Here is a 238,287-nt window from a genome sequence, read left to right on the forward strand (position 1 = left end):
AAACAAATATAGTTAGCTAGCTAGTTAGCTAGGTAACGTTAGCTACGTTACCCCAGCTTGACCGATTTTCTGCTGCGCTGATGTTGGCAGATCGAATGACTTCCTTTTTGAAGTGAAGGGGAAAGTCGATGGAATAGCATCACTTTTCAACTTTCGATGACATGGCAACCCCATTAGTTGAGATTTCAGTTCCGTTTCGAAATCTAGCTACAGACATTTTGATATTTCTAACATCAATTGAATACTGTAATAAATACCATTTAATATAACACAAGCATATTGCTATTACGTTGTTATAACTAACTTCTTTCAAAACAGGGTTTCTCACAAACTCATAAGCAGATACTGAGACCCACACACACCCAGAGACAGATGGCTGGCACAGACCTTTCATAAACACTGATAAGAAAAGGGTGCTTGGTTCTGCATTTCACGAGATACTGAGACACACACATACCCAAGGACAGAGGGCTGACGTAAACCTTTCATAAACACTGATTAAAATAGGAACATCTACGCACACACAAAATCTCCTCTTTAGGCTGAACATTTTACAGAGACACACAGATATGACAGGAACATCTACGCACACACCTAAACTCCTGTTTTAGCTGAACATTTCTGAAGACAAAGAACTCTACTCAGAGCCAATGGGACAGTGATACTAGCCTGAAGGGGACCTCGCCCAACTCATCAGGACCAACCAGAGGACCAGAACTTCCAGACTCAACCTACTTTCTGTGCTGTATAAAATGTCTATGCACTCTGTTATCTGGGCTCTTTCCGACGGTTCTCTATGAGCCAGACAGAACGAGTCCGTGCACGCTTGTACCAGATATCTTTACTCTTAAATAAAACTGTCGCTTGTCATACAATTTACCACCTTGTCTGAATCGATCCTTGACCGGCTCACCCTTCTCCATATCCAATTATCAACAATACACCTCCACATCCTGAAATCGCTATGAATTCAGGATATTGTGGTTTGTTTACAACCAGGAAATGTAGCTGGCCCGTTTCTACTGGTTAGATGCAGAATTCTCCTATTTGCATGTAGTGAGGAAAGTCAACATTTTTATGACACATATGAGATGTTAATAACATATTAATGGACATATATAGTGAAATAGAGCAGCGGTGAAATATCCCTTTAACGGAAATTAACTCAACAGGGTCGAGTAACAACAACACCCTCTGATTAACACTTACAATTTATTCACCGCAGGTGGCATCAATTTCAATCCCACTGATTTTAACCCCACTAGAATCAACACTCAGATATAACACTCACAACACTTTTTACTTGGGATGTACACCTTTCCCTTTCAAGACGATTCAATACATATCTAGATACATGGGCTCTGATACGATATAGGAACAATACGTATTAGTTTGAAATTATTCGGTGCGATTCAGTTTGATTAGAGGAACAAATCAATGCAATTCGGTTCGATGCGATATGCAACTTGATGTACTAACATTTGTTGCATAAACACATACATTTTCCATTCTAAATAAGAATCTGCTGCTTTGGAGATCATGAGCTGGGCCTCTCTGAGCAGGAGCTGACTGTGTGTGTGTGTGCGTGCGTGCATGCCTGCGTGCATGCGTGTGTGTGATGTGTGTAAATTATGTATATGGTGCATATAGGCACCTGAGCTGAGCCATAAGGGAAGATGGGCATCTACCACCCCACTATCAGTAAGCCTTGAGCTAGCCTCGAACTAGGCCCATATACCAGCTAACTTCTTGGGCTACAATACCTCCTTTGCCAATTGGCCTGGACCCTTTATTGTCGATACGGAGCCCCGCCGATCCATCACGACTGGTCTGCCGAGTAATCGTCCGATGTGGTTTCAACAGGCTTTTCCGTTGCAATGTTGCCGAAGACCCATCCGCTAGACCCGGCCCACTAGCTTTCTGAACGCCGTTGTCTCCCTCTCGCCTTGCGTAGTAGCGACTAACGAACTGCTCCCGGACTCACCTATTGCTGCTCATTGGACCCTATGATCACTCGGCTACACAGATGATGCCTGCTGGACTATTCACTAACGCGGTACCTCTTTTTGTTTATCTGTCGGCCCCAACCTCGAACTCAGGTCCTGTGCATACCTGACTGACCATCTCTGCCCATTCATCGCCATTTACCCGCTGTTGTCTAAGCTCTCCCGATTAACACCCGTGATTGCTTTATGCCTCTCTCTATTGTCAATATGCCATCTCGTTTAGTACTTATTGTTTTATTTCACTGTAGAGCCCACAGTCCCGCTCAACATGCCTTTGATAGCTCTTTTGTCCCACCCCCCACACATGCGGAGACCTCACCTGGCTTAACTGGTGCCTCCAGAGATGCAATCTCTCTCTCATCGTCACTCAATGCCTAGGTTTACCTCCACTGTACACACATCCTACCACACCCTTGTCTGTACATTAGGCCTTGAATCTATTGTACCACGCCCAGAAATCTGCTCCTTTTATTCTCTGTTCCCAGCGCACTAGACGACCAGGTCTTACAGCCTTTAGCCGTACCCTCATCCTACTCCTCCTCTGGTGATGTAGAGGTTAACCGAGGCCCTGTAGCCCCCAGTACCACACCTATTCCCCAGGTGCTCTCATTTGTTGACTTCTGTAACCGTAAAAGCCTTGGTTTCATGCATGTTAACATCAGCAGCCTCCTCCCTAAGTTTGTTTTATTCACTGCTTTAGCACACTCTGCCAACCCTGATGTACTAGCCGTGTCTGAATCCTGGCTTAGGAAGGCCACCAAAAATTCTGACATTGTCACACCCTGGCCTTAGTTATCTTTGTTTTCATTATTATTTTAGTTAGGTCAGGGTGTGACATGGGGAAGTATGTGTTTTGGGTTGTCTAGGGGTTTGTAGGTTTAATGGGGAAATGTCTTGTCTAGGTGTTTGTATGTCGATGGCTGCCTGGATTGGTTCTCAATTAGAGACAGCTGTGGTTTATTGTCTCTAATTGGGAGCCATATTTAAGGCAGCCATGGGCATCATGTGTTTGTGGGTAATTGTCTATGTTGAACGTTTGTTGCTTGTCTGTGCACTTACGTTATTTAGCTTCACGGTCGTTTTTTTTTTTTTTTTGTTAGTTTGTGTATAGTGTTCGTTTTCGTGTTTTTCTCTCTTCAACAATAAAGAGATGTATTTTGCACACGCTGCGCCTTGGTCCAATCTCTCACAAGAAGACGATCGTGACAGAATTACCCACCAATCTAGGACCAAGCGGCGTGTCAAGCGGCAACAGGACCCACCTACACAGGATTCATGGACATGGGAGGAGATACTGGATGGTAAGGGACCTTGGGTACAACCGGGAGAATATCGCCTCCCTCGTGAAGAGCTGGAGGCAGCTAAAGCCGAGAGGAGGCGATATGAGGAGGCAGCACGGAAGCAAGGCTGGAAGCCCGTGAGTACAACCCAAAAATTTCTTGGGGGGGGCCTTAAAGGGAGTGTGGCGAAGTCAGGTAGGAGACCTGCGCCTACTCCCTGTACTTACCGTGGAGAGCGAAAGTACGGGCAGACACCGTGTTACGCAGTAGAGCGCATGGTGTCTCCTGTACGTGTGCATAGCCCGGTTCGGTACATTCCAGCTCCACGTATCGGCCGGGCTAAATTGAGCGTTGAGCCGGATGTCATGAAGCCGGCCCAACGTATCTGGCCACCAGTGCGTCTCCTCGGGCCGGCTTACATGGCACCAGCCTTACGTATAGTGTCCCCGGTTCGCCTACATAGCCCGGTGCAGGTTATTCCACCTCCCCGCACTGGTCGGGCGACGGGGAGCATACAACCAGGTAAGGTTGGACAGGCTCAGTGCTCAAGGGAGCCAGTACGCCTGCACGGTCCGGTATTTCCTGCGCCACCTCCCCGCTCCAGCCCAGTACCACCAGTGCCTACACCACGCACCAGGCTTCCTGTGCGTCTTCAGAGCCCTGTGCCTCCTCCACGCACTAGCTCTATGGTGCGTGTCTCCAGCCCTTTACCACCAGTGCCAACACCACGCACCAAGCCTCCTGTGTGTCCCCAGAGTCCTGTGCGTCCTGTTGCTGCTCCCCGCACTAGCCCTGAGATGCGTGTCCTCAGCCCGGTACCACCAGTTCCGGCACCACGCACTAGGCCTAATGTGCGTCCCCAGGGTCCAGCATGCCCTGTTCCTTCTCCCCGCACTAGCCTGAAGGTGCGTGTCCTTAGCCCGGTACCTCCAGTTCCGGCACCACGCACCAGGCCTACAGTGCGTCTCAGCCGGCCAGAGTCTGCCGTCTGCCCAACGGCGCCTGAACTGCCCGTCTGCCCAACGGCGCCTGAACTGCCCGTCTGCCCAACGGCGCCTGAACTGCCCGTCTGCCCAACGGCGCCTGAACTGCCCGTCTGCCCAACGGCGCCTGTACTGCCCGTCTGCCCAACGCCGTCTGAACTGTCCGTCTGCCATGAGTCTTCAAAGCCGCCCGTCTGTACTGAGCCTGCAAAGCCGCCCGTCTGCCATGAGCCTTCAGAGCCGTCTGCCAGACAGGAGCCGCTAGAGCCGACCGCCAGACAGGAGCAGCCAGAGCCTTCCGCCAGACAGGATCAGCCAGAGCCTTCCGCCAGACAGGATCAGCCAGAGCCTTCCGCCAGACAGGATCAGCCAGAGCCTTCCGCCAGACAGGATCAGCCAGAGCCTTCCGCCAGACAGGATCAGCCAGAGCCTTCCGCCAGACAGGATCAGCCAGAGCCTTCCGCCAGCCAGGATCAGCCAGATCCGTCAGCCAGCCATGAGCAGCCAGATCCGTCAGCCAGCCATGAGCAGCCAGATCCGTCAGCCAGCCATGAGCAGCCAGATCCGTCAGCCAGCCATGAGCAGCCAGATCCGTCAGCCAGACAGGATCAGCCAGAGCCTTCCGCCAGACAGGATCAGCCAGAGCCTTCCGCCAGACAGGATCAGCCAGAGCCTTCCGCCAGACAGGATCAGCCAGAGCCTTCCGCCAGACAGGATCAGCCAGAGCCTTCCGCCAGACAGGATCAGCCAGAGCCTTCCGCCAGCCAGGATCAGCCAGATCCGTCAGCCAGCCATGAGCAGCCAGATCCGTCAGTCAGCCATGAGCAGCCAGATCCGTCAGCCAGCCATGAGCAGCCAGATCCGTCAGCCAGCCATGAGCAGCCAGATCCGTCAGCCAGCCATGAGCAGCCAGATCCGTCAGCCAGCCATGAGCAGCCAGATCCGTCAGCCAGCCATGAGCAGCCAGATCCGTCAGCCAGCCATGAGCAGCCAGATCCGTCAGCCAGCCATGAGCAGCCCAGCCATGAGCAGCCATATCCGTCAGCCAGCCATGAACAGCCAGATCCGTCAGCCAGCCATGAGCAGCCAGATCCGTCAGCCAGCCATGAGCAGCCCAGCCAGGATCCGCCAGAGCCGTCCAGCCAGGATCCGCCGGAGCCATCCAGCCAGGATCCGCCAGCCAGTCCGGTGCTGTCCCTCAGTCCGGAGCTGCCGTCCCTCAGTCCGGAGCTGCCCCTTATCCTGGTGCTGCCCCTTATCCTGGTGCTGCCCCTTAGTCCGGTGCTGCCCCTTAGTCCGGTGCTGCCCCTTAGTCCGGTGCTGCCCCTTAGTCCGGTGCTGCCCCTTAGTCCGGTGCTGCCCCTTAGTCCGGTGCTGCCCCTTAATCCAGTGGGGTTAAGTTGGAGGGTGGTCATTTGGAGGATGCTACGAAAGCGGGTAGTGACTATGGTGGGGTGGGGACCACGACCAGTGCCAGAGCCGCCACCGTGGACAGACGCCCACCCAGACCCTCCCCTAGACTTTATGCTGGTGCGCCCGGAGTTCGCACCTTAAGGGGGGGGTTATGTCACCTCCTGGCCTTGTGACATGGGGAAGTATGTGTTTTGGGTTGTCTAGGGGTTTGTAGGTTTAATGGGGAAATGTCTTGTCTAGGTGTTTGTATGTCGATGGCTGCCTGGATTGGTTCTCAATTAGAGACAGCTGTGGTTTATTGTCTCTCATTGGGAGCCATATTTAAGGCAGCCATGGGCATCATGTGTTTGTGGGTAATTGTCTATGTTGAACGTTTGTTGCTTGTCTGTGCACTTACGTTATTTAGCTTCACGGTCGTTTGTTGTTTTTTTTGTTAGTTTGTGTATAGTGTTCGTTTTCGTGTTTTTCTCTCTTCAACAATAAAGAGATGTATTTTGCACACGCTGCGCCTTGGTCCAATCTCTCACAAGAAGACGATCGTGACAGACATTTCCATCCCCAACTACAACATTTTCCATCAAGATAGAACTGCCAAAGGGGGCGGAGTTGCAATCTACTGCAGAGATAGCCTGCAGAGTTCTGTCAAACTATCCAGGTCTGTGCCCAAACAGTTCTAGCTTCTACTTTTAAAAATCCACCTTTCCAGAAATAAGTCTCTCACTGTTGCCGCTTGTTATAGACACCCCTCAGCCCCCAGCTGTGCCCTGGACACCATATAAATGATTGCCCCCCTTTTATCTTCAGAGTTCGTACTGTTAGGTGACCTAAACTGGGATATGCTTAACACCCCGGCCGTCCTACAATCTAAACTAGATGCCCTTGTCGTGTCTTTGACTATGCCAGATTGATTGCTATGACATGCTATTCTATAAAATAATTTCTCCGTAATTAATATTACCTGATTGAACTAATCATGTAAATATTAATTAACTAGAGAGGGACACCACGAAAGAATATTTATAGAGCTGTTATCTTTCGAATAAACTCTTAAAGATTTAGTAATATTTTACTAAATAGCAGTCACATTAATCGTCATTTTATTCAGTCTCATCTGAAAGTTGTAAGTCCTTGATTATCTGCAAGAATCCTGGCTAACAAGTTGAATCAGCAATACAAAATTGGGTTTAATTATTTATTTACTAAATACCTAACTAATCACACAGAATCACACATATACAATTAAATCATAACTTGATCACAAATTACGTCATACAGAAAAACGTCCCTAGCGGGCGGAATAGATATGACAGCTTGTTACACAAAGAAAAGGGGCGGGATCTTAGTGAAAGAGCGGGAGATTCGAACATAGGCGAGCTGTGCTGTCGTAAATACAGTATCTGATGCATTCTAAATTACCGCCCATTTGAAAAAGAAAATGCAATACATATTTACTCTGAGCTGCGCTTCAGTAGGTTGGTGGTAGATGGACCGTGTCGCCAACACGAGTCCTCTGTCCTTTGAAGAATGTCTCTGGTTGTCACGGGATACGTTGTAGTAACGTTGTATATAGTAGACGGGATACTCGGACTGTCCTTCCTAACCTGCGTTTAGCTGTTGCTAACTCAACGGTTAGGAGATATCACTTCTGTAGTGAATACGAGTTCAAAGTTCATACCATTCACAATCAAAGTCCATGCTGATGTTGGCCTAGTTCTGTAGTTATTGTCTGAACCATTCTGACACAGGACCGTCATCCTGGTGTACCCGGAACAGAAAGTTATATTATATTATATATATTATATGGCTTTTATAGTGGAGGGAGAGGGGTGTGTCTGAAAAGTTTATAACCCATGCCTCTTCACAGGGGCGGGCCACTGTGAGCAGAGGAACACTTATGAAAGTACAGATCTCTCATTTGGAAGCTAAAATTACATTTCACCTCTTCACAAATAATGTCATATTCAAACATTTCAATTAAACCACAATTCCATGTGAATCCGATACCTCTGACATTTATACTTTCCACAGTAGAGTTTATGTCATTCTATCATTGATGAGAATGTGTCAGAGGGCAACCGAACTGACATAATATACCTTAAGTACCACCGCATATGTTCAGTTGGTTGGATTACCAGAATATAGTTCATTTCCCCCAATTTCTGATGTTACCCAGAATCTCTATGTTAACCCATGGGTTTCCTTATGTCACATCAGTTATAGTGGGGAGAGAGAAAAAGGGGGAAAGAGGTATTTATGACTGTCGTAAACCTACCCCCAACCCAACGTCATGACACCCTCAATCTCACACAAATTATCAAGGAACCTACCAGGTACAACCCTAAATCCAGAAACAAAGGCACCCTCATAGATCATCCTGACCAACTTGCCCTCCAAATTACACCTCTGCTGTCTTCAACCAGGATCTCAGCGATCACTGCCTCATTGCCTGCATCTGTAATGGGTACGTGGTCAAACGACCACCCCTCATCACTGTCAAACGTTCCCTAAAACACTTCAGTGAGCAGACCTTTCTAATCGACCTGGTCCGGGTATCCCGGAAGGATTTTGACCTCATCCTGTCAGTAGAGGATGCCTGGTTCTGCTTTAAAAGTGCTTTCCTTACCATCTTAAATATGAATGCCCCATTCAAAAAATGTAGAACTAAGAACAGATATAGCCCTTGGTTCATTCCAGACTAGACTGCCCTTGACGAGCACAAAAACATCCTGTGGCGTACTGCATTAGCATGAAATAGCCTTTTCAGGAAATGCAACTTTTCAGCGAAGTTAGGAACCAATATACACAGTTAATTAGGAAAGCAAAGGCTAGCTTTTTCAAACAGAAATTAGCATCCTGTAGCACAAATTCCAAAAAGTTTTGGGACACTGTAAAGCCCATGGAGAATAAAAGCACCTCCTCCCAGCTGCACACTACACTGAGGCTAGGAAACACTGTCACCACCGATAAATGTACGATAATTGAGAATTTCAGTAAGCATTTTTCTACGGCTGGCCATGCTTTCCACCTGGCTACCCCTAACCCGGCAACAGCTCTGCTCCCCTTGCAGCAACCTGCCCAAGTCACCCCCCCCCCCCTCCGCTTCTCCTTCACCCAAATCCAGAAAGCTGATGTTCTGAAAGAGCTGCAAAATCTGGACCCCTACAAATCAGGTGGGCTAGACAATTGTTGCAATTGTTGCAAACCCTATTACTAGCCTGTTCAAACTCTCTTTCGTATTATCATCAATTTTAACGCATAGTAGGGAATAGCATGCCATTTGAGACACATCATATTGGGCCTGCTGTCTGTCCCTGCTAAATAATGCCAGCTTAGGAAAATCAATCTATCAAATAAAAAATGGGTAAATACAGAAAGTCAGTCTCCACATAATCCTTGTTATCTCAGGCTAGAGCTAGACCGGTTTCCTTTTGGAGATATCAACTCAGGTTAATGAAAGTAATAAACATTGAGGTATCTTTAAGTATGCCAGGCAGACACAGGAACATCAGGCTTTGGCTTTGATGCCCAACCAAGATAGAAGCAATCTCACGAATACCAATGAAAGTTTGAATTCTCTCTTTTTTGTTTACAGGCATAGTAACTCCTTTTAGCAACAAGATATATGCTTTTTAGAGTGAACCAAGAGAAAAATATACTATATTTAGTCTCCAATGTTTATTGAAAATATAAATACAATGAGCACATGTTGTCTCTCAAATACATTGTTTCAATTGTTGGTTAGTTAGCTAGCAATTATTTTGCCATATTAGCATAGATGTGACATCAGTAAAAAACACCTCAATACAAGACATAGTATCAAGAACCACATAAAACTAGCTTAAACGAGCCACCTATGATTCCCCACGTCAGCTTCTTGTCATTGTGGTTAGCTTCTGGCCATCCAGAATCACAACAACACACGGACTTCTGACCCATTGAAGTGTGCGCATCAATTTTGTGAGGTTGTCAGCTAACTCGTCTATAGAGACAAAATCAAACAGAATCACTTTAGCAACATTCAAAAGATGAAACCATGACACTGAACAGACTGAGCCAACGATAAAACAACTGTCAGCCAGGGTAGCAGGGTAACATTAGGCTACCCCCCACCCCAAATAACCAATTCATCATCAAGCTATGATGATTTGAATCAGCTGTGCAGTGCTAGGGCAAAAACCAACACGTGCACCCAGGTGGGCCCCAGGACTGAGTTTGGGAAACCCTGCCCTATATAGTGCACTACTTTTGACCAGAGCCCTATAAAAGTAGTGCACTATAAAGGTAATAGGGTACCATTTGGGTCACACACACAGGCTACACTGTGGTGGTGCTGAAATAAGGATGAAACTTCAGTCTGCATGCCTCAATCCCTGAGTACACCTCTCAACACTCCTGATTGGTATTCAGCCGGCATAGTGATAGGAGACTGATGAGGAGACACTACTGCCCCCTGGCTTTAAACAATAGAGCTAAAAGGGTGGAGAATTGGGATGCAGCCCATGCCTTTCAGACAATAGGATCTAAATGGTTGCCCCGTGAGAACCTACACAGAAAAATGCTGGGTTAAAAACAACCCAGCGCTGGTAGGTGGTGGGCCGAAGCTGAAAAACGTGAAGTTGATCAATCCCCAACTGTATATGACAGTTAAACATTCTTACGCACACACACACAACATCTGCTAATTTGCAACTGCTATGTCCTTTAATTAACTCTAACCCACATGTTCATGTTGGGTGCATTTGCAAGACTCAAACGGTACTGAACTGTCTCCTTTGGTTTCCCAGCTGTCAGACTTGGTGCTTCCGGTGCAGACCTATGAAACAAAAATACATGCACAATGTAAACCACAGGCTTGTTCATAAACATAGATTAGTAACAAGTCATTGCCCAAAGGAGATTTAGGGCCAGTTTCCCTGACCCCGATTAAGGTAGTGTTTTAAAGAAGACCCTTCAAAAAAACAAAAGATATTCACAAGGTGAACCACAGGCCCGTTTAAAATGGTAAGATGACTGCATTGTGCATACGTGTACTGATTCACAACGAAACTAGCCAAACCACTCCAATAACACTTGTACATACACACACACAAATGCATAAACATATAGCGGGAACATAGTACAGGTAATCCTAACAGACAATGCTCTCCATCAGGAAATAAATACAAATGAAAATCCACACAGCAAATTTAAGATCAGATTTTTAACACCCAGTGTTAAATTTAACACTTTCTTTGAAATTATGTGACCCACCGAAATAGTGCTAAACACTAAACACTGTGGGAAATACCCACTCATGACTGTGCTTGTTAGTCACAGAGACATAGTTGTTGCATTCAATAACTTCTAGGATTGAATCCTTCACCAAGTGACACTGCCTAAGGGAACATGTTTAAAATAAAAGTACAATTCCAGATTTTGAAAACCCTGAAAACCTCATATGATGAATTGCAACACTCCTCGCTCATAGCTGAACAACTAAAGTGGCTATTTTAAAGTCTTGGTTATGATTATAGCCTACTGTTATGGCTTAGTCAACTTTCAATTGTACTCACACTCAACTGTTTTGATCAACTGATAAGATACATTCTGATGTTTTGTCTCTTGAAATGAACCAATACACGTCCTGATCCACCTCGTCATTGAACATATTTGCTTGTGGCATGTCACAATTATGCCAGTTATTCAACGTTGATTGTTTTGTTAGATTTGAAAAAATAACAATATTTTGGAGATGATTGTTTTCAAATAACCTAAAGTGAGTGAGAAAAAGGCCATTTTTGAACATGGGGTGAGACATTGTTACTAATTTGTAAATTAAGCCAGTTTGTTATTTAGAATGATATATTTCTGTTTTTAGAGGGAGAGAAACCAAAAGCCTACTGTCGCCTCATGGGTCTCCAGGTCGCGGCCAGCACGGGTATCAAACCAGCATCTGTAGCAACACAGTTTGCACTGCGATACAGTGTCTTAGACCGCTGAGCCACTCGGGAGAACAACATCACCGGTCAGGAGTAGGCTACAGTACTACAGTAAGAGCAAAATAATCTTAACATTTCCACACCTTAATTGTAGTCTAAGTTTGCAGGACAGAAGAATAGCAATTCTTACACTATTGTTCTAAATTCAATCACCTTCTTCATCCTCATCATTCAGTTCATTGAAATTACATTTTGAAGTCGTGCACAATTATCAGTTTCTATTTGGTTTATGTCGCCCATTCATTGTCAGTTAGAGACACAGTAGTGCCTTGGGACCCAAAAGCATAATCAGTGCTCTAACTTCCCCTTGTGCTGGTCTGGAGCAATTAAGTAGTGATGCAGGGTACCGGACTAAACAACAAATTACCTCTTAAATCCCGCAGCATAATCTCAAAACTTTTAGTTGAGCAACCACTGTACCTTGTCACAACACAACTGATTGGCTCAAACGCATTAAGGAAAGAAATTCCACACATTTTAAAAAGACACACCTGTTAATTGAAATACATTCCAGGTGACTACTTCATGAAGCTGGTTGAGAAGGCAAAGCGTGGCTACTTTGAAGAATATAAAATATATTTAGATTTGTTTAACACTTTTTTGGTTACTACATGATTCCATATGTGGTATTTCATGGTTTCGATGTCTTCACTATTATTCTACACGGTAGAACATAATAAAAATAAAGAAATGAGTAGGTGTGTCCAAACTTTTGACTGGTACTGTATATATATTTACTCTCTATATATTTTGCAGTTAACCTTAGAACATATTGGCAGGTGAGTGACTGCTTTGTGTCGTCTCAGTCCTTTTGTTGTAAGAAAAAGATGTATGTAATCATCGAAAATATGGTATGTGCTCTGATTGATACTCGTGAAAATAATTTATAATGAAATAATTTCCAAAATGACAGTCATACAAGTGGAAAGATTAAAATAAAAGTACCAAAATTATCATACATCATTTTTATCTGTAGAAAAAAACTTACTGTAACTGTAATCATTGAAAATAAGTTATGTTTATATCTGATCATATAAAATATAGATCATATTCTGGGCTTCACCATAATTACCTGGTCAATCAATGTTCACTATATGGCTTTGAACTTACCTTTAACAGGTCATGCGGGAAAAAATGGATCAACAACATACTATATTTAACCACATATCTTTTTTCTCTGTTCGAAGACTGACATGTCAACCAAGCAACACAGTTTCTATCATAGGCTATTCACAAAGGAAAACAAAACAAAAACCGGTTCCTCAAGTTCACAACATATCGTACAGCATAATGCAACATAAGGTAGATTCACAACCGAATACAGTATGAATTGGTCATAGAAGACACTGCCCTTTCAATGCATGTTACATGACCAACAAATAATTCCCTTATAAAAATCGTACAGCAATTGAAATACCATTGATTGCAGCCAGATTTTATTTGATCATTCTCACACATAACACTAAAAAAGGCAGATATAATACCTAGAAAGTGATTAGAAAGGTGCAATGAGTGTAAACAGGTCAAATTAAAGTGGTGCTTTTTAAGTCATCTGACTGCCCAGTCTTTGACCATTTTAGCATCACATTCAGTCACAGTGGTCAATGGACCCCAGTTTGCACAATTCTCAAAACAATACAAACATAACACAAAAAAAACTTTAATAAAAAGTAAAACATTTACACATATATAAACACACACACTACCGTTCAAAAGTTTGGGGTCACTTAGAAATGTCCTTGTTTTTGAAAGAAAAGCAAATTTTTTATCCATTAAAATAACATCAAATTGATCAGAAATACAGTATAGACATTTTTAATGTTGTAAATGACGATTGTAGCTGGAAACGGGAGATTTTTTATGGAATAAAGAAACGTCCCTTTTTCAAAAAAAGAAACGTCCCTTTTTCAGGACCCTGTCTTTCAAAGACAATTCGTAAAAATCCAAATTACTTTACAGATCCTCATTTTAAAGGGTTTAAACACGGTCTCGCATGCTTGTTCAATGAACCGTAAACAATTAATGAACATGCACCTGTGAAACGGTCGTTAAGACACTAACAGCTTACAGACGGTAGGTAATTAAGGTCACAGTTATGAAAACTTAGGACACTAAAAAGGAGGCCGTTCTAATGACCCTGAAAAACACCAAAAGAAAGTTGCCCAGGGTCCCTGCTCATCTGCGTGAACATGCCTTAGGCATGCTGCAAGGAGGCATGAGGAATGCAGATGTGGCAAGGGCAATAAATTGCATTGTCCGTACTGTGAGACGCCTAAGACAGCGCTACAGGGAGACAGCTGATCATCCTCGCAGTGGCAGACCAAGTGTAACAACATCTGCACAGGATTGGTACATCCGAACATCACACCTGCGGGACAGGTACAGGATGGCAACAACAACTGCCCGAGTTACACCAGGAACGCACAATCCCTTCATCAGTGCTCAGACTGTCTGCAATAGGCTGAGAGAAGCTGGACTGAGGGCTTGTAGGCCTGTTGTAAGGCAGGTCCTCACCAAACATCACCGGCAACAACGTCGCCTATGGGCACAAACCCACCGTTGCTGGACCAGACAGGACTGGCAAAAAGTGCTCTTCACTGACGAGTCGCGGTTTTGTCTCACCAGGGGTGATGGTCAGATTCACATTTATCGTCAAAGAAATGAGCGTTACACCGAGGCTGGAGCGGGATCGATTTGGAGGTGGAGAGTCCATCATGGTCTGAGGCAGTGTGTCACAGCATCATCGGACTGAGCTTGTTGTCATTGCAGGCAATCTTGTCCTCTTGCTCAGTTGTGCACCGGGGCCTCCCACTCCTCTTTCTATTCTGGTTAGGGCCAGTTTGCGCTGTTCTGTGAAGGGAGTAGGACACATCATTGTACGAGATCTTCAGAACAAGAATAGGCTGACGAGTTTCTGAAGAAAGTTATTTGTTTCTGGCCATTTTGAGCCTGTAATCGAACCCACAAATGCTGATGCTCCAGACACTCAACTAGTCTAAAGAAGGCCAGTTTTATTGCTTCTTTAATCAGGACAACAGTTTTCAGCTGAGCTAACATACTTGCAATAGGGTTTTCTAATGATCAATTAGCCTTTTAAAATGATAAACTTGGATTAGCTAACAGAACGTGCCATTGTAACACAGGAGTGATGGTTGCTGATAATGGGCCTCTGTACGCCTATGTAGATATTCCATTAAAAAATCTGCCGTTTCCAGCTACAATAGTCATTTACAACATTAACAATATCTACACTGTAATTCTGATCAATTCGATGTCCTTTTAATGGACTTTTTAAAATTTTCTTTCAAAAACAAGGACATTTCTAAGTGACCCCAAACTTTTTAACGGTAGCGTATATATAAAAAAATGAAAAAAGATCCACTTCAACACTGCTTTTGGCATGTTTTTAAAAGAGGTGTTGAGTGGGGTTTTGCATTGATGAGTCAGTAGACTATTTTCCAGTGTGTGGGCTGTTCACACTCTTTCTCACTGTCCCCACAGAAGCGGTTGTAGGTGGTTTTGGGTTCGAATCCCAATATCTCTCTCTCCTCGTGGATACGGAAGGAGAAGGTCGACACGGAGGTTCCGATAAAATACCTGGGAAATGGAAGGGAGATAGAGGGAATTCAATTCAGTACAACTTTATTAATCCATCCAAGAGCAACTAAGAAAGAAAGACAAGTCACTTTTACAAGTATCAAACCAACAAGAAATATTCAACATAACAATACAACAATAGGCTTCACCTTCCCAAATACAATACATCATCCCATACATCGTAGATCTTATTTAGTGTTTACTTCACCCCTATTCTAGTATTTGTTGTATTTGCCCAACACCCCTTATTTTCTCATTAGTGGTACCTACAAGTCACTCCACTTCTATCAGCCAATCACAGTCTGCCATTCCCCATGCACCTCAACTGATTGCAGTTACATGCACACAATTATTGTGGATAGTCAGATTAATATAATAGTTTGATTAAAACGTTTACATGCCTTGCAAGAAGAACGATTTCCCTAATAATCCTGTTTACATGGAAACATCTGAAATCAGACTACCTGATGGCACTCTGATAACTGCAGAAAATTAGCAATCAAAATAAACGTGTTTACATGTCCTAATAATCCTAAAGATTTCTCAGAAAACCAGGTGTTTCTAATCGGCATATGCTTACTTCGATTTTGACCGTACACCGATTAAGATAAGCAGAGTAACGTGTTTACATGACTATTGCATAATCTGCCGAATTATTACTGTGCATGTGTGTTACAGGGTTTGGTTTTTCCAGTTATGTTTTGAGATTGGACGTATAGCACATTAGCACGTAGAGCGCACCGATTGGTGTCACTTCGATAGTCAGTGTGTGTTACAACTGTGCTGGTTGCCATCTCATTGGTGGGAAGGTGTTTCACCTGTGCTGGCCCAGGTTCTATTTAAGAGTGGCTGGCCCAGTGCTCCAGTTGTCTTGAGCGATGTAGCGGGTCAACACCTTTAGTTGTCGATCGCTATTTTAAAATCTAGACAAACAATCCTTTTATCTGATCTTCCCTGTTTTCATTTTGCTCAACTTTTTGGTTTGCTTTCTAACTTTAAGTTTGGTGTGGGTTTTTCTTTTGTTTGCCTCTTCTTGGGCAAATTTAGTGGGTTTATTTTAGGTTCCAGTTGTTGTTGCTAGTCACCTTTCAGTGCACACCCCAATGATTGTCTTTTAGAACCTGTGCTAAAACCCCGCCTGTTTCGTTTTGGTTGTTGTCAGTGACACTTTGTTAGTTCCCCCTTCTGTTTGAACGACATATTTCGTTTTCTTGCTGGGGAACATAACAGTATGTAAACGTACTCTCTGAACCCCGCTCCTGTCTTTGGAGTGAGATTGTGGTCAGAAGAGGATGGACTAGTTGGACTGGACTTCCTCACCAATCTGTATTTGACCTGTGTTTTAGTGTGTGCATCTAATAGTAAGTACTGTCTGACATGTCATTACTTTAGTTGAGTGTTGCTAGTTCATATATACCATACCTATGTGGTATTTTTCTTTCATGTGTGTAATGCTACTGCTAGCCAGCTAAGCCAAGATGTTAGCTAGTAATGCTAGCTCGTTAGACCTGGTGTAGCTCACGTATCATTTCAGGGGTAATATTATCCGTTTCATATAGACTGTTTATGCATAGCCTTGTTTATGGACATTTAGAACATGTATGTAGCCTCATGCTACTGTACACTGTATTTAGCCTTATGTATGCATGTAGCCTAATTTAGCCTGTGACTTCCAAGTGGTGCAGTTACTATTCCACGATGGTCTTGTGCACAGAGCCTGGTTTCATTACGGTCACGTTTCTGTTATGTGTTTACCAGTAATTGGGCCTTTATTCTGTTAGTGTTTTTGGTTTTACGACTTATGTTATATCATGCCGTAGCAGTATACTCTTAAGGATTAACATGTGCACTTCAACAAAAGAGAAGCACAAGAATGTCTGCATCATTTGTACTCATCACAGCTCCCTCCCTACAGTATGCACACATTGTGCAACACTTTCATCTGAATGGTGGAATATATACTGTAAGCACGCAGTGTGAGCTGGGAGCTGTACCTGGCATGTGCGCAGATCCATTGGTCGATGATAGCCACGCCCCCGTCTTTGAGTAGTTCCAGGTCGTCCCAGGTGGGCTCGAAGCGTGTCATCTCTGGTAACATCCTCTTCAGCTCCGCCAGCTCTGCACAGGACAGACATATGCCTCATTAGGAACACACTGGTCCTATTATCTAGGTCTAGGACAGACTATGTCGAGTAGGGTACAGACAGCATAAACCTGCCAAGCCTTGATGTAGGTATTCTCTCTACTGGGTAATAGGGTTGGGGTCAATTCCATTTAAGAGTCTAAGCCCTGTCTAAGTCGGGGGAGGGGTTCTACTGAGCTATATGGAATCGTTTTATGAAGGTCATACCAAGGATCATTTTGCTATTTGATTTAGAATTTTAAGAACCCTTGAAGAATTAAAATATAAACAATTATTTGATCAAATTATTTTTGGCCTCACTGCTATTAGCCAATACAAACACATTGAATAAGATTCACTACATGGAACAACAGATAGTGTCTGTCCTATATATGTGAGATATAAGAAAGATCAGGAAACATTTGTTATGCATTTAACCCTTTATTTTATTTAACCCCTTATTTTTGGCACTAATGAGTCTTGAGGCCTGTGGGCATCCTCGAGCAAAACATGTTTGTGAGTGTCTCCTTTCTACAGAGGGGTCATAATAGTTTGTAGGCTAAACCGTTTGGACGCTACAGACGATTTTGTGAGAAGACCGACTTTCGGGGATGTCTCATGGTCTGACAAACATCGCTCTAGCCCTGACATCTTTCACTGCAGATGCGGGAGTACGACAGGCAGATTTTTATGGGGATTTTTTTATTTTGCTAATTAGATTTCCACAGGGGGCGCAGACATCGACTGTGGGCATTCCAATTCCTAACAGCATTATTAGTATGTTATTTTCTTTGGGCTGCAAATATGAATCGCTTTATTGTCAACTCCTTCATCTAAATTCAACATCAATCTATCTCAATTGCACCAAAGTAAAACAGTACCTTCATCATCTGCATCTGTGGCCACAAAGACTCTGTCTAGTTTGGTTTTCTTCATGAGGCTCATGATCTTCTTCACAGCTCCTTTGAGGCTGGGCACATCCTCTCTGTGACCCCAGATAAAGTCCTTCCTTCTCAGGTGGACACCCAGGTACGGCCCCCCTCTGGCAGAACCCAGCTTATTCTGAGTTTACACACAGAAATGAATAACACCTCAAACCACACATGCCCAATCCAAATTAACCACCAACAGCAAATCATAACTATCCATACCTTAACATGTCCCCCCCATTAATTGTAAAGGTACAGTAGACCTACATGCTGCTAGTGCAGGAAGTAATCAATGTGGATGGATAAATAAATATAATCTAAATGTGCAAGAATTGGATGTATGTGAAGAGGTCTGAAAACCTTAATGAGAGTCCAGTCCTCGTTGTATACGGTCTGGTCCTGCTCGTCTGTGGAGTTCAGGTACTTTGCTCGGAACTCATCCCCTAGCAGACGCAGGTGTTTGGCGAAGACCATGCTGCGGCGAGTCTGGAGAGGAGAAGGCACGAAAAGACAATGAACAAAATTGTGGAGTGTTAAAGCAAACAGGTAAGGACAATTCATTAAATTAGTGGTAATAAGGTACAATTGTGATGACAGAACAATTAAATAGCAAAAGGTTGAGGCATTGAAATGCCCAATTTAGTTAATCATCTTGTTACTACAGTATCTTATCTACACTGAACAAAAATATAAACGCAACATGTAAAATGTTGGTCCCATGTTTGAACTGGATAGGTAAGCATAAAAGATCCCAGCAATGTTCCATACGCACAAAAAGCTTACTTCTCTCAAATGTTGTGAACAAATGTGTTTACATCTGTTAGTGAGCATTTCTCCTTTGCCAAGATAATCCATTCACCTAGCAGGTGTGGCATATCAAGAAGCTGATTAAACATCATGATCATTACAGGTGCAGCATGGTAATGCACAGCCCCATGTCACAAGGGTCTGTACACAATTCCTGGAAGCTGAAAATGTTCCAGTTCTTCCATGGCCTGTATACTCACCAGACATGTCACCCATTGAGCATGTTTGGTTTTCTTTGGATCGACGTATACGACAGCGTGTTGTAGTTCCCACTAATATCCAGCAACTTCGCACAGCCATTGAAGAGGAGTGGGACAACATTGTCACACTGCATGAGGCAAATAATGGGCACACCAGATACTGACTGGTTTTCTGATCTAAACTCCTACCTTTAAAAAAAAAAAAGTATCTAGAACCAACAGATGCATATCTGTATTCCCAGTCATGTGAAATCCATAGATTAGGGCCTAATGAATTTATTTCAATTCACTGATTTCTTTATATGAACTGTAACTCACTAAAATCTTTAAAATTGTTGCATTTATATATTTGTTCGGTGTATGATTGTAGGCTATCAACCATTACCAAACTTAAGCTACATTCTTTACAACATAACATCAGACTAACATTCCAGTAGTCCTTTCCAGCGTAGTGATCATGGAGGACAGTCTCTGCTCTATCCAACATCACTGACCTGCAGGGATATGAAAGGAAATACCAGTGAACATGTGCACATCTCATACAGTACATTCAGAATCCAATAAAGACTATGCATCTAAGTCTAGAATGTTTTTTTCGTTTTAGTTTAAAATTGGAATTCCACAGCACATGTCATATGGTTATATTATTAGTATTTGATTTGCCTAAGACAAGAAGATTTGGCCTAAATCAAGCATTCATAAGGGCTGGTTCCATATTAAATTATTTTATCTACCATGGCCAAACACAGACTTCTATTGACTCACGTTGATGTGATGTTGTTCTGCAGGAGTGGTGCCAGCATGGAGGCTTGGCCCTGAGCTGAAAGACAAGTGACGTTCACACACCTGGTTTCCTCATAGCCCCAGAACCAACCTCTATACAGAGGGAGAGAGAAAGAGAGGACAGGTTGTAAGGCCTCCATTAAAACACAGGGATATTTCTATGACTGCAACTACCCCATACTCACTACCCCACTATACTACTATTACTACTACTAACACATTTGCTTCCACTCCCATAACAAAACCTTTAGTAGCTGAAGCAAGTATTTACCTTTTCTAGTTCAACTTCGCGAGACATAGAGATAGGTAAGCACAGATGACAGACTGTTAGTTTCCTCGTGCCATAGTCCTTTGTGTCTTTGGAATGCATTGTGCTTTATCTATTGTGTTGCTATCCATCTCTGAACCTGGTTACTGTACCTGTAATAGCCCTGTTTGTCTTTGGAGTACATTAACCGCTCAACGCAGGGTCTCTCATCCACTTTCTCCTCCCATTTTCCATCCGTCCACCCTTCAGCGTAGTTCTGTAGCACCAGCACCTGCTCAATAAACGGACCTCCAGACTCTGGAGCCAAAAACATGGAAATATAAAATGTTACTTTAAGCCTGCAGGTACAATGTTTTATAACTTGTTATAAGTTTGTATGAGCCTTTATAACCAGGAATCATAATGCATTCTTATACCCATGGAACAATCATTAACAGAAGAAAATGGAAAGGAGCCAGGCGTCAGGGGAAGTCAACCAACCACAGCAACATGTAAATGTACTCAAACGTCTGAGGGGTGGTTCACACTGTAGTGTTGACCAGGGTGTTACTGTGCTGCCTCTGATATTTGCCTTCCACAATATCCTTACCAGCACGATCCCAGTAACTATGGTGGATGTATAACCAGGCCAGCACAGTACAGCTCACTTCAGCTCAGCTGCACTCACCGGCTATAAACTCCTCGTATTCTATGACTGGCACGTTGCACTGAAGACTGGTGAGGCTGAAGAACTCTCCCCAGGGGATTCTTGTCTGGTGGATGTCTGGGCTCTGCCAGTGGTAGAGACGCCCCCAAGGGGGCAGCACCAGCACCCAGTCACCGTGTGTCCTCAGGGTCTTCACCAGGGACGCCATGCGGATGTAGACATCCCGACGCAGGTTGAAGCCCTCTGGTGGGTTGACATCGTAGAGAAGATACCTGGCAGTATAAAGTTATAGAGATAGAATATTATAGTATAATACTGTTGTGTTATATTGATGTGCCCGGCAGCCTGATAAACATGAGTTCTGTCAGAGCTAGAGCTACAGCTCCCAGGTACCCAGGGAGGCGCTTCACTCAGAGGCGATGAAGCAGACAACTGTAGCCTGCATTTTGAGCGTTTTAGTGTCATGCTTGCTCTGTAGGTTTAACTTAGCTACAACACTAAGTTACTTGGTGATAAAGACTTTATTCATTCGGTTTAAAATGTATTCTGGTTATAGAATATGAGCCCCACGTCTTGAGTTTAATTTTTTTTACAGATATGACTGGCACCACTGTAGAAAACTGAACTAATCTAGTCAAATGTTACCGAACTGAATAGATTAAAGCTAAATGCCTCCCTAATGCAATAGAGGCTAAAGAACAGAGCAGGCTAAATCTGTGTTTACTATTGAGTACGCTGCCGACGCTCTTTACCGTAAATCCCGTGCTGCTGCAGTGGTCGGTGAAAATACTGTATTTCCTGCACGGAAAGCATCTTCAATTTGACCCTCAGCGTCTACAGCTCTCAACCCGAGAACCACCAACCACATTTTGACTACAAATTTAAAAGAAAAAATCCACAACACGGGCGAATGAAATCCACTGCAGCTGTAGTCAGCCATTTTTTCGTTGAGTCACGCACTTCCGGGAGGGTGAAGCGTCTGTGGTTGCATAGCAACTGCATTTTGTAACAATTTGATACGGTATAGGTAACGTTACAGTATCACCTGCTGGAGGAGCGGCATGTGTCAAGGGGGTAGATTTTTAGCAACGCTTTTTTAGTTTCTTGTTTATAGGCTGCTCAGTTATTCTTCCTCGTTCTCTTTCAATAAGTTGACATTAGTGCACATACAGTCAGAATGGAATACAGTTTAGTTAGAACTTCCCATTCCAGAATACAGCCTAATTCCAGAAACATTCCATTTCACTATATTGACATTTTGGTAGAATATGGCATAGCTCGAATATAATACGCAATACCAACAAAAAAACTGCAACTGCAGGTCACAATTCGGGCGTTCCTGCATGTCAAAATCAAATAAAACCTTATTTGTCACATGCGCCGAATACCGTGAAATGCTTACTTACAAGCCCTTAACCAACAGTGCAGTTCAAGAAGAGTGAAGACAATATTACGTAGTGATACTGATGTGCAAAAGAGCCGCAAAGTAAATAAAAACAGTATGGGGATGAGGTAGGTAGATTGGGTGGGCTATTTACAGATGGACTATGTATCGCTGCAGCAATCGGTTAGCTGCTCAGATAGCTGATGTTTAAAGTTATTGAGGGAAATGTAAGTCTCCAGCTTCAGTGATTTTTGCAATTCGTTCCAGTCACTGGCAGCAGAGAACTGGAAGGAAAGGCGGCCAAAGGAAATGTTGGTTTCGGGGATGACCAGTGAAATATACCTGCTGGAGCGCGTGCTACGGGTGGGTGTTGCTATGGTGACCAGTGAGCTGAGATAAGGCGGGGCTTTACCTAGCAAAGACTTATAGATGACCTGGAGCCAGTGGGTTTGGCGACTCATATGAAGCGAGGGCCAGCCGACTAGAGCATACAGGTCGCAGTGGTGGGTGGTATAAGGTGATTTGGTAACAAAACCGATGGCACTGTGATAGACTGCATCCAGTTTGCTGAGTAGAGTGTTGGAAGCAATTTTGTAAATGACATCGCCGAAGTCGAGAATCGGTAGGATAGTCAGTTTTATTAGGGTAAGTTTGGCGGCGTGAGTGAAGGAGGCTTTGTTGTGAAATAGAAAGCCGATTCTAGATCTTATTTTGGATTGGAGATGTTTGATATGAGTCTGGAAGGAGAGTTTACAGTCTAGCCAGACACCTAGGTATTTGTAGTTGTCCACGTATTCTAGGTCAGAACCGTCCAGAGTAGTGATGCTAGTCAGGCGGGCAGCGAACGGTTGAAAAGCATGCATTTGGTTTTGCTAGCGTTTAAGAGCAGTTGGAGGCCACAGAAGGAGTGTTGTATGGCATTGAAGCTCGTTTGGAGGTTTGTTAGCACAGTGTCCAAAGAAGGGCCAGATGTATACAGAATGGTGTCGTCTGCATAGAGGTGGATCAGGGAATCACCCGCAGCAAGAGTGACATCATTGATATATACAGAGAAAAGAGTTGGCCCGAGAATTGAACCCTGTGGCACCCCCATAGAGACTGCCAGAGTTCCAGACAACAGGCCCTCCGATTTGACACACTGAACTCTGTCTGCGAAGTAGTAAGTGAACCAGGCGAGGCAGTCATTTGAGAAACCAAGGCTATTGAGTCTGCCGATAAGAATACAGTGATTGACAGAGTCAAAAGCCTTGGCCAGGTCGATGAAGACGGCTGCACAGTACTGTCTTTTATCGATGGCGGTTATGATATCGTTTAGTACCTTGAGCGTGGCTGAGGTGCACCCGTGACCAGCTCGGAAACCTGATTGCACAGCGGAGAAGGTACGGTGGGATTCTAAATGGTCAGTGATCTGTTTATTAACTTGGCTTTCAAAGACTTCAGAAAGGCAGGGCAGGATGGATATAGGTCTGTAACAGTTTGGGTCTAGAGTGTCCCCCTCTTTGAAGAGGGGAATGACCGCGGCAGCTTTACAATCTTTAGGGATCTCGGACTAAACAAAAGAGAGGTTGAACAGACTGGTAATAGGGGTTGCAACAATGGCGGCGGATAATTTTAGAAAGAGAGGGTCCAGATTGTCTAGCCCAGCTGATTTGTACGGGTCCAGGTTTTGCAGCTCTTTCAGAACATCTGCGATCTGGATTTGGGTGAAGGAGAAGCTGGAGAGGCTCGGGCAAGTAGCTGCGAGGGGTGCGGAGCTGTTGGCCGGGGTTGAGGTAGCCAGGTGGAAAATATGGCCAGCCGTAGAGAAATGCTTATTGACATTTTTGATTATCATGGATTTATCGGTGGTGACCATGTCGCCTAGCCTCAGTGCAGTGGGCAGCTGGGAGGAGGTGCTCTTGTTCTCCATGGACTTTACAGTGTCCCAAAACTTTTTGGAGTTAGAGCTACAGGATGCAAATTTCTGTTTGAAAAAGCTAGCCTGACTAACTGTATGTATAGGTTCCTGACTTCCCTGAACAGTTGCATATCGCGGGGACTATTCGATGCTATTGCAGTCGCCACAGGATGTTTTTGTGCTGGTCAAGGGCAGTCAGGTCTGGAGTGAACCAAGGGCTATATCTGTTCTTAGTTCTATATTTTTTGAAAGGGGCATGCTTATTAAAGATGGTGAGGATATTGCTTTTAAAGAACGACCAGGCATCCTCGACTGACGGGATGAGGTCAATATCCTTCCAGGATACCTGGGCCAAGTCGATTTGAAAGGCCTGCTCGCAGAAGTGTTTTAGGGAGCATTTGACAGTGATGATGGGTGGTTGTTTGACCGCGGACGCAGGCAATGAGGCAGTGATCGCTGAGATTCTGATTGAAAACAGCAGAGGTGTATTTGGAGGGCAAGTTGGTCAGGATAATATCTATGAGGGTGCCCATGTTAACGGATTTAGGGTTGTTGTTTGACCGTGGTTTGCTTGATAATTTGTGTGAGATTGAGGGCATCTAGTTTAGATTGTAGGACTGCTGGGGTGTTAAGCATATCCCAGGTTAGGTCACCTAACAGAACGAACTCTGAAGATAGATGGGGGCAATCAATTCACATATGGTTTCCAGGGCACAGCTGGGAGCTGAGGGGGGTCTATAACAGGCAGCAACAGTGAGAGACTTATTTCTGGAGAGATTAATTTTTTTAATTAGAAGCTCGAACTGTTTGGGCATAGACCTGGAAAGTATGACAGAACTTTGCAAGCTATCTCTGCAGTAGATTGCAACTCCTCCCCCTTTGGCAGTTCTATCTTGATGGAAAATGTTGTAGTTGTGGAAGGAAATCTCAGAATTGCAGGGCCTGGGTTAGCCTCCACATCACCCGAGGAACAGAGGAGGAGTAGGATGAGGGTACGGCTAAAGGCTAGCAAAACTGGTCGTCTAGTGCGTTGGGGACAGAGAATAAAAGGAGCAGATTTCTGGGCGTGGTAGAATAGATTCAGGGCATAATGGGCAGACAGGGGTATGGTGGGGTGCGAGTACAGTGGAGGTAAGCCCAGGCACTGAGTGATGATAAGAGAGGTTGCATCTCTGGACATGCTGGTTATACTGGGTGAGGTCACCGCATGTGTGGGAGGTGGGACAAAGGAGGTATCTAAGGCATGTACAGCGGGACTAGGGACTCCGCAGTAAACTAAAACAATGATAATTATCCAAAACAACCGTATACAAGGCATATTGACATTTGAGAGAGACATAAAGCGAGGCATAAAGCAATCACAGGTGTTGATTGGGAGAGCTAGCTAAGTCAACAACGGGTAAGACAACAACAGCTAATCAGCTAAGTCAACAACAACAGGTAAAATGGCGATGAATGGGCATAGAGGGTCGGTTAACTACACACAGGGCCTGAGTTCGGGGCTAGGGCCGACAGATAAACAAAGGTAAACAAAGTGGATTACCGTGATAAATTAACAGTCCAGCAGGCATCAGTTATGTAGCCAAGTGATCATAGGGTCCAGTGTACAGCAATAGATGAAACAGGTAAGCCTCTAGGTAGTCGTTACTACGCTAGCACGCGGGAGACACAGCGTTTAAAGTTAGCAGTCCGGGGTAAGGAGAAGCGTCTGCTTCGTCGTACGGCAAAGGCCGGTTGAAGGCACAGCTGATGGAATTACGTCTGCGGACCAGTCGTGGTGGAACAGCGTGGCGCCGTGTCGACGAAGGGACCGGGCCAGATGGCGAAAGCGGTATTGTAGTTGTGGTAATTTCGTTTGCTAGCCGGGAGATGCGCCTGGCTCAGGGCTAGCTTCGGGGCTGGATCACTCAATGGCAGCTAGCTGTGATGATCAATGGTCCAGGGTTTACGGCAGGAATCTGGCGTTGTAGTGGAGAAAAACAGTCCGAGGCTGGCAGGTATTATCCAGGCTAAAAAAACGGCTGGTGCCTGAGCAGAGGGTAAAGGCCGCTAGCAGTGGCTAACAGTGACTAAATAGCTAGTGGGGACTATAAATAGCTAGTAACTTAGCTAATTAGCTGGCTACCTTCTGATGAAAGTTTTGGCTATAGGGTCTAAAAAAATAGCGGATTTGTGTAGTAGACTATGTAGACTAAAGTTTAAAAAAAGAATAATAAGTAACACAATAAGAATAAGAACAACAAGGCCATATACAGGGGGCACCGGTACCGAGTCAGTGTGCGGGGGTACAGGTTAGTTGAGGTAATTTGTACATGTAGGTAGGGGTGAAGTGACTATGCATAGATAATAAACAGCGAGTAGCAGCAGTGTACAAAAGGGAGGGGGGGTCAATGTAAATTGTCCGGTGGCGATTTGACTATTTGGTCAGCAGTCTTATGGCTTGGGGGTAAAAGCTGTTGAGGAGCCTTTTGTTCCTAGACTTGCCGCTCCAGTACCGCTTGCCGTGCGGTAGCAGAGAAAACAGTTTATAACTTGGGTGACTGGAGTCTCTGACAATTTGATGGGCCTTCCTCTGACACCGCCTATTATATAGGTCCTGGATGGCAGGAAGTTTGGGCCCAGTGATGTACTGGGCCGTTCGCATTACCCTCTGTAGCACGTTATGGTCAGATGCCAAGCAGTTGCAATACCAGGCGGTGATGCAACCAGTCAGGATGCTATCGAAGGTGCAGCTGTAGAACCTTTTGAGTATCTGGGGACCCATGCCAAATCTTTTCAGTCTCCTGAGGGGGAAAAGATTTTGTCGTGCCCTCTTCACGACTGTCTTGGTATGTTTGGACCATGATAGTTTGTTGGTGATGTGGACACCATGGAACTTGAAACTCTCGACCTGCTCCACTACAGCCCTGTCGCTGTTAATGGGGGCCTGTTCGGCCCGCCTTTTCTTGTAGTCCACAATCAGCTCCATTGAGGGAGAGGTTGTTGTCCTGGCACCACACTGCCAATTCTCTGACTTCCTTCCTATAGGCCGTCTCATCGTTGTCGGTGATCAGGCCCACCACTGTTGTGTCGTCAGCAAACTTAATGATAGTGTTGGAGTCGTGTTTGGCCATGCAGTTGTGGTTGAACAGGGATTACAGGACGGGACTAAGTACACACCCCTGAGGGGCCCCAGTGTTAAGGATCAGCGTGGCAGATGTGTTGCCTGCTCTTACCACCTGGGGCAGCCCATCAGGAAGTCCAGGATGCAGTTGCAGAGGGAGGTGTTTAGTCCCAGAGTCCTTAGCTTAGTGATGAGCTTCGTGGGCACTATGGTGTTGAACACTGACATGTAGTCAATAAACAGAATACTCACATAGGTGTTCCTTTTGTCCAGGTGAGAAAGGGCAGCAATGAGTTTGATTGAGATTACGTCATCTGTGTATCTGTTGGGGCGGTATGTGAATTGGAGTGGGTCTAGGGTGTCCGGGAGGATGTTGTTGATGTAAGCCATGACCAGCCTTTCAAAGCACTTCATGGCTACCAATGTGAGTGTGTCACGGTCGTCTGTTGAAGAAGATGTGGACCAAAGCGCAGCGTGGTAAGTGTTCATGCTTTTTTAAATTAAAACTGAACACTGAGACAAAATAACCAAAAATAGAACAACACGAAACAGTTCTGTCTGGTGCAGACACAAAACAGAAAACAACTACCCACAAAACACAGGTGGGAAAAGGCTACCCAAGTATGGTTCTCAATCAGAGACAACGATAGACAGCTGCCTCTGATTGAGAACCACACCCGGCCAAACACAAAGAAATAGAAAACATAGAAAAATGAACATAGAATGCCCACCCAAATCACACCCTGACCAAACCAAAATAGAGACATAAAAAGATCTCTACGGTCAGGGCGTGAGAGTACCCCCCCCCAAAGGTGCGGACTCCGGCCGCAAAACCCAAACCTATAGGGGAGGGTCTGGGTGGGCATTTCTCCGCGGTGGCGGCTCTGGTGAGGGACGTAGACCCTCGCCGCCGACCCCGGACTAGGGACCCTCGTAGCGGGCCCCGGACTGGGGACCCTCATTGTGGTGGCCGGACTGGGCACCCTTGTAGCGTGCACCGGACTGAAGGGCGCCTCTGGAAGCTCCGGGCTGGAGGCCGTCTCCGGAGGCTCCGGGCGGGAGGCCGTCTCCGGAGGCTCCGGGCGGGAGGCCGTCTCCGGAGGCTCCGGGCTGGAGGCCGTCCCTGGAGGCTCCGGGCTGGAGGCCGTCTCTGGAGGCTCCGGGCTGGAGGCAGGCACAGGACTCACCAGGCTGGGGAGACATACAGGAGTCTTCTTCCTAGCCCGAGGCACCGGATACACTGGGCCGTGGAGGCGCACTGGCGGTCTCGAGCGCAGAGCTGGCACCACCCGTTCTGGCTGAATGCCCACTTCCACCTGGCAAATGCGGGACGCTGGCACCGAGCACACCGGCCTGTGAATGCTCGGCCGAGACACAGTGCGCATCACCCCATAGCACGGGGCCTGACCAGTCACATGCTCGCCACGGTAAGCACGGGGAGTTGGCTCAGGACTCCAACCTGACTCTGCCACCCCCCCCCGTGTGCCCCCCCAAAAAATATTTTTGGGGCTGCCTCTCGGGCTTCCTTGCCAGCCGTGTTCCCTCATACCGCTGGTTCCCTTTTCCTGCTGCCTCCGCTCTCCTGGCTGCCTCCACCTGTTCCCATGGGAGGCGATCCCTTCCAGCCAGGATCTCCACCCATGTGTAGGATCCCTTGCCGTCCAGGATGTCCTCCCATGTCCAGTCCTCTCTTCCACGCTGCTTGGTCCTTTGGTGGTGGGTAGTTCTGTCACGGTCGTCTGTTGAAGAAGGTGTGGACCAAAGCGCAGCGTGGTAAGTGTTCATGCTTTTTTTATTAAAACTGAACACAGACAAAATAACCAAAAATAGAACAACACGAAACAGTTCTGTCTGGTGCAGACACAAAACAGAAAACAACTACCCACAAAACACAGGTGGGAAAAGGCTACCTAAGTATGGTTCTCAATCAGAGACAACGATAGACAGCTGCCTCTGATTGAGAACCACACCCGGCCAAACACAAAGAAATAGAAAACGTCGAAAAATGAACATAGAATGCCCACCCAAATCACACCCTGACCAAACCAAAATAGAGACATAAAAAGATCTCTACGGTCAGGGCGTGACAGAGTGCCACGGGGCGGTAATCATTTAGGCAGGTTACCTTCGCTTCCTTGGGCACAAGGACCATGGTGGTCTGCTTGAAACATGTAGGTATTACAGACTCGGTCAGGGAGAAGTTGAAAATGTCAGTGAAGACACTTGACAGTTGGTCTGCGTATGCTTTGCGTACACGTCCTAGTAATCCGTCTGGCCCAGTGGCTTTGTGAATGTTGACCTGTTTAAAGGTTTTGTTCACATCGGCTACAGAGAGCGTTATCACTGTTTCAGCAACATTGAGGGTTTTAAATGACATCCACTGTGCTCTTGATAAGAAGTTACATTGTGTGTCTGTTTTTATTGATTTGTCAAAGGCTTTTGACACCGTGGACCATGCTGTGTTAGTGCAAAGGTTAAAATGTTGTGGAATTACTGGTCATGCTCTAGATTGGTTTATAAATTACCTATCAAATCGTACACAATGTGTAATGGCGGATGGTTGTAAATCTGAGTCCATAGAGGTGTGCTCAGGTGTTCCGCAAGGTTCTATTTTGGGCCCACTGTTGTTCATTTTGTATATCAACAACATTGGGGATCTTATTGAAACAGCGGATGTTCATTTTTATGCAGATGATACTGTTCTTTATTCAAGTGGTAGTAGTTTATCTTTAGCTTTTGAAAATGCCCAAAGAGCATTTAACATCATACAACAGAATCTGTATGATTTAAAGCTGATTCTAAATTTGGGTAAAATAAAAATGCATGGTATTTTCAAATGCCAGGCATGTTACAAATCATGTCATTGCTACATTGGCTGGACATACTATAGAGCAAGTTAAAGTGTACAAATATTTGGGTGTGTGGGTGTGTGGGTTGATGATAAGCTGAGCTTCACTGTGCATGTAGAGAACTTGATAAGGAAGCTCAAGCTGAAAATAGGATTTTATTATCGGCATAAGGCTTGTTTTTCTTTTGAGGCCAGGAAGGAGCTGGTACGATGTACATTACTGTCTGTTTGAGATTTTAGTGATGTTATATATATGCAGGCCTCAACCACTACCCTGAGAGCACTTGATTCAGTGTCTCATGCAGCCCTCAGGTTCATTACAAATCAGAAACGTCTAACATATCATTGTGATCTCTACAGCGCTGTTGGCTGGTCGTCATTGACCTTGCGTAGGCTTAAACACTGGTATACACTGATTTATAAGGCCATATTGGGTAAAATGCCATTTTATCTCTGTTCTTTTTTAGTCAGGTCAGTAAATAAATATCAATTACGGTCCCATTCTGATTTGCTTCTAACAGTACCAAAAATTAGAACAGGTCATGGTAGAAATAGTTATAGTTACTTAGCACCGTGGTCCTGGAATTCTCTCCTGAACATTTTTAAATGTGATGATCTAGTTTTGTTGGTGGAGTTTAAACACTTGATCGATGTATATATCATAGAAGAGTGTAATTGTTTTTAGGCCAGCTGTTTTTAGTTAAGATGTTTGTGTTTTTAATGTAATATGTAATTGTTGAACTGTATGTGTGTTTATAGTTTTGTTTAATGTTGTGTTAGTGTATGTAAGTTGTTTTGTCTGAAATGTTGTTCCCCCTGCTGCTATTGGACCAGGTCTCTCTTGGAAAATAGAAATTATCTCAATGAGAAAAAACCTGTACAAATAAAGGTAAAACAAAAAAAAATAAAATAAAATCACACAGTCATCGAGAACAGCTGGTGATCTCGGGCATGCTTCAGTATTGCTTGCCTCGAAGCGAGCATAAAAGGCATTTAGCTTGTCTGGTAGGCTCGCGTCTGGGTTTCCCTTTGTAGTCCGTAATAGTTTTCAAGCCCTGTCACATCCGACGAGCGTCAGAGCCGGTGTAGTAGGATTCAATCTTAATCCTGTATTGACGCTTTGCTTGTTTGATGGTTCGTCTGAGGGCATAGCGGGATTTCTTATAAGCGTCCGGATTAGTCTCCCGCTCCTTGAAAGCAGCAGCTTTAGCCTTTGGCTCAATGCGGGTGTTGCCAGTAATCCATGGCTTCTGGTTGGGATATGTATGTACAGTCACTGTGGGGAAGACGTCGTCAATGTACTTATTGATGAAACCGATGACTGAGGTGGTGTACTCCTCAATGCCATTGGATGAATCCCGGAACATATTACAGTCTGTGCTAGCAAATCAGTCCTGTAGTGTAGCACTTCCGTAGTGACCACTTCCGTATTGAGCGAGTCACTGGTACTTCCTGCTTTAGTTTTGTACATTCATTCCTGTATCCTCGAGCAAAAACGGACTAATATAAGTATAAAGAGGGGTTCCTGCAGATGCAGGAAAGCCCTGAATTGCGGACGGCAGTTGCACCCTTCTCACAGATATTGGTAGGCTAACTACAGGTAACTACCAAAATAAAGGTAACACCAAAATAAAGAGTCTTAATAGGGCATTGGGCCACCATGATCCATCAGAACAGCTTCAATGCACTTTGGTATAGATTTTGTGTCTGAAACTCCTTTGGAGGGATGTGACACAATTCTTCCACAATCAATTCCATAATTTGGTGTTGTGTTGATGGAAAAAGCTGTCAGGCGCCGCTCAGAAAACACTGTCTCAGGTGTGTGATCTGGTCACACACCTATACAGTTGGGTTGAGATCTGGTCACACACCTGTACAGTAGGTGGCGGAATGCACATATAATTGTTGCGAATGCCATATCTCTCTCTCGCTCGCTCGCACGCACGCACGCACGCACGCACGCACGCACACACACACACACACACACATGCTCCTTTGAGACCCCTCTTTCAAGGTCACTGAGATACAGTATCTTCTACCCATGGTAGCCAAAATAATGGACAACTGGGCATTATGACCCTAAGCATAATGGGATGTTAATTGCTTAATTAATGCAGGAACCACACCTGTGTGGAAGCACCTGCTTTCATTAAACTTTGTAGCCTGTCCCTCATTTACTCAAGTGTTTCCTTTATTTTGGCAAATAGCCTACCTGTATCTCCTATCTGTGGCAATGATGTCCATGATGATTTGAAATTGTCACAAGATGGCGGTATTGCACTGATAGATGTGTTTACTGCCAATGAGTTATGATAAGCTTAAACGGCTGTGCATCTGAGAATTTAGGACGTTTTTTTTTTTTTATCTCGCTCTCTTACTGGTGGTGATTAACGTTGAAGGACGCCTAGCAGCACTTTGTGCAGCCAGCCGCTCCCTATGCCCGTGGACCCGTAGTCCTTATCCACCTCAGTGCTCAAGTGGAAGTCCTCCTAGCCGGATGAGAGACGGGTCCAGGCACGTTCACAACGCAGATAACTAAAAAAGACAACGGGAATAGAGGAGCGTCTTTTCAACTGAAGGGATATTCCCGGGATTCTTCACTTTCCTCCAGAGTGGATTAAGGGACAACATTTCCAATTCAGAGGCAAGTAGAATATTATAATTTCACATGTGCCACACTGTGTAGACTAGCACATAAAATGCTAGCCTTACATCTAGTGTTTGCAACTTTTTTTGTATCACTTCAATGTTACTTTGTAGCCTAATTGACTATTCCGCGTTGGTTGCAGAATCTGAGAGAATCGGACTAAACCCAAATGATATTACGTGTCTATGCAGTAGCCTTATTCCCCATTATTTACACTGCAGTCACTAGTCCCTGGGCGTTTATGGTGAAGGTTTTAACATATTTTATTCTGTTCTTCCTTAGTTGATTTGTCCTACTTGTGCAACTCTAATGCCACGTAACATTTTGCGTTAGACTACCCCCTAAATGTTTGACGCATCCTTGCTTTTTTGTCTTTGAATACGTGTAGTTTGTTTGGTTGGCGTAATGGTTTTGCAATACTTTTTTACTGATAATCGTTTCTGACCATTCATTCCCTGAGCCCTTGTTCTATTTCGGGGGGGGTGGGGGGGTATTTTTTATTTGCGAAGAGATTGGTAAACTACTCTCAGGAGGGGTGGTTTTACTTTCGTTACTTGTCTCCCCTCGTCCAAACCTATGGCGATTGTGTATTGTTAATCAATAATGTGAACATCTGCTGTTGCGCTGAAGCAGAACACAACGTTGAGAGAACGGTGCTTTTATTGAGATTTGTAGGACAAGGGTGAAGAAAGCTGTGCAACTTTTCTAAGACAAAGTAGATGACTTGTCGTAGATTTCATGCACTCACGTGGCTATGTTAGTGTCCTTACTGTGGTCCACACTTCACTAGCCTACAAGAATGTGATTTCACACACAAATAATTTACTTTAGTTGCAGACACTTTGAAATAGCCTACCCTTTTAATGAATTAGACACAACCTACAGTGATTGCATGACTTTTTGATTTTTTTACTGTACTTACTGCCTACTGTACCACGCCATCAACTTTTTAAAGCATAAAAATATTTTTTTTGTTCTCTGAGAAACATCCCAGAGGTTCTCTACTTTTCCTCCTCCTGTGAGTCCCTTATTACAGTCTATTCAGAAAGTATTCAGACCCATTTACTTTTTCCACATTTTGTTATGTTACAGCCTTATTCAAAAATGTATTAAACTATATTTTTTCCTCATCAGTCTACACACAATACCCCATAATGACAAAGTGATAACAGGTTTTTAGAAGTTTTTGCTTTGTCATTTTGGGGTCTTGTGTAGATTGAGGGGGGGGGGGGAAACAATTTTAAATGTGGAAAAAGTCAAGTCTGAATACTTTCCTAATGCACTGTAGCAGGGGCCAGACATCCATATGACCTTGGAATTTTGGATCATGGAAGGCCCAATAACATGAACAAAAATTGGTTTAGGTCTGCATTTTCTAATGTAGCTTGGTAGTTCAGATGCAACCAGGGTCTGGGTCTCATGTGATTTTAATTTTAAGTACTGGAACCTCACAGGGATTTGAACCCAACGTCTCTTGTCACTGTGCTTCATACAAAGGAGAATTGCCTCCTGTTTTGTTTTCTGGACTCAACTTTGTCTGTTTAGGGAATAGGTTATTCTGTGTCACACAGCATGCCTAACAACAGAAAGGGAAAGCCCAATTTAAAAAAAACAACAACTTTCTAGTACCCTTGAAGATCAGTAGCTATGTTTGAAATGCCACTACAGAGTGCTGCTATCAAAGACACTGGTTCAGATGAACTAATTGATTCCAGGCTGACTGCTCATACAGGTCATGTATAGTCTATTATAGATAGGATAAAGGATCTATGCTATAGTCTCTTCAGCTGTTCACTGCCAAAAGACCAAATTGAATTGCTCATAAAAATACCAAATGGACATTGTAGTTATGACAATGGGGAATGGCACACTCAGCCCATGTGCACCATAAGTCTATCCAGCAAGCCAAGAACAGTTCCCCTTTTCTCTATTACTGTGGTTTCATCAGCTATGACACTGCCTTCATGAGCCTAGTCACCTTTTAATTAGTGGGACTGATCAAACAAACAGGCATATGTGGATGGTGCGGCGCTGCCCCAAAGTTTGGGGAGTTTGTCTCAATGGCTGTTTATTTACCCACCTAGGGACAATATATCGGAAGCACAGCTAGGTGAATTGCTTTTGATAAGGAAATTAGTGTTGTCTCATTTGTATCTTGCTATTTGTCTAGTATTTGCATAGTTTATGCCAGTGTTTTCCACCATTATTTGTGTTCGGCAGTGGTCGAAAAAGTACCCCATTTTCATACTTGAGTAAAAGTATAGATATTTACTCAAGTGAAAGTCACCCAGTAAATTACTACTTGAGTAAAAGTCTTTGGTTTTAAATATACTTAAGTAGGGGAGTTTCAAAAGTAAAAGCAGAAGTAAAAGTAAATTTAATAGCTAAAATGTACTTAAGTATCAATAGTAAAAGTATAAATAATTTAAATTTCCTTATATTAAGTAAAGCAGACGGCACCATTTTCTTGTTTTTAAAATGTATGTATAGCCAGGGGCTCACTCCAACACTCGGACATTATTTACAAAAGCAATTGTATTTAGTGAGTCTGCCAGGCCAGAGGCAGTAGGGATGACCACGTGTTCTCTTGATAAGTGTGTGAATTTGACAATGTTCCTGTCCTGCTAAGCATTCAAAAGTACTTTTGGTTGTCAGGGAAAATGTATGGAGTAAAAAGTACATATTGTCTTTTGGAATGTAGTGAAGTAAAAGTTGTCAAATGTAAAGTACAGATATCCCCAAAAACGACTTAAGTAGAACTTTTAAAGTATTTTTACTTAAATAACTACAACCAGTTAGCAAGTCGGAAATGTCCTAGTTCCGACTAGCACGTGAACACAGCATTAGCTCTGCCCCAAGAGGTGGTTGTGAGGGTGATGGAGAGGCTCAACTCTTCTGTCCACTTCAACTGTGAGAGATCGATACATATACAGTTGAAGTCCAAAGTTTACATACACTTAGGTTGGAGTCATTAAAACTAGTTTTTCAACCACTCCACAGATTTCTTGTAAACAAACTATAGTATTGGCAAGTCGGTTAGGACATCTACTTTGTGCATGACACAAGTAATTTTTCCAAAAATTGTTTACAGACAGATTATTTCACTTATAATTCACTGTATCACAATTCCAGTGGGCCAGATGTCTACATGCACTAAGTTGACTGTGCCTTTAAACAGCTTGGAAAATTCCAGAAAATGGTGTAATGGCTTTAGAAGCTTCTGATAGGCTAATTGATATAATTTGAGTCAATTGGAGATGTACCTGTGGATGTATTTCAAGGCCTACCTTCAAACTCAATGCCTCTTTGCTTGACATGGGGAAATCAAATTTACTTATCAGCTGATGTAAGAAGGGCTTTATATCTGTGCTGTACAGAAACCCAGCCTAAAACCCCAAACAGCAAGCAATGCAGGTGTAGAGGCACAACCTAAATCAGCCAAGACCTCAGAAAACATTTTTTGACCACCACAAGTCTGTTTCATCCTTGGGAGCAATTTTCAAACGCCTGAAGGTACCACGTTCATCTGTACAAACAATAGTACGCAAGTACAAACACCATGGGACCACGCAGCCGTCATTCGGCTCAGGAAGGAGATGTGTTCTGTCTCCTAGAGATGAATGTACTTTGGTGCGAAAACTGCAAATCAATCCCAGAACAACAGCAAAGGACCTTGTGAAGATGCTGGAGGAAACGGGTACAAAAGTATCTATATCCACAGTAAAAGGATTCCTATATTGACACAACCTGAAAGGCCGCTCAACAAGGAAGAAGCCACTGCTCCAAAACCTCCATAAAAAAGCCAGACTACGGTTTGCAACTGCACATGGGGACAAAGATTGTACTTTTTGGAGAAATGTCCTCTGTTCTGATGAAACAAATTGAACTGTTTGGCCATAATGACCATCATTATTTTTGTAGAAAAAAGGGGGGAGGCTCGCAAGCCGAAGAACAACTGTGAAGCACGGGGGTGGCAGCATCATGTTGTGGGGGTGCTTTGCTGCAGGAGGGACTGGTGCACTTCACAAAATAGATGGCATCATGAGGAAGTAAAATTATATGGATATATTGAAGCAACATCTCAAGACATCAGTCAGGAAGTTCAAGCTTGGTCACGAATGGGTCTTCCAAATGGACAATGACCCCAAGCATACTTCAAAAGTTGTGGCTAAAGGACAACAAAGTCAAGGTATTGGAGTGGCCATCACAAAGCCCTGACCTCAATCGCATAGAACATTTGTGGGCAGAACTGAAACGTGTGAGCAAGGAGGCCTCAAACCTGACTCAATTACACCAGCTCTGTCAGGAGGAATGGGCCAAAATTCACCCAACTTCGTGTGGGAAGCTTGTGGAAGGCTACCTGAAACGTTTGACTTAAGTTAAACAATTTAAAGGCAATGCTATGAAATACTAATTGAGTGTATGTAAACTTCTGACACACTGGCAATGTGATGAAAGAAATAAAACCTGAAATAAATAATTCTCTACTATTATTCAGAAATTTCACATTCTTCAAATAAATTGGTGATCCTAACTGACCTAAGACAGGGAATTTTTACCACGATGAATAAATGTCAGGAATTGTGGAACTGAATTTAAATGTATGTAAACTTCCGACTTCAACTGTATATTTATGAAAGCCCATTCCCTGTTCCCTGAGCATTCCCTGTTTCATCATAGAATGCTCATGTTCTAAAGGGGAATGTCAAAGTTATATCTGGGAATGATTGTGTTCCATTTCCCTTGGTGCTAGCTGTTCCTGGTTGGCATCTCCAATATGTAGAATGTTGGATAGGCTTTTGGTAAATGTTTTTCAAGGATGGGACCATCACAGGAGGAGGCTACATATGTAGGGATATCCTCTTTACTACTAGAAGTGGTATAGGCTGACAGACTAGTGTGTTTCCTATGTTGTTTATCTGACTCAAACAATTCATTAAAAAATACGTACCTTATCAGCAAGGGAACAGCAAGATGATTTGTTGAAGGGACTGTCAGTCACCAGATTTAAGATTTGTACAAATTGAAACCCTTGAACTCCTGTGTAATGCCTCATCTCCCTACAGGAAGTATTACTGTTCAACTTGATTCAATGCTACTAAAATCCAGGGCAGCTGCTTTTCCCATTCAGTTGCTGAAACTAAGCCTCAGCAGAGCTACATACTGTACTGTAGCCCACCGACAAGACTTCACTGCACAAAACCTGCAAATGTAAGGTACATTCATTGAGGTAGTGTAGTATTTAAGTTTGCTCTCTCAGCTTGTGTGTGGCTGGCAAACCTAGAACATGTTGTGTCACAGAAGTATTTTGTATCCAATAAATCAAGGAATGGGGGGCACTATGAAGTTAATGGCAATAACCTGGCCTCCCACAGGGCAGCATAGGATGTTGTGGCTGTGCGTGTTATACCCTGTTATGGCAATACTTTTGAGAGGGAGAGGCACATGTGCAGGGAGTGAGAGTGTGGAGGGAGGCAGGGACTGGGACCAGGGGTATTAACCCTGTGGGGTGGTTAGTTGGTAGCTAAAATCCATCAGGTCTGGTGCAGCACTTGGATTGAACAGGACAGCCCCCATATAAACATTTCAAGGCAGGGCCACGGCATAAAGGGGCGTCGTAGAGGAACCCTTATTTCCACTCTCGCACTACACAGCTGATTCAAATAATCAAAGCTTGATGAGTTGTGTAGTGATAGGGCAACATCCAAAATGTGCACCCAAGGGGGGCCCCAGGACCAAGTGTGGGAACCCTGCTCTAGCAGACCAACAGCACACCCCGAAATCATCTGCAGCAGTAGTGATCATCACTTGAGGCTAACAGGGCTCATTGGGTGGACTAGTGGTGATTGTGAGGGAGGTAGGGACCACTACCCCGCTGTCTCTCACTGTCAACAAGGCAAATAGATTTGCTGTGTGGTGGTGGTGCTCTCTAGTTGGGACCTTTTTGTTTGTTGGGAACAGGCATGGTTGGTTGCTTTGCTGAAGGGAAAACGAGAGTAAATAGCTGGTCCTAACCTACCCTCTATAAAACACCTCCAGCAAAAATGACAACCATTTATTTAATATTAACTTTCAAACTAATGTCAAGTCCTAATAAATTCCCTGTTGCCCCAGGAAGGACTGACTTCGGCTCTGACAGGGAATGTTAAAGCTGTAGACTATAAGTTGTTGTTCATGAATATGTTTTGCTGTACCAAGTCAATTACCCTTTTATCAGCACTTTACATTCACTTTCAACTAGGGATGCACGATATATTGGATGTCAAAGCTGCTGTGCATAGTATACCTATATAACGTAGATACATGACGTAATGATGCCACGTAAAATTTTGCACTACACGTGCATCACAGCATTCCTGACCTAGCCCACAATGTCTGCTGTGTGGATCGAGCAGTCAACAAGTCGAGCAGTCATTTGAAAGGGTAAGACAATTTAGGCGAGACAACTCAAAGGCGAAATCCATTAAAGCAAATATATTTTTTTTAAAGGATTTTTTTAATTTCACCTTTATTTAACCAGGTAGGCTAGTTGAGAACAAGTTCTCATTTACAACTGCGACCGTGCCAAGATAAAGCAAAGCAGTGTGACACAGACAACAACACAGAGTTACACATGGAATAAACGATAAACAAGCCAATAACACAATAAACAAGTCAATGACACAGTAGAAACAAATAAAGTCGAAATACAGTGTGTGCAAAAGGCATGAGGCGGTAGGCAATAAATAGGCCATAGTAGCGAAGAATTACAATTTAGCAGATTAACACGAGTGATAAATGAGCAGATGATGTGCAAGTGGAGATACTGGTGTGCAAAAGAGCAGAAAAGTAAATAAAAACATTATGGGATTGAGGTAGGTAGATTGGGTGGGCTATTTACAGATGGACTATGTACAGCTGCAGCGATCGGTTAGGTCCTCAGATAGCTGATGTTTAAAGTTAGTGAGGGAAATGTAAGTCTCCAGCTTCAGTGATTTTTGCAATTCGTTCCAGTCATTGGCAGCAGAGAACTGGAAGGAAAGGCGGCCAAATGAGGTGTTAGCTTTGGGGATGACCAGTTAAATATGCCTGCTGGAGCGCGTGCTACAGGTGGGTGTTGCTATGGTGACCAGTGAGCTGAGATAAGGCGGGACTTTACCTAGCAAAGACTTATAGATGACCTGGAGCCAGTGGGTTTGGCGACTCATATGAAGCGAGGGCCAGCCGACTAGAGCATACAGGTCGCAGTGGTGGGTGGTATAAGGTGATTTGGTAACAAAACCGATGGCACTGTGATAGACTGCATCCAGTTTGCTGAGTAGAGTATTGGAAGCTATTTTGTAGATGACATCGCCGAAGTCGAGAATCGGTAGGATAGTCAGTTTTACTAGGGTAAGTTTGGCGGCGTGAGTGAAGGAGGCTTTGTTGTGAAATAGAAAGCCGATTCTAGATCTTATTTTGGATTGGAGATGTTTGATATGAGTCTGGAACGAGAGTTTACAGTCTAGCCAGACACCTAGGTATTTGTAGTTGTCCACGTATTCTAGGTCAGAACCGTCCAGGGTGATGATGCTAGTCGGGCGGGTGGGTGCGGGCAGCGAACGGTTGAGAAGCATGCATTTGGTTTTACTAGCGTTTTAAGAGCAGTTGGAGGCCACGGAAGGAGTGTTGTATGGCATTGAAGCTCGTTTGGAGGTTAGTTAGTACAGTGTCCAAGGAAGGGCCAGAAGTATACAGAATGGTGTCGTCTGCATAGAGGTGGATCAGGGAATCACCCGCAGCAAGAGCGACATCATTGATATTTATACAGAGAAAAGAGTCGGCCCGAGAATTGAACCCTGTGGCACCCCCATAGACTGCCAGAGGCCCGGACAACAGGCCCTCCGATTTGACACTGAACTCTGTCTGCAAAGTAGTTGGTGAACCAGGCGAGGCAATCATTTGAGAAACCAAGGCTGTTGAGTGCCGATAAGAATACAGTGATTGACAGAGTCGAAAGCCTTGGCCAGGTTGTTGAAGACGGCTGCACAGTATTGTCTTTTATCGATGGCGGTTATGATATCGTTTAGTACCTTGATCGTGGCTAAGGTGCACCCGTGACCGGCTCGGAAACTGGATTGCACAGCAGGGAAGGTACGGTGGGATTCGAAATGGACAGTGATCTGTTTATTAACTCTGCTTTCAAAGACTTTTTAGAGAGGCAGGGCAGGATAGATATAGGTCTGTAGCAGTTTGGGTCTAGTGTCACCCCCTTTGAAGAGGGGGATGTCCGCGGCAGCTTTCCAATCTTTGGGGATCTTGGACGATACGAAAGAGAGATTGAACAGGCTGGTAATAGGGGTTGCAACAATGGCGGCGGATAGTTTTAGAAAGAGAGGGTCCAGATTGTCTAGCCCAGCTGATTTGTACTGGTCCAGGTTTTGAAGCTCTTTCAGAACATTTGCTATCTGGATTTGGGTGAAGGAGAAGCTGCGGGGGGGAATTGTAATGGAATTATAATGGAATTCATTGCCCTTGACAATCAATCGTTCTCGGCCGTGGGTGATGTTGGCTTTCGTCGACTGGTCGAGCAACGGTACACACTACCAAGTGCGTTATTTTTCAGATCTTGCCCTACCGGAGTTACACAGTAATAGCATCACTGCTTTTAGTTTCACGAAATACATACTATGGAACGCCGTTTGGGTCTTTGCGTGTCAAAGAAAGATACAGTAGCACTGTCAAAGCTGTACAAAAACGTCTGCAAACAACGGCCTCGAACGATGTGTTTACAGTACCCGCGTTGGAAATAAAGCATTATTTGTTCGACCGCAACTTCTGGGGTAGCTAGCTTTAGCTTGGTACCTAACTAGCACCAATACAACCAGCCTGAAAACAATGACCAGTAGAAACTGCAGTCATTTTTATTATTCTTAGCATTGATTTAGGAATCCTTGTAAGTATTGTTGTTTGCCTATTGAAACAATAAATAGCTAGCCAGCTACTTAACCCTGTTGCCCAAAGCTAACGTTATAAGCAGCCAGCTAGCTTCATCTGGCTAGTGACGGACGACCGGATCGGGTTGTGTGTTGTTAAGCTAGCCACAATAAGGATTAGGCACAAGAGGAATTTCCAGTTTAACTTCAAAATAAAAGTACGTCATTGACAGGGATGCAAATTAATACAAATTGTAGAATTATACCATACTCCTATTTATGAAGGTTAACCGCAAAGTCCACTATTGTGGCTAATCTGTATTGTGGCTAGCGTCACATATATGGATCCGACCACCATTAATAAAATAAGAACTGTCTTATATATTAGGGTTATTTTAGATAACTAGATTGTCGGTTTTGCTATGTTTTGGGGGACGAATACTGTTTGCACCATGAGGTAGCTATGTTTTTTTTAATGACCAGCACTGTAGGTGCGCGAGACAACTTTACCAGCATCATAGCAATCGTATCGATGAATCGTCATGACATATGTATGAAATGCGAGTGATGGTGTAATAACTACTTAAAAGATTAATGAAGGCGGTAAATTATTATGTGACGTGCAGTCATATTCAGATCCTGATTGGTCAACAAGCTTATTTGACGTGTATCTTTTTTGACACGCAAAGACCCAAACGGCGTTCCATAGAAATTCTGGTTTAGAATGAAACGACTGAACAAATGAACAACGAAATGGCACAGCAAGTAAGTGAAAGAAATAGGTTTTGATTATGTTTTACTGGTAATGGGAACATGCATAAATGCCAACAAAATAACTTTTTGGTGTGTGTGTAACCTTAACTAGGCAAGTCAGTTGGGAACAAATTCTTATTTACAATGACGGCCCGCACGACGCTGGGCCAATTGTGCACCGCCCTGTGGGACTCCCTATCACGGCTGGATGTGATACAGCCTGGATTCGAACCAGGGACTGTAGTGACACCTCTTGCGCTGAGATGCAGTGCCTTGGACCGCTCTGTGTGTGTGTGTTAACTATTTAACTGTACTAGAATGCTTAAAAGATGACTAAGATGTCATATCGGTACATCACTACTTTCAATGTATTATGATTATTTATGAGTTGTGTGTCTTTTGACCAGACTTGTTGCCTAACCTTTGAGTTTCTAAGGAGTATCTATGTTTCTATGAATGTTATTTCTAAGTGTCTCTGTCAGCTCTACTGTACAAGGCTATTCCACTGTAACAGAATGATGCTGAAACTAAGATTTTTCACTTTAAAATGTATGTCACACAAAAATCAATGATTGCAAAGTTGAACCATACAACTCTGTGCACAAGGACGACTTAACAATTTCCACTAACACTTTTAGAAACACATTTACTTGAAAAGTGCAGATGCATATTTTGGTAACAGAATGATGGCACATAGCACCAACTGTCATTCTGTTGGTGGCAAATTCTCAGCGGAAATTTTTAAAAGTAGTCCTTATGCATAGAGTTGTATGGTTTAACTTTGCAATCATCGGCTTTTGAAAAATCTGAGTCTGCATCATTCTGTTACCGTGGACTTGCCCTATATCAGATCATGTTGTTCTTGACTGTCATGGCCAGCAGTATTCTTTTTAAAGAATTACAGTTCTAATAGGCTAGGTGTAATTGAGCTAGACATTACAATTATGATTATTTTCTGAAGGAGGAGTATATTGTATTCAGTTGCATGACTCGCCAGAGCGAGTTTACCACACAAAGTAATGTCATTTAGGAGAAATGGGCCTGTATTATGTTCTCGCTCTCTGACTGTACTCTGATAGACCGGTTACTGGAGTCAACCGCACTAATGTTGTGCAAACACAAGTATGATGCACAGATCTGGAATCATGGCCAAATGCCACTAGTCCCTATATAGTGCACTACTTTTGACCAGAGCCCTATGGGTAGTGTACTATAGTATGTAGGGAATAGGGTGCCATTTGTGATGAAGCCATGACCAAGTGCCAAGATGCTTAATCATTCCTTCCTGATAACGATCACAACATGCATCATTTCAAGTCGAATGGCCTTCTGAGCACACTAAGTATTCCCATGATGAATCCAGATCCACTCCTAGAGAAATCCTCTCACCATCACTGTTTGTCAGTTCATTCAGTGGCGTTAAGCAGTTTATAAATGCAGAGAAGGAGGAATGATACACACAACTCCATGCTCTAGTATTGCAGGTCATTGTCCTAGCCTTCCGTTCCTCTTATCCTCCTCCACCAACCCCCCTCCCAATGATGCATCTCTCTCTCCCTGCTTTACTAAAGCTCCTCAGCATGCCTTACCGACTGCCTCGTCTCTTTGTTTTTAATCGCTGTGATTGCCAACAAGCTGTGATGTTATCTCACAACCCACACAACCTCTGTCCCTACCATGGGATTTGCAGTCAATTAAATGCAATAATGAACTTTATCATTTGTTTGCTTAAGCTGCACTATCATGCAAAGGTAGACTGGTGCTTAGGTTCGTCTGGCTCGTGGTGTATCATACTGATTACGAATGTTTTTGTTGACCTTTTTTAATTTGTTTTTCATTTAGATTACATTTATAAAGGTGAAATTGTAGTATGGTTGAACATGTACATCAGGCTTCCTTTCAAGTCAATATCCAGCAGCTAGACATTTTTAATTTGGCACTATGCTTTGCATAGTTACATTTTCTTTTATATAGCCTTGTGTGTGTTGCTCTGCCCGAGGGTGTGACGGACTGAATTCTTTCACACCACGCTATGTGAGTGGAAATCTCTTATGCCCCCAGTCCAGGAACCTTTAATTATACATTATTTTCGCTGCTCTCATCTTGAAATATGGGGCAATGTCAAACGCTGGAGGTGAGCCAGCACCAATATTATCTAGGTGACTTGTTTTGTAACCCCAGGACCAAGACCTACATGTAACAGTCATTTGAAGTAGACATTTCATATGGCAAAAGCTTTTTTTGATATTTTTAGGCCATGTAATTGAGTTTCTCTTTAATCTTATGGATTATGAATGAGTAAGATGCTTAATATTTTTGTCATACTATGAAATCTATTTGTTGTCGGGACAGAACTGATTTGCTAATGCACTGTAAACTCATCCAATTATGTACATACCCAAATCCTAAGTAGATTTGATCTACAGTTTGACAACACCGCATTGTTTTACTGATTCTCTTGAATTGGCAACAATGTCCGTCCCCCCCCCCCCCCTCTCGATAGGATTCGATATGACAGGCAGGCTGCTCCATGTTCAAGCAGTCTCTTTAATGTGGATCCCAGGAAGAATAGCTGCTGCCTCGACAAAAACAACAAATGCATCAATAAAATAGGGTAGTGTGGCTGGCTGCTGCTGGCTCCTGCCTGGCAGGGCAACAGCTCATCCAGATCCTTGTTGAAATCATGAAAAATATTAGCGGAGCAATTCACTCTCAGCTGAAGCTTAAGCCGAAGCTGACATCATACTTTGTATTATTCACAGTGCTTATTCACAGTAGAATAGTTGTTTGATATAGGCTATTTACTTGTCTTTTTTTGGGGGGGGGGCACTTCACAGGAAATGTAATGTTTGATATTTGATTGGAGATGGTGAATTAGTCCCAAAGGTATGGCCCATAAATTAGCAGCAGTAAAGCATACACCAGAGGAGGCTGGTGAGAGGAGCTATAGGAGGATGGGCTCATTGTAATTAATGAAACTGAGTCAAACATATGGTTTCATATGTTTGATACTGTTCCATTTATATATTATTCCAGACATTAAAATGAGCCTGTCCTCCTATAGCTCCGCACACCAGCCTCCACTGGTATGCACCTAGACTAGGCAGTCCCATCCACAGTAGCTGTGGTCTGTTATAAGCTACAGCAAGTCAGGGTCTTATTCATTAGGACACGCAGTAGCAAAATGTGTTTGCATGAAAATTAATGTTTCTTATTGGACAATTCCAGGTAGTCCCTTCACATTTCAGTCTGTGTTGCCTAATGAACATGGCCCAGAGCAGCTGTGGCCTGTTTCTCAGCTACAACCAGAACGGGTGTTGTCTAGCTACCACCAGGTGCAGCGGGGTTCTTCCTGTTAATGTATATTACCTTCCTGCTCTAAATGCTTTTGTGGATTATTATTTCCTCAATTAGTTTGAGAGGGTCCATCTGGTTTAAACTGAGGCAAACCACTCTGCTGTTGTCCCATATCTTCCCACCCAACCCACTGTGAACAGGTAGGCTAATGATGACTGACAGAAGACGAGGCTTACAATTTCAGTTAAACTGGTTTATAACTAAACAGTCTATTTGCGACGATTATAATGGAGCCGACATGTATTAGATAAATAAAGTTCTAAGATATTTCCTTAGAATACATTTTGTTTTCTTGAATTTCCTGATATTTAAGCAATTCAGCTGTTAGCTGCCATCTACAGTGCATTCGGAAAGTATTCAAATCCCTTACATTATTTCACATTTTGTTATGTTAATGCCTTTTTTCAATTTTTATTTTATTTTTAAATGTCCTCACTTGTCATTATGGGGTATTGTGTGTAGATTAAACAAAAACAGGTTTTTAGAAATGTTTGCAAATTGTATAAAAACTGAAATAAAATGTTTTACATAAGTATTCAGACCCTTTACTCAGTACTTTGTTGAAGCACCTTTGGCAGTGATTACAGCCTCAAGTCTTCTTGGGTATGACGCTACAAGCTTGGCACATCTGTATTTGCGGTTTCTCCCATTGTTCTCCGCAGATCCTCTCAAGCTCTCAGGTTGGATGGGGAGCGTTGCTGCGCAGCTATTTTCAGGTCTCTCCAGAGATGTTCGATCGGGTTCAAATCTTGGCTCTGGCTGGGCCACTCAAGGACATTCAGAGAATTGTCCCTGAAGCCACTCCAGCATTGTCTTTGCTGTGTTCTTATGGTTCTTGTCCTGTTGGGAAGTGAACCTTCGCCCCAGTCTGAGGTCCTTAGCGCTCTGGAGCAGGTTTCCATCAAGGATCTCTCTGTACTTTACTCTGTTCATCTTTCCCTCGATCCTGACTAGTCTCCCAGTCCCTGCCGCTGAAAACATCCCCACAGCATGATGCTGGCGTCGGGATGGTGCCAGGTTTCTTCCAGACGTGATGCTTGGCATTCAGGCCAAAGAGTTCAATCTTGGTTTCATCAGACCAGAGAATCTTGTTTCTTACTGTCCTCCAAGAATCTTGTTTCTTACTGCCCTCCAAGCGGGCTGTAATGTGCCTTTTACTGAAAAGTGGCTTCCGTCTGGCCACTCTACCATAAAGGCCTGATTGGTGGAGTGCTGCAGAGATGGTTTTCCTTCTGGAAGTTTCTCCCATCTCCACAGAGGAACTCTAATGCTCTGTCAGTGATCATTGTGTTCTTGCTAAGTTTGGCCGGGAGGCCAGCTCTAAGAAGTGTCTTGGTGGTTCCAAACTTATTCCATTGAAGAATGATGGAGGCCCCTGTGTTCTTGTGGACCTTCAGTGTTGCAGAAATATTTTGGTACCCTTCCCCAGATCTGTGCCTCAACACAATTCTGTCTCGGAGCTCTGCGGACAATTCCTTCGACTGCATGGGTTTTTCTCTGACATGCACTGTCAACTTTGGGACCTTATATTATATAGAGCTGGATAGCTAGACAGACACAGGTTTGTGCCTATAATGACCATCATTATGTTTGGAGGAAAACGGTGGAGGCTTGCAAGCCGAAGAACACCATCCCAACCGTGAAGCACTGGGGTGGCAGCATCATGTTGCGGAGGTCCTTTGCTGCAGGAGGGACTGGTGCACTTCACAAAATAGATGGCATCATGAGGGGAATTATGTGGATATATTGAACCAACATCTCAAGACATCAGTCAGGAAGTTAAAGCTTGGTCGCAAATGGGTCTTCCAAATGGACAATGACCCCAAGCATACTTCCAAAGTTGTGGCAAAATGGCTTAAGGACAACAAAGTCAAGGTATTGGAGTGGCCATCAAAGCCCTGACCTCAATCCCATAGATAAACTGTGGGCAGAACTGAAAAAGCGTGTGCGAGCAAGGAGGCCTACAATCCTGACTCAGTTACACCAGCTCTGTTAGGAGGAATGGGCCAAAATTCACCCAACTTATTGTGGGAAGCTTGTGGAAGGCTACCTGACACGTTTGACCCAAGTTAAACCATTTAAAGGCAGTGCTACCAAATACTAATTGAGTATGTGTAAACTTCTGACCCACTGGGAATGTGATGAAAGAAATAAAATATGAAATAAATCATTCTCTATACTATTATTCTGACATTCTTAAAATAAAGTGGTGATCCTAACTGACCAAAGACAGGGCATTTTTACTAGGATTAAATCTCAGGAATTGTGAAAAACAGTTTAAATGTCTTTGGCTAAGGTGTATGTTTAACTTCCGACTTCAACTGTATGTCGTGAAGCTAATAGCAGTGACTCTATTCCTGTGTAAGTCCGGTAGGGCAACATCTGAAAAATAACGCACTTGGTAGTGTGTACCGGTGCTCGACCAGTCGGCGAAAGCCAACATCACCCACTACAGAGAACGGTTGATTGTCAAGGGCACTGAATTCCATTCTTGGCTTTAATGGATTTCGCCTTTGAGTTGTCTCGCTGAAAATGTTCTTGCTCTTTCAAATGACTGCTCAACTTGTTGAATGCTCGATCCACACAGAAGACATTGTGGGCTAGGTTAGGAATGCTGTGTTGCACGTGTAGCGCAAAATTGTACGTGGTGTCATTACGTCATGTACCTACGTTATATAGGTATGCACGGCAGCGCTGACATCGGTTTTTAACATCGGCGTTAAACTAGATGTTGCGCTGATACCGACGTTGTCATTTTTCGTCCGATAGCGATATCTTGCATCCCTAGTTGGAATTGTTTTTCCCAACAGAGCAGTCAGATTTTTTCCCAACAGATATTGGATTATGTCGTTTTTGCAGAAATCTTTACAGGTTACTATGAATTAAGCCTCATGTGTTTGCATTACAAGCACTTGTTGACTTAGTTCTGGGCCCTTTTTCTCAATAGCATCTTAATGTAATAGTACTGATCTAGGATCAGATTTGCCTTTAAAGTCCTAATGAATGAGTTAGAGGGTGGACCTGATCCTAGATCAATACTCCTACTCTGTTTTATGAGTATGGTCCCTGGACAGGAAAGGCAGCTGAAACTAAAACTGCTGTCTCTGTGGGACCTGAAAGCCTGAGGTCTCCAGAGGAGCTCTTGATCAGCCAATAACAAACAGTTCTAAACATATCCCGCAGAGTTTATTTTGAGCTGGCTGTGTTTGTTCAGCGGCGGTTTGGTTTGGGCCCGTTTCATTGGCTGCTCCCTCTGCATGTTGAAATCCTTCGAGTCGGTGGACTCGACACAGTGGACTTGAGAGATTCCTCTGTGAATTATGTAATCGATGAACGGACCTCACACTTGACTTGTGGGTGGGCCATGAACGTCTGCTTTGCTTGAGAGAGGCAGGGTTGGGTTTGCTCCTCAAACTGAGGCTGCGTTCCAAATGGCACCCTATCCTCTATATAGCGTGCTACTTTTTACCAAAGGGCCATATGGGATACACTGACAAAATCTGAAAGTAAAGACCCGATTCGGGTTCAAATGGTTGAAATGACCTCCGAGGCACAAAACCTGGGGAGCGCAGGGCAACTTCCTTTCTTTTACACACACAGAAGTATGTGACACCCCTTCAAATTAGTGGATTCGGCTATTCCAGCCACACCTGTTGCTGACTGGTGTGTGTGTGTGTGTATAGAATCGAGCACACAGCCATGCAATCTCCATAGACAAACATTGACAGAATGGTTTCACTGAGGAGCTCAGTGACTTTCAACATGACACCGTGATATGCCATCTTTCCAACAAGTCAGTTCGTCAAATTTCTACCATGCTAGAGCTGCCCTGGTCAACTGTAAGTGCTGTTATTGTGAAGTGGAAACGTCTCGGAGTAACAATGGCTCAGCCACGACGTGGTAGGCCACACAAGCTCACAGAACAAGACCGCTGAGTTCTGAAGCGCGTAAAAATCGTCTGTCCTCGGTTACAACACTCACTACCGAGTTCCAAACTGCCTCTGGAAGCAACGTCGGCACAATAACTGTTCATCGGCAGCTTCATGAAATGGGTTTCCGTGGCTGAGCAGCCGCACACAAGCCTAAAATCACCATGTGTAATGCCAAGCCTCGGCAGGAGTGGTGTAAAGCTCACCGCCATTGGACTCGGTGGCAACGCGTTCTATGGAGTGATGAATCACGCTTCACCGTCTGGCAGTTCGACGGACGAATCATCTGGGTTTGGCGGATGCCAGGAGAATGCTACCTAACCCAATGCATAGTGCCAACTGTAAAGCTTGCTGGAGGAGGAATAATGGTGTGGGGCTGTTTTTCATTGTTTTGCTATGCGCCCACTAAGCCCCTTTTTGATCCAGATAAAACCCTGGGTAATATTTAGAAAGCAGGGGAGAGATCAGGAGACAAAGACACTGCTGGGGGTTGCGGTTTTTCTGCCTCTTTCCCTGTCCCCTGTGGACACTAATCCTAGCGCTATAGGGCTGACGATAAAGAGGCCTAGGGCCACATTCAAGGCCTTTATATCGGGGATTTGCTGTACCCCAAACTCTGTGCGTTGTTGTAATAGAGGGGCCGGGGTGAAGCGACATGCCCATCGTCTGTTGTCTACAGTTCTCCCGTTTTAACCCAGTCCTTTAGATCAGCAGTAACAACCTACCACGATGCACAAACATGGGATTCTAGGTTGGTTGGGCTTGTGTTTTTCCAAAGGTGACTCTTGTAATATTAGCATAGTTATCACACTAACTGTAAACAAGCTGTGAACATTTTTTGTTTTTACCTGCATCACACTGTACTGCACATAGTTGCTGCCATCATTCTGGGGAAACCAGCACTGTTCTGTAGACATGCATTTCACACTATGCAGAGCAGTCTAAGACGGCCATTTGTAGAAGTCAAATACCATGATGGACCTGGATGAGGCAAGTTAATGTGAGGGGATTACAGAAATTGGATCAGCAGGTAGCACGCTATCTGTTCTGGAGCGCGATGGGTCGGAAGGGGCACTGACGGACTGTCCTTGACACGAATCATCCAGACAGACCACAGCTGGACTACTAGAAGTGGACTATGGACATGGGAGGCTATAGACTTCTATAAGGTGGTGGACTGCCAATCAAGCCCTCCTGTGTATCACTATTCCACATTAGATTGCCACTGCACGAGGATGAGTGCCTAATCATACTTTGTCTAAAGAGTAATGCGTTCACCTAAACAATAATGACAGAAGTTCTAGAGTTATGCATTGACTGACAGATGATAATGTCATCTGAAGCAACTACATACTTTTGCTACCAAATATTGTAGGCACATCCATGTTATCTTGTTTCAACTCTGTCTGTATAATGTATTAAATGTGTTACTTTTCTCTACAGGGGGGATTGCTGATTCCAAAATGGAGGTGAAGACGTCACTTCTAGACAACATGATAGGGGTGGGGGACATGGTCCTGCTAGAACCCCTCAACGAAGACTCCTTCATCGAGAACCTGAGAAAACGCTTCGACCACAATGAGATCTACGTAAGTTCTCCCTCATCTAGTCTGGGTAGCCATTTGATTAGCTGCTCAGGAGTCTTATGGCTTGGGGGTAGAAGCTGTACACAGCCTGGAAGTGTGTTGGGTCATTGTCCTGTTGAAAAACAAATGATAGTCCCACTAAGCTCAAACCAGTTGGGATGGTTTATCGCTGCAGAATGCTGTGGTATCCATGCTGCTTAAGTGTGTCTTGCAATCTAAATAATTCACTGACAGTGTCACCAGCAAAGCACCATCACACCACCACCATACTTCACGGTGGGAACAACACAAGCGGAGATCATCCGTTCACCTACTCTGCATCTCACAAAGACACGGGGGTTGGACTCATCAGACCAAAGAACAGATTTCCACCGGTCTAATGTCCATTGCTTGCGTTTCTTGGCCCAAGCAAGTCTCTTCTTCTTATTGGTGTCCTTTGGTAGTAGTTTTCTTTTGCAGCAATTCGACCATGAAGGCCTGATTCCCACAGTCTCCTCTGAACAGTTGATTCTTGAGATGTCTTACTTGAACTCTGAAGCATTTATTTGGGCTGCAATTTCTGTGTCTGGTAACTCTAATGAACTTATCCTCTGCAGCAGAGGTAACTGTGGGTCTTCCTTTCCTGTGGCGGTCCTCATCAGAGCTAGTTTCATCATAGCGCTTGATGGTTTCAAAGTTCTTAAAATGTTCCTGATTGACTGACCTTCATGTCTTAAAGTAATGAGACTGTCATTTATCTTTGCTTATTTGAGCTGTTCTTGCCATAATATGGACTTAGCCCTATTTGGTAAAAGATTATCTTCTGTATAACACCCCTACCTTGTCACAACACAACTGGTTGGCTCAAACACATTAAGGAAATAAGTTACATAAAAGTTCATTCCAAATTAACTTTTAACAAGGCACACCTGTTAATTGAAATGCATTCCAGGTGACTGCCTCATGAAGTTGGTTGAGAGCATGCCAAGATTGTGCAAAGCTGTCATCGAGGCTACTTTGAGGAATATAAAATATATTTTGGTTTGACACTATTTTTGGTTACTACATGATTCCATATGTGTTATTTCAGTTTGATGTCTTCACTATTATTCTACAATGTAGATAATATAAAAAAAATATAGAAAAACCCTTGAATGAGTATGTACAGTTGAAGTCGGAAGTTTACATACACTTAGGTTGGAGTCATTAAAACTAGTTTTTCAACCACTCCACAAATGTCTTGTGTTATAACAAACTATAGTTTCGGCAAGTCGGTTAGGACATCTACTTTGTGCGTGGCACAAGTAATTTTTCCAAAAATTGTTTAGACAGATTATTTCACTGTGTCCCAATTCCAGTGGGTCAGAAGTTTACATACACTAAGTTAACTGGGGGTGGCAGCATCATGTTGTGGAGGTGCTTTGCTGCAGGAGGGACTGGTGCACTTCACAAAAGATGGCATCATGAGGAAGGGAAATGATATAGATATATTGAAGCAGCATCTCAAGACATCAATCAGGAAGTTAAAGCTTGGTTGCAAATGGGTCTTTCAAATGGACAATGACCCCAAGCATACTTCCAAAGTTGTGGCAAAATGGCTTAAGGACAACAAAGTCAAGGTATTGGAGTGGCCATCACAAAGCCCTGACGTCAATCCTATAGACAATTTGTGGGCAGAACTGAAAAAGCGTGTGCGAGCAAGGAGGCCTACAATCCTGACTCAGTTACACCAGCTCTGTCAGGAGGAATGGGCCTAAATTCACCCAACTTATTGTGGGAAGCTTGTGGAAGGCTACCTGACACGTTTGACCCAAGTTAAACCATTTAAAGGCAATGCTACCAAATACTAATTGAGTGTATGTAAACTTCTGACCCACTGGGAATGTGATGAAAGAAATAAAAGCTGAAATAAATCACACTACTATTATTCTGAAATTTCACATTCTTAAAATAAAGTAGTGATCCAAACTGACCTAAAACCGAATATTTACTAGGATTAAATCTCAGGAATTGTGAAAAACTGAGTTTACATGCACTTTAGCCAAATACATTTAAACTCAGTATGTGTGTGTGTATTAAATGTACTTGATGCTTGAATGTATGCAAATATTCAAATGTATTTGACTGTGAGGCTGCTGGGACAAAACCCAGTTAGTCTCAATGCTGTGGTTCAGCTTTATTTTTGTTCCCTCAATTTCGCTAAAAGTGTATGCTTTCATTTAGCCTAGACAAACAGACAAGCCGTCTACTTCTGCAGATACATAATTCATTGTTACTAAACTCACTGCTAGCTATGTGCTTAAACCTATTAATTTTAGTCCTTAAACAGTGGCACAGATACAGCAACCTCACCACAGAGCCCTGAGTTTACCAATAAATAAATCACATCACTGAAGAATGTAGATGTCTCAAATGAGGCAGAACATCCAAAGCTCCAGGGATGACTCTGGAGAGCTGGCTCTGTGGCTGCTTCACTTGAGGGGGAGTGAATGATTGGAGCAGACCTGGGTTCAAATACTATTTGAAATGTTTCAATTACTTTGCGCTTTTGCTCCTGCCTGCCTGGAGTGCCAGATGGTAAGGGTTTGCAGTTTTAGGACTATTCTATTGGTCTTGTAAGATCAATTAAGCAAAGACATGATGTTGATGATTTCAAATAATTTAATTATTTCAAATTGTATATTTGAACCCGTGTCTGGAATAGAGAGGCTGGCTCAGGGCTCTGGTCCCAGGAACACTACATCTCTGTGGGTCAGCGTATCCAGACGTCAGCCTTTATGATTATTGCTCTGGTTCTCTCCACTACTGACTAGGACAGTGCCAAGCCAGAGCCCAGAGAATGTTGTTACCATACTGAGCTGTGATTGGCTGGCTCCCTCGGCTTCATGATATTCTAGTTGAGTTCATACAGCTTCCTGTGGGGATATGTGTTTGACATCTTAGCTTTCCTCAAATTTCTCTGTCACAAGCTGTAAATTCAGAATGTGTTGTATTGACTCTCAACAAATGAGATGTCAAACTGCACTGAACAAAAATCTAAACGCAACGATTTTACTGAGTTACAGTTCATACACCGAACAAAAATCTAAACGCAACATGTAAAGTGTTGGTCCCATGTTTCATGAGCCAAAATAATATATCCCAGAAATGTTCCATATGCACAAAAAGCTTAATTCTCTAAGTTATTTTCAGCAATGCAACAGCTGAGTACGGAGTGGAAACATACAGAGTGGTCAGTCAGTAACATAGAGGTGGGTCTAAAGCATATGGTTGGTCTTAGTCTGTAATAATAACATTTGGGTGGATCCTTCCTCCTCAACTAGTGGCCTAGCCAGGAGTGGTTTAACCTGCCTGACTGGCTGGCCAGCTGCAGCCTACATTTAGCTACTAATCCCTAGCTGGCCCATCAGGTCAGTGTCCCTTGTTATTATGCTGTCAATTTTCTTTCTTGCTTGGTCTTTTCATCCCTTACCAGTTGTCATGCCAACCCCTAGTGTCACATGACACCCTGCCCACAACATCCCCTCCTTGGTTTTGTGTTCCTGGGATTTAGATGGAATTATCTCATTACTGCAGGAAATATCAAACTTTTAACCATTTCAAGCCTTATTTTGCCCATGATCCCTTCTGATGTCATCCATCTGTTTTGATGAGCCAAGCCTAACAGACACAGTTTTAATGTAAATTTAGGCATGACATTTCCTCTGACTATACACATTCCCTTAAAGGTATTGCCTTTTTATATATTAGATCTAATTAGACTGTTAGACTGTCTGGATTATGATGCTTCGAATGAGAAACTATTTTATTTTCCTCTTTGGACTTGTAATTAACAAGTTCTGCAAGGATACTTTTTAATTGTTTCTGTAATTAACTCATCACTGCCTAACTTTCATGCTGAACTTTAAAGAGCTAGCTTTGAAATTGCCCCTTTTTTTGGTATGTGAGGCGGGAGATTGTGAGACACCACTGCACACTCTTGTATGGGACTAACAGTCATATTTATTATCATCTGATTACTAGTATTGTTGGTCATACTTTGACTCTGGCTTTCAGTTAATAAGATCAATGGCCAGAGAGATCTTCCTGGTAAGACTAAAAAGGCCTTTGGCGGCCTCCTTAACATTGCCTTAATGGCTCTGTACACATCTGATGGCCATCTAACAGCAACCCTACAGTGTTTTTATTTTGCACACTCCATTTGTCTTTGTCCTCAGCTTCTCCACAAAGTGAATTATGCCTCCCATGTACTTTTCGGCTGTAGGTTGTGGTCTTGCCATGGAGAAGGTCTGGCTCTCCTGTTCTGATTGTGTTATATACCTTCCATTATAACAGAGAGGAGAAAGTGAAGAGGATCAGGAGTTGTTTAGAACCAACTGAAATTGCAGTGTGGTCAATGTAATGTTTGACTGATTACGTGGTGCTCTTTCAGAATGTAATAACTTTCGTCACCCACACACTGCAGTAAACATAGAGCTCAGAACATGTCAAATATGAAGTAGTTATGTATCATTCTTAACATTCTCCGAGCAGTAATTGCAAAGTGCATAAGTTCATGTTTTTCTGAATCGGAATGTAAAGGTATAAGATTTACTGTACATGGAGAATGCTCTAATGCTGTATTTAGACAAGGGAAACATCTCCCGGGTGGCGCAGTGGTCTAGGGCACTGCAACGCAGTGCTAGCTGCGCCACCAGAGTCTCTGGGTTCGCGCCCAGGCTGGGCTGGGTTCGCGCCCAGGCTCTGTCGCAGCCGGCCGCAACCGGGAGATCCGTAGGGCGACGCACAATTGGCATAGCGTCGTCCGGGTTAGGGAGGGTTTGGCCGGTAGGGAGGGTTTGGCCGGTAGGGATATCCTTGTCTCAGTATGTAAAAAAAAATGTAATAAAATGTATGCACTCTACTGTAAGTCGCTCTGGATAAGAGCGTCTGCTCTTGGCCGGTAGGGATATCCTTGTCTCAGTATGTAAAAATGTAATAAAATGTATGCACTCTACTGTAAGTCGCTCTGGATAAGAGCGTCTGCTAAATGACTAAAATGTAAATGTAAAATGGAAGCAAAAACCTTCATGCCAGTCGGCAAGGACAACAAGGCTAGAAAGACGGTAACGACAAAAGTAATCCAGCACGACGGTATGTTGCTATGGTGATTTCACTTAACAAACGGTGCAAATCCAACATCCGGTAGAAAACAACGCTATGGCAAAAGATATTAAATATTTGAACTCTGGCATGGCGACTGACGGCATTCACCGCCAGCCTCGACGGCATTTACCGTTGTGCTCTCATTGAAAGCGATGACATCCGGTTTGCCATCTACCTCAAACCACGTAAACACAGCAGAAGAGATTGCACCGGCTATGCTAATGTTGCCAAGCTTACCAATTTTTTTCCTTCCGACTAAATCTCAGTTCCAATTCCTTGAATTCAGTGTCTGATATCAGCCATCACTATTGGTGAAGAAGTCTCAGAACGACTGCCCCCTCTCCTTGGAGCCACGGAAGTTCAAGACCGACCGCAGTACTGCAGGCATTGTTAGCAGAAAACAGGATCCCCCCATTATAGTGAATGGAAATATTGCTATCTTCACGGAAATAAAAAATCAAACGTAATCACGGTACCAATAATTGCTTCAAATAGCCTTGTTTTTTAAATATTTTTTTTGCAAATATTTTTCTTTTAACTCTGCATTGTTGAGAATGGGCTCGTAAGTAAGTGTTTCACGGTCAAGTCACACCTGTTGTATTCTGTTCATGTGACCAAAAATTTGATTTGACGAATGTCCTTGAACTGATTTTATTTTAAAATCACACAGAAAAAGTTAGACGGATAATTAAGTTGCTAATGGCAGCCTGCAGTACCCTGGTCGGCCTTCAACTTGAGATACTCAATGAGGGGGCAGCACTTACCTAGCCTGCAAAGTCACTTCCTGGAGTAGTTCAAACTGCGCATGTTATGTCTCCGTGAGACACCATCTTAACAGACTTATGGTTTCAATGCGCTGTTGAGTCTACACATAGGAATGAATAGTGTCATGATCAATTGCTTTGTCCATTCATATAAACAGTAATTTCCCCCACCACCCTCTGCCCCTACATTCATCCATCTACCAGACACCTCTGTGGCAACTTAACCTTTGTTGCCCATCCACTGCTCAAAGCGTTGTTCTCCTACCACCGCGTCCCAGGATTCCACACATATTTCCTTAGCTTTTATGTCTCTTGTCTCTGTGCTTCCTCCACTCCGGTTTCAGCATGCCTAATTAAATGTAACATGATGGAATTCACAGCTGGGAAGAGCTGAGGGAGGCAGAAATTAAACTCCTCTCACCTCAGTGCTTCCCTGAGAGCAGATCTGGGCATGTTATCACTTTCAGACACCACAGCAGTATGCCCAACCTGAGATTGAAACTCTCTGAACATTACTCTCTGAACATTACTCTCTGAACATTACTCTCTGAACATTACTCTATCTCCTACACCACTTGAGGAATCTAGCTAAACACCCTGATGGCAATCAACTCTTGTTCTTTCTCACTCTTACACTTTACGGTCACTTCTGCTTCTGAAGTCCCTCTCGTCTTTCTCTCTCTGTCACTCAGTCACTCAGTCAATCACTCACCAACACATCAGTATTGTGGTGATCTCTACTGTCACAAATGTCTAAACACTACTACTTACTGCATATCATACCCTGATGTCTTGTTTTCTCTCTCTGCAGACATACATCGGCAGTGTGGTGATCTCCATGAACCCATACAGGTCTCTGCCTATCTTCACACCAGAGAAGGTGGAGGAGTATCGCAACAGGAACTTCTACGAGCTCAGCCCACACATGTGAGTCCCTGGCCTAGGTCCTTCCTCCACCCGGTCTTTGTTAAGAGCCGTTTACCTCCACCCCACTGCTGGCATGTTGTTGTGTAGGTTGCATCTTTTTGTCAAAGTTGAGGCCACAAGCAACAAAGGCCCCCTGTTTTATAAAGACTTGATGTTTCAGGCAAAATGTCAAACACACAAGTGAACAGCATTGTTTGGTGCACACCATCAGAAATATTTGAGCCCAACAGAAACAATCCACATATCGGACAGTAGGTTGGTGGAGAGGTTTTGGTTTTGCCTCCTTTGAGTTCAGTTTACTGTTCCCTTTGTGATTTCCATGGACCAGTATGGTTGAACAACTACAGTTCAACCAAATGAACCAGTAATGAGATGGAGGACATGCTGTGCTGCTGACCTACACACTAGCCCTTGTTTTGGCATACAGACAGTTGGTTAGTGGGGGGCTGTGCCTCAGACCCCGTGTTGTGCCACACTCCAGCGGGTGGCTGTCTGTCCCTCCACAGCGGTGCCAGAACCAGCCCATAGGCCCTGCTACTCAGCCACAGTAAAACAAAGGAAAGCATTTGTCAATTAGCTTGCCTGCCTGCTGTCTCCCTGGGCTGCAGAAGACACTCTATGGCTCTCTAAGGGAGAGGGGGGCGAGAGAGAGGCCCTTTAGCTGTCCCAGCAATGACAGGCTTCTCACAGACAAACAAAAGAAAGGGTATTTTATTTACACTAGCACTTACACTCCAAAGGGCCTGCTCCTCTTCCAGAACCCCCTTTTTCTCTTCTTTCTCTCCAAATGCGGTAACTCGGTGACCGCAGATGTGTCCAGCTGTTTGCTTTTGGCAAGCTCCTTCCTGAATGTTTTCCACTCTGTCTCCAGACCCTATAGCTGTTCTGTTCACGGTCTTTCTCTCGCCTGCAGTTTCTCTTCCACCAGCGTCATCAGTCTTGTTTAAAATAAGTGCTCCAGTGAGGAAATACATTATTCAGACCACTTTTCCCATATTTTGTTACGTTAGTCTTATGCTAAAATTGATTCAATCGTTTTTTCCCCTCATCAATCTACGCACAATACCCTATAATGACAAAGCAGCAACAGGTTTCTAGACATTTTTGCAGATGTATTACAAATACAGGCACACCTGTATTTGGCGAGTTTCTCCCATTGTTCTCTGCAGATCCTCTCAAGCTCTGTCAGGTTGGATGGGGAGCTTCGAGGCACAGCTAGTCTCAGGTCTCTCCAGTGATGTTCGATCGGGTTCAAGTCCTGAGCGCTCTAGCAGGGCCACTCAAGGACATTCAGAGACTTGTCCTGAAGCCACTCCAGCGTTGTCTTGGCTGTGTGCTGTCATGACGTTGGCCTGTGGGTAAGGTTTATGACCCCCTCATAAATATCTTTCTCCCCTCTCTCGACTCTACTGAAGGACTCTTGAATAGCCTTTGTTAAACATAGAGAGTCTGGGAACATCAAACAAGTGGAGGGAAAGGAACCATATTTCTGTAGTAGAACCAGTTGAAAATATGCGTTGGTACTTAATGAATATAATGTCAGTTCGGTTGTCATCTGAGACATGACTGATGACAGGACGACAAACTGTATCTGGGGAAGTCTACACATTCACATGGAATTGTTGTGCAATTTAAATGTTTAAATATGACACTATTTGTGAAAAGAAGAAATGTAATTTTAGCTTCCAAATGAGAGATTTGGGTTTTCATAAAGTTAGAGCTCTGCTCAATCAGTGGCCCGCCCCTGTGAAGAGACATGGGTTATAAACTATGAAACACACCCTTCTCTCCCTCCACCATATAAGCCCTTGACGAAAATGTAACTATCTGTTCCGAGGACGATAGGACGACGGTCCATACGTTGAAAAGGACTAACATGTCAACTACAGAACTAAGCCAACCTCAGCGTGAGCTTTGGTTGTGAATGGTATACACTTTGAACTCTTATTCACTAAAGAAGTGAGACATCCTAGCCGTTGAGTTAGCAACAGCAGCTGTAAACGTGGGCTAGGAAAGGACGGACGACTTATCCAGTCTAACACACAACGACAATACTACAACGAATCCAATTTACCACCAGACATTCTTCCGAGGCCAGGAAGATCTCTGTTGGCCAACACGGCCAGCATCTACGACCAACCTACCGAAGCGCCGCTCAGAGTAAATATTTATTGCATTTTCCTTTTCCAAATGGGCGGTAATTTAGAATGCATAAGACACTGTATTTACGATAGCATAACCTCTCCCTTTGTTCCCAGTCTTCCCGCTCTTTCACTCAAACCCAACCCCCTTTTCTTTGTGTAACCAGCTGTCATATCTGTTCCGTCTGCTAGGGACGTTTTCCTTTATGACATCATTTGTAATCAAGGTATGATTCATTCTGTGTATATGTAATTCTGTGTCATTAGTTAGGTATTTAGTAAATAAATAATTAAACCCAATTTTGTATTGCTGATTCAACTTGTTAGCCAGGGTTCGTGAAGATAACCAAGAATTTACAACTTTCAGATGAGACTGAAATAAGGTGACGATTAATATTGACTGCTATTAATGTAAAATACAACTAGGTCTTTAAGAGTTTATTTGGAAGTTAACAGCTCTATAAACACTCTTTCGTGGTGCCCGAATTTCTAGTTAATTACATTTACATGATTAGCTCAATCAGGTAATATTAATTACAGAGAAAGGAATTTATAGAATAGCATGTCATATCACTTAATCCGGCATAGCCAAAGACACAACAGTGCTTAGGGTCGTTGTCTTATTGGAAGGTGAACCTTCGCCCCAGTCTGAGGTCCTGAGCGCTCTGGAGCAGGTTTCCATCAAGGACCTCTCTGAACTCTGCACTGCTCATCTTTCCCTCGATCCTGACTAGTCTCCTAGTCCCTGCCACTGAAAAACATCCCCACAGCATGATGATGCTGCCACCACCATGCTTCACCCTAGGGATGCTGCCAGGTTTCCTCCAGATGTGATGCTTGGCATTCAGGCCAAAGAGTTTAATCTTGGTTTCACCAGACCAGAGAATCTTGGTTCTCATGGTCTGTCCTTTAGGTGCCTTTTGGCGAACTCCAAGTAGGCTGTCATGTGCCTTTTACTGAAGAGTGGCTTCCGACTGGCCACTTTACCATAAAGCCCTGATTGGGTTCTTGGCCTCCACCCTGACCAAGGCACCCCCCTGATTGCAGTTTGGCTGGGTGGCCAGCTCTAGGAAGAGTCTAGGTGGTTCCAAATTTCTTCCATTTAAGAATGATGGAGGCCACTGTGTTCTTGGGGACCTTCAATGCTGCAAAACATTTTTGGTACCCTTCCCCAGATCTGTGCCTCGACACAATCCTGTCTCTTTTGCTCTGACATACACAACCTTTCAAAAGTTTGGGGTCACTTTTGAAATGTCGTTGTTTTTTAAAGAAAAGCACAATTACAATTTATTTAACCTTTATTTATCTAGGCAAGTCAGTAAAGAACATTCTTATTTACAATGATGGCCTAGGAACAGTGAATTAACTGCCTTGTTCAGGGGCAGAACATCAATTTTTACCTTGTCAGCTCGGGGATTTGATCTAGCAACCTTTGGGTTACTGGCCTAACCACTAGGCTACCTGCCGCCCCACATTTTTTTTGGTCCATTAACATAACATCAAATTGATCAGAAATACAGTGTAGATATTGTTAATGTTGTAAATGACTATTGTAGCCGTAAACTGCAGAAGTTTTATGGAATATCTACATAGGCGTACAGAGTTCCATTTATCAGCAACCATCACTCCTGACAATGGCACGTTTTGTTAGCTAATCCAAGTTGATCATTTTAAAAGGCTAATTGATCATTAGAAAATCCTTTTGCAATTGTTATTTTTGAGTTCTATTACAGGCTCAAAATGGCCAGAAACAAAACTTTCTTCTGAAACTCGTCAATCTATTCTTGTTCTGAGAAATGAAGGCTATTCCACACGAGAAACTGAAGATCTCGTACAACACTGTGTACTACTCCCTTCACAAAATATAAAGAGTGGGAGGCCCCGGTGCACAACTGAGCAAGAGGACAAGTACATTAGAGTGTCTAGTTTGAGAAACAGACGCCTCACAAGTCCTCAACTGGAAGCTTCATTAAATAGTACCCATAACACACCAATCTCAACGTCAACAGTGAAGAGGCGACTCCGGCATGCTGGCCTTATAGGCCTTCCTCTGTCCAGTGTCGGTGTTCTTTAGACCATCTTAATCTTTTATTTTTATTGACCAGTCTGAGATATGGCTTTTTCTTTGCAACTCTGCCAGAAGACCAGCATCCCAGAGTCGCCTCTTCACTGTTGATGTTGAGACTGGTGTTTTGCGGGTACACACACAACCTGTTGCAGCATACATTGATCTTCAGTTTAAGGTATTTTCTGTCATTATACTGTACATGTACGAAGTTCCCCTTACTCAATCAATATCTGCCAATGCCATATCTGATTCTTTCTACAGTACATTGCAGTCTGCATTCAAGGTTGTAGTACTCAGCATGTTTTCAGCTCTCTTCAATTTTCTCACAGGTTAGTTAGAAAGATCTAATCTAGGCTAAAATGGTTAAGGTTGTCCTGACAGGGCTCAACATTTCTCATATCACTTGCTAGTCAGACTTAGTTTGTAGGCATGTTCAAAGTCCAGAGTTATAACATGGCAGGAAAAGTCAGTGGCTGTAAACACACATCCAACCTGATGCTAAGCTATTGAGCTAAGAGGAATAGATGGGGTATAGCTCAACATGGATACAAACCATTGTTCTCCTAGTATGTGTCCCAAATGGCACCCTATTCCCTACATATAATGCACTACTTTTGACCAGAGGCTCTGATCAAAAGTAGTGCACTATGTAGGGAGTTGGGTGCCATTTAGGGAAACGCCACTAGTTCGGTTTCAGCATAACGGATTAGTCCCTCTTTATTGGGGCGGTTTCTCTGAATGGTCCAGAAGTGGCTGTCTGTCATGGCCCAAACCAAACGCTTCATACATTGATCTTAATCCTCCTGTCCCTGTCAGACCATCTGAACCGGTCATTCCGTCTTTGTTTTGTTGACTAACCACCTGCTCTGTGTAACATGAGACCACCGAGTCCAGACCACTGCCACACGTCAAACCTGCCTGTCACTCCATTTCACCACGACTGAAAACTGAGGAAATGCCATAGTCAGGGTTGAAAATAGCTTGAAAAGTCAGTCACTACTACATCTCAGTTTTTGAGATTCTGTATGACACTTGCCACCCACCCTGAATGATTTTTAAGGTATTGATAATACACAAGTTGGCTTCACCATTATTATCAATGACTTGCAGTATGAACATCTGTAGGAAATCAACACTGCTACCCTAGTTTATAGAAATACCCTAAAGTGGAAACCGCATCGTAGTCATCAACATTGTTGCATGTGCTATATTGACCATGCAGGCTGAACGCAAGTGTCTTGTGGTCGAGCAACAACATGCACTCAATGAGTGATAATAAAAATCACATTTAAGAAACCAAACATTCAAATACTGTTAAGACTACAGGCCTCCTCAAACTTCACGTATAGGAGCCAGCTGTGTGGCCTGAGGTTTAACAGGCTGTGAGGTGCTGATGACCAGGGTGGGCCATCCTAGTGGGAGGTGGTAGGCCACCACTGGTGTAGTCACACCTTTTTTAGTTTTATGACCAGTCCAGGGAGGGGAAAAGTGGATGTTTAGTCTAGAGGTCGACCGATTTTAATCGGAAAGGCCGATTTTAATTGGGGCCGATTTAAAGTTTTCATAACAATCGGAAATCGGTATTTTTGGACACCGATTTGGCCGTTTTTTTTTTTTTTTTACACCTTTACTTAACTAGGCAAGTCAGTTAGGAACACATTCTTATTTTCAATGACGGGGCAGAGCGACAGATTTTTACCTTGTCAGCTCGGGGATTCAATCTTGCAACCTTACGGTTAACTAGTCCAATGCTCTAACCACCTGCTTTACATTGCACTCCACGGAGCCTGCCTGTTACGTAAATGCAGTAAGAAGCCAAGGTAAGTTTCTAGCTAGCATTAAACTTATCTTTTAAAAAACAATCAATCAATCATAAGCACTAGTTAACTACACATGATTGATGATATTACTAGTTTATCTAACGTGTCCTGCGTTGCATATAATCGATGCGGTGTGCGTTCGCGAAAAAGGACTGTCGTTGCTCCAAGGTGTACCTAACCATAAACATCAATGCCTTTCTTAAAATCAATACACAAGTATATATTTTTAAACCTGCATATTTAGTTAATATTGCCTGCTAACATGAATTTCTTTTAACTAGGGAAAATGTGTCACTTCTCTTGCAACATAGTCAGGGTATATGCAGCAGTTACGGCCGCGTGGCTCGTTGCGAACTGTGTGAAGACTTTCTTCCTAACAAAGACAGCCAACTTCGCCAAACGGGGGATGATTTAACAAAAGCGCATTTGCGAAAAAAGCACAATCGTTGCACGACTGTACCTAACCATAAAAATCAATGCCTTTCTTAAAATCAATACACAGAAGTATATATTTTTAAACCTGCATATTTAGTTAAAATAAATCCAGGTTAGCAGGCAATATTAACCAGGTGAAATTGTGTCATTTCTCTTGCGTTCATTGCACGCAGAGTCAGGGTATATGCAACAGTTTGGGCCTCCTGGCTCATTGCGAACTAATTTGCCAGAATCTTACGTAATTATGACATAACATTGAAGGTTGTGCAATGTAACAGGAATATTTAGACTTATGGATGCCACCCATTAGATAAAATACGGACCGTTCCGTATTTCACTGAAAGAATAAACGTTTTGTTTTCGAGATGATAGTTTCCGGATTTGACCATATTAATGACCTAAGGCTCGTATTTCTTTGTGTTATTATGTTATAATTAAGTCTATGATTTGATATTTGATAAAGCAGTCTGACTGAGCGATGGTAGGCACCAGCAGGCTCGTAAGCATTCATTCAAACAGCACTTTCGTGCGTTTTGCCAGCAGCTCTTCGCTGTGCTTCAAGCATTGAGCTGTTTATGACTTCAAGCCTATCAACTCCCGAGATTAGGCTGGTGTAACCGATGTGAAATGGCTAGCTAGTTAGCGGGGTGCGCGCTAATAGCGTTTCAAACGTCACTCGCTCTGAGACTTGAAGTAGTTGTTCCCCTTTCTCTGCAAAGGCCGCGGCTTTTGTGGAGCGATGGGTAACGCTGCTTCGAGGGTGGCTGTTGTCGATGTGTTCCTGGTTCGAGCCCAGGTAGGGGAGAGGGACGGAAGCTATACTGTTACACTGGCAATACTAAAGTGCCTATAAGAACATCCAATAGTCAAAGGTATATGAATTTCAAAATCGTATAGAGAGAAATAGTCCTATAATAACTACAACCTAAAACTTCTTACCTGGGAATATTGAAGACTCATGTTAAAAGGAACCACCAGCTTTCATATGTTCTCATGTTCTGAGCAAGAAACTTAAACGTTAGCTTTCTTACATGGCACATATTGCACTTTTACTTTCTTCTCCAACACTTTGTTTTTGCATTATTTAAACCAAATTGAACATGTTTCATTATTTACTTGAGGCTAAATTGATTTTGATGTATTATATTAAGTTTAAAATAAGTGTTCATTCAATATTGTTGTAATTGTCATTATTACAAATACATTTTAAAAAATCGGCTGATTAATCGGTATCGGCTTTTTTGGTCCTCCAATAATCGGTATCGGCGTTGAAAAATCATAATCGGTCGACCTCTAGTTTAGTCTCCTTCACTGCACACCGTGTCTTGGGATTCAGAGGTGGTTCAATGATGCGGACTCTGTTATGGATTTTAGAAAGTCATTTTTTTTCATGCCTGTTTTGAATGGAATGCTGTTGAGAAAACAGTAATCTGTTCTAGCTCAGTTTGGCTTGGAAGTAAGCATTTTCCAACCATGGTGGTTGGGTTATTATTCTGTCTTAGTTTTAATATAATACACAAGATTAGGCAGTAAGGCATGACTGCTTCACCAGTCATTACGGAACGCCATGAAGTTATATACTGAGGCTTCTGTCCATTATTAGAGCCTGGCTCGCTGCATGTTTGCTGCTGTGGTTTCTAGAGAAAAGCCAAGCCCATCACTGTCATTTTATTATTGCCGGGCTAGCTACCTGCTCTGCTTTGAGGAAAAACTGTCTGCATATCAGTCAGAAGTTTGCTGGATGAATTTAGCACTGTTTCATGAGGGAGGTGTACGCTTTCCAGATTTTCCGTTCATTGGAAACTACCTGGATCCAGAGGAGTTTCAATCAAAGCAAGATCAAGATCAAACTAATGTCATGTAGTGCTTATGAATAGGCCTACTAGCATCAGATTGTTTTATGACAAATGTACATAATGTAATCTAATTGTCTAATTGTGAGTTTGAGCAATGATGATGTATAGATATCCAATTTGTTCTCAGAGGGATGTGTTAGGCTGGGACGAGTGTGTGGAAATGCAGTTCATTCGTAAAATATTGACACCCCTTGACTTTTTCCATATTTTGTTACGTTACAGCCTTAAATGTATTAAATAGTCCCCCCCTCATCAATCTACCCACACTACCCTATAATGACAAAGCAAAATGATATATTTTTTGCAAATGTATTAAAAATAAAAAACATCACATTTACATAAGTATCCAGACCCTTTACTCAGTACTTTGGCAGTGATTACAGCCTCTAGTCTTGGGTATGACGCTACAAGCTTGGTACACCTGTATTTGGGGAGTTCTTCATTCTTCTCTGCAGATCTTCTCAAGCTCTGTCATGTTGGATAGGGAGCATCGCTGCACAGCCATTTTCAGGTCTCTCCAGAGATGTGGGATGGGTTTCTAGTCCTGCGCTCTAGCAGGGCCACTCAAGGACATTCAGAGACTTGTCCCGAAGACACTCCTCCGTTGTCTTGGCTGTGTGCTTAGGGTCGTTGTCCTGTTGGAAGGTGAACCTTCGCCCCAGTCTGAGGTCCTGGGCGCTCTGGAGCAGGTTTCCATCAAGGATCTCTCTGTACTTTGCTTCGTTCATCTTTCCCTCGATCCTGACTAGTCTCCCTGCTGCTGAACAAAATCCCCACAGCATGATGACCACCATGCTTCACCGTAGGGATGGTAACAGGTTTTCTCCAGACGTGACGCTTGGCATTCAGTCTTGGTTTCATCAGACCAGAGATTCTTGTTTCTCATGGTCAGTCCTTAACATGCTTTCTGGCAAACTTCAAGTAGGCTGACATGTGGCTTCCATCTGGCCACTCTACCAAAAAGGCCAGATCGGTGGAGTGCTGCAGAGATGGTTGTCCTTCTGGAAGGTTCTCCCATCTCCACAGAGGAACTCTGGAGCTCTGTCAGAGTGACCATTGGGTTTTTGGTCACCTCCTGGACCAAGGCCCTTCTCCCCCGATTTCTTAGTTTGGCATGGCGGCCAGCTCTAGAAAGAGTCTTGATGGTTCCAAACTATTTCCATTTAAGAATGATGGAGGCCCCTGTGTTCTTGGGGACCTTTAATGCTGCAGAGATTTTGAGTCTTATATCAAAGGGTCAGAATACTTATGTAAATATAAATGTTTTTTCAATTTGCAAAAATGTCAACCAGTTTTCTCTTTTTCGTTATGGGGTATTGTGTGTAGATTGAAAAATAACATACAAATAAAAAAAACATTTAGAATAAGGCTTTAATTTAACAAAATGTGGAAAAAGTCAAGGGGTGTGAATATTTTCCGAATGCACTGTATGTACATGTATGCTACAACATTATCTTCCATATTACATCTCATTGGATTGACTAATCGAGGCGCAGATGTATGTCACAATGGAGCACAAACTCACAATTCAGTGGCTATGAACTCTGCAGCAGGCTTTAGGCTGTGACCAGGGAGGTGCTACAGTATGCTGATCTCTGAAGGCCTTGGCCCCAGACCCAGCACTGCAGACAGGCGTGATCCGGTGAGCTCTCTCTTGCCTGCTCTCTCTCTAGCTCGCTCTCTCTTGCCTGCTCTCTCTCTAGCTCGCTCTCTCTCTATAGCTCTCTCTCTCTATAGCTCTCTCTCTCTATAGCTCTCTCTCTCTATAGCTCTCTCTCTCTATAGCTCTCTCTCTCTATAGCTCTCTCTCTCTCTAGCTCTCTCTCTAGCTCGCTCTCTCTCTCTCTCTCTAGCTCGCTCTCTCTCTCTCTCTCTAGCTCGCTCTCTCTCTCTCTCTCTCTAGCTCGCTCTCTCTCTCTCTCTCTAGCTCGCTCTCTCTCTCTCTCTCTCTCTCTCTAGCTCGCTCTCTCTCTCTCTCTCTCTCTAGCTCTCTCTCTCTCTCTCTCTCTCTCTCTCGCTCTCTCTCTCTCTCTCTCTCTCTCTCTAGCTCGCTCTCTCTCTCTCTCTCTAGCTCGCTCGCTCTCTCTCTCTATAGCTCGCTCGCTCTCTCTCTCTATAGCTCGCTCTCACTCTATCGCTCGCTCGCTCTCACTCTCTATCGCTCGCTCGCTCTCTCTCATGAATGAGTTGGTTCACTTCATTGTCATTGCTGAGCTGCTCCAGAGAAACAATAGCAGCCCACTGATGATGTAGTTCTCACCATCTCAACCACCTCTGTAAATAACACTAACCTATCACTAACCTATATCTCCTCTAACCTATATCTCCTCTCTCTGGCTGTACCCAGAGAGAGGAGAATACAGTTGGATTTGGTTTGTTATAGGGCTTGGCGAGATGGGCAAAATATATCACGGTATTTAAAACAAAAAAAGAAGAAAAAAAAGACTGACAGTATTTTTAGTTTTTGAATAATAAAAGTTCTACATTTGCTTTGAGTAGTGAGTGATCCTAGGATGGCAACACATACATTCTAAGTGATTAATTAGACTTTCTCCATTCTGATTGTTTTATACTGTTCAATTCAACTTCAAATTTCAGCACTTTTATCATTTCTGCATTTCCTGCACTCAATTACAGTGGTGGAAAAAGTACCCAATTGTCATACTTTAGTAAAAGTAAAGACGCGTTTAATAGAACATTTCTCAAGTGAAAGTCACCCAGTAAATTACTACTTGAGTAAAAGTATTGTTTTAAATATACTTAAGTATCAAAAGTAAATGTAATTGATTAAATGTACTTAAGTATCAACATTTCAATATCTTATATTAAGCAAACCAGATGGCACCATTTTCTTGTTTTTTAAAATTGTATTTACGGATAGCCAGGGGCACACACCAACACTCAGACATAATTTACGAGGCAATAGATGACCAGGGATGTTCTTTTGACAGTCAGTGAAGACACTTGCCATTTGGTCAGCGCATGTCCTGGTAATCCGTCTGGCCCTGCGGCCTTGTGAATGTTGACCTGTTTAAAGGTCTTACTCACATTGGCTACAGATAGCGTGACCAGTCTTCCAGAACAGCTGGTGCTGTCATGCATGTTTCAGTGTTATTTGCCTCGACGCGAGCATAGAAGTAGGTTAGCTCATCTGGTAGGCTCGTGTCACTGGGCAGCTCTCGGCTCTTCTTCCCTTTGTAGTCTGTAATGGTTTGCAGGCCCTGCCACATCCAACGAACGTCAGAGCTGGTGTAGTGCAATTTGATCTTAGTTCTGTATTGACGCTTTGCCTGTTTGATGGGTTGTCGGAGGGCGTAAATGGATTTCTTATAAGCTTCCAGATTAGAGTCCCGCTTCTTGAAAGTGGCAGCTCTAGCCTTTAGCTCACTGTTTGTTGCCTGTAAACCATGGCTTCTGGTTGGGGTATGTACGTACGGTCACTGTGGGGATGACGTCATTGATTCACTGATGTGGTGTACTCCTCAATGCCATCGGAGGAATCCCGGAACATATTCTAGTCTGTGCTAGCAAAACAGTCCTGTAGCTTAGCATCTGCTTCATCTGACCACTTAAAAAAAAAAATTGATCTAGTCACTGGTGCTTCCTGCTTTAATTTGAGCTTGTAAGCACACTGCCACGTAGGGCTGCACGATATGGGCAAATAATCAAATAAAATAAAGACTTATTTTTAACGAAATGTTGCAATTGCGATTTCACTTGCAAATTAGAGCAAAACTGTTGAAATCATGGAAATAGAATGACTATTCTAATTCTATAGTTATTAGTGGGCACTTTGAATACAGTGTTTAAGATGACAATGAATGCCAAGGAGGAGTGATTGTGACAGGGTAGGAACTAAAGTGTTAAGTGTTTCCTTGGGGACCCTATAAGCTTTGGCTACATTGCATGTTCTCTCTTAGCTACTTCATGTAGCTAACATATTCTTGCTTTGCATATTCCTCTTTGATTTAGAAGATATTGTTACACAAACATGCTGATTTCGGTCTACACCATCACTGGTATTATCAGGCTGAATTAGCTAATAGTGTCATTATAGAACGCTAGTGGATTTATATTATGAAGCAAGTTGAAAACAGCATCGTTGTCATCAACATTGTTGCATGTGCTGCATTGACCATGCAGACTGTACACAAGTGTCTCGTGGTTGAGGAACATCAAATGCACTCCTTGAGTGACAGGGGGTGTGGCTAGGTCTGTGTGGAAAGTGGCACGGAGAAAAGAGTGCAGTAAACCATGAAAATTTACATTACATGTGGTGTATCACATTTAACAAACCAAACACTGAGGATGGCCCGGTGTCAAGAAGGGCAGCAAAGAAGCCACTTCTCTCCAGGAAAAACATCAGGGACAGACTGATATTCTGCTAGAGGTACAGGGATTGGACTGCTGAGGACTGGGGTAAAGTAATTTTCTCTGAATCCCCTTTCTGATTGTTTGGGGCATCCGGAAAAAAGCTTGTCTGGAGAAGACAAGGTGAGCGCTACCATCAGTCCTGTGTCATGCCAACAGTAAAGCATCCTGAGACCATTCATGTGTGGGGTTGCTTCTCAGCCAAGGGAGTGGGCTCACTCACAATTTTGCCTACGAACACAGCCATGATTAAAGAATGGTACCAACACATCCTCCAAGAGCAACTTCTACCAACCATCCAGGAACAGTTTGGTGACGAACAATGCCTTTTCCAGCATGATGGAGCACCTTGCCATAAGGCAGAAGTGATAACTAAGTGGCTCGGGGAACAAAACATAGATATTTTGGCTCCATGGCCAGGAAACTCCCCAGACCTTAATCCCATTGAGAGCTTGTCGTCAATCCTCGAGGCGGGTGGACAAACAAAAACCCTTCTTCTGATTTTCCCATGTTGTCAAGTAAAGAGGCACTGAGTTTGAAGGTAGGCCTTGAAATATATCCACAGGTACACCTCCAATTGACTCAAATTATATCAATTAGCCTTTCAGAATTTTATAAAGCCATGACATCATTTTCTGGAATTTTCCAAGCTGTTTAACGGCACAGTCAACTTAGTGTATGTAAATTTCTGACCCATTGGGATGGAGTACTAGTACGGAGTCGATGTGCAGGGGTACTAGTACGGAGTCGATGTGCAGGGGTACTAGTACGGAGTCGATGTGCAGGGGTACCAGTACGGAGTCGATGTGCAGGGGTACTAGTACGGAGTCGATGTGCAGGGGTACCAGTACGGAGTCGATGTGCAGGGGTAAGAGGAAATTGAGGTAGATACCTACATCAAATTTTATTTGTCACATACACGTGTTGAGTAGATGTTTATTTCAGGTGTAGCGAAATGCTTGTTTCTAGCTCCAACAGTGCAGTAATATCTAACAAGTAATGTCTAACAATACACCCAATCTCTAAAGGAATGGAATTAAGAATATATAAATATTTGGGCGAGCAATGTCAGAGCAGCATAGACTAAGATACAGTAGAATAGAATACAGTATATACATGAGATGAGTAATGCAAAATATGTAAACATTATTAAAGTGACTAGTTTTCTGTTATTAAAGTGGCCAGTGATGAATTCAAGTCTACCTATTTAAAAAAACATTTTTTTTAAAGTGAACCTTTATTTAACTCGGCAAGTCAGTTACAATGACGGCCTACTGTGGAACAGTGGGTTAACTGCCTTGTTCAGGGGCAGAACGACAGATTTTTACCTTGTCAGCTCGGGGATTCGATCCAGCAACGTTTTGTTTACTTGGTCAACGCTCTAACCACAAGGCTACCTGCTGCCCTATGTGAACTCAGCAAAAAAAAGAAACGTCCTCTCACTGTCAACTGTGTTTATTATAAGCAAACTTAACATGTGTAAATATTTGTATGAACATAAGATTCAACAACTGAGACATAAACTGAACATGTTCCAGACATGTGACTAACAAATGTAATAATGTGTCCCTGAACAAAGGGGTGGTCGAAATCAAAAGTAAGTCAGTATCTGGTGTGGCCACCAGCTGCATTAAGTACTGCAGTGCATCTCCTCCTCATGAGGACCACATGAGGGAGGAGGATGTCTTCCCGGTAACGCACAGCGTTGAGATTGCCTGCAATGACAACAAGCTCAGTCCGATGATGCTGTGACACCGCCCCAGACCAGGACGGACCCTCCACCTCCAAATCGATCCCTTTCCAGAGTACAGGCCTCGGTGTAACGCTCATTCCTTCGACGATGAACGCGAATCCGACCATCACCCCTGGTGAGACAAAACCACGACTCGTCAGTGAAGAGCACTTTTTGCCAGTCCTGTCTGGTCCAGCGACCGTGGGTTTGGGCCAATAGGTGACATTGTTGCCAGTGATGTCTGGTGAGGACCTGCCTTACAACAGGCCTACAAGCCCTCAGTCCAGCCTCTCTCAGCCTATTGCGGACAGTCTGAGCACTGATGGAGGGATCGTGCATTCCTGGTGTAACTCGGGCAGTTGTTGCCATCCTGTACCTGTTCCGCAGGTGTGATGTTTGGATATATCGATCCTGTGCAGATGTTACACATGGTCTGCCACTGCGAGGACGATCAGCTGTCCATCCTGTCTCCCTGTAGTGTTGTCTTAGGCGTCTCACAGTACGGACATTGCAATTTATTGCCCTGGCCACATCTGCAGTCCTCATGCCTCCTTGCAGCATGCCTAAGGCACGTTTACACAGATGAGCAGGGACCCTGGGCATCTTTCTTTTGGTGTTTTTCAGAGTCAGTAGAAAGGCCTCTTTTAGTGTCCTGAGGTTTCATAACTGTGACCTTAATTACCTACCGTCTGTAAGCTGTTAGTGTCTAAATGACCGTTCCACAGGTGCATGTTCATGAATTGTTTATAGTTCATTGAACATGCATGGAAACAGTGTTTAACTTCTTTCAGCTAGGGGGCAGAATTTTTATGTTTGGAAAAATAACGTTCCCAAGGTGAAAATACTATTTCTCAGGTCCAGATGCTAGAATATGCATATAATTGACAAATTAGGATAGAAAACACTCTAAAGTTTCCAAAACTGTCAAAATATTGTCTGTGTATAACAGAACTGATTTTGCAGGCGAAAACCTGAGGAAATCCAACCCGGAAGTGGCTTTTATTTGGAAAAATCCATGTTCCGTTGCCTGCCCCTCCATTTAAAGGGGTATCAACCAGATTTTTCAAAACGCGTCAGGTGTCCTTTGATTAGTTCCTGCGCGCGAGAGATGTAGCTCGACATTTTCTTTCTCTGTAGTATTGAATAGTTTACCGTCCGGTTGAAATATTATCGATTATGTATGTTAAAAACAAGTTTCTTCAGCCTCCTGAGGTTGAAGAGGCGCTGTTGCGCCTTCACCACACTGTCTGTGTGGGTGGACAATTTCAGTTTGTCAGTAACGTGTACGCCAAGGAACTTGAATCTTTCTACTTTCACCACTCTGGTCCCGTCGATGTGGATTGGGGTGTGCTCCCTCTGCTGTGTCCTGAAGTCCACAATCCGCTCCTTTGTTTTGTTGACGTTGGGTGAAAGGTTATTTTCCTGCCACCACACTTCCAAGGCTTTCACCACTTCTAGGTAGGAGTAAATTGATTGGGCAACGGGATCGATAATGGACAGTAGCAGCAGCGTATGTGATGATTATATAAAGGTGTGTGGTGAATGTGTGCCTGTGTCTTTGTGCCAGCATTGGTTTGTGGTGTTAAATGGACGGCTATGAAAAATAGACTGTCTGCAACTTATCATGAGAGATTCTAACTCAGTCGAGCATAAATTTGAGTCTTCCGTAATATTAGAAATCGCGCACCAGCTGCTGTTAACAAGGAGACACCCCTTCCCTCTTAGTCTTACCCGTCCGGTCTAGATCAGTTGTTCTCAACTGGTTTTTCCTCAACCCAAATTGAACCAGGTTGTCTTGGTAGCTACCCAATATTCGCAATGCGAAAAATAATTGCCAAAATAAAGTCTGGATTTTTTTTATTTTTATGCTATACTGATTGTAAATGTAGCAATTATATGACAAGGGAACAACATTCCCATCTCATTGTCAATAATTACAATTTGCCCCCAAAATCAACCAAAACAGTGCTGCTAATAGCTTTATAATGAAAATACTGTGATTTGAAAATACTATTTTATAATTTAATCTATGAAAATGTTTAATTCATTTTAATTTCTACACACTTTCTACCTAGTGTAAGTCATTTAAATTCAGACAAGTCTTTTTCATGGAAAAAAATATTTTGTTCCTCCAACACCCACGATCCACTCAACCTTCCAGGTAGCGGCCCACCCACCAGTTGGGTATCTCTGGTCTAGAAGATGCATGTAGGAACTTGCAAGATATATGTGTGTGTCCTTGTTCAGCCAAGACTCCAAGATACATAGAACATTACCAGTCTTCAGGTCTCGTCGATAGTCTCGAAATGGCGTTTGTTCTCCGGTGACTGCACATTTGCCAATAGAACAGAGGGCAATGGCAGTCTATTTGTTAGCCGACGTAATCTCGTCAGGCTGCCTCGCCTGCCTCCTTTAAAAAAAATGTTTGCTGCCGTTTCCTTTTTCAAGTCCCAGGGATTAGGGCCTGGTCCGGAGTATGCAGAATGTCCAGAGCTGCTGACTCATGGAAGTAGAAACCTTCATCCAAATCAAGGTTGGTGATCACTGTTTTGATGTCCAGAAGCAGTTTTTGGGCATAGGAAATAATGGTGGAGACATTAGGTGGAAAAAATAAACACACAGAAGCCTGTAAAACAACTGCTATCCACTGCAGTGCCATCTTCATGCATGCACAATATGGTGTTATGGGAAGCTGTTAGCCTGCCCCCTCTGGGTGTTGATCAGCCAAAGATAGATAAAATGAAGTGTATCCTCTTAAGTGACTTATTAAATGAACGGTTGAAACCGTCAGAGCCGTTCAAATATGTAACCTACTACCGGTAACGCTATAGAACTATTGCATAATTATAGGCTCATCACGTCCTCCCTTAACCCTACGCTTCCCAGTGTGTTAGTCTGGGAGGGAAGGGGCCCTAGGAGGGTACTATGAAGGGCTACAGATGGTCCTACTCTAATGGGTTCATTGTCTCTTATTGGGTTCCACTGTCATCAGACTCCACCACAGGGTAGAGCAGTGATCTCACATTGAATGACCAGACCAGAAGGTATCTAATCAACTAGTGTTGCACGTTATACTGTAACTTTGGTACTTTTTAGATACTAGAACCTGAGAAACGGTTCGGTACTAGAATTTGTTACAGAAAGTACTTCTGTCAAATGTGTCTCACAGATCAAGTCTATCGGCGCAGCCGATGTCTCCCTTATAGCGTGAGCGCACCGTGCCTGCTCTACTTAGCCTGCACTGGGAGTATTGGGCTGGGCTGCTTTATTTTAGCTTCCCATTCATGCTGCACTGAAGTTAACCTTTCACGAGCCTCTACCCCGGGTCCGGGATCACCCCCCACCCCCCCCACACACTGATTAGCATAGCTAGCATAGCTTCACAAGTAGATAGTAGCATCTAAATATCATTAAATCACAAGTCCAAGACACCAGATGAAAGATACAGATCTTGTGAATAAAGCCACCATTTCAGATTTTTCAAATGTTTTACAGGGAAGACACAATATGTAAATCTATTAGCTAAACACGTTAGCAAAATACACCACTTTTCTAACTCCATCAGTTTCTTACTCCTTCAGGTGCTATCACCAATTCGGCTCAACTAAGATATTGATAGCCAATAACCTATAAAAAACCTCTTCAGATGACAGTCTGATAACATATTTATGGTATAGGATAGGTGTTGTTAGAAAAAAGTGCATATTTCAGGTAGAAATCACAGTTTACAATTGCACCGACCATCACAAATCGACTAGAATTACTAGATAGAGCAACGTGTATGACCAATTTACTCATCATAAAACATTTCATAAAAATAGACAAAGCATAGCAATGGAAAGACCCAGTTCTTGTGATTTCAGACCATATTTCAGATTTTCTAAGCGTTTTTCAGCGAAAACACAATAAATCGATAAGTTAGCATACCACATGTGCAAACGTTACCAGAGCATCGATTCCAGCCAAAGAGCGCTATAACGTAATCACCGCCAAAATATATTAATTTTTTCACTAACCTTCTCAGAATTCTTCAGATGACACTCCTGTAACATCATTTTACAACATACATATACAGTTTGTTCGAAAAGGTGCATATTTAGCCATACAAAACCGTGGTTACACAATAAAAATACTAGGAAATCAAGCCTCAATATGTCTGACGTCATCTATCAGAGTGATCTAGTTTAATTGAAAGCTAATCATATACTTGACTAAAAAATACAGGGTTGACAGGAATCGAAAGACAAATTAGTTCTTAATGCAACCGCTGACTTACATTTTTAAAATTATCCTTACTTTTCAATACAGGGTTCGCCAAGTGACGCGATAACAAACAAAATGGCGAAATATGCGTTTAAAATATTTCGACAGAACAACAATTTATCATATTAAATATTGCTTACTTTGAGCTGTTCTTCCATCATATTCTTGGGCAATGTATCCTTTCTATGTTATAAACGTCTTTTGGTCGATAGATGTCCTCTGTCCTTCGAAATGTCCACCACCAACGACCGACACCCCGAAACGTTTCCAAAGCTAAAAAGGGCACGACAAAGAAATTCCTCAAAATCGCACTAAACGGATATAAATTGCTATAAAACGGTTCAAATTAACTACATTATGATGTTTTTAACAACTATAACGACTGAAAACATGACCGGAGAAATCTAACTAGTTAAACAACGATTTGGAATGAGGCAGGTCCGATGCCCATCTTGCTGGTGGCGCGCGGAGAGAGAGAACGGTAGTCCCACGTTTTGTGGTTTTATATTGCCTGGGATTGTGCAATAGACTCCATTCAAAACGTGATGACGTACAGACACCCAGAGGAAGATGTAGGCAGTGTCGGTTTCTTCATAGCATTCACTGTCGCCTTAAAAACAGACTCCAGATCAGGGGTAAAAAATTCTGAAATCTGATCCCTGTCATGAAAAGTGCTGTAGATATTGTTCTGTACCACTCAGAGACAAAATTCCAACTTCTATAGAAACTAGAAGGTGTTTTCTATCCAATAATAACAATAATATGCATATTGTACGATCAAGAATTTAGCACGAGGCAGTTTAATTTGGAGACCCAAATATGCTAATGCGGAACAGCACCCCCTATAGTTGCAAGAAGTTAACACACTTGAATAATGCCACACGGCATGTAGAAATGTAAAAATCTTAATTACTGTTTGCAAAACAATGTCTGTACAGGCTAGAACAAGAAGATAGCGGTAGCTTCCGGCTTTGTATGCTATCTTTCCTTGCTAACTTACAGCTGAAGCGCGCTTCAATTCACTACCCTAGTACTTAGTTTATGATAATATGCAAACCATAATGCTAAATATGCTGATTTCAAAGCTGATTGCCACTTAACTTTTCATTCTCTTAACCTTTGGGAGAGACGTGAGCCCGATTATTGCCTCGACTAACTTGCCTCATGAATGACATCATTACTGGTTAGAAAGAGCGCTCAGTTTCACAAAATAAACTGCTTCTATGCAAATGTTGTTGATCAGTACCACATGGAAGGGAAACAGATTGTTTCTCATCTGTAGCCCCATGAAATCTGCAAAAACAAGCTCAATAACCCAATCCATTCACACACTCCAATTGAATGTGTTCATCTGTATTGTGAATAGGCCTAGGCTAGATCTTGATTTACCAATAGAGATTTACCTTTATGTAGTTAGCCACATATGCATTAATGAATCAAACTGTCTGAAATGTTGATGTAATTCATTTTTATTTGATTGATAATGAACTCAAAAGATGCCCAATGATTTAACAGTGCAGTAACTGAGTTTCTGTCTAGATCAACTGCTATTCTGTGACTTTCGCTTAGCTAATATGCCTTTTGGCTGTGGTTTTAGTATTGCGTATCGTGATGGTATCGAATATCGTGATACTAAACCTTGTTTCAGGTATCGTGACCACACTACTATCTACCTATCCCTCCTCCCCACTCTAAGCTACGCAATGACAAATATTGTGTGTCTTTTAATGAGCCCTGCTCGTCTATATTATAAAGACAGGTGCTGCCCCTTCACCACCCATCATGGTCTTGTAGAATATCCGACAGTGGCCTTCCAGTGGCCTTCCAGTGTCTTTTTTTGTGTTTCACCAGTGGTAGCCAGCCAGCCAGTTAAGCACAGATTGCGCTGGGCTGGTACAGTTGGGACTGAGGAGTGGGGGGTTTGTGCAGCAGGCAGGGAAGCTTAGTCTCCTGAGGGGATCATGTTATGGCTGTGGGTAATGAGACCCTTCTCTCCTTATATTTTGGCTTTGACCGAAACACATTTAGATGCATCTGTAAATGGTGGGCAAATTAACATTCATGGATATAGTCTACTGAGAAGAGATAGGAATGGTAGCACTGTACATTCAGAATCATATACCTTTTAAGAGAAGGGATGACCTTAATGTATGTCAAGTAGAGGCACTATGGGCTCAGGTACATCTGCCTCACCAGGCACCCATATTGGTAGGATGTGTGTATAGACCTCCTAGCTCTAAGGTGTCCTATCTGGATAACTTATGAACTGGGTTTGACCAGGCCACAGATAGCAACAGAGATGTATTTATCTTGGGTGATTTTAATATAAATTGGAAGGATCATAATAATTTGAATAGAACAAAATTGATGAGATATGCCAAGAACTATGGTTTGAAACAAATGGTTAATGATACTACTAGATCATCAATTAAGTTGGGTCATCGTTCAGACACATGCATTGATCTGATTTTCTGTAATATATACATATACTGATTACAGCCAATCAGCATGCTTATCGCAAAAAAACATTCCACTACCACTGCATTGGTTGACATGACTGACCAGTGGCTCAATGCTATGGATAATGGCAAGTTTGTGGGTGTACTATTTTTAGATTTCAGTGCAGCATTTGATTTAGTGGATCATGAAATAATTTTGACAAAATTAATGCATTATGGTTTTAAGGAGGTAGCATTGAATTGGGTACAGTCATATCTAACTGACAGGAAACAGTCCACCTATATCAATGGTTAATTTTCTTCCCCTCGTGTTAAACTGTGGAATACCGCAGGGCAGCTGCCTTGGGCCACTTCTCTATTTAATATATACCAACGACCTTCCCTATGCCTTAGCTGAAACTCAAGCTACTATATTTGCAGATGATACTACAATTTATGCAGCAAGACAATCGGTTCAACAGGTACAGCAAGCTTTACAAGGAGATTTGGAGAATATTAGGGAGTGGGTTTGCCAAAACAAACTTGTTTTAAACACCAAGAAAACCAAAGTTATGTTGGTCTGTTCCACTAGGAAAAGGCCAAAACAGCATGGGATACAATTAAGTATGGGAAGAGTACAAATTGAAGTGGTGGAAACCAAACTATTGGGAGTGCAGCTAGACAACTCCTTATCATGGTCGTCTCAAATAACTAATCTATGTAAAAAAAAAAAATTGACTATACATTTTTTTTTTTTTTTAAATAAGTGGATTAAGAATAACAGTACTTTACCACATTGTGCTAGGCTATATGGACATGAACAATAGGAGAAATATTCAATTTCAGGCTGATTTTCTGATTATTATTATTAATACACAAATTAACATTAATAAACATTCACATAGGAATCGCGTTCTATTACACATCCTATCATATTCAAAAATTCAAAAAGTATGATCAGTTCATGAATCTACTTAGTTGTATAGCTTAACAAATTCAAGAATGATTGACAATAAATAATTGTCCGATAAACAGAAATTCAACTTTGTCCGGACTTAATGATCGAAACTTGCCATACTATACTTCCAGTGGCAAGGATTTGCTGAAGGTCACAGCCTGGAGCAGATGGTATGTCCTGGCATCGCCATGTTCTGGGAACACGACAAGTCATGTTCAGGCACAAAAAACAAGAATCTGAAAAGGAGTGAAACAAGGAGGTACAATCTGAGGTCGCCCAATAAGAAACTCTAATTTAAATGTTCTGGTTTAAAATGTTTTGCTATGGTATGACTTAATGAACACTGCCATAGTGTCGTGTCCAACTTCATTTCACCTCAGACCCAGGTCCAGCCTCCCGCCAGGAGCCACAACCCAAGGCTGAGACGGTTAGGATTTATCCCCGGATTTAAACAGGGATTCATGTTTTGATCTGAAAATGACATGGTCACTGCATACTGCATGCTGCTTCAGCTCATAATATGATTGCAGCCCGCTGTGCCAGTATGACTAAATACAGATATGGTGGAATAACATTAAACTAGCTGAGCCTTGCATGTTTCAAGAGGAAAAAGTGTCTTACTGCAACTCTAACATTTGCCTATCCCTAGAGCAGGACTTGCATACAGAATGGCTTCAACCACATCCAAATAGCAACTGTTGCTAGTGACTGTAGCTATTGAAAGGAAGCTTGTGAAATGCTTGCTTACGAGCCCTTATCAATGCAGAGAGAAAAAAAGACAATAGGAAAATAATAGGTAATAAATACACTGAGTAATGATGATAACATGGATAAATACACGTGGTACGAGTCCATTTGCAGGGGTACGAGGTCATTTCGGAAAGTATTCAGACCCCTTTTTCTACATTTTGTTACGTTAGTCTTATTCTAAAATGGATTAAATGTTTTTCCTCATCAATCTACACACACTACTCCATAATGACAAAGCAAAAAGTTGTTTTTTTGTGTGTGCAAATGTATTAAAAATAAAATGACCCTTATGTAAATAAGTATTCAGACCCTTTGCTGTGAGACTCGAAATTGAGTTTAGGTGCATCCTGTTTCCATTGAACATCCTTGAGGTTTCTACAACTTGATTGGAGTCCACCTGGGGTGAATTCAATTGATTGGAGTCCACCTGGGGTGAATTCAATTGATTGGACATGATTTGGAAAGGCACACACCTGTCTATATAAGGTCCCACAGTTGACAATGCATGTCAGAGCAAAAGCCATGCCATGAGGTCGAAGGAATTGTCCGTAGAGCTCTGAGACAGGATTGTGTCGAGGCACAGATCAGGGGTCTGCAGCATTGAAGGTCCCCAAGAACACAGTGGCCTCCATCATTCTTAAATGGAAGAAATTTGGAACCATCAAGACTCTTCCTAGAGCTGGCCGCCAAGCCAAACTGCGCAATCGGGGGTGATGGGCCTTGGTCCGGGAGGTGACCAAGAACCCAACGGTCTCACTGACAGCTCCGGAGTTCCTCTTTGTTTTCATCTGGCATGGTCAATACTGTCACATATATCATCCAAGTAAGATACATTTGAACATGGTGGCCTGTACACACATCCCACCAATATTGGTGGTCGAAATGGTAAATTAACCTATAGCCATAGTATTTCTATTTAATTTTTGGCCAAGTCATTCCTCAGTTTAAAGTGTGTGTGTGCGCGTGACACCACCTCATCTGTTCCTGTCCTTTCTAATAATAGTATAACCACTGATGCTGACCTGTCCATCAGTAATAGAATGTTCCAGGGTTTTTGTGATTGCTAGACCATGCACATTATTTTTATGCACAAAGACCTAGACGTTTAAGTCATGGATCTTAATTAGGGAGGCTACACACATTTATATGGGTGATATGCAGTCCTTTCAACTTCAAATCAACAGAATGATAAAATATTACATAAAATATTCCATTACAGTAGTGTTCAATCGTGGTTCCATATTGAAGCTTTGCCTGTTTGATGGTTCGTAGGAGGGCGTAGTGGGATTTCACAGAAGCGTTTTTTTATCATAAGAGTATTTTTTCCCTCTAGTTGCACTTGTGACATGCTTGTAGAAATTGGGTAAAACAAATTATAGTTTTCCTGCATTAAAGTCACCGGACACTAGCAGTGGGTGAGCATTTTCTTGTTTGCTTATGGCCCTGCACAGCTCGTTGAGTCCGGTCTTGGTGCCAGCATCGGTTTGTGGTGGTAAATGGACAACTAGGAAAAATAAAATACACTATCTAACAAACGTTAACATGAGGTATTCTAACACAGGCGAGCAGAACATTGAGACTTCCTTAATATTGGCGATCACGCACCAGCTGTTAACGAAGAGACACACACCCACTCTGAGTTTCCCCAGCTTAGCCGCTCTGTCCTGCAATGTACAGAAAAAAAGCTAGATTTATGATTACCATGTCCTTTTTCAGCCACAAACAGGATATTACAGTACTTCAAATCACTGATAGGGCGGTCTCAAACGGAGCTCACACTCCAGCGTAGTCTCTTCAGGTATCCCAAACGCCAGCCTCTACTGATGTAAAATATATAAATTTGCAAAAATGTCTAAACCTGTTCGCTTTGTCATTATGGCAGTATTTTGTGTAGATTGAGGATTTTTTTAATTAAAAAAAATAATAATTATTTAATCCATTTTAAAATAGGGCTGTAAAGTAGCGAAGTGTGGGAAAAAGTCAAGGGATCTGAATACTTTCCGAAGGCACTGTATCACTTCTAAACTGCCAAAAAAACATAAATAAACCTTTTTTACTAATACATTAGCACATTTAATATAGTTGTTTCAAGCAATAGAGCATATACTTTGAAGACTGGTCTGTAGGGAAAATCTGCAGTTTATGGCAAATTATCATTTCACCTTTTTGTCACATACAAGGCTTTTGTATGGCTGTTGAAATGTGCAGAACATTTCTTGACTGTGTCATGGGACCTGCGCCTATACTTGGCACACTCCATTGAAGCAGCATCAGCTCTCACAACACACCCCGCATTCTCCTCTCTGATTGCTTCCAGTGTCACAAGTGCTGTCAAGCCACAATATGTCCATCAATTTTGATATAGCAGTGGCTCCCTCATTGAAAGTGCCTTCTGTGTCAATGCAGCTTTTGCCCACAAAGACAGTTTTGGGGCATCGTGACCATATTGGAGTTTAGACATTAATTTGCAGTCTGGGGCGGCAGGTAGCCTGGTGGTTAGAGCGTTGGGCCAGTAACCGAAAGGTTGTTAGATCGAATCCCTGAGCTGACAAGGTAAAAATCTGTCGTTCTGCCCCTGAACAAGGCTGTTAACCCACTGTTCCTAGGCAGTCATTGTAAATAAGAATTTGTTCTTAACTGGCTTGCCTAGTTAAATAAAAATAAATAAATACAGTTGGAAGTCTGAAGTTTACATACACCTTAGCCAAATACATTGAAACTCCGTTTTTCAAAATTCCTGACGTTTAATCCTAGTAAAATTCCCTGTCTTAGGTCAGTTAGGATCACCACTTTATTTCAAAAATGTGAATGTCAGAATAATAGAGAATTATTTATTTCAGCTATTATTTCTTTCATCACATTCCCAGTGAGTCAGAACTTTACATACACTCAATTAGTATTTGGTAGCATTGCCTTTAAATTGTTTAACGGGTCAAACGTTTCAGGTAGCCTTCCACAAGCTTCCCACAAGAAGTTGGGTGAATTTTGGCCCATTCCTCCTGACAGAGCTGGTGTAATTGAGTCAGGTTTGTAGGCCTCCTTGCTCGCACACACTTTTTCAGTTCTGTCCACAAATTTTCTATAGGACTGAGGTCAGGGCTATTGTGATGGCCACTCCAATACCTTGACTTTGTTGTCCTTAAGCCATTTTGCCACAACTTTGGAAATATGCTTGGGGTCATTGTCCATTTGGAAGACCCATTTGCGACCAAGCTTTAACTTCCTGACTGATGTCTTGAGATGTTGCTTCAATATATCCATATAATTTTACTTCCTCATGATGCCATCTATTTTGTGAAGTGCACCAGTCCCTCCTGCAGCAAAGCACCCCCACAACATGATGCTGCCACCCCCGTGCTTCACGGTTGGGATGGTGTTCTTCGGCTTGCAAGACACCCCCTTTTTCCTCCAAACATAACGATGGTCATTATGGCTAAACAGTTCTATTTTTGTTTCATCAGACCAGAGGACATTTTTCCAAAAAGTACGATCTTTGTCCCCATGTGCAGTTGCAAACCGTAGTCTGGCTTTTTTATGGCGGCTTTGGTGCAATGGCTTTTTCCTTGCTGAGCGGCCTTTCAGGTTATGTCGACCTATTTTACTGTGGATATAGATACATTTGTACCTGTTTCCTCCAGCATCTTCACAAGGTCATTTGCTGTTGTTCTGGGATTGATTTGCACTTTTCGCACCCAAGTACGTTCATCTCTAGGAGACAGAACGCGTCTCCTTCCTGAGCAGTATGACGGCTGCGTGGTCCCATGGTGTTTGTACTTGCGTACTATTGTTTGTACAGATGAACGTGGTACCTTCGGACGTTTGGAAATTGCTCATAAGGATGAACCAGACTTGTGGAGGTCTACAATTTTTGGTCTGGGTTGATTTCTTTCTGGGTTGGGTTGATTTCTTTTGATTTTCCCATGATGTCAAGCAAAGAGGCACTGAGTTTGAAGGTAGGCCTTGAAATACATCCACAGGTACACCTCCAATTGACTCAAATGATGTCAATTAGCCTATCAGAAGCTTCTAAAGCAATGACATAATTTTCTGGAATTTTCCAAGCTGTTTAAAGGCACAGTCAACTTAGTGTATGTAAACTTCTGACCCACTGGAATTGTGATACAGTGAAATAATCTGTCTGTAAACAATTGTTGGAAAAATTACTTGTCATGCACAAAGTAGATATCCTTACCGACTTGCCAAAACTATAGTTTGTTAACAAGAAATTTGTGGAGTGGTTGAAAAATGAGTTGTAATCACTCCAACTTCCCGACTTCAACTGTACATTTGCAGTCTGTGTTCGTCTGTGATGCAGTCTGTGTTCGTCTGTAATGCATTCTTTTGAGGAGGTTATCATTTGACATCCTTTGATCTACAGGTACCATTTTCTGTGCAACCTCTCTATTCAAAAATATATGGCCGCCATGGTTTTTGTGACTGAGTGGATCTTCATCATTTTCTTGGGCTCGCTGGTACCAGCACCAATGCACACGCCTATCCTATAGTTGGAAGTGAATCCTCTTGTGCCATCAAAGGATACATGAATGTCTATGATGGCATCCTCATCCTCCTTCAGCGACTCTGCTATGTCTGGGTCTATATCTTTGTCTGGTCTTCTAATTAGTTTTGCAGAACTCTCAATTGAATGTAGTCCTATCTGAATCTCCCACTAATGTAGCGGGAAAAATGTCTGTCTGTCGACATTAGTCATAACTGCAGGACTAAATATCAGCATGATACCCTATGTATATGTTAGCATATCAGCATGAATTTACTTTATGTAAAGCTAATTTCTCATTTATCACAGTAGGCTACAGCCCTATGACACTGTAGGCCTATGTGACAGTCTCATGGTATAGTTATGTTTTTCTAACACTGTTTATTTACCTCGAATACATTTGCTGGAGCAAGGAAACAAATATTATTTATACACAGCAAGTCACACCCGATCGGCCGATCAGGCTCTTTTTTTTTCTTCTTTCTTTCACTTCTTTTCTCGCATTGGCTAACTGAGATGGCCTATTTTTGTTTACATACTGTCTGTATATTCTTTGAGATTTGCTCATTTTGTCTCTCTGTACGGGGATTTTTCACAGGAGATATACAAAAAAAAAAGGAAGTGTTGCGCGGCACGAGGCATTTTAACCAATCAGGTTGCCAGAAAGGGCCTTTTTAATGCCAGTAACCAATCAGATAAAAAAAGCTATTGAATGATAGGATTCAACATGGAGAGTTTAAAAAAAATAGTGGTTGGAGTTCTACATGTAACATACAAACTAAATGTATGCTAGGTGTAGTTGACGGAGTTGGGATAAAATTTTACAAATCAAGTATTAATATACATTATTTGTACATTTTATGAAAGTTATAGTTGCAAAATATCCCAGAATCTGAATATTGACAAATGGAAGCAAAATCAAACATTTTGCCTGTGGTGTTTGGCCTTAAAATGCACCTCCATCAGAAACGGTGCCTACGATCCTGAAAGCCCTCTCAGGGAGACTCAAAACAACATGCGCTCCAGAGCAGAGGTTGGCAAAGCCACAGTGTTTATGTGTCTGGAGGTAGGAGACAGGAGACAGGGTAGAAGGTAGGTAGTGTTGGCTAACCAGCATTACACAGAGTAGCACTCTTGTTCCTCTAAGCTCCCTCCTACACACAGTGAGAAACACAAGGCAACAGAGGGTGGGATGTAATATCAGCAAGTTCATTAAACTGGGATGTCACTTAGATGAAAATCCTCCATAGCAGAGAAGAGCTTTTTATGAGAATCACTAGCCCGGATGAAAGTTTGCACTGAGGGCTGTATGTTTCTATCAGGATGGCTGTACTGTAATGAGACCAGGGGTTCAGAGCTTGATGTTTTTAACATGATGACTGAACTGAGGCCAGGGATTTACAGTAGTGATGACGGAGAGATCTAGACATCTGGCCCACACCCTGGATAATAAGAACATCTACAGTATAGCTGGCTGTGAGATCATCACACACACCCTAGCAGAGACACACATTACTGGACATGATTGATCTAACCTTGGCTCTAAAAATTCTCCTGCCAATGTTGAAATTATCCACCCATATCCAGTGCGTCATTTCCCTAGAAAGTTTGAGTAATGGTGTTGTGCCATGGGCAACCATTGTACTTTAGACCCTTAGCTTTGTTTGCTTTATCACCGTTTCAGGTAAGAGTGCAGTGTTGAAAAGCCAATGAGGAAAAAATTACACTTTCATCTTTTCACTATAGGTACATAGCCATTACAGTGAAAGCACTCAAAAATATCATGGTGATGTCATGGTTTCATCTTGTCCATTCAACAATAAGAACTGTCAGAGGGACAGTGTTCCGTAGGGTGACCTGTTTTCCTGTGTAAGTCTGCTATGGAGATGTCACAGGTGTGACCATAAAGATACAGCCGTCTTTGACACGTTCATCTTTGTTTACGGTACAGGCTACAGTACATTTGTTTGCTTTTCCTGACCCAGTAGAATGAATGAATTTAGTCAGTAGAATTTTGCAAGGCGCTATCCATATGGTGTGTAGCAGGTTTCTCTTGGAATGTAGCTTACATATGTTTCTTAAGTACCTGTTTACTAAAGAAATTAGGTGTTTATGGTTATGTTAACATAGCATGTCATGTTATGGTGAATTTGCAGTTGTCCATTACATGCTATCCATCACACCTGGTTGTATTCCTTTTACACAACTTTTCTTTGTTTTAGATTTGACAAACCTCATACTGCTTTGAATCCAATATATTTTTACAGAACACCTGACCATTAAGTCCACGTGCAACATATACGTAGGTAGTTGTTAGAGGGCTACTGAAAATAACATGTTGGAAAGAAAGTCTACATGCAACATGCATGTAATTGCTAGTGGGCACTTGAAATACACCCTGTTGACTCAGGTGGGTAGAGTGCTCCACTCTGTAGCTCGTGATGTGTTGGCGTAATGTAGACTAGGTGACAGTAGCAGCATTTATTGGTGTAAGGTGAAGGTAGAGCGGGATGAGGGGGCAGTAGCGCTCTCGCTGAGTGTGCCTGCCTCTGTTCTCCTCCCACACTCGCACCATACCGTGCCCAGCCCAGGGACTATAAAATGCAAATTCGGTACCTATGTAACTTTGCTAACGGCTTTACAATCAACAGCTGTGTTTGTGGATACCGACAAGGCCTAGGCCACAGACACTTAAAGGAACAGCCCTAGTCTCTCTTCTCTAGCTTATGGCTCCCGAGAGAAATGCGAGGATAGGAAAGAAACTCACATACTCACTGGAACATGATTTCAGGCTAAACTATTACATGGTTTATAGTACTTAAGAAGGGGTTGATTCTGCCTCTGACTGTTTGCATTGGCATAGTGTCCATTGCAAATCTTCTGACGAAGCTGAAGCAATGTGCTAGACGTACTTCTCAAAGTGTTTATGAATATGGTGGTTTAGAAGCAGACATATATTATCATGGTGAAAATTGAAAATACCCTATTCCAGTGAAAGAGTGCCCCGAAACCATCTCTGTGGCCGTCCATGATTTGACTTTAGCTTTGAGTAGGTACTCATTTACAGGTTTATATACTGAACAAAAATATAAATGCAATATGTGAAGTGTTGGTCCCATGTTTCATGAGCTGAAATAAAAGATCCCAGAAATATTACATATTCACAAAAAGCTTATTTCTCTCAAATTTTGTGCACAAATGTGTCCCTGTTAGTGAGCATTTCTCCTTTGCCAAGATAATCCATCCACTTGACAGGTATGGCATATCAAGAAGTTGACTAAACGGCATGATCATTACGCAGGTGCACCTTGTGCTGGGGGACAATAAAATTTGCAATTTTGTCACACAACACAATGCCACAGACGTCTCAAGTTTTGAGGGAGCGTGCAATTGGCATGCTGACTGCAGGAATGTCCAAAAGAGCCATTGCCCGCTAATTGAATGTTCATTTCTCTACAATAAGCCGCCACCAACATCGTTTTAGGTTTTATGATTCAAGCACCACCTTTTAAGGTATCTGTGACCAACGGATGCATAGCTGTATTCCCAGTCATGTGAAATCCATAGATTAGGGCCGAATGAATTCATTTCAATTGATTTATATGAGTTGCAACTCAGTAAAATCTTTGAAATTGTTGCGTTTATATTTTTGTTCAGTGTAGATTTCTGTTGATCATTGATTGATTGATTTAACCAGTGTCTTTGTGAAACCTCCCTATTCATTACCCGAACAATAATGTCCATCTTTATCTGCTTGTACATACAGCTTACATAACCACCAAAACGAAGCACAACAGAATAAAGACAAATGGACAAGATTGATTTCAATTTTGACATTTTTGTTCCTTCCCTGTCACCTTTGACAAACCATGACTGATTCATTATACTCTTGGGTAAAGTATTTATTTTTCGTGCAATATTGGTAGAAATGTTACAAATGGGGAGGTTCAGGACCATCGTATGAGGGTAAAATGGAGGGTTGTATTGCGAAAGGAAAAATGGGTTAATTTGTGGACATCGGAGGGTTGGTCTTAAGATCAGAATGAATGGTGGATTGGCCACTGTGGGTGAAAATCCAGCACTTGAAGAAGAAATTAGAAATGCATGTATAATTATTTAACTACAGGTACTGTAGATGTGAGCGACATGGCTGTAAGTAGTAGAAGTAATTTTGTTTGTTTAGTTTACTCCAAATAGGGTAAGGTAAAATGAAAAAAATACTGCTTCAATTGCAGTACCGTATCAACATCCATGTTCACGTTAATGAGCATGTCATTCATTTCAAGGAGCTACTCCGTTTACTTTGAACTCTGACGTGTTACTGTGTGGAGGCTATGTAATCTTGGGTTTTCTCATTTGCTCACATTCCAAAGAATTGACGTATTTCTCAAACTTTCTAAGTTAATCATGTGGGCTTGGAATTGATATGGCTCGAGCAATGTACATTTTTTGATAATGCCTTTTTAAACCAACAAACTTTGTTTTTGGCTTGTGGCTGGTACATTGGCAAATGCTACTCATATTCATTATTCGATGTGCATCTTACACCCGCATGGTGCCGACTACCGAGGCAATTCCACAGCTCGCAAGTTCGTCATCTTTTCCAAGCACCAGTCCTATTTTTCACCAGCAGCTTTACTTCACATTTCAGCTTTAAATATTTTACTGTGCAGTCGCAATATTTGTTTTGGCACATGATATTTTAAAAAAAGTCCCCAATCCCTCTACTTCCCAATGATGTTCCTCTCAAGCCACCGTACCCCTCCTCATTTCCTGGCTTGGGGATACGTAAACAAACAGTCATTCCCTCCTCAGTATGGTGCAGTGGTGAGGAAGAGACTTTCAGTCAGTTAGAGCCACAATGGCAGTGTCTGTAGTGTGATTTGAGCCTTGATGAAGCTCAGTGGCTGGCCCTCAGTAGGTATCCAGGCTCATGCCCAGGCCACTGCTTCCTCTGAGACATGTAAGTTGATAGTTGTGTGATTTTCTACAGAGTATTATGCTGTACTATGCCCTCTTTGTCCTCTAAAGAGTGACTGTTATGTATGCGTTTAGAGCACAGTGAATGGTGTATGGGACTGTGCCCTTATTATTTACTAGCCTAATGTTTAAAGTGTGTTTGAGAATATGCCAGATGAACCCAGTACAGTGTATTATCAAATCATAATTGGATTTTAAAGACCACAACAGTTGTCTATTCAGGAGGAATGCTGAATGAGTGAATGAGAGAGGCTTTTAATGTGCTTGGCTCTTGACTTTGCCTAATGCCCACCTAGTCTCTTCTGCTCTCCCTGCTTCCTTGAAAGTTGTCTTCATGGTAGAGGGATAGGTCCAGATTGTCTGACGTTCATCTCATTGAACCGGACGCAGTGTTGCTTTGCTTAATTGCAAGTTGTCACTTGCAAATTTATATTGAGGATTCACCCTCTAATAATAAACTTTTAGAATCATCTACTATCTCAATAGCGGTGTCAGCCATTGACTGATGTAGGATGGACAGGACAGAAGTAATGCTGAGTCACCATGCAGGGCCAGAAGAGACATGAAAGCATCGTCAGAGATAAAACAGTCTTGACTTCTCCCTCTTACCAACATCCTGTCGAGAGGAGAGAGTGTGTGTGTGTTTCTGTCCAAAGGAGATTTGGGGGGGGGGGGGGCGGTTCCCCTCAGAACACAAGCCAGTAACGCACACATGCTACCCCAAAGTCTCACTCCCAATTGTCTGTAGGTTGAGGCTGTTAACCAATACCCCAGGGGATCGACCGTCAACTCTTTGAATCGTCTACTAAGGAAATATATTCTATCCCATTGGGGATCTAATTTGGTTTGAATTATCTGGTTTGTTCTATGACCAAATGTAACAAACTCATCAATGTAGATGCTATCTCTCACAAGTAGATCTCAAGGTTGCTCAAATAGCCTAGTACTTTAATTCCTCTTGTTTTGATCTAGTATGGGGGGAAACAGTTTCAGAAGTTGTTTCACTGCCCTTAGTACAGAACAATCAAACTATCATGTTGACTTTCTCAAGGATCAAACCAACAGCTTTATATGTGAAATGTTCTCACTAAATTGCAGTGCAGTTAATAAAATCAAAGCCAGGACCCCCTGAAAGTCTGAGGAGAAAAACACATGATATAACTAGACAGTCTCCTTTGAGGATACTCCAAAAGACAACGTGCTTGCATTTATTTTCACTCTGTTGCAGACTTTCCATTGTTACTTTCTACTGTTCAAGTTTAATACTACAGAAAGTTACCCTCATAAATGTCCTATGTGAATTAGGGCTGTCAGCGACAAAAAAAAGTTTTAGTCGACTGAAAGTCATCAGTTATTTAATTTCTAAACTTTTTTTATTTTTATATATAGACACGCCCTTTGTGTTTTAATAAAATCAACTATATGCTTGTCTGATGCTGTTTGATGACATAAGACACAAATGACTCAAAAGGGAGCCAGAGATGAAGATGACCAGAAGAGGAAAAACCTTAACCTGGCCCAACCAGCCTCATCCCGCACCTGCTGGCTTTCGCAGATTCTGCCATTACTCTCCTGAAGTTGTTGGTAATAGGCTACATTAACAAGTCCAATACAGCAAATGAACGATAAACATCTTGTTAATCGACCCATCGTGTCCGATTTCAAAAAGGCTTTACAGCGAAAGCACAACATATGATTATGTTAGTTCAGAGCCAAGTAAAAAAAACAGCCATTTTCCAGCCAAAGATAGGAGTCACAAAAAGCAGAAATATAGATAAAATGAATCACTGACCTTTGATGATCTTCATCAGATGACACTCATAGGACATCATGTTACACAATACATGTATGTTTTGTTCGATAATGTGCATATTTATATCCAAAAATCGCAGTTTACGTGCAGTAATGTTTTGATTCCAAAACATCCGGTGATCTTGCAGATAGCCACAGAAATCCCAGAAATCCTCATAATAAACATCGATAAAAGATACAACTGTTATTCACAGAATTAAAGATATAATGCAACCGCTGTGTCAGATTTAAAAAAAACTTTACGGAAAAAGCATAATCTGAGTACGGCGCTCAGAGCCCAATCCAGCCAAAGAAATTTCCGCCATGTTGGAGTCAACAGAAGTTAGAAATAACATGATAAATATTCACTTACCTTTGATGATTTTCATCAGAATGCACTCCCAGGAATCCCAGTTCGACAATAAATGACTGATTTGTTCCATAAAGTTAATAATTTATGTCCAAATAGCCACTAGTTGTTAGCGTTTTCAGCCCAGTAATCCATCTTCATGAGCACTAGGTCCAGACGAAAACTCGAAAAGTTCCGTTACAGGTCGTAGAAACATATCAAACGATGTATGGAATCAATCTTTAGGATGTTTTTAACATAAATCATCAATAATGTTCCAACCGGAGAATTCCATTGTCTTTAGAAAAGCACTGGAACGAGAGCTAACTCTGTCGGAAGCACGCGTCACGAGCCTGAGACACTCTGCCGGACCACTGACTCAAACAGGGCTCATGAGCACCTCCTTTATAGCAGAAGCCTGAAACGAGTTTCTAAAGACAGATGACATCTAGTGGAAGCCTTAGGAAGTGCAACTTAACCCCATACTAATAATATGCATATATTAGCATCTGGGACAGAGTAGCAGGCAGTTTACTCTGGGCACGCATTTCATGCAAAAGTGAAAATGCTGCCCCTTATCCCAAACAGTTTTTAATATATAATAACATCTTCGTAACTCAATCCTTGTCATGTGGTTAAATTAATGATACAAACCTTGAAGTTATGTATATTGCCAACTATATAAAAATAGCCTAAATAAAGCCAAGGAATAAAAACATTGCAGCCTGCAAGTAGAAAATATCCAGATTAAATATATATATATATATCCTATAAATCACATTAGCTGTGCATGGCCTGTATGCAACGAACATGAAACATTGTATTAACTTGGGCTCAGCTCAACGCTTGCACTTGCAACATTGTATAAAATATTCTAGGCCCTCAGTTTCCTGCACCAGTAAGCTCGGGACAGACACAGCTGTAGACTATTTTGCCCAAGTAATAAGAGCTCATCAGGTAGACTTATTTTATGACGTTTCAACAGGATCGGGGAATTATATTTTTCCCTTTCACGCTGAGTGGTTATCGTAAGGGAGAGAGAGGGGAAAAAATTCAAATACATTGAGGAACTACTATCACTTTCAATGGATGTTAAAACTGACTTCGCTTTCTTGCTGTTTGAGGTGAAGCAAACATTCCTTTGAGAAGCGCCACAGCTCATTAGTGGTGGTGCATTAATCCAATTAGAAATACTATCAGATCCCCAAATGGGCACATTTTATATTGCTACCTTTGCTCGCAAGCCAGGTAGCCTATAGGCCTACTTCTATGCGTAATCAGGTGCGCGTCCTTACTCAACATTGACAGTAGCTCTCCAAACTAAAGAGGGACTAAATTGTCAACTCGTAAATGGAATGAAATAAACCAACTTGTTTCTCACAAGTGTAATATAGGTTGTGCGCTCTGCAAAACAACTTGTCCACTCTGACATTGAGAATGGTAAAAGACTGGAATAATAATTTACTGAACAAAAATATAAACTCAACATGCAACAATTTTACTGAGTTACAATTTTTACAAGTAAATCAGTCAATTGAAATAAATTCATTAGACCCTAATCTTTGAATTTCACATGACTGGGCAGGGCGCAGCCATGGTTGGGCCTGGGAGGGCATAGGCCCACCACTGGGGAGCAAGGTCCTGCCAATCCCCCCCCAAAAATCCCCCCACAAAAGCGCTTTATTAAAGACACAAATACTCATCAGTTTCATCAGCTGTCCGGGTGGCTGGTCTCAGATCTCGCAGGTGAAGAAGTCAGATGTGGAGGTTCTGGGCTGGCGTGGTTACACGCGGTTGTGAGGCTGGTTGGACGTCTGCCTATTTCTCTGAAACAATGTTGGATGAGGCTTATGGTAGAGAAATTAACATTTTAAATGATCTGGCAACAGCTCTGGTGGACATTCCTGAAGTCAGCATGCCAATTGCAAATCAAAACTTGAGACGTGGCATTGTGTTGTGACAAAATTGCACATTTTAGTGTGGCCTTTTGTCCCCAGCACAAGGTGCACATGTGTAATGATCAGATTCTTGATATGCCACATCTGTCAGGTGGATGGATTGTCTTGGCAAATGAGAAATTCTCACTAACAGGGATATAAACACGTGAGCGACCACCTTGATTCGGTCTTATGTTTGAAATATATATTTTTTTTTTTACATTGGGTGAAAGTAGAGAGACGGAGCTATACAATGGTATATCATACACTGCATTTGAGGAACAATGGGAAAGTAATTCTGCTTTGAAAGTTGATAAACTTGTAACCCCACTTTTTGAGAAAATAGCCCTTGAATGTTTTGGTACGCCTACTGGAGAGCTCTTCTTTGTCTACACCCATTCAGCATCGTTCACACCCCTCTTAGCCCCACCCATCTCTTTTAAGGAAAATATATCTTTATTTAACTAGGCAAGTCAGTTAAGAACACATTCTTATTTTCAATGACGGCCTAGGAATGGTGGGTTAACCGCCTTGTTCAGGGGCAGAACGACAGATTTTCACCATGTCAGCTCGGGGGATCCAATCTTGCAACCTTACAGTTAACTAGTCCAACGCAATAACGACCTGCCTCTCTCTCGTTGCACTCCACAAGGAGACTGCCTGTTCCGCGAATGCAGTAATCCAAGGTAAGTTGCTAGCTAGCATTAAACTTATCTTATAAAAAACAATCAATCATAACCACTAGTTAACTACACATGGTTGATGATATTACTAGATATTATCTAGCTTGTCCTGTGTTGCATATAATCTGACTGAGCATACAAGCATACAAGTATCTAAGTATCTGATTGAGCGGTGGTAGGCAGAAGCAGGCGCGTAATCATTCATTCAAACAGCACTTTCGTGCGTTTTCCCAGCAGCTCTTCGTTGTGCGTCAAGCATTGCACTGTTTGACTTCAAGCCTATCAACTCCCGAGATGAGGCTGGTGTAACCGAAGTGAAATGGTTAGCTAGTTAGCGCGCGCTAATAGCGTTTCAAACGTCACTCGCTCTGAGCCTTCTAGTAGTTGTTCCCCTTGCTCTGCATGGGTAACGCTGCTTCGTTGGTGGCTGTTGTCGTTGTGTTGCTGGTTCGAGCCCAGGGAGGAGCGAGGAGAGGGACAGAAGCTATACTGTTACACTGGCAATACTAAAGTGCCTATAAGAACAACCAATAGTCAAAGGTATATGAAATACAAATGGTATAGAGGGAAATAGTCCTATAATTCCTATAACCTAAAACTTCTTACCTGGGAATATTGAAGACTCATGTTAAAAGGAACCACCGGCTTTCTCATGTTCTGAGCAAGGAACTGAAACGTTAGCTTTCTTACATAGCACATATTGCACTTTTACTTTCTTCTCCAACACTTTGTTTTTGCATTATTTAAACCAAATTGAACATGTTTCATTATTTACTTGAGGTTAATTTGATTTTATTGGTGTATTATATTAAGTTAAAATAAGTGTTAATTCAGTAATTGTCATTATTACAAATAAATAAAAATTGGCCGATTTTAATCCGTATCGGCTTTTTTTGGTCCTCCAATAATCGGTATCGGCGTTGAAAAATCATAATCGGTCGACCTCTAGTTTGGGATGAGTTGGACCGCAGAGTGAAGGAAAACCAGCCAACAATTGCTCAGCATACATGGGAACTCTTTCAAGACTGTTGGAAAAGCATTCCTCATGAAGCTGGTTGAGAGAATGCCAAGAGTGCAAAGCTGTCATCAAGGCAAAGTGTGGCTAATATAAAATATATGTTGATTTGTTTGACACATTTTTTGGTTTCTACATGATTCCATATGTGTTATTTCATAGTTTTGATGTCTTTGCTATTATTCTAAAATGTAGAAAATAGTAAAAATAAAGAAATAGGTGAATAGGTGTCAACTTTTGACTGGTACTGTATATATCCTTAATCAGTAAAAAGGAGGAAATGTTGCTTACTTGTTGAACAAAATCAAAGCTGTAATGCATCCTGATGTCTTTGCTTGCTGGTTCAGCAGGGTCCCCCAGAGACAACTTCATGGCTTGACAGGTGGTCAGCAACCATCTTCTGGTAGACAGACCGCTCACTCTGAACAAGCAGGAGATGCTGCTCTTGCCTCTCAGCTTGGCTGATTTAACAGCTTCTGGCAGATTGGCATATTTGAAGACCTGATAGCAGCAATTTTCTCTGTAGATTCCTGAGGGAAGACAGCCAGACTACACATAACTCTGGAAAATGCAAAAATAATGTGAAATCAATAAAAGTAGTGCCAATCATGTTTGAGGTATATTAAATAATCAAAATATGTTTATGCTTTACATACCAAGTGTTATCGATTCCTCGTGGAGATGCCACACCGCTGCTTTTGTCACATGGGTGGGCAGCAGCTTAACACCAAAGTGTTTGTGTCCTGGGTGGTGATCTGGTAATACTATTGCATTATCTTCTGTGTAGTTGTTGAAGTTCACAACTCACTGCAAGTGCTCATGCTTCAGGTGTAACCTGTGCTTGTTTGGGCCAGCTCTCTTTGATGGGAGGCATTAGACCATTATCCTTGTATGACTGGTTGAGGAGAGTTGGGCGTGTAATACTGATGCTGAAAGATAAGTTCCAGAAACAAATATTTTTGCATTATTATACAATAATGGTTGTAATCACCGTAGGACACACCTGGCTAAATTGATGGGTCATCATCTGGCTAAGTAGAGTATTTTGTTTAGACAAGATAGCTAAACAATGAACCATAATCCCAATCCATAGAGTACTAGCAATTAGGGTTGCACGTTTTGGAATATTCAGAGGTGGAAACTTTCTTTTTTACACACAAGGACTCGGACACACACATGGACACACACACACACACCACACGCAAACGGTCCTGTGATGACATCCACCTGCTGCCTAAGTACAATTATTCTGCTGCTCCTCTGGATAAGTGGCTTGCTCTGCTCTGGATAAGTCAAATGTATATAGCAGCCACAGTGTCAAATACTCACATGGTCCAAGTGTCTGAACTGAACGAAGACCCTGGCCTTAGCTGGCTCACACCTTCTTCCTGGTAGTAGCCCTTGCTGACAGCACCTGTGTCTTGTTTTTGGTAGGCTATTCTGAATTTCAGTAGCCGGTTGTGACTCTGGCCCCATTGTTTGATTCATGGCTGAGGCTGCCACAGTGGTCACATTAATGACACCTAGACCTGTGGCTACAGCCGGAAAAGTTCGCTTCCTCTGTGGCTCATTCAGTATAAGACACGGATATCCTGGAACCAGCAGCCTGCCGCTTGCTGGAGAGCCACACGCTGGGCTGGATGAGAGGCTATTGTATGACAGAACTTCCTTACAACCTTGGCTAGCTGTCATAAAGGAGCCATGGAAGTGTAGTTATTTTAATAACATCAGGCTGCTGGAAAACTTTACTCTAAGTACATGAAATACTGTGTAATCCTCAGATATAAGAGAGCTTCCATTGAGAGTGGAACAGTGAACACCGCGCAAACAGCTAGGTAGATATAGTCCTAAACAGTTTTTAACGTCTCAATATCAAAATGAAAATCTGCAGTTGGTTGAGGGAAGATCTGTCATTCCCCATTTAGCTGGGTGGGCCATGGTTTCAGCACTGACTTTATGACAACCAGGAATCATGTCTGCTGAAGAATTGGACGCGTTGATAGACAAATCACATCCATCCTTTTCGGATGCAGCAGGTTACAGACCGCAGATCCCTCCCCTCCCTCGTTCTCAGGGTTTGGAGTAGCAAGGCTGAATGGCTATTTTCTGCCGCTTGACTCATGCCAGTTTGGCTTTGCATCCCACTGCTGCCACGAAGACGCACAAATTACAGCCGTGGTCTCCTGCTGTGGATCTGTGTGTGATCAGGGTGTGCCAGGCATCACTCCACCCTACTGCCCCACCTCTCTCTCCCTATCCCACTCTCTGAGACCCCAGTCAGACCAGGGTGCATTAGGGCCTTTGGTTCGCTGCTACACTTTCATGTGCATTGGGTGCCTTGTCATAATTTCAACACTGATATAAGAAGCCCTGGTGTGTAGCCTATAAATGGCAACTTCTATTTGGCATATGGTGGATCAATTTGGCGTTCTCTCTCTCTTTCATGGTCTTGGTGATTACATGATGCTGTGGCCAAGCAGATGGTCTGATTTCATTCTGTTTTTCCTCTTTTTTGTATTTTTTTTCTCCTTTTGTCTCAGGGTGTGGCCTGGACATTGCTGGGTGAGGACAGCCAGGACAGATTGGGTTTCCCTGTCTTGCCCTTTAAGCCTTGAGTGTTGAGATGCTTTGACTTTCGGGAGAGCAAGAGTAACAAACAAGTTGCTACCATGTCTTTGTTGCCCCATTTCTTACCTTGCCATACAGACAGAGATGGGAGTTTTACTTAATTTCCTTTGTCTCTGTTGGGATCCTCCTAGTTCTCCATGCACCAGCTTGCAGGTCTATTCATATTGTGATTGTCCCTTTCATATTCATTTGACCTGTTCAACTTCATAATGGGTGAATGCTCGCGGCCACGTTGTGTTTGTGTGTGACTGCTTATCATTTGGCACATTTCCTAGCAGGGGACCTCCCTCCCACCACCCCTGCTCCTCCCCTACTAGCCCTCCTCTACTAACCCCCAACCCAACTAACACCCCCCTCAGGCTAGATTAGCCCCCCCACCCCTAGCCCACCCCCCTTTCAGGCCAGGGTAATTGTGTGATGCTTGTCTTTTGTCTGGCTCACGTTGAGCGGCTAGGCTGTTTTCACAAGCGCAGACATCTGCTGTGGTCGTGGTGCCCTGCACATTTCAACAATGACATAATGTCCCATGTCCTCATTTCCCTCCCATGATTCCCGTAAGTGACGTGAACCTAGTGGCTGGGTAGGGATGGATTTGGGCTAAACTGGGCTGGGGCTGGCTGGGTTAGTGCTTAGGCTGGCAGGGTTGCGGCTGCCCGTCCCTGGACCAGGTCTTGGTCCACAACACTGATGGTGTGGAACCCAGATCTCTATGAGCTAGCCAGGCAGGATGCAGTGTCAACTTTTTACTGTGGCCTGGCGTGCATTTATCTGTCTCTCCTTCTCACGGCTGTCTGCTAAGCTAGCAGTCAAGTCAATCAGTGCACACAGCACATCAGCAGTGGTTCAGCTTTTAGTGATTATGCAAGTTATGTTGCTCTCCCCAAGGATCCCTTTTACATAGGGTATGTTATAAATCTGATCGTAAATATGATTTCATAGATTCTAGTTTTTCATAGATGTTGTAATCTCCAAGGTCTAAACCATTGTAAGCCAACATAATGTAAAGTAATGTGATAATGTACGTAATGTAAACCTATTGTCTGTATAAAATATGTTGCGCTGCTGTGGGTCTAGGGCTTTGATTGTGGCGTGTGAAAGACCTTGCGTGCCACTGATCTTAATGGTCTTAATGGTCATGTAATTGGTTAATAACATTTCTCACATCATTGAGACAAGAGAATACCCACAATCCCCCTTGGGGGGGGGTGTGAGGTCAGGACGTGCTACTAAAATTAGACACTTGGGAGAAAAGTCATTTTGATGACTACATTCCTGCAAAATTACCTCTAGCACTAGCCTATATGTTTGGATTCATATGGCTGTCAATGTAACCATTAGTGACATTTCAAGGATATTGTAGACTATAATTATAAATTCTATGTCGTTGACAGCCTGTGTTTTTGTTACGGTCAACCATTGGGACCAGGGATGGATGCGGAGTATAACACATTTGACATTAACCATATGAATTTTGAGTTTGGACCTTGAGTCTCCTCCGGTTTAGTCCATTGCCATAGTGGAGAGGAGACATGTCAGTTACCTTGCCTTTTAACAAGAAACCATTGCGATATTTTCTTGGTATATGAAGGTGATGTGGGGGGCAGGCAAAAGGGAAACTACATGCAAGAGTTCCTCTACAATCAGAGCTATTATTAGTGGTGGCTCTGGAAAATTCCTGAGTAATGAATGTAGAAAAGTACAGACGGAGAGGAAAATGGGAGCTGGGAGACCTTGCAGGCTTGCCAGGCTAATTTGGAGTCTGGTGGGCTGGTTAGGGAGAGTTTGGAACACTGCTACTATAACAGAACTGTAGAATAGATAACTGTTTAGGTGACAATTGTGATCCGTAAAGAACTATGGCCTCAACCAATAGGGAAGCTCCTACATTGGTCTCACCCAATAGGGTGGAGACAAACATGGCCTCACCAAATTTCAAAGTATAGACCATCGTAACACCCAGTCAGCCATCATCAAATCTGTATAGTGTTGCTTGCTTGCCAGACTGTGCCACCCCTACACGCACACACGCGCACCCCACCACACACTCTTGATACTTCAGCATCAGAGCAGGACAATGACAATCCCATCATTGTTAGGGGGAATCCAATGAGTATGCTATACTGTCCCAGTTTCCCATTGTGTCACTGTCCTGGTATGTATGTACAATGGCTGAGGTTCATTATACCCCATTCATTTAGGCTTATGCAAAATGGATCATTCAAGTTTCATTGCCTCTCAATGGAAGCTTTGCTTGTGACTGATTTCCACTAAACTGTGTCTGCTTAATAGGATTGCTGTCATTAAGCAAAGATAATCAAAATGTCTTGCTTGGCTCCTTGTCAATTTTCCACACATACCACTTACTGCGGATGAAAGCATCCAGCATTTCACTCACAGAAGATCTTTGTTTTTCAATCAGAGTTCAGTTTGGGTGATCCTGCTGGAAATACATTAATCAATAGGACACTGCTAACTAAGCAGAGCAAAGTGACTAAATTCAACCTGGTCAATACGACTGTGCCAATACCATGCATGTAGCGAAGTGAGCTAATGTATCCACATGATGATGCTCCATGATATCCAAACATCAGATTTCTCCACAGATGCAATGCAACCTAGATTCAGACCTAGATCTGGGATGCAACGTGTCATTGATCAGTAAGCATGTGGCCGTGCCCACAGTTTGTCAGTCATCTAAATATTCACTGTATGTTCACTACATGCCACAAAGTATGTGGACACCTGCTCGGTCATTGAAACCTGTTTTCATGAAGCTCCCGACGAACAGTTCTTGTGCTGGCGTTGCTTCCAGTGGTAGTTTGGGAATCGGTGGTGAGTGGTGCAACTGAGGACACTCGATTTTTACGCACTTCAGCACTCGGCGGTCCCGTTCTGTGCGCTTGTGTGGCCTACCACTTCATGGCTGAGCAGTTGCTGCTCCTAGACGTTTCCACTTCACAATAACAGCACTTACAGTTGACCAGGGCAGCTCTAGCAGGGCAGATGGATAATAATTTAAAAAATACTGTACCATTTTAGACACACCTACTCATTAATTTTCTTATTAAAAAAAATATTTTCTACATTGTATAATAGTGTATACATCAACTATGAAACAACACATATGGAATCATGTAGTAACCACAAAAGTGTTAAACAAATACAAATATATTTTAGATTCTTCAAAGTAGCCACCCTTTGCCTTGATGACAGCTTTGCACACTCTTGGCATTCTCTCAACAAGCTTTATGGGGAATGCTTTTTCTTGAAGGAGTTCCCACATATGCTGAGTACTTGTTGGCTGCTTTTCCTTTAATCTGCTGTCCAACTTATCCTAAACCATCTCAATTGGGTTGAGGTCGGGTGATTGTGGAGGCCAGGTCATCTGATGCAGCACTCCATCATTCTCCTTCTTGGTGAAGTAGCCCTTACAAAGCCTGGAGGTGTGTGTTGGGTCATTGTTCTTTTGATAAACAAATTATACTCCCACTGAGCGCAAACCAGATGGTATGGCGTATCGCTGCAGAATACTGTGGTAGCCATGCTGGTTAAGTGTGCCTTGAATTCTAAATAAATCACTGACAGTGTCACCAGCAAAGCACCATCACACCACCTCCATGCTTCACTGTGGGAACCACACATGCAGAGATCATCCGTTCACATATTCTGCGTGTCACAAAGACACGCAGAATTGGAACCAAAAATCGAATTTATACTCATCAAACCAAAGGACAGATTTCCACTGGTCGAATGTCCATTGCTTCTGTTTTTTGGCCCAAGCAAGTCTCTTCTTATTATTGGTGGCCTTTAGTAGTGGTTTCTTTGCAGCAATTTGACCATGTCATGTCTTTGGGATAATTAAAACTGAAGACTGTTAGTTTATCAAATAAATTCTCTAATTATTATTACGTGATTATTCTATTCATGTAAATGTCATTAACTAGGAAGTCGGGGCACCAAGGAAAATATTCAGATTACAGAGTTATAATTTTCCTAATAACTTTCAGATATTTTAATATCTGATCAATCAGTCTTCTAATTAATGAATTATTCTCTACATCACGTTAGTCTCATTCCAAACGTCGTAAATTGTTGGTTATCTGCACGAACCCAGTCTTCACTAAGAATCATCCATACATCAATTGTCTCAATCATTTATTTATTAAGCAACTAAATAATCACAGAAATGCACACAAACAAGGAAATGATAGGGGATGTGCCCTAGTGGGCTAAACCGGTATCGCGGCTTGGTAGACAAAGGGACTGAGAAGGGTGCGAAAGATAAGATACGACAAAGTTGATAATTATAACCATTGAAATGCTAATCCTTGCACATGAACGCTCACTCATTTGTAACAGTAGAAAAGGGCTGTCCCATGATGCCAGGTCAATGTCTGTGCTCATGGGGCGGACCTTTGACCTAGTTAAACTCCAAAGGGAATTGGTTTATAAAGTTTATAATCACATTACATAATTTCACATAGTTTCATCTTTACTCATTCATTTTATACAACAGTTAGATGCAAGCCTCACAACTGAGACTCTTGTATAAACAGTGTTATGGTAATGTGGCTGTATTGTCTCATGAGTTTCACAAACATTAAACGAAATGGACCGGTCGTAGCTGGATTCTTCCCCGACCGTGTACACACTCTCCAAAACATAGGCATTGTTCAGTTCTCAAGTTCTGTGATGTGGAAGAGGTTCCTTTGTTCTCCTGTGAAACTCACTTTCTCTATACTGTCTGGCCATGAGGAGAGAAACTACTCTAGGAATTTATGACCTGCCTAACAGATCCTGGGTGTAGGGAGAAGAGCGAGAGGGGGATGGTGCTCGCTGTACCCAAAGAGGGCCACGTCATGACAACCATGAAGGCCTGCTTAACGCAGTCTCCTCTGAACAGTTGATGTTGAGATGTCTGTTACTTGAACTCTGTAGCATTTGTTTGGGCTGCAATCTGAGGCTGGTAACTCTGCTGCAGAGGATACGTTTTTTTAGAGGTAACTCTGGGTCATCCTTTCTTGTGGCGGTCCTCATGAGAGCCAGTTTCATCATAGTGCTTGATGGTTTTTGCGACTGCACTTGAAGAAACGTTCAAAGTTTTAGATTTCTTGGATTGACGGACCTTCATGTCTTAAAGTAATGATGGACTGTCGTTTCTCTTTGCTTATTTGAACTGTTCTTGCAATAATATGGACTTGGTCTTTTACCAAATAGGGCTATCTTCTGTATACCACCCCTACCTTGTCACAACACAACTGATTGGCTCAAACGCATTAAGAAGGAAATTAATTCCACAAATGAACTTTTAACAAGGCACACCTGTTAATTGAAATGCATTCCAGTTGACTACCTCATGAAGCTGGTTGAGAGAATGCCAATAGTGTGCAAAGCTGTCATGTGTTTTTTCATAGTTTTGATGCCTTCACTATTATTCAACAATGAAGAAAAATGTGTGTGTTCACTGTCAACGTAGCTATAGAGGGATAACAAGGCAATCTCGATTGTCTTGGGAACAAAGTTTAGTTTTGCCCTAGCATTAATACATTTGATTCAACTATTAAACTTAACAAGCCTGTAATTAGTGGAATCGGTGTTGGTGTATACGATAGAACAAGTTTGGATGATAGAAAATATAATAATGGACGTGTTTAAGTTTCCTGGAAATGATGGACCGACATCTGTGATGCAATTGAATATCCAATGTGTTTGTGGACTATGAATTAATGTGAATGTGTATATCATTGTTGTGTTGCAGCTATGCCCTGGCAGACGAGGCCTACCGTTCTCTGAGGGACCAGGATAAAGACCAGTGTATCCTCATCACAGGAGAGAGTGGAGCTGGAAAGACCGGTGAGTCCAGCCCTGCATCAAACACGCTTTTATGGGCTCATTTTGAGAGGAATTAGTTAAAGTTAACTAACTGTATTTGTTAAATTGTGGGCAGAGTCACAGAACCACTAAGCATGGTCAAATGTTTGTTCTTCCGCCTTTAATTGCAGTACATGAATGAATCAGTTGTATTGTAACACTTTTTTACAAAAAATAATACCAATACATTGACATTTACAGTGCCTTCAGGAAGTATTCACATCTTGACTTTTTTCTACATTTTTCTTGCGTTACAGCCTAAGTTGAAATGGGATCAACATTTTTTTTATTGTCACTGGCCTGCACACAATACCCCATAATGTCAGTGCAATTATGTTTTTTGAAATGTTTACAAGTTAATTAGAAATGAAATGCCTTGAGTCTAAGTATTCAATCCCTTTGTTATGTCAAGCATAAATAAGTTCAGCAGTAAAACTGTGCGTAAGTCCGATAATAAGTTGCAAAGACCAGGGAGGTTTTCAAATGCCTCGCAAAGAAAGGCACCTATTGGTAGATGGGTAAAAGAATAATTAAAAAGCAGACATTGAATATCCCTTCGAGCATGGTGAAGTTACTCATTACACTTTGGCTGTTGTATCAATATACCCAGTCACTACAAAGTTGCCGGACAGGATGGAAACCACTCAGGGATTTCACCATGAAGCCAATGTTGCCTTTAAAACAGTTAGTTTAATGGCTGTGATAGGAGAAAACTAAGGATGGATCAACAACATTGTAGTTACTCCACATTACTAACCTAAATGACAGAGTGAAAAGGAAGCCTGTGCAGAATAAAAATATTCCAAATCATGTATCCTGTTTGCAATGAGGCACTAAAGTAATACTGCAAATAAGGCGGCAAAGCAATTCACTTTTTGTCCTGAATGCAGTGTTATGTTTGGGGCAAATCATATAAAACACATTACTGTGTACCACTCTCCATATTTTCAAACATAGTGTTGGCTGCATCATGTCATGGGTATGCTTGTAATCATTAATGATTTAAAAAAAATTATGGAATGGAGCTAAGCACAGGCAAAATCCTAGAGGAAAACCTGGTTTAGTCTGCTTTTCACCAGACTGGGAGATGAAATCCCCTTTCAGCAGGAAAAATAACCTAACACTCGAGGCCAAATCTACACTGTAGTTGCTTACCAAGGTGACAGTGAGTGGCCTAATTACAGTGTTGACTTAAATCTGCTTGAAAATATATTGCTAGACTTGAAAATGGTTGTCTAGCAATGATTAACATCCCATTTGACAGAGCTTGAATATAATATATTGTTTAACATTATTCTTTTTTAAATGGTTAGTATTTGTACTACAATCAAGGTGTGTGAAGCTCTTAGAATCAGCTTTGGTCTTTTTGGTTGAGTCTAATATGTATTGACTCAGGGGTGTGAATACTTATGTACGTTAGATTTCTGTGTTTCATTTTTAAAAACATGTTATCACTTTGTCATAATGGGATATTATTTAATCCATGTTGAATTGACTGTAACAGCAAAATGTGTCATACTTCACGGGGTATGAATACTTTCTGAAGGCACTGTACAACACTATTGTGGATTCTTTTGAATGTACCACACAAGGGTTTACTGATCTTGAGACTGCTAGCTTAACCTTGTAGGCCTGTGTTCTGTTTGCATTGTTCTAGTACATTCTGTTCTGTCTGTAGAACAAACTGAGACTTGTAGCTGAGGGCAAATGGATAATAAGGGCAGGCAGGCAGCAGTAACCACAACAACATGTTGGATTTAGATCAGAGTTAGATAAACCTATCTTCTGCCAGACCAGAGCTGGGGCAAGATTTGTTATGGGAAAGCCAAAGTCATGTTTGTACCTGAAACAGTAGGTGTACATGCAGGCATGGCAAAACAACTGAGTGTAAAGACTAAAGGGGCTGACTAATGGAAACAAACGTTGACGATAAAATTAAAGTCAGACGAAACGCTAGGAACAAACCGTGTCGGCTCTTGATTATTATTAAAATTTTGTCATGGTGTGCTGTCCGTGTTTGTGTCTGTCTGTGTTCTAATCTTGGAAAGATGTTCTGTAGGTAAAGATTAGCTGTAAGAAATCACACATGGAATGGTGGTTACTGGCTAGTTGTTAAATACTGTACTTTGGCAGAGAATTATTTTTCTCCAGCTGATGGCCATATTGAATTGACAGGGAAGCGTCCCACTGCTCCCTATATGGGATGATATCACTATCACACTTTGTCCTTCTCCTGACATCATTTAAAATTACATATTCTCTTTTGATGGTGGTTTTATGTTACTCTTTTATCAAAACTATCATAAGCCAATTGACATTTACATTTTGGTCATTTAGCAGACACTCTTTTCCAGAGCGACTTACAATAGTGAGTGCATACGTTTTCATACTTTTGTTCCATACCCGTCCCCCGTATGAATGGAATCCACAATCCTGGCGTTGCAGGCGCAATGCTCTTCCAACTGAGCCACATGGGATGATCACATAACATTCACTTAACATACTGTAACCTCACAACATTTTGCCCTGCTGTTACTCTTGAGTTTCCTTCTTTTCTGCCTCTAACCTCACGCTTTCTCATTTCCACTATAATAACACAAGACTGTTGGAGGGACTTTCATTCAGAAGTACACTGGGTGGTGGCTTTGAAAGTCTGCCGACACGATAAACCAGGACTTTTTATTTTAGAAGTTGCATACCCATTATCTTTGTGCTGTTAGAAGCCCCTTTGTGGTATCGGTTCGAGGTGGAATTAATAGAATTCTCAGAGGTTCTAACCGTTATATTATTAGAATTCTGGCTTTCCTTCCGCTGGCCTGGCACCACTCATCTGGAGTCAAACTACAGTACACTTCCCTGCCAGGTGAAGTGGGCTACTGGGTGATTTACAAAGGTGGTGTCAATCTAGTTTACTCTCCACTTGGATCAGATTAAACTCCCTACACGTGGCCTTCATCTCAGAAATACATGTATGTTCATGTCAGCAGATATCCCACAGCCCTGAAACCATTGTGCAAAACATTAATGTTAGTCAAGTAGTATTACATTGTTCAACATCATTAATTGGTCTCCTTAGCAATGGCAGTGCTGACAGAGGTCAGAGTTCACTATTTCTATATAACTCCTTTTCTCCCTCAAACTTTTAGTCGAATTAAGTCAAGTTTGGCGACTCAACTTTCTACAATCTGCTGACATTAGTGTACAGTACATTACAACCACTCACCATTTGTTTTCAGGTATTTTTCCTCCTTTTATCAGGGTGGGCAAGGACAGATCGAGACACTCATGGCTTTAAAGTCCCAATGCAGGAAGGTAATCAACCAAGCCAGGGCAATGAGATGTTAGGATTTTGGGTAATCTCGTAATTTTTGTAGGTTTACAGCCAGGACAGGAGGGGGTAGATGTGGCTGATGAAAATTGGTCTGGGTTTTCGGTATGGGGCGACTGGGGTATTCAGTCCAATTCATTACGCAGTCATCTTATGAAGAAATCGAATGATAGTATTTTACTTATGGCGTTTTACACGACAGGATTTATAGTACACTACATGATCAAAAGTATGTGGATATCTGCTCATCAAACATCTCCTTCAAAATCATGGGCATTGATATGGAGTTAGTCCCCCCTTTGCTGCTATAACAGCCTGCACTCTTCTGGGAAGGCTTTTCACTAGATGTTGGAACATTGCTGCGGGGACTTGCTTCCATAAAGCCACAAGCAATAGTGAGGTCGGCACTGATCTTGGGCGATTAGGCCTGGTTCGCAGTCGGCGTTCCAGTTCATCCCAAATGTGTTCGATGAAGTTGAGGTCAGGGCTCTGTGCAGGCCAGTCAAGTTCTTCCACACTGATCTCGACAAACCATTTCTGTATGGACCTCGCTTTGTGCATGGGGGCATTGTCATGCTGAAACTGGGCCTTCCACTAACTGTTGCCTCAGTTGGAAGCACAGAATCATCTAGAATGTCAATGTATGCTGTAGCATGAAGATTTCCTCTCACTTGAACTAAGGGGCTTAGCCCGAACCATGAAAAACAGCCCCAGAAAACTATTCCTCCACCAAACTTTACGGTTGGCACTATGCATTGGGGAAAGTAGCTTTCTCCTGGAATCCGCTAAACCCAGATTCATCCATCGGACTTCCAGATGGTGGAGTGTGATTCATCACTCCAGAGAACGTGTTTCCACTGCTACAGAGTCCAATGGCGGCAAGCCTTACACCACTCCAGCTGACGCTTGGCATTGCGCATGGTGATCTTAGGCTTGTGCGGCTGCTCAGCCATGGAAACCAGCTTAATGAAGCTCCCGACAAACTTTTCTTGTGCTGACGTTGCATCCAGAGGCAGTTTGGAACTCGATAATGAGTGTTGCAACCGAGAACAGATGATTTTTACTCGCTTCAGCACTCGGCAGTCTTGTTCTGTGAGCTTGTGTGGCCTACCAATTTGCGGCTGAGCCGATGTTGCGCCTTGATGTTTCCACTTCACAATAACAGCACTTACAGTTGATCGGGGCAACTCTAGTAGTGCAGAACTTTGACCAACTGACTTGTTGGTAAGGGGGCATCCTATGACGGTGCCCTGTTGAAAGTCTCTTCAGCTCTTCAGTAAGGCCATTCTACTGCCAATGTTTGTTTATGGAGATTGCATGACGGTGTGCTCGATTTTATACACCTGTCAGCAACGGGTGTGGCTGAAATAGCTGATTCCAGGGGTGCCCACATAATTTGTGTATGTGTGTATCTATATGTATCGTACTGCCTTGTAGGACTGCACCACCAGTGGATTCATTTCTGACCATACAGGGTCTGCCATGTAATACTTCCGCATATCTAAACTCCCTTACCTCAAATGAAAATCTCTGCCAATACTCCAAATAACAAGTAGCCTAGTTCCCTTTCAAGCCACCTGAATCTTTCATCACGTTTGGGGAACATGTAACCATTATCTTTGTATGAAATATCTGATGGGGTGAGATGGTAAATAAGTGGTTGAATCACAATTAGTCACTATCTACGTATCAGAGGATACCTCTGACCTAGGGAGTGTATCAACATGTTTAGTTATACTAGGTCTAGTCTTTGGAGTAGCATTGAATAGAGCTGTGATGACAAACGCTGTTATCGGACAATATACAGGTGACAATGCATGCTTCTGATTCCTGAGATATGGCTGAATGATATTATTTTGGCATTGAGTCTTCAAAGGTCATGGTGGTTATAAATACTGCTGTTACAGATCAGAAACCTTTGAGATTACCGAACATGATATCGGTGATTTTTGGCTTAGTCACTGTAAGGTTTCTTACTGATATGATCCTCTAGATTTGCTGTAGGTTCTATGATCCTTTAATTCAACGTTTGTGCTGATTCTCTGCGGTTGTCATTTAGGCCCTCTTAATAAGATTTTCTTCTCTGCTTTTTGGCTCTCCTCTCAATACTTACTTCCTTCATCAGATCTATACTCTTAGTGTCAGTAATCCACCAGCGCCACAAGCCAGGTTCATTTGTGGGCCGAGAGAACCACTGTTGTCCACCGCATCCTCTTCCTCTATTTGATTGACAGGTCTCAAACAGTTTTTGGGTCACAGCTAGACACAGTCATCTTATTGACTAGGGCTGTTCTGGAGTCTGGACAGAACTTTACGCTAATACTACAAACCATGACTGGACTTCATAACACTAATACTACAAACCATGTAACTTTATCATGATGATTTCTATCAAGACCAGACAGAGGATGATTCAGGAACATTTCATAATCATATCAATGCACATACACGTATAAATCCCATGGACTTGAATCACAAGCTGGCCTAGGCTAAAGGCTAAATCTTGACATGGGAATTGATTCTGGGAAAAACCAATGATTATCCAAACCGATTATTCATACATACAGGCCATTTTTAAAGAGCTGGTCTGGGTACCAACAAGTTCTCAACAAGTTCTCCTATATAATGTGCCCAGTGTCTAGTGGGATCAGGATAATTAATGGTGATTATTGCTGTAATAATCAATGGTATAATGAACACCATGTAAGTAAACAAGGTGGTGGGTGGTGGTAGTTCTGGACCGTGTGAATCATGTTTTCTTCTCCAGAGAGAGGCCCAGACCCCATCCCTGTAGGGCCTCTGGAGGATGATGTAAGGGGGATTTTGGGGTGTGCCTCAGTTCAGCCATGTCTAGATGTAGAATGATTTTTGATAAAAGAACCCTGTCTATCTCTCTCTGAACATCCAGAGGCCAGTAAGCTGGTGATGTCATATGTGGCGGCGGTGTGTGGGAAGGGCCAGGAGGTGAACAAGGTGAAGGAGCAGCTGCTGCAGTCAAATCCCGTGCTGGAGGGTGAGTGTCCTAACCGTACTAATTTTAGCAACCCCACCCTTTTTCTCTTTCCCATGCTTTAGGATCAGAGCCAGCAAGGCCAAGGCATCAGAGGGACACACCCACTTTAAGACTTATTTCTCTCTCCCCCTGTATGTCTCTTTCTCACATGTCTGTCAACCCATAGAGCTTTTGTCAACAATTACAACGTTGAGTTTACTGTTCATTTCTAACTGGCCCCTATACACCATTTTGAATATCTGTGATCCAAAGTTTACAATTTGTAGATGTTTATTACAGTTTACCTAACATGCATCATCTGTCCACTCTTTGTCCCTGCCCTTCACTACAACACACTATGATACATTTTCTAGAATTTTCCTACCTCCTTTCAAATATTCACTGATCCCCAGTCCAATACATCAGGAAGGGAAAAACCCTCTCCATACTTGGGTGCTGGCACAAAGACAGCAGTGTTTTTAATTTGGAGTCTGAAGACAGGAAATGCCCATGAAGGAGGAAGCCAGGCTACTGATGCCCAGTACTGAGCTGCTACGCTATAGAGCCAGGCCCAGAACACATCTGTGAGAGTTTAACTGCTACAGGCTGTAATGGCCCGTGACGGGAGAGTGAGGGGGGGGGGGGAAGGAGAGAGGGAGGCAAAGCAGATATCCTGCTACACAAGGCTCTAGTCTATCCCTCAGGCTTCCAAGGTACCTGATTTTTACATGGTGGTGTGTTGAATGACAAATTAATGCTGTTTAGTGTGAAATGTGGTTAAACTGGTTTTGGAGAGCAGTAGAGAACACGAATAATGCAGTTTTACTGTAGTTGGTGCTCCCACAAATATCAGCCTAGTTAAAATAGTGTGCTGAATATGCAAGTGTATGCTTTGTTTATTTTTATTTTATTTTAAAATTTGGTAAATGGTCATTGTTTTAAGAAATGTGACTCGTAGCTCAGTTGGTTGAGCACAGTGCTTACTACACCAGGATAGTGGGTTCCGTTCTGGGGACCACCCATACTTAAAATGTATGCATGCATGACTAAGTCGCTTTGGATAAAAGCGTCTGCTAAATGGAATATAATATTTATTATTATTAACTAAAATACTTCAGGCTTATAATTGATGGTCTCTGGTAATTGTGTGTTATGCGTAGTGCACAGTTTACACACTGAACCACTGACTTAAATGTAGCGAGACTATGTTGAGCAGTAAGACCACCAATAACATAATGGGACTGAATGAAGTGTTGCATGATTGACCGATAAATGAGGACTAGGATAGGATTGGCTTTTGCTGGTGTGACACTTTCTAGAAACTGGTATATTAAACTGAAATATCAAGCCATCCGTATGCAAAGATTTAGTGCATATGATTTAGCAGAGAAAATGGTGAGGTTGCTTCATTACTTTCCCTAATTTGAAGTTATACGATCAATATTTGTTATCTACTGATTTGGCCCTCTATCTAACCGATATGTGTTCTTCTTTTCAGCTTTCGGGAATGCTAAAACTGTGAGAAATGACAACTCATCCCGATTTGTAAGTATTCCTTTTTTTCTCTTTGTTGTCCTGACACAAACAGGGAAGTTTGGCGGTGCTTTGATGGTCTCCTCCAATAGGAATCAGTGTCTGGTCTCCGCCAATAAGAATCCGTGTCTGATGGTCTACTCCAATGAGGATTGGGGTCTGGCGGTGTCCTCAAATCAAATTTTATTTGTCACATGCATCGTGACCACAGGTGTAGACTAACAGTGAAATGGTTACTTACGGGCCCTTCACAACAATGCAGAGATAAAAGAGAGAGAGTAAAAAAAATCTATTATAACACAAGGAATAAATACACAGTAACGATAACTTTGCTATATACACAGAGTACCAGTACCGCGTTAATGGACAGGGGTACGAGATAATTGAGGTAGATACATTATGCGGTCTAAGGCACTGCATCGCTGTGCTAGAGGGGTCACTACAGACCGTGGTTTGATTCCAGGCTGTATCACAACCGGCCGGGACAGGTAGTTCCATAAGGCGGTGCACAATTGGCCTAGCGTCATCCGGGTTAGAGTTTGGCCAGGGTAGGCCGTCATTTGTAAATAAGAATTTGTTCTTAACTGACTTGCCTAGTTAAATAAAATATTTAAAAAATACAAGTACATATAGGTAGGGATAAAGTGACGAGGCAACGGCATAGATAAACAGTAACAGCAGCATATGTGTTGAGTCACAAGAGAATTGTGCAAAAAGGGTCAATGCAGATATTCCGGGTAGGTTTTGATTGACTTACCATTTAGCATTCTTTTTGCTTGGGGGTAGAAGCTGTTCAGGGTCCTGTTGGTTCCAGGCTTGCTGCTTCTGTACTGCTTGCCGTGCTGTGTTGACTAGGGCTGGGCGATATGACGATATATATCGTGTGAAGACAGAAAAACGTCTATCGTTTCATATTATGCTCTGTTGTTTATTTAGTTGTCGCAAATCACTCTCTTTACGGCAATGTTGTAACACAAACAAACATGGAGGAGAGTGAACGTGACACAGAGCACGGAGACACAGAGCTCGTACCTAAGAGGGGCTATTTCGGTCGCATGGATGTGGTTTGCGTATGAAAAGTCTGAAACAGACCAGAAAACCGTCCTCTGCATAATATGCCGCCGGTTTGTCCCGACAACACGCTCAAACACCACTAACCTCTTTTACCAACTACGCAAGAATCATGTGAAACGGTACGGAGAGGGTCTACGGATGAGACCCAAGAAAGTACAGTTGAGTGCTCAAAGCAAACCCCCAACTCAGACGTTGCAAGAGGCTTTTGCCTGTGGCACACCATATGACAACGAATCATGAAGATGGAAGGAGATAACAGCTGCTGTTACAACTTACATCTGCAAAGACATGGCCCCAATTTATAGTTGGTGCTAACACTCGACCCAAGGTACCAAAAGTAAATTGATAGGTGACACGTATTAATGCCAAAATTACATGAAAAACAGGAAAGCCCCCCCCTAAAATAAATATATATAAATAAACTCAGCAAAAAAAGAAACGTCCTCTCACTGTCAACTGTGTTTATTTTCAGCGAACTTAACATGTGTAAATATTTGTATGAATATAACAAGATTCAACAACTGATACATAAACTGAACAAGTTCCACAGACATGTGACTAACAGAAATGGAATAATGTGTCCCTGAACAAAGGGGGAGTCAAAATCAAAAGTAACAGTCAGTATCTGGTGTGGCCACCAGCTGCATTAAGCACTGCAGTGCATATCCTCCTCATGGACTGCGTCAGATTTGCCAGTTCTTGCTGTGAGATGTTACCCTATTCTTCCACCAAGGCACCTGCAAGTTCCCGGACATTTCTGGGGGGAATGGCCCTAGCCCTCACCCTCCAATCCAACAGGTCCCAGACGTGCTCAATGGGATTGAGATTCGCTGGCCATGGCAGAACACTGCCATTCCTGTCTTGCAGGAAGTCACGCACAGAACGAGCAGTATGGCTGGTGGCATTGTCATGCTGGAGGGTCATGTCAGGATGAGCTTGCAGGAAGGGTACCACATGATGTCTTCCCTGTAACGGACAGCGTTGAGATTGCCTGCAATGACAACAAGCTCAGTCCGATGATGCTGTGACACACCACCCCAGACCATGACGGACCCTCCACCTCCAAATCGATCCCGCTCCAGAGTACAGGCCTCGGTGTAACGCTCATTCCTTCGACGATAAACGCGAATCTGCCCATCACCCCTGGTGAGACAAAACCACGACTCGTCAGTGAAGAGCACTTTTTGCCAATCCTGTCTGGTCCAGCGACGGTGGGTTTGTGCCCGTAGGTGACGTTGTTGCCAGTGATGTCTGTTGAGGACCTGCCTTACAACAGACCTACATACCCTCAGTCCAGCCTCTCAGCATATTGCGGACAGTCTGAGCACTGATGGAGGGATTGAGCGTTCCTGGTGTAACTCGGGCAGTTTTTGTTGCCATCCTGTCCCTGTCCTGCAGGTGTGATGTTCGGATGTACCGATCCTGTGCAGATGTTACACGCGGTCTGCCACTGCGAGGATGAACAGCTGTCCATCCTGTCTCACAGTACGGACATTGCAATTTATTGCCCTGGCCACATCTGCAGTCCTCATGCCTCCTTGCAGCATGCAGATGAGCAGGGACCCTGGGCAACTTTCTTTTGGTGTTTTTCCAGAGTCAATAGAAAGGCCTCTTTAGTGTCCTAAGTATTCATAACTGTGACCTTAATTGCCTACTGTCTATAAGCTGTTAGTGTCTTAATGACCGTTCCACAGGTGCATGTTCATTAATTGTTTATGGTTCATTGAACAAGCATGGGAAACGGTGTTTAAACCCTTTACAATGAAGATCTATGGAGTTATTTGGATTTTTACGAATCATCTTTGAAAGACAGGGTCCTGAAAAAGGGCCGTTTCTTTTTTTGCTGAGGAAATATATACATGTAAAAAAATATATAGATTTATATAATTTTTTAGGCCTTGAAGTGTTTTCTATTTACCTTTTTTTAGATTTTATACATTAATATTTTATATTTTGTTACATGCTTAATTGAAAATGTGCACAAAGGATCTAAATAAAAGGAGAAATAATCAAATGACTACCTTTTTATTTGTGAGTATAATTCAAAATGTAATAAGAACTAGTCCTTTACATGTGGTCATTTTATATAAACTATTTATTCATTGAATTTACATAAAATGTCCTACATCGTGATATGTATCGTTATCGGGATATGAAATGACCTATTTCGTGATAAGAGATTTTTGCCATATCGCCCAGCCCTTGAGTGGACCATGATAGTTCCTTATTGATGTAGACACCGAGGGACTTGAAGCTCTTGACCTGTTCCACAACAGCCCCGTCGATGTGCATGGGGGCTTGCTTGGCACTACGTTTCCTGTAATCCACAATCAGCTCCTTTGTCTTACTGACGTTGAGGGAGGGGTTGTTGTCTTGGTACCACACTGCCAGGTCTCTGACTAAATCAAATAAAATGTTATTGGTCACATACACATGGTTAGCAGATGTTATTGTAGCGAAATGCCTGTACGCTGTCTCATCGTCATCAGTGATACCGCCTACCACCGTCATGTCGTCTGCTAACTTAATGAAGGCGTTGGAGTCGTGAGTGACCTCGCAGTCGTGGGTGAACAGGGAGTACAGGAGGGGACTAAGCAAGCATTCCTGAGGGGCCCCATGTTGAGGGTCAGCTTGGCGCCTACCCTCACATAGGTGTTCCTGTTTTCCAGGTGGGAAAGGGCCTTGTGGATTGCAATAGAGATTGTGTCGTCTTTGGATCTGTTGGGGCGGTATGTGAATTGGAGTGTGTCTAACATTTCATTGCTACAGGTTACCTTGGTGTTCTTGGGCACATGGACTATGGTGGTCTGCTTGAAACATGTCGGTATTATAGACTGGGTCAGGGAAAGGTTGAAAATGTCAGTGAAGATGTTTGCTTGCCTCGAAGCACGCATAGAAGGTATTTAGCTCATCTGGAAGACTTGCGTCACTGGACAGCTCGTGGCTGGATTTCCCTTTGTAATCAGAGCCGGTGTAGTAGGATTTGATCTTAGTACTGTATTGATGCTTTGCCTGTTTGATGGTTCGTCGGAGGGTGTTGCGGGATATCTTATAAGCCTCCGGATTAGTGTCCCGCTCATTGAAAATGGCAGCTCTAGCCTTTAGCTCAGTGCGGATGTTGCCTGTAATCCATGGCTTCTGGTTGGGATATGTACGTGCGTTACTGTAGGGACAACATCGTTGATGCACTTATTAATGAAGCCGATGACTGATGTGGTAAACTCCTCAGTGCCATCGGCTGAATCCCGGAACATGTTCCAGTCTGTGCTAGTGAAACAGTCCTGTAGCTTTGCATCCGCTTCATCGGACCACCTCCTTATTGAGCAGGTCACTGGTACTTTCTGTTTAACTTTTTGTTTGTAAGCTTGAGTAAGGAGAATCGAGCTATGGTCAGATTTGCCAAAGGGAGGGTGAGGGAGAGCTTTGGAATATAGGTGATCTAGAGTTCTATTTTACCTCTAGTTGCATAGGTGACATGCTGGTATAAATGAGGTAAAACAGGTTTCAGTTTTCCTTTATTAAAGTCACCTCTGGGTGAGCAGTTTTTTGTTTGCCTATAGCCTTATATAGCGCGTTTAATGTGGCCAGCATCGGTTTGTGGTGGTAAATAGACAGCCAAGTATATAGATGAAAAGTCTCTTAGTAGATGGTGTGGTCTACAGCTTATCATGAGGTATTCTAACACAGGTGAGCAGAACCTCGAGACTTTCTTAATATTGGAGATCGCGCACCAGCTGTTGTTAACGAAGAGACACACACCCCCACTCTTCTGAGCTTTCTAGACGCAGCCGTTCTGTCCTGCCATGTATAGAAAAACCAGCTAGATTTATATTTACCAGGTCCTTATTCAGCCACAACTCTGAGAAACATAGGATATTACAGTTCTTCAGATCACGTTGATGGGATGGTTTCGAACGGAGCACATCCAGTTTATTCTCCAGTGATTGCATGTTTGCCAATAGAACGGAGGGTAGAGGCAATTTACCACTCTTCGATGTAGTCTTGTCAGGTATCTCACAATCCGGCGTCTCCTCAGAGTATTGGGGATTTGGGCCTGGTCCACGATAATCAATATGTCTTTCGCTTCCGACTCATTGAAGTAGAATTCCTCTTCCAAATGGAGGTTAGTGATAGCACTGATGTCCAGAAGCGCTTTTCGATCATATGAAACGATGGCGGAAACATGTACAAAAAAAGTTAAGATCAGCACAACAACAAAAAACTCAAAGTAGCACAATTGGTCAGGATCCTTTAAAACTGCTGCCATTCTCTCCGGCGCCATCCTCTGAGATTCCGTGTCTGATGGTCTCGTCCAATGTTCATTGTTTACTCTAGATTAAGACAGACAAACAAACCCTCAACCTTTCTCTTTTTTTCCCTCCCATGTCTCTCATATCACTTTCTCCCCTTGTCCTTCCCTCCTTTTCTTCTCTCAGTATAGCCTGCATTTGTCTCTCTCTGCAGAACCTGACATAACACTAAACCATTACAGTTACAGCATAGCAGCGGCACAAGGTAGAGGTGACACCCACGTCAGGGTAATTTTCTTTGGCAACTATATCCAGATGTCTGCCGATGGCCCCTGCCAAGTTACCTTTGGAAAACATATCTTGTCTCCAGAAGCGCAACTCCTTGGCGTCATGTTTTCCTACAGGGAGATGGCTCTTAAAGCATTAAAGATATCCACTCCCACCTGGCCCAGGCGCCAGGATGGTGCTGCTGGTACAGTTAAAGATTACAGCACATCATGCAAAACAGCTTGTGTCTCAGGCCTCAGCTGGTGTGGAGACTGTATCAACGATACAATATCGTCAACCAATGGGAGGGTTAGGTTTACAGTAACTGTTAGTGACCTTTGACCTATCAAGCTGCTCCTCAGCTGCCATAGGCCAACTGCCCCTGTGGAACTAACATAATTGGAGGCCTACTACTCTACCTCGCCTTCCCTAAAATGACTTATGCACAGTGAGAATTTTGGTGCGAACATTAGGAAACTTTGACTGATGCTTTGAATGATGGAACTAACATCAGCAGGTTGATGATGCAATCACCATCTTGCTCTTGCAAGGTTTTTGGCTGGCAGACTAATCTAGGAAAACATTTAATTTCCAGACGCTGTAGATATAAAATGAGATGTCCTGTTTTGGACTGCAGCACGTTTTTGCACGGTATTTCTTTCTTTCTCACGCTTCCTTGCTGGCTGGCTGTGTATTCCACAGGGGCCCATTGGCAGCCAGCAGCTGCCTGTTCCAGATTCCAATGTTTCTGATGTCATCACATTACTGCAGGCTTCCCCAAGACTGGAAACGCATTGACTGACTGACCCATACCCCAGTCTGCCTCAGGGGCTAACCAGTCCTCAACTAATGCCTATTTATCTAACCTTTACTTAACCAGGCAGGTCAGTTAAGAACACATTTTTATTCATAATGATGACCTAATGTCTAGGGCTGTGGTTAGGAATCTGGTCATCAGTACAAAATGCACAGCCCCTACTCATGTCATGTGTCATTTTGTTATCTTAACTTAAATGTCCCATGAGTCAGTTTAGTCTGGAGTACAAGTGCTCCATGTACCAAACTATACGGCCTCTGTGGCATCCATAAGGTTGTGCCACTCACTCACCAACCCCATGGTGTACCTATCTATCTGGCCCTAGCCTGTGCTCAGGTTTAGGATATCATAGCAGGGGAATCATTTGGGATTATGCCTGATCTGTTTATATTTAGGTAACCTTGGTATAAACTGCTGGATGAGCACCTCCTGCGTGTTCCACTGAATGCCATTTTGTCCAAACTCCTCTCCTCAAAACGAGGACCGAATGTTTGCCCTGTTTCTTCCCCCTGCAGAGAGACTGGTGATGTTGTTGAATCTGGCAGCGTCCATTGCCAGTTTAAGCTACAGCTTTTTGAAGAACTGTCAGCTATAAATAAAAGGAAGAAAAATCTAAACGGCCATGAAGACACTGGGCCCACTGTCATTTATAACTTCTATTCCAAACCTGAAACAGAACAGAGGGAGAAAGTGAGCGAGATGGTTTGTTTTACTTACCTTTCAAATGGGAGAAGAAACAAAGGCATTTCCTCCACTTACGGTCCATTACGTCACAGCAAACCAATGTGTGATTTGGCAGCTGACTTTATGAACAGGTCTAGTGCCTGGAGACAAAACGACTTCTTCAAAATGAATTTAAAGAGAAACTCCTTTCTCCTTTCTATTCCCTCAGGTAACGTAAAGCTCATTTCAGTGAGGTTTGCAGTGATCCCTGCCTGTGCGTATGAGAGCTGCCTCTTACCTACTGCCTGGGATCTGGGAATCTGTTCAATGGGCATTTCAGTTGTTAATATTTACCCATTGATTCCTGAAGAATATCACTTAAAGGAAAACTCCACCCCAAAAACGATATTTTGGTATTTGTTTCATTAGTCTATTGTTGACATAGTCCCAAAATGTTATGCTTGTCAGCAATCAAGTTTTCAAGATATGTAACTTTCAAAATACAGAAATCATCCCTGTATGATGCATTTTGCATCATGTAAAATGCATCATACAGGGATGATTTCTGTATTTTGATAGTTACATATCTTGAAATGCATAGTGAGAATAACTTTAAAGCCACACCAGGGCATTGTGGTAATGTCAGTGCTCCAAAGTGAAGTTGCCATTGTATTAAAGACCTTAATGCTCTGTCATCAAGGGGTGGGCCCTGTGCCCGACTCATCCCATTGGTCCTTTTTTATCTTGTTTTGGCTGCCTGGAAAACCACTTCATTGCTAAAAGGAAAAAAGGTCATAGAGGGAAATCAGAGACAAGGGTGTGTCCCAAATGGCACTTATTCCCTATATAGTGGTTGTCAGGCACTTCTAACCACTGTGTTCTCTCTTCTTCTCTGCAGGGAAAATACATGGACATTGAGTTTGACTTCAAAGGAGACCCTCTGGGTGGAGTTATTAGCAACTGTGAGTATTATAAAGTACACACACACGTTATGCTGCAATATAATTGCCACATGCTAAGCTCTCCTCCATCCCTCTAGCTCTGTCATGTCACTGATGTGAGCGTGGTAGTGATAGAGTAGCCCTCTCACTGTTATATCCCACTGACACAGTTGGCTCAATTACATCCCCCAGTAAGTCATCCCACCCTGGTAATGGTTTCTCACACACCATACACCACAGGGCCAGATCCAGGGAGAGATAGAGCGGGACTGGGAGATATAGAGAGAGGGGAGGGCCTGAAAGAAGGGAAGCGATGGGGAATGGGGGTCGATCATAGCGTGTCACATTCCACATGCTGTCCCTGCACGCCCGGTTGGTCGGCTCACCAAAGAGAGATGGCGATCAAAGATATTACATTGTTTCCAGTCAATGGAGGGTCATTGACACTCAGGAACTAGAGGGTGAGGAAGCAAACTAAAACAACCTAAACAGTTGCCAAACATACACATTAAATCATGTAAGACTAGTTTCTGACTGCAGTGCCTCGTCTTGTCGCTCTATCTTGCCCATCCAAACCTCTGTTATTGTTTCGTCCTGTCTCATGTTCATGTTTTGTCTGGCGTGAAGAGATTCAGCCATGAGGTCACAGGAAACAGAGTGGTTGATCTGTCACACATACTCCACTGTCCTCTCTGTCTTATGGACTACCTGGCCTGATGACTCCTTGCTCTCCCCAGTCCACCTGGTCTTGCTGCTGCTCCCGTTTCAACTGTTCTGCCTGCGGCTATGGAACCCTGACCTGTTCACCGGACGTGCTACCTTGTCCCAGACCTGCTGTTTTCAACTCTCTAGAGACAGCAGGAGTGGTAGAGATACTCTGAATGATCGGCTATGAAAAGCCAACTGACATTTACTCCTGAGGTGCTGACCTGTTGCACCCTCTACAACCACTGTGATTATTATTATCTGACCCTGCTGGTCATCTATGAACATTTGAACATCTTGGCCATGTTCTGTTATAATCTCAACCCAGCACAGCCAGAAGAGGACTGGCCACCCCTCAAAGCCTGGTTCATCTCTAGGTTTCTTCCCAGGTTCTGGCCTTTCATGGGAGTTTTTCCTAGCCACTTCTACACCTGTATTGCTTGCTGTTTGGGGTTTTAGGCTGGGTTTTTGTACAGCACTTTGTGACATCAGCTGATGTAAGAAAGGCTTTATAAATAAATGTGATTGAAATTTGATTATGGAGTAGCTAATGAAGACCGTCCATTACAAGGAGATGTTTATTAGGATGGAGTGACGAGAAGGACAGACTGGGATGGATGGAAGGGGAAAGGCCTTGACTGCCTGAGGGCTTCTCAGAAGTCACAAGCTATAAATTCCTCTGGGTCTTTGTTGCTGCTGCAGCACAGTCAGCTGACAGCTCGTTATGGCACTCACACCATCTCCAGCTTGCTCCATGACCTGAAGGTCTTCTTTAACTGCGGATATAGAGCAGGAACACATCTAGGGAAGTTGTTCTCAAACCTCTCCTTGGGATCCACAGACATTTCACAATTTTGTTGTAGCCCTGAACTAACTTGCATGATTCACTTAGTCAAAGGCCTGATAATTTGTTGACAATTTAAATAAAATGTTAGCTGATGACTAGATCAAATACATGGAACGATTATGGGTCCCCAGGAGAGGTTTGAGGACCCCTGCTCTAGGACATGGTCACAGTATAGTGGAGCAGCTAGGGTTAGGCCACAGTGGAGAAGGGTTTAGGACACTACATACATGCACGCTAGTTTTGTATGGGATAATGTGTCAAACTGTATGTGCTGAACTTTGGACTGAGAATCTTGTTTTATGTTTTTAACTTTATGTCATTGGGGAATTAGTTTGGTACCCTAACATTTACACTATTGCGATAACAAAGTAGACTTGAATAGTGGTAACGTGCCAGGAAGAGGGTTTCCAATGCCCAAATGGCCAGTCGTTTGGTGCTTGTTATACCCTAGTCAAAACAGCAAGACAGGACTTCCATTCTTAATTTGCAGTATATAGCATGTCTGACATTTCTCCTTAAATATTTGTTCATAATACCATTCTAAATTTGACAAATGCTTTACAGCAGGCATGGAAAACCATAGCGAAGCGGCCTTAGTAGTGAAAAGCAATAACAGGGCTGAACTCTTCCAGTGTACAAAAGAGGAAAGGTCACAACAGAGAAAAGAGCCCCCTGTGGGGCAGACCCTGGATGTTCAGAACATTCTTGAGCCACATTTCGTGTTCCTGTGTCTTATTTTCTGTTGTTGGAACTCACTGTTGTGAGTTTGGTCTGGTCAATAGGATGATTGCAGGCAGTTACATGTGAATCTCGTAGGGTACAAGCCAAGGGGAGCCACAAATTAAGACTAACATTTTTTATGACGGGGGGGGGGGGGGCAGAGAATAGTCTCATTGCAAGACTTCATAGTCTTGTATGTACTCAGTGTTAGAAAATATATATCAAGGTTTGGCAGAGAGGAAGAAAGGATCCATGTTCTGTCCCCTTTTTGATTACAGTTCAGAGGCAACGCATCGCTCGGCTCGTCTGTCGCTCTGTAAAAGATGCTACGTTATTGATGAGCTGACAGACAACCCAGAGAGAACCACTTAGTATTTAACACACACACACTTAGTGACTACCATGTGGCGTTGAAGCGTGGCTAGCAATAGCTGGCACCGATTCGTGACCACCTACCTTATAGCTGTTGACGCCCGGGGCTCACTCATATATATACACACACACGTACGTTCTATTGACCTCCTGTGTCAGAGAGGGTGTAAATTCATTATGAAGTGGTTCCTGACTCTTCAAGCAGTTAATGCCCCTGCTGAGAAGATGAATCAGGACTTAGCTGATTCGTAGCTGAATGCCAACAGGCATCCTACTCAGGTCCCAGGGCGGAATATAGCCCTATCTTCAACATACCTTGGCTTGTCAAGCAAACATGGATTTTCTATGCCTGTCCATTACCAAACTCAAAACCAAGTTCTTAGTTTTCTGATCAACTTGAAAGACCTTGGGCTCTAACTCTGACCACAGCATTAACTGAATAAATACAAAAGTGTGTTCATGTGTAATTAATCGAGGATGCCATTCCTTAGTTGAACTCCTTAGTATCATAAGTATACATCCCATATATCCTTTCAATATAGGTGTTGTTGTAGTTGGTCATTAGCCATGGAGGAGCAGCTGACTTGATCTCTTCATATGGTTTCCTCCTCGGAGTCTTCTTGTGCCGGCTGGCTAGGAGGCTCCACTTCTATACAATGAACAATGAAACGCCAACATGACCATGGTTCGGTCACCTTGGAAACACTAATATTTGGCTATAACAGGGAGATACATCCATCAGGGAGTTTTTCCTAGCCACCGTGCTTCTACACCTGCATTGCTTGCTGTTTGGGGTTTTAGGCTGGGTTTCTGTACAGCACTTCGAGATATTAGCTGATGTACGAAGGGCTATATAAAATACACTTGATTTGATTTGATCCGTGCACTACAGATGTGGTCTGACACTGACCATGTGTAGACGTAAAATATCAGTTGTGTTCTTAGCTCATTGAATGGAATATTTTATATGTCCTGCACGTGTAGAAAGCTCATCAAATAAGTTGTTATTTCTCTTTATAACAGTCGTGTCTTTTTAATCCCCTGTATTTTTGTTGTCCCGTAGATTTGTTGGAGAAGTCCAGGGTTTGCAAGCAGCCAAGAGGAGAGAGAAACTTCCACATCTTCTACCAGCTTCTTTCTGGAGCTTCAGGTGACACCCTGAGTAAGTTATACACACAGTTATCGGTAACACTTCATTTGACACCAGTGCTTATAACACCTGTATGACGTCATTAACATGTTATGAAGCTTCATTACATGTATCATAACATCTCAGAAACGGTCATGAATGTTTAAGATATGTAATGACACTTAGAAACGGCGCTAAATATAATGTCACGAGTTATCGAACGGAATAATGTCTTGGTTACGTGACCATTACTTAAACATGAACCTGTGATTAAGTACAGAGAACAAAGACTGTGAAACCAGTATGGCTTATGTGTTCTCAGCTGGAGCTCAGCCACTGTTTGGCAGTATTGTTGAAGGAGAACAATATCTCATGGTGGACAAATATCAAATGACTTGATTTAGCAGCAGTTAATGTAACCTGTAATCCAATACACCATGCAGTGGAATGGCTTTCTTTGATACCTGATTCAGGCCTTTAAAGGTGCCCATTGAAACTGCTACTCTGAAATGTTTGTGTGCGTGTATAGCACCTGCACACCAGCATTGACTGAATAGGCCATGCTAAAGCCATGTGTGTTTGTCTCTCTGGCCCACAGCGAAGCTGAAGTTGGACAGAGACTTCAGTAAGTACAACTACCTGAGTCTGGATTCAGCCACCGTCAATGGACTAGACGACGCAGCAAGCTTTAGGACCGTCAGGGTGGGACACTCTATCGCACTCACTCACTCACACTAATTCCTGTCTGTCATTGTAATTTTTGGTTTAGCTGAGGCGTGTGGCAAAGGGTAAGGGCTGGTCTGAGCTCATTATCTCCAGAGCAGGTTGATTGGATTAAGGTAACTCTTGTCCATGCTAACCTGCTCCTTACCAGCCCAGGGTTGATTATGGGCTAGCCGCCTCTACAGCCTCTCCCCCTGTTATGTAACTTCTATCTATATCCACTTTTTAGTACTCAAGGGGGAATTTCACCTGCAGTGCAGGCCTTCCCAACAGTAAACAATAGCTAAATGCTTTAGAATACACAGTGGCAGTCTGGCTGCCCGTTTCTGTGCTGCTGTGGGAAACCTGAGGGAGAAACAGCAGCTGCATCCTCCCACACTGACATGTGAGGCTGTCGCTGCAGAGCATGGTCACCATGTGCAGTCGCTCAGCCCCTCTTCCTCTTGACTCACTTACTGTTGACAACACACAGAGGATGTTATGAGGTGCCTGCCTTCCCTTTATCCCAAACCACTATCTTGCTGCCCTTGGACTCTGTGGCAGTGGTTGCGTCTGAAATACAACCCTATTGCATATACAATGCACCCTATGGGCCCTGGACAAAAGTATTGTAGGGTATAGGGTGCCATTTGGGATGAGTACTTTTCTCAATAAGGGAGCAGGCCACGTCTCAGCTGTAGTCCAACTCAACACGATTGAGTTCAGTGCTATACCAAAATAGGCCTCTCCACTGGATATGATGCTGTTGGAGCCAAAGGCAGCCTGCTACAGTCTTCTCTCACCGTTGTTCACAACGGTGTCAAATCACAGTAACACACATTTAATCATTTAAAATATTTCCCCAACCACAGTCCACATCACTTTGCCCTCTGTCACTAGTTGTCTCGCTCTTCCCTCTCCAGTCCAGATACTCACTCTTCTTCCTGTTGTCCTTGTTATTAGTGTGTGTTCAATGTACATGTAGTCAACATCAAAGTCAGACTGAGGAGAATCACTGATCTTCAAATCACCTTGCATCCCAAATAACTACTCATTAACTGATCAAGATTAGTTCTTCTGCACCCTGCCTTGGCTAAGTGTCTGATGGGCTGTTTCTCTCTATGTTCTCTCCCAGAATGCAATGCAGATTGTGGGCTTTATGGAGGATGAGGTGCAGTTGGTCCTAGAGCTGGTAGCAGCCGTCCTCAAACTGGGGAACATTGAGTTCAAACCAGAGTCCAGGGTCAACGGCTTCGACGAAAGCAGGGTCAAGGACAAGAATGGTGAGACAATGGTCTGAGTGGACAACCAACAGCTTTACGGTGGGACACAATGTCCTGTTACAGTACACATGCGTACACATCTCACTTTTTAAAAAACTTTTGTGCCCCCTTTGGATAGCAAAGAATGTGGATTTCCCTTACATCTTGAAAATGTAAATATAATGTATTGTGGTTGTAGAAAATATTTTTTTGTTTTTGCATTGTCTGGTCAATTGAAGGACGTACAAAATAGACGCTATAAAATAAGCATACTGTAACGTATCAGTTATATTATAACCACTGACCAATGGTAATCCCCTCCACAACTAACCATACCAGTAAGTTCCATCAGCAGTAGCCTATGTGTTGTTGCACTGCCCTCTACGGGTTAATGTTTCATTTCATGGTTTACTAAAGCCAGGTGTACACTACATGATTTTTGGCCCTGATTTTAGCTGTCCCAGACAAGTTTTTGAGATCTAAACCAAAATCCCCTTGCCTACTCAGGGCACGCGGCCGTCACTGACGCTCGTTTAATGTGACTGGCTCATAGACGCAATCTGAGGGCTACCAATCTCGTCTTTGAATAGCCCCAGACCTCCCGATATTTTCAACCAGGTTTGATTTTATCAGCAAAAAATCTGCAATGCTCTTGTAGTGTGAGATGTGCAATGACAAGTGATCAGCAATAGCCAATGAGAGCTCGCCAGAGAAGAAGCCAGTGAAATGATTGATGTTTTGCGTCACCCAGAATGTGTAGACTCTCGAGCAGGAGCGATGACTGCATCTGTACTTGACTTTAACCAAAGCCAAAATGTCAAATCGTTACAGCTCTGAAGTACACACGCAATATTATTCAATTCAAAATGTTGGCTAGACATTTCAACACTGTCAAGCATGAATGTCGGACTGAAAATGTTTGAGGCTGCTTTGAGCCAGACAGCGTGGTATCCAACAATCCTCACAACCAAGTGAAGAATCTTGTAGTGTGACCCTTGTCTGTGCCAGATCATTTAGTGTGCGCACCACTGCGTTGTCAAGACAAAACAACCTACAGGAAAGATGGTTGTTTAATGTGAGAGGCTCAGCGATGTTAGGATTTGAAAGTCATGTAGTGTCCACCCGGCTTAAGGATGGATCGAAATTTAAAGAATGGTTAATGGGGGAGGGTCATGCTTTTTCAATTTCAGTCAAGGGGAGGGTTTAGTATTTTTTTTAAAAATCTAGTCCAGGGAAGGGACATGTAATTGGTAATCAATGAAATTTCAATATTTCTCAGTGTTTTAGAATGAGTTGCTAATTAGGCTATATATGGCTGTGTGCATGACACTGCCCTCATCTGACTCTCTGCTGGGCACCCAATATCAAGTCTCAATCAAATGATCCATAAACTAAAGGCTACGAACTGCATGCTCGGAGAAGCACAGCGCAAAGATTTATTTCTAAGATAGATAATGGGATGGTGTAAATACAACTAGGCTGCATTACATACTGCAATTGATATTCCAACCCTGATCCCAGGCCTGCTCTGTTCTTGCTGATCAAAAATGTTTTGTGCTGCCTAACCAATGGCTGTGCTGTGTAGGCCTACAGTGGCAGTTCAGGAGGGAAGTCAAAGGGTTCGTCCGTATTTTTAATTTTTTTGCCTATGTTTTCAGTTTAAAAAGGAGAGTGCGAAGATGAGAAGGAAGACCGGAGGACAACTTTGATACCTTGCTAATACTATGATTGATTTTATTAAAAACAATGTTCCTTGCTCATGATGTACAGTTGAAGTCGGAAGTTTACATATACCTTAGCAAAGTACATTTAAACTCAGTTTTTCACAATTCCTGACATTTAATCCTAGTAAAAAATGCCCTGTCTTAGGTCAGTTAAGATCACCACTTTATTTTAAGAATGTGAAATGTCAGAATAATAGTAGAGTGATTTATTTCAGCTTTTATTTCCATCACATTCCCTGAGGGTGAGAAGATTACATACAGTCAATTAGTATTTGGTAGCATTGCCTTTAAATTGTTTAACTTGGGTAAAATGTTTCAGGTAGCCTTCCACAAGCTTCCCACAATAAATTGGGTGAATTTTGGCCCATTCCTCCTGACAGAGCTGGTGTAACTGAGTCAGGATTGTAGGCCTCCTTGTTCGCAAATGCTTTTTCAGCACTACCCACAAATCTTCTATAGGACTGAGGTCAGGGCTTTGTGATGGCCACTCCAATACCTTGACGTTGTCGTCCTTAAGCCATTTTGCCACAACTTTGGTAGAATGCTTGGGGTCATTGTCCATTTGGAAGACCCATTTGCGACCAAGCTTTAACTTCCTTACTGATGTCTTGAGATGTTGGATCAATATATCCACATAATTTTACCTCCTCATGATACTATCTATTTTGTGAAGCGCACCAGTCCCTCCTGCAGCAAAGCACCCCCACAACATGATGCTGCCACCCCCGTGCTTCACGGTTGGGATGGTGCTCTTCGGCCTGCAAGCCTCCCCCTTTTTCCTCTAAACATAAGGATGTCATTATGGCCAAACAGTCCTATTTTTGTTTCATCAGACCAGAGGACATTTCTCCAAAATGTACAATCTTTGTCCCCATGTGCAGATGCAAACCGTAGTCTGGCTTTTTTATGGCGGTTTTGGAGCAGTGGCTTCTTCCTTGCTGAGCGGCCTTTCAGCTTATGTCGATATAGGACTCATTTTACTGTGGATGTAGATACTTTTGTACCCGTTTCCTCCAGCATCTTCACAAGGTCCTTTGCTGCTGTTCTGGGATTGATTTGCACTTTTCGCACCCAAGTACGTTCATCTCTAGGAGACAGAATACGTCTCCTTCCTGAGCGGTATGATGGCTGCGTGGTCCCATGGTGTTTGTACTTGCGTACTATTGTTTGTGCAGATGAACGTGGTACCTTCAGGCATTTGAAAATTGCTCCCAAGGCTGAACCAGACTTGTGGAGGTCTACAATTTTTTTCTGAGGTCTGGGTTGATTTCTTTTGATTTTCCCATGATGTCAAGCAAAGAGGCACTGAGTTTGAAGGTAGGCCTTGAAATACATCCACAGGTACACCTCCAATTTACTCAAATTATGTCAATTAGCCTAACAGAAGCTTCAAAAGCCATGACATAATTTTCTGGAATTTTCCAAGCTGTTTAACGGCACAGTCAACTTAGTGTATGTAAACTTCAGACCCACTGGAATTGTGATACAGTGAAATAATCTGTCTGTAAACAATTGTTGGAAAAATGACTTGTGTCATGCACAAAGTAGATGTCCTAACCGATTTGCCAATACTATAGTTTGTTAACAAGAAATTTGTGGAGTGATTGAACAACGAGTTTTAATGACTCCAACCTAAGTGTATGTAAACCTCTGACTTCAACTGTTTTTATCAGTTATTGACCTCACAATAAGCTGAAACTTGAAGCATTAGCCATGAAACAATCAATAGAAAGGGACACCTCATGGGCGCTGAAAGTAGTCAAATTTGAGTAAGCATTTAAAGTCTTAATTTTAATTGGACTTTACTTTTAACAAGAGGGCTTTGTGAGGGAGTGTATTTATTCCTGTCTTAAAAGTAAGAGGTAGGCCTACCTGTTTGACAGATGAAATTAAGTTATAGGCTCCATACATTTGTTGGTCAATTCCTCCACCCACAATGCACTCTTTAATTAGCCTACTTCCGTGTCAGTGAAGGGCTGTTCAGTTAAATCCAAGACTCGAATTGAAGGGATATGAGGGTATGCCATACGCCTACCTTTGAATTAAGGAAAATGGCAAAAAGAGCAGGCCTACCCATTGTTAGCTTAATATTTTGAAGAAAATAAAGCCCATCTGATTTATATAATGTGAAATTTAACAGTGCTTTGTTCCGCGATGCTTCATGCTAGAAACGAGCTGTAAAATACACGGGAAAGACGTGACTGATGCATATGGGAATATTATTATTTTGTTCCTTAAACATTCAGAGGCTGAGCTACAACCTTCTATTGCCAAGGATTCAAAAAATAGACTCTGCATCTAATTTTGTTAAAATCAATTGATTAAGCTATTCACTTTCTGTACAATAGAAGATGTTTAAATCCAAACAGCTTTTAGAGAAACACTTGTGACCTTCTCTCGTTGGGTTGAGCCATGTAAGAAGAATAGCGAGCAGTTAAAGCTGCCATTTTTCTCCATTGGTAGGCCTATTCTGTCTGGGGTGGAAATGTAGGCCTAACTTTTGTACCAAAAGATTCTTAATGATATCTCAGATTTAATTATTTGCAAACAGGGACAGTTTTGTTACAAACAAGACACACTGATTTGACATTGGAGAAATATGATACGATGAACACACAGGCCTATCTCTGTCCATTCCTACCCTGTAATTTCGGTAATTTGTGTGTTGTAACAAAATATCCTTCTAATATTTAAAAGGCTGTAAAACTGCATGAATGTTCATAAGGCCATTTTTTCTGGGACCTGCAAATGCGATGATAGATTAATGCAAAACTTTGACTATAAACGAGATCCCACAACCTTCTGGCCCGCAGCTCTGTGCACTATCAAAATTCCTGTAATGCTTACAGGACGAAGAATGGTTTCTGAAACTGCATGTCTAGCGCTCTGGTCTGTCTGAGAAGTAAGGGTAAATGGTAGACATTAATTATTATCTTGGATATAGGGGATGGTCACTTGTTTTTATCCTTCAAGCATTCATGGAGGGTGTAGGTGAAATATGGAGGGCCATCCATTTTAAATTGGGTGAGGTCCTATTTTCTCCTTGTAACCCTTATGAATAACATTCACTCCTTAACTACAGTTGTCTATAGTATGCAATGTTTTCTGATGGTAAGTACAGTACGCCTACTTATGTAACTGCTAACAGCTCTCCCCTATTAAGCAAATGTAATATTTTGCATGTCTGAATAACCCAGCCGTGGCACAACTTTGCATTCTTTCTTTGCAAACAAAACTCCTTTCTAATCTACAGGATACACTTAAGTGGAAGAAGTCCACATGGCCTGTGGTGTGAATCATGAAGTCCACATGGCCTGTGGTGTGAATCATGAAGTCCACATGGCCTGTGGTGTGAATCATGAAGTCCACATGGCCTGTGGTGTGAATCATGAAGTCCACATGGCCTGTGGTGTGAATCATGAAGTCCACATGACCTGTGGTGTGAATCATGATGTCCACATGGCCTGTGGTGTGAATCATGAAGTCCACATGGCCTGTGGTGTGAATCATGAAGTCCACATGGCCTGTGGTGTGAATCATGAAGTCCACATGGCCTGTGGTGTGAATCATGAAGTCCACATGGCCTGTGGTGTGAATCATGAAGTCCACATGGCCTGTGGTGTGAATCATGAAGTCCACATGGCCTGTGGTGTGAATCATGAACTCCACACTTCTACATTAGGTTATTCATGGAATTTCCCCTTGTGACCATTTGACAGCTGTCACTATACACAAAGACATTTGTCAACAACACTATTCTTACATAAGACAATTGAGTGAGACAATTTACCTTTAAATACCTAAATACATTAAGGCTAATGCACTAACTCCTCTTAAACATTACTCCATCCGGCTGCTTTGGGGTATCCTGGCCAGGAGACAACACTGTTCCTAAAGGAGATCGTCTGAGATCTCAGAGTAGATCACCTTATCTCTCTAAGGAAAGGGTTTAGCTAATGCCCTTATGGCTACCCACTGGAACCGTGATACTGGCATCAAGTGGCATTGTTGGTAAAGCTTAACATTGATATGGATTCCTTATTCACAGGGGATAGATTTCCTTTATTGAAGCGTTTCATCTAGTCATTGCCTATTTTGTTTGCTATACAGCTATTCTTTGCCTTCGGCCTGTATACAAAGCTCTATGATTGAGCGTTTGTGTCAGTTGTTCTGTCAGTGAGTGTGTGTGTGTTTCCTCTGTTCTATTTTCCAGACCTGAAGGAGATGTGTGAGCTGTTGGGGATTGAGCAGTCTGTGCTGGAGAGGGCTTTCAGCTACCGCACCGTGGAAGCCAAGATGGAGAAGGTGTCTACCACACTCAACGTGGCCCAGGTGAGAAGATCAGCACTGTATAGCATCACACTTCTTTAGTTCTATCTATTTAAACATGAGTGTGTATATAATGTATGGGTCTAATCCTGATTGCTCATTGGTTAAAAGCGCTTTCCAGCCGGTGTCTATTCCACAAGTTACCACCGGCTAAAGCTATGACGTTAAAATGCTTAATTACTCTGTTCCATCTGACTGTGCAATCCACTGTCTCATCAGCCCAGGCAGGGAAGTTATAAACTTTATCTCCTCTATAAAAAGCATCTAGACATTATCTCACATTTCTTTTAGTCTAAAATTTTGTTTTCAACAGCTGAGATTTGTATAAACCTTGCCGTCTGTCTCTCTGACATTAGCAACATTGTTTCAATATTCAAATTTTATCTCCCACTGTCCCATAGTAATGAACGTGTAGGGGTCAGGAGGAGACAGACAGGCAGGCAGCGTTTCTTAGCCAGTCGAAATTATGAAACAGCTGGCCTAATTTTTATGGATTTATATACAAAGAAATATCAATTGAATAAACGTAAAACAAAACAAAGTGCAGCTAGTTTGCAGTCTTTCCAACATCAGTTTGAAGTGATTGTGTTAGCTGTGTTGGCTAGCTCATCTGATGAGAGAGCACATTTTCTATGTCGGGCCTAACAACACCCGTGCCAATATATTCTCCTAACACTGGCTTCTCGGGCATTATCGCTTTATTAATGTATGCCACTTTTATCACCACACAGTACAGTGAGTGGGAGTGCATTGATTTTATGTATTTATTTTAGTAATATACAGTATATATTTTTGGCATCTTTTTTTGCCAACATACAAAAAAACATACGTAGACGAAATCAATAAACAACTTAACGTTTACATTCATACAATGTAATCCCACATGTTGCCATTGTATCCACACCCAGTGTTGGTTCTAATACTAGACTCTACCCCATATTACATTTACATTTAAGTCATTTAGCAGACGCTCTTATCCAGAGCGACTTACAAATTGGTGCATTCACCTTATGATATCCAGTGGAACAACCACTTTACAATAGTGCATCTAACTCTTTTAAGGGGGGGGGGGGTTAGAAGGATTACTTTATCCTATCCTAGGTATTCCTTAAAGAGGTGGGGTTTCAGGTGTCTCCGGAAGGTGGTGATTGACTCCGCTGACCTGGCGTCGTGAGGGAGTTTGTTCCACCATTGGGGTGCCAGAGCAGCGAACAGTTTTGACTGGGCTGAGCGGGAACTGTACTTCCTCAGAGGTAGGGAGGCGAGCAGGCCAGAGGTGGATGAACGCAGTGCCCTTGTTTGGGTGTAGGGCCTGATCAGAGCCTGAAGGTACGGAGGTGCCGTTCCCCTCACAGCTCCGTAGGCAAGCACCATGGTCTTGTAACGGATGCGAGCTTCAACTGGAAGCCAGTGGAGAGAGCGGAGGAGCGGGGTGACGTGAGAGAACTTGGGAAAGTTGAACACCAGACGGGCTGCGGCGTTCTGGATGAGTTGTAGGGGTTTAATGGCACAGGCAGGGAGCCCAGCCAACAGCGAGTTGCAGTAATCCAGACGGGAGATGACAAGTGCCTGGATTAGGACCTGCGCCGCTTCCTGCGTGAGGCAGGGTCGTACTCTGCGAATGTTGTAGAGCATGAACCTACAGGAACGGGTCACCGCCTTGATGTTAGTTGAGAACGACAGGGTGTTGTCCAGGATCACGCCAAGGTTCTTAGCACTCTGGGAGGAGGACACAATGGAGTTGTCAACCGTGATGGCGAGATCATGGAACGGGCAGTCCTTCCCCGGGAGGAAGAGCAGCTCCGTCTTGCCGAGGTTCAGCTTGAGGTGGTGATCCGTCATCCACACTGATATGTCTGCCAGACATGCAGAGATGCGATTCACCACCTGGTTATCAGAGGGGGGAAAGGAGAAGATTAATTGTGTGTCGTCTGCATAGCAATGATAGGAGAGACCATGTGAGGATATGACAGAGCCAAGTGACTTGGTGTATAGCGAGAATAGGAGAGGGCCTAGAACAGAGCCCTGGGGGACACCAGTGGTGAGAGCACGTGGTGCGGAGACAGATTCTCGCCACGCCACCTGGTAGGAGCGACCTGTCAGGTAGGACGCAATCCAAGCATGGGCCGCGCCGGAGATGCCCAGCTCGGAGAGGGTGGAGAGGAGGATCTGATGGTTCACAGTATCAAAGGCAGCCGATAGGTCTAGAAGGATGAGAGCAGAGGAGAGAGAGTTAGCTTTAGCAGTGCGGAGCGCCTCCGTGACACAGAGAAGAGCAGTCTCAGTTGAATGACTAGTCTTGAAACCTGACTGATTTGGATCAAGAAGGTCATTCTGAGAGAGATAGCAGGAGAGCTGGCCAAGGACGGCACGTTCAAGAGTTTTGGAGAGAAAAGAAAGAAGGGATACTGGTCTGTAGTTGTTGACATCGGAGGGATCGAGTGTAGGTTTTTTCAGAAGGGGTGCAACTCTCGCTCTCTTGAAGACGGAAGGGACGTAGCCAGCGGTCAAGGATGAGTTGATGAGCGAGGTGAGGTAAGGGAGAAGGTCTCCGGAAATGGTCTGGAGAAGAGAGGAGGGGATAGGGTCAAGCGGGCAGGTTGTTGGGCGGCCGGCCGTCACAAGATGCGAGATTTCATCTGGAGAGAGAGGGGAGAAAGAGGTCAAAGCACAGGGTAGGGCAGTGTGAGCAGAACCAGCGGTGTCGTTTGACTTAGCAAACGAGGATCGGATGTCGTCGACCTTCTTTTCAAAATGGTTGACGAAGTCATCAGCAGAGAGGGAGGAGGGGGAGGAGGATTCAGGAGGGAGGAGAAGGTGGCAAAGAGCTTCCTAGGGTTAGAGGCAGATGCTTGGAATTTAGAGTGGTAGAAATTGGCTTTAGCAGCAGAGACAGAAGAGGAGAATGTAGAGAGGAGGGAGTGAAAGGATGCCAGGTCCGCAGGGAGGCGAGTTTTCCTCCATTTCCGCTCGGCTGCCCGGAGCCATGTTCCCATATGACACTGCATTGATTTTAGTATGTATATTTGTTCTCTGTGGGACTTGAACCCACAACCTTGACTTTGCTAGCGCCATGCCCTCACCAACTGAGCCAAACAAGACCACCTGTCATCAGTGTATAGCAACACACTTACTTTCATGATAGCACTGACAGACTAAGTCCCAGGGGATGTTTTCACACTGCAGTTGTGGGTGGATGAGAGGATTATTTCCCTTTGACTTAATTCTCTGGCTAGCTTACTTCCTATCCCCATCTACTGTACATGGAAACATGTCCATTATGGATGAGGATTTGGTGAATTCTCCCCTGGAAATTGCAGAAGTAGGCCAGGTTTTGGAGGTTAGTGAGTTCAGGCAGTCAGGCACATTCATGTTTAGGATAAACATATAGGAATAGAAGCTAGTTTCCTCTCCTTATGCTGGAGGTTTGAGTGCAGGCAACATTCAGTTGGTGATGAGAAGAAGAATGTCAGGGGCTAGTCCTCTCTCTAGTCCTCTCTCTGTTCTCCAGAAAAGCAGCTTAAGAAGGTTAGTATGAAGGGATGAGCTTCACTCCTCCTGAAGTGTGATTTTAAACATCCTTGGCAGTTTTCTGGTAGCCTGGTCCCAGATCTGTTTGTGCTGTGTTGCCATCTCCTAAATTGCTGTGAAAATGACCATAGGAATTGACAAGACAGCACTAACAGATCTGGGACCAGGCTACAGATCTGACTCCTTGAGACCGGGACACCCTCCCCTGGTGGTACTGTGTGCTTTCTCTTATCTTCACAAACATCCGGCCAGATGGCGTAAACAGAAGGGTATATAAAGGCCAGGCTGAGACAATAAATCAGAGCACATTGGTTCGAGCCCTTGGAGGAACTATCGAACTAAAGGATCACCAGCTCATCCATAGCACATCACCAGTCTAAGCATCACCTCCTAGAAGTGTTTGTTTGTTACGGAGGTTATGCCTGGTCCTGTCCATGCCACAGCGCTCTGTCACTGCAAGTTCACCTCTTCCGGTGTGTGTTTGCGTGTGTGTGTTTACATGATGAATGACAGCCTTTCTCTACTCCAGTGTGGCTGTATGCCAGAGGATGAGCCTCCATAACTATAGGGATGCTATTCGGCCCACGCTAGGACACACCTCCTCAGACAGCTCAATGTATAATTTTGTTCCCTTGTGGATGGTTGGAATGAGAAACATTCTACAGCTGGAATTACAGCTTGACTGTCACTTCACATCCATAAAAACTGATCTATCCCTGTCCCAGTTGAATGCCACACTACTACAAGCATTTACCAGAGATATTTACTACAGCTATATTTCTTTCTGCATGAGAGCACTAAAATCTACTGAACAAAATGGGAAGTTTTGTCACAACACAATGCCACAGATGTCAAGTTTTGAGGGAGCGTGTAATTGGCACGCTGACTGCAGGAATGTCCACCAGAGCTGTTTCCAGATAATTGAATGTTAATCTACCATAAGCCGCCTTTAACAGTTTAAGTTCAACTTTTCCCCCGATGCCTTGATGGATGAAACCATACCTTGAAGGCAGAACTCAGTGTGTCAGAGTGAGCAATGAGCTGTCGCCCACTCTTAGCTATGATGTGGGCGTGCCCCAAGGGTCAATACTGGGGCCCCTCCTGTTCAGCCTGTACATTAATGATCTGCCTTCTGTCTGTACTGGATCTGAAGTTCAAATGTATGCAGATAATATAGTGATATATGTGCATGCAAAGCGCAAACAACAAGCTGCACAAGAACTCACTACTGGAATGGTCCAGGTTACAAAGTGGCTCAGTGACTCGTGTTTGTATCTCAATGTGAAAAAAACAGTTTGCATGTTTTTCACAAAGAGGGCAACAGATGTCCATGTGTCAGGGGAGAAGCTTCAGGTGGTATCTGATTTTAAGTACGTTGGCATCATACTTGATTCCAACCTCTCTTTTAAAAAGCATGTGAAAAAGGTAATTCATATAACCAAATTCAACCTAGCTAATTTCGGATTTATACGAAATTGTTTGACGACAGAGGTAGCAAAACTGTACTTCAAATCTATGATACTCCCCCACTTAACATACTGCTTGACTGGTTGGGCCCAAGCTTGCTGTACAACATTTAAACCTATTCAGTCTGTCCAATAACAGGCTCTCAAAGTGCTTGATAGGAAGCGCAATAGCCATCATCACTGTTACATCCTCAGAAAGCATGAGCTCCTGAGTTGGGAAAATCTTGTGCAATACACCGACGCATGTCTTGTATTCAAGATCCTAAATGCCCTGGCTCCCCCTCCACTCAGTATTTTTGTTAAACAGAAAACCCAAACATATGGCAGCAGATCCACAAGGTCTGCTATGAGGTGACTGTATAGTTCCCTTAAGGAAAAGCACCTTTAGTAAATCAGCTTTCTCTGTGAAAGCTTCCCATGTCTGGAATACACTGCCATCAGACACACATAACTGCACCACATATCACACTTTCACAAAATGCATGAAGACATGGCTAAAGGTCAATCAGATTTGTGAACATAATCCCTAGCTGTGTATTGGCGCTTTCATTGTTGTCTGTTGTCTGTAGCTTGTGAGGTGTGGAAACACTTTGTTGCTTTTATGAATTGCTGCTGTCTTGCTGCTTTTTGTTCTATGTTGCTCTGTCTGTCTGCTACGTCTTGCTTGTCCTATGTTGCTCTGTCTGTATGCTATGTCTTGCTTGTCCTACAATCTTTAATTGTTGCATGTTGCATTTATATTTTTGTTCAATGTATATGCAGTGCATTCTGAAAGTATTCACTTCCACATTTTGTTACGTTACAGCCTTATTTTAAAATGTATTAAATTGTTTTTGCATCAATCTACACACAATACCCCATAATGACGAAGCAAAAACCATTTTAACAGTACTACTTACATTTTTGCTAATGTATTAAAAATAGGAAATGGAAATATCACTTAACTATTCAGACCATTTGTTGAAGCACTTTTGGCGGCGATTACAGCCTCAAGTCTCCTTGGGTAGGACGCTACAAGCTTGGCACACCTGCATTTGTTGTTTCTCTCCCATTCTTCACTACAGATCCTCACAAGCTCTGTCAGGTTGGATGGGGAGTGTTGCTGCACAGCTATTTTCAGGTCTCTCCAGAGATGTTCGATTGGTTTCAAGTCCGAGCTCTGGCTGGGCCACTCAAGGACATTCATAGACATTTCCCGAAGCCACTCCTGCATTGTCTTGGCTGTGTGCTTAGTGTTGTTGTCCTGTTGGAAGGTGAACCATAACCTGCTCAGGAACTCAGAATGGGGCTTTCATCAAGGATCTCTCTGTACTTTGCTCTGTTCATATTTCCCTCGATCTTGACCTGCCACAGAAAAACAACCCGACAGCATGATGCTGCCGCCGCCATGCTTCACCGTAGGGATGGTGCCAGGTTTCTTCCAGACGTGATGCTTGGCATTTAGGTCAAAGAGTTTAATCTTGTTTTCATTAGACCGGAGAATCTTGTTTCTCATGGTCTGAGAGTCTTTAGGTGCCTTTTGGCAAACTCCAAGCGAGCTGCCATGTGCCTTTTTACTGAGGAGTGTCTTCCGTCTGGCAACTCTACCATAAAGGCCTTTTTGGTGGAGTCCTACAGAGATGGTTGTCCTTCTGGAAGGTTCTCCCATCTCCACAGAAGAACTCTGGAGCGCTGTCAGTGACCATCGAGTTCTTGGACTCCTCCCTGACAAAGGCCCTGCCACACCGATTGCTCAGTATGGCCAGGCTGTCAGCTCTAGGAAGAGTCTTGGGGGTTCCACATTTCTTCTATTTAAGAATGATAGAGGCCACTGTGTTCTTGGGGACCTTCAATGCTGCAGAAATTTTTTGGTACCCTGTGCCTCAACGTAATCTTGTCTCGGAGCTCTACGGACAATTCCTTCCGCCTCATGGCTTGGTTTTTGCTCTGACATGCACTGTCAACTGTAGGACCTTACATAGACCGACAGGTGTGTGCCTTTCCATATCAAGGTCAATCAATTGAATTTACCACAGGTGGACTCCAATAAAGTTGTAGAAACGTCTCAAGGATGATCAATGGAAACCGGATGCACCTGAGCTCAATTTCAAGTCTCATAGCAAAGGGTCTGAATACTTATGTAAATAAGGTATTTCAGTTTTTTATTTGTAATACATTTGCAAAAATTTCTAAACCTGTTTTTGCTTTGTCATGATGGAGTATTGTTTGTAGATTGAGGATTCTGTATTTATTTAACCATTTTATAATGAGGCTAACGTAACAAAATGTGGGAAAAATCAAGGGGGCTGAATGCTTCTCGAAGGCACTGTATACTAAGCCCTTATTTGTGATTTGCTAGGCCTACTATGCCCGTGATGCCCTGGCCAAAAACCTCTACAGCCGTCTGTTCAGCTGGCTGGTCACAAGGATCAATGAAAGCATCAAGGTAGGTCTGGTCTCATTATATGAGCCAGATTTGTCAACTATTATTCTATAAGCCATTGACTGTAAAGATATAAGCCCTACCAAAGTAGATTAAATGAGTGTCAGTAAGACAGGACTCATTTTATATGTATCTTATACTTTCTCTTTCTATTTCTCCTCTCAGGCTCAGGCCAAAACACGCCACAAGGTGATGGGAGTCCTGGACATCTATGGTTTTGAAATATTTGAGGTAAGAGTAATGGCTCAGTTTGGCAAATGGGTCCCTGGCCTAAATGGACAGAGATACCTCACACGACCCCTCACCCATGAGCAAAAGCATATTGTTTGCCTAAAACAAAGAACTTGTGTGGTTTCATGAGATTATTAATTTGACATAAACAACTAGCAACTAAACTTCCGTAGTCCAGTGTGTCTTTAAGTTGATCTCGAGTTCATGTTCCTAATGTGCCTGACTGTTCCCCACTCATTGTGAAGTCATTCCATTCCTCTCTACTGAATGTTGTTGTGTCTGGGCCGACAGGATGGAGTAAGTACACCTGCCGAGAGTGTGCAGTGTGCATGCTGCGATCTATCTTCTCGTCTTAATTCAGATCCGCATCTATAACAGGACTTTCATTGTGTTTTTTTGTGGTGGGATATGAAGGAGTACTGGTGCATCTTAAGTGAAGGAGAGGACATTCAATAGCAGAGCTTTTCTGAAGAGTGTATGAAGTAGCTTGGTCCCAGATCTGTTTGTGCTGTCCTGTCAACTCCTATGGTCCTCGTCATGCCAAGTGTTTGGCAAGGCTGCACAAACAGATCTGAGACCAGGTTATGTATGAACACTCTCCTTCTGTTGCCATGTGAGGCCTGCTTTTCCTGACCAAAAGTGTCCAGTACACCCTTCGCCCCATATTGATGCTGTTCTAACCCACTGTAACCTAAGCAAATGGAGTGATATTGTTTCCTAACCCAACCAACGCTGATGCTGTTTGCCAAGTAGGGTTGATTGCAATGAAAAAGGAACTGGTCATCTAAATTAATAGGGAAAGGGGATAATTTTCATAATTTGGGCTTTGAAATGGTTAACAAACTGTCTTTCAATACTCACTGTTCAACACCTTTTGAAACAAGTTTATGATTAACACTGAAGCTTTACCGAGGTTAGTTTACATGTATTCATGATAAGAAACACAGGTAGGATTTTATGATCAGGCAGCTATTTGTCTTATTGTCCAAAGACACTGTCCTTTGTTTGTTCAAGAGTGGTTGTAAAGCAATGAGAAATGTCACCAAGGAATAGAAAGTTCTAGACACGTTCTGCTTGGTTGGTTGCATAGATTGGTAGCTAGCATTGCCTCAGTTTTATAGTAGATCAGTTCCCACAGTAGTTTAGAGAGAGAAAATAGATTCTCTCGGGTTTGCTTGGAAAGAGACATTTTCTTTGTTGGCGTGACATTGCGGTGAAGGAATGGAGCTCGAGCAATTATGGAGCCAGCCCGGGTCTGTTTTGGCATTACCCTAGTGTGATCCAACAAAGGGGAAGAAGGACCCCGGAAGTGACCCGAAAGCTTATTGAATGGCTGCATGACAACACAGAAACAGATGGGGGCATTTCACAGTGGCAGGCAGACGAGAGAGTACTGAATGTGGTGCCATGTGGTACCCTGCTGTTTGCATCTGGACAGGCTAAAATGTGGCCTAATGACTGAATATGAGACTAAATGGTATCTATGGGTGTTCTCCTCTACAGGACAACAGCTTTGAACAGTTCATCATCAACTACTGCAACGAGAAGCTTCAGCAGATCTTCATCGAACTGACGCTACGTGAAGAGCAGGAGGAGTACGTCAGAGAGGTAAGGAACGGTTCCCCGTTTCCCTTTCTGGGAACAACAGGGCTGTAGAGCACACTGTATCAAAACATGTAGAAACAGAATAAAAATGAGTGTTACTTATTGGACCACGTAGTACAGGTGGTCCCTCCCTTTTTTAGTTTGGGTCGTGTTCATTAGACACTAATCTACTGGCATCCACAGAGGAGGGAGTTGCCCCATAAAGCCATCCACCTCGCACCGTTCACCCACAACCATAGCACCCTCTGCCCCCCTGACACTTCACTTTTACACGCTAACAGGTCCATTTGTAGTTTGAGCCAGGCCTGTCAACCAGTGTTCTAGTACGTCTGGGCTGTGATGTTGACCATGCCTATATCACTCTGTTTTGTCCAGTCGCTCCCGTTCACTTCATGTACCTCTTGCTCTTTCACTCTTTTCTTTCCTCTCTGCCTCTGTACCCCATTGCACTTCCTCCATGTTCTATTGTCCACCTCATTTATCGTTCTAGTCCTTTCTCTCCCTCAACCTTCTCTCCTGCTTTCTTCACCACTCTTTCCATATCTCTCTCCCTCTCCTCTGTGGGTTTGGGGACTGAAGTGATCCTTCACTCCAGCAGGGGTAAACAGACTTCTTCCCCTGGGGCTCAGGCCTCTGTTTGCTTTCAGAGCTCTAAGTATGTGAGTGCTGCTCCCTTGACCTCCCCTCCATGATATTCCATTGCCTGGCCTCGCTCAACATCAGTGCATGGGAAAATACTACACTGTGGGAGACAGGAGGGATGCAGAATCCGGATGCAGGATGCAGAATCCGCATCCCCACATGGCTAACCCAGCCCCGCCCCCAAACCTGGTCTTCCCTGTCTGTCACATAGACCAAGTCTGCCAGAACCACCAGTTACCAGCCCTGACATGTCATAGCGCTCCAAAGCCCAGCCCAAGCCCTGTGGTTCGGCACCATTTTTAATGTTGTTCAAACAGGCACGTTCTTTCAGAAACATGCTGTGCTCTTGAGTCTTGTGCTCTTATTGAGGTGTATATAAATGTATATACATTGAATAGAAAATATATTTTAAGGACTCTTACTGTTTAAACCCCAAGCTACAGCTGTGTCAACCCATTAAACCAGCAACAGCAGATCTGACTGAATGGCTTTGGTCAGTCAGGCCAGACAAATGATTTAGATACTATCAGACATAGTGAACTGCTTAAAAGAAAATTCCACCCAAAACTATCTTTTGGTATTTGTTTCAGTAATCCATTGTTGATATAGTCCCAAAATGTTTTGCTTGTCAGCAATCAAGTTTTCTATATATACACTACCGTTCAAAAGTTTGGGGTCACTTAAAAATGTCCTGGTTTTCCTGATATTCCTGGAATATCTACATACAGAGGCCCATTATCAGCAACCATCACTCCTGTGTTCCAACGCCACGTTGTGTTAGCTAACCCAAGTTTATCATTTTAAAAGGCTAATTGATCATTAGAAAACCCTTTTGCAATTATGTTAGCACAGCTGAAAACTGCTGTTCTGATTAAAGAAGCAATAAAACTGGACATCTTTAGACTAGTTGAGTATCTGGAGCATCAGCATTTGGGGGTTTGATTACAGGCTCAAATTGTCCAGAAACAAATAACTTTCTTCTGAAACTCGTCAGTCTATTCTTGTTCTGAGAAATTCAGACTATTCCATGTACGAGAAAATGCTTTGTACTACTCCCTTCACAGAACAGCACAAACTGGCTCTAACCAGAATAGAAAAAGGAGTGGGAGGCCCCGGTGTACAACTGAGCAAGAGGACAAGTACATTAGAGTGTCTAGTTTGAGAAACAGACGCCTCACAAGTCCTCAACTGGCAGCTTCATTAAATAGTACCCGCAAAACACCAGTCTCAACGTCAACAGTGAAGAGGAAACTCCGGGATGCTGGCCTTTTAGGCAGAGTTGCAAAGAAAAAGCCATATCTCAGACTGGCCAATAAAAAGAAAAGATTAAGATGGGCAAAAGAACACACACTGGACAGAGATATGGCTTTTCTTTGCAACTCTAGAAGGCCAGCATCCCGGAGTTGCCTCTTCACTGTTCACGTTGAGACTGGTGTTTTGCGGGTACTATTTGGTTGCTGATAATGGGCCTCTGTACGCCTATGTAGATATTCCAGCTACAATAGTCATTTACAACATTAACAATGTCTGCACTATATTTCTGATCAATTTGTTATTTTAATGTACAAAAGTTTGGGGTCACTTAGAAATGTCCATGTTTTTGAAAGAAAAGCGTTTTTTTTTTTTACGGTATGACGCATTTTGATTCTCTGTTCTGTAAGTTGTTGACTAAATAGAGCCCCACAGTTGAGGTGTCATAATAGCCCTAAAACCTAGCGGTCAAACAGGGAAATGGTTCCATTCGTTTTTCTACCATTAGACATGCAAGACTACACATCCCTGCAAGCTCCTGCATGTAATCTCTAGCTGATACCTTTGCTAACAGGTATTGTCAATTTAAAACTTACACAAGACAGTTCACAGAATTGTCCACTTAAAGAAATGTAACAAATTAATTCATTAATACTTTTAGCTAACAATATGTAGTTAATCCAGAGATTCTTACCTTTGCCTTGAATTGTCCCTCTCGTCCAGAATCATGGAATTTGTAGTTCTTTATGATAGCCACATTAGCAGCTAATTAGTATTTCATTTTGGGGGGGTAAATAAAAGCAAATATATTGATAAAAGTAATCTTGTCCTAGAGAGATTTACACAGTTATCAGAACATCACGCTAGGGTAAGCCTACACAGAACACAGCCCTTATTTTAAGGGTTTCTAAAATCCCCTATGGGGGAAAATGAATGGTGGATAAACGATTGGAACCATTTCCCTGTTTGATTGCTAGGTTATATGGGTATTATGACTCGTACTGTGGTACTCTATGGCCCATTGGTTAGCTGCCTGTCTGAGAGTCTTGAAGGTCAGTGGGTTTATCTCTTAAGCCACTCAGGTCTGTATAAGTAAGTCTAGGTGAGGTCAGGATTACACTACAGGACATTGCTTTGTTGGAAAGCCCAAGACATAAGTGAAAGTTAGTGGGGAAAAAGAGAAAATAGTAACCTGTTTGTAACCTCTTGTTCTCTGTTTGTGACAGGGCATTGAATGGACCAACATTGAGTATTTCAACAACGCCGTTATCTGTGACCTCATTGAGAATGTAAGTCGGTCTCCCTCAATGTCATCTGATTCTTGTAAAGCAAAAAAAAGCAATTTCACAATATACATGAATAATTACCTTGAAACAATTTTCCATGATATACACATGGTTTATCACTAATGACCAGACATGATTACCTCAAATATGGGTTAACTTTGGTCTGTAATCAGTTGACTCTGTTTAGAACAATTATAATACTGTATCGTACATTTAGAATTTATTTTAAAGAATGTATTCTCAGAATAATATGTTAAGAGGAATGTGTTATAATAATCCCACTCTCTCCTCCTCTGTTGCAGAACCAGAATGGTATCCTGGCCATGTTGGATGAGGAATGTCTCAGGCCAGGCACAGTGACTGATGACACCTTCCTAGACAAGCTCAACACCATCTGTGCTGAGCACCAGCACTTTGAGAGTCGCCTCAGCAAGAACTCCAAGTTCCTGACAGACCACAGCTTGCCTCACAGCTGCTTCCGCATCCAACACTACGCTGGGAAAGTAGGGATGAGAAACACACTTTACATATACTGGGAGACTGTGTGGGACCCAGGGTTGGGGTCAATTCCATTTTAATTCAGGAAGTAAACTGAAATTTCCAAGTCCAATTTTAGGTTTATTTCCTGACTTGACTGAATTTAAATGGATAAATTAACCCCATCACTGCATCATAGACATGTATAACCTAGATATGACACTCTGGTAATCACTGGCGAGGAGAAAAGATAGGATCAATACTGATTATAGTCAGACGAGCAGAGTGGAGAGGAGCGTGCAGATTGGGTTAAGAGCATTACCTGGAATGCATCACATTCAGTGATTGTAAAAAAAATTAATAAAAAAAAAGATCAGTAATGCAGAGGTTTTCCTTGACACATGATGGACCAGAATAGCCCAGAATATATCCTGCTTTAAAGACACTCTGGGTAAATAGACTTATAATCCCCATTTGGTCAACATCCCCCACAAACAGTGTTGCATTTGTATTAATCGGATTCAATCCATGGCAAGTATTTCCTCAGGATGCGTTTAGGATTGACAGTAAAGTACTACTACTCCTCCTCCCTCTGGGTTGTCGTTCTTTTTATGGGGCAATAACAGATATTTTCCTGTGCTTCGTGTCTGAGTATTTTCATCACTGTCTTGGTGTTTTCATAATTGTCTTGTGGTCTAGGTGCTGTACCGTGTGGAGGGCTTTGTAGACAAGAACAATGACCTGCTGTACAGAGACCTGTCTCAGGCCATGTACAAGGCCACCCACAGCCTGATGAGACAGCTGTTTCCTGAGGGAAACCCTGCTAAGGTCAACCTGAAGAGACCCCCCACCGCAGGCTTCCAGTTCAAGGTCTCTGTAGGGGGACTCATGAGAAACCTGCAGAGCAAGAACCCCAACTACATCAGGTACAGTAAACCTAGAACCCCACCTACATCAGGTAAATTACTGTTCACTCTGAGGATCATGTATTCAAACGGAACAGTATTGTGATCAGAATAAAATCAACTAACTCTATAAGATCCTTGGGGCAGTATTCTGAGATCTGTGTTAACTCTGATCAGGTCCACTGACTACCGTTGCATGTCCATGCCATAGTGTCTGACTGTCTGTTCTCCTCAGGTGCATCAAGCCCAACGATAAGAAGGCAGCCCACATCTTCACCGACTCACTGGTGTGTCACCAGGTGCGTTACCTGGGTCTGATGGAGAATGTGCGTGTGAGGAGGGCAGGCTACGCATTCCGCCAGCCCTACGAGCCCTGTCTGGAGCGATACAAGATGCTCTGCAAGCAGACCTGGCCTCACTGGAGAGGACCTGCCAGGTAGGACCTCAGCTCTGCCTTTACAGAAATACTGTAGTTATTATCTGCCTGTTGGGAATATTTTATTTACCATGTGATGATCATAGAGTAAAAATATCTACCTCTTTCTCAATCAAATCAATCTAATGTATTTATAAAGCCTTTTTTATATCAGCAGTTTTCACGAAGGGCTTTTACAGTTTCCTTTCCCGTGTTTAGCAGTGTTCTAACTGGATAACAATGTAGCAACAGCAGTATAGTCATCCATGGATGAAATGCCATTTCATATCCCACCATGATACAATGATGTCAATAAGCCGTTTTGGGTTGGCTAGATCTGGTTGCGCTGGGGCATCAGACCATCTAACAGCTCAGTAATTTCCTTTACTTTGTCCAGGGCATGTTGAGGCAGTTGCCCCATATCTCTGCTGTGTGCCAATAACGCTCTAAGTCATGTTGCATTCACTGTAAAGGTATTAGGGATGGGCACGGTTAATCGAACAGACTTTAGTATTCGGTTACCTGAACGCACATTTTATTGCGGGGGGAAAAAATTTGAGGCCTATTTTAACAATGAAAAAGCTTTGTCTAAATTAAATTATCCTTGTGACATTTTTACCTACAAGGATATACCGTGACATTTTAAATGATTAATTTAATAAAACAAACTTTTGAATGTAGTTTTTATAATAGTGCATTGAGCTACCGCTGCTCATTCAGCCCTGCAGACTGCCTGACAACGGTATTTACTTAAAATAGCATTTCCACAATACATGGCACAGATCAATGCAAAACACTCACCAGAAACCCTTTTCAGAATCAGTTCTATCATGGCGAAAATCAGCCTTTTCTTTCGCTTTTGATTTTAGCCAAACTACTGGTGAAAGGTAGCATGTCCGGCCCTGCCATATGCATTTGCATCATTCTGATTGGTCGAGAGTCAAAGCAAAATATATATATATTTTTTTGTTACTATCCGGATATCTTATGTCATATTTTTTATATTTTATTTAACCTTTATTTAACTAGGCAAGTCAGTTAAGAACATTCTTATTTAAAATGACTGCCAAACCCGGACAACGCTGGGCCAATTGTGCGCCGCCCTATTGGACTCCCAATCACGGCCGGATGTGATACAGCCTGGATTCGAACCAGGTACTATAGTGACGCCTCTTGCACTGAGATGCAGTGCCTTCGACCACTGCGCCACTCGTGAGCCCATATCATTTGAATAGTGAAATAATTTCAAATACATATCCCACAATGTATTATATCGATTCCTATCTGATGTGAATTATACACGACAGCATATTTGGTGTCTAGTTTGTGTGCTTACTATACTCCTTATATGGTGTGTAAATGGTTCATGAGGTTACATGTTTTCCTCCCACATGTTACTTCAGATATGGACTGTTATCGTCTTAGAATGGCATTCTTGCCGCCTGTGTTCTCTCTGCCTTATCCAATCCATCTACCGTCTGTCTCTTCCTCTCCCTCGGTCTGTCTCTCCCTTTAGTCCCCTATCTTTTGTCCTTTCCGCTTCATCATAACTATCCCCATGTTAAGAGAAGGGTCGTAACAGAATAGTTAAGAGTTGTACCTCTGTCTCCTTGTAGGGATGGAGTGGAGGTGCTGCTGACAGACTGTTCTGTTCCAGCTGAGGAGTTTGCATACGGACGCTCCAAAATCTTCATCAGGAACCCCAGAACGGTAGCATGACATGATATAACATGATATTGCAGAGGCACACCCAGTTGATCTGGACCCTGTTACTGTGTTTGATAGTATTAATGGTACTACGTGATTTAAAAAAAATATATATATTTTTTTATATAACATAAGTCACATCCTTGGTGGTAACCCTTAACGTTGGAAAGAGCAGCATGCTCTGTAATTGGCATTTGTCCAGTTTTATTAGTACAGAAGATGTAGCCATAGATCATAAATGTGAGGAGACGGATGTATTCATATACAGTTAGACTAATGCCAGAATCCAGTTGGCTGATGCTCTCATGTTTGACCTGCGTTAAAAGGCTTCTAGAAGAAGGAAGTCGTGCCCCTCTACTAATTACGACGCTTAACCAACATTATGGAACATTCTGAGAACACATGGCTTCACTTATCCATTATACAGCGGCTCAGATAGGAGCATGTGGGGGAAAAAAGGAACATTTAGGCCTAGTCTCCATAGCATCATGGGCTTTTAGAAACTGCAGTGGTGGGTGGAACAACATACTCTTTAGTCAGTCCAGGAGACAGCCTAAACAAACCCTGATCTCAAAGGGGGTTGTCCTTATCTTTGATCTACTGTACCTTCTTACCAGATTAGCTAGGTATCTCCATCTCTCAGCTGTACAGTGAATGTTCAGTCAGGCTGGTGGTAGGGTGGGTTCTAGTCTAGGTCACTGAACTCCCATCCCCTAGATCTGTCTTTGAGGTGGAGGAAATGTTTGGGCACATATAGAAGCCCCTTATCAATCTCAAGATCTTGTGCTACCACACAATATTGTTCCAAAATGGCATCCTGTCTCATTGAACATGTCCTCTCATTCCTAAATTGTACAGACTATGCTATGTATCATAGTACATGTAGATGTTCCTATCATCCTCTTGATGCCCACCCTCTTCCTGTGTCCCCAGCTGTTCACCCTGGAGGAGAGGAGAAGGGCGTGTCTGGAGGACCTGGCCACCCTGATCCAGAAGATCTACCGTGGGTGGAAGTGTCGTACTCATTTCCTCCTGCTGAAGAAAAGCCAGGTGGTGGTAGCAGCCTGGTACCGCAGATATGCAGTGAGTTAGCTTTGCTCAACTATGGACATGCAGGCACACACAACTTCATACCAGCCTTTATTCAGTCTCAAGAGTAGGGTTGATAAATTCTGGAAACTTTCCCAAAGTCCCCAGGTTTTCCAGAAATTCTAGTTTGGATGATTCTCAGAATCAGGAGGGGAAAGGCAGGGAGAGAATCATGATTCCTCTCCTATTCATTTCTGGAGCTGTTGTACAGGTGTAGGTTCTTAATTTAACCAGTTTCTCACAGCAGGAAAATAATCCTGCAATAACAGGAAATGTGAAATATTGTGTGGATTATAATTAATGGCCATTTTTGTATGGGTTGATACATTTCTACTTATGGCAAATCAAGTCTGCATTTTTAAGTGGAAATTACATACTTTAGAAGCCTTTTTAAAACTCGAATACACTACAAGTTTACATTTCCTACTATTCAGGAAATTTCATGCAACAGGGTGGTCAAATTAAGTTCCCAAATTCCCACAACTTAATATGCTAGCTATAGATTTTAGATTACTGTAGTTCGAGTTTACTTGTCTATTGAGCTCAGTGTTTTTTGCCTTGTCCTGTTTCAGCAACAAAAGAAATATGAGAAGATCAAGAGCGCTACACTAGTGATGCAGTCCTTCACCAGAGGGTGGAAGGTATGTCTATGTCAGCATGCCAGTCAAACACTATAAGAATGCATATTTTTCTTTGATAACACTGCAGTAAAGGTATGTTTTTAAACAAATTGTTTTTCTCCAGGCCCGCAAGATCTTGCGACAGCTGAAATACGAGAAGAGATGCAAGGAGGCAGTGACTACCATTGCAGCATACTGGCACGGGACTCAGGTACTAGCTCAAACACTACCTAATGGCAACATAATAATTAGACAATGTAAAGACGTGTCGAATGAAGATATTGGGAAGAAAATTGATGGATTACTTATTATGGGCATCCACTGACTTTTTGCTTTTACAAGGTTTGTCTGTGACAGAGCCAGGTAGGGAAATACAGTATGTTAAGACATGGCTATGCTCAGGTCTCCCAGCTATACTAAAAGCTAAACTAGAGCAATTCCACAGCTTTTTCCCCCTCTAGTCGTCTTCTGCTGGCTGATCTTACGACCGCTGCTTTTTATCACTCTTTCACTCTCTTTACCCCTCACTCTAATTCTTCCCTCATCTCACTCTCTTCCCTCCCTGCTCCCTCATCCTTCCACCCTCCTGGCCACCCCCAGGCCCGGATGGAGCTGCGGCGCCTAAAGACGGAGGCACGGAATAAGCATGCCGTGTCTGTCATATGGGCATACTGGCAAGGGACCAAGGTATTTAAGCCTGCTGCCATCGTGTTTTGCCATCCCAGCTGTCCGTCATCCCCCATGTCCCGCCCCTCCCCTTGAAACTGACCAATTAAATGGCTCCTCCTCATCCCTCTGTTGTCCCATGGTCCACTAATGTCGCCCCTCGTCTACCATTGTTTGTAACTCATGTTTTATTTTCCCTTTAATAGGTGTCATTTTGGAGGTTGTTGAAAGGGTTACCCAGTAACACATTTTTACCCCTTTAAACTAGAGATTTTAGGATTTTTTTCAACGCCGATACCGATTATTGGTGGACCAAAAAAAACCGATACAGATTAATCGTACGATTTTTATATATATTTGTAATAATGACAATTACAACAATACTGAATGAACAATGAGCCCTTTTATTTTAACTTAATATAATACATAAATAAAATATATTTAGTTTCAAATAAATAATGAAAGATGTTTAAATAATGCAAAAACAGTGTTGGAGAAGAAAGTAAAAGTGCAATTTGTGCCATGTAAAAAAGCTAACGTTTATGTTCCTTGCTCAGAACATATGATAGCTGGTGGTTCAATATTCCCAGTTCTTTAATATTCCCAGTTAAGAAGTTTTAGGTTGTAGTTACTATAGGAATAATGACGCGTCGACTATTTCATATACCTTTGACTATTGGATGTTCTTATAGGCACTTTAGTATTGCCAGACTAATCTCGGGAGTTGATAGGCTTGAAGTCATAAACGGCGCTGTGCTTCAAGCATTGCTAAGAGCTGCTGGCAAACGCAGTAAAGTGCTGTTTGAATGAATGCTTACGAGCATGCTGCTGCCTACCACCGCTCAGTCAGACTGCTCTATCAAATATCAAATCATAGACTTAATTATAATAAACACACAAATACGAGCCTTTGGTCTTTAATATGGTCAAATCCGGAAACTATCATTTCAAAAACAAAACGTTTATTCTTTCAGTGAAATACGGAACCATTCTGTATTTTGTCAAACAGGTGGCAACCCTAAGTCAAAATATTTCTGTTACATTACACAACCTTCAATGTTATGTCATAATTATGTAATATTCTGGCAAATTAATTATGGTCTTTGTTAGGAAGAAACCCAGCTCGCAACAAGCCAGGCGGCCCAAACTGTTGCATATACCCTGACTCTGTTTGCACTGAACGCAAGAGAAGTGACCCAATTTCCCTAGTTAATATTGCCTGCTAACATGCATTTATTTAAACTAAATATGCAGGTTTAAAAAAATATATACTTATGTGTATTGATTTTAAGAAAGGCATTGATGTTTATGGTTAGGTACATTTGTGCAACGAATGTGCTTTTTTTGCAAATGCGCTTTTGTTAAATCACTCGTTTGGCAAAGTTGAAGTAGGCTGTGATTCGATGATAAATTAACAGGCACCGCATTGATTATGTGCAACGCAGGACAAGCTAGTTAACCTAGTAATATCAAAAACGATGTGTAGTTAACGTTTTTTATAAGAAGTTTAATGCTAGCTAGCAACTTACCTTGGCTCATTGCAGCCACAAGGTCCTTTTGACACTGCACTCGTGTAACAGGTGGTCAGCCTGCCACAGTCTCCTCGTGGATTGCAATGTAATCGGCCATAATCGGCATCCAAAAAGGCTGATTACCGATTGTTATGAAAACTTGAAATCGGCCCTAATTAATCGGCCATGCCGACCTCTACATTAAACTATAAACCTCTGTGTGCTAGCAGCCTCTGTTTTTACTGCAATGGAGCCTTCCTTACTTCCTTCCCTTAGGAACAGCAGAAAGTGCTACAACCCACCATTGTCTTGGTCTGTTTTCTTGATTAAGTTTGTCATTGCAATCCGCTGTAATCTGTTACTATGTGAGAGACTTGATGTACAGTACGCTGCATTAGATAATCAAAATGGGTATCATGTGTTCACTTTAATGCATTAGTTGTGAGAATAGACCATGCTGAGAATGGACTATATTCTATCTGCTAAATATCACAATAGAGAGCCACCGTTCATAACCTAGGCCCTTCTCGACATAGCACCTATGCTACCATTAGCACTTTATCAACTTAGCGTGACATTCTTTGCTTTAGAGGCCACATATAAACCTTTAAAACGGTCCATGCACAACATGTCATATTTGATGGGCCTTTAACCACGGGATGCAGTCAACTGATGACACAGTACTGCTATCTTTGGAAGACCTCTGATACTATTTTGTATCTCAGCAACATCTTATCTAAAGGCTTTACGGACAAACTGACCAGATAATCATCAAATTCCTTTTATTGACACATTTATCAAGCCTACTGTAGTCTGTTACATGACCGACGCGTGCGACTAATTGGCCCATCTAATTGGTGGATCTAGTCTCTTAGCCTGGGAAAAGCCCACAGTACTTCCACTGAATCAGTGGCGTCAGTGATTTATGTGAGCTGTTCACAGTAGTCACAAAGTTTTAATCAATATAATTGATATTAGTTACAATTAACTTCTGTCTACTTCAGGGAAACCTGGACTTTTGTACTAATGGTGCTAACTCCTATCACTGTCATAAGCTCCAAAGAGTAGTTAATGTTATCCTCCATTGCCTTAATCTTTCTGCTACTGCTACACATTTCTGTCTGCTTCTTATTGCTACCAACACCCATCCCAACGGGTATATTCTTTCCAAAACACAAACCATAAACCCCACCACTTCCCCAGGCTCGGCGAGAACTGCGGTGTCTAAAGAAGGAGGCGCGAGAAAAGCACGCTGTGTCTGTCATTTGGGCTGGCTGGCAGGGGACCAAGGTATTTGGGAAGCAGCCTGTCGTTGACAATATCCATCCATATCCCGCCGCTCACCTGTCATTTCCCCATCAAATAAACCCAGACCGATGCCAGACCCCTGCATTAGCTAAACATTGGTCTGAGCAGACCCCAAAAGGTCTCTAGCTATCCTCCCCATTACCACCACCCATCCTATCTATATTGCATGGAAAGGTGCCATACAACCCCTCATCCAATGTCCCATCGCATGCCAAAACAGAATTGAAATGGGGGGAAAGTCACCTAACCTACTGAAACGGAACAAGACCCCTAAGCCCCCATTCTAGCTCTCTCAGCCCAACTAGGTGCTGTTAGCTAACCTTGAATGGTTTAATGGAAAATATATAGAAATAGATGGCTGGAGTTCTGGTGACCCTTGGCTCTGGTAGATAATGGACAGGCCTGGGCACTAAGGGTGGATGGGGGAGAGGTGTGGTAAAGATACAGTCACTTAAGCCTCTTTGCTATGCAGCCTGATGGATTATAGCTGATCCAGACTCAAATCGGGGGGGGGGCGCGTGCATCACACACACACTCGCACAGTGCCTGGAACCAGCCGGCGACCCTGTGCGACGCCGTAAAAGGGGCAAACGAGGTTGTCTCATGGTCAGGCTTCGGAGACGGGCACATCGCGCAGCACTCCCTAGCATACTACTCGCCAATGTCCAGTCTCTTGACAATAAGGTTGATGAAATCCGAGCACGGGTAGCATTCCAGAGAGACATCAGGGATTGCAACGTGCTCTGCTTCACGGAAACATGGCTAACTCAAGAGACGCAAACGGAGTCGGTGCAGCCAGCTGGTTTCTTCATGCATCGCGCCGACAGAAACAAACATCTTTCTGGTAAGAAGAGGGGCGGGGGGGTATGCCTTATGATTAACGAGACGTGGTGTGATCATCATAACAACACACAGGAACTCAAGTCATTCTGTTCACCTGATCTAGAACTCCTCACAATCAAATGTCGACCGCATTATCTACCAAGGGAATTCTCTTCAATCATAATCACAGCCGTATATATTCCCCCCCAAGCAGACACATCGATGGCCCTGAACGAACTTTATCTGACTCTTTGTAAACTGGAAACCACACACCCTGAGGCTGCATTCATCGTAGCTGGGGATTTTAACAAGGCTAATCTAAAAACAAAACTGCCTAAATTCTATCAGCATATCGATTGTGCTACCAGGGCTGGAAAAACCCTAGATCATTGTTATACTAATTTCCGCGACGCATATAAGGCCCTCCCCCGCCCCCCTTTCGGAAAAGCTGACCACGACTCCATTTTGTTGATTCCAGCCTACAAACAGAAACTAAAACAACAAGCTCCCGCGCTCAGGTCTGTTCAACGCTGGTCCGACCAATCTGAATCCACGCTTCAAGACTGCTTCGATCACGCGGATTGGAATATGTTCCGCATTGCGTCCAACAACAATATTGACGAATATGCTGATTCGGTGAGCGAGTTCATTAGGAAGTGCATTGACGATGTCGTACCCACAGCAACGATTAAAACATTCCCAAACCAGAAACCGTGGATTGACGGCAGCATTCGCGTGAAACTGAAAGCGCGAACCACTGCTTTTAACCAGGGCAAGGTGACCGGAAGCATGACCGAATACAAACAGTGTAGCTATTCTCTCCGCAAGGCAATCAAACAGGCTAAGTCCCAGTACAGAGACAAAATCGAGTCGCAATTCAACAGCTCAGACACAAGAGGTATGTGGCAGGGTCTACAGTCAATCACGGATTACAAAAAGAAAACCAGCCCCGTCGCGGACCAGGATGTCTTGCTCCCAGACAGGCTAAACAACTTTTTTGCCCGCTTTGAGGACAATACAGTGCCACTGACACGGCCCCCTACCAAAACCTGCGGGCTCTCCTTCACTGCAGCCGAGGTGAGTAAAACATTTAAACGTGTTAACCCTCGCAAGGCTGCAGGCCCAGACGGCATTCCCAGCCGCGTCCTCAGAGCATGCGCAGACCAGCTGGCTGGTGTGTTTACGGACATATTCAATCAATCCTTATCCCAGTCTGCTGTTCCCACATGCTTCAAGAGGGCCACCATTGTTCCTGTTCCCAAGAAAGCTAAGGTAACTGAGCTAAACGACTACCGCCCCGTAGCACTCACTTCCGTCATCATGAAGTGCTTTGAGAGACTAGTCAAGGACCATATCACCTCCACCCTACCGGACACCCTAGACCCACTCCAATTTGCTTACCGACCCAATAGGTCCACAGACGACGCAATCGCAACCACACTGCACACTGCCCTAACCCATCTGGACAAGAGGAATACCCATGTGAGAATGCTGTTCATCGATTACAGCTCAGCATTTAACACCATAGTACCCTCCAAACTCGTCATCAAGCTCGAGACCCTGGGTCTCGACCCCGCCCTGTGCAACTGGGTCCTGGACTTCCTGACGGGCCGCCCCCAGGTGGTGAGGGTAGGTAACAACATCTCCACCCCGCTGATCCTCAACACTGGGGCCCCACAAGGGTGCGTTCTGAGCCCTCTCCTGTACTCCCTGTTCACCCACGACTGCGTGGCCATGCACGCCTCCAACTCAATCATCAAGTTTGCGGATGACACTACAGTGGTAGGCTTGATTACCAACAACGACGAGACGGCCTACAGGGAGGAGGTGAGGGCCCTCGGAGTGTGGTGTCAGGAAAATAACCTCACACTCAACGTCAACAAAACAAAGGAGATGATTGTGGACTTCAGGAAACAGCAGAGGGAGCACCCCCCTATCCACATCGACGGGTCAGTAGTGGAGAAGGTGGAAAGTTTTAAGTTCCTCGGTGTACACATCACGGACAAACTGAATTGGTCCACCCACACAGACAGCGTTGTGAAGAAGGCGCAGCAGCGCCTCTTCAACCTCAGGAGGCTGAAGAAATTCGGCTTGTCACCAAAAGCACCCACAAACTTCTACAGATGCACAATCGAGAGCATCCTGTCGGGCTGTATCACCGCCTGGTACGGCAACTGCTCCGCCCACAACCGTAAGGCTCTCCAGAGGGTAGTGAGGTCTGCAGAACGCACCACCGGGGGCAAACTACCTGCCCTCCAGGACACCTACACCACCCGATGTCACAGGAAGGCCATAAAGATCATCAAGGACAACAACCACCCAAGCCACTGCCTGTTCACCCCGCTATCATCCAGAAGGCGAGGTCAGTACAGGTGCATCAAAGCAGGGACCGAGAGACTGAAAAACAGCTTCTATCTCAAGGCCATCAGACTGTTAAACAGCCACCACTAACATTTAGCGGCCGCTGCCAACATACTGACTCAACTCCAGCCACTTTAAAAATGGGAATTGATGGAAATTATGTAAAAATGTACCACTAGCCACTTTAAACAATGCCACTTAATATAATGTTTACATACCCTACATTACCCATCTCATATGTATATACTGTACTCTATATCATCTACTGCATCTTGCCATCTTTATGTAATACATGTACCACTAGCCACTTTAAACTATGCCACTTTATGTTTACATACCCTACAGTACTCATCTCATATGTATATACCGTACTCTATACCATCTACTGCATCTTGCCATGCCGTTCTGTACCACCACTCATGCATATATCTTTATGTACATATTCTTTATCCCTTTACACTTGTGTGTGTGTATAAGGTAGTAGTTGTGGAATTGTTAGGTTAGATTACTTGTTGGTTATTACTGCATTGTCGGAACTAGAAGCACAAGCATTTCGCTACACTCGCATTAACATCTGCTAACCATGTGTATGTGACTAATAAAATTTGATTTGATTTGATTTGAACCTTGAGTAGACCCTGTGCCTGCCATACCCCAAACCACCAACACACTCAGCTATCCTGGCATTGATTTCTCCTCCTTTGTTATCAAAGGTCAGGATGTTTGGGGGTGTGGTGTTTCTATCCCTCCCTGAGGCCCAAGCCTCACCTTTTGCATGCTGTGACTCTTTGCTTGCTGATTCCTTGAGGCTTACAGTGATTCATTTTTTTCAGTGTGCAGTGCAGTGTATAGAACCTTAGAGAAACCTGCTGACTGACTTGTGAACTTTGCTCATGCCCAACACAGCCATCTGTTTCAATCAAAAAAGTTATTGCCAAAATAGATGTACAGTACATAGACTACAATATTATTAAATGTCTATTTCATGATAATTGCATTCTTCCCATAGTGGGTTAAATTATCTTCAGGCTCTTGTTAACTAGACTGGGCTCTTGTGTGATGTGTGTCCCCACACAAGGCAGTATCCCCTCCTCCATATCAGTCTCTTATTATTCCCATATTTTAACTATTTTCTTCCCTCTCTTTCTTTCCTTCTTCCTGACAGGCACGCAGGGAGCTAAGGTGCCTGAAGGAGGAGGCCAGGCGTAAGCACGCCGTCGCCGTCATTTGGGCCTACTGGCGGGGACTCCAGGTATACCTACCCTCCAGCCACTCCCTCCTACCCTCCAGCCACTCCCTCCAGCCACTCCCTCCTACCCTCCAGCCACTCCCTCCTACCCGCCAGCCACTCCCTCCTACCCGCCAGCCACTCCCTCCTACCCGCCAGCCACTCCCTCCTACCCGCCAGCCACTCCCTCCTACCCGCCAGCCACTCCCTCCTACCCGCCAGCCACTCCCTGCCCTGCCCAGCCGCTCCTTTTTTGCCCTGCCCAGCCGCTCCTTCTTCTCCTTCTTCCTCTTTGTCTGATGCTATATCTACTCCATTATCTCGTCCTTTTCACCAGTATTATTGTAGTCTGATTGACCCCAATCCTCTCATTAATTGACTGCACAATGTGCACGTCACCTTTGCACATCACAGAACAGCTGTCAGAACCTGTTAACAATTAACTGACTCCAATCAGTGTGATTTAAATTGACCTCATCAATTTATTATGTAACATCTCATTTTCAGCAAAAACATTTGGGAGAAAATCCCATTATGATTAAAGTTGACTTGAGTGCTCAACAGTTTACATATAATATTTTATGACTTTGTACGTTGGGTTCATTGTTTAACGAACCACATCTGCCTGTTGTTCTAGTGCAGGGTTCTCCAACCCTGTTCCTGGAGAGCTTCCTTACTGTAGATTTCTTCTACAACCCTTGATAAGATTCATTGGTTTAATTAAAACTAGGGTTGGAGTGAACCTACAGGAGGACATCTCCCCAGGAATAGTGTTGGAGAGCCCTGTTCTAGTGTCATGTCAATCAGTGTTGTTGTGATGTCATGCCTCAAATCAGATCACTATGGTGATGATCAGTTGTCTCCTTGGTTATAGGTTCGCCGGGAGTACAGGAAGTTCTTTAGGGCCAACGCTGGAAAGAAGATCTACTGCTTTATCATCCAGAGAATTGTAAGTGGGAGCGTGAATGTAAGCTGGTCCGAGTTGGTAAGACGACACAATCAGATCTGACCAGGCTAGCATGAAGGAGCTGTCCATCCCTTTTAAGCACTGATGGACAGTGTTTGTTTGAATCACTAAGGGGACGGTTTCCCAGACACAGATTAAGCCTAGTCCTGCATTAAAAAGCCATTTAAATTGAGAATCTCCATTGAACATATTTCCCGGACGGGGCTTAATCTTTGCCTGGGAAACCGGTTCTATATGTTCCTGAATTTTAACAGTAATCCAAGTCTGAATGGAAGGTATTGAATATATGCCGGTCTCCCTTCAGATGCAGAAGTACTTCCTGGGTCTGAAGACTACTGTGCCCTCCATGTCACCCATAGACAACACCTGGTCGGCCCAGCCTTACAGCTTCCTGGAGGGAGCTCACACTGAGCTCAGGAGGATCTTCCACCTCTGGAGGGTCAGTTAGTTATTATCTTTGGCAGTTCTTTCAAGTGGTCATCACAAGAGTCAAGTAGTATATGACACTACCCACCGTGCAAATCTGGTCAATATGATGCCATTATAACCAGATTACAACCTGGTTGTAAACTGGTTGTACGGATGTATAACCAGTGTTGCACTCTGGCTTTATAGTTTACAGTACGGGGGACATCAATATAACAAACTTCCCAGTGATTTATGTGTATTTTGAATGATCAGTGCAAGAAGCACCGGGGACAGTTCACAGAGGAGAAGAAGGCTGTGTACGAGGAGAAACTGGAGGCCAGTGAGATCTTCAAGGACAAAAAGGCTCTGTACCCTAGCAGGTATATCATATCGTCATTTTTTTATTAATACATTACATAATGTTTGATGTAACGCTTATGTTGTAAGCTAATGTTCCAAGCAATGAATCTGGCAAAATAAATCCTCTGAGTATAGTCTATGCATTGTTGCGGGTTCCTCTCTGTTGCGTCCTTCGGTCCATGGAAAGTGCTATATAAATGCATGCATTATTATTATTTCAGTGTGAGCCAGCCTTTCAAAGGAGACTATCTAGAGATCCATAAGAACCCTAAGTACCAGAAGCTGAACAGTGCCGTGGAGGAGAAGGTGCTACTGGCTGACGTGGTGAACAAGATAAACCGGGCCAACGGCAAGGCAAGTACCTTTCTCAAAGTACCTTACCGCTGCAAAATCAGATCGACAAATTCAATACTGTTGCCCTATGTACATAGTCATTGAACACTGGTCACTTTAATAATCAGTTGAATACATTGTTGGACAACTGACTAGGTATCCCCCTTTCCCTAAATGTGTACATACTGTTTTACCCACTTTATACAGAGCCTTCAGAAAGTATTCGCACTACTTGACTTTTTCCACATTTTGTTGTGTTATTCTGAATTTAAAATGGACAAAATGTATGTTTTTTCTCACTGGCCTACACACAATACCTCATGTCAGTGGAATGATATTTTTTATTTATATTAGAATTGAAAAGCTGTAATCTCTTGCGTCAATAAGTATTCAACCCCTTTTTTATGGCAAGCCTGAACAAGTTCAGGGGTAAAAAATGTGCTTAACGGGTCACACAAGTTGCATGATTTTTGAATGACTACCTAATTTCTGTACCCCACACATGCAATTACCTGTAAAGTCCCTCAGTCAAGCAGTGCATTTCAACCACAGATTCAACCACAAAGACCAGGGAGGTTTTCCATTGCCTCACAAAGGCACCTATTGGTAGATGGTTAAATTAAATAAATAATTGAATATCCTTTTGAGCATGGTGAAGTTATTAATTACAGTTTTGGATGGTGTATCAATACCCCCAGTCGCTACAAAGATACAGGCGTCCTTCCTAACTCAGTTGCCGGAGAGGAAGGAAACCGCTCAGGGATTTCACCATGAGGCCAATGATGACTTTAAAACAGTTAGAGTTTAATGGCTGTGATAGGCGAAAACAGAGGATGGCTCAACAACATTGAAGTTACTACACAATACTAGCAGAGTGAAAGGAAGGAAGCCTGTACGGAATAAAAATATTCTAAAACATGCATCGTGTTTGCAACAAGGAAATACACTAAAGTAATACTGCAAATAAACTCAGCAAAAAAAGAAACCTCCTTTTTTCAGGACAATGTCTTTCAAAGATAATTAGTAAAAATCCAAATTACTTCACAGATCCTCATTGTAAAGGGTTTAAACACAGTTTCCCATTCTTGTTCAATGAACCATAAACTATTAATGAACATGCACCTGTGGAACGGTCGTTAAGACACTAACAGCTTACAGACGGTAGGCAATTAAGGTCACAGTTATGGAAACGGAGGACACTAAAGAGGCCGTTCTACTGACTCTGAAAAACACCAAAAGAAAGATGCCCAGGGTCCCTGCTCATCTGCGTGAACGTGCCTTAGGCATGCTGCAAGGAGGCATGAGGACTGCAGATGTGGCCAGGGCAATAAATTGCAATGTCGGTACTGAGACGCCTAAGACAGCGCTACAAGTAGACAGAACAGACAGCTGATCGTCCTTGCAGTGGCAGACTACGTGTAACAACATCTGCACAGGATCGGTACATCCGAACATCACATCTGAGGGACAGGTACAGGATGGCAACAACTGCCCGAGTTACACCAGAAACGCATAATCTCTCCATCAGTGCTCAGACTGTCAGCAATAGGCTGAGAGAGGCTGGACTGAGGGCTTGTAGGCCTGTTGTAAGGCAGGTCCTCACCAGACATCACCGGCAACAACTTCGCCTATGAGCACAAACCCACCGTCGCTGGACCAGACAGGATTGGCAAAAAGTGCTCTTCACTGACGAGTCGTGGTTTTGTCTCACCAGGGGTGATGGTCGGATTCGTGTTTATTGTTGAAGGAATGAGCGTTACACCAAGGCCTGTACTCTGGAGAGGGATCAATTTTGGAGGTGGAGGGTCCGTCATGGTCTGGGGCGGTGTGTCACAACATCATCGGACTGAGCTTGTTGTCATTGCAGGCAATCTCAACGCTGTCCGTTACAGGGAAGACATCATGTGGTACCCTTCCTGCAGGCTCAGCCTTACATGACCCTCCAGCATGACAATGCCACGAGCCATACTGCTCGTTCTGTGCATGATTTCCTGCAAGACAGGAATGTCAGTGTTCTGCCAAGGTCAGCGAAGAGCCCGGATCTCAATCCCATTGAGCACATCTGGGACCTGTTGGATCGGAGGGTGAGGGCTAGGGCCATTCCCCCCAGAAATGTCCAGGAACTTGCAGGTGCCTTGATGGAAGAGTGGGGTAACATCTCACAGCAAGAACTGTCAAACTTGGTGCAGTCCATGAGGTGGAGATGCACTGCAGTATTTAATGCAGCTGGTTGCACACCAGATAATGACTGTTACTTTTGATTTTGACCACCCCCCCTTTGTTCAGGGGCACATTATTCCATTTCTGTTAGTCACATGTCTGTGGAACTTGTTCAGTTTATGTCTCAGTTGTTGAATCTTGTTATGTTCATACAAATATTTGTACATGTTAAGTTCGCTGAAAATAAATGCAGTGAGAGGACATTTCTTTTTTTGCTGAGGTTACATGTGGCAATATGAAGTGTTATGTTTGGGGCAAATCCAAAACAACACATTACTGAGTACCACTCTCTATATTTTCAAGTATAGTGGTGGCTGCATCATGTTATGGGTATGCTTGTAATCGTTAAGGACTGGGGAGTTTTTCGAGATGAAAAATAAAGTGAATGGAGCTAAGCACAGTCAAAATCCCAGAGTCAAACCTGGTTATCTGCTTTCCACCAGCCACTAGGAAATGAAATCCCCTTTCAGCAGGACAATAACCTTAAACACAAGGCCAAATCTACACTGGAGTTGCTTACCATCAGTGAATGTTTCTGATTGGCCGAGTTACTTCAATCAAATCTAAATCTATGGCAGGACCTGAAAATGGTTGTCTAGCAATGATCAACAACCAATTTGACAGAGCTTTAAGAATTTAAAAGTATAATGGGCAAATGTTGCACAATCCAGGTGTGGAAAGCTCTTAGAAATTAAGACTCAGAGCTGTAACCGCTGTTAAAGGGGCTTCTACAAAGTATTAGCTTGCGTGAACACGTATGTAAATTAGATTTTTCTGTATTTTATTTTTTTTTAATGTGCAAACATTTCTAAAAACATGTTTTCACGTTGCAATTAATATGAGGTATTGTGTGGAGATGGGTTAGAGAAAAAATATGTTTAATCCATTTTGAATTACGGCTGTAATACAATGTAGAATAAGTCAAGGGGTATGAATGCTTTACGAGGGCACTGCATGTGTATATACTGTATTCTAGCCATGACTACTGCTGTACAAACAGTACATTTGCTATTCAAATACTGTCTATACACAATACTCATATACACTACACTCAGTGGCATGTTTATTAGGTTCCCCACCCCGTTAATGAAAATGGCTTGCTCCTACAGACAGTGAGTCATGTGGCCTTGGCTTGTTATATGAAGCAGGCAGACAGACATCAAGGCATTAAATTACTGTTTGATTGAACGTGGGCAAAATGAGTGACCTAAGCGACTTTGAGCGTGGTATGATCGTCGGTGCCAGGCACGTCAGTTCCAGTATCTCCGAAACTGCTGGCATCCTTGGCATTTCACGCACGACAGTGTCTCGGGTTTACAGAGAATGGTGCGACAAACCAAAAATGTTCAGTCAGCGGCCGTCCTGTGGGCGAAAACAGCTCATTAATGAGAGGTTGAAGGAGAATGGCAAGAATCATGCAAGTTAACAGCCAAATAACGGCACAGAACGGCATCTCGGGATTCATAACTCATCAGTACATGTCAAGGATGGGCTATTGTAGCAGACGACCACACCGGGTTCCACTCCTATCAGCTAAAAACAAGAAGCGGCTCCAGTGGGCACGAGATCACCAACATTGGACAATTAAGGAGTAGAAAAACATCACCTGGTCCGACGAATCCCAGTTCCTGTTCCGTCAAGCTGATGGCAGAACCAGGATTTTGCGTAAGCAGCATGAGTCCATGGCCCCATCCTGCCTGGTGTAAATGGTACAGGCTGGTGGTGTAATGGTGTGGGGATTGTTTTCCTGGCACACACTAGCTCCCTTGATACCAATTGAGTAACGTTTGAACGCCACACCATGTAGAATCCATGCCCCAAGGAATTCTGTCTGTTCTGGAGGCAAAGTGGGGTCCGGCCCAATAATAGATGGCTGTACATAATAAACTGGCCACTGAGTGTATATTTTTATTCTGGACTCATTGCTCTTTCTGATATTGCTCATTCTGTTGTGTCGTAGCCCTTACACTCATGCCCATATACGGGTTGAAAATGACAGATTTGGAAACTGGTGAGTGCATAAATTGGAATGCATTGACTGTGCAGTAAGATTCTATACGTGTCAGAGCTCAGGGTTTCTTCTTCACAGCTCTGTATGGATTTCGACTGACAGCCGTTCTGAACATGAATGCCGTGCGTGACAAATAGAAAACTACAAGTGTGCTTGCTCTACTTCCTCAACAGCACAGCTAGGAGAGCTCAGAAGAGCAACCTATAGTTGAAGACTCTTCTTTGAGTCATACAAGTGCATTGAAATTACTTTGGAACTGTGCACACTTTGTAGAGTTGTGTGGCCACTTGGAAACACCAGTTAGTTCTCTCACTTAAACCATTCATTGTTGTCTTATGTTGCACATACCCCAAATTTTTCAAGAATATTCTTATGTTACTGAATGTATTTTCAGATTTCATTATCAACAAGTGCATTGAGTACAGTAAATGTAAAATGAACATAAAATCAGCCGTGTAATGTTAGGATTCAGTCTTGACAGATGAACTGTTGTCACCTTTAAATATTTTCCCATCTCTTAACTGTTCCCTTTCATTTTCTACCATGGTTATGCATATGATTTCCATATTTCTTCAGTAATAAACATTTCAATTTAGACCTATGCATATAGGCCAATTCCCACGAGTGTAAGGGTTTATTTTCTTGTTCTTTTGTTAATCAAATCAAACTTTATTTGTCACATGCGCTGAATACAACAAGTGTAGACATTACCGTAAAATGCTTACTTACAAGACCTTAACCAACAGTGCAGTTCAAGAAGAGTTAAGAAAATATTTACCAAGTAGACTAAAGTAAAAAATAAGAATAAAAATTAACACAATAACATAATAACGAGGCTATATACAGGGGGTACCTGTACCGAGTCAGTGTGCGGGGGTACAGGTTAGAGGTAATTTGTACATGTAGGTAGGGGTGAAGTGACTATGCATAGATAATAAACAGCGAGTAGCAGCGGTGTACAAAACAAATGGGAGGAGGGGGTCAATGTAATAATCCGGTGGCCATTTTATGAATTGTTCAGCAGTCTTATGGCTTGGAGGTAGAAGGTATTAAGGAGCCTTTTGGTCCTAGACTTGGCGCTCCTATGGGACTCCTAATCACGGCCGGTTGTGATACAGCCTTGCAATGTATTGAAAATCAAAACATAAAGCCCGAAGTTTGTAGAACAACTAAAGTTACATCAATAACTCTAAATTAAGCATAAGGAGTACCTATTTCTTTGTTAACCGCTCAAAACAGAATAGTGCGGACTCCCTCAAATCGTTTGGGGGAAATATTTATTTTATTCAGCTTTGTTCAATTGTAGTCTTCATACTATAAAATAATACCATGGAATTATAAGTAAATCTTGTCTACTAAATGAACTAATGTAGCCCTAGCCATTTGGCATAGCCACATCAGGACCTAACATAAGGACCACTCAGAGTATGCAATTATTTTCTACTAAAATATAAATTTTCTTCAAATAATGCTTCTTTAGACCTAAAATAAATAACGGATTTATTGTGATGGTGTAGGCTATATTATATGGATGTATTAGACTTTTTAAAATGGCTTGCATGTGTGGAAGCCAGGAGATGCTAAATGTGTTTGTTAATTAATGATAAATTACCGTGAGACCGACCAGTTATTTGCTTAACAATCACCGGCTGACAATTTTGTGACCGCTACAGCCCTATATGTGACCAATAAACATTGATTTTGCCGTCTCTACGTCACCTTTAACTGAAGCCTTAGGGGGTCAACAGTCTGACAGGCCTGAACAGGACTGTATTACAGTTTATATGGCCCAAACTCGTCAGTCAATTCTATATTATAAGAGGATGTCTGTAACTATACTGTACAGTGGAAAACGTATGTTTTACAGATACAGCCTACCTATTGTTTTATACCACTATCACCAAGAATAAATGCAATTTTTACGATAAAGGTGTTTATAAGTCTAAGTTATTACTTTGTTATTATGATTTTACCATGCACTTTCTAGGTAAATAATAATTTCTGTACCGTAAAATAAAGTGTTACCAAATTCTTAGGGTTTTAAACCTAGCCTCTCGTTGTTACAGGGGTCACCAAGGCTCTTCTTGCTGACCAAAAGCAACTTTGTCTTAGCTGACCAGAAGACAGGCCAGGTGAAGGCCAGCGTGCCGCTGCCAGACCTCACCAGCGTGTCGGTCAGCACTCAGAGTGACGGCTTCTTCGCCCTCAAGCTCAAAGAGGTGATGGAGGCAGGGAGCATTACTCCATCTGCACTGTGATGCACTTACACATGGACATCCATCTAGCTAACTATTCAGCTGGCAAAGCTGGTTGAAATGAACCTGCTTTGCTTGCTGCATATCAACTGGTTGCAAACTGATTCTAATGTCATTTCAACTAGTTTTGCCTCCTGTGTATCTAGTTGTAATAGTAAAGTTCTGTTTTATAACTTTTAATGTAACAGTAAGATGCTAATCATGGAAAGATTGGGTAGGCATATTGACTTTGAAATTACTAACACTCTTCTCTGTATGTTTAACCCATAGGGCTCTCCATCAGCTGCCAAAGGTGACTTCCTGCTAAGCAGTGAGCATCTTATTGAGATCATCACCAAACTCCACCGCACAGGGACCACCACTGCAGACAAGGACCAAATCAACATTGATATCTCAGACGAGTAAGAGAGACGTCGCCGTGTTGACTTTACATTGCAGTGCTGTTGTTGTTTCTCTTCGTCAAGTCTTGGTCCCATATGTGTTTGATGTCTTGGCAACTGCTACAGTCATTTATCATGTTTTCACAAACATATCTAGGATCAGGCTAGTTAAATCCCAGGAAGTGATGTCAGAGGACGTTTCTAATCCTCCTTCCTCTTTGTCTCCCTGGCAGGTTCCTCGTTCAGTTCAAGCAGGACAAGGTATGTGTCAAGTTCATCCAGGGGGGGCCTAAGAACGGCACCAGTGCTTCCTGCAAGCGCAAGAACAACCGCCTACTGGAGGTGTCTGTGCCATCATCGCCATAGAGACGACACAACCTCACTGATAGGGTTGTCATGACAGTTCACCATCAGACCTAAACTCCAGCCCCACCCCCAATGACTGTGCAATTTACGCTACTTTTTGTTATTTGTCAATATTCATTTCCTCACTTTTCAGTTGTCCTCAAAGTACATGTCTTCTCTAAGCTTTACTCAATATACATGTATGTACAAATAATTATTCTAAACTGTTATCTTTTTCAATGTGTAATTGAACAGTGTAGATCCATATCCTTATAAATGTCATTACTCAGACAATAATTCAGTGGTTTGGTGCACAAGGACCTCCCCTATGCCCCTTATGAAAGCTTGTGATTGGTAAGATGGACAGGAAGTTGTTAGAATTGTCAGGAAGTTTCCAACCACCACAGGAAATGAGATGAACCCCAGGGTTCCCAAGCCTACCCTATGCACAGTTTTTTAAAAGTTATTTATCTGGATTTTGCCTATGGAAAGGATGAAATGCATTGAAATTGAATGAATAGAATGGAAGTCCCAATTCAATCATTCATCCGTTCTATTCATTCTATGTGTTTCTACTTAGCCGATAGGCGAAATCCAAATACCGTAGATAACTTGTGAAAAACTGGGCCCAAATTACTATCCTAGATTCCCAGATTTAAGGCTGGTCAGTCTTTTTAGTTTTCAATGGCCCTCTTGTGTGAAATGTAAGGGAAATTAGCTATTTGCCTGGAAGGCTGCCTAGGCTAGGCTACACCATCTCTAGCATTCCTCCTCCCTTTGGCCTGAGTAAATCAGTAAAAGGACGCAGCATGTCGACAGACGGAACACAAGATTAAGTTCTACACTCTGATAGACGTTTTCTCAAGCACATGCTGTTGAGAGAAACACTCACTCACTGACTATCATACACATCAGCTATACATAAGCTAAGATGTAGACCCAGCATGGATAGAGTATGTAGGGGTAAATTATAGTGTCCTTATGCTAGTTCTCTTATTGCTGTGATGCAGAAATATCTATGCTGTTTTTGCCATCACAATGTAGGCAGTTACATTTTTTGTAGCCCCATTCTGGCTAATAATAAATGCAGTGTTTTTCTTGGGACTGGCCCCAGCTGTTTTTTGAGTGCATATGACCATATAGTACATTCTTGAAGTTTTTTCAGAAATCTAGCAATCACCGCTTTACTGTCTACTCTACCTGTGCACAGACTATACTTTATACACACACAAGCCAATGTCCCTGATCTTTGAAATTAGGAAGTCTATTGTAATATGATATTCTTTATCAGGAGGTTTCGTGGGAGTTTGGACTGTTGACTTCAAAGTTAAACAATTGGGTTCTCTGGTGGTGGAGGTTGTAGCTCAGCCAAACTGCTCTAGATCACATTCCTATAGATCCTGCTGGGGTATTTTAATTATTAGTAATTTCACAGAAAAACCACAGGTGGACTTTGAGGAATGTTTTTTTCCTTGCACGGGGAGGATGTTGTGCTAAATCGAATGATGTTTGTTGCTTCTCAGTTCTGTACAGTTTGAGATTTCAATGCAGTTTGCTACAAGGTTAATAACTCTCTCGCGCTTCTGTTTATATTTGAAGTAAAATATGAAAATAGAAACGCAAAATGACGTATGCATTCTTGTCGTGTGCCTAATGTAAGACAGAAAGAACATGCAAGTGTTTCAATAGTATTCAATGTAACACATTTACAAGTAATTTTTTTAAATAAAAAAAAAGCAATAAATACTTTGACTTTGTGATTGTGAAAGAGTGGAAGCGTATGGGCAATTCCACTGACAAATCTGAGTCTCCACATCACACTAACTGGAAGTGCCCATATGTACTGTGCATGTTCATCAGTTCAGTTTATGATCTCTCAAGACAGATGTTTTCCAGTCATCAGCATTACCAGGCATCGACCGCTAACCATTGATGCATACACACAAACATTTTAGCTGTACATTACAGTATATCCATCACAACACAAGTAATAATCTTAATGAACTCTCTAGAGCTCCTGTTATTGTCTTTTCACATCTGACCGTCCACAGTAGACCTACCATACAGTACTTAATGCCCCGTCCACTTTGTAAACCCTACTACCACTTCATCCATTAGATCAAATGACAGTCTGAGATGCTATTCATCAGTAGTGTATCAGGTGAGCTGAGAGAGAGGCCCTTTGTCCCACCCTCTCTCTTTCAGCTCTCCTGGTACACTGATAGTAAGGGGTGGACCGGAAGGGCCTGTATGTAAGACGACCCGACCAGGCAGCTACCCAGATGTTTTCCATCACATCTGGAGAGTTGTTCTGGGTTAAATTCCGCGGCTTAAGGAGGCTGCCGGCAAGAGGCCCCTGAGGAGCAGCCCTCGACAGATTGTGCACAGCACAGATAGAAATAGCCCACAATTATGGGCTGTCCCGGTCCAAGTTCCCACCATCCTGTAGTCCTCTGGATGCTGGGAAAGGAAGGTGTGGCCTAGTATTCTGCTGAGAAGAGAACCAGCCCTCTGGGAAGGGCTAACAAAGAACAGAACAGACAAAGCATTACCTCATGTTACGTAGCTACATGTAATTGACAGTGAATAAGAAATCAGAGCTCACAACGTTCAAATATGAACTATGAACCCAATTGCAATCATTTATTTAATTCATCACAGTTTTGCTTACTAAAGCAGCACCTGCTTGAGTGTAAAGTTGAGTTTGGTGGTCTGCACAGAGTTCCAATACTTTTAGACCTAAACACCTGCATAATATAATCACATCAGTGATGTTAATAAACATACTGATGTGACCCTCAGGTATTTTGAGATTTCAGTTACAGAATCCTCTGGCGCCACCAAGTGGAACTTGGTACCATCTTAGATCGGCTTCCGGTATTCTGTTTCACCCTACTGATGGGAAAGATTGACTTATCAAAAAGGTCCGCAATAGTAAATCATCCCTCTTATATCTACAGTTGAAGTCAGATGTTTACATACACCTTAGCCAAATACATTGAAACTCAGTTTTTCACAATTCCTGACATTTAATCCTTGTCAGGAATTAATACACTCAATCAATATTTGGTAGCATTGCCTTTAAATTGTTTAACTTGGGTCAAATGTTTCGGGTAGCCTTCCACAAGCTTCCCACAATAAGTTGGGTGAATTTTGGCCCATTCCTCCTGACAGAGCTGGTGTAACTGAGTCAGGTTTGTAGGCCTCCTTGCTCGCACACGCTTTTTCAGTTCTGCCCACAAATTTTCTATAGGATTGAGGTCAGGGCTTTGTGATGGCCACTCCAATACCTTGACTTTGTTGTCCTTAAGCCATTTTGCCACAACTTTGGTAGTATGCTTGGGGTCATTGTCCATTTGGAAGACCTATTTGTGACCAAGCTTTAACTTCCTGACTGATGTCTTGAGATTTTGTTTCAATATATCCACATAATTTTACTTCCTCATTATGCCATCTATTTTGTGAAGTGCACCAGTCCCTCCTGCAGCAAAGCACCCCCACAACATGATGCTGCCACCCCCTTGCTTCACGGTTGGGATGGTGTTCTTCGGCTTGCAAGCGTTCCCCTTTTTCCTCCAAACATAACTATGGTCATTATGGCCAAACAGTTCTATTTTTGTTTCATCAGACCAGAGAACATTTCTCCAAAAAGAACGATCTTCTTCCCCATGTGCAGTTGCAAACCGTAGTCTGGCTTTTTTATGGCGGTTTTGTAGTGGCTTCCTCCTTGCTGAGCGGCCTTTTAGGTTATGTCAATACAGGACTCATTTTACTGTGGATATAGATACTTTTGTACCTGTTTCCTCCAGCATCTTCACAAGGTCCTTTTCTGTTCTGGGATGGATTTGCACTTTTCACACCAAAGTACGTTAATCTCGAGGAGACAGAACGCGTCTCCTTCCTGAGCGGTATGATGGTTGCGTGGTCCCATGGTGTTTATACTTGCGTACTATTCTTTGTACAGATGAACGTGGTACCTTCCGGCATTTGGAAATTGCTCACAAGGCTGAACCAGACCAATTTATTTTCTGAGGTCTTGGCTGATTTCTTTTGATTTCCCCATGATGTCAAGCAAAGAGGCACTGAGTTTGAAGGTAGGCCTTGAAATACATTCACAGGTACACCTCCAATTGACTCAAATGATGTCAATTAGCCTATCAGAAGCTTCTAAAGCCATTACATCATTTTCTGGAATTTTCCAAGCTGTTTAAAGGCACAGTCAACATAGTGTATGTAAACTTCTGACCCACTGGAATTGTGATACAGTGAATTATAAGTGAAATAATCTGTCTGTAAACAATTGTTGAAAACATTACTTGTGTCATGCACAAAGTAGATGTCGTAATCGACTTGCCAAAACTATAGTTTGTTCACAAGAAATTTGTGGAGTGGTTGAAAAACGAGCTTTAATGACTCCAACCTAAGTGTATGTAAACTTCCATCTTCAACTGTATGTGCAGTCACTGTGGGGATGACTTCCTCGATGCACTTATTGATAAAACCAGTGACTGATGTGGTGTACTCCTCAATGCCATCGGAAGAATCCCGGCACATATTCCAGTCTGTGCTAGCAAAACAGTCCTGTAGTTTAGCATCTGCTTCATCTGACCACGTTTTTATAGACCGAGTCACTGGTGCTTCCTGCTTTAATTTGAGCTTGTAAGCAGGAATCAGGAGGATAGAATTATGGTCAGATTTGCCAAATGGAGGGTGAGGTTGCGCATTGAAACATGCTGATAGAAATGAGTTTAAACTGAATTAAGTTTTCCTACATTAAAGTCCCCGGTCACTAGGAGCACAGCCTCTGGGTGAGCGGTTTCTTGTTTGCTTATTTCCTTATACAGCTGACTCAGTGGGGTCTTAGTGCCAGTCTGTGGTGGTAAATAAACAGCCACACTTTTTTTAAATGAAAACTCTCTTGGCAAATAGTGTGGTCTACAGTTTACAATGAGATACTCTACTTCAGGAGAGCAAAATCTAGAGACTTCCTTAGATTTCGTGCACCAGCTGTTGTTTACAAATATACAGAGACTGCCCCCCCCCCTCGTCTTGTGCTGTTCTGTCTAGCCGGTGCAGCGTATATCTCGCTAGCTGAATGTTTTACATGTCGTCATTCAGCCACGATTCGGTGAAACATAAGATGTTACAGTTTTTGATGTCCCGTTGGTAGGATATTCGTGATCGTACTTCGTCTAATTTATTGTCCAGTGATTGTACGTTGGCAAGTAATATTGATGGTAAGGGCAGATTTCTCACTCGCCGTTGGCGAATCCTTACAAGGCACCCCGCCCTGTGTCCTCTATACCTGCGTCTCTTTCTCTTGCCAATGACAGGGATTTCGGCCTTGTAGGGTGTCTGAAATACATCCTGTGCGTCCTGCTTGTTGAAGAAAAAATCTTTGTCTCATCCGAGATGAGTGATCGCTGTCCTGATATCCAGAAGCTGTTTTTTTGCCGTAAGATACGGTGGCAGAAACATTATGTACAAAATAAGTTACAAATAATGCCAAAAAAACACAGAATTGCACAATTGGTTAGTCACCCGTAAAGCGGCTGCCATTTCTTCTGGCGCCATCTTCATAATTGTTATTCGTAAATTGTATTGTTATTTGCAATTTACATTCAACCAAGGTTGATTAAAAAAACACATAGCACAGTCATAGCAAGTAAAACGTTTCTGTAACCATTACTGAACATGTTGCTGTAGTTAAGGACACATTGATCTTACATGTTTTTGTAAATACAGCAATATATCTTATGACATACAGTATCTCTGACTATCTCTATTTAGTGCCAATACAATGCTACTGAGATATTCACGGTAACTTGATGCTAGAGCAATGAAACACAGTACAGTAAAAGTAACTATTAAACTGTAAGAAAATTATTTATACCGTATTTTACTGTAATTAAAAGGGATTAGAGCTAGCAGGTTGTCTGTATGCATTTGCATATTACAGTATATTAATGAATACTAGGTGTTTTATATCAGTTCCTCTTCTAGAGGTGTAAACAAAGGCTTCCAAACTAGCCATGATTACGGGGCAAAACACAACAAATGAACACAAGGTAATATTCAACCATTAAAAGGTGTCAGACCCGCTATCCCTCTGATCTGTTTCCTATATGGGTAGTTGCCATACGGCCAAAACAAACGTAGAACAATTATTTCCTCTAAAATGTAGGTAAAAAAAAAATAGAGTTACAATAAACTGTCTAAACAACTCAAAATGTTACATGGCCAGCTTCAATTTTGAGTTTATATCCAATTGAATTAACCATTTAATGCATTAGTGCCTTGAATTTGTCCTCTGGTGTGACATTACACTTAATGGTTATGTAAAGGTTTCAATGATTCCCAAATAGACAAGACAAATCTTTTTTTTCATTATTTAGTTACTTCTGTCTTTAAATCAGTAATCATATTCTTGGATTTAAAATGAAAAACATATTATTTCCTTGTTTAATTAAATCAAATCAAATGTTATTTGTCACATGCACGTGTTTAGCAGATGTTATTGTGGGTGTAGTGAAATGCTTGTGTTTCTAGCTCCAACAGTGCAGTAATATCTAACAAGTAATATCTAACATATTTCACAACAATACACACAATACACACAAATCTAAAGTAAAGAAACAGAATTAAGAATATATAAATATTTGGACGAGCAATGTGAGTGGCATAGACTAAGATACAGTAGAATATGATAGAAAAAACTGTATACATATGAGATGAGTAATGCAAAATATGTAAACATTATTAAAGTGGCCAGTGATTTCAAGTCTATGTATATAGGGCAGCAGCCTCTAATGTCCTAGTGATGGCTATTTAACAGTCTGATGGCCTTGAGATAGAAGCTGTTTTCAGTCTCTCGGTCCCAGCTTTGATGCACCTGTACTGACCTCGCCTTCTGGATGATATCGGGGTGAACAAGCAGTGGCCCGGGTGGTTGTTGTCCTTGCTGATCTATTTGGCCTTCCTGTGACATCGGATGGTGTAGGTGTCCTGGAGGGCAGGTAGTTTGCCCCGGTGATGCGTTGGGCAGACTGCACCAGCCTCTGGAGAACCCTGTGGTTGTGGGCAGTGCAGTTGCCGTACCAGGTTGTGATACAAACCGACAGGATGCTCTTAATTGTGCATCTGTAAAGGTTTGTGAAGGTTTAAGTTGCCAAGCCAAATTTCTTCAGCCTCCTGAGGTTGAAGAGGTGCTGTGTCGTCTTCTTCACCACACTGTCTGTTTGGGTGGACCATTTCAGTTTTTAAGTGATGTGTACGCCGAGGAACTTGAAGCTTTCCACCTTTTCCACTGTGGTCCCGTCAATGTGGACAGGGGGGTGCCCCTCTGCTGTTTCCACGATCAACGATCAGCTCCTTTGTTTTGTTGACGTTGGGTGAGAGGCTATTTTCCTGGCACCACACTCCCAGGCACCTCAACTCCTCCCTGTAGGTTATCTCGTCATTGTTGGTAATCAGGCCTACTGCAAACTTGATGATGGAGTTGGAGGTATGCGTGGCCACGCAGTCATGGGTGAACAGGGAGTACAGGAGGGGGCTGAGCACGCATCCTTGTGGGTCCCCAGTGTTGAGGATCAACGAAGTGGAAGTGTTGTTTCCTACCTTCACCACCTGGGGGGATGGGGTGGGGGGGCGTCAGGAAGTCCAGGACCCAGTTGCTTAATCATGAGCTTGGAGGGTACTATGGTGTTGAATGCTGAGCTGTAGTGAATGAACAGCATTCTTACATACAGTGGGGTAAAAAAGTATTTAGTCAGCCACCAATTGTGCAAGTTCTCCCACTTAAAAAGATGAGAGAGGCCTGTAATTTTCATCATAGGTACACTTCAACTATGACAGACAAAATGAGAAAAAAAATCCAGAAAATCACATTGTAGGATTTTTTATGAATTTATTTGCAAATTATGGTGGAAAATAAGTATTTGGTCAATAACAAAAGTTTATCTCAATACTTTGTTATATACCCTTTGTTGGCAATGACAGAGGTCAAACGTTTTCTGTAAGTCTTCACAAGGTTTTCACACACTGTTGCTGGTATTTTGGCCCATTCCTCCATGCAGATCTCCTCTAGAGCAGTGATGTTTTGGGGCTGTTGCTGGTCAACACGGACTTTCAACTCCCTCCAAAGATTTTCTATGGGGTTGAGATCTGGAGACTGGCTAGGCCACTCCAGGACCTTGAAATGCTTCTTACGAAGCCACTCCTTCGTTGCCCGGGCGGTGTGTTTGGGATCATTGTCATGCTGAAAGACCCAGCCACGTTTCATCTTCAATGCCCTTGCTGATGGAAGGAGGTTTTCACTCAAAATCTCACGATACATGGCCCCATTCATTCTGTCCTTTACACAGATCAGTCGTCCTGGTCCCTTTGCAGAAAAACAGCCCCAAAGCATGATGTTTCCACCCCCATGCTTCACAGTAGGTATGGTGTTCTTTGGATGCAACTCAGCATTCTTTGTCCTCCAAACACGACGAGTTGAGTTTTTACCAAAAAGTTATATTTTGGTTTCATCTGACCATATGACATTCTCCCAATCTTCTTCTGGATCATCCAAATGCTCTCTAGCAAACTTCAGACGGGCCTGGACATGTACTGGCTTAAGCAGGGGGACACGTCTGGCACTGCAGCTCTCTGCAGGTCATTCACTAGGTCCCCCCGTGTGGTTCTGAGATTTTTGCTCACCGTTCTTGTGATCATTTTGACCCCACGGGGTGAGATCTTCCGTGGAGCCCCAGATCGAGGGAGATTATCAGTGGTCTTGTATGTCTTCCATTTCCTAATAATTGCTCCCACCGTTGATTTCTTCAAACCAAGCTGCTTACCTATTGCAGATTCAGTCTTCCCAGCCTGGTGCAGGTCTACAATTTTGTTTCTGGTGTCCTTTGACAGCTCTTTGGTCTTGGCCATAGTGGAGTTTGGAGTGTGACTGTTTGAGGTTGTAAACAGGTGTCTTTTATACTGATAACAAGTTCAAACAGGTGCCATTAATACAGGTAACGAGTGGAGGACAGAGGAGCCTCTTAAAGAAGAAGTTACAGGTCTGTGAGAGCCAGAAATCTTGCTTGATTGTAGGTGACCAAATACTTATTTTCCACCATAATTTGCAAATAAATTCATAAAAATCCTACAATGTGATTTTCTGGATTTTTTTTCTCATTTTGTCTGTCATAGTTGAAGTGTACCTATGATGAAAATTACAGGCCTCTCTCATCTTTTTAAGTGGGAGAACTTGCACAATTGGTGGCTGACTAAATACTTTTTTGCCCCACTGTAGGTATTCCTCTTGTCCAGATGGGATAGGGTGTAAAGTGCGATGGCGATTGCATCGTCTGTGGATCTATTGGGGATGTAAGCAAATTGAAGTGGGTCTAGGGTGTCAGGTAAGGTAGAGGTGATATGATCCTTGACTAGTCTCTCAGAGCACTTCATGATGACAGAAGTGAGTGCTATGGGGCAATAGTCATTTTGTTCAGTTACCTTTGCTTTCTTGGGTACAGGAACAATCTTGAAGCATGTGTGGACAGCAGACTGGGATAGGGAGAGATTGAATATGCTAACCAAGTGTCTCGCAATTACATTTAAGGTAAGATACACAGTTATTTCACTAAGCCCATGTCAAAAGCAATTATCTTACTTGCTAAACAATTAATTTAACATTTTATCCAAGATAACTTATTGTCACCACAACGGACAATACACACAATAGGCAGTCAAATTTTATTGTTAAGATATAATTAATGACACTTTCAGAAGTTTCTGACCACTATAAAAATGTTTCTAAACATCAGTAATGGATCCTCATTAAAGAATTTGAAGTGTACTCATTCCAATTACAAGGACTTCCCAAATCGGAAGTGGATCATTTGCGTACCTGCTGCCTTCCTTGGATGTGGTAGCCATATCTCAGGCTCCCTCTCCAGAATCAAACCCTGATTCCCCGTTACCCATGGTCACCATGGTAGGCACAGAAACTACCATCGGAAGTTGATGGGGCAGACATTCGAATGATATGCCAGTGCCACGAAGGGTCACTCTCTATGGGTTTTGGGTCTGATAAATGCATGTCCCCGAAGGTCAACAATTGTTGGCATATCTTAGCACTAGAATTGACACAGTTATCAAAGTAACATTTGAGCAATAAATGGAACCTTAACTGATTTAATGAGCCATTCACATTTTCACTGCACTGCTTAATCTTTGGGACAAGAATATGGCATAATCAAACAGTTAGAGCAGGGGGGGAACAGTCTCCAAAAGAGGCACAGCTGATTTGGCCCTCTCAAGATGGATCACGTATGTCAATTAGAGGAGTGAAACTGGTAGGACAGACAGAGAGGGACCAAGGGGAGGGATGGTCTAATGCAGGGAGTGAGAACCAGGAATAGGAGTACCACAGCCCCCAATATGTGCCTGCACCATCACCAGGGCCACGTAAAAGAACTCAATCCTCCCCAGAGGGCAGAGACAGACCCAGAGGTCACGAGAGCAATGCTCACCTGCCGACAGTGAGAAACCAGGCCTGGGATAATGAAAACATAAATATTGCATTCAGAATCACTTAAAATTATCAAAATTGCAACAGGATACAAATAGGTCTCATGCAAATAAGTGTTATTTGATGAAAAATAAGTCTAAAGAGGTAATTATAGAAGTTTATTAATTGGTTATGTTCCCTGGAGTGACAGCTACTTCCTCTGGCGTGACACACCAAGGGAAAAAAGCTGTCACACCATTGGAAATCTCAGGCTGTATGGTCCATTTTGGGGCTTACAGTAAGCTTTCCATATGATTTCACCACAACATGTTTCCATTGCTTTTTATACTTCAATTGTCAAAAAGTATTCTTATTTGTAATATATACACATTCAAACTGCATCATACCAAAGAACTTAGAAACTGACCCCTTTTATGGCAATGGCTCAAAAGTGCAACATTTTGATAAATATTTATCATAAAGCTTTTACAATCTGGTCAGGCCATGTGCTCCAGCCATGTCTTCAGTACTTACTCATTGCAAGATAACTGTCCCTACCACAATGGTGCCCAAATGCTGGCTCATTATTGAATCACAGAATTGTGTCACACCAAGTGGACATTGCTTTTATGGACAAAATGTAATCAATCAAAACTATTTGGAAATATCATGAATAGACTTGAGGACTATTGTTATTTTAAATAAACTTCTGTGTTATAACTAAAAGATTAGGTGAAGGGAATTGTATTCATTTAAATAAATGTTATAATAAATACTTAAATTCAAAGCTCCACAACCTTACCTGGGACAGTCACACCATTGGACAATTGTCACGTTTGGTTCCAAATTGTAAGAAAACAAATAATACACGGCAAGAATGTACTTATGATCCAAGTTTTTTTTAAACAAAGCTTTTAGTATTATATCATTTTTTTGCCAATTTATGTTCAGTTAAATTTGTGTTTGCCATCATGGACAAAAAAAGGGGTGTCACAACTACCTATATACATTTAATTATTAGGGGACTACTATCATATATCATTTTACATGCTGTAAATTATGTACGTGATTGGATAACATTTGCTTTGAAGATTCCGCCATGCTTGCTGTGTTCTTTGTTTAGAGAGATCTAAGTGGGAAACTCAGAGTTGGGGATGAAATATTAACAGTGGGAGGGCGTTCAAGTGGGTTTTCCGAGTCGTATGCGGGTATTTATGAAATGTACAGATGTTATGAATGTGGCTGATGGCCATACTGTTGGCCTTGCAGTGGGTGGAGGAAGTTAAGCCAGAAAGAGTAGTTATTTGCTCTGATTCATGTGCAGTGCTAAGGAGTCTCCAGTCCTTTATATCACGTAGCAAACAATACCTACTTTATGAGGTGCTACAAACCCATGCCAGGAGTAAACAAATGGGTATAAAGATAATATTTACATGGCTCCCCAGCTCATGTGGGATTGGAGGGGAACGAGGCAGTTGATGTACTGGCTAAACAAGCACTAAGTAGTTGGGATGTTGATATGGTAGTTTCAATGAGCAAGGCAGAGGCAAAAAGCATGATATGGACAGTGATGGTGGAGAAATGGCAGGAGCAGTGGAATAGAGATACTAAGGGCAGGCATTTATTTCAAGTACAGAGGAAAGTTGGGGAGAACGGCAGGAAGGGACAGAAGAGAGGAGACTATATTTACAAGATTAAGGGTGGGACACAGCCAGTCGAATAAGACCTTACATGTGATAGGAAAGTATCCAACAGGAAAATGTGAGTATTGCCAGGAAACAGAGACAGTGGAGCATGTATTGATACAGTGTGGACATTATTGGAAGGAAAGAGAGAGGATGAGATCTAGTATGAGGAAGAAGGGGATACAGGAAATTCGTTTAAAGAGTATATTGAGTAGAACGTCATTAGATATAGTCTCAAATATTTTGTTATCTTTTTTTAAGAGCAACGGGGCTGGCAGGTAGGATTTAGTTTCTCCGTCTCTGGCCCACACTCCAGTGCAGTAGGTGGCGGTAATGCGCCCTAATGTTGGATGCCAACCGCCGATTAACCCCACCAAAGAAGAAGAAGAAGTACGAACGCGGCATATTGTCTACGTCATATCAAGCTTGCGCAGCCGTAGTACACCCTTCACTTTTCACTGAGTTTTTAGGTCTGGCCTGTTCAGTTGTGTCGCAGTATTTCGTGTTTCTTCGACTGTTTTTGAGGATAACTTTGATTTCGGTAAGTAGTGTAATTTAACTTGTATGTCTGGTATGATGACGATAGTAGTAGCTAGCTAAATCAATTAAGTTTATTTGACGCCTGCGCAAGTTTGCTAACTTTAGCAATTATGCTAGCTAACGTTAGCTATTTAACTCTGTCAATCATGCTAGCATTGTAGTTTGGTATTTCTACACAGCAGTAGTTTGCTAGTTCGTCTTGCAAGATGTTACAGATGTTCAGTATTTGTTGATTTGCAGTTCAATTCGTCAGTAACTAACTAGCTAGCTAACTGGCCATGCATGGATTGCGTCTCCGAGGCCGCTGTGTTAGCCAGCCGGCCGGCCTTTAGCTAACTAGGTAACGCATAGCCAGCAGAGCCGACCCCCTTGCATTCAGTTAGCTAGGGTCGGAAAGCATTCCTGTGTCTAAGACACCGCAGGAGCAGGCGAGATATGGCATGTAAAACGTACCTCAATCCATGGATGTACACCGAATGCAGGGGGGAAGTAGATGTACTTTCTTACCGGTGTGGGACACCCAGGTGCAAACATGCTTTTTTTCTTCTTCTTCATACTACAAAAATTACAAGGTAGCCTACTCGGCTGACACTGACAAACATATCAATAACAACTGTTGTCTGATCCATGTAATTTGCCAACGAAAAGGGGAGACACAAATACAATATGAGATCCATCTAATCTGGAGGAGGAAATTATTGTCCAAAAACAATAAGTGCCACAGACCCAATGACAAAGACAGTGAATATGCACACTCGCCAGGGATATGTCCAATGTTCTCCACTGGTGCAAATAAGATAGGCTACTGTTCGCACAATTAAGTTAAGGAATTTGATACCTTTTCGTTGTCATCTCTTTATAGCCATTTGTTTTCCAATTTTATTTTTGTGATTGATTTTTAAATATTGGGATATCCCTGGCTGGGTCTCTTTGTTTTTCACCGACAGTCGCACTTAAACAATCATCTGTTTGGTAATTGCAGCTTGCGCTGCCCAAATTGCAGGCCCTTCCGACTGTAGGCTTTGTGATGTAAATGTAACCTTTATTTAATTAGGCAAGTCAGTTAAGAACAAATTCTTATTTACAATGACGGCCTACACAGGCCAAACCCGGATTATGCTGGGCCAATTGTGCGTGGCCCTATGGGACTATGGGACCTATGTCTGGTTGTGATACAGCCTGGAATCGAACAATGGTGTTTGTAGTTAAGCCTTTAACACTGATATGTGGTGCCTTAGACTGCTGGGCCACTCCGGAGCCCCCAATGTAAAACAATCCACGTGTTTTTTAAGTTAATGATGTTCTGTGGCCAAATCATGCTTTCTGTTGTATCCTATTTTGAAGGATTTTATTTATTTCTGTATAGACAGGAGTAAGCTAATTAGGCTATATAATTTTGGAAATTTAATTCGATATACTTTAGGGAAAGCTTCCCCATGTCTTATGGACACGTCACCTATGCCTTTTTAATGTGGCATAAACACAACCAGTCATGATATCATCTGATTGCCAAACAAAGATGCTCCTGTAGGCTACCCGCAAATATTTGTCCACTCACAAAATTATTTCAGCATCCAAACGCAAACAGTGCACTGTGCACCTGCGATTTGATTACTGGGAAGAGACATCTGTTATTCTGCGATTGTCATTAGGCCTACACTTGTAGCCTGAATTGAAGCATCCACTGTTGTCCATGTACGCCTCTGTCTTGGCCACTCATCTCCGCCTTGCCCGTGACCGTCTCGGCCACTCATCTCCCTGTGACAAAATGTAAGTGTTCTCCTCAAACCACAGCACAATTTGGTTTCCAGTCAATTCGCAAATTTTCATGCGGCTGACATGCAGTAATGTTAATTAATTGTGTAATAGCCTATAGTTTTTGAACATGTTGTATTAATTGTTATAGGCTAACGTTTTACCGGGACAGCGTACCCCCACTATTTATTTTGCATGGGCGCTCTACCGGAGCATACCGCCTTTTGCCCCTGGTCCCATAATCACAACTGTTACACAGAGAAGATTGAATGACTTTGTTTATATGTGAACTGACATTTTTGTCCTCCTTTAGCAAGCAGTAACAACAGCAGCCATTGAAATGGCACATCCCGTTGAACAACAAATGAGCTGATTCCAAAATGGCTCCTGTGGCTTCTGCTACCTACAAAAAGGATAGTTTTCCTGAAAAACGTAGCAATCGCTCAATCTTTTGATGTAACAGACAATTCGGAGTACAGCACATTTCTCATCAATGGATTGAGGTACTTTTCCCAAGCCATGTCTTGTTCTGGCTCCGTGTGTCTTAAATACACATGAATGCTGTTCGACCCTAGTACAGCTGTAAGCAAGTGGATCGGATCTGCTGGCTAAGTAAAGTAACTATCATTAGCTGATCTTTCAGCTATAGTATAATCTTTTCTCTGTCTCATTCAGGGTGTCTTTTTATGAGTAATCAAAAGATTCAGAAGCCAACGCTTACAGGCCAGCGTTTTAAAACTAGGAAGAGAGGTGGGTGTAAACTGAATATTGATATCATGACTGGTCAATTGCTGTTATGATTTGTCCCTAATAAATGCATTGATCTTTCAACAGATGAAAAGAAGGTGTTTGACCCTACTCAGTTTCAGGAAACCATTGTACAAGGTTTGAACCAAACTGGCAGTGATCTGGACGCTGTTGCGAAATTTCTTGATGCCTCTGGTGCCAAGCTTGACTACCGCCGCTATGCTGAGACGCTCTTCGACATCCTGGTGGCTGGCGGAATGCTTGGTAAGGATAGAATAGAATGCTTGGTAAGGATAGAATCGAATGCTTGGTAAGGATAGAATAGAATGCTTGGTAAGGATAGAATAGAATGCTTGGTAAGGATAGAATCGAATGCTTGGTAAGGATAGAATAGAATGCTGGGTAAGGATAGAATAGAATGCTGGGTAAGGATAGAATAGAATGCTGGGTAAGGATAGAATAGAATGCTGGGTAAGGATAGAATAGAATGCTGGGTAAGGATAGAATAGAATGCTGGGTAAGGATAGAATGTTGGTGTAAGGATGGGAAAGAATAGAATGCCGGGAAAATAATATAGTTCTGGTGATAGAATAGAATGAAAGAATGTGTGTGACAGTCTGTATAATAACTTTCCCTTTTTATTCTTGTTCAGCCCCAGGTGGTACCTTGTCAGATGACTTGACCCGTACAGAGTTCTGTCTGTTTACAGCACAAGAAGACCTGGAGACCATGCAAGCATATGCTCAGGTACACTTGTGCAATAGTGTTTGTTTTTGGTTTAACAATAAAGAGCTGAAAATGATGATACCTTGACTTACTAGCAATATTAGTAGTGGTGATTCAAACCCCTTTCCCCTTTTTACTGACAGAAAATGTTGATTATGATAAGTGTGCTACAGTTTTGATTGACATTAGGCTGTTTTTTTAGAGATCTGATTTAATTTTCCCATTCGATACCTAGGTTTTCAACAAGCTTATCAGGCGTTACAAGTACCTGGAGAAAGGGTTTGAAGAGGAGATCAAGAAGGTGAAGGCATTGTTGATTGTCGTCTTGAGCAACATTGTTCAAGATGTGACTTGCTCTCTTATCTGTTGGATCGTTCAACCGTAAACTAGTTATTCAACTCATTGATGTTTCCCAAAGGACATCAACAGGGTGCTGGTAAAAATGAGTGCACTGTAAAGGGAATAGGGTGCTATTTGGGATGAAGTCTTGATAGATGTCAGAATGGATAACATTATTGATCCTGGCATGATTATAGAATATGCAATTCTTTCAACTTATGTTCAATAATGTTATCCAGTCCAAAGTGCTGCATTCTATCCACACCGTATACTCCTTTCTTTGGCGAATATGCAATTTAAGTTTGCTAAGGTTAGAATGGAATAGAATTGCATTCTGTTCTTATACCAGCATTCTATTGTATTCCATTCTAAGTTTCAGTGTTTGAGTTTCCCTCTTGTTCTTCTCTCCTGTGCAGTTGCTGCTATTCCTGAAGGGATTCACTGAGTCTGAGCGCAACAAGCTGGCCATGTTGACTGGCATTCTGCTGGCAAATGGCAACATCTCAGCCTCTATCCTTAACAGCCTCTACAATGAGAACCTCGTCAAAGAAGGTGTGCAGCAGTGCCAGCTCAATAGGGCAGGCTTCTGCTACAAAAGTTAAACGGATAGTATGAGATTTATGGTATCCATGAGTCTGATGAACTCATGGATACCATTATGTCTCTGATTGGCTCTTGAAACTACCTCTTAACTTCCTTCATACTGGACACAGAGTCCATGAGTTAATCTGATCGCTTTAAGCCTGAACTGATTCTCCATGAATCATTATTTAAAAAAATCTAGGACTAGATTTAATCTGTCTGGAAACCAGCCTGTATACTTACAGGCTCATATCCAGTTACTTTATTACTTAAATTAAACGTTGCGTACATTCACTGTGAATGTGAATTTATGAAGGGCATATTTATGGTTTTGTCTCTTACAACAGTCCTTGTGTCTGAAGTTGCTTCACTTCTGTTTTTACGGGGCAGACTTGTAAAACTTGTAGAATCGTCTCCTGTGGTATTTGGCTTTTCACCTGGTAGGCACTAGGCCTAAAATATGGTGTCCCCTTATTTTTTTACCCAGGTGTCTCTGCAGCCTTTGCTGTGAAACTTTTCAAATCCTGGATCCATGAGAAGGATATCAACTCTGTGGCAGGAAGTCTTCGGAAGGTTGGCATGGATAATAGACTTTTGGTGAGTGAGACCACCAATCATGTGGGTAATGTCCAATCCAAAGCCATGCTAGTTTTCCTTTGGTCAGTGTAAAAACAATAATTAGGGAAGTTAAGAATGGGCAGCTCTCCTGGGAATACGAAGGCTGTATCTCAATTTGTCTATCTCCTCGCCACCTCAACTGTACTGAAGGAGAAGATCCAAGGTCGATCCCCTTTGACAATCTTTCCAATGAGTTTTGAGGGGGTATGCAAGGAATCGAGGAAAGATGAATTGAGAAAGAGCCAAGGGGAAGCCTTCAGAGTTGGACAGTGCTTAATCATAAAGATACAATGTAATAGTATTTGTTCTATTTAATTCTGTGATGTAAAGCCTGTTTCTCCACCTTGTGTTTTGCAGGAGCTGTTCCCTGCCAACAAGCGGAGCTGTGAGCATTTCTCTAAGTACTTCACAGATGCCGGTCTCAAAGAGCTGTCGGACTTTGCCAGGAACCAGCAGGCCATAGGGTCCCGTAAGGAGCTTCAGAAGGATCTCCAGGAACAAATGGAACGCGGGGACCCTTTCAAAGACGTGAGTCCAAAGTCTGGGTCTATGCTGATTGCTGGAGAAGCACTCCACTGGTTGAGTTCCCTACCCTTAACCCTTAAAGGGTGCAATTGCTCTCATTCTCCCTTCTGTATTTAGAAGCATTGGGTTGGTGTTAGCATGAGGAGTACATTTGAGCACACTTGGGGTAGAAAATTGGAACACAGCCTTGGTCTGTGTTGATGAAGGATATTGTTTGATTATGATGCCTAATTTTGTTAGCATGGGATGCAGATGAAATGCCCAATAACCAGAAGCAGTTCCTTACTTACTGACCTGCTTTCCTGTCATCCTTTCCCTCCAGATCATTGCGTCAGCCAGGGAGGAGATGAAGAAGAACAACATCTCAGAGCAGACCATGATCGGCATCGTGTGGACCAGTGTTATGAGCTATGTGGAGTGGAACAAGAAAGAGGAACTGGTCACAGAACAAGCCATCAAGCATTTGAAGGTGAGCTGGTTGGTTTACACTGATTTTGCCCTTCCCCATTTCTCCTCCCAAATCCAGTCAGCTGATGTTCTGAAAGAGCTGCAAAATCTGGACCCCTACAAATCAGCCGGGCTAGATAATCTGGACCCTTTCTAAAATTATCTGCTGAAATTGTTGCCACCCCTATTACTAGCCTGTTCAACCTCTCTTTCGTGTCGTCTGAGATTCCCAAAGATTGGAAAGCAGCTGCGGTCATCCCCCTCTTCAAAGGGGGGGACACTCTTGACCCAAACTGCTACAGACCTATATCTATCCTACCCTGCCTTTCTAAGGTCTTCGAAAGCCAAGTCAACAAACAGATTACCGACCATTTCGAATCCCACCATACCTTCTCCGCTACGCAATCTGGTTTCAGAGCTGGTCATGGGTGCACCTCAGCCACGCTCAAGGTCCTAAACGATATATTAACCGCCATCGATAAGAAACAATACTGTGCAGCCGTATTCATTGACCTGGCCAAGGCATTCGACTCTGTCAATCACCACATCCTCATCGGCAGACTCGACAGCCTTGGTTTCTCAAATGATTGCATCGCCTGGTTCACCAACTACTTCTCAGATAGAGTTCAGTGTGTCAAATCGGAGGGTCTGTTGTCCCGGCCTCTGCCAGTCTCTATGGGGGTGCCACAGGGTTCAATTCTTGGACTGACTCTCTTCTCTGTATACATCAATGATGTCGCTCTTGCTCCTGGTGAGTCTCTAATCCACCTCTATGCAGACGACACCATTCTGTATACTTCTGGCCCTTCTTTGGACCCTGTGTTAACAACCCTCCAGGTGAGCTTCAATGCCATACAACTCTCCTAGTAAAACTAAATGCATGCTTTTCAACCGATCGCTGCCTGCACCTGCCCGCCTGTCCAACATCACTACTCTGGACGGCTCTGACTTAGAATATGTGGACAACTACAAATACCTAGGTGTCTGGTTAGACTGTAAATTCTCCTTCCAGACTCACATCAAACATCTCCAATCCAAAGTTAAATCTAGAATTGGCTTCCTATTCCGCAACAAAGCATCCTTCACTCATGCTGCCAAACATACCCTTGTAAAACTGACCATCCTACCATTCCTCGACTTTGGCGATGTCATTTACAAAATAGCCTCCAATACGCTACTCAATAAATTGGATGCAGTCTATCACAGTGCCATCCGTTTTGTCACCAAAGCCCCATATACTACCCACCACTGCGACCTGTACGCTCTCGTTGGCTGGCCCTTGCTTCATACTCGTCGCAAAACCCACTGGCTCCAGGTCATCTACAAGACCCTGCTAGGTAAAGTCCCCCCTTATCTCAGCTCACTGGTCACCATAGCAGCACCCACCTGTAGCACGCGCTCCAGCAGGTATATCTCTGGTCACTCCCAAAACCAATTCTTCCTTTGGCCACCTCCTTCCAGTTCTCTGCTGCCAATGACTGGAATGAACTACAAAAATCTCTGAAACTGGAAACACTCATCTCCCTCACTAGCTTTAAGCACCAGCTGTCAGAGCAGCTCACAGATTACTGCACCTGTACATAGCCCATCTATAATTTAGCCCAAACAACTACCTCTTTCCCTACTGTATTTATTTATTTATTTTGCTCCTTTGCACCCCATTATTTATATCTCTACTTTGCACATTCTTCCACTGCAAATCAACCATTCCAGTATTTTACTTGCTATATTGTATTTACTTCGCCACCATGGCCTTTTTTTGCCTTCACCTCCCTTATCTCACCTCACTTGCTCACATTGTATATAGACTTATTTTTCTACTGTATTATTGACTGTATGTTTGTTTTACTCCATGTGTAACTCTGTGTTGTTGTATGTGTCGAACTGCTTTGCTTTATCTTGACCAGGTCGCAATTGTAAATGAGAACTTGTTCTCAACTTTCCTACCTGGTTAAATAAAGGTGAAATAAAATTAAAATTTCACAGAGCCATCACTTTCACCGCTGTGATGGGATTGAGTGTCATTTTTTGCCACTAGTTTTCATGACTCAAAAAACACCCCCTTCTTCTCCACCTCTCCGCAGCAATACAGCCCCTTGCTGAAGGCGTTCACATCCCAGGGAGCCTCTGAGATCCTACTGCTCGTGAAGATGCAGGAGTACTGCTACGACAACATCCACTTCATGAACTCCTTCCAGAAGATTGTGGTGCTGCTCTACAAAGGTAACAGCACGGGTAGAAGAAGCAAATTAGATATCTTTGGTTAGTTACCAGTATCTTTGGTAAAAGCGATGCTTAGCACTCAGCATTAAGAAGATGGATTGAGGGAAATGCCCTGCAACAGACTAGCTTCCTGTCCAGGGAGTGTGCTTGTACATCAAGCTGCCTTATGCTACAGAAACAGGAGAAGGGCTCCTGCCTTATGGGTTGTTCTGGCTTGGACAGGGCTTACTTATACAAAGGTAAAGGAGATCAGTGAAGAGCGTTGTCTGCCTCCTCAGTCCTTGTTTCCTCAATACCTATCAAAGCTCATTGGAGGAGGATGTCTGAGGGAGGGACCTTGGATACTTGTATCCATTGAGCAATGATCCTATCTTCTGATCCTTTCTGAATGACCCTGGATTCAGACAGTAGCAACCAAAACCTTCCCGCCGCGCTTATCAAAGCGGGATCTGGATTATCTTCCTTTAAAAGTATGTTCCTATTCCGGCTAGCCGATCTGAACCCACCAGAAAATATTGTAGGGACAGAGGTCAGTTTATATTGGTGTGTCTTCTTCCAAATATAAGAGGGGGAGAGGTGAGACATATGTACGCTTTCACTTGCTGAAGAAGCAGATTCTGCTGTTAATGTGTGAATGCAAGGTGAGTGACATGAGAGAATATTTTTCTGTTGCCTAACAGATTCACATCAACACTTTGTATTTTGGCACAATTGTCTTTGTCAAGTGGCAATAACTGCATCTTCATGCAGTTGTAATTTTCATGTTGATTTATTTTTCCCAGCGGATGTTTTGAGTGAGGAGGCCATTCTTAAGTGGTACACAGAGGCCCACGTTGCCAAAGGAAGGAGTGTGTTCCTGGAACAGATGAAAAAATTTGTGGAGTGGCTCAAGAACGCAGAGGAAGGTGAGCATGGCTAACATTTGACGTTAGTCAGGTAATTTAGCAGGAAATCTTATCCAGCGCCACTGAAAATCAATTAATTCAACTAGCTCATCCTCTAGTCCCTGTGGTTTTGTCTGTATTCGCCATAGCACTGTATTCTGTTCATGCAGTTGACTTGAATCTCAAATTTTCTCCCAGAATCTGAGTCCGAGGAGGACGAGGCTGCTGACTAACGGACCTCAAGCCAAATCCAAGGCGTGTCATTTTTTTACATTTTTTTTTTATAACGTACAGTGGCACCAGGAGCAGTAGAATGTTCTGTTACAGAAGTGCTTGTCTTCCCCCACCCCCCCTCTTTTCTTTTTTCTACCTCCTCCACTCCAACCATGATGTATAGATGTAAGGGCTTTTACATTCTGTTCATTTTAAAACTAATAAAGTTTACACTTGTGGATAGCATGAATCATGAATAGTCTCCCTTGAAGTTCTTAATGATTCCTCATTTGAAGGGAAAGACATGTTGCCACATCTAACCCCCTAAGGTCAATGTCCGCGCCCCTGCGGAAATTTTATTGGCATATTAATCAAAAATCCCCATAAAAATCTGTCAGTTTAAGCTGGGGGCGGGTCACTATCTGTTCCATGTAGTGAATCTGTTATTCAATGCGTTTACGTATGGGCTAATGGCAGTAAGGCCAAATTAAAATGTTTAATTAAATCATTTTACAATATTTGTTTTTGATACTTCAAGTGATCTTCAAAATCAAATGGCAAAATTATCATTATGACCTTAACAATTTCATATAGATTAGATTTCATTTCTTTACACTATCAATTAGACTCTTTAAAATAAAGTTTAGTACTGGCATTCAGTGTTGGTGTAATTACTCTGAGATTGTGTCATTCTGAATAGTGTAATTTACTCATGAGGCTTTTGAAATGACCCTCAACAGCAGTTATGAAAAGTTGGGGCACAGAGATATTGTTGATGTAAGTGTGAAATTAGTGATTTTAAAAGGATGGATTATGTTAGTGTAAATTTTTTTAATAATGGGCAATTCCATGGTGACAGTGACAGACACATTTTAAAGTGAAACTGTCAAACAAAAACCAATGATTGCAAAGTTAAACAAACCATACCACTGCATGCACAAGGACTACTTTTAACAATTTCCACTCAACATTTTACCAAAACACATTTACTTGGAACAGTGCAGAGTTTGGTTCGAAACAGAATGATGGTTTGTGCAGATCCCTTACCCATCCCTTTAATATGATTCATGCTCATACACATGCAATATTAACCTAACCTACATGTGATCCAAAGTACCTGGAAAGACTAACATTATGCACTACATACCTTGAAGTGCACAAGGAGCAACATTATTCACGGTGTACAAAACAACGATCCAACTCCTCACTTTAAATAGCAATTATGGCTCAGTCAAGCATGATGAAAACAAGGGGATGAGACAGTAATTCAAAGCCCAACATAAACACTTGAATATCACCTACTGTAGGAGGTCGAGGCAGTGAAAAACAAGTAATTTAGAACAAAATACAGTTAATTTGTGTAACACTTTTCTTTAGTTCTCAAAGCTCTACTGAGGAAAAATAAATAATTATATACAATAAAAACCCATTTGGAATAAAGGCAGGTGAAATGGCAATAGTGGGCTAGGTGCTAAATACATTTTTGATTGGGACTGTAGAAGTGGGATTTAATGCCTGTTTTAAAAGGTCAGAGTAATTGAGGCTATCAGGTGGTCAGGGAGAGCATTCCACAGGTAAGGGTCAAGGGAGCAGAAGTCTTGTTCACCCATAGTTCGGAGATGTGTCTTGGGGACTTAGCGCTTTAGAGAGAGGCTGGAGCGAAGAGTTTGATGTGGCTCGCTGTTTGAGATGAGGTCGCTTCTGTAGGTGGGGCTCATTCCATTTAAGGCTTTACATACAAGCATGGGGATTTTGGAGTCGATCCTGTAATTGACCGGTAGCCAGTGGAGTTGGGCCAGGATCGGGGCGATGTGGTCTGACTTCTTGGTCCTGGCAGCACTGCTCTGCGTTAAATGGAGCCTCTAGTGATTTGGCTGGGAGGCCACCCAAACAGCGCATTGCTGTAGTCAGTCAGAGAGAAGATGTCGTGGATGAGTTTCTCTGCGTATGACAGCAATTTCGACAGAAGAACATATATAAAAAAATGAATCCCCTGGCATGGTGGGTAATGTTGAGGTCATTGCAGGACAGTTAACAGACTGGGGGGTTGTCAAGATATCTCAATTAGCAAGACACTTTATTCTGAGTCACTGAGTAAAGTTACTCTTACAGGTTTTGATTGACTGAATTAATTAAACAAATACAGTCTGTATAGTATACTCTGTGGTGCATTGAACATGCAGGGAACCTCTCACCATGCGGACCTGGAACTGGCCATCCTTGACTTGTTTTTCCAGCCTGCAGAACAACTTCATGTTTTTTATGTACTGTAGTAGGGTATTGTATGTTTGAAGCCCCATGCATGCTTTCACCTCAGCCACAAACAGGCTACAACAATAAAATAAAGATTGGGGGACGCAGATTTGTTCTACTGCTTTTGAATAAATAGTTACAGCATTGTATGTTCAGAAACGTTAAATACATTTTTGCTAATCACCAACAGATGGCAGTATGTGTATGTCTTAAAAATGTGTTCCTCTCCAGTGAAACATAGGACAAATGAACCTATTAAAATGGCTATAGCTTGAAAGTGCTATCAAATCTAGGAAGTATTAGACTTTTCTTTTTGTCCCTAAGGAAGCGTAGCTTTGTTGTTTTTGTTTTGTTAAGTATTTACAAAGAACATGGAGCAATTGGGAAGGCACTGTTCTGAGAGAGCAGTGTGTGTGTGCATGTGTGTGTAGCTGAGCAGGCAGCCATGTTGTTGATGGCTGTGATGTCCTCCCACCTCTCTGTACTGTCAACAACACCAGCGGCGCCAAGGCAGTGGGACTTTGCTGTGCCTGTCAAGCTGCTGTTGCCTGCCGCAGTCTTGGTAAGCTGTCACAGTGCACTCCCCTCCTCTCTTCCCTTCTCATCACTGTATGTCAGTAGATGCTCTGGTAGTAGTGTAAGCCAAAGGTGTGTGCTGCTGCGAAGGGACCATGCTACCGAATATGCCCTGCATGCAGGAGTTTTCCCTGTCAACTAAAGGAGCTGTTTGTTTCTTAGTACTTGAGCATCTATTTTCAATTGTTCGATGGTGACTAGATTATAACACCTGTTGACTCTTGTCAAGCTTTGTCTAGTAATGAGGGACTCTTGAGATGAGGGGGATAGAGTTGCCTTGACGAGTGGATTCTCAGGGGATGTTGGTGTACCCCACTTTATTGCTTGACATTTAGCCTTTTAGGATTCTCCTAGTCATGATGTGTATGCAACAATACGGCATCTATCTATGCAATACTATTTGATATTGACAACAAATCAATTGAAGAGGGCTATGGATTCCACCATTTCATATTGTTGTGGAAAACTCGATCCAGAGATTAAAGCAGAGACTATTTAATTGTATAATAGAAAAATCTTTTTTCAAGCAGCTGCGTGGGAGATCTGTGTCTGATTTCACAGGGAAGAACTTGAATAATAAACTGTTCCGTGTCCCTTATGTAGTGAGAGGTAATAATACAATCATAATGTTACACAACAGTTATTTTTGACAAGCAACAGTTCCGGAACACAACATGTTAGGGTGCAGACATAGCAGGAGTCTATGAAAGGCATAACATCACAGTCCAACACAGAACATATCTCTTGAGAAGTTACAATGTCTTACCCCAAATTCTGCCACCACAATATTATAAACAAAAACAACCTCTCTTACATAAACAACTGCTCTTACATTTACATTTACATTTAAGTCATTTAGCAGACGCTCTTATCCAGAGCGACTTACAAATTGGAAAGTTCATACATAGTCATCCTGGTCCCCCCGTGGGAATTGAACCCACAACCCTGGCGTTGCAAGCGCCATGCTCTACCAACTGAGCCACACGGGACCAACTCTTACATACACATAAACAACTGGCAGTTTAGTTTTAGGAAATTGAAACTTAAAAATGTTTCTCTTCTCTCTCTGTTGAGCTTGCAGCGTGAACTGAATAGAACTCATTGTGCCAAGGGACTTGTGAAAACAATTATTCTGGATTTCACACTGCTGCTTGGTCAATAAACAGACTCAGAATGCAATGCAGAATTCATCGAAATAACACCGTCAGAAAACAGACACACAACACAGCCAGGACAGGACTAGTTTGTTGATGACACCCCGGTTGTAGGCCTGATAACGAGTCAGCCTATATGGAGGAGGTAAGTGAACTGGCATTGTGGTGCCAGGCCAATGTCGTGTCTGTGACTATCATTAAATGTGAAGACTGTATATTACCAAATCAATTATCGATGTTTAATTTAATTACGCAATTAAACTAATCATGTAACTTTAATCAACTAAGTCGGGGCACCACGGATTTTTTTTTTATAGTGTCAATTTCCCGAATATAACTCATATCTCATAGATATTTTCATATCTTATCAAAACAGTTTCTTATTAATGAATTGTTATTATTACCTCATCAGTTCTCATTACTGAACGTCGCAAACCCTTGGATATCTGCACAAACCCTAGCCTAAATCATGAATCAGCGATATACAAATTGGCTTAATTATTTATTTACTAACTAAATAATCACAGAAATATATTACAAACAAACAGTAGATACTGGTTACTAACACAATGCATTGATAAGTCCCCAGTGGGCTAAACCGGTATGACGGCTTGGTAGACAATGGAAAGGGGTGGGGACAGATAACAGCAGGAAAGACAAAATGGATTCACTACACACATTTGATAATTATATTAATTGAAAACCTAATCCTTTGCACATGAACGGCCACTCATTCTGAAAGAAACTGCAATGTACATATTTACGCTTGTATGTCTTGTCTCTCTCTGAAATCGCTGTTCTGTCTGCGGAAGAGTCAATTGACAGAAAGTCTCAGGTTGTATTCATAATGGATGTCAGGCGTACCATGTTCTTAGAATAGTTGTTTCGGCGGTTGTCGATATTCTCGTCCTAGGTTTATGTAATTTCTAGCTGCAGACTAGTAATTTTACGTCTAAGATTTGCTCTTTTTCTGTAGTGATCGATAGTCTCAGAGTTTAGCCATTTCCAGCCGTGCAGCCAACACTACACGCAGTCTGGTTTTCTGGTCTTGTAGTTTTAAACCATTTGTCAGCCATTTAGCTACCGCTTCATGCTGACTGGTCTAATGTACATTTCGTCAGGAGTGAGTTTTATACACTTCTGAGAAAAGGGCGGGCTATGACGCCGACGTAATGTCTGGGCTCATGGGGGTGTGGCCACTGACTAGTTAAAACTTTATAACTAAACAAGTATCTCGTTTAGAAGGCTAACATGACATTACATCTTCTCACAAATAGTTTCATATTCAATCATATATTTTACACAACATTCAGGTAGAAAACTTATAATGGAGAAATGTCCAAAGCTACAGTTATTCTGTGCTACCGTCCTTCTTGATGTCACAAATTAAAACAACTTCGACAGGATTGTTCTTTAAATACCCACGGACCATTCTCACATTCTCAAAAATAGAAATATTGTTTAATCCTCCAATTTTGGGGATTAGGAGTTGAACAAAGAGAATATCTTTGTTCCATATGTTTCTTTCCCCTCTCTTTCTGCATGACCATGGGGAGAGAGTCTCTGCCAGGAATTTATGACCTGTCGTAAAGTCATAAAACTTGTGGTGGGAGAGTGAGAGAGGGGGGGAGCCACGATATAGACCCCAAAGGGCCACGTCGTGACAACAACCTCTCTCTCAACGTCTGCAAGACAAAGGAGTTGATAGTTGAATTCAGGAAGCAGAGAAGGTAACATGCTCTGAACCACATTGCTAATCACCAACAGATGGCAGTATGAGTATGTCTTAAAAATGTGGTCCTTTCACATGCTCTGAACCACATTGCTAATCACCAACAGATGGCAGTATGAGTATGTCTTAAAAATGTGGTCCTAGTGAAACATAGGACAAATAAACCTATTAAATTGGCTTTAGCTTGAAAGTGCTATCAAAGCTAGGAAGTATTAGACTTTTATTTTTGTCCCTAAGGAAGCATAGCTTTGTTGTTTTTGTTTTGTTAAGTATTTACAAATAACATGGAGCAATTGGGAAGAGTGGCATGCCTGTACAGGGAAGGAGAGAGCCGTGTGTGTGTGTGCGCTTGTGTGTGTGTAGGGTTGCACATTTTGGGGAATATTCAGAGGTGGAAACCTTCCATGAGAATTAACGGGAATATATGTCAATTAACGGAAATATATGCAAATTAATATTAATACCATTTAAATGTAAATGTTTTTTGCATTGGATATATTTACCATATCATATGGAGACAGAAACAAAAACATTTTACCTTATCATTAGTAGACATAATTGCAAATGATTACATCCTTCCAGTAGAAAAAAAACTAAACAATTTAGTTACGAATTGAACTTTAATTAAATGAGTTGACTCTTCACATGCGATGATTTCACTGAACAACAAAAGAAAGGGAATATTGAATGATCCCCAATGATCCATCGCATCTCCCAAAAATGTTTTCAACATACATCTGTAAAATGATAGTCTAGAAACTAAAGCTTTGGTTGTCTTCCTCTCAAACTTCCATGTCTTCACGCTGGACCTCAATATCCACCACTTGAACATCAGACTCTGAGGTCTCATCTTCACTGTCACTTTCCAACCTTGTTGAGGATGGCTCGTTGTCAGGCTCAAAAAGCCTCGAATTTGCCCGGATGGACACCAATTTTTTGCCTGTTGCGTGCTTTGGTGTGTGTGTTCCCAAACAAGGACCAGTTGCGGTCTGAGGCGGCTGATGTTGGTGGGATTTGGAGGATGATGGAGGCAACAGGAGAAAGAGCCTCAGCTCCACAAAGTCCCTTCCACCAGGTGGCTGATGAGATATGTTGGCATGACTGCCATATTGCATCTCCATCCCAAAGCCCTGGCTTGGAATTGTACTTCGCCAGACTGCCAAGAACCTTGCCCTCATCCAGGCCAAGGTGGCGAGACACGGTAGGGATGACACCATAGGCCTTTGTTGATCTCTGCACCGGACAGGATGCTCTTGCCAGCATACTTGGGGTCCAACATGTACGCTGTGTCATGTATGGGCTTCAGGCAGAAGTCTTCACGCTTTTTGATGTATTTCAGAACTGCAGTTTCCTCTGCTTGGAACAACAGTGAAGTGGGCAGGGTAGTACGGATTTCTTCTCTTACATCTGCAAGCAGGGTCTGAACATCAGACAGGATGGCATTGTCTCCCTCAATCCGTGCAATGGCTACTGCTATAGGTTTGAGGAGTTTCAGGCTGCTTACCACTCTCTCCCAAAATACATCATCCAGGAGGATCCTCTTGATGGGGCTGTCCATATCGACAGACTGTGATATGGCCATTTCTTAGAGAGACTCCTTCCCCTCCAGGAGACTGTCAAACATGATGACAACACCACCCCAACGGGTGTTGCTGGGCAGCTTCAATGTGGTGCTCTTATTCTTCTCACTTTGCTTGGTGAGGTAGTGCTATAACTTGATGACTCTTCACATACTTAATAATTTCCTTGGCTCTCTTGTAGAGTGTATCCATTGTTTTCAGTGCCATGATGTCCTTGAGGAGCAGATTCAATGAATGAGCAGCACAGCCAATGGGTGTGGTGAGGATAGGACTCCTCCACTTTAGACCAAGCAGCCTTCATGTTCGCAGCATTGTCTGTCACCAGTGCAAATACCTTCTGTGGTCCAAGGTTATTGATGACTGCCTTCAGCTCATCTGCAATGTAGAGACCAGTGTGTCTGTTGTCCCTTGTGTCTGTGCTCTTGTAGAATACTGGTTGAGGGGTGGAGATGATGTAGTTAATTATTCCTTGCCCACGAACATTCGACCACCCATCAGAGATGATTGCAATACAGTCTGCTTTCTCTATGATTTGCTTCACCTTCACTTGAACTCTGTTGAACTCTACATCCAGCAAATGAGTAGATAAAGCATGTCTGGTTGGAGGGGTGTATGCTGGGCAAAGAACATTCAGAAATCTCTTCCAATACACATTGCCTGTGAGCATCAGAGGTGAACCAGTTGCATACATTCATCAGCATTTCTCTGACTACGTTCCTCCATTGAGTCAAAAAAACTTCTGATTCCAGAAGGACCATGAGCTGTTGCTATCGATAAGGTGTCTGATTCATCATTTTCACTTCGAATAGAAGTAGAGGGACTTTTGTCAGAGGTTGCTTTTTGTTAGCGCTGAGGGAACTTTATGCATTTGGCCAGATGATTCTGCATCTTTGTTGCATTCTTCACATATGATTTGGCACAGTATTTGCAAACGTACACAGCTTTTCTTTCTATTTTAGCTGCAGTGAAATGTCTCCACACATCAGTTGGTGCCCGTGGAATATTCTTGTAAAGATTAGAAAAAATTACAAAAAAATTACCAAATACAATTCCATGTACTAATAAATAGTTAAGCAGTTAGATTAAACAACTCCTTTGTAAGATAAATGTTTTAAAATGAAACATGTATGGAAACAGGTGAATTAACACTCCTCAGTTAGCAGGCTCAAGCAAGCTAAAACCCACATGGTAGCAAACACTAACTAGCAGAAATTGTTAAAAAGTTAGAAATTATTTAAACACACTTTGCTGTATGCTACTATTTACTAGTTAACAAAAAATAATGTTTGTCATATAAAATATATTCACCGCACCCAGTATTGTAATCAAAAATTACCAGAAAGCATGTAGTCCTTGGCTCAGACAGTGTAGTAGTGTGGGCTCAATAGCATCTCATTAGTGTGCAAGATCTTGAGAATCAGCTGTACATGTGATGGAAGAATGCACTGTGCATGCAGAGGGTTGCAATTCCATTGAATTGGGGATAGTTTAACCAAAATATGCCACAAGACCATGAATTGCCTTATGTGCATCCCACAACATTTTTTTCACTATTATAAGCTACCTTTTTTAATGAATTTAAGCAAAATTCCCCAAATTCCTGGGCTTAAATTCCAGTGGAAAATATACGTAAAAATTCCGTAAATTTACCGGAAAGTTTCCGACCCTTTGCAACCCTGTGTATATGTGTGTGTATGTGTATCTGAGCAGGCAGCCGTGTTGTTGATGGCTGTGATGTCCTCCCACCTCTCTGTACTGTCAACAACACCAGCGGCGCCAAGGCAGTGGGACTTTGCTATGCCTGTCAAGCTGCTGCTGCCTGCCGCAGTCTTGGTAAGCTGTCACAGTGCACTCCCCTCCTCTCTTCCCTTCTCATCACTGTATGTCAGTAGATGCTCTGGTAGTAGTGTAAGCCAAAGGTGTGTGCTGCTGCGAAGGGACCATGCTACCGAATATGCCCTGCATGCAGGAGTTTTCCCTGTCAACTAAAGGAGCTGTTTGTTTCTTAGTACTTGAGCATCTATTTTCCATTGTGAGATGGTGACTAGATTATAACACCTGTTGACTCTTGGCAAGCTTTGTCTAGTAATAAGGGACTCTTGAGATGAGGGGGATAGAGTTGCCTTGATGAGTGGATTCTCAGGGGATGTTGGTGTACCCCACTTTATTGCTTGACATTTAGCCTTGTTCTTGCCAGGCTTTTAGGATTCTCCTAGTCATGATGTGTATGCAACAATACGGCATCTAGCTATGCAATACTACTTGATATTGACAACAAATCAATTGAAGAGGGCTATGGATTCCACCATTTCATATTGTTGTGGAAAACTCAATCCAAAGATTAAGGCAGAGACTATTTAATTCTATAATAGAAAAATCTTTATTCAAGCAGCTGCGAGGGAGATCTGTGTCTGATTTCACAGGGAAGAACTTGATTAGTAAATGGTTCCATGTCCCTTATAATTGTGAGGTGATAATACAATCATATTGTTACACAACAGTTATTTTTGACAAGCAACAGTTCCGGAACACAACGTGTTAGGGTGCAGACATACCAGGAGTCTATGAAAGGCATAACATCACAGTCCAACATAGAACATATCCCTTGAGAAGTTACAACGTCTTACCCCAAATTCTGCCACCACAATATTAGAAACATAAACAACTGCTCTTACATAAACATAAACAACTGCTCTTACAAAAACATAAACAACTGCTCTTACATAAACATAAACAACTGGCAGTTTAGTTTTAGGAAATTGAAACTTAGACATTTTTCTTTTCTCTCTGTTGGACTTACAGCGTAAACTGAATAGAACTCATTGTGCCAAGGGACTTGTGAAAACAATTATTCTGGATTTCACACTGCTGCTTGGTCAATAAACGGACTCAGAATGCAATGCAGAACTCATCTAAATAACACCGTGAGAAAACAGACACACAACACAGCCAGGACAGGACTAGTTTGCTGATGACACCACTGTTGTAGTCCTGATAACGAGTCAGCCTATATGGAGGAGGTAAGTGAACTGGCATTGTGGTGCCAGGACAACAACCTCTCCCTTAACGTCTGCAAGACAAAAGAAGTTGATTGTTGAATTCATGAAGCAGAGAAGGTAACATGCACTGAACCACATCAACGGGAATGCAGTAGAGAGTGTCAGCAGCTTTAAATTCCCCGGCGTACACACATGTTCGTCAATAATTTCCTCCAAACTACTTGCTGGCATGCGTCAACAAGCGTCTGCGTAGCCAGGCGCTAAAATCGAACTTGGTTCTATTTTTATGCCTGACGCGCTGCAAGTCCCACCTCTCCCATCCCCTCATTGGTTTTTAGGAGCATAAACCCAAGTGGGTGATTGAAAGCTGAACTGAGGTCCACACTCCAGTCCAGTTGGTGGTGGTAGTTCCCTTTAAAGTTGGTTGCCAACCACCATTTAAAGTGCAAAGAAGAAGACAGAAGGAGGAGAGATTAATAGAAACTTGCTAGGTGTACCCTTTTATCTGTGGATGAATTGTCGGAGTAGAGGACCTTGTGCATTTCAGGTAAAATAACAACCCAATGTTTATATTCCAGGACAAATTAGCTAGCAACAGCTAGCTAGCTAGCTAAATGACCATGAATGTTTCATGCGTTTCGACCTGTCCCCAAATTAATATTGGTGGTTCAGAGTTCGTTTTGATATTTCAACCTGCGCGTCCTGATCGCGTTTGGTGTGGATGGACAAAATCAACATGTGTGAGAAGGCGCATGCGGATGCACACGCGTCCCCAGTCTAGTCATCATGTTAAGGCGGCTGAAGAAATTCTCTCCAAATACTACCGGTTGGTACGGGCCAGGTCTCATTCACAGTTTTATTTTATTGATTTGTTTTGTAAAACAACCTAGTGGACATTGATAAACAGAGTTCTTCGGGATCGGTGTCCCTTCCACGAGACGGTTGAGCTAACGTAGGCTAATGCGATTAGCATGAGGTTGTAAGTAACAAGAAAATTTCCCAGGACATAGACATATTTGATATTGGCATAAAGATTACATTCTTCTTAATCTGACTGCACTGTCCAATTTACAGTAGCTATTACAGTGAAAGAATACCATGCTATTGTTAAAAGTATGATTAAGAGGTTATTAAAGCCAATGTTGCCACCCAGCAGCCATTGGCAGCCAAGGACATTCATTTACCAGCTGAGTTTCTTAAAACAATGTTAGTTGAGTTTCCTTAAACAATGTAAGCACGAAAGTGAACAGCAGCTGTATAATGAGAACAGTTCTGTGTGCCCTTAAAACCAATGGAGATGGGGTTCTTAAAGGGGATATGGGGAATCAGGCACTGTTGCCTGTCAAATCTCTCAACTCTTATCTCTCTCTCTGGGGCAACCATTCCCTGCCTTCTGTTTTAGATTTGTATTGAGCAGACGGATGTGAGTAGATGTGTGCTTGCTTATGGAGGCACAATGCTCTGAAAGATTGCATGCCATAGCTGATAGCTCCCTGTCCTTCATGGAAGCTGCATGGTTCTCAATTCTGTGACCAGTGTCTCTGCAGTTGTGAACAGACAGACAATAGTTTGAAAAGAGCCCTCCATTCTAGTTGACGTGAACCATTCAAATACAGTCAATCATTTTTTTTGCAACTTCCATAAAGGCTACAGAAAAAAAGCCTGAAATCCAAACTGAATATCGCTGTTTCACTTGTGTAACTGAATTATACCCAGTTTGGATTCCAGGCTACATGAAGACCATCCTCTACTACCAATGTTCTAATCTAAGTGTAAGTGTAAGTGTCAAGCCCGTCAGACAAAAGCTCTGTGTATGGGACTCTGGGGAGAATGGCTGTAATTATCTTGGCAGTGTAGTGGAGGGCTGCTTCTTGCTTCATATCGTACCAGGCTTCTGTGCCTACACTGGGATTGCAATGGCTTGCATGATGAGATTAGAGATATCTAGAGACAGTCTAGTGAAAACGGCTGGTAGTGGTACAACACTTAACTAAACAAGCGGCATTCAACCTACTCAGATTCCAACACAATAGGCTAACCCAGAGAACCGCATGAGGAGCATTATAACCTACAGTATAACTAGAACTGTTTGCCAAGGAGAGAGGATAGAGAGTCATAGAATTAGAATAAGGTCGGAATGTGGAGTGGAAAGAGTAGTCATGTAACAGAGCATCTCCCTCACTCACTTAAGGTTCCTTCTCCTGGCTTATGAAGCCCAGATAGGACCACACTAGTGGTGTGTAATCACCTGGCTGAGAGAGTGAAGGGATTCATCACATAACCCTGAGTCAACACTGAGAGTCATCATAAACATTACTGAGGCCTAGGCTGCCATCCCTCCCGTCATCCCTCCTGTCGGCTTCTATAATGTGAACACAAGTGACCAAAGAAATGGATGGCCTGATTTGACGGCGAAAGCAACGGAGTGTATCTGGCTTCAAGCTGTGCTGTGCACTGAAATTGGCCCATCATTTGGTCTCCGAGCTCAGTAGCCCAAAGGGCCTTAAGTGAAGAGAATACATCACTCATTAGCACTCCTTGCTTTCTCTCTGAGCCTGTCTAGTTAGCTGATCTGTGAAGATCAGAAGGGCGAAAGGGCTAGTCATGCCACTAACCCGACCCTCTATATTATCAGCAGCACACTGGCTTAACTAACATTGAACTACGGAACCAAGAACATTCAATTGGAACACTACAAGGGGAAAAAATGTGGCGGAATCCCCAGGAGAACAACAGGACTACATGGCAGCACTGTGACAAACCGCACTGATAATTTACAAATGAAATGAAAGTTTGGATCTCTCCAGAGTGTTTTTAACGAGTCTCCCTTGAGTGTGGCTTAATGACTATGTAACTCTGGAACTTTGGAATGGGGAAAGAGATATATAGAGAGAAGTGGGGAATATACAGAGTATTGGGTCTACACGGTACACTCCGCTTTCATTTACCCACTTATGCACCAATGGCTCTGGGGAGGCACACAGAAAGCCTCTATAAAACTATTTGTTTTTGCATGGACTTGTTGAATAGGAAGAATACATTTAATATTAAATTATCCACAGGGAGATCCTGTTATGTAACAGATATTGGAAAAACCCACCAAAACATACATTCTCAGTGTGAGAATAACCAAAACTCAGATTACCACAAATATAATCCCAGAATAAAATGAATAAATACAAAACAAGAAACTAATTTGAGATTGTTTGGCGGTTGTTTTAAGTATTTGATAGGCAGTATAAGTATCCAGAGTTTGACAGGAAAGTTATTTCAATAATATTGTTACAGATACTAGCTAACTCTTCATGGGTTTTAAACAATCTTTTGTTCTCTATCTAAAACATGGCAGAAATTAGTTCCCTGTGGAGTTTCTTACAACTGTTTCCCCCACAAGTAGTATTAATTGCACATACAGTATGCTAGTCTGTGTTTACACAGGCAGCCCAATTCTGATATTTTTTCCCACTAATTGGTCTTTTGACCAATCACATCAGATCGTTTCACATAAGATATATATTTTTTAAGCTGATCTGATTGGTCAAAATACCAATTAGTGAAAAAAATATCAGAATTGGGCTGCCTGTCTAAACACATCCTAAGGTACCTGTATAATGTGATGTTAGTCTTTCTGACAGTTTTAACCCTGATTGACAAATGCTGAGGAGCTTTGGGACTGCCATTGGGTAACTCTGATGGACAGGATACTTCATGTACCAAAACTAGTCTTGTTTAAACAAGGAATATCAAATGCACTTCATCAAACAACACAGACATTTTTTTTAAGTGTGTGGAGAGGAGAGATTTCAGTAGCGTTAATTACCAACACTACTTGTGTGATGCTTGTTAAAATAGCAGTCAGTCAGTAAATCAATCATAATGTTATTTATGTTTTTAACCAAACTATGCTTAGCATACGTATTTGTCTAAGTGAAGAGTGACTTTGATTGTTGCAAGAGTAGCCTGTTGAAGAGAAATTAAGAGATCAGTTTCATAATTTGAGAAAGTGCGATATGAAGAATTTATCGTCCCTTAATCCACTTTACAAGTCAACTCATTATTTTGTAGTTTTATTGAACCTTTATTTAAGCAGGGAGTCATGCTGAGACCACAGTCTCTTTCGCAGATTATGTTTTAAAAAATATGATTATTATATATAAGTAAATATATTTAAAGGTCGGGGTGTTGGGTTTTCCTTCCAAATAGCACTTGAATAAATTGAAAACAGAAAAAATGCTGAGATAACATTTTAATATGTACAGCTTGTTTACTTCAGTATAAACTAGATGTCAAATTACATAAAACTGAATCACACAATTAACTTTGTAAACAGGCATGTAAGGTAATGTGCCTTACTGAAAGGTCAAGTGAATGTGTTGAGGCTTCCAGCAGCAAACACATACAGTACTGTAGCACACCATGCGTACTCTCCGCTGCATGCATGCTTGCACACGGCTGACGGCTGAGTAAACAGGTCAAACATGATTCCGATTAAAACTGCTTCACTATGACCTGTAACCTAAACAGCATGCTATAGGACATGACGCAAACAGATAGATACAGTAGCTCTGCTTTTGCCGGTTGAATAGAACATGTCCTTGGTGCAGGGATACAAAAGTGAAGTACATTATTTATTGTACAACAACAATATACCAATGAAGAGATGTACAGGATATGGTGCAGGTCACCTGTTCTCTTAGCAGTCGTAGAAATGTAAACCTTTTTGTCCATCAAGGGTACAATATTTCTGCTCTGCTCACTAATCTTGCACTTTTATTAGCACTCTCTTCTGACCAATGAGGGGAACTTTTACATTTTATATTTAAATTGAACCTTTATTTAACTAGGCAAGTCTACAGCCCATTCCCTGTTTGAGCTCCAGTCAGGTATGCCTTTTACATTATATTTAACATGTTGTTGCTATTGTATTCCCTTGGATAGGCCTACTATGATATTAGTAGATATAATGGAACATGCTCGAGTCAGTTATGTTGTTCTGCTGACGGGTACAGACCAGATACTGTATGAAGAACTGTGTCTATAAACATAGTCATGAGGTATTGGGAATACATCACTCAATCCAAGTATGTTGATGTGTCAAATGGGCCTACTGACGACACCCATACATAAATTAAAAACGAATCTAGGGAACATAAGTAATTACTGGCAAACTTGAGATAAATAATCTATAGTGCTGTAGTTCTGAACTAACCACCCTACTTATTTTAGTGATCAAATTTGTCCCAAATATAAAGTGATGAAATGTTGTTGAATGTTTTGCTGAAATAGGGAGGGCACCATTCCTTATCAGCAGCACAAAATAAGGCTTGCCTCAGCCGAACAAAGATGTCTAAAGCCTTGTAGCGTTTCCTCAACCATGAGATGAGGGATTTGAATTAGAATAACTGCAGTGGGACATAAGCCACGCACACAGGCACGTACATACACACAGAGTGTAAAACTGCCACACAATACACACACATACTGTCGGTGCCTCAGCAAGCACCCAACAAGCTCTGATTTATCTTCTGTAGCTAATGGGAGACGGCCGGTGGGACTGAACCATGCAGAGGATGTGCATTAAAACTTCATAAAACACACATGCATATAAAATCCTTTAGAGTTTGGGCTTGCATGGCAATATACAGTACACACATATACAAATACACGTACAAACACACACACACAAACACACACAGTCACTCATTCATTCATTCAGTAGGGGGTTGGGTGGATCTGCCAGCTAGGACTGTAATCATTCTGTCATGAAATGTATGCAATCATGCAAATATGTTGGCAGGATAACACTATTTTGAACAATGCCTGCTGATGTCTAAAGTTATAAATGTCATTTCAGGAGACCTCCTTCAGGAGTACATGCGTGAGCTATTATGCTGATGTTTGTATTCCATGAGTGAAAAATAGGGGTAGGGTTGTAGAGAATTCGAAGGACCGTGAATGTAATAAGAAACCTTAGGTGCTGGCTTAAGGCTGGTAGAAACCACTACAGAATGTCCGGTCAGAACAAGGATGAGGCGGATGTCCAGGTTAATGGAAGAAGATGTCCACATTTACACACACAGACATAAATTACATTCATGTCCAGTCAGAACTGACATTAACTATGGTTCTGAAAGGAAAGAGGAGAAAGAAAACTTAGGCTATAACACTGCTATAATAGGAATGACATGAATGTATATGCTAGCACAGGTAAGTATATAACAGCAAGAGCTATACAGTACAGCAGGCTTAAGGCCTAGTCACATGGCATAGACTAAACAGCCTGTTGGACTTGTACACATGAAACTCACAGACAAATGTGTTCAAATAAACATTACAGTAATGTTGAAATGTATACATTAATATAATTACAATGAGCATGAGTGATATATATATATATATAGATATATAGATAGAATAAAAATTAGCCTAGCACCATAAATGAGCAATGCTAATAAACGGCTAATCGCTAACAGTCATGCTAAAATGCTCATGCAATCCAATGCAAATACGAACGGTAGTGGTAGCGGGAGCACAAGCTCAACCCACAGTAAATAAACACAATAGACCACAAAACTTAGCTCCACATATTATGACATCGATATCCAGGCACTTACATTTAGATGCACGCACAATTAAACATCAGACATACAAGGATTCAGTCCACAGGAGGAAAAGTTCAGCAAGAGGGAAAACTATGGAAGTGCTCATCAAAGTGGGAAATGTACATTTCTGATCACACAGCATGCTGGGGTCTTAAACTAACCGAAACTGAGGTCCCGGGAACAAAGGCCACTGATAGGCTGAAGGATATGTGGTGATAAGTATTTGGTGTGACCTTGACCACTAAGACACTAACAAAAGTGGGGGTCCTCTGAATGGGAGACTAAGCTGCCCGACTAGAACTAACCAGAAGCGATGCCTAGAATCAGCTGACTGTAGCTGACTAGCTGGCTGTTTTAACAATGTGTGTGTGTGTGTGTGTGTGTGTGTGTGTGTGTGTGTGTGTGTGTGTGTGTGTGTGTGTGTGTGTGTGTGTGTGTGTGTGTGTGTGTGTGTGTGTGTGTGTGTGTGTGTGTGTGTGTGTGTGTGTGTGTGTGTGTGTGTGTGTGTGTGTGTATGAAAAAAAATATGAAAATGTATGCACTCACCACTGTAAGTTGCTCTGGATAAGAGTGTCTGCTAAATGAAAAATGTCAAATGTAAAAACGTGTGTGAACCATACACTGTTACAGTAATGGTGGTGAATCCAGGTGATGTGTTCACAATGCTGTCATATGTAGCCCCTCATAGACTCTCGCAGATGCCATTCAATCAAAATAACCTTAACAAACTTTTACAGATGCAGCATTGAGAGGATCCTGTTGGGCTGTATCACCACCTGGTACGGCAACTGCACCACCCTTAACCGCTTGGCTCTCCAGAGGGTGGTACGGTCTGCCCAACGCATCACTGGGGACACACTGCCTACCCTCCAGGACATCTACAGCACCCGATGTCACAGGAAGGCCAAAAAGATCATCAAGGACATCAACCACCTGAGCCACGGCCTGTTCAACCCACTGTCATCCTGAAGGCGAGGTCAGTACAGGTGCATCAAAGCTGGGACAGAGAGACTGAAAAACAGCATCTATCTCAAGGCCATCAGACTGTTAAATAGCCATCACTAGCCGGCCTCCACTGCTGCCTTACTGTATGTACATAGACATGGAATCACTGGTCACTTTAATAATGGAACACTGGTCACTTTAATCATGTTTACATACTGTTTGACTCATTTCTATGTATTTACTGTATTCTAGTCAATACCATCCTATTCAACTATTGCTGTATATATACAATTCTATCCTAAATATTCTACAGATATACTAAATATTCTATCTACATACTGTCCATAATGTTTATACATCCCATCACACTCACTCTACCAGCTTCACTTCCACTAATCAGTATGGCCCCCTGTAATGGTACTGTGACTACATTGAATCAAATCTTCCCTCTTTTCTTTAAATAATACATTATTTTTTGTAAAATAAGCGCCTGGAGTAACATCAATGAACATACTGTATGGGGCCTGGCCAAGGGTTTAAAAATGTATACATCCTCCACTTCAAAGCTCTGCCTTTTTCCTGTGTGGATTCTGATCTGATGTGGTGGGGAGTCAGAGTGCTGCATAACATTTCTCTTCACAAACGACTCATGCATTTTCTTTCTTTTCAAAGTTGAAATGATTAATGTGTTTGTACAGGATGCTAACAAGGAATACATTTGAGGTTTATTTAAAAAAATAATAATAATTGTGAACTGGTCTATAGATGTGATTTGATGTGACATTATGGATATTGTGTTTGTAATTGAGCCATGCAATGTAATGGAAGGGACCCAAGACTAATTTCCTTTTCACCCTGCTACACAATATATATAGTAATAATAATATCCTGAATGGGAGTTTTTGCCTTTTTCCTGTGTGGGATAATCTTCTTTTGCTAAATTAGACCATATGTCACACTCAGCCAGGTCACTCCAGATCCAAGGCAATTTTCAACATTCGTCTAGGTCCCCAGGACGTCGGGAGATGCCTTCAAAATCGGTGACTAAGGGCGACGGTGAGCACTATTACCATCAAGTAGGCTTGCAGCTTACTAGGGCATTGGGGATGGCGGATGGGTGTAAGCCTTAACCGTAGAAATGTGACATTTATACAACCCCTGGGCAAACATCGAATACTGAAGTCAAACCGTGCCTAACCGTGAGATCTTGTTGGTCACGCTACCTTATGCCAGTTTAAAATCACAAACAACCAAGCAACCAACCCAGTGAATCACAACCTTTATGGATACATTCTCAGATGCCCCACTTTCTCTCTCCTTTCACATAGATTTCCGACCCATATACAGTGAGTTCCAAAAGTATTGGGACAGTGACACAGTTTTTGATGTTTTGGCTCTCTACTCCAGCAGTTTTGAGAAGGTTACAGACGCACAAATATAATTTCCCCCCAAAATGCTAACCTCTCCTGTTATTGTAATGGTGAGAGCAGTGTTGTGTTCGAGAACACCTAATGCTTGACAGATTCAATCGAGACTGAGTCAAGACCAAGACTGAGAGGGGGACAAGGGATCCAAGACCGAGACAAGAAGAATGCGAGTCCAATTCAAGACCACGATTGCCATTTTGTCAAATCACCACTATAATAAGAGTTAAAAATGTCCAGTATTTCTGTGTTCATATTTTAGAACAACATATGGATTCTTTAGACATTCAGAATAGTGAAAAAATGCATGCTGAGGGAAAATAGACACTCTATAAATGATTACTAACCCAAACACAGTGGGGAGCATTGGGCCTTCTACTCCTTCAGAGAAGGGCTAAGGATTTATAAAATTATAATTATAATTTAATATAATTATAATAAAATTATTTTTTTCAATGATTTTCTGATGTAATCTCTTCAGTTTGTGTTGGAAAGGAAACCTAGCTAAGTCAGTCATTGGCTAGGCCATCAGAAGCTACAGTGGATAAATGCATCTGCCATTCAACTGTATTAGGGCAAAATTGTGGAGTGACAGTGGAATCAACCAATCACATTTTGACTTAATGGTTAGGACCGTTTTTACAATAACGTATGGAAACTTCTGCCTTCTTGAAGGCCAACAGGTCGCAATAGCGAGCAGTCTAGCTAGCTAGATTTTATTGTTGGCTAGTTTGCAGCTGCTGCTGCAGGTGTTATCAAAGAGGAAGTTGTTGCTAATTTGTTAACTTCTCCCTTTTTAAGAATAACTTTCAACAAGAAGTTAAGTTTCAAATCATCATCATCTGGTTAATGGAACTGTGTTTTTTATTGCAGAGCGCTTGCTGTTGTTAGCCATCTCTTTGAAAATAACTTGTGTGTGTGAAACATTGTTGCATTTAAAATGGAACTGACAGCATTTTAGCAACATGAAATCTTATACAAATCAGTTCATATACACTCCCAGGAAGAATATGACATTTAAAATATTTTCTGGCAAGCGACCACTTAGATATGGTCATTTTCACATTTTCATAAATTCTTAGAATATTTTGGGAATTGTGTATACTAAATAATTTGTGAAAATTCTATAGCAATATAAATATGGAAAGCGGCTGTGCGTTGGGACAGTTAATAGACACTGCAGTAAATAAAAACATATGTCTTGTCCAGGACAGAAGACTACTCAGACCGGTGTGCTATAGCCAATCAGAGCTACAGTAGGCCCAAACAAGCCATTTGCCACACGGGCCTTTCACTTTGAACTGGACTGTATGTTTACAGGCAGTTGCAACAGTGTGACTTTAGATCTAGAGAACGCATTTGCCAAAAGCCACAAAATACACCTGAATGGATTTCTGCAAATATGTAAACACCACGGGTCCTCTTATATTTGGGAACTTTACAATCCTATTCATCAAGCAACCATGAAAAGGTAGGAGTCTCTCTCTCCCTCAGTTATGCACATCAACAACAACAAGATCAACAACTAATGCTACGAAGGAACTTTTGTTAGTTGTCCGTCAAAATTGCACTGATAAACGAAGCGGCATTGTAGCTTCCTCGTCCTTCTGCAGCTTGCCTGCCAATGCATGCTTGTCCCAGCCAAGCACACAAGCTAACTGGCTAAAGTTGGCTAGCTAGCTACTTCCAGACACAAATGAGAGAACACCTCGCTCTGACCATTCTACTTGCGGTAGCAGAGCTGGGTAGGCTTTTTACATGTTATCTAGAGCGTTCTTGACTAACTTTAGCTTTTTTTGCCTAAGTTTACTGACACCGGTCATATTCAGCGGGTGTTGTGCGTTCGTAAATTCATCAGTTGTTCTACGCTCTGGCACACTCAGACGAGAGTGCTCTGAAATAGGAGTACATAGCCAGAGAATTTGCGAACTGTAAAAGGTTGCGTCAATCGAATCTGGTATCAGGATAAAATGTGATTCAGAGTCACCGAATATACTTTAATTATATTTATTTAACACAAGTGATAAATGGTAAATGCAATTTTCGTATATACGGGTTCACTGTATCACCACGCAGGGTAAAGAAGAGAACTGACTGAAATAGTACAGACATCTTCTTTTATACGGTGACAGATGTTGTTCCACTTTTAGAGTTGGCCTGTCACAGTAGAGGCTTAGCGTGGTTTAAACTTGCTAGCCTATCAGTGGTGCCCAGGCTGGTCCCAGCACACAGGATCCAGATATCCGGAAGTGTTTGTTGTGAAGTTTGAGCTGATTTGTCGGAGGCTACACTGCTCAGTTCCTGTTTTCTTGTTATTCAGCATTTTTCCATCTTGTCTCAACCTTCTGGTTTGCACAGTCGACACCCTAGATTAACAACCGCTTTTCTGCAGTCACGCTATGTTTTGTGATTAACATGTCCTATTTCTATAAGGCATATATTTTTGTTAAAAGAGAACAAAACCATCCTTCACAGAACTCAAGAGATATGCTAACTGGATCACAGTCATTCTAATTCTTGCTAGCAAACCAAATGGCACCTGCATCTATAGTTGTGTATAACCAACGAAAAACTACATGAGTGGAAAAAGTCAGTCACTCACCCACTCCTCCAATGGCATGACACTCCTAGCAGCTAGCTATCTAGCTAACGTTAGGCTCTGTGTTTTTAGCTTGCTACATAAATTGATACGCTAGCTTATTATCTATGTGATGAATGACTTGTGATCATTTCCCTTGCTAGTTTTATTGTATTGACATTCCCAGCTTTACTTACATTTGTCTGTTCCTGGGGAATATTTGGTCATTGAACCTGAAACAGTGCATCCCGAATGGAGGCAGCAAACAATGTCCCAGGCCAGTTGTGATGTACAACCTGATCTTTTTTGGACTACCAAGAAATGTATTGGTGAATTATATTAATCATGCATTGAACTGCCAACAATGCCTCCTACATCATGGAACGTTGAGTCAAATAACCTATTTTTAAAACCTTTTATAAAGTTTGTTTTGTAGCATAAAGTGGGAAATACATTTTTTTGACTGTTTGTTTCATATCTGCAAAGTAGTTAAAACGCTGTCAGTTCCACTATAAACTTTAGGTCACTGGTTACTTTGTGTGCTGAACATGTCTACAAAAAATATGAAGACTGTTAAGATATTAATGTTTCAAGAAAGAAGTGTATATATTTAGCCTGGCAAAGCTGTTTTATGCGCTGACTGAATGGAAACTGTGTTTTTTACTCTGCTGATCTCAGGAAGAAATTAGGAGTCCTCACTGTCCGAGACGAACTCAATACCAAGTGCAAATGCATCCGGAGACAAGACCAATACACTCAATATGTAGTCTCAAGACCAGACTCAAGACTGAGACTGGTCTCGAGTACTACAACACTGGGTGAGAGGTTAGCATGTCTTGGGGGTATGATATTTGTGCATCTGTAACTTTCTCACTCCATAACCATGGTAGCATCCACATTCATGTAGAAGTGTTTAGAAACATATTCTATTCTTATTTACAATAAAAGTGACTCCAAAATTACACAATACATTATTTACTATTTATTTCTATTGGGCACAAAATAATCTGAAACACAAAATGCACCCAACAAATTTGTAGTCACAAGCTTGATGTAGTCATTGTGTGCTATGAATATGGGACCAAATACTTACCTTTTTACTACTTTAATACACATATACTATATATACAAAAGTATGTGGACACCCTTTAAAATGAGTGGATTTGGCTATTTCAGCCACATCCGTTGCTGACAGGTGTATAAAATTGAGCACAAAGCCATGCAATCTCCATAGACAAACATTGGCAGTAAAATGGCCTTACTGAAGAGCTCTGTGACTTTCAACGTGGCACCGTCATAGGATGGCAATTTTCCAACAAGTCAGTTCATCAAATTTCTGCCCTGCTAAAGCTGCCCCGGTCAACTGTAAGTGCTGTTATTGTGAAGTGGAAACGTCTAGGAGCAACAATGGCTCAGCCAGAAGTGGTAGGCCACACAAGCTCACAGAACGGGAATGCCAAGTGAGGAAGCATGTAGCGTGTAAAACTTGTCTGTCCTTGGTTGCAACACTCACTACTGAGTTCCAAACCTCTGGAAGCAACATCGGCACAATAACTGTTCGTCAGGAGCTTCATGAAGTGGGTTTCCTAGGCCGAGCACCCGCACACAAGCCTAAGATCACCATGCTCAATGCCAAGCATCGGCTGGAGTGGTGTAAAGCTTGCTGTCATTGGACTCTGGAGCAGTGGAAACGTGTTTTCTGGAGTGATAAATCACGCTTCACCGTCTGGCAGTCCGACGGACAAATCTGTTTTTTATTTATTTGTTTATTTATTTCACGTTTATTTAACCAGGTAGGCCAGTTGAGAACAAGTTCCCATTTACATCTGCGATCTGGCTAACATAAAGCAAAGCAGTGCGACAAAAACAACAACACAGAGTTACACATAAACAGACCTACAGTCAAAAAACACAATAGAAACATCTATGTACAGTGTGTGCAAATGTAGAAAAGTAGGGAGGTAAGGCAGTAAATAGGCCATAGAGGTGAAATAATTACAATTTAGCATTAACATTGGAGTGATAGTTGTGCAGATGATGATGTGCAAAGTAGAGATACTGGGGTGCAAAAGAGCAAGAGGATAAATAACAATATGGGGATGAGGTAGTTGGGTGTGCTATTTACAGATTGGCTGTGTACAGGTACAGTGATCGGTAAGCTGCTCTGACAGCTGATGCTTAAAGTTTGAGAGGGAGATATAAGACTCCAGCTTCAGTGATTTTTGCAATTCGTTCCAGTCATTGGCAGCAGAGAACTGAAAGGAAGGCGGCCAAAGGAAGTGTTGGCTTTGGGGATGACCAGTGAAATATACTTGCTGGAGCGCATGCTATGGGTGGGTGTTGCTATGGTGACCAGTGAGCTGAGATAAGGCGGGGCTTTACCTAGCAAAGAATTATAGATGACATGGAGCCAGTGGGTTTTGCGATGAATATGTAGTGAGGGCCAGCCAACGAGAGCATACAGGTCGCAGTGGTGGGTGGTATAAGGGGCTTTGGTGACAAAACGGATGGCACTGTGATAGACTACATCCAGTTGTCTGAGTAGAGTGTTGGAGGCTATTTTGTAAATGACATCGCCGAAGTCAAGGATCGGTAGGATAGTCAGTTTTACGAGGGTATGTTTGGCAGCATGAGTGAAGGAGGCTTTGTTGCGGAATAGGAAGCCAATTCTAGATTTAATTTTGGAATGGAGATGCTTAATGTGAGTCTGGAAGGAGAGTTTACAGACTAACCAGACACCTGGGTATTTGTAGTTGTCCACATATTTTGAACCGTCCAGAGTAGTGATGCTAGTCGGGCGGGCTGGTGCGAGCAACAATCGGTTGAAAAGCATGCACTTATTTTTACTAGCATTTAAAACTTCTTATGGCTGCAATCCCGTCACCGGGATCGATATGACAGCAGCCAGTGACAGTACAGGGCGCCAAATTCAAAAACCAGAAATCTCATAATTAAAATTCCTCAGACATTCATTTTAAAGGTAATCTTGTTGTTAATCCCACCAAAGTGTCCGATTTCAAATAGGCTTTTCAGCGAAAGCACTACAAACGATTATGTTTGGTCACCACAAAACCACAATAAGCACAGCCATTTTTCCAGCGAAAGATAGCTTTCACAAAAACCAGAAATAGAGATAAAAGTAATCACTAACCTTTGATTATCTTCATCAGATGTCACTCATAGGACTTCATGTTACACAATACATGCATTTTTTGTTTGATAAAGTTAATATTTATATAAAAAATCTGAGTTTACATTGGCGCGTTAGATTCACTAGTTGCAAAAACATCAAGTGATTTTGCATAGCCACATCGTTTCAAAAGAAATACTCATCATAAATGTAGATGATAATACAAGTTATACACATGGAATTATAGATATACCTCTCCTTAATGCAACCGCTGTGTCAGATTCCAAAAAGACTTTACGGAAAAATAAACCATGCAATAATCTGAGACGGAGCTCAGAACAATAGCCAAATTAGCCGCCATGTTGGACTCAACAGAAACCAGAAAATACATGATAAATGTTTCCTTACCTTTGATGAACTTCATCAGAATGCAGTCCTAGGAATCCCAGGTCCACAATAAATGCTAGATTTTTTCGATAATGTCCGTTATTTATGTCCAATTAGCTACTTTCGAATTGTTTACCAAACGCCCTAACCAAAGTCTCAAAGCGCGTCCACTATAACGTGACGAAATGTCCAAAAGTTCCGTTACAGTCAGTAGAAACATGTCAAACGATGTACTGAATCAATCTTTAGAATGTTGTTAACATACATCTTGAATAACGTTCCAACCGGAGAATTACATCGACTTCAATTGACCGATGGAACGGAGCTCACTTTCACGTGAACGCGCCAGTTCAATGCGTGGGCACCTCATGGAAGTGATTACTCATTCCTGTCTCCTTCGGCCCCAATTCACATTGGAGTCATCAGACAAAGTTCTATTGACTGTTGACATCTAGTGGAAGCCGTAGGAAGTGAAAACCCATCCATATCTCTCTGTATTTTCAATGAGAGCTTGGTTGAAAATCTGGCACCCCCAGAAAATATCCAAACAGGAAGTGGAACTTCTCAGGTTTTTGCCTGCCATATGAGTTCTGTTATACTCACAGACATAATTCAAACAGTTTTAGAAACTTCAGAGTGTTTTCTATCCAATACTAATAATAATATGCATATATTAGCAACTATGACATAGGAGCAGGCCGTTTACTTTGGGCACATCTGTGCACCTTTCATCCAAGATACTCAATACTGCCCCTTCAGCCATAAGAAGTTAAAAGCAGTTGGAGGCCACGGAAGGAGTGTTGTATGGCATTGAAGCTAGTTTGGAGGTTTGTTAGCACAGTGTCCAAAGAAGGGCCAGATGTATACAGAATGGTGTCGTCTGCGTAGAGGTGGATCAGAGAATCACCCGCAGCAAGAGTGACATCATTGATATATACAGAGAAAAGAGTCGGCCCGAGAATTGAACGCTGTGACACCCCCATAGAGACTGCCAGAGGTCTGGACAACAGGCTCTCCAATTTGACACACTGAACTCTATCTGAGAAGTAGTTGGTGAACCAGGCGAAGCAGTCATTTGAGAAGCCAAGGCTATTGTCTGTCGATAAGAATGCGGTGATTGACAGAGTCGAAAGCCTTGGCCAGGTCAATGAAGACGGCTGCACAGTACTGTCTTTTATCGATGGCGGTTATGATATCGTTTAGGACTTGATCGTGGCTGAGGTGCACCCATGACCAGCTCGGAAACCAGATTGCATAGTGGAGAAGGTACGGTGGGAATCGAAGTGGTCGGTGATCTGTTTATTAACTTGGCTTTCAAAGATTTTAGAATCTTTGGGTGAAGGAGAAGTGGGGGGGCTTGGGCAAGTTGCTGCAGGGGGTGCTGAGCTGTTGGCTGGGGTGAGGGTAGCCAGTTGGAAAGCATGGCCAGCCATAGAAAAATGCTTACTGAAATGATCATTTATCGTAGATTTATCGGTGGTGACAGTGTTTCCTAGCCTCAGTGCAGTGGGCAGCTGGGAAGAGGAGCTCTTGTTCTCCATGGACTTTACAGTGTCCCAAAACTTTTAGGAATTAGTGTTACAGGATTTAAATTTCTGATTGAAAAATCTAGCCTTTGCTTTCCTAACTGACTTTCTTCCTGACTTCCCTGAAAGTTGCATATCGAGGTGGATATTCAATGCTAATGCAGAATGCCACAGGATGTTTTTGTGCTAGTTAAGGGCAGTCAAGTCTGGGGTGAACCAAGGGCTGTATCTGTTCTTAGAACTACATTTTTTGAATGGGGCATGCTTATTTAAGATGGTGAGGAAGGCACTTTTAAAGAGCAACAAGGCATTCTCTACTGACGGGATGAGGTCAATATCCTTCCAGGATACCCGGGCCAGGTCGATTAGAAAGGCCTGCTCATTGAAGTGTTTTAGGGAACGTTTGACAGTGATGAGGGGTGGTCGTTTGACCGCGGACCCATTACGCACATAGGCACTGAGGCAGTGATCGCTTAGATCCTGGTTGAAGACAGCAGAGGTGTATTTAGAGGGCAAGTTGGTCAGGATGATATCTAAGAGGGTGCCCATGATTACAGATTTAGGGTTGTACCTGGTAGGTTCCTTGATCATTTGTGTGAGATTGAGGGCATCTAGCTTAGATTGTAGGACGGCCAGGGTGTTAAGCATGTCCCAGTTTAGGTCACCTAACAGTACGAACTCTGAAGATAGATGGGGGGCAATAAATTCACATATGGTGTCCAAGGCACAGCTGGGGGCTGAACGGGGTCTATAACAAGCGGCAACGGTGAGAGACTTGCTTCTGGAAGGGTGGATTTTTAAAAGTAGAAGCTCGAATTGTTTGGGCACAGACCTGGATAGTATGACAGAACTCCACAGGCTATCTCTGCAGTCGATTGCCACTCCGCCCCCTTTGGCAGATGCCAGAAGAAGGCTACCTGCCCGAATGCATTGTGCTAACTGTAAAGTTTGGTGGAGGAGGAATAATTGTCTGTTGCTGGGCCCCTTAGTTCCAGTGATGGAAAATCTTAACGCTACAGCATACAATGACATTCTAAAGTAATTTGTGCTTCCAACTTTGTGGCAACAGTTTGGGGAAGGCCCTTTCCTGTTTCAGTGTGACAATGCCCCCGTGCACAAAGCGAGGTCCATACAGAAATGGTTTGTCGAGATCAGTGTGGAAGAACTTGACTGGCCTGCACAGAGCCCTGACCTCAACCCCATCGAACACCTTTGGGATGAATTGGAACTCCGAATGCAAGCCAGGCCTAATCACCAAACATCAGTGCTCGACCTTACAGTGCCCGACTTCACCACCGCAATGCTCCAACATCTAGTTGAAAGTCTTCCCAGAATAGTGGAGGCAGCAACGGGGGATCAACTCCATATAAATGCCCATGATTTTGGAATGAGATGTTCGACGAGCAGGTGTCAACATACTTTTGGTCGTGTAGTACATGTAAAAGTGAATTTGTCCCAGTACTTTTGGTCCCTTTAAAATGGGGGGACTATGTTCAAAAAGTGCTGTATTTTCTAAACGGTTCACCCGATATGGATGAAAATACCCTCAAATTAAAGCTGACTGTGTCATTTAAAATCCAAACTGCTGGAGCCAAAACATCAAAAATATGTCACTCTTCCAATACTTTTGCAGCTCACTGTGTAGAAATAATAATCTCATTTTACATAGCCCATAACATCAATGTAGTGATTCCTGTGATTAAGTCTGGATAATGCATGGAACAAGGCAGAAAGAGGGCCCTGTTACAGCTATGACGCAGTGCTAGCCAATTGCCTGGTGACTTTGATTAAACGGCAGTCTCATACATGATTAATTATGCCACGTTACACTTCAGTTCCAGAACCTTTTTATGGTAGTAGTTCTGACGTGTAAACATTCCAGCAATAGGGAGTCAGTTCAATAAGGGTGAAGGAAGCATGGCTTGAATGCATGGGATCTATACCAACGAAAGAGTGCACAGATCAAACTATGGCTTAGTTCAGCATACTGTATATGTACTCTTCAGTATATTCCATTTGCAGTCTAGGATTTATTGTGTATTTTAGACTGAATAGATTACTGGAACATTTTGGTTCTTATAAAACACCAAGATTCTACTAAATGGCATTCCAAATTCCAATGGAAGACACATTGGGATAAATGAATGCTCTGCCTCATCTTTTACCTATTGTGTCCATCATTTTCTTTCTTTTTTGTCTTCAATGCAGTATTTGTATGCAGGCTATGCAGCTGAAATTGTTTTAATGATTCGGATAGAAAATGGTTATCCCCTGCAGGAGAAAATCACATATTTTCAGGAAATGCTTTTATTTGCAGAGGTCTTTGGAGTTAATGCCTGCCTTTATGTGTTTTGTAACCTTTAGAGTGATGCCATCTTTGTGACAATTCTGCACATAAATGCCGCTGCTCCGTCCATAACCTTTAGAAAATTGCAAACTATGAGCTTTAATCATTCAAATTGGCACTAGCCCACCACCTCACCTGAGAGCTAGTGGATACACTGTAATGTATACACTGAGTGTACAAAACATTAAGGACACCTGCTCTTTCCATGACATAGACTGACCAGGTGAATCCAGGTGAAAACAATGATCCCTTATTGATGTTACTTGTTAAATCCACTTCAATCAGTGTAGATTAGGTGAGCAGACAGGTTAAAGAAGGATTTTAAGCCTTGAGACAATTGACGTCACAACGGGTGTGTTGTTTGACCACCTGGTGGCGTTTACATCATTGTCAAACACAATGCCCATCCTTTCTCTCCCTCCTAAATTCTTCCAAACTGTGTCCATCTCTAAAATAGTGTTTGCCTTATTGTTACAGAGCAACAGAAAGCTATTGATATAGAAAGGAATTTTTGCATTTCTTCTGCACAGTTGGATTCTGCACAGCCGACAGGTGGTATATTGGTTGAATAAGAGGAGCCAAACACTATTCATTGAGCTGCCAAAAGGTGAGTTTGTTGCTTTTTATTCTTCTGAATTCAATTGAGTTAGAATTTGACAGTTTAAATTACAATACAAACACATCAGAACAACCAAAACACAATTTTTGTTCAATATATTGAACTCTGTTCTATATTCTCCAACAGTGTGTTCATAACACGGGTGCATTCTTATTTCCCAGAATGCGAGGCAGGCCATGCAGGCAGGAGGGACGGGCTTAACATAGATAGGGAAATGAACATTGTCCAAGGCCAAAGGGATTATTCCTCCACAGTCAGTCAACACCACACAGGAGCCTGGAGAGACCAGGGCATTCATTATTCATCCCATTGCAGTGCTCTTAACATATTGCCGGGACAAAGGGCAAACGTGATGGAATATAGGCCCTAAAGCCTAAGTAAGGGCCCATGCCTCTGGTCAAAAGTAGTGCACTGTGAAGGGCATAGGGTGCCATTGGGGATGCAGCCCTAAAGTATGCATAGAATGGAGCTCTCTTTACAGCACATTGTGCTCACCCCTGAGTTCTGTGTGAAGTAGTCTAGCATGGTGATGACAGATAGCACAGGTTAATGATTTTATAGATGAGGCTTGTTGAGAGAAGGATAGAAGACTATTGTGCATCCCAAAGGGGGTCCTATTCCCTATATAGTGCACTACTTTTGAGCCCTATCAAAAGCACACAGCTAATTCTCCAGTGTTAAATCAACACTAAGAGGTTAAATGAACACATATTTTCCAGAGTGCCTCTCTTTTAGAGTGAATTGTAGAGTTACCACCCATTACTAGATTTATTAGTGACAGAGACATGGTTGTCGCATTCATCCATTTTCAGGCCTATGGACATCACTAAGTGAGATCCTGTGTCACGTTCTGACCTTAGTTCTTTTGTTATTTCTTTGTTTTAGTATGGTCAGGGCGTGAGTTGGGTGGGTTATCTATGTTCATTTTTCTATGTTGGTTTTTTCGTTTGGCCTGGTATGATTCTCAATCAGAGGCAGGTGTCGTTAGTTGTCTCTGATTGAGAATCATACTTAGGTAGCCTTTTTTCACCTGGGTTTCGTGGGTGGTTGTTTTCTGTGTCTGTGTGTTCCACACGGAACTGTTTCGGTTTTCGTTCGTTCACTTTATTGTTTTGTATTTCAGTGTTCAGTTTGATCCATTAAATATTCATCATGAACACTTACCACGCTGCGCTTTGGTCCTCCTCTCTTTCTCCCAACGAAGATCATTACATCCTGAGCAAATGTTATAACTAAAATGTCATTATTTAACACAATACAATATATATTTCATAAAGTTTTATTTTGAGGTCCTACACTCTAAACATAACAATTACAATTAACTCTGTAAGTGTTGAATTAACACTCATTGGTGTAAAATAACCCCAGTGTTGGTGTTAATAACTACTGATGTGTGCCGATGCCTGTATCACTCTATCAGAAGCACTTGATCAATGACGTCTGAAGCTTTGTTTCATCGAACAACCACCTGATTGGTTTGGTATTGGTTTGGTAGAAGACAAAAAGTCTACACTGTGCATGTTTCCAGGGGGTGTGGGATGTCATCTATAATAATTTGACTGTTCTAAAACATTTTGACCAGCAGGTGTCACTAGTGTATACTGTGTTGATCAAAGCCTCGAGTAATGAACCTATTTTTGACACAAATGGCTGTTAATAACCCGAGTTTAACCAAAACCATGCCCATCATTATCATTTTTTCTAGCATGCTCTATTGCAGGTTGATTTGAAGAATTGTTGGTTTCAATATCTATGTTTTTGCATGTACATTGATTAATTAATCGAATGCATCTCAAATACACTGCTCAAAAAAATAAAGGGAACACTTAAACAACACAATGTAACTCCAAGTCAATCACACTTCTGTGAAATCAAACTGTCCACTTAGGAAGCAACACTGATTGACAATAAATTTCACATGCTGTTGTGCAAATGGAATAGACAAAAGGTGGAAATTATAGGCAATTAGCAAGACACCCCCAATAAAGGAGTGGTTCTGCAGGTGGTGACCACAGACCACTTCTCAGTTCCTATGCTTCCTGGCTGATGTTTTGGTCACTTTTGAATGCTGGCGGTGCTCTCACTCTAGTGGTAGCATGAGACGGAGTCTACAACCCACACAAGTGGCTCAGATAGTGCAGCTCATCCAGGATGGCACATCAATGCGAGCTGTGGCAAGAAGGTTTGCTGTGTCTGTCAGCGTAGTGTCCAGAGCATGGAGGCGCTACCAGGAGACAGGCCAGTACATCAGGAGACGTGGAGGAGGCCGTAGGAGGGCAACAACCCAGCAGCAGGACCGCTACCTCCGCCTTTGTACAAGGAGGAGCACTGCCAGAGCCCTGCAAAATGACCTCCAGCAGGCCACAAATGTGCATGTGTCAGCATATGGTCTCACAAGGCGTCTGAGGATCTCATCTCGGTACCTAATGGCAGTCAGGCTACCTCTGGCGAGCACATGGAGGGCTGTGCGGCCCCACAAAGAAATGCCACCCCACACCATGACTGACCCACCGCCAAACCGGTCATGCTGGAGGATGTTGCAGGCAGCAGAACGTTCTCCACGGCGTCTCCAGACTCTGTCACGTCTGTCACATGTGCTCATGTGCTCAGTGTGAACCTGCTTTCATCTGTGAAGTGCACAGGGCGCCAGTGGCGAATTTGCCAATCTTGGTGTTCTCTGGCAAATGCCAAACGTCCTGCACGGTGCTGGGCTGTAAGCACAACCCCCACCTGTGGACGTCGGGCCCTCATACCACCCTCATGGAGTCTGTTTCTGACCGTTTGAGCAGACACATGCACATTTGTGGCCTGCTGGAGGTCATTTTGCAGGGCTCTGGCAGTGCTCCTCCTTGCACAAAAGCGGAGGTAGCGGTCCTGCTGCTGGGTTGTTGCCCTCCTACGGCCTCCTCCACGTCTCCTGATGTACTGGCCTGTCTCCTGGTAGCGCCTCCATGCTCTGGACACTACGCTGACAGACACAGCAAACCTTCTTGCCACAGCTCGCATTGATGTGCCATCCTGGATGAGCTGCACTACCTGAGACAATTGTGTGGGTTGTAGACTCCGTCTCATGCTACCACTAGAGTGAGAGCACCGCCAGCATTCAAAAGTGACCAAAACATCAGCCAGGAAGCATAGGAACTGAGAAGTGGTCTGTGGTCACCACCTGCAGAACCACTCCTTTATTGGGGGTGTCTTGCTAATTGCCTATAATTTCCACCTTTTGTCTATTCCATTTGCACAACAGCATGTGAAATTTATTGTCAATCAGTGTTGCTTCCTAAGTGGACAGTTTGATTTCACAGAAGTGTGATTGACTTGGAGTTACATTGTGTTGTTTAAGTGTTCCCTTTATTTTTTTGAGCAGTGTATATATGGCTTACATTTTCTTAACTTATCCAAAATGTTACTTGGACTAACACCTGTTACCGAAATGGTTGTTCCAGTTTACATGGTTTAGGTAGTCTCATATTTCAGTCTTCCCAACCCTGGTAGTCATTCTGAATGCAGGTTGAGGGTAATTTAGGGTAATTTAAAAGGTTGGCTATCCCCTCTCTGGCTGGATTTCAATAGGACTTACAGTTCACTTTGCAGGAGTGGGCTCCTGAGTGGCACAGCAGTCTAAAGCACTGCATCACAGTTCAAATCCAGGCTGTATCACATCTGGCCGTGATTGGGAGTCCGATAGGGTAGCCTACAATTGGCCCAGCATCATCCAGGGTAGGCCACTTTTATTCTGTGTTAACCAAGCAGCTTGGTCTTTTTTTTAATGAAATCCACAGGTTATTTTCAGGTGGTGTTGCTTATTAGCAGCATAGCTTTAATAACGTTATGTTTGGCCACCTGTGAGAGTTAATGTCAATCCTGTTGATCATGTTAAGTTTGTATTTTGCAATGTTACATTTCCATGGAATATTATTTACATAGTGCAACAAAGTGGTTACTTTACCATTTGGGATATCACATTAGAATTAGCATATTTCTCTAAGCTTAATTACAACTTCAAAAGTGTCAGTGTTTGACCATTGAATGTGATAACGATTCAACAGAACAGATTAACCTAAATGAGATTTACACTCGTGAGTATAGTCAAAATAAACTTTCTGAAAGCCACTGTCCTACTAAGCCATGCCTCCAGTCTTCTGATCTGACCTGCTGGGTCATATCTCAATAACACAGCATCAACAAACCAACCTTGCACTTCTTAAAAAACAACCCAACTAAGCAACCCAATGCCTGCAACCAAGCAGTTGGGTCATCCAAATATCCCGGTATTTTTTACTGTAAACACTTAAAATAAGGCTTTATGAAATAAATACTCTATAATAATGACATTTTAATGATAACATATTCACTTAGGATCTCAGTTGGTGAGGTCCATAGGATTGAAAACAGATTAATGCAACAACTGTCTCTGAAAATAACAAATTCAGTCATGGGTGCTAAGACTACAATTCATTTGAAATAAATATGCAAATAAAGATTTATACTAAGCAGTGTGCTAATTCAACACTGTTCAGTGTCTACAGGTCTACACTTTCAGTGTTAATTCCCCAGGGTTAATTTTGCTGTGCACTATAAAGGGAACCAGGTGCCATTTGGAACAGACACTATGGGTGCCATCAGAGATCAAAAGCTCCCATTGCTTAACATTTATTGTCTTGCCTACATCATGAAGTGGAAGTCTCCTGGTGGTTTTAGTCTTATTAGAGCAAGCCATCTCACCAACCAGGAAGAGACCTTGGTGAGAGATTGGGATGAATACAGACATTTTGATCTGAATTATGATGAAGTGTATGAAGTACCAGTCAAAAGTTTGGACACACCCACTCATTCAAGGGTTTTTCTTTATTTTTACTATTTTCTATATTGTAGAATAATAGTGAAGACATCAAAACTATTAAATAGCACATGGAATCATGTAGTAATCAAAAAGGTGTTAAACAAATCAAAATATATTTAATATTTTAGATTCTTCAATGTTGCCACTATTTGCCTTGATGACAGCTTTGTACACTCTTGGCATTCTCTCAACTAGGTTCACCTGGAATGCTTTTCCAAGAGTCTCGAAGGAGTTACCACATATGCTGTGCACTTGTTGGCTGCTTTTCCTTCACTCTGCGGTCCAACTCATCTGATGCGGCACTCCATTACTCTCATTCTTGGTCAAATAGCTCTTACACAGCCTGGAGGTGTGTTGGGTCACTGTCCTGTTGAAAAACACATGATAGTCCCACTAAGTGCAAACCAGATGGGATGGCGTATTGTTGCAGAGTGCTGTGGTAGCCATGCTGGTTAAGTGTGCCTTGAATTCTAAATAAATCACTGACAGTATCACCAGCAAAGCACACCCACACCTCCTCCTCCATGCTTCATGGTGGAAACCACACATGCGGAGATCATCCGTTCACCTACTCTCCGTCTCACAAAGACACGGCGGTTGGAACCAAAAATGTCTAATTTGGACTCATCAGACCAAAGGACAGATTTCCACCGGTCTAATGTCCATGGCTCGTGTTTCTTGGCCCAAGCCAGTCTCTTCTTCTTATTGGTGTCCTTTAGTAGTGGTTTCTTTGCAGCAATTCGACCACGCAGTCTCCTCTGAACAGTTGATATTGAGATGTGTCTGTTACTTGAACTCTGTGAAGCATTTATTTGGGCTGCAATTTCTGAGGCTGGTAACTCTAATGAATTTATCCTCTGCAGCAGAGGTAACTCTGGGTCTTCCTTTCCTGTTGCTGTCCTCATGAGAGCCAGTTTAATCTTAGTGCTTGATGGTTTTTGAGACTGTACTTGAAGAAACGTTCAAAGTTCTTAAAATGTTCCAGATTGACTGACCTTCATGTCTTAAAGTAATGATGGATTGTAATTTCTCTTTGCTTATTTGAGCTGTTCTTGCTGTAATATGGACTTGGTATTTTACCAAATATGGCTATCTTCTTTATACCACAAATTAACTTTCAACAAGGCACACCTGTTCATTGAAATCCATTCCTGGTAACTACCTCATGAAGCTGTTTGAGAGAATGCCAAGAGTGTGCAAAGCTGTCATCAAGGCAAAGGGTGGCTAATATAAAATACATTTTGATTTAACACTTTTTTGGTTACTACATGATTCCATTAGTGTTAGTTTTGATGTCTTCACTATTATTCTACAGTATAAAAAATAGTAAAAAGGAAGAAAAACCCTTGAATGAGTGGGTGTGTACAAACTTTTGACGGGTACTGTAGGTGTCTAGTATTGAACAGTACATTCGAAGTATACATTTTCTTCTATAAAATGAAATGGTTCACCTCAACTATGAAAAGTAAGAAATATTAAAGATTCAGGGTTCATTAGAAATGAGTGCATTCTGTACTGCACAACAGCATACAGAGGTAGGGTCTTAATTTGAGCCAGTTTGTTACATCAGGAAAATAATCCTGCTACAACAGGAAATGTGAATTATTATGTATATTATAATTAATGGACATTTTTTAGGGGTTGATTCATTTTTCATTGGGGCAAATCAAGTCTTGCATTTTAAAGTGGAAATGACTAACGTTAGAAGCTTTTTAAACCTCGGATACACTACAAGTTTGCATTTCCTGCTGTTCAGGTAAATTCTCAGGAACAAAAGAGTGATCAAATTAAGGTCCCACATCTGTAGCTTTGCCTAACAATCAAAGGTCTAGCGTGAAATGAGAAATCTCAGCAGCATTTTTGCTGCTAATGACTCTGTTAAACACACACACACACACAGTCTTGTACAGCTAAAATTCAAAATCCAATTTTTCCTAACCTTAAACATAACCCTAACCCGTACTCTTACCCTTAACCCTAACCCTAATCTTAACCCTAACACCTAACCCTAGCTCCTAACCATGAACCTAATTCTAACCCTAACACTAATTCTAACCTTAACCTTAAACCTCCTGGAAATAGCATTTGACCTCGTGGGGACCAACAAAATGTCCCCAGTTAAACACACACACGCACACACCTCCTTTCAGGCCTGACATGTGAGATGGACCACCCCTTGCGAATATTAGCGAGACTAGAAGCAGATGTGGAGGTGTATACCACAATAGTAAGCCAAGCTGTGGTGGGCATCAGCCCCACTATCAACAGACACAGGGATTATAGAGGCTTATGCTGAACCTTACTTTCAATATACTAAGGTTAGATGTAGCCTACTACTGGTCCCTGGCCCCATATCTATCACTGTTTACAGCAAGCAGAATAGTAATGTGGTCTTTGCAGAGCACCGGTCAGATTCAAATTGTTGGGGGGTATTTCTGAGACAATTACAATTTTTGTTTGTATAGTCCGAGGTAGGGACAAATGTGAGTTTGAATTTCTAAATGGGTTTAGCTGAGGAGCTAAGAGGATATAATATACATGTAACTGCCATAATAAAGGAAACACTTGAGTAAAGGAGGAATACAAGGTGTATTGAAAGCAGGTGCTTCCACACAGGTGTGGTTCCTGAGTTGATTAAGCAATTAAGGATCATGCATAAAAAATCCCAGTTGCCCATTATTTTGTCTACCATGGCTAAGTGTCAGTGACTTTGAAAGAGGAGTCTCAAAGGAGCATAGGGGTTTTAAAGTGTGTGTGTGTGTCTGTCAGTCAGTCACTAGATCTCAACTCAATTGAACACTTGATTCTGGAGCGTTGCCTGAGACAGCGTTTCTACCACCAAACCTCCAAATGATGGAATTTCTTGTGGACGAATGGTGTTGCATCCCTACTAATAGAGTTCCAGACACTTATAGAACCTATGCCATAGTACATTGAAGCTGTACGGTTGCTGATGGTGGCCCAACGTCCTATTAAGACTCGTTATGTTGGTGTTTCCTTTATTTTGGAAGTTACCTGGATGCCATGCATTCGTATGGCTTGGATGAGATGTGGGACTGTCAGGTCTCAGGTAGCACTCATTGATGCGTTTGACCCTGGGTGTCAGAGGGTTTTCTGATGGAAGGGACTCAGCATGGGAGGTGAGAGAGGAAACCTCTAACTCATTTCCTCTCCTCGATTGCTGGGGAGCCAGAATGAGAACAATGGTAGGAGGCATAGGAATACTATGGTAGTTTCCACATTGCTCTGCAATGAGGTGTGTATGTGTGCGTGATTGGCCATCGCTACAGAAACACAAATCGTATGAGAAAGAATAAAAATACATGATAAAAAAAACAAATGTGACCAAGTACAGTACATTGCTGCCCTAATGTCAATGATTATTTATGTTGTTCCATTGCACCTCCTTGTTAATATGGACAAATTGGCTCAAGCTAACCTTTGCAATTCAATTAATTCCTTCCTGGTCTGTCTATTGTGTCTCCACTCTTAGAAAAACATTTTCTACCTAGAACCATAAAGGGTTCTTCGGCCCTACCTGGAACCCTTCTTGGTTCCAGGTAGAACCATGTAGCACCATTTTTGGACTCCTGTGTCCTGAATCTAACTCCATTGAAGGACAGTTTCTTAGAAGACACATATTTACTAAGCCTAGTCCTGGACTTAAAAGCCATTTTAATGGAGATTCTTTTCAGTTCAGGACTAGGTTTAATGAATCTGTGTCCTGGAAATCTGGCCAAAGAGTCAGTCCCCTTCATGGTTTTGACCAATATATATATTTTAAATAGTTCTGTCACTGCAGACCAAGCTATTGAGAAATGGGTCAGTTCAGTTATGCTTGATGTGTTGTTGTGCCCTATGTGATTGGGGAGAGAAACAAGGCTGAAAATGCATCAGACAATGTTAACTACTGGGTGGGTTTACTGAGAAGCCTGCTATAAAACCCCTGTTTAATGTTTTTCCACCACTTTTCATGCTTGCCCAGGCAACGTTCCCTTCAATCAGCACAGCCATTAGTTCAATCGGGATTTAGTTGATCAGTGGAAAACTCTGTCTCTCGAGAACTAACAGGGTTGAGTAGTTTCACTGTAGATTAAGTAGTTTAGCTGTAGGTTGAGTGGGTATAAACTGCATTGTATAACACACCACAGCGACTGTCACAGTTAAAAATGTGACATTCATGCAATCGCTTACCAACAGCAAGGTAGTGGTAACTCAGTCAGTTCATAGACTCAGTTCAACTGTATTATATGCCAATCAAGGCTCTTATCTGTATCTGTGTGGTATAGAATACTACAGTATGAGTCATAATACCCATAAAACCCAGAGGTCAAACAGGGAAATGGTTCCAATCGAGACTGCTGAATCCAGGCAAAGGTAAGAATGTCTGTATTAACTATCTAATGTTAGCTAAATGTAGTAATGCATAAATAGGCAAATATCTTTAAATGGACAATTCTGTGCACTGTCATGTTCAAGTTTCAAATTGACACAATACCGGTTAGTAAATGTGTCAGCTAGAGATGACGTGCAGGAGCTTGCAGGAATTTGTAGTTTTGCATGTCTTCTTTGATGCTAATTAGCATTTTCGATTATGAGAGTAAATAGAGCCGAATATATTTTAAAAAGTCACCTTGTCCGAGAGAGATTTACATGGTTATCAAAACATCACGCCAAGGTAAGCCTACATGAAACACAGCCCTTATTGTTTCTAAAATCCCCAAAGGGAAACATTTTATGTTGGAAAAACGATTGGAGCAATTTCCCTGTTTGACTGCTAGGTTTTTATGGGTATTATAACACCTCCACTGTGGGGATTAATATGGGCCGATTATATACAGTTGAAGTCGGAAGTTTAAATACACTTTAGCCAACTACATTTAAACTCAGTTTTTCACAATTCCTGACATTTAATCCTCGTACAAATTCCCTGTCTTAGGTCAGTTAGGATCACCACTTTATTTTAAGATTGTGAAATGTTAGAATAATAGTAGAGAATGATTCATTTAAGCTTTTATTTCTTTCATCACATTCCCAGTGGGTCAGACGTTTACGTACAGTCAATTAGTATTTGGTAGCATTGCCTTTAAATTGTTTAACTTGGGTCAAACGTTTCGGGTAGCCTTCCACAAGCTTCCCACAAGAAGTTGGGTAAATTTTGGCCCATTCCTCCTGACAGAGCTGGTGTAACAGCCAGGTTTCTAGGCCTCATTGCCCGCACACGCTTTTTCAGCACTGCCCACAAATTTTCTATAGGATTGAGGTCAGGGCTTTGTGATGGCCACTCCAAGACCTTGACTTTGTTGTCCTTAAGCCATTTTGCCACAACTTTGGAAGTATGCTTGGGGTCATTGTCCATTTGGAAGACCCATTTGCGACCCGTGCTTTAACTTCCTGACTTATGTCTTGAGATGTTGCTTCAATATATCCACATCATTTTCCATCATCATGAAGCCATCTATTTTGTGAAGTGCACCAGTCCCTTCTGCAGCAAACCACCCCCACAACATGATGCTGCCAACCCCGTGCTTCACAGTTGGGATGGTGTTCTTTGGCTTGCAAGCCTCCCCCTTTTTCCTCCAAACATAACTATGGTCAAACAGTTCTATTTTTGTTTCATTAGACCAGAGGACATTTCTCCAAAAAGTACAATCTTTGTCCCCATGTGCAGTTGCAAACCGTAGTCTGGGTTTTTTATGGTGGTTTTGGAGCAGTGGCTTCCTACTTGCTGAGCGGCCTTTCAGGTTATGTCGATATAGGACTCGTTTTACTGTGGATAGAGGTACTTTTGTAACTGTTTCCTCCAGCATCTTCACAAGGTCCTTTGCTGTTGTTCTGGGATTAATTTGCAAGTACGTTCATCTTTAGGAGACAGAATATGTCTCCTTCCTGAGCGGTATGACGGCTGCGTGGTCCCATGGTGTTTATACTTGCGTACTCTTGTTTGAACAGATGAACGTGGTACCTTCAGGAGTTTGGAAATTGCTCCCAAGAATGAACCAGACTTGTGGAGGTCTACAATTATTTTCTGAGGTCTTGGCTGATTTCTTTTGATTTCCCCATGATGTCAAGCAAAGAGGCACTGAGTTTGAAGGTAGACCTTGAAATACATCCACAGTTACACCTCCAATTGACTCAAATGATGTCTATTAGCCTATCAGAAGCTTCTAAAGCCATGACATAATTTTCTGTAATTTTCCAAGCTGTTTAAAGGCCCAGTCAACTTGGTGTATGTAAACTTCTGACCCACTGGAATTGTGATACAGTGAAATAATCTGTCTGTAAACAGTTGTTGGAAAAATTACTTGTCATGCACAAAGTAGATGTCCAAACAGACTTGCCAAAACTATAGTTTGTTAACAAGAATTTTGTGGAGTGGTTGAAAAACGAGTTTTAATGACTCCAACCTAAGTATATGTAAACTTCCGCCTTCAATTGTAGGTATTCGTGGAAGACAGTTTTTCCGTCAGGTTTCCTGTCTGATGAGCCAAAGCAGGCTAATCAACACAGTCCTCCGTGAGGCCTCTGTAGGAGAAGCCATGTGGAGCTTATCCACTTATCCATAGATTCTGTCAAGAGAAAACTGCATCCCAAATGGCACCCTATTCCCTATAGGCCCTGATCAAAAGTAGTGCACTATATAGGGTGACATTTGGGATACCCACAAAGTTTCCATCACATCTGCCTGCCTATCTAAATGGAAATGACCTGCAGAGAGAGGGAAGAAGGGAGCTGAGGCTGCTACGGTGGCTACGGCTACGCTAGCAAATCTACAGGTTAGGCATTGAATGCACATGAGCCATATTTCCATGGGGATCACCTTGTAACCGCTATACAATACTGTGGAAGATTTTTCTTAAGTCTGATCCCTCGCCTTCAGTCTTGCCTTCATTGTCACACAGGAAATTCTCCAGAGTTAAATCAACACTGCGAGTGTTAAATTGACACCTTAAAGCATGTACGCCTATAGACACTAGAACAGTGTTAAATTAACACATTGCTTGGTGTAAAGCCTTATTTCCCAGAGTGGCTTGCCTTTTGTGTGAATTGTAGTTACCACACATGACTGTATTTGTTAGTGACAGAGACATCGCTGTTGCATTCACCCAATTTCAGTCCTACGGACTTGGCCAAGTGAGATCCTGATTGAATAGTGTCATCATTAAAATTAATTTCTCAACACTATACATTATGTATTTCACAAGGCCTTATTTTGAGGGACTACACTCTAACAATTAACTCTATAAGTGTTGGTGTTAATAACCAGTTGAATTGAAACAACGGCCATCATATTTCCCAGCATGCTCTATTGCAGACTGATGTTATTAAGAATTGTTTGTTTCAATAGCTATGTCTTTGTATGTACTGTACATTGATTGGTTAAAAACCTCTTGACGCTAGGGGTCATATTATTATTATTTCTTTTTAAATAATGTTCCCAAGGTAAATGGACTATTTCTCAGGTCCAGACCGTAGAATATGCATATAATTTACAGATTAGGATAGAAAACACTCCAAAGTTTCCAAAACTGTCAAAATATTGTCTGTGAGTATAACAAAACTGATTCTGCAGGCGAAAACCTGAGAAAATCTAACCCGGAAGTGATTTTTATTTTATTTTAATCTGTGTTTCCTGGCCCGATTTTCTTCCATTTAAAGGGGTATCAACCAGATTCCTTTTCCAATGGCTTCCTCAGGCTGTGACCAGGCTTTAGACATCGTTTCAGGCTTTTATTTTGAAAAATGAGCAAGATCTTTCAAAACTAGTCAGGTGTCCTCTGATTAGTTCTTGCGCGCCAGAGGGGTAGCTCTCCATTTTCTCTTTTATTGAATAGGTTACGGTCCGGTTGAAATAATATTGATTATGTTTGTTAAAAACAACCTGAGATTGATTATAAAAAACATTTGACATGTTTCTACAAACATTACGGATACTTTTTGGAATTTTTGTCGAACGGAACGAGGCTTTGATTTTCTGAACATAACGCACAACCCAAATGGCGTTTTTTTGTTATAAAAGTAATATTTATCGAACAAAAAGAACATTTGTTGTGTAACTGGGAGTCTCGTGAGTGCAAACATCCGAAGATTATCAAAGGTAATCGATTAACTTTATTGCTTTTCTGACTTTCGTGACCATGCTAATTTGGGGCTAGCTGTTGTAGCATTGATTGATACACTCACAAAAGCTTGGATTGCTTTCGCTGCAAAGCATATTTTCAAAATCTGACACGATAGGTGGATTAACAACAAGCTAAGCTGTGTTTTGGTATATTTCACTTGTGATTGCATGATTATAAATATTGTTAGTAATATTTTGCGCCCTGAAATTCAGTGGTTGCTTAGGAAAATGATCCCGCTAAAGGGATCCGTAGCGCAGAGAAGTTAATTAATGTTTTGCTTCTGAAACACTGTTTAAATGACTTACATTTTTCTAAACTAATCCAATATGTTACTTGGATTTATTGCACCCGTTACTGAATTGGTTGATCTATTTTAAAGGATTTAGGTCAGGTGTGCCAAACTTATTCAATGAAGTGCCTAATGTCTGTGTGTTTTGGGGGCGTCCTTTCAATTAAGCACCGGACACCCAGGTGAGAGGTGTTCTTTATTAATTAGTGATCATAATTGGTTGAATTATGTACAAGGGATGAGCGGAGAAAGTACAGACTCCTAGTCCTCCTCTTTAGAACAGGTATTCCCAAACTGGGATGCCGTCGGGGGTATGGCAAATAAAAATGTGATTCACGTAAAAAATAAAGTTTTTAAACAGTCCATTTATATTTTCCAACGGGGCTATACATTTGGGTGAAGTTTGTTTCTCGCCTGAGTAACCTCGTTTCACTGCCAAAAATAAAATTAAACCATCTAGCGTTCAGCGAAATAGCAACACAATGTCAAATACAGGTAGCCTAGTCAAATAATTAACACCCAATCATATTAACCGTTAAGCTCTCGTGGAAATTCCTCTAACGGCCCATATGTAGCCAAACGTAGCTGCTGCTCATTCTGTTTGCTTGAAAATTGATAAATGGTTAAAAAAAAGTAAGGCCTGCGTCCTTAGAGACAAATACCAGCTTTACTGGTAGTACTGCTACTATCAGCAGTACTACACCTGCACCTGTCAACGACACAAGTTGTTCTGCTTCCACGAGCACATCCAATGCTAGCATCAGTAATTCTACATTTGTTGTTAACCAAGCTAGCATGGACACTGACAGTTGTGAATCTGATGCAGCCGAAGAGCTACTGCCCCCTTACCCGGGAAAGCACCGAACAACAGACAGGGACGTTGGACCATTGACCATTGACGTTGGACCATTTCTTAAATATGATGAGAACTACATTGATTTGGGGTTCACTTATACTGGGAGTAATGCCTTTCATCAGTGTGTAATATGTGCAAAGTACAACTTTTGAGTAGTAAAACATGTATAAAATCAACAGGTACCATTAATAGGAAGGGGCTAGAACCGTCTTATATGGTGAGCTACCGAGTGGCTTGGACAGGCAAGCCCCATACTATTGTGGAGTACTTAATTCTACTTGCTCCCGTGGATATGGCTGGGACAATGCTGAGGGAAAAGGCCAAAAAAACTATACCGACAATGCCTTCATCAAACAACACTGTTTCACGACGCCCCAGTGACATGCCAGGAGATGTTTTGAAACAATTATAGCTTCGCATACAAGCCAGTGAATTCTATCCATTACAGCTAGATGAGTCAACAGATGTAGTGGACTTTGGGGGTCAAGATGTGTTGGTATCTGTACTGATGGTGCAAAAGCCATGACAGGGAGACATAGTTGAGTGGTAAAGCGCGTGCAAGCAGTTGCTCCTGACGTCACTTGGGTACACTGCAGCATCCACCAAGAGGCTCTTGTTGCCAAGTGTGCTGCCAAGAATGCCTGACTGCTTGAAATACGTTTTGGACACTACAGTGAAAATGGTTAATTTTGTTAAAGCAAAGCCCCTGAACTCTCATGTATTTTCCACAATATGCAAAGATATGGGCAGCGACCATATGGAAGTGCGCTGGTTATCAAGTGGCAAAGTATTGACACGTTTTCTTAAATTGAGAGACGAGCTTAAAGTTTTCTTTACTGACCATAATTTTCCCTTGTCTGACCATTTGCATAATGACAAGTTTCTCACATGACTGGCCTATCTGGGTGATGTTTTTTTCTCGCCTGAATGATCTGAATCTAGGATTACAAGGACTCTCTGCAACTATATTCAATGTGCGGGACAACATTGAGGCTATGATTAAGAAGTTGTAGCTCGTCTCTGTCTGCATTAACAAGGACAACATACAGGTCTTTCCATCTTTGTATGATTTTTTTGTGTGCAAATGAACTCAAGCTTACGGACAATGTCAAATGTGATATAGTGAAGCACCTGAGTGAGTTGGGTGCGCAATTACGCAGGTACTTTCCTGAAACGGATGACACAAACAACTGGATTTGTTATCCCTTCATGCCCTGCCTCGAGTCCACTTACCGATATCTGAACAAGGGAGCCTCATCGAAATTGCAACAAGCGGTTCTGTGAAAATTTAATTTAATCATAAGCCGCTGCCAGATTTCTGGATTGGGCTGCGCTCAGAGTATCCTGCCTTGGCAAATTGCGCTGTTAAGACACTGATGCCCTTTGCAACCACATACCTATGTGAGAGTGGATTCTCGGCCCTCACTAGCATGAAAACTAAATACAGGCACAGACTGTGTGTGAAATTATTTAAGACTGAGACTCTCTCCAATACAACCCAATATTGCAGAGTTATGTGCATCCTTTCAAGCACACCCTTCTCGTTAACCTGTGGTGAGTTATTCACAATTTTCAATGAACAAATAATGTTTTATATGTAAGATGTTTAAATAAAGAGCAAAATTATTGATTTTTATTTATATTATTATTTGTGCCCTGGTCCTATAAGAGCTCTTTGTCACTTCCCACAAGCTGGGTTGTGACAACTCACACTCATTCTTATATTTAATAAATGTATCATATAGTGTATGTGTGACAGGCTTACAATGATGGCAAAAAACAACATTTTAGAGTGCGCTGACCCTGGTGCTAGAGGGGGACATCTGGAGGTTGAATGTTTGAAGGGGTACGGGACTATAAAAAGTTTGGGAACCACTGCTTTAGTCTCATATTTCAGTATTCCCAACCCTGGCAATCATTCTGAATGCAGGTTATGGGTGATTAAAAGTCTAGAAGGTTGGATATCATTTTCAGGTGGTGTGGCTTATTAGGGGCTTGACCTTTAGAAATGTTTTGGCCACCCGTGAGAGTAAATATAATTTCTGTTGATCAATTAAAGTTTGTATGCTATGTAATATTATCACACTTTACATATTTTATATTAAAACATTACTTCAATCTTGCAGTGAAGTGGTTACTAACCCATTGAGGATATACCATTGTGATTTGAAAAGGCTTTTAAGGACCTCAAACACTTCTGTTACCTTAAATAAAACTACGAAGTGTCAGTGATTGACTGTAACAAATGATAACAATTCAACAGAACATATGAACCGGAATTACATTTACTCTCATGGGTGGCCAAAAATAACTTCCTGAAAGCCACACCCCTACTAAGCCATGTCTTCGGTATTCTGATCTGACCCGCTGGGTCATATCTCAATAACCCAGAATCAACAAACCAACATTGCTCTTTAAAAAAATGCCTGCAATCCAGCAGTTGGGTCATCCAAACACCCCAGTATTTTTCCCTGTAAGCCTTCAAAATAAGGCCTTATGAAATACATATTGTATTGTGTTAAATAATAAACCTTTTGTAATAACATATTCACTTATGATGTCACTTCGTAAAGTTCATAGGACTGTAAATGTATGTATGCAAAAAGCATTTCTCTTGAATGGTGACTCTACAATTAACTCGAAAGGCATTTTTTTGGGGAATAAATCCATAAATAAGAACCTTAAGCATTACTGCTTGCGTGCGTGTGAGAGAAGGGGACTGGAGGCCCCGAGTCAATCACTGTCTCAGCACACAGATGGCTGCATGATCTTCGAAGTTAATTAGTGATGGCTTCCTTTCTTGCCTCTCACTGGGGCCAGGTGTGAGAGAGAACCAAATCACGAGGAAATATAATTACTTGACACATTGGAAAGAATCAACAAAATAACAGAGCAAACTAGAATGCTATTTGGCACTAAACAGAGAGTACACAGTGGTAGAATACCTGACCACTTGTTACTGACCCAAACTTAAGGAAAGACTTGACTATGTACAGACTCAGTGAGCATAGCCTTGCTATTGAGAAAGGTCGCTGTAGGCAGACCTGGCTCTCAAGAGAAGACAGGCTATGTGCACACTGCTCACAAAATGAGGTGGAAACTGAGCTGCACTTCCTAACCTCCTGCCAAATGTATGACCATATTAAAGACACAAATTTCCCTCAGATTACACAGACCCACAAAGAATTTGAAAACAAACCCAATTTTGATAAACTATCATATTTATTGGGTGAAATACCAGTGTGCCATACCAGCAGCAAGAGTTGTGACCTGTTGCCACAAGAAAAGGGCAACCAGTGAAAAACAAACACCATTGTAAATACAACCTATATTTATGTGTATTTATTTTCCCTTTTGTACTTGAACTATTTGCACATAATATGACATTTGAATTGTCTTGTGAGTTACATTTTTACTTTTCATTTTTTTTATTGGTTATTTCACTTTTGTTTACTATCTATTGCAGTTGCTTTGGAAATGTAAACATTTGTTTCCCATGCCAATAAAGCCTTTAAATTGACTTGAATTGAAAAAATTGAGAGAGAGACACAGATGGACAGACGGACAAACAGACGGGGGGAGGGTAGGAGAGCGGGAAAGAGCTGCTATGAATCAGGGAGGGAGGGAACGTAGGTTTTTATTTATTTAACCCTTATTTTAACAGGTAAATTGACTGAGAATACATTCTCATTTATAGCAACGACCTGGAGAATTGTTGTAGGGGAGAGGAGGGGGGATGAATGAATCAATTGGAAGCTGGGCATGATTAGGTGACCATGATGGTATGAGAGCCAGATTGGGAATTTAGCCAGGACACCGGGGTTAACACCCCTACTCATACGATGAGTACCATGGGATCTTTAGTGACCACAGAGAGTCAGGACACCCATTTAAAATCCCATCCGAAAGATGGTGAGGGAGGAGAGGGAGAGACTGACTGACTGACTGTAGGTGACTGAGAAAAGGAGGGCTGGAGGGAGAGAGGAGGTAGGGAGGGCTGAGCCTGTCCTGCGGTCTGCTTTAGCTTTTGATCTGCTCCCATCACACTCATAAGCAGCTTTGTTCCATTGAGTGAAGCACACAATGATTAGAGGTCCCTGCAACATGTAGGCTACTACACTGAAAGTATCTCAAAAAGACAATGAGGTTCATCCCAAATGGTACCCTATTCCCTATATAGTGCACTCTGGGTCTGGCAAAAGTAGTACACTATGTAGGTAATAGTGCACCAAATTACTGTCAATTTACTGCCCAAAAATGTTATACAGTGATGACGCATCACAGACAGACCCACCCGGTAGACACTGACACACTCGCAACACAGACACCACACTACACTCTTAGTCAAAAAGGTGACATCTATAATGTAAAATTGTTATTTGGCTGACCCCATAGGAGAACCCTATGAAAAACATCAATTTTAGTTCTAGGTAGAACTGGAAGAACCTTTTCTACAGTGGGTTTGACATGGAACCCAAAAGAGTTCTCCTATGGGGACAGCCAAAGAGACCTTTTTTCTAAGAGTGTATGGACATGACAGTAAATGAGTAAGGCTACGTCTCAAATGGCTCCCTATATAGTGCACTTATTTTGACCAGGGCCCATACTGTAGGTCTCTGGTCAAAAGTGGTGCATTATATAGGGAATAGGTTGCCATTTGGGATGCATTCTAAATGTCACATAGGCAGGCGCTCCATCTTTTGTTAGTGGGGTTCAGGCATGTCGATGAGACCAGGACCACAGGCTCCCACAATGCACACTGTGTAGTCCAGTGCTTCTCAATTATTTTCTGTTACGCCCCCCCCCAGGAAGAAGTAAACATTTTGCGCCCCCCAACTCTCCGCCCCGACTGTAAATAGTATAATTTGTCTATAAAATTGTTATAAGTACACCTCTGCATAACATTGTATCCTTATTAACATTAAAGAAAATAAAAAAGAAAGAAATATAGATCAACTTACAACAAAGAATAACTTTATTAACATTGTTTTTTAGTCTGTAACAGAAAAGACTTAATGTGCATCAATTTGCCTAAAATTAAAAAAAAATTCACGCCTTATTTAAACTGTAAACATTTTTTGACCATTTGATACTGAAAAGTAAAATAAAATATAATCAATAAATAATAATACATTCAAATTGATCAGCAACATTAACTCAGGAGCACAATATATGAAACACTGACCTATAAAACAAAAATGAATAAAACAATTTGTGCTGATTTAAAAAAAATCTAAATGAGGAAGTCATAGTTTTTATTTTTGC

At 42.4% G+C, this 238,287-nt stretch overlaps 3 protein-coding genes and 1 non-coding gene across 7 annotated transcripts; 2 read left to right on the top strand and 2 right to left on the bottom strand.

Moving 5' to 3' along the window:
* Positions 1 to 14,669: 14,669 nt before the first annotated feature.
* On the bottom strand, positions 14,670 to 21,982 carry LOC139538909 (GDP-fucose protein O-fucosyltransferase 2-like). Its single transcript, XM_071341475.1, has 9 exons — positions 21,765 to 21,982; positions 21,034 to 21,284; positions 20,519 to 20,663; positions 20,081 to 20,191; positions 19,743 to 19,809; positions 18,669 to 18,794; positions 18,261 to 18,441; positions 17,252 to 17,375; positions 14,670 to 15,257 (listed from the first exon to the last, which is right to left on the bottom strand). The coding sequence occupies exons 1-9, from the start codon at positions 21,950 to 21,952 to the stop codon at positions 15,104 to 15,106; spliced, it is 1,347 nt and encodes a 448-aa protein (XP_071197576.1). The 5' UTR covers positions 21,953 to 21,982; the 3' UTR covers positions 14,670 to 15,103.
* Positions 21,983 to 32,720: 10,738 nt separating this feature from the next.
* LOC139538910 (unconventional myosin-Ib-like) lies at positions 32,721 to 169,032 on the top strand. Of its 4 annotated transcripts, XM_071341476.1 has the most exons (32): positions 32,721 to 32,888; positions 51,268 to 51,413; positions 58,110 to 58,225; positions 104,697 to 104,791; positions 111,046 to 111,150; positions 112,628 to 112,674; positions 120,632 to 120,695; positions 124,382 to 124,480; positions 125,046 to 125,149; positions 126,285 to 126,432; positions 132,349 to 132,467; positions 139,800 to 139,886; positions 140,049 to 140,114; positions 141,618 to 141,722; positions 144,839 to 144,901; positions 145,201 to 145,401; positions 146,075 to 146,301; positions 146,516 to 146,716; positions 148,312 to 148,405; positions 149,336 to 149,485; positions 150,064 to 150,132; positions 150,236 to 150,322; positions 150,712 to 150,798; positions 153,492 to 153,578; positions 157,945 to 158,031; positions 158,882 to 158,956; positions 159,279 to 159,413; positions 159,656 to 159,762; positions 159,964 to 160,096; positions 166,373 to 166,525; positions 166,832 to 166,962; positions 167,175 to 169,032. In XM_071341476.1, exons 2-32 carry the CDS (start codon positions 51,288 to 51,290, stop codon positions 167,305 to 167,307), a joined length of 3,501 nt encoding a protein of 1,166 aa, XP_071197577.1. In that variant the 5' UTR covers positions 32,721 to 32,888; positions 51,268 to 51,287; the 3' UTR covers positions 167,308 to 169,032. The 4 variants fall into 4 exon arrangements, with proteins under 4 accessions (XP_071197577.1, XP_071197578.1, XP_071197579.1 ...); XM_071341477.1 differs by lacking the exon at positions 153,492 to 153,578; XM_071341478.1 differs by lacking the exons at positions 150,712 to 150,798; positions 153,492 to 153,578.
* Positions 169,033 to 179,878: 10,846 nt separating this feature from the next.
* LOC139538911 (eIF5-mimic protein 2-A-like) lies at positions 179,879 to 189,316 on the top strand. Its single transcript, XM_071341480.1, has 12 exons — positions 179,879 to 180,001; positions 182,431 to 182,505; positions 182,590 to 182,766; positions 183,155 to 183,249; positions 183,464 to 183,529; positions 183,984 to 184,119; positions 184,637 to 184,746; positions 185,125 to 185,295; positions 185,615 to 185,761; positions 187,824 to 187,962; positions 188,745 to 188,867; positions 189,045 to 189,316. Exons 2-12 carry the CDS (start codon positions 182,442 to 182,444, stop codon positions 189,077 to 189,079), a joined length of 1,263 nt encoding a protein of 420 aa, XP_071197581.1. The 5' UTR covers positions 179,879 to 180,001; positions 182,431 to 182,441; the 3' UTR covers positions 189,080 to 189,316.
* A 3,486-nt stretch (positions 189,317 to 192,802) lies between these two features.
* On the bottom strand, positions 192,803 to 192,879 carry trnaa-ugc (transfer RNA alanine (anticodon UGC)). Its single transcript has one exon. It is a non-coding gene; the product is annotated as a tRNA-Ala (tRNA).
* Positions 192,880 to 238,287: the final 45,408 nt, after the last annotated feature.

The sequence above is a fragment of the Salvelinus alpinus genome, chromosome 14, assembly GCF_045679555.1.
Source record: "Salvelinus alpinus chromosome 14, SLU_Salpinus.1, whole genome shotgun sequence".
NCBI classification, from domain to species: domain Eukaryota; kingdom Metazoa; phylum Chordata; class Actinopteri; order Salmoniformes; family Salmonidae; genus Salvelinus; species Salvelinus alpinus.

Excerpts from the sequence above, each read along its gene's own strand:
- LOC139538909 (XM_071341475.1), bottom strand. The coding sequence starts at position 21,952 with ATGGCTGACTACAGCTGCAGTGGATTTCATTCGCCCGTGTTGTGGATT. Across the intron at positions 21,285-21,764 it reads GCAGCAGCACGGGATTTACG|GTATCTTCTCTACGATGTCA; the intron begins GTAAAGAGCGTC and ends TTATACTGCCAG. Across the intron at positions 18,442-18,668 it reads AGGACTGGACTCTCATTAAG|AATAAGCTGGGTTCTGCCAG; the intron begins GTTTTCAGACCT and ends GTGTAAACTCAG.
- LOC139538910 (XM_071341476.1), top strand. The coding sequence starts at position 51,288 with ATGGAGGTGAAGACGTCACTTCTAGACAACATGATAGGGGTGGGGGAC. Across the intron at positions 125,150-126,284 it reads CAAGCTTTAGGACCGTCAGG|AATGCAATGCAGATTGTGGG; the intron begins GTGGGACACTCT and ends GTTCTCTCCCAG. Across the intron at positions 150,799-153,491 it reads CATACTGGCAAGGGACCAAG|GCTCGGCGAGAACTGCGGTG; the intron begins GTATTTAAGCCT and ends CCACTTCCCCAG.
- LOC139538911 (XM_071341480.1), top strand. The coding sequence starts at position 182,442 with ATGAGTAATCAAAAGATTCAGAAGCCAACGCTTACAGGCCAGCGTTTT. Across the intron at positions 184,747-185,124 it reads GCATGGATAATAGACTTTTG|GAGCTGTTCCCTGCCAACAA; the intron begins GTGAGTGAGACC and ends TGTGTTTTGCAG. Across the intron at positions 187,963-188,744 it reads TGTGGTGCTGCTCTACAAAG|CGGATGTTTTGAGTGAGGAG; the intron begins GTAACAGCACGG and ends TATTTTTCCCAG.